This window comes from Scatophagus argus, chromosome 10, assembly GCF_020382885.2.
Source record: "Scatophagus argus isolate fScaArg1 chromosome 10, fScaArg1.pri, whole genome shotgun sequence".
Taxonomy (NCBI): domain Eukaryota; kingdom Metazoa; phylum Chordata; class Actinopteri; family Scatophagidae; genus Scatophagus; species Scatophagus argus.
In genome coordinates, this window is record NC_058502.1 from 8451690 (window position 1) to 8740047 (window position 288358).

The 288358-nt window shown below is 40.8% G+C and overlaps 13 protein-coding genes across 22 annotated transcripts; 4 read left to right on the forward strand and 9 right to left on the reverse strand.

Annotated features, from left to right (window-relative positions):
• Positions 1-1004: 1004 nt before the first annotated feature.
• Positions 1005-5261, reverse strand: eef1akmt2 (EEF1A lysine methyltransferase 2). The gene is made up of 6 exons (XM_046402281.1): positions 5081-5261; positions 4600-4665; positions 4283-4397; positions 3971-4078; positions 2815-3031; positions 1005-1241 (listed from the first exon to the last, which is right to left on the reverse strand). The coding sequence occupies exons 1-6, from the start codon at positions 5188-5190 to the stop codon at positions 1144-1146; spliced, it is 714 nt and encodes a 237-aa protein (XP_046258237.1). The 5' UTR covers positions 5191-5261; the 3' UTR covers positions 1005-1143.
• On the forward strand, positions 5220-14686 carry abraxas2 (abraxas 2, BRISC complex subunit). Of its 3 annotated transcripts, XM_046402275.1 has the most exons (10): positions 5220-5372; positions 6701-6791; positions 8029-8065; positions 8576-8642; positions 9018-9208; positions 9974-10096; positions 10846-10930; positions 11009-11126; positions 11298-11892; positions 14336-14686. In XM_046402275.1, the coding sequence occupies exons 1-9, from the start codon at positions 5301-5303 to the stop codon at positions 11879-11881; spliced, it is 1368 nt and encodes a 455-aa protein (XP_046258231.1). In that variant the 5' UTR covers positions 5220-5300; the 3' UTR covers positions 11882-11892; positions 14336-14686. The 3 variants fall into 3 exon arrangements, with proteins under 3 accessions (XP_046258231.1, XP_046258230.1, XP_046258232.1); XM_046402274.1 differs by having other exon boundaries at positions 11298-14686; XM_046402276.1 differs by having other exon boundaries at positions 9977-10096; positions 11298-14686.
• A 422-nt stretch (positions 14687-15108) lies between these two features.
• On the forward strand, positions 15109-32979 carry zranb1b (zinc finger, RAN-binding domain containing 1b). The gene is made up of 10 exons (XM_046402272.1): positions 15109-15847; positions 16895-17943; positions 22806-22993; positions 24898-25051; positions 25990-26061; positions 27234-27432; positions 27939-28059; positions 28476-28605; positions 30661-30890; positions 31038-32979. Exons 2-10 carry the CDS (start codon positions 16986-16988, stop codon positions 31254-31256), a joined length of 2271 nt encoding a protein of 756 aa, XP_046258228.1. The 5' UTR covers positions 15109-15847; positions 16895-16985; the 3' UTR covers positions 31257-32979.
• A 1465-nt stretch (positions 32980-34444) lies between these two features.
• LOC124066135 (C-terminal-binding protein 2-like) lies at positions 34445-95544 on the reverse strand. 4 transcript variants are annotated; one of them, XM_046402278.1, is made up of 11 exons: positions 95140-95544; positions 90119-90256; positions 76456-76625; positions 46561-46715; positions 41883-42027; positions 40935-41141; positions 39808-40022; positions 38332-38462; positions 37963-38090; positions 37754-37877; positions 34445-36157 (listed from the first exon to the last, which is right to left on the reverse strand). In XM_046402278.1, the coding sequence occupies exons 3-11, from the start codon at positions 76511-76513 to the stop codon at positions 35974-35976; spliced, it is 1347 nt and encodes a 448-aa protein (XP_046258234.1). In that variant the 5' UTR covers positions 76514-76625; positions 90119-90256; positions 95140-95544; the 3' UTR covers positions 34445-35973. The 4 variants fall into 4 exon arrangements, with proteins under 4 accessions (XP_046258234.1, XP_046258233.1, XP_046258235.1 ...); XM_046402280.1 differs by lacking the exon at positions 90119-90256 and adding an exon at positions 37387-37464 and having other exon boundaries at positions 36023-36157; positions 95140-95539; XM_046402277.1 differs by lacking the exon at positions 90119-90256 and having other exon boundaries at positions 95140-95543.
• LOC124066132 (ataxin-2 homolog) lies at positions 62328-72353 on the reverse strand. Its single transcript, XM_046402271.1, has one exon. It carries the CDS (start codon positions 67550-67552, stop codon positions 65033-65035), a length of 2520 nt encoding a protein of 839 aa, XP_046258227.1. The 5' UTR covers positions 67553-72353; the 3' UTR covers positions 62328-65032.
• Positions 95545-103927: 8383 nt separating the features above from the next.
• On the reverse strand, positions 103928-105201 carry tex36 (testis expressed 36). The gene is made up of 4 exons (XM_046402086.1): positions 105041-105201; positions 104803-104943; positions 104464-104538; positions 103928-104364 (listed from the first exon to the last, which is right to left on the reverse strand). The coding sequence occupies exons 1-4, from the start codon at positions 105089-105091 to the stop codon at positions 104008-104010; spliced, it is 624 nt and encodes a 207-aa protein (XP_046258042.1). The 5' UTR covers positions 105092-105201; the 3' UTR covers positions 103928-104007.
• Positions 105202-106150: 949 nt separating this feature from the next.
• Positions 106151-109227, reverse strand: si:ch1073-143l10.2 (uncharacterized protein LOC565165 homolog). Its single transcript, XM_046402085.1, has 7 exons — positions 108944-109227; positions 108796-108859; positions 108594-108678; positions 108312-108385; positions 107573-107824; positions 107356-107474; positions 106151-106525 (listed from the first exon to the last, which is right to left on the reverse strand). Exons 1-7 carry the CDS (start codon positions 109029-109031, stop codon positions 106452-106454), a joined length of 756 nt encoding a protein of 251 aa, XP_046258041.1. The 5' UTR covers positions 109032-109227; the 3' UTR covers positions 106151-106451.
• A 420-nt stretch (positions 109228-109647) lies between these two features.
• On the forward strand, positions 109648-119493 carry edrf1 (erythroid differentiation regulatory factor 1). Of its 3 annotated transcripts, XR_006844532.1 has the most exons (26): positions 109648-110359; positions 110556-110764; positions 110864-110930; positions 111029-111154; positions 111294-111418; positions 111540-111690; positions 111862-111963; positions 112440-112561; positions 112916-113027; positions 113208-113355; positions 113470-113581; positions 113845-113956; positions 114128-114397; positions 114514-114585; positions 114700-114844; positions 115005-115199; positions 115480-115680; positions 115901-116119; positions 116437-116663; positions 116808-116966; positions 117220-117369; positions 117577-117730; positions 117875-117990; positions 118115-118287; positions 118609-118851; positions 118887-119493. XR_006844532.1 is itself a non-coding variant. In XM_046402083.1 (25 exons), the coding sequence occupies exons 1-25, from the start codon at positions 110228-110230 to the stop codon at positions 118769-118771; spliced, it is 3762 nt and encodes a 1253-aa protein (XP_046258039.1). In that variant the 5' UTR covers positions 109648-110227; the 3' UTR covers positions 118772-119493. The 3 variants fall into 3 exon arrangements, 2 of the variants coding, with proteins under 2 accessions (XP_046258039.1, XP_046258040.1); XM_046402083.1 differs by having other exon boundaries at positions 118609-119493; XM_046402084.1 differs by having other exon boundaries at positions 109649-110359; positions 115008-115199; positions 118609-119493.
• A 1172-nt stretch (positions 119494-120665) lies between these two features.
• Positions 120666-127961, reverse strand: dhx32b (DEAH (Asp-Glu-Ala-His) box polypeptide 32b). Its single transcript, XM_046402978.1, has 11 exons — positions 127551-127961; positions 127178-127371; positions 126242-126617; positions 125919-126155; positions 125489-125582; positions 125260-125409; positions 124337-124528; positions 124073-124213; positions 123633-123823; positions 122485-122675; positions 120666-121408 (listed from the first exon to the last, which is right to left on the reverse strand). The coding sequence occupies exons 1-11, from the start codon at positions 127830-127832 to the stop codon at positions 121234-121236; spliced, it is 2223 nt and encodes a 740-aa protein (XP_046258934.1). The 5' UTR covers positions 127833-127961; the 3' UTR covers positions 120666-121233.
• Positions 127962-129461: 1500 nt separating this feature from the next.
• adam12b (ADAM metallopeptidase domain 12b) lies at positions 129462-202508 on the reverse strand. 3 transcript variants are annotated; one of them, XM_046402003.1, is made up of 23 exons: positions 201816-202508; positions 190247-190368; positions 188301-188374; positions 170665-170743; positions 168656-168732; positions 167747-167936; positions 166705-166770; positions 165864-165935; positions 165238-165407; positions 164295-164379; positions 161154-161302; positions 150088-150265; positions 146903-146992; positions 145011-145206; positions 144778-144886; positions 144106-144304; positions 143236-143313; positions 141340-141448; positions 140779-140965; positions 139690-139798; positions 137656-137907; positions 131790-131965; positions 129462-131372 (listed from the first exon to the last, which is right to left on the reverse strand). In XM_046402003.1, exons 1-23 carry the CDS (start codon positions 201928-201930, stop codon positions 131321-131323), a joined length of 2934 nt encoding a protein of 977 aa, XP_046257959.1. In that variant the 5' UTR covers positions 201931-202508; the 3' UTR covers positions 129462-131320. The 3 variants fall into 3 exon arrangements, with proteins under 3 accessions (XP_046257959.1, XP_046257960.1, XP_046257961.1); XM_046402004.1 differs by having other exon boundaries at positions 140779-140917; positions 201816-202506; XM_046402005.1 differs by lacking the exons at positions 170665-170743; positions 201816-202508 and having other exon boundaries at positions 190247-190304.
• A 2435-nt stretch (positions 202509-204943) lies between these two features.
• LOC124066511 lies at positions 204944-220130 on the reverse strand. Its single transcript, XM_046402945.1, has 8 exons — positions 220022-220130; positions 219174-219260; positions 217100-218214; positions 215055-215218; positions 210158-210338; positions 208547-208610; positions 207916-208015; positions 204944-205906 (listed from the first exon to the last, which is right to left on the reverse strand). The coding sequence occupies exons 3-8, from the start codon at positions 218034-218036 to the stop codon at positions 205877-205879; spliced, it is 1476 nt and encodes a 491-aa protein (XP_046258901.1). The 5' UTR covers positions 218037-218214; positions 219174-219260; positions 220022-220130; the 3' UTR covers positions 204944-205876.
• Positions 220131-243962: 23832 nt separating this feature from the next.
• LOC124066048 (indoleamine 2,3-dioxygenase 2-like) lies at positions 243963-248312 on the forward strand. Its single transcript, XM_046402112.1, has 10 exons — positions 243963-244343; positions 245051-245146; positions 245308-245427; positions 245981-246099; positions 246258-246272; positions 246394-246493; positions 246668-246785; positions 246901-246952; positions 247130-247278; positions 247445-248312. The coding sequence occupies exons 1-10, from the start codon at positions 244254-244256 to the stop codon at positions 247819-247821; spliced, it is 1236 nt and encodes a 411-aa protein (XP_046258068.1). The 5' UTR covers positions 243963-244253; the 3' UTR covers positions 247822-248312.
• Positions 248313-251106: 2794 nt separating this feature from the next.
• Positions 251107-264971, reverse strand: LOC124066096 (inhibitory synaptic factor 2A-like). The gene is made up of 3 exons (XM_046402197.1): positions 263755-264971; positions 260206-260277; positions 251107-251615 (listed from the first exon to the last, which is right to left on the reverse strand). Exons 1-3 carry the CDS (start codon positions 264900-264902, stop codon positions 251432-251434), a joined length of 1404 nt encoding a protein of 467 aa, XP_046258153.1. The 5' UTR covers positions 264903-264971; the 3' UTR covers positions 251107-251431.
• Between the last annotated feature and the right edge of the window lie 23387 nt (positions 264972-288358).

Genomic DNA, 288358 nt, shown 5'->3' on the forward strand with positions numbered 1-288358 from the left:
AAACTGAATTTGCATATCGTGATCTGCAGGACTTTGGAAGCAGCTCGTAAATAACACGTCTCTGAAAGTAATGCTCTTTTGAATAATAATAATTACTTTAGTAGTACCAGAACAAAAGAAACTGAAAAACTTCAGCACATAGCAATATGCAGTGGAAGAGGGTGGGCCACAGCGTAGTCATGAAGGTAATTTCAGCATATACTAAAACCTAACGACACTGTGACACAACGAATACGAGTCAGAGACAGTGAGAGTGGATGCTGACAAAGTTTGAGGAGAGGATATTCAATTGAGCTCAATGGAGGTGGCTTTACTTCACAGGAAAGTCTCTGTGAAAGCTGTAAACGTGGGCATAATATGCACATCCAGGCAGGATATCCAGAGCCTTGTAAAATTCCAGGCAGTAATTCTTGTAAAGCTTGCATGTGTTTACTCAACAGCGTGCCTCAGTGTCGGCTGCTCCCATTGGACCACTGCCCCGAGCTTGCAATTAGGATCCAGTTTGGAAGTTATTGATGCTATTGAGGAAGGAAATGACAGATAGGCTTCTCTTCAACAGACGCCATGGCCTCTTGTTTATTCATTATGTCAGACATTGTTAATCATGGTCCTTGGGACCCTAAGCTCTGCTGGTTTCCAGTTTAGCCAATTAAGAATGGACTGTTTTTCACGATGTGAAAGATGGATGCAATTAGCTACCTGGTAAGACAGAACAGTGGATTTCTAACTGTGGGTCAGGACTTTCAACAGGGCCCTTGCAAAGTGGGGATATAAGATGATTTATGGAATAGGGAAAAACTGTTCAGTACAAATAATCATGTATTTTTCTTTCTCTTTAAACCATTATGAAAACATGAATGAATGCATACATCTTAAAACCGAAATTGAATGTCTAAGTCTTGTTAATCATACACATAAATGCATTACAAATAATTCATAACAGTTTCAAATATTTAACATGTGCCCAAATATTCAACACGTGGATCAATAAAGACAATACAAAGTCAATAAAAAACAAAAAGTGACTTATTTATTTCAAGAGACCTGCCCTGTTCAGTTACACTGTATAATTTTTAAAAATGAATAAAACCTAATTAAGTCTTGTACAAAACAAAATACAAATATCCTTTGTGGTCATGTGAATCAATGTATTCGCTTGAAGATGAGTGCTGTCACAGTGTTGCCCGTCTTGCCTCCAAATTGGAAATTTGGTGTTGGCAACTCCTGTACAAACTCAAATCCTGTGAGGCAACAAAGAGAAAATGTGCAGGTTGAGAAATGTGCATTATGCAAACAAACAACCAGAACATCAACATGATGTTTCAAACACAGAGAATCCAATGCCAAGAATTTTTGCCTGCTGATTATGGCTGCATCGGGTTAGGAGAAGCACTGGGAGTCAAGAACTATCCATCTACCATCTGTGGTGCTTCCTGGGGCCCAGTAAAGACAGGCTGTCTGTGTGACAGATGAGATTTCAAGGCCCTTTGGCCCCCTGCAGGCTCTCCAGAGTGACTACACTGAGATGAGTGACAGATACTGGAAGCTTGCCAAAACTCAGACTTTACAAAGCTATTGTTGCCTGCAGGTTAACAACCTGCCAGGTAACAGTCACAGTTGTGGAACTGTGTCTATGTTTTGACTGGGGGTTAGGCAACAAAACACCCAAATGTAAAGATGTCGCAAGCCACACAAACATCACTGTAAATCATACTGGTGCATATTTTAAGGATGAACACGTTTTGCCAGTGTTTTAACAGTGTTTCCGTTTATAACACAGCATAAATGCTTTTACAAGGTGCCCCATGTAGTATTCTTTCGAACAAAGAAAATGTATGTTTACATTCAGTGTTACTCAGCGAAACCCAAAGTGTATTTCTTTGAGGTCTAGCAAACAAGTTTAATGTATTTCCTTTTTTTTTTTAACCTCCATTCTGGTTTACATCCATGTTTACAAGTTAGCATTCGTCTTTTCTGTGTTTCTAGGTGCACTGCAGCATATCTTGGTGTGTTACAGCAAACTGCTGTGGAACTCAGCGGCAGCAGTCTGACACAATTGGCAGGAATGTGTACTGTGACACCTACGTTCATGTGCTACATAAACAAGATGTGGACTCACAGAGAAAAACAGCTCCATAGCACTACTAAAGGTCAAAAACTCCACAGGGAACCTTTAACATTACAAGCAAACACGTCATATACTTTTGATGTGTTTTCTCCTTCTGGCAGCTATTCATTCTTATTAATTTCATGAAAATCAACTAGCTAATCCACCAAAAGAAAGACTGCCTAGGTTGAACTGGTTCAAATAACGTTGTTACATGTGTAATTTAGTAAAATGCACACGCTCATCTAGATGCCACTGATGCCAACTCAAACACTGAAACCATGAGTTTCATGTGGATGTGGCCTTTGTTTTCATTGAGTTTTAATCTGGTTAACTACCAGATTAAAGTAGCTACCTAGCTACTGACAGCTTGAAATAACCTTCTGCCATACTGGACGAATAAACTGCTGCAGGTAGGCAGAAAATAATTAACTAGGAAGTACGTGAGCAGTGGAAAGACAGCATCAAAACTGCATAAGGAATGACTTCACATAAAAGTAAGTTACAATAAATGTCTGATCAGTGACAGGGTTTGCAGAGAATTATCTTTCTAATTGGGTTGGGTTGGCTTGTATGACTTGACAGAGCTGCCAGGCCTGACAAGCAGGTAGTAAACAGCTCCTTTATAAGGACATTAACAGGATTCCAGCAGAATCTAACAAAATAAAATAATCAGACATGCAATAATTATCAGCATTTGTTCTCACCTTCATTAAATCTGTCTAGCAGCTGCTCTTTTGTCCAGTTACAGGAAGTAACAGAGAAGAATCCTTTATCCTTAAGAACACCTTTTAAAGCTTGGACATAGAGTTTTTTGCCCTCCTTGCTGTCATCTGGGTTTAAACTTATTGCATCGAAAGTTCCTTTGTCGATACAGACATCAAAATCCTTTAACTCCCCTTGACAGTTTAAAAAATCCATCTCCTAAATAAAGAAAAGGTGACAAGTTAGGGAAAACTTTATCAAACTTATAGAAAATATACAATATGGCAATATGGTGTGCGTACACACACACACACACACACACACACACATATATATATGTATGTACACATAGAGAGAGAGAGAGAGAGAGAGAGAAAGAAAGCGAGAGAGCGAGCTCAGTTTGGATGCCACGAATCACCTTTGAGGTAAGAAACTTGATCAAAAAGCTTTTTTAACATGACCTGAAAGTCCTAACACTCCCTCCAAATCGATTGAAGGTTACATATGCACACAATACCAAACACATTCACACAACTTATTTCGGCATTCTGCAGTACTGAAGAAATTATAAAGATGCCAACATACCATTTCTCTGTTTCACACACGCAACTACTGTACTCACCTTGTCCAGTTAAGGTCAATATTGACTTCAGTGGAAGGCTTACTGCCCAAGGAAAGCACACACCATCATCCGTGTGTGGTGCACGTAACATATATGCAACTGTATCACGCACACAAGTGAGGAAAGCTCATTCACCACATCTCTTATAGACCAGCAAGTAGTTACAACTTGTTTTTCTTGTATATATATGTTAGTATATGTGATAAATTCTGCAAGTTCGTTGGGATTTGTGGTAGTTTAATCTGAATGGTGGGCAGACTTCCATCACTTTCAGGGCCCTCTTTCTATCCAACCCTTCCACATAGTAAACACAGGAGACTCTCCTCTACCCTTCCCAGGCCCAGGCTGGCTCACAGTATCCTGAAAGGTATACTGTATCGTCTTTTAGAATTTCCAAATGGTTAATCACTTCTTATCCCAGCGAACACAAACAGAATGCAGCCCTATGGTTACGGCTGGTAAATGTGTTGTGCTACTAATTTAAGTTAACTGTGCAGTACTACTATGGTTTTATTAACAGACGTGGCTGAACTCACCTTTACAGTGATATCCATCAAGTCCTCCGCCTGGAGAACATTTTTGCATAATTCTACAGACGCTGGGGAATAATCTATACCAGTCAGATTCCTGTATCCGTGTTTGGCCTTGAAACAAAAAATATAGATGCAATTAAGGAACAAAGTTGGTCAAGTGTTCGAGTTTGTTAAAAAGGTCATCACGGTAAACCCAGCTGTCATTCACAAATTGTCTATTAAAGTGTCAGATCACCTTAACATATCTTCCACTTAAACCCGGGCAACTTCAGCCATCCTCCAAACACAATGGAGGTGGAATTTTTGTGTTCATACCAGTTCAACTAAAAAGGCTCCATTTCCAGTGCCAATGTCAAGAATGGCAGCACTTTCAGGGATCTTAGCTTTGTCCATCCATCGCAGCACACGGCTCATGCTTTCCTCACCAAACCTTATAAGAAGAGAGAAACCCATAATTAAGTAATGATACTGGCTGTGGTCAGTAATCAACAATACTGCATTAATCGGATCTCGTTTAGAATCATCACATTTTGGCGTGTCATATAAACATGGGTCAAATGTAATAACCAACAGGCATGTTGGTTTAATTCTGGCAAATGCAGGCATTTCAATACTCTTTAATATATGATTACCATATCTCACCGACATCCCCAATGTCTTTGAACGTCTCAAGTTCTTTTTGGTATGCATCTTCCCAACTATAGAAGAAGACAGCCACATATAAAAAAAGGAAATGTAAAAATTTTACAAGCGCAAACCGAGATAACAACACTACAGCTCTAAGTCTTCTCTACACATATGGGAATCACACATTTCTCCATGATAGCTAGTATACAAATGACCATCAGCACTTGTATACTAGCTTACTGGCTTCAACTTATTTCTTGCCGGCAACACCACTTTCAGGTATTGCGGTACTTGCGCCACATTATGTTTAAACTGTGCACTAAATTGGCTTCGCTTGGCAATCTGGAAAAGAAAAAAACACATTCTGAAACAGTTAACATTTAGGTCAACTAACGTTAGCTCTGCTGGTGTCTCTTGAGCCTGACGAGGATAACCAACTACCATAACTTTACGTTAGCAACGGAGATAACATAGCAATACACTTACTATTCTTTCGTTCCGAGTTTTGAAGGTCCGAAATCTGTATCTGAGTCCTTGTCTTCCTCTGTGTCCGAGTTATTTCTACAGCCATGTGGGTTTTCTGTAACGACCTCCATGCTGGACTGGAGACTGTCAAGTCACCGCCTACAGTTCCCACAAGACGTTGCGTTTGAGGAGCGTGCTTGCAACCGCAGGGGGCATCGGGATTGATAGGGATGTTTCCATCATGGCGGCATCCATTTCAGGTTATACTTTTAGTTCTGTGTGTTATCACAGCGCCAACAGCAACTCAGATCATGTAAGTAATGAAATTATTGTGTTGACAGACTATTATGCCATGGTTGTTAAAATGCGTGTAGCTCGGCAATGTGTCTGAGCACTCATCAACGCCATTAGTTTGTGTTGTTTTCCAGTGTCATCATCCTGTTGCTGGCTAGCTAGTATTGGTTCCGTCTATTTACCGGCAGGTATGGTTAAAACACACTATGTAGCTACAACAACTTGAAGACATGACTAATAATTTAAGATGATTCCACGAATTACATTCAAACAAATTCAAAACATCTAGCCATGACGTTAGATACAAAGAGTCGTAGACTTGAACACCTGTAATACTGGTGTACGAAATAGTGTTATGAAAGTTTGAGATCCAGGAAATACTCAGCAGTTAGCTGCTTAGCGTGTTAGCTAAGCTAGTAAGGTGACTTCCGTGTGTCGGTTCTACAGTCACCTGAACCTGTTATTTGATGCAGATTTCGCATGTAATGAAAACTAGAAGCTGACACACTGTGTTTCTTACGTAGGTATTAAAGACGTTTTTTATTCTTCGCGTTTACGCTTTGCCAGATTAGCTTGTTAGCCACGTAGCTAAATTTGGCTGCATTTATGTTAAGATCGTCTCACAACATGACTGACGTCCGCGAAAATATTTTTCTTTTTCGAGGGGCTTTGGTTGGATCGTTGTCAACCGAGAGCAAATGATTAGTGATCAGCGTAGTAGGAAGAAATCTTCAACACAAGCGTTAACTCTCGCTAACGTCAGCGTTGTTTACATGCCTTTTCCCCTCGTCAAGACTTTAAAAGTTGGCCTGGGCCGGTGATTAGTTTCTCCTCACAAGTTTGTCCGCATTCCTAACATAAGCTGAAAGAGTCAGGCAACGGGCTTGTTTGTAAGCTGCTGTCACTTTTTCGATAATTCTTTGGAAGAAGTAAACGATTTTAATTTAATTCCAGAACAAGTTGATTTGTTGTTTTTGCAACATGACGGAATGTCTCAATTATGACTCTGTGATTGTTTTTCTCTATGGAAATAGTCCTTTTTAGTTGTCTAATTTATAAAACTAAAGAAACATGTTAATCACATTTCCCATAGCCCAATTTGGCAACCTCAAAGTGTCTGTGCATGTTTTGTTTAAATAGTCCAAAGCCCAGAGATTTTCAATATGTACAAAGACAGAGAAAAGCAAATCCTCATAGTTGAGAGGTTACAATCAGAATATATTTAGCATAATCGCTTGACAATTGGTGATAAAATGTTGAAAATTCTCTGTTTATCGACTCCTGACTGATTGTTTCAGGTCAACATTACTGCTCTAACCACAATTTTGTCCAATTCTGTTTACACAGGAGGGCTTCCTATTAGGAGAAGTAAGGCAAGAAGAGACTGTTAGCATCAGTGACACACAGATCAGCACTGCGGAATTGATCCAAGTAGTAGGTAAGCCCTGAAAATAGACAAAACAAAAACTTTGTGGAATCCAAAGCAGTACTTGCTGGCTCACTATCATGCTGTTATGGCTTAATACTGGAACACTTGAATGGAGCCGTTGTTAAAATTGTTAATAACACCTGTGCTTTTTCCTTTATGAAGTCAAAAGTCCCATTAAGTCCTTTTACACGTTTTTCATAAGGGCTTATTAGAACAACACAAAATACAGGTTCTGTTATAGCTGCTGTGCACCCATGGTCCACCCACACAGGTGTTTTCAGTTATTTTGCTTGTTATGAGCTCTACCCAAAACTGCGTAAGCATGTGCAGCCTGAGGTCGTTGACATCTCCTTTACTCTTCTGCAACTTGTGCATATGTTGACATGATGTAATGCTCTCTATAGCATTCTCAGACCTCAATGTGGTATAAGTTTAATCAGGCAGCAAGATAAAACACCTGTGTGCATGTGCAGAGCCCCATATATCTGTTTTATAGGCTGTAAACTAATTGCCACTATTACTGTTGTATAGATGAACATTTCTTCTATAAGATGCCTCCTCATATTAACAGGATAGTGAAATACTAGATGCAGTTGCAAGATAACACACCTTTCGGTTTCAGTCAAGCAGACTGATGACAACAGGGGACATTGAGATTACTCAGCGAGATTGAACCGGTTTATTACAGAATGGCAACAAGAATCAGTATTAAATTTTAATTTGCAAGATATGGAAATACATATTATAAAAAATTGAACCATAGATGATAGCTTTTTAGTTACATGAATTGTTTTAATGCTTCCAGAATTTCTCCTCTGCATCTTCACTCCCTTTAGGCAAAATGTGCTTTGATGCATCTGAATGTAAACAATAACTAGGAATGAAGTTATGCACACAAGTAGCTTTTTGCTTAGCACTTAAATGTCTGCTTCAGTTTTCTCTGTCACAGGTTTCAGATTTATGCTAATGACCTCTTTTTAAAGTAGCTGGAGTAAAAGTCTGCTTTGGGATATAATTGTGTTTTGTAAACTAAGGCAGCTGAAACTAAAAGCCAATTTAGCATAATCAGTAACCATATAAATTGTAGGTATGTTCGAGAATATGATAAGGACTCAGTTGGAAGTGGCAGTACGTTCCAGTCCTGTGTTGTGAATACTTTGTATTACATTTGGATCATGCTTTGAAAGAAGATTTGCACATATATTACTATTTAACTAAAGTATTTGTCACTATTTGTTCCCAACAGAAATCCATAACCATGATCCTTGTGCACAGTTGTTTAGGTAAGGTATGACCCTTTTATTCTCAAACAGCTACTGTTATCATCAGTCATCAGTGCACATGTTGTACCAAAGTTTCACCATGTACACAGACACAGAACAGACACTGCTTGAGGGAGACAAACAGCCAACAATTTTGACAATGATTGTTTAATTTAGGAAAACCTCACCAACCTTTGTTGTAACATATGCATAACAAGGCAGGGTCTGGTTGAAGTGGGACCTCATCAAAGAACTGTTGCTATTGATGTTTTTCCTCCCAATAAAAGATTGTCTTTGTGCAGAGTAGCTTATTCTCTCTTACCCTAAGTGGCTGTAAATATACAGGCAATTTAAATAGCTTAGATACAATTAAAGTTGCCTTAAATCCACTTTAGAAGATGCTGCATTAATTTGACTTTGGACAGTAGATGGCCCCATCTGACAAGATTGGGTAACAGAAGTATGCCAAGGTGGAGGAGGAATGTGATAAATGGGGTTGAACAAACATGTTTCCCCCCCCCATCTCTTCAGCTTTTATGACTACGCAGGCAAAATCAATGAAGAAAATCTCAACAGCATTCTTAAAGACAGGCGGAAAGTGAGTACATTTTTTTGGAATTATTTGTCATGTCAGCATACATTGTGTCCCGCTGTTCTGTAAAATGTCAGTGCTGCCCTCTTGTTACTTTTAAACCAATGCTAGATTTGGTTTTATTGTAAATAAATGAATGATTGCAAACTAAAGGTTGGCACACTAAAGGTAATTTTCACAAGACTAAATTCAGTTTGTATTTTGAGATGCACCAGATTTTAGTAGACTTGAAACATAACATACAACAAAATGTTCAATATGTTGTATTGAAATTAATGATTAATGCCTTTATTAATTAATACCTTTTCCTCTTTGAAGCATTTGAATAATTGACTTGGATTAAAAACAGATCTTTACAAATGTGCTTCTCTGGTCATGTAGAACATCATTGGTTGGTACCGGTTCCGAAGGAACACACAGCAGCAGATGTCGTTCAGGGAACAGATCATCCACAAACAGTTGACTCAGCTGCTTGGTGTCCCCGACCTCGTCTTCCTTCTCTTCAGCTTCATCTCCACCGCCAACAGCTCCACACATGCACTGGAGTATGTACTCTTCAGACCTAACCGCAGGTAATAACTGCATGTTGGCCAACATAAGCACACACCCTCACGGTATCAAACTACTAATATTTATTGTTGACCAGACTTTTGATGTAGAAGTAGTTCCTGTCTATTCTTTTCTATAGTACGGGGTTGCTCCAATTTGATTGTTACCTGGGTCAGCAATGACCTTAATAAACAGACTGGGTGAAAGTCATTATGTGACAGGTACATAATTACAGTGTCTTGGTCATTGTCAGTAAATGCAATGTGTGCATTCATTCAGTTTTGTTTTTTTTGCTTTTTTTTTTAAAACCTTGTATAAAAACGATTGTACTGGATTGAGAATTTGTATCAGAGAGAGAAATCTCCCTATTTTCTTGGATAGATAGATGGATATACTTTATTGATCCCAGGCTGGGAAATTACAATTATTGGGTGTCCAAGAGAGCCCACAGCTTGGGACTGGGACAGTAGAGCCAAGCAGATACAATTATTGTATTGTATCTGTTTTAAATTTAAATACATTTTAATGTTTAGAAATTTAAACATCCCAAATTGAGTGCACACACATGCTGCTGGGTTTAAAACAAATGTGTAAAGCATACATTATCACAGAATGCTGAAATGCTAAGTAGGTCACTAAATCACGAAATGCTCAATAAGTAGTATTGATACCACATTTCTGTTGAAAATATTTGACAGTAGTAGTAGTAGTACATAGTATGAGCCTTGCATTTATTTCCTGAAAATTCGTCCATGATTTAACAGTACTGACTGGTAATTTCTTCCCAGTAGGTACAACCAGAGGATCACCCTTACAATCCCAAACCTCGGCAACACAAGCCAACAGGAATACAAAGTCTCCTCAGTGCCCAACACCTCACTCAACTACACCCAGGTCATCAAAGAGCATGGGTAAGATTTGGAGTCCAATTTATTTATTTTTTTTAACCCATGTCACTCCTACTTCTGGCACAGGAAGGGTTTCGACAGCTACATGCTTGCTTTGATATGTGTGGAGTTGCAACGGCCACCTGTTTTCACCTGACCACATACTACAGCTTCACCTTGAGGGCATAACTTGTCCACCCTCCTCCTCACACCCAGGCTGGTGCCTCAACTTCTGAGGAGGAGTTGCTTCCCTACCACAAACACATTTCTGTGTGGTGGGGCAGGAATTTAAATTGTGTGGTGTGTGACTCCAGCGCCCAGGACATCCATCATTTGTGCTAGTCCTAGTTTACACTTGACTCTGTGTCCGAGTGATATCAGCATACGTTTGTGTGGGAATGACAGCAGTGAAAAGCTGGTATGTAACAGGCTGCACGTGCGTCTTTGTTTCTAAACTTAGACCCACTGCTTCTGTTGCAGAGCGTTTGAATATGGTGTGTCAGTGCCATCTAAACTGCATGGTGTTTAACCAGGCCTGTTTATTCAGCTTCTGATACGATCACTCAACTTTCACCTGAGCTCATCCAGCTCATATTTGTGTGTGACGGCCGGCTGACTGTTTGATTTAGCTTTGATATAAAAAGCATCCACTGCTCCAATGTGATTGACATGTTCGATCTTGATGAACAAACTGGGTGAGCCTGCATTACTGTGTCATATTATCACGTCTTGAATGATGTGATGGATATATCTATTGATAAATCTCTTCCCAGGGCGGAATTCTTTGACAAAGATGGTGTGATGAAGGATATTCGAACAATATTCCAGGTCTATAGTGCACTACAAGATAAAGTGCAGGTGAGTAACAAATAGCTTTGGTATTTTAGCCAAGACATGACTCGAGCAAAGTTTCTCACCTGTTTGTCTTGTCTTTAGGCTGTATGTGGGGACGTAGAACAAAGCGAACGTGTGAAGGAAAAAATTCAAGAGGATGTGAACAAACTTAAACAACAAATTGCTCTCAGGAAACGAAAGACAGCAGAAGAGGAGAGGAGTATGTACACATTTTGTATTCTGTAATCTCAAGTTAAGTCATTTGGTTTCAAATGTGTGCTGGTTTAAAAATTTGAAACATTAGCTGGCTTACAAGCAATAGTTGAGTTGATCCCTTCCCCTCAGGAAAAAACATAAAAATAATTAATCAGTAAAACTTTCTGTTCCGCAGGGCTCCGAGAAGCCCAAAATGCAGACACCCATTCCACACCAGAGGAAAGCACAGAACCTTCTGAGGCCTCCCCTCAGTCCCGGATAACTTTCCACACACCCTCTGCCCCGGAGCGGCCCAGTACCTCACCCAACCCACCATCTTATGCTGACCTCTTGTCCCAGGATGACTCTCTGCTCTCCTCTTCTTCCCCACCTACCAGTGCTGCTCTACTGCCCCGGCCCCAGGCTGTGGGTTCTCCTGGACACCCAACTCCTGGCCCGCTGGGGATGGGCCTGGGCCTGGGTCTCGGCCTTGGTCTAGGCCAGAGCCCAAGCTCTAATCCCGTCACCACTCCCAACACTCCCTACCTTGGCAATGGTGATGGATCAAGCTCTGACTCGTTAGACCGACAAGCTGCAGGCCAGGAAGATGATGAAGACGACGAAGATGATGACGATGACGAAGACGAGGACAGTAGTGAATATGAGAACTTAGTGAGTGAAGCTGGTCACCTGCCAATGGTTTCTCCCAGCATTTTAGCGCAAGGCCGACCGGCTGCCCTTAGTCCTGATGGGGACGCTCGTGGCTCACAGACCACATAGAAACATGCAGGGTGTGTATGGGACACGAATAAGTGACACACCTTGAGAGGTGGGCATCTCAAGCAATCAAAGATAGGCAAATATTGACAAAAGAAGTGCCAGTCCTGAAAGTGAAAGGCATGCGCAGGTGGTGTCCCGCTGAGTATTTCTTATCGTCTTAGTCTGATCTCCATTGTAAGTGGAAATGTTGCTCAGCTTCACAGGCTTAACGTGTGTCTCATTGGGGGCAGGGGGATTCGTCCATTTTAATTTTTGTCCTTTTGAATTGGGATCGGTCTGCGTTGGATGTGTCTGGTTTCAGGGTTGTAAATGGATATTACAGCGCAATTTATGCCAACTGGTTGGTAAGCCAGCTCCCTAAAGGACAGGCTCTTCTCCATGCCTTTGTTATCCTTTTGTCTCATGTTTGCAGCACCCACTCTTGCATTACCTCTTGCACTTTTTCTTCTTTTTTTTTTGGAGCCTTCTTTTAAACCAACCATTTGAGAGAACTGATGAGGACAATATTCTGCAGCCTTCGAACAAGTTAACTGGTTTTTAAATGAAGATGTAGGCAAATGGTTGTTAACGTTTTGTTTTTGTTTTTTTTTTAATTTGTGGAAAGAGACAAATATATAACTAGTATTTCTGTAACATGCACATTTCTCTCATTTGATTTTGGACTTGCTTTTTTTTTTTCCATATTTCACAGTCTTAATTAATGCATACAGTTGCCTATTTAAATGATGGAGAATAGATTTCAAGCAAAATTCACTTCTATAATGGGTGCTTTATATATACCTAAATATATATATATATATATATATTTTGTCAGATTAACAGTTAATCAGATTTGATTGACAAGAATGTCAATGTTTCGTTCCTCTTGGATAACACCGAAATTGTATGCGCTTTGCTGCACTTAACAAAATTTCAGATTTCTTTATTATAGTGCTATACCAATGCTTTCATGTTGTGCCACTTGAGTTGTCCTCTTTGACCACCCTGAGCCATCTTAGCTCAGCTTTTGTGTGATGTACGGGGTTCACAGGGCAATCACGATGTACTGTAGCTTTACTAACCGGATGCTTAAGGTTCCCTTTCTGCTGCTGCAACACGGAGAGCTACCACTAAAAAACTGCATCTGTCTGTTCTTCTTCACATAAAAACCTGGCTGCTGCTTCCACTTCACAGTGCTGGTTGTCTCCAATACTACTGACCGTGATCATATAACCACTTCAAGCTCATTTCTCACTTGTTCTCTATTAAAACCATAATGGAAGGCTGATACCACCTGTGTTGTGTGAGCTGTAACCTTGGGAACAGAGCGGGCGATCACCTTCCTGTCTTGGCATAATTGACAGCAGACCTCATGTATTCTGACCTGGTTGGGTCAATGTTACGTGTATGGACCTGGATAATGTGATGAAAACATCATGACTTTGCTTCAGTACACAGTGCCTTCCACTCAGGGCAGTTTCTGTCTGCACACAGAACAAATTCAGAGATCTCACATGAGGTGTAAAATTATAACAAATTGTGTTGTGTTTGCAATAATTAACTTCCAGCTTTTTATTTTATTTTTTTATTATTATTTTTAGTCTTGCAGTTCTTTTCGTGATATGTTTTGTCTACCAGAAACAATTTTCACTAGTTCCTAAAGCTGACTTCCCTTTTTGTTTTCACTGAGGACTTAAAAGTGCACCTGGATGTCATTGTTGCAGCTGTGTCTTTGTTTGCTTCGTTTTTTGAAACTGGAATTATAATTGTAAAGTCTGAGGGAAATAGCTTAGTAACTAACACTTCCTGCAAGACAGAGTTGGTGTGATGAACATGAGTTTAAACATCTGGACCATTTGAAGAAAACTGAGTAACTTAAGTGTGGATTGATTAATGTAGGACATCCTCCTTGCATGAACTGGTAAATATTAGACACTGTTGTATTTAGCATGGACAGACATTTGCACTGCACACGGAGGAAGTCTTGACATGATCAGCAGTTTGCACTCAGTTTGAAAAAGACATATTTGCAGTGGGAGAAGCTTTGCTTTGTGAACAAACTCTGCTTTATTTACACAGCTTGTGTGTATGTCATGTTTTTTGCCTTAGGGTCATTTCATTTGCCCTGATGTGTAATGCCATTGAATCACTTATCGGGAACTGGCACTCAAAATGTTACTTAATAATCACCCAGAGTAACACAATCACACAATGTTAAAAGAAATGGCGAAATCAATTTGTTAGGAGTACGATTTCCTTTGACTACTGGAATATAATAAGGAAATATATAATGAATGTATAGTAGACAAGGGGTGGGGGGTGTAGCATTTAAACAGCACTTACTGTATAAGCTCGTCTCGGTTGAGTGTTGTGGTGGTATAGAGCAGCAGTTCTCAATATTGGTCCTCAGTCTCAATCCTGCTCCTCAGTCCATAGATGATTGTGTTTTTAAGTCTTTCCTTCTGGCATCCCCAGGTGTAGCGCTGACTAGATGACCAGAATGAAAACCAGCAGGGCTCTGGTGCTGAGGACCACTGGTGTAAAGCATGAGAAGGCTAGCATTACTAGGATCCTATACCTTTCAAGTTCCAACAAAATACAAATATTCACTCATGTATCCTGACTGTATGCGGTGACCCTTCCCTTTCCCGAGTGGGCCATTGCAACATCAACACCTTCCTGAAAGCACAAAGTCCAGTGCCCAGCTTAGATCTTCTCAGCTTTTATCTGGATAAGTGTACTTGATGAAAGTAGACCAAGGACTTGCTTTGACAAGCACAGAGAACATGGTTCTTAAACTGGGGGATAATAAATGAGACATACATATGTGATGTGCCTTTGTTTTTTTGTTGTCGCAAGGGCAGTACCATTTGAAATGTGCAAGTAATTATTGCATGCTTATTTTTTTAAAACAAAGTGCGTGTTTGCGGGTTAATTAGAGCATGAAACCTTTAATGTGACTGTGACGTTACTACAAATTTTTTACTTCTTTCAAAGACTTGTGCAAAACCAGAACTCGATACATTTGTTTTCGATGTGCTTTTATGCGCCAAACCTACTTGTGCTTCTATCAATGACATCACATATAAGTGGGACGGGCATTCTTGTAAACAAGAATTGCATCTACGCATAATTTAGCTCATGTGAACAAATTACTTGATAAAGTATTAATTATGGTGCATATTTAATTTAGGCTTGGGAATGTGTAGATGCCTTGTCAATGGTAATAATTCAACGTTACGAACTGTTGCTCAAGCTGCTATGCATTACTGCAGACAGCTTACTGCAGTATTTTTACGATGACATCATCCCTTATCCTTTTGAGGGAAGACCACGTGGTTCCTTGCCAGTAATGCAACAATTTGCGAAGCACGAATTAACAACAAACGTTTTATCCGTAAATAATTGGGCCAATCTACCAAAAGAGAAGCCTGTCTAAACGAAATTGTTAGTGTTATTACTGTGTCATTCGAGCCTGTTTTGCTTTAACGGAGCCTTTTAACAGTTGGAACGAAAGACGTAGAATCTGATTGGCCAATGTCAAGGGATACACAAAAATAAACCAATCAGCGTGTTTGGCAGATTCAGGTGGTAAATCCTGATCCTGCCTCTGACTGTAACACGGCCCAGAGCTCTCCGCTCTCCCCTCATAGTGTATATTTTAGCCCAGCCTCGGTTGCTTCCTTTCCCCTGTGCCGCCATTAAAGCCCGTCAGCTTGGTGTTTGGAAATCGGGAGAAGGATAAAAATGATTTAGACCGTCAAACAGACGGCCGAGGGACGGGACCGGGGAGGGGGGTTCGAGCTCCGCGATATGTATGGACCTTCAACTGCCAACTAAACGGCGCACCAAAGAAGTAAATATGCGGTTAGTATCGGCCAAGTGAGAGAAGCCTGAGTTCGGATTGGAGTGGGGTTCTCTGGTCTGGGGGGAAGCTCCTTTTCTTTTGGCTGCGGTGGGAAACTGAGGAGTGTAAACACAGCAAAGGTAAGGGCTTCAACGTTACCCGACCTTCTTGTGGGTAATAGGGGCCTCCCAAACGGTTACGGTCAGAGAGGAGCAAAACATAATCCCGTAATGTTAGCGAGCAGCCAGCTAGCTTGGCAGAAATTCTTGGCTGGCAACCAAATGAACGTAGTCTAGTTGTCATGTAGGGTAAAGATAACAGACAGCTAGTTTGGTGGTTCATTAACGTGTAACGGTTAAATACACAGTTGGCTATTCGACTGCTCGTTTGAGTTCATGCTGCATTCGTCTTGTTTATTTCATCCGAATTCCTAAATATATCAATATTATGCACGAAACAGTCTGCGAGTTACAAGTAAACAGGTTGAACTTGGTCAAGGTTCATGTTAGCTTTCTCAACACAACATGCAGCTCTAGTCAGTCGTATCTCTCATATGTGTTGAATATCTCACGGTGTGTTGGTAAACTTAGAGGCGTGGTGTAACTAAACAGTGCAACACAACTTCTATCCGCCCCAGCGAGGTAACGTTAACTTTATCATAGCAGCTCTTGAGTCGCAAGTTACGTCCAGAATTTAACACGAGCACATGTGGTTTTGATAATTCAGTTCCGTTTGTAGGGAATATGCTTTGGGGGGGGGCGAATTCAATTTAAGTGCATTGGTAAGTGTCCACCAGTCACGCGCCTCCCTGCTGGGTGTCTGGTTTCATATGAACTTGTCTCTTGTTACTCAGCCCGGTTGTAGGTCACATTTGCCTGGTGTATGTAATTTACTGTCTGTGTGTGTAAAGCCAGTGTCAGGTGAGGAAGTTAGGTGTGCGATGGTTCAGTGTTGTACTCCAAGTTGCGTTTGTGCCCTTGTCCTGGTGGGTGTTGTGACAGTGAGTGACCCAAGTGCAGAGTGGCACAGGGGCATGTAATAAAGCGTACTTTGTCTAAGTTCTGTGTAACTGAAGAAATTTACCGCTGAAAATCTGGAAAGTTTGCCTTTTTTCCATTATGCGGTGTGTTTCTTTGATATAACATCAAATTGCTTTGCTAAAATTGCCTTTTTTCTATGTGCCCCAGTGTACTGCTTGCTGTGTGATCTCCTTAAGAGTGGATCTGCCGAGCTGAGAAGCCCTCTGAACGGCAGGAAACCTCACTCGGCGGCGCGACGATGACCGAGCTGGTTGCCAAGTGGGCCTGTGAATACTGCACATACGAGAACTGGCCGTCAGCCATCAAGTGCACCATGTGCCGCGCTCAGAGGCCCAGCGGGGGTGCCATCATTACTGAGGAGCCCTTCAAGAGCAGCCCTGCTCTGGATGCCAGTCTGCACCAGTGGGACCCTGCAGGCCTCAGCAACAGCCCATCCCAGGGGGGCTCCAGCTTACTTATTTGCCCTGATTCTAGTGCTCGACCCCGTGTCCGCATTGCTGATGTACCTGAGACTAGTAGTAAGTGGTCTTGCCACATGTGCACCTACCTGAACTGGCCTCGGGCCATTCGTTGCACCCAGTGCCTGTGCCAGAGACAGCAGGCTCAACAGCAGCATGGGCAACATGGAACCCATCAAGGACATCACACCCAGCAGCCACGCAGCCCCACAGAATCACCCCAGACCTCAGGCTCTGGATGCCGCCCTGCTCCCCATGCTACCACTACAGACCCCTGTGAGGAATATAATGACCGTAACAGGCTCAATACTCATGCACAGCACTGGACATGCACTGCTTGCACTTATGAGAACTGGGCCAAGGCACTAAAATGTGTGGTTTGCGACCACCCTAGGCCAAATAGTTTACTAGCTGAACCCATTGAACTGGCATCAGAGCCTGAGAGCCAACAACCTTCCTCAAAACTTAATGAACAGGACAGGGACAACAGGAGGGGTGTTGTTGGGCAAGGAGTAGGGAGTGTGGTAGGTGGGCTTGGGGGATGTAGCAGCAGCCAGAGGAGGTCACCCCCAACCTCAAAACGGGAGTCAGAGGTGAACATGGACTTTCAAAGGATTGAACTGGCATCAGGCGCTGGGATTGGAAGCAAAGAGGAGCTGGAGGTGGATTTCAAAAAACTGAAGCAGATTAAGAACAGGATGAGAAGGACTGATTGGCTATTCCTCAATGCCTGTGTTGGTGAGTTTCAAGATTATATGACGTTATTCAAGTATATTCAACCTTTTCTCCTTGTGTTTTGTTATGTTATGAGGTGAGCGATGAGTTGACAGACTGATTTAAAGCAGGCCAACAGAGAAATGGCTGACTTTGGTTTTGTGTGAATAATGAATATAGTTTTACTATCTGCATGGTAATTGATTGCAGTCCAGTTTCTAGTCCAAGTCCAGGTGATTCGCATTCGCTTCCTGCTGGAACTGATACAGAACACACTTAGAAAACCCCTGCATGCAGCTAGTATAATACTTCCCTACACAAACTGTAAGTGTCCGGCCACCCACACTGTAGACTGGTAACTGTGCAGTGGGAGGGAGGACAAATATTTTAAGAAAAACAAATGGTTTCTTCTTTCCCCATCTCTCACACCACTATCTCACTCTTTCTCCTGCATTCACCATGACTACATAGAGTTTGTTCTGCACGCCCACTCAACTTTCAATCCTGTTATCTGTCTGTCTCTTTGACAGACGATTCTTCTGTGTTGCACTGACAGCACAAATTTGACAGCCATGCATGTATTTGATATCCCATTGAGGCCCCTGTAGTGATCGGTATTGTAGTTTTCCCCTGAATGTCAGAGGAACATTAGTGAAGTTAGTTTGCTTCTGGTCCCACACAGGGTCCCCTCCTGAATGTGACATGGTGAATTCCCTCATGTCTGTTTGGCTTGTCCCCTCGGGACTAAGTCTCATCTGGTCAGTATCTCTGATGTGAGTGGGTGTGATTTCTTTTAGCATATTCAAGGGTTGGCTCTTCTTATGTGATTAGAAACGTCCCTTCTCCATTGTCCCCTGAAGGAAATGGAACCCAAGCTGTGTCTGAAATCACTCCGTTTGCCACCTAATTCATCAAATGTCCTCAAACATGCTCAGTCTGCCACCAACAACAAACATTCCCCTATTACTTCCTCATTTAAATTATTTATTATTTGGACTTAGGAAAAACATCTGGTACAATTTCCCACACCAAAAATAGACATATGCATATTGTTTGTGTTTTATCTGACCAACTGTTGAAAACACAAAAATATGTAGTTCACTGTCATAATTCATCATATTAATTAATTCACTAATTGCTTCAGAGTGTCTGAATTCTTTGGCCTTAAACATTCCCACAATAGAATAATAAACCCACAATGCAATGTTTCGCCTTTGCTCCTGACATTATGAAAGTTACACTGCTGCCTCACCATATCTGTCAGCCATGACATGGGATGCTGATGATTGATATCCCATTTTAATGTTCACCATGTGGCAAACTATCTAGTATTAATTATGTAAGAAATAGTGAGTGAGTGAATGGGGTGAGATACCAGCTGCTGTCTCACAACTCGTTTTAGGAGTTCGAAGCCCAGTTGTGTTGTGGAGGGGCAAGTGAGTCGGCCCTGTGTTGCTAGGCAGGTTTCTCTGTCACTGACATAGGTATCAGTGTGTGTAAACACTGGACTGAAAGTTTATATAAATGCTCTACTTTCTAAAGGGACCTGCTGTGCTGAAAATAACACAAAGAATGCAACAGAAGTCATAAACAAATATGTCTTGGGCAACAGCAATGACCTTTGGCCCAGCAGTGTGAATGACCCTAGACCAACTCCCTAAACTCAGCTAAGGTCGCTTACATGTGTGGTTGCAAAGGTGCAGGAAAAACACTTGTTAACACTCGCATTGTTAATGGAGCTGCAGTGATTATTCGACTAATTGTTTAGTCGACCTTCAGAACGTTATAGTAGACAATTTTGATAATGGATTAGTGAAAATAATTTTCTGTGGAAGTGATTTCCTGCTTTTCTCAGTTTTATGTCATTTTAAACTGGATATGTTTGTGTTGTGGCTTGACAAAACAAGACATTTAACGACAGCAATTTGAAGTTTGATATACTGGGATGGACATTTATTCACCATTCTCATATTTTACAGCCCAGAAGATTAATTGATTAAAAGTAATCAGCAGAAAAATCAAAAATGAAAATGTTAGTTACAGCAGTAATTATTAATGGCTCTGGTCTATGTAGGTATTTCAGTAACAACTTGCCAACACGCACAGTATCAAGGAATGATTGATTTGATTGATGATTGATGATTTCACTTGTCTGCAGTGCAGTGCAGTGCAGTAATGAGTGTCAGTAAAACACAAGGAAATGAGACGGATCGACATATTATTATATAGCATTTTATCCTGGCAGAACAACTGCATTAATTCGTTTGGCAGGTACATTTGTCCAGAACGATGCACAAATAAAGTACAATCAACGCCACAGTAGATATAAAACCATTTGCATTGGGAACTGGTGAAATGATCTGACCATATTTGGATTGTTTTTGAATTGATTGGATTGTTATTTTTGTTTGTTTTAAGATAATTAAAGGTCAAATTACTTGGGGAAAAGCTCACTTCTGTAGTGTGGGAGAAACATAAAATGGCAGAGGAAGGAGATTTTTGTTGTGAAAGACAACATGGGCAGTTTATTTTACCTTGCGTCTATTGGCCATTTTTAAATACTAACTGGTAGACGTGCTCAGTGTCATTCATACCTGAATATACATATGGAGCAGCAAAGAAAAAACTTATGTCGTACATCTCAAAATCTACAAGCATTGTTCTGCCTGGCCGATTATCAGGTCTCATATCTAGCATTTTTCCGATGATCAGTTTTTTTTGTCCAATGTTTGTTGTAATAGTAGTAAAAGTAGTAATATGTAGTAGCAGTTAAAAAACAACATTTGTTTACAAGATGTAGTGGAAGTATACAGTAGCAGAAAGTATTTTTAACTACATCCTACATAATTTACAGTTTGTAGTTGAGATCAAAATGTGGGAGTTTGAAAATGGGTGTGGACCGACCCATGAGTACTAAGTGCTCAATGTAGTACTGACTACTCATTGGTTAGAACATCAGCATTTTGTGGCTGGTGTGATGTGCTACCATTGCAAGGTGGTCTCTAGTTTAATCAACAATTACATTTCAACTACAAGAGAGAACCTGACATGGTGGTGTATCCCCCCGCTCTGATGTGGCTGGTTTATCAGGTAAACATGCTCATCACAAATAGACTTTCAAGTACAAACATTTGGCTGATGTGCTGTTGCTTATTTTCCTATGACGGAGGTGGCCCCCATCCACGTTATTCAAAGAAAAGAACATGTACTGTGTGGGTGAAAAAAAAAGACCAGCATCACTTAGCCTGATGCATTCTGTCTCATCAGTCTGTCTTCAAGTGTGCGCCCCTCTGTGTTTTTGCGCCTTTTGTGTTCTCTAAAGGATCTGTGGGTACAGTACTGACTGCAGGGCTACAGGCACACCCACACTAATGGAGTGTTTGGTGGAAAGTGGTTGTGATCCCTCTCTATCACACTGCACTACTATTGTGTAGTTTCTCTCCTCATCTCTCACAGTGCTAGCCAGCTCCACATGGCACAGCGAGTCCTTCCACCCACTCCATGTCTCTCCCGCTCTCGGTCTCACTCACACACAGATTATGCAGCTGAGCATTGTGTGTGGTCCTTTGACGTGAGAACAAAAGCTCAACAGTGTTTAATTCTGTCAAATGTACGAGAGAATACTACATGGGCATTTACTGTGTGTGCTAGAAATGGAAAGAGAAATTTTGTGAGGTTTGGTTTTGTTCTCTCTTGTCTAAATAGTTTATCCTCTTTCAATAGCAAATCACTTTATCTCATTGTGTCACTGGTTTTATCATAATAACTGAGTCTGGTCTATAATAGAAAACGTTGTTTGTGTTTCACACAATCTTCCACTTTTCATTCTTAGTCGATTTTTATCAGTGTGTGCTACTGCTGTGGGGTTTGACTAAAAATATTCCCATCTTGTAGCCTCTCAGCTGCACCAAACTATTTGCACATCACCCCACCTTTTTTTCCCCAGTCCTGCCTTCATTAAAACACAGAATTGACTGAAAATGTTTCAGGACTGAGCATCAGATGTGTGTGTGTAAGTTCATGAACAAAAAACAAATATCACAGTTGAACATCTGGTGTGTGTATGTTAAAGGGGTGGCTTCAGTGATGGATCACTACAGTGATAATTTACTTAACATGATAACTTCAAAGCAAAAGACTGCAGACTCTTCTAGCTTTTCTGTTGCACGCAATCAAATATGTTTCTATAGTTTTGCTGTGTTGCTTATGTTTGACATAAATTCCTTTTGTCAGATAGTAATATTTGTACTTTGTGCCAGAAAAGTAAAGAAAACATCCTTCCACAGTCGTGGAAGATCTAAACCTGAAGAGTAAGAAGGGGGAAAAAATAACTGACAGATTACAATGTGGCCCCCCATTGTCTTTTCCCCTTGACTTCAAAGTCAGTGAAGTCTCGAAGCTGTTACAGCTGTGACAGAGATAAAGCACATCCTGATCTCTAATATTGTATACTTCATGGTTGAGCACAGTATGTCCTCTGCACAAGGTTGCACTGAAGATAAGTCATTTTTGTATCTGTTGTGCTCAGTCAGGATGTGATTCAACATGTTGACCGGTTTCTGATTTGATTCATCAAAAAATGTAAGCAGATAAACATTTTTGTTAATACTTTCAGATCATTTTCTTTGTACTAATTCTCATGCTGTTGATTCGGTGTTTTAACGTTTTCATAAAAAGTAACATGCTTTTAACATGAACCCTTCTTTAGACTTATTGTTAAATGCAAAACTGGTCTTTTTACGCAGACTTTACACTGCCCCTTTGCTTCTACTGTGGTAAATGTCTTCTACTTACTACTACTACTTCTAATATTCTGAGAAAATCTTAGTGTCAGCGTGGGCCACTTATTAATGTGACCTTTTTCCTTCTCCCCGTTTGTGTTAAAGGTGTTGTGGAAGGCGATCTGGCAGCTGTGGAGGCTTACAAATCATCAGGAGGCGACATTGCGCGACAGCTAACATCAGACGAAGTGCACCTGTTAAATCGGCCCTCAGCATTTGATGACGGTTTCACGCTGGTTCACCTCGCCATCCGCTTCCAGAGGCAGGATATGCTGGCTGTGTTACTTACAGAGGTCAGTAAAGACAACCAGTAAATTGCTACTGTCGGGACTCACCTGTCCAAGGTGTTGGCTGACAAAGGGTTATCGTTGAATTCTGTTTACACCACACACTGGACTTGCCCGCTTTAAACGTTTAATATACATATTGATGGATCATTCTGTGTTTCAAGTGCAAATTTTAAGCCCTTTCACAGTAAAAAAAAAAAAAACGGTTTAAAGAAACAGGTCAAACAGTATTCAAAAGCATAACAAATGTTAGCTTTTCTGCGGGACTTAAGTTAAATGAAGCTAAACATATGGTGAGCTTTGTTTGAGAAGCAAATAAATGGCTATATCAAGAAGAACAGTGGCAGCAGCACAGTGAGTAGTGCTGTTGTCTCAGTGCTCCAGGGCTGAGTCCAGGTCTGGGCCCTTCTGTGTGGAGTTTGCATGTTCTCCCTGTGCCTCTGTGGGTTTTCTCCGGGTACTCCGGCTTCCTCCCACACTCCCAAAACATACACATTAGGTTAATTGGCTACTCTAAATTGCCCCTAGGTGTGAGTGTGAGAGTGTGTGGTTATCTGTCTTTGTGTGTCGGCCCTGCGATTGACTGGCGACCAGTCCAGGGTGTACCCCGCCTCTTGCCCCTACTCAGCTGAGATAGGCTCCAGCCCCCCGGTGACCCTGCATAGATAAAGTGGGTAAGCGGGTATAGAAAAAGAATGGATGGCTGAATATGTGCTATCTGTGTGGTTAGACACAACTCATATGTTCACTTGTTAAAAAACAAAAAGGAGACCAAAAACTTCATTCAAAAATCAGAGAGTCTCCGGCAGAAATTACAACCTTGAATTATTGTTTGATTGAAGCTGGTTTTTGTATCAGAGATGATGCAGGTTTTTTTTTTTTGGTGAAGTCTGTTTATCTCAACATCCAGTGAAATGTGCTGAGAGGAATTTCAAGAGCAGAAGGTTTTGTAGAGAGGAAAGGGAGTGGAATTCAGCCGCACACTGTGCTCGCAGGTCAAGTTTTTAAAAAAATGTCAGATTCATAGAGTTTATAACAGCTTCACATCCTGGTCTCCATTGTGACGGCTGTTCCTATATTAGTATTTTCTTTATGTTGTTAGTGATTCTTTTGTTTCTGTTTCCTGCAGTGTACATGCGCTGAGGTCGAATGGAGCTTGCTTGCCGTCAGTACTGTGATCCCAGATTATCTATACACACACCTCTCCTCCCACACTCCCTCGCTGTCCCAGTTTTTTATTCAGAGGGGGTCAGTGAATAACTGCTGGACAATGCCCTGGAAAAAAAAAAAAAAAAAAAAAGAAACAGCCGACAACTGCCTGAACATCAAACGCAGAAACATTTCTTTTCCTCCTCTTTCCTCCTAGCGGCAACTGAGATAAGATTAGTGAAAGTAAAATTATCTTAGCTCACAGAGTCACCAGCCTAACAGTGGAAAAATAATTTCACTTTGAGCCTAGTTGCTGTTATTGTGTATGTGCAAATTTTATGTTCAGCAGTCATCGCTGACCTTAGGCAAACACTACAAGTCCTACAGCCAACACCTTTCCTCCAGAAAGCAGTCATGGCCGGAAGAGATTCAGTTTTTTATTCTTTGTATGTCAACTTCAGAAACCTGAAGTCTTCCTGATTTCTCTCTATGTAATCTTTCTTAGCAGTTTTACTCCCTGTTTCAGTTTCACTTAAATAAAATAAAATAATTCCTTATGTAGCCCAATATACACACATATACATACGTGCTTACTTATGGGCAGCTGAACTACCTTGAAAGCTGGTTTTGCGTTAGTTAACACAGCTTTATTTTTATTGTGTGGTTACTTGTTGAATACTGCTAAATTCCCAGCCTCTGGCTCATACACTCTTTATATACTCAGATTATGCTTCCTTTCCTTTATCCCCTCCTCTCTGCAGGTGTCCCAACAGGCAGCCAAGTGTATTCCAGCCATGGTGTGTCCCGAGCTGACGGAGCAGATCCGTCGAGAGGTAGCAGCCTCGCTTCACCAACGCAAGGGAGACTTCACCTGCTATTTCCTCACTGACTTGGTGACCTTCACACTGCCAGCAGGTTAGCGCCTCATCGGCAAACAAACAGACCAAATATGAACAAAAACATATGGTTGGAGCTTAAAAAAACAACTCACAAATTCATAAAAATCATAACACGAACTGCAGCGGCTGTCAGAGTGTACTTTATGTGATTTGTATAAAGGGGAGCCTAAAATTCTGGAGCTGAAGAAACCCAGTCTAGCCATCCCCTCCAGCTTGCAAGTGTGTGATAGAATGCTTGTTTTGTTTACTTGTGGCATATGAAATTGCTTGTTGTTCAGATGCTGATGGGACATAATGCTACGGTTGTCTGTCTCTGACTGCCAGAAGACAGAGGCTACCTCTGGCTCACTGTTTGAGTATTGTTCTTGCATGCTGAGTACACCAGCCCACCAACGATGGATGTCTCTTGTTCAAAACAAAGCTATGTTTAGCAGTTTTAGCATTTTGTCTCTCTGTAAAACTGCATGCATTCAGTGCTAATTCTGTTGAATGTCACTGTGTGCAATAGCTATTATGGCTTAAGAGTGTTGCTGGTAGCTAAGCTAAGGATTTTTGTTATGCAGTGTTCTCAGGACAATGCAGACCTTGGCTTCTGGCCACTACAGAAAGTCATTCTCTTCAGTTCCACCAAGTCAATGCATTCAATTATTTTAGCTAAAGAATAAGCTACTGTGTTGACAAACGCTCCAAGCATGCAGTGAAAGCTAATGGCTATTGTGGAAAGAACAAAACATGATGGCTTGAGTTGAAGTGAGACACGAAATAAAAATTTTCGAGGTGGCCTTTCAGTCATTTCGGATAAAAGTTTTATAATTTGTTTAAGTAGAGATTAATGCATTCATCAAACAAAATGTGAATACAACTAAGACTTAGCTTTTCCTGCATGTGTCTCCTTTAATAACCTCCTCTTTTGGTCTCTATCCTTCAGTTCTCTTCTCGTGTTTTTTCTTTCAGACATTGAGGACTTGCCCCCCGCCGTTCAGGAAAAATTGTTTGATGAGGTGCTGGACCGAGATGTACAAAAAGGTGAACTATTTACTGTATCAACTTAATGTAACACATGCTGTGCATACATACAAATGCAGCAGTTTTGAGAGAGAGTGAGAGAGACCAGATCAAAGATGACAACTACGGTCTGGCGGTTTGGCAGACTCAGGAGCCCCCCTCCCAAGCTGTACACTGTAATGAGAATGCTGCAGAATACTGGCGTTGCTGTTTTACTTGCATTTCCCCTCTTGCCAGCACAGTGTTTTGCCTGCCTGCTTGTCGCTCTGCCAGGCGGCCTGACTTTATTGTGTGCACCAGTTGCGTCTGGCCTAATCGGCCTAATTGAGTTTTAGGGATTTCTTTGATCCCCGTTGAATGAATGTACTTCCTCTCAGCCCACACGCACGCACACATATGTAAACAAATGTTTAAAAGGCATCGCTCATCTACACACAGTTTCTTTCTTTGGCGCCCTGCTTATTTGTGTGTCCTGTTTAATCAGCCCAACGTGTCAAATGTTGAGCACAGCAGTGCAAAGAGTGACACATATCCAGACACAAGGGTCAGTTAACTGCTTAAAGTCTGATAGCCCGGCCTTGTGCACCCTTCACCAAAAATTTTAAGGGTGTGCATTGTGTTTGCTTTTGTGTTTGCAAACCAAAGTAGCACAATGAAAGGAACGATCATTGCTAGAGGCTTTATGCGGTTGTATCCAGAATACTACTTTGTCTTTTTTGAGGTGTACAAAACCATATTGATCTTGCTATTCTGTTTTTGTTTTAATAAACTAAAAAGCTCAACTACCAAATAAATAATTTTCCAGAGATAAACAAAAAGTTGTTTCAAATTTTAAACACATGGTCACAGTAAGAAAAGAGGGCGTGCTCTGCAGAGCTGTTTGTCTCACTGCACCTCCAGCCCATATGCTTCAACCTGACGTCTTGCAGACCTCTGTAGACATTGTTATGTCAAATCCATTCCGTCAGGTGTGAGTAGTCATTAACGTTCTACTAAACGGTCCTTTCAGATGCCATTCCCTGTTTTGCAGCATAGGTAAAAAAAAAAAAACAACTATGGCCTCTAAACATCCCTCTACCCCACACAACATTTTCAGCACAATCTGTTCTCTTTGAGCTCCAGTAGTTAGTACCACTGAAAGGTTTTGCAGAGAGATGCAGCAAAATACAACAGATACCTCTCGTCTTTTTCAGAACTCGAAGAAGAGTCTCCTATTATAAACTGGTCCTTGGAGCTCGGGACTAGGCTGGACAGTCGCCTGTATGCCCTGTGGAACCGCACGGCCGGGGACTGTCTCCTCGACTCCGTGCTGCAGGCCACTTGGGGCATCTATGACAAGGACTCGGTGCTGCGCAAGACCCTCCACGACAGCCTGCACGACTGTTCTCACTGGTGAGATCTGCAGGAATACAGATTACAATGTGTTATGGACCTTTAAAAGTTGACCCACAAACAGCCTTGCATGCTGATTTGCATTTAGTCTGAGGCACAGTCAGACTGTGTTTAGACTGTGTAGTTTGCAGGTTGACTTATACACCCGGAATCCAAAGACTGGACTGACAGCTCAAATCTGACACTTTGGGCCAGTTCTTTGAAGACACACATTTTACAGCAGAGTAATTAACTCTCACTCTGTTGTAAAGTGGTGAAACAATTTGAGGCTGAAGACTTATTCTACGTGAACATAAGAACAACTGTGTGTGACTCATGTCTCTTTCTATGAAACTGTGGGTTTTTCAATGAGATAATTGCTATTTAGATATGATGTGTAATTACCATCCAACCTAAACCACAACAAAGATGGAAGGATGCAATGAATAGCAGTCATAAGGAGCTTTCAGCACAGTGAAGTCAAATAATGTCATATACAAAACTGTGTGTGTGTGTGTGTTCTACAGGTTTTACACACGCTGGAAGGAGTGGGAGTCGTGGTATTCCCAGAGCTTTGGCCTGCATTTTTCACTGCGGGAGGAACAGTGGCAGGAAGACTGGGCTTTCATCCTCTCCCTGGCTAGTCAGGTACATGCCACATGAAAGCAAACACACACACACACACACACACTAATATGGAGGGCGAGTGCTTGATGTGCTTAAAATATGACACACTTATGATGTATGAATTATGCAAGAAGCTTTACAGCTTTTACAGCAGTTTACTTAATCTGTAATGCCCTCTGAAAGTGCATCCTGTCTGTCATCAGCACTTCTCAGTGCCTCAGCGACCTCATAGAGTCAGTATTTGGGCGGATTGTTATTCTATCTGGGCGTGAAAGCACAGTAATTGTTTGTTAAGATTTCCATGTTTTAAGACTTGGAGTGTGCTGGGGCAACTTGGCACAGGGAACGTGCACTATTCAAGAATTCCTGCTTTGTAAGTTTCACTGACACGGCCTTTTTAACTTCTCTTTCCGTCCATGTTGTGTTTTGTTTTACAGCCAGGATCCAGCTTGGAGCAGACCCACATTTTTGTTCTTGCACACATACTTCGTAGGCCCATTATCGTCTATGGAGTGAAGTATTACAAAAGTTTCCGTGGAGAAACACTCGGGTACACCCGTTTTCAAGGTGAGTGGCTCGTACACTGCTTGGACTGATGTTTTGGTCAAATATAAAGTGAGTGCAGCTCCGTTCCAGTGGGCGTAGAAGGACTAGACTTCCTTTGTGAAATAGCTCCAGCCTACATGTGTCTGCATAGCTGACATAGCTGACATAACTGCCCCTCTGATCTGTCAGTAATTGCTATTTACAACATGTATCAGTCCAGTGTCTTTCAGTTATGAGATATTTTAGTACGGTGTGACTCAAAATAACAAAGAACATAACAAAAACACCCCCGCTTGTCATAGGAGCACATTTAGAAGTGCACTGGGGTGCTGGGAAGTGTTCCCCGCACACACTCGGATATGTCTGAACATATGTAAACCATCAGAACCCGTCGAATAATCCTGCAAGGGTGGAGAGCGGGGTCTGCGTTTATGGTCAGCAGTGAAAAACAAGCTGGAATCAGTTGAGTGATGCTGTGCAGAGGATGATGAAAGCGCTCTGTAATGGCCAACTGCTTGTGGTAAAGCCTGACTGATGGATCCGTGATTTACTGTTGCCAGGAGCTAATGTAAAACACACAGAAGGAGGCGTGCATATGGTCGCCTATAGGGAGGGGAGGAGGGCTCGGTTGAAAGTGGTGACCTCGTGAACCCAGTAAAAGCACAGTGGTTACCAGGAGAGGAGAAAAGCTAAACAGAGTGTAGTGTCAGTTACAGAGCTATTCATGAGGTGTGTGAGAGCTGCTTTGTGTATTATAGAACTGAAGAAACATGAGACAAGGATACAGTCTGTATTGTGTTTTGTGTATGACCTGTATCTCCTTCTGTAGTTAACCCTGACTGTGTTCAAACACATCCAGTAGAGGAGTTTAACTAAACAAATTTACTGTACCTAAGTTCACCTGTGGTATACTTAGGCTGTATTTGAATATTTCCATCTTCTCTTACATTATTCTTATTGTGTATTTCTTCATTTCATAGAAGATTTGTGCATTTTACTACACTAATGTGAGAGCTGTAGTTTCATAGAAGACATATGAACAGTTTTTAAAAAATGGCACATTGATGCTGACTTCACAACAGTGTATGAAAGAGTTAAAATCAGCTTTAGTGCCGTCCACTTTGCTGGGCATGCAGTTCTTTTACTTTTAATACTATAAATACATTTTGCAGTTTTTTTTTTTTTTTTACTTTTATGAGGTTTTTCAGTGCAGGACTTTTACTTGTAATGCAGTATTTTTCAACTTGAACACTAATCATAATTTAAGTTCACATTCACTGGATATTTCTTATTCTTTTTTTATTACATTGGTTTTTTTTACCCCCAGTTTGTCGTAAGACGTGTCTTTTTTTTTGTGTCAGCGTTGGTCAAAAATTTATTTTGTACTGAAGGGAAAAACAAAAACCACCACAGCAAAATGTCAGTCACAACATTAACACCTTTCTTCTGCGAACAAAGCATCACAAACAAAGTGGTTAATTATGTTGTCCTCACAGTGAGTAATGCGCTGTGCTGAATTCTAGCAACACTAATGCAGATTTTTGTTCTCTCTGAGAGTTTTGTTTTATTACACTTCACTGTAAAAAGCCCCAAATCTCTAAAGATCAAGGTGGGAACCCTGAATATGGTCAGAACAAATGCAGTGTTTTGGTTTTTTTTTTTTTTTTAAGTGGTAATTGATGCTAATTAAGCGTATATCAGTCAGCCACTTTGAGGGTGATCAACCAAGATAAATTCATTTTGAATTATTCTGAAACGTTCATGATGTATACAGACACTGAAATGAAGCCATTAGTCAGAAAACCGAGAAAGCAACTGAAATGTGCTGTTTTGCATTTTTTTGTCCAGTACATACACACTAATAATTACTTGTATTTCAGTGCTACACTCTGTGTAATGAGGACTGTAAAATTGATGTCAAAAGTAACAGACAATATATTAAACAACAATAATACCACATAGTGTGAAATGAATTGAACTTAGATGGACGGCGGACATCTCTTGTCTTCCTGCCTCTGCATTTTGGGGAAAGTGCTTTAAAAAACAAATCCTGTCTCCTCCCTCCTTTCCTTCCAGGTGTGTACTTGCCCCTTTTGTGGGAGCAGAGTTTCTGCTGGAAGAGCCCCATCGCTCTGGGCTACACGCGGGGACACTTCTCAGCACTCGTTGCCATGGAGAACGACGGCTTCGACAATCGCGGCGCGGGCGCCAACCTCAACACAGACGACGATGTGACCGTCACGTTCCTGCCGCTGGTCGACAGCGAGAGGAAGCTGCTTCACATTCACTTCCTGTCAGCGCAGGAAGTAAGAACCCATCCCACTGTGATTATGATTGAAGCTTTTTTGTTATGGACATAAAGCTTGTTTACTTTCAACATTTCTGCCGTTTCTCCTCTGTGTCAACATTAATGATGTGACTCCCTCTAATGGCCATATTTGTTTCTCCGTCAGATGGGTAATGAAGAGCAACAGGAGAAGCTGCTGCGGGAGTGGTTGGACTGCTGTGTGACGGAGGGCGGGGTCCTGGTGGCTCTTCAGAAAAGCTCCCGCCGCCGCAACCATCCCCTTGTCACCCAGATGGTGGAGAAGTGGCTCGACGGCTACCGGCAGATCCGCCCCTGTGCCTCTTTGTCTGACGGCGAAGAGGAGGAAGATGATGAGGATGAGTGACAAAACTGAAATGGGGAAGGGGGGAGGGGGGGGAGGAGGTGGTGTTTTTGGGGTTGGGGGGGGCGGGACTCCTCCCCCTTCCTCTCTCTTACACTTTTTATTTAGTTTTGTTTTCCTTTCCTGACACGGACAAACTGTGAAAACCTTCAGGAGAGGATCGAGAACCACAAGCCCCCCCCCCCACCCACCTTCCACCTCCACAGAAGACACTGCTGCTCTTCTAGCACACGCAGGCACTCGGACTTCCACCGTAAACACATTCGACACTTCACTCAGACCAACCTGAGACTGACAGACTCCACTGCTGCACAGCACAGATTCGGGGACAAAATACAGGTTTATGAATGCAAATGACCTTCCGATTTGTTTTTTTTTTTTTTCAAATATAAAGGAAAAAAGGAATCTTTATCCGTAGATGTAAATGCATGTGGTTGTTTAAAAAAAGAGTATAAGGAAAATATACCAGCATTGACTCAGATCAACACTTTATAACTGTTCAGTGTGGGCACTGACAAAAGCACACTTCCAAATTTATCTTTTTGATGTTTTTTCCAGTTGTACAAAAGTTGGCTTCTTTAGCTTTTTGTTTTTGAATGGGCAGGGACAAAGCCAATAAATATTGTTAACTTTAGACAACCAGAGATTGTGTAATAATAAATGACTTTAATCCTTAATGATAAGCACTGCACATTTATTAAAACATTTCTATATAAATACAGTATCATTGCTTGAATTAAGGTCATATATGAAGCTCTTGAAAAGGGAGATTTTTTTTCCCTTTACAAGTCAAATCTACACTCATTAAGGTTTAGCACACAGACGTTCATGTTGGATCTTGGGTTTACCTTTTTGCAGACTGATTGAGATGTGTGTGTGTGTGTGTGTGTGTGTGTGTGAGTGAGCGGTTGTGTGCATGGTTTTTCCTTCTCTGAACTTACTCTACATATTTATTGTTTGGAAACATATTTGAGCTAATAAGAGCTTTCTGTATATTTTTTTCTCCTTTTTTGTGGTTTTGTTAATTATTCTCTCAATCTTGATGAAGACATGTTGCACAGAAACACTTGCTGAGAGGAAAGACTCAATCATGACCATCAATGAAAAGTTTACTTGCGTTGTTGTGCGGGATTTAGTACCTCATCCGGATGCCTAAAATCTGGTGCTTTTTTTTTGGGCAGGCGAGTGTTGGAATGAGACGCGTTCAGTGTTGACGTAAACCCCGGAGCCACACACGTCTCATCTACTTTCTTTATATCCTTCTAGCATTTGTTGTCAAGTTCACCCTCATGGTACACATCAAGTTCACCTCCTCTTTAACGTCTGTTGTCATTATGTGAAAGCATCTTAAGTTTTTTGATTAAGGCTGTTGTGAGAGGCTGCAACATATAAAACCAAAGCTGACAGGGAAAAAAAAGAGAAAAAACATGAGTTGTCTTTACTTTTTTTTTTGTTTGTTTTTTTTGTTTTGCTGTGAATGTTTGCGTTTTGTTTTTCTTCCCCTTGTGTACTGTAACCTCTTTCGTGTTTCATTCAAGTCATACACGTTTTGGAGCACCACCTGTATGTTGCTTTGTATTTATGCAATAGTTGCAGTTGTGACTATGATGGTTTGTGGATTTAGGCCTGACTTCACTATATGGAGTGTAACGCAAAGAACAGGCAAAATAAGGAAAAAAAAAAAAAAAAAGAAATTAAAGAAAACCTTTTTGAATGTCCAACTAAACCTGCTTCCTGTTGTTAAATTTTGTTGTTTCCTGTATCAGTTAATGGTGTGATTAGACACACTTCATTATCATGTCACTAGATTTATGTCTTTGAATACGACTTTCACAGTAAGTGAATCATTATAAAATTTCCAAAGGTCTGCTGAAGCATATGTTTCTGTAGCGCCCTCTAGTGGATACAGAATTTGACATTCGCAGTACTAGAAGGTCAACTGAAGGTGATGAAACAATGAACACTTTTTACAAAAAACATTAACAATTAATAAATGGTTTATAATTCACTATATTGTAGTTAAGATTCTTAAGTGATTATTAATGCATGAAAATTTCCAAGGAAGCATCCATAACTGGCAAATATATTTCTGATATTACACACGAAGAAATCCTTACAGTGTGCTACAGAGCATTTATTAACTGTTTATACACATGTACAAATTATTTACAGATTACAAACTGTTTAGTAATGGCTTGAAAAAATTTCACAAAGACATGATGGGTTTGAAGGTCTGCAACTAGCAACTGTTTTAATTATCAATAGTGAATTTTTCAGTTAATCCTTTGGTCCAAAAAAATGTCAAAAAATGCTTAAAAATGTCCCTAACAATTTTCCAAAACTCAAGTTGACAAGTTCAAATGATCAAAATAGAATAAACACATTCTTGTCCATTGATTGATTTCAGCTCAAGGTCCGCTTGCTAACTTTCTTCCTTGGTTCTGAAGTGAAAGTATTTACTACTTAATAAATACTTCATCAATAAATAAATATAACTGATATCATATATAATTAGTAAATTCAAATGCGCCATATTTCATCATGTTCAGTTTGAAGACATATTTAAAATGTCAACAGGTTACTGTTTTCATTAACTAACACCAGTTAGAGATGCTTCACAGTAGAGACCAGTTGAAAAATGAATTAATAAACAGATCAATTGTTTTTTTTAATATCTGCTTTGACTACAATACAGTGTGTTATCTGCAATAACTCTCATAACCAATATTCACATTAAAAATATTCAAAGTGTTTGATTGCCGCAACCAAAAATCACATTTGTTCTCCCTTTAGTTAAATCTGAACACACAGGTATGAAGATGCATCTTATCAACTCAACAACTCGCCTGAGAATCACCACATTTATCAGCTTTCTTTAGTATCAAAGTAATCCACTGATAGCTGTCCCTCCATCCATCGCAAACAGGAACTACTAATAGCTAATTTGGCAATTTTGTAACAATGCCAGTTTGCCAAAATGTAAAACAATTAACGACAAAAAAAAAAAAAAAAGTGACTCAGGTAGTTAATAAAATAACCTTCAAATTCGTTGCACATTTGTTTTTTTTAATTACTGACATTGACAGTGTCAAACTGAAATCCCATGCTTTAGAGGATTTTTAAACATCTTGTAAACAACTAAAAAGTGTCCAGCGAAACCAACATCCCACAAATGTTCCACAGAGCCAATCATCAATGAGAACAGTTAAGTTTTATTTATTGTTTTCCAGCTGCACTGTATGCTATATGTTCACCTTGTACAAGAAACAAATACAAATACTCACACTAAAAACCAAACAATCTGCTAGCAGTCGCTAATGTTGTGGGGCTAAAAGGGATGAACGTGTCTGCTGCGGTTCACAGAGGGCACGATGCCTCCGAGAGCCACAGCTGGCTTTCATTAGAGCAGAAAAATAAAGAAACTTTAAGGAGGACAGGGTGGGGTCGTTCACATAAGACTATGATTATAGGAACATTTAACAAGGCAATACAAATCTAACAGGACTGAAAACCTTGAACATCAAAAAACATACATTTGATATATATAAAAAAATACCACAATGGAGAAAGAAGTGGAGACAGGACAAGCAATAATCCAGACTTGGTTTCTTTTCTGTTCAGATACGGGCATATTTGAAAGTTAATATTTTTTTTCCTGAGTCAGTAACAGATTTTTGCTTTCCCAAACACTTTCCTAGCCGACTAGCTGGTGCTGCAATGAACTTTAGGTCCTTTGGATCCGAACAGATAATATTTGGGACAATAACCAAATATTGCAAAGTTACAGAATATTTAACTGAGGTGACACACTCAACATACAATATGTAACCAGGAATGTATTTTTTTTTTCTTCTTCTTTCCCTTTTTTTGTTTTGGATCAAAAGGGGGCCATTTTTACCTCATAATCAAAATTGAATCCTAGAACTGGAAACCACATCTGCTGCCCTGCACCTTGTCCCTACATTCAGGTGCCACCGACCACAATGATAAGAAAAGAGCAAAGATGGAGTCCAGGTTTCTGATGGAAATGGCAGATGCTGCCGATGTCATCGTCCGACTTTTCTTGTCTGCTAAACATACACGTGACTGTAAATGCATTCATTTTCACACACTGAAGAACAGAAAAACAGATATTCACTTGCAACAGAAACACAGAATATAAGATAAACAGAAGAAAATAAAAAAAAAAAAGTAACACAAGACATGTTCGAGCTGAAATGGGTAAAACGTGTCGTGGGACAGTCGGAGGCTTGACCGATTGTTTATGACCTCAATGTCCCTTCAAGCTCTTCCTTAAAACCAGGGAGGATGGGTCAGATTTCCATCCTGCATGTGGTAAAGTCAACGTGTCCCAGATGTCAGGAGGATTCTCCCTAAAGTACGCTCAAAAATGAAGATAAAAAGAAAAATATCACTTGAATCAATGAAGAACAAAATCAAATATGGATGAGGAAAGGTCTTAGATCTCCGGCGCATGAGTTTGATGGTCAGTTCCATCTCAGTGTGGCAGCTCAGGTGTGCATTAACATCCACCGTCCTCACCTGGGCCTGGTGATTTCATACAAAGAGAAAAACGTGTGAAAAACGTCGCCCGGCAGGCAGTCTGCTGGTAGGTTCAAATGGCTGAAGTCAAGCGTACAGTTGGATTGGTTGAGTTGGCAGGTTGCTGGGTTTTAGTTTACATCCGTTTTAGCCCCCTTGCTCGGTCGTAGCAGCAGTCCTACGGCTCAGTCATGTGCTCTCTCGTGGGGTCGCCATGTTTGGAGGGTTGGTTGGGGGAGGTGGCCTGTGACGGATGGGTACCAGGGGGCAGGGTGTGGGAGATGGGGACTCCCCCAGGCACCAACCCCTCCATGGGTCCGGGAATCCCACCGGGGGCGACGCCCACCACACCAGGAGGGAATCTGGAGATGGACAGGAGGAGATCAGCAGGCGTGATAAAGAGCAAAGGAAAACTGTTGAACTGAAAGTAAACTTTTCGATCTCTTCTTCTGTTTTGAGGCATGCTGCTGCTCAGTGGCTGACTCACTGAGAAACTTCATCAACCACTTGTTTTTTCCAGTGCGAAGCTGAAATTAGTATTTGTCTACTAATTAAAACCGGACTTTCACAAATACTGCACCCACACATGAAAGCTGGACAAACTGTGTAATTTTATTTAAACTCTGTATGGTATAATGATGAACCTCTGGGGGTCCACACAAACATTACAGAGAATCAAAACATCTTGGATTTGCTAGACTCACTCATCATCATCTAATTATGAAAAAGCACATTCAGAAAGATGACAAGGAAGCACCGCAGCAGGAAGGCAGTAAGTGAAAACGTCAAGAGTCTTAATCTGGTGACCCAAATTAACTTAACATAACTTTTTTTTCCCATTGGTATCAAGCCTTATAGATAATTTTAGATTTATTTACTCTCGCATTAGAACAGTTAATCAACAACCTCTCTTCCCAGACATGGTGTTCCCAGTAATGAGAAAATAGATTTTTTTTTAATAATGTGGGTAAACCGATGCTTTATTACAGGGAGCTGAAAAGGTAAAAGTGTGGAGGAAAACTGTTACAGTAAAAAAAAAAAGTAAAAGTAAAAAGCTGTTGCTAGGGGATTTACAGACATTTAGGATTTTCCTTGGAAATCATCCCAGTCTCCGCAACATAAGTAGCTGTATCTTTCTTTCCCCACAGTGACGTAGCTCCTCATCCTCTTCCTCTACTTCAACTGAAAAACTCCACACCTAAAATCCTTCCTGCTTTCTGTCTTAAACTGTCGCCTCACCATCGCAAACCCTGAAAAAACACAGTCATTTGGATTGTTACACCTCTCGCAGTTTGTTGCCCCAAATGCTGATGAAAGAGTAATGGCTAATAACTTCCTGACGCCGACTGTAAATGTATGAAAACGTTAGCATGATGTTATCGTTTGTGTTTTTGTTTGAGGAGGGTGGTGGTTGTGCGGGTGGGTGGTGGTTGGGGAACTGATGAGATGCTGGGTAGAGTGGGTTCGGTTACAGGACACGTGAGTTAGTGTGAAGCAGAAAAAGGCTGCAGATTTCAATGGGATTTGGTTTCATTAATGATGCTGTTCATTTGCTTTGGCCTGCGGGCCAGCAGTGGTAGTATTCATTTACCTGGTTGAGAATTAGGTATATAATTTGTCCTGCATTCCCCCCGTTGCTATGGCCTGTACCATGGTTTGGTTCACTCGGCTGTGTGAGAGAAGCAGTTCATTCTGGTTGAGACAATGTAGAAACTGAGAACTGAAGAGCCTAAACTTAACAAGGGATAGAAATTCATTTGGGCCAAGTTGTATGGATAAATACACCACAAAAACTAGAACCCAGCCTAATATTCAGGAAGAGAAAGTCAGAAATGTGACAAACAAACATTTGAACGTCTAGATTACCCCTCCCCCATCTCATAAGCCTCATCTACTGCAGGTGTTGAGATGACACAGATGCGAGTAGCCTTCTGGGTTCACATAAATCCACCTCCTACCTGTAGGCGGCACCATTGATCTCAGGATGAACTTGAGGCTGCTGCTGCTCCATCATCCCCCAGGGTGCAGTGGTAACAAAGAACTCTTTGTTGACGCAGTTTCTGAGGCTGTCAGGAATACGGCCTGTGTTGGGGGAGGGGGGGGTCAAGGTTTGGTGAGCTGAGAAAGTAAAATGCAGGTATGTTTGCAATCCAAGATGTCTCCGTACCAGTGATGGCTCTGCGTATTTCTGTGGCGGCGGCCTCCCTCATCTCCAGCGACGCCTGCTCGCTGTACCAGGCAGTGTGAGGTGTGCAGATCAAGTTGGGGGCGTCTTTTAGAGGACCTTGGGAAAAACTGTTCAACAGCAAATGAAAGAAACAAAGTAACTGAAAGATGCAAGAGGAAAGAAAAAAAAAAAAAAAAAAACAGGCTCAAATTTCTTCTGATTTGGCCATCCATAGCCTCGCTTGTTTGGGTGTATTCACAGTTACTATTATACTTGTGTACATAGTAGAGATTCTTGTCAATAACACTGAAGTCAATTCATGTTTACACAGTGAACTGAATCAGTGAATAAAGGGAAGGAGCTGAACACCTGAAAGGCTCCGACTCGTGAACGTCCAGAGCTGCTCCCCGTATCCTGCCTTCTTTCAGGGCTTGAGCCAGAGCCTTCTCATCCACAAGACCTCCCCGTGCCGAATTGACCAGGAAGGCACCTTGACGCATCTGCACGCATAAAACACAGCATATATTTATGCTCTTTTCACTAATGATTTTGACATTCATCATAACATGTGTGGCTTTGAGATTGCACACCCAAAACATTGAGAACACAACAAAACATTTTCAAAGAAAGAAGATGTTTAAATGCCCCTAACGTATTCATTTTCAGAGAAGCTCTGAACTCATAAAACATGTAAAAGATGATGGAGAAAAACATACTTGATGTGAATTTCTGCATAAAACTTTTGAAGCAGCTGCACATGGTTCAAACAGCTCATGAAATTTAACACAACCTGCAGTTCAATTTATGTCCTCCTGGGGGCAGAAGTGATCAGGAAAAAACTGGCAGGAAACCAGTGTGTTTCTTGTATTTATCATGTTAGCAGGGACAAAAATCGGTCCCGGTAGACATGTCATAGGTTCTCACCTCCCTAAACCATAAACTGTTAAATTTTGGGGATAGTACACACATCGTGGTTAAACTTACGTGCAAAGTTATTTGAGTTTTGTGATTTTCATTATGTTTCATTTTCATTTTATTGGTCATCTTTGTTTTCAATTAAGTCACGGACTGTTTTATTGGCAGTTCACAATAGGTGTGGTGTGCAAGAGCACAAAAATAGACTAGATTACACTGCAGGGACAATATATATATATATATATATATACATACCATCTAACTGCTGAGAAAAGCTCATTTCTACTGGTTTATCATATAAGAATGTTAGCTCAGTGTGTTCTGTTTGGGTCTGAATGATTTATTTTTCACAAAGACACAAATGAAAATTAATATCTTTCTCAACCTGAAAGTTGGCTCGTTTTTGGTGAAGGACAAGCACGAGAACACACTTTGACTGCACACACTCCTTCGCCCACTACAAACAAACACACTTTGGCAATGGCTGGGTTACACTGACCTGAGAGTTATAAAAGAACAGAAACTGTGAGGCAGAACAGATTGATTACAGTGAATCTTGCCAACACATGACAGATAATAATGCAAAAATATGTCTCACCAACCACCCATGCCAGAAGTAAGTAACTCTTATTCTAGATCCATGGTAATTTCCCAAATGCACATCTTACTACTTATTGCAAGGTTGCTTAAATAGCCTAACACCTGAAAACTGTCAATAAAGAAGTGTTGGCAGCCAAGTGACCTGCCAGCATGCTGGGTTAAGGCTGTGCTATGAACCTCCAAGAGTCAGTCAATTGAGGTTTATCAGTATTTGATAAACTGCAGGCTTTGTAAGCTTCTCAGATCACGATGTGCTTCCACCACCTTAGGCTCTTATTAAAAAACTTACACTTGGTTTTTGGAGCTCCCTCAGCACCGAAGGTCTCATACCTGTTTGATGGTGAAGTCGTTGATGAGGTGGTGGTTGTGTTCGTTCAGGTTGCAGTGCAGGGAGACACAGTCACTCTGGTAGAGCAGGTCCTGGAGCGTGTAGACTCGCTGAACGCCCAACGAGCGCTCCAAGCCGTCCTGGAGGTAGGGGTCGTAGAAGATCACGTTGAAGCCAAATGCCTTGGCCCGCATCGCCACCGCCTGGCCTGAGCGGCCTGAGGGGAGGCATGAGAAGGACAGAAAGCATGGACTAGTCACAAAATTTGGTATAATTATGGTTCCTCCATGACGTATCCTAATAACCTAATAACTTATCTTTGAGTGAAAAGTCTCCACAGCTACTGAAATTTGGTGCAGACATAACTTTAATAAAAAAAAAAAAATAATAATTTATGACCAGATATGCAAAAATAAAATAATTCTTCATATACTTTATATCTAATGCCAATGAGCAGTTGCTAGCATGCTAATACAATACATTAACTTGGTTTTAGCATGGTAAACATTAGACAAAAGCATTGCCATTGTGAGCTTGTTAGCATGCTGAGGTTAGCATTTAGCTCAAAGCATCGTTTTGTCAAAGTTGTTTTCTCTTAGCCTTGTTCATCATTCTGGATATTCAAGAGAATGAACTATAAAAATTACAGGCAGATTTAGATTGGAACTTGTAGCCATAATTACCAACAAATGGGTTAAGAAAACTAGGTTAATTATCTGAAAACCTGAAAACCCAGTACAAACAAAACAAACTGATATCACAATCAAAAGTGAAACCTCATTGAAGAACATCTCATCTCTTGTGAAAACAGAGCAGCTAAATGCAAATACTTTTCAGTATATTTAAAAGAAGATGGCCATACTGGTATTCATGTAGTCAGGAAAAACAGAAAGAAACACAACCTACTGCTTGAGGATGCCTGTCCACTCCCCTTTGAGGATGAACAAGACAATAAGCAGGACATAGTTTGGACATTCATTCTGAACTTCTGCCTCAAGCACAAACACTCCCACACACATTGTCGTAACTCACATTAACTCCGCAGCCTGAATACTACTGTTATGACCTGCTGAACTTCCAAAGAACTTAACGTGGCATCATCTCTCTCAGTAAAACCAGAGCAGCTCACCAAATCCGATGAGGCCAAGCGTCTCTCCTCGGATCCTGGCCGCCCCCGACGCCACCTCCCGGATCTGCTCCACACTCTGGACCCGCGTGCCCTCCCGGAGAGCCTGGTACAGCCAGGTGTTTCGCCGGTACAGGTTGAGGATGTGACAAAGTGTCGAGTCTGCTGTTTCTTCTACAGCCGCCGAGGGAATATTACACACTGCGATGCCTGGAGAAGATAAAAGGCAATGAAGCTCAAAAGCTGACAATGACATAGATGCTTCAAAAGTAACATAATTGCTTCACAGATTTAACAGTTGTAATTTGAGAGATTCATCTATAGTTTTTTTTTTTTTTCAAAAAATAAATGGCAGGAAATGTATTTTCTTTATGACCTTCTATAAAACAAAAAAGCACCGTGTATAAAACTGAACTGTGATGGATAAGAAGATAATTATTATGCCCATGAAAATAACATTACTCCAAAAAAAAAATAAAAAAATATGTCAGCCTTAATTAAATGTATTACCACAAATGACAATAATTAGGATATCATATCATATCATACTAAATCCTGCTCTTATATCAAACATGTGCCGAAGAGGCCTAACAGGAATCTGAGAGAAGAGTTTCATATCAGCTGGAGCATCTGTTCTGCATATGCAATCACTTCATTACATATTCTGTTTACAGTATGTAATAATTCCCGTTGCATATGTTGTTTAAATTAAGTCAGTCCAGTGAGTAGAGTTTGGTTTGGCGCCCATCCATTCATCCATAATGTATCATTTCTTTTTCTGTTGGTCTCGTTTTATTTTTTCTTGTGTGGTAATGAATGAGGCATATGAGCAGATACCACCCCTCCTCATTCATTATGTTCAGCACATGAGAACTATTTGTGTCGGAAAAACCTCTCTTTTTATCTATCTGTCTTCCTCCTCTTTTGTCTTCATGTGACCCTCAATCTCACCGAGCTCCCCGGCAGCCTTGATGTCAATGTTGTCGTAGCCGCTGCCGATGCGGATAATGATGCGCAGCGCCTTGAACTTCTCCAAGTCCTCTCTGGTCAGGGTGATAGTGTGGTACATCATGGCTCCTACTGCCTCATTCAGCACCTGAGGGACATTAGAGAGGAGGAGGCCTCATCATCACTGTCTTAGTACATCACAACCTGAAAACCGTATATGTGAATCTGCATTTGTAATACGATCACAGTGTAATTATTGTTCTTAATCAATATCATCCGCACATTCATATTCAGATGCTTTTTCCACTTCTTACAGCATGAATAAGAGGGCATTTTGCTCGCCCAGGGCTGATACGATTCATCAAGTAACTTGATTACAAAAATCATCACCGCAAATTCTTAGCATGAAAGCTTTGTTTTATTACTATAACTATGAACACCACACTGTGTTTTGTGCAGATCGCAAAAATGGAGGAAGTGAGAAAATACTGAGGGTTGAAGAGGAGACACCAGCCAGAGAAAACGTCAGAAAGTGTCCAAAGCTTCATACGTGTTATTATTATGATAGTCGTGGTGTATGCACACACCTCCTCCCCACACGGTGGTGCATAAAATACCCAAGAAAGCAAAATATCAGGTCCATTTGTCCAATTCCAATGGATTGATTGGTAGAGTTCTAGATTCCTACAATAACTGATAGCTGCACACATGTCCGGAACCTAAGAAATGTGCACTATTCTTCATCTGAATGTAAATCGATTGTATATGTGTGTGGCAGTCTGCGCGTTTTATAATGAGCGCTTGCCAAATCTGTTTTTTGTCTCAATCATTTTATTCAGACGGTATCTGACAAGGGTTTGAGTGGTTGCAGGCAGGCCCATAAAGTCGACTGAAAGCCCCTGAGAAACCCAGAAAGCACATGCAAGTAGCTGCTGTAAGCCATGGCTGCTAAGTAACAGGTTTAAAGTCACAACCCGCTAACTGAATTATCCTAATCCAACCAGATTAGCATAGCCATGAATTTCCATACAACATTTTTATTGGAGCTAGAAGTAGTGGCAGCTGGGTGCTAAATTCCAGGTTAAAAGCTCTCTTCATGCATTAATCTCATTACTTGAGCAGAGCAGGCCGGCAGCAGGCTTGGCTGGAGACGATGCTGGAAAATGACACACAGTCACAGCGGACTGTTAAGCAACAGGAACATAAACCGAGAGCAAGTTTACATGAAGTGGAAAAAGTGAGCAAATGGGTTTTGTATAGTGTTAATTAGTTTAAGAACTCTTCTGCAATTTGAGCTGGCAGGCCACAACATCACACTCTTTGCCCAAGGAATCACAAATACTTCAATAGTAGCGTAATGGCACATTTCCTGTTAGTTACATAGCGTGAATCTGTAACAATAACTATAAAATAGTGCGTTTCGTAAGTGTATTTTTGCACCTTGGAGTGAGCCAAGTTAGCCTTTTCCCACTGCCTAATTCAAGACATTATACAATAAATTCTATTACCATAACCGCAATGTTTATTACACTCCTGTTACCACTTTGTTCTCCTCCCTCACACATCATGCACATCTCATCGAAAGATCACGGGCTGCTGAACATCAGCAGGAAAGCTGGAAGCTCTAGTGTGAAACCAATTCCTGAATTTTAAAGTACAAAGAAGTTGAAATATACAGAGTCAGCCAAAATAATGTATACACACATCGGGAAAAAAGGGTAATGCCATCTGTTGGGAAAACATCGTACAAAAGTACACAGTGTTATCGCAATTTGATCAAACTTCGAAAGAGGTATCCACATGTATAGAAGTACTTATTCAAATTAAATCTTTATGCATGTTTTTCTTTTCCTGATGTGTGTATACCTTATTTTGGCTGACTCTGTACTTTAAAAACAATGCGGACATCTAAGATGCAGTTATTCAATACCTGCATCTAAAATTCATCTCCAGTTGAGCTCTGATAAACATCAAGTGTCGCTCTCTCTTTTCCAATGATTTCTGTCTATCACTATACTGCCAAATATCAACTAAAGGCCCAAAATGAAAAAAAAAAATCAAAATGCATTCTCGTGTGACAAAGTACCGACATCCTCCATTTCTCTTGTAACGTTCTTCTGTCCTCATCGATGAATTGACACATAATTTTCTCAATTACATTCTCGACCGGTTGAGGTTTTTTGTGCGATTTTGCTTTGCACTTCGTGAATACACTGTTTTATGATACAGCGACGTCAAAGACACTTGAAAGACACGTCGCTTCTTGTCTCTCCAAGGACATTAAAGTATTGGTTAATAGACTATGAGTGCTTTATAACAAATTCCTTTTAGCATGTACTCAACAGGGGTTGTAAAAGTTTTGCAGGTGGTTGCTGGCTTGCAGCTGCACTTTGAGAGCACGAGTACTACGATCTACACTGACTCCTAAAGTGACAGATCCCTTAATCGCTGCATCTGTTTGCTTCCAGGCAGCGCATGCAAAAAGACAGCAGTGTGCTTGCTTGCTGTGTGAGTTTCTTTATATGCTTGTGTGTGAACATTATGTCATTACTGAAACTTGCAGTGATGTTGCTGGCAAGTGTGTGCATGTGTGTGTGAGTGTGTGTGTGTGTATGTGTGGAGTGCCCCATCTGTACCCTCTGCTGCGCAGTTATAATTTTGGGAGAGCTGCCAACATCTATTCTCCCAGATGGGTGCTCAGTATGTGTAATATGTAACTATGAGAGCATCTTTCTGGACTGAGATTGTGTGTGTGTGTGTGTGTGTGTGTGTGTGTGTGTGTCAAGTAGGAAAGCAAGAAAAAGACTGGAGCAATACAAAGATCAAAAACCAAAAAGTCAAGTATTTATTTGGCATTTCTTCCAGTTAATCTCTAAATTCATACTGTAAGTAAAACTAAGTGTTTTTCTTGTAAATGAAAAAAAAAACAAAACATTTTGTGAATTCAATATAAGGTTTCATTTTCACTGAAATTGATATGACATGAAGTGAAACCCTTTGTATTCTCGTTTGGAGTGTAAAGAAACAAACCCTCCAGCTTGTATTGGAAAATTGCAACTGACTGGCTCCAGTGTATAGGCAGTAAAATAAGACAAATGTTTCACCCACTCTGGCTCGGAACAATTATACTGCATTTCTATTACCAGCCGCCTCCTCCTTCTTATTTAACAAAGCAGCACTTCAGCACCCAGTGGGATTAGACTCAGTGATGAAACCATTATAGTTCAACTGGGAGAGTGGAACAAGCCAGTTGGCTGAAATATTATTAAAACACTACAGAGAGAAGAAGACACAGAAGGAGGAAAAAGATGATTCTTCTGCACTCAACTGAACACAAATTATTATGTTCAAAGTTTACGTATGTGTGTGTGTCTGCTCATGATTTCCTGTACATACTACAGCCGTGGCCTAGAGGTTGGAGAAGCGGCTTGTGATCGGAAGGTGGCTGGTTCAATTCCCCCACCGGACGGGCAGGAAAAATTGAGTGTGGTAGAGTGATAATGTTGTTGTGATAATGTGCCCTTGAGCAAGGCACTTAACCCCCAATATATGCTCCCCAGGCGCTTGATGCTGCCCACTGCTCCTGTGTGCTTCACTGCATGTTGCATGTGTGTGTGTTTCAATCAGTGATGTGTTAAATGCAGAGAAGTAATTTCCCAGCTTGGTATTAATAAAGTAACAAGTAAAAGTAAGTAAAAAACAAAAAAAAACAAAAAACAACCACTGGTGTTACAGCAGCAGCACAGTTTGTACATAATGTGGGCCGACACATTCTGACACCTACACGTACTCTTTATTACTGCTACAAACTAAGCCTCACTTCCTGTTAGCACGTCTTCGCTGCCTGTCACATTCATAATGTAAAAGTCTGCATAATATAAACTGCGTGGAGGAGGAGTGCAGTAAAAAGAAGTGGTACACAGAACCAATCAAACTGTCAAAATGCTTTCGACTTGACTTTTTAAAAATTAGGCAAATTGGTGTTTTTATTTAATTCTGTGTTTCTGTGCTTTAATTGCATTTATACTTTCAATTTACCCTGTTAGGATATTACCATTTGTTTTATATCTTAATTCACTCCAGTTTATGCATTTCCTTGATTTTATGTCTTTGCTTGGAAAGCACCAAAGTTCCCTTCGTAGGCTAATAGCTCTGTAAACAAGCTGGTAAATACACATTACATTGATATATTTAAATACTTCATCCCAGATATGTGAAGTCAGTAATTATTATTACTATGTGAAGTTGCTCCACCACCTGGCACATCATTTTAATTCTTCATTTATTTTCTCTTTTTACTGTTTTTCTTGGCTGTGTGGTGAGGCAGATTTGAAATGTATCCACTCTGGACTTGCTGTCTATAAGCTCCAGACTGCTTGAAGCAACATAAAAGAGGAAACATAAAATTGACCGCAAATCAAGAAAAAACTAATTAAAGTTAATTAGCTACATAACCCAGGGCTGCTAAATTGGGCTTATACATAAGGAGCCTTCTTGGCAAACACCCAATATTTTGGACAAGACTTAGCGAGCAGGATGGCAGTCCATTTTGTACGAGGTTAAAAGGTCAGTGCTACTGGTTCATGTCAGTGCAGGCAACAGTTTAACTAATGCAGAGATAGAAAACAAAATAACAGTAATTAAATCGTCTTATTTTCTGCCAGAAGGGGGGCATCTGTACCTTTTCATGTATCTCCTGTGTGGACTGGGCATCACAGAAAGCCACGGTGGCCAGATCTTTGAGGATTGGCATCTCCACGGTGCAGTCGCGCCCATCCAGCAGCGCCACCAGGGGGCGTGGGTGCATAGGCCCATTCATAATCTGGGGCCGAATACCTGCAGAGAGTCAGGCCGAGAAGGGAGGGAGTTAATTATTTATGTCGGGCACACACAGTCAGATGAGCTGCAGAAGAAGCAGTAAAATGTAGGAAATGCAACCAGCAGCAGGAAGTGTTTACACAGGCTGGTGCTGTGTGTTTTGCCTGTGTGATAGGCTAAATCAGTGACGCTCACTCACTCACACTCACACACAAACATGAACACCTGAGTGTGTTTTTCTCTACTTTAAACCACTAACATCATTTCCCTTACCTGGCAATGCTGGTCGATATCATACACACACACACACACACACGCTTGCTTACACACTCACAGACGCACAATGCCCCCCCCCCCGCTGTTATCCACACTGTTACCAGGCAACAGGTCCTTTCACCCCATGAGGTCATCACCTCCATTATCCTATCGTTGTACAGAAGCTCCTGCGTGTATGTGTGAGTGAGTGTCTGCTCCTTGTGTCCCGTTAACAAAGCCGACGCTGAAGAAAATCACAAGTTCAATAATGACGATCAAATTTAAACTTGTGGTCGTCTCCAGATTTGAGTGTTTTTTGGGGCTTTCCATCTTTGTCCCCATGTTGAGCTGTGATTCAGCTGCCCTTGGAGGGGAAAAGTGGGAAAAAAAAACTGCTGAAAACTAAAAATATGCCAGTTTTGATTAACTTGGGAGTGTGTTACTCGACCGATTCAGTTGACTCTGCCAGACTGAGCCAAAGAATTGACTTTCCCCAAAAAATCAATGTGATGTATAAAATAGTATAGAGAAAAAAAGATCTGACAGTGTGGACCCAAATTCCACTAAAAAAGATGGAAAAGAAAAAACGAGTGGAGGGGGGGGTCCACACACCACCACTCTGGCTCCCTGCTGCCTGTTGTCATGGTGATTAGAGGATTTGGGCAGGATTATGAAATATTTTATTTAGCGGCATCTGCGCTGCTGCAGAGGACATCCAAACCCACTCGCTCTATGTTCTGTTTCTCTGACTCCTCCAGCTTTGGGAAGCAGGGAACAGCGTGTGTGACCGAAACAACTACAACACGCTAACATATGGTTACATACAAGAGGTGCATGTATGTGAATGCAGCAGGAGTTTCAGTTACTTTGGCTTAAATTCTGAATCTTGTAGGCTTGTAGGCTCATTTTCTGTGCTGTGCAGTTAACTGAAAAGATTGCACTAATTCATAATCCATGTTTTAAGAAGATGGTGTATTTTCTGCTGCTGGTCTGCAGCTTAAACGGCTATTAAACACTATTTTATCAATCAAATTATTACCATGAGCGACGGGATCCTACATGAACATGAACATTTCTGCCAAGATTGGAGCAATCTGAGGTATTTTACGAGCGATTTCTGAATCTGAAGTCTGAATTTTTCTCGCTGGTTTGAAATAGGTGGGGCTCAGTCTTATTAAAAAAAAAAAAAAAAAAAGAGAGAGACATCACATATTTCTATGCACCAATCAGAATTAAGCAAGCTTTGAATCAAGGCCACTGTAAAATATAACACACCCACAAAGACCCAATGAAGAAGATTAGCGGAGATTTTGACTGCTAAACTCTTGTAAATAAAAGCCAGTGCCATATTTTTCCAAAAAAAAAAAAAGAGAGAGAGAAATGCATATAACATAAAGTTTTACTTCTGTTCGGGAAAGTCTACAAACATGCAACAAACAGATTCACACGTTTCATAAGTTACGTATTGAAGTCTTTCACAGTCCACATACCACACAGGCCGAAAGTTGAACAAACTGGATTTTGTGAAGACGTGGAAACTTTCATAGCATAAGGAATCACAGACTACCTGTGCTATGCATGTCAGGAAGAAATGGAGAAAGGATTAAACTGAAAAAGAGCTTTGAGCTGTTATTAATATCACAGCTTTGACAAAGCTTTTTTTGTTTTTTTTGTGGTTAATTCGTCTAATAAGCGGTGGTGTTTCCTTCCGGCCGTGTCAAACCACAGAGGAAGGTGAAACAAACAACTCAGAGGCGTGAAACTGAAGTGTGTATCACAAAAATCTGTCCAAGCAGAGGAGCTGACCAAAGAGGGGAGCACAAACAGGAGGAGACAGTGAAGGAGGAGCCTTTCTCGGACTGATCACCTGCATGTGGACGGGCCTTTAAAGGGAAACGCCACCAATTTTACACATGATGTTCAGTTTGCTCTTCAGGAGGAGCACAGGCTTTCCAAAGTTTGAATAAAACAAATGCAATGAAAATGTAGTTTTTGAAGTTAGATGGTAATAATGAATAATGAGAGTATCATAGCTGGGTGATACTGGGTGATAATTTCGATTATTCTGTTTGTAAATCTGTCTCTTGTGAGGTTCCCAGCTTTATGAAACACTAAATTGCTGTAGTAGTTTGAGTTTAAGTTTGAGCTTAAAGGAAACAGCCGATCGAGCGTGGACCACCAGTGAACACAGATTTGATTTTAGAAAAGCCTCTTTTCAGCAGTTTAAAACAGCAGAATGATTATTATCTGTTAAATCACAGCTTGAAATTTATTTTGATGATATTATTTCTGTTGGTCACAATGGCCATTTTTCTCCAGCTATTTTATTATTACTGCTTTGCTTTCATGTTTTATGTTTTACTTACTCTGTCTTCATGTTTTGTGTTGATTTTATGAGGTGAGGGTTTTATAACTGCTTTGTGAGCTACTTTATAGCTGCGTTTTATAAAATGCTGTAGAGATGAAGAGCTGAAGCCATTAACAATATTATTATTGTGCAGCTCTCCTAATAAAAGCAGTGCTTCATAAAACCCTAAACGGCATGTCAAAAGAGAAGAATGATGAGAAAAGAAAAAAGGTGCATAAAAAGTTGAAAGAAATAATGTAGAAGAAGTGACCTAGATATCTCATAGTATAAGCTGAAAGCATGCATTATTCTCACCAGAGAGACTCATTCTGTGTGTGTGAGAGAGTGTGTGTGTGGAGAGCAACTGCTTGCCAAACACACCTGTGGCTCCACAGCTCTCCCTGCGCCTCCTCATCACACTCCTGCAGAGTTCATTATCACAGCTCAGCCTGGCTGAGGATGAAAATACTTCTATCATCTCACAGTCACACACACAAGGAAACGTACCGCACCTCAAACACACACACACACACGGCCTTGCGTGCGAACACGAAAACATGCAAAACACACACTCTGAGATGAAAATGTAGACAAACATCGAACGCACAATCACTTACACCGTGTACACACACACAGACAAGAAACAGCTGGTGGAAAAAAGCAGCATCACTTAAAAGAAGTAGGTCAAAATGCCGTTGATTAATTATTTCCTGGTGGCTAATAACCCTTCTCCAGCCTAATAAGGCAGAACGTGGCACCGCATTTAACACATGATGTATCTGCGTATAATTAATGTCTAACAAGGCTGTTAATGAGTCGGATACCTGGCCGATGATTTGAAGAAGCCGGTTAGTTTTAGACGCAAAGAAGTTGGCCTTCCCTCAGTCACTAAGCCACAGAAAAAACACTGAAGGTATGTTTATAAAAACGTGAGCAATCCTGTGTTTCATATACTTAATTTGAAAACTCACACAGAAATACAAACGTACACTCTGCTGGAAAGGTGCTGCTGACTGAGACTCTGTGATGGCCTCTTCTCACCATCCCTCCAGGGTTTGTCCGTCACAAGTCAATGAGTTTCGGGGATTTAGTCTCCCACTGTCAGAATACACCGCACTACTTTTCCTCCCGACACCGCGGGTCGAGCAAAGTCCGTCATCATTTTGAAGTTCTTAAACCAAACCAAAACCATCAACCAGTGTCAGCAGGGAAATGTTATTTAGAAATAGAGCTGAGTGAGGATACGGGAGGACAATCTCCAGCAGGTGCACTCGTATTCATGTCATGCCTTGATTCAATTTCAAATAGTCCACAGAGAAAACATTTCCTCTTCTCTTCTTCTTGTGAATGCCTCACTGATATGCAAGCACCGGCTGCGTCCCAGTTCTTCTTCTTATCGGGTGGTATTTCAAACACTTTCAAGGTGCACATTTAACCTCATCTAAATGTAATGTAATTGTGTCCGTCACCCAGATGAAATGAAGCCAAACACCTGCACACTTACAAATGTAAAGAAACTTTGTGAAGCTGTATGTGGATATGATTAAAAACATATATACATACAATGTTTGGAGTCTTTTCTGGCACACTTTCAGAGCTCTTTCAGAGTGTGCAGTGTTGGTCTATCTTAACTTTTTCTCTTAGTGTTTTGTAGTTCTTTATTATAATTAATATGTTTTTTTAAAAAAAAATATGGCCCATTATTCATTCAGTTTATTTTGGGGGAAAGCTGCCGTGGCTTTATTGCTTTATTGAAGAATAACCGGCTGTCATTAGAACATTAATACCGGATGTCACATCTTGGTTGGTTGGAAACCAATACAAAGATATTTATTTCTTTTAAAAGAAAAAGAAACAGGGCTGGGTGATCTGGTTGAAGTCAGTATGAATTCTTAAGAATATTTTACTAATTAGATTTTTCTCAAAATACGACAATGACATGCAAAATCGCATGTTGATGTTTAACGCTGTTTTATATCCGATAAAACCTTGATGATTCATTTTGTTATTTTTAAATTACAAATCACTTGGAATAATTTATTTGGACAGAAGGCTGATCTCGTTATGATATCAGTGAAAGTCGATACAGCTTAATCTTAAATTATCCAGTCCTAAAACATTTTTGATTTGGGAAATCAGATAAAATGATCACACAGACCACAAAACATTTTTATTTTGTTTTTTTTTAAACACATTAAGACGTCAATGTCACTCTGCTGTAAATAGTGACCACAGACACACATTATCAGTTCTGGTTGTAATATTGTAGGAATTGCCTCTATTTGATCCCTGCAGGCTTCCATACACTGAATGCTGGTCACCACAGGGCCGTTATTGGTCCTTGTGGAATATTACAGATATTTCTAACTGGTTTGCAGCCGCAGACGGCTGTAATAACAGTCATCTCTTTATGTAGCTATTAAATGGCGACCCCAAGTCTGTTGATTCCAAATGACTAAATTAAGAGGATCGAACATGTTTTTATCTGATGATTAGGAAATGACACTTTTGGGTTATGCTGAGATCACTAATTTGTTATTTTGTAATCATGACAAAAAATAAACTTATATCATATAACCAGCATCGAATCATTATTCCCTAATCAAAAGAAAACAAACACTTCAAGTAATGGATTTTTAAACCGGCCTATGTGAGACTTATCCCAATAATTGATAATTTGTCATGTGGTTCTCCTCCACACATGGCAGTACTTGTAGACCAGAGGACCAGTATGAAAACAGTGACTGCGTCTTGTTCTTTTTCTATACTTCACCTAACTTAACCTGCCAAGTTCTTTCTGTTTATATCCACCTCCCTCCCTCCACCCCTACCCAGTTGGGTCGGCACCAGCCTGGGGAGTTTTGGCAGCAGCTCCACTCGGCAGCCAGACCCAGAACCTGGACTCGAGGAAACAAAAACAAAGCCAGCCCTCTCCCTGCCCAAACACAGAGCCCCACCCAGCGCCAGACAGAACACCAGACCCACTTTTAAGAGGGACAAAAACGCACCCACCGAGACATTTTTCAAGAGCCTATTTGCCGTTACGTAAACTTTTCTGTGAGTAGCAGAAAAAACAAACGATACATGGTTTACATTAGTTGGTAGGATATATTGGCTGGTTGCATTATGTATAAAAATGCAAATTGCTTGTGTCAATTTCCTGTTATTGTACCCAAAGTATTTATCTTAGCGCAGCGGCCAGCATTGTCTGAGAGCCAGCCAGTAATAAAGAAACAAAGCCAACAGCCTGACTAACTAAATCTAAACCGTGTTCAGTGTGACTGCACATAGTCTTATCCAGCGGAGGTCATGTGTTGCTAGATCCCTCAAGGGAAGCTTGAATGGACTGAGGTCGTCTTTTAGCCAACGCTAATCACAAACTGAATATTTCGACAGGAAGTATGAAAACTTTTGGCGGAGCTGGCAAGAAAGCACTTTCAACCACAAATGGATTACAGATGTTCTGAGCTAAAAAGCCTTTTTGGATTCTGACAACAGAAATATCATCTTTTTAAATGTTGAAAATAAAAAAAAAAAAAAGCAGAAGTCTTACAAATGTGTCTCTACTTACTAAATACAATCCGGTGTCTCATTCTCTGGTTTGGAAAGGGAGATCTTGAAAAAAGCAGCTGAGAAAGATGCCAGAAGCTGTGAGTCAGAGTTTTGAGAGGGAAAGGGATCATTTTCTAAATAGAGCGAAAACAATCAATCAATGAAAGAAAATAAACATTAGCTCAAACCTACGTTTCTCCCCTTGGGTTTCGAAACCAATCTTTAAGTTGGTATTTAATAACATCGCACTACATCAGTTATCTTTATTTCTCTGCTTTCTGACAGATTGTGTGCTCTGGTTTTGTGGTTTCATGGATCTCCGACATGCCTCGGTTGGTTTACAATGACTATTTCATTTGGAAGTTAATACACCCTCAGATTTACTTGTGGCTTGTTTGCGAGGACGTTACACACTTTGAAAGGTCCACTTTGGGACTGCGGAGTCGTATTAACAGACCTGCACTACTGTGATTTCCTGAATAATTACACTGTGTACTCTGCCATCTCAAATCTCTGTTAACAGCCCTCTGAGGCAGTTTGGTCACCTCACAGAGGAGCAACACAATTTGGAGACTCTTTGTTATATTCTGATGCCACTTTCAACTCACTCAACCCCCCCCCTCTTCACCCATCAGCTCTCCCTCTTGCTCTATTTCCTTTCCCCTAGCAGTAGAAAGTTGATGAAATGCTCCTAAATTACTCAAACTGGTGATATAGGCTCCCACACTGAATCAGTGGAACAATAAAACTGCAAAAACAAAAGGAAGTGAGGAAGATTTTCCATGGCACGATGATGTCAGGGCCATGGCGGCGGTCGCTGAGTTCACAGTGAGCTTTCAGAGAAAACTACCCCGCAGTTGACAAGGAGCCAAGACGGGCTCAACGGGCTTAGGACCAACAGCTGGTTCTGGTTACCTAGCAACTCCCAAGCTGGGGGCCTCAGAGATGGGATAGTCCGAGAGTGAGAGGTGTGGGTGTGTGTGTGTGTGTGTGTGTGTGTGTGTGTGTGTGTGTGTGTGTGTGGAGGGGGTGCCAATAACCCAGCAGGCCTTCTTTGTAGCAAGTGCAGCAATGAGAAAGGAAAAAGCTCTATCCAAAAGGCAACGTGCCACGGGCCACCCAACCTGGCAACCCAAACACGGAGGTTTGAATAGCATAGTCCAGGCATGAGCAGCACGATCGGGGTTTCTCTGCGGCATTTTCCAGGAAGAGATGAGGAATACAAACGTGCTGGCTGTGGCTAAGTGCTATACACACACAATGACACACAGAGTTTGGCTGCACTTATCTTCACATACACCCACAGATGATAACCATTAATGACCAGTAATTATCAGGGATGTCACACATCTTGTTAAATAAAATGTCCAAGGGCATTCACAGCTCTCTGTGCCGATGCTCTGCTTCTACTCTCCTTCTAGTCTCTTACTGCTGGTTGTCCACCTGCACTTACAATACAAAGCAGCACTGTTACACTATAACTGTGCATACATGTTAACAAGAATCTGGCGCCTGTGTTCTTGGGAGGGTCTACTTTCTCCAGTGTGTTTACGATCCCTTGGCATCTGTAGAAAAGAGGGGAAGTGTAATCTTTTTTTTTTTCCTGGCAGACTTGGCTCCTCAAGACCCCCACCGGACCCTATCAGCGCCCGGCTACACCGCCGCCACCCCAGCTTGTCTCTTGTTGCACTGTGCGGACACACAAAGACCTTGTTTGTCCTCCCTCTGCCTGCTCTCCTCCAAACTTATCACCACCCAAACGCCCAGCCAAGAGGGGTGAGGGGAGGGAAAGAGATAAAAGGGTGAGAGAGAAAGGCAGGGCAACATTAGATGTAAAAAGTAAAAAGACAGACGAAGGGGGGGGGGGAAAAGCCGAAAACATAAGCTGACATAAAGATATCGCGGGCGGTGTCAGTGGGCGACACACACGGTGATAGAGAAGAGCATCCATCCATCAACAACTACCCTTTAAATGTTGTCTTTTGTGCTCCTCTAGCAAGGCTTAAATACAACTGAGGTGCTGAGACAAAAGCGGCTGTCAGTGCTGATGAACAGCAGACCGTGCACTCCAGCTTTATTTCACGAGAGAGTGAGTGTGAGTGTGTGTGTGTGTGTGTGTGTGTGTGTGCACATCAGGAACATGTACACACACATAACCTGGCAGGAGAGGGAGATAAGGAATCCGAGCTCCACACACCCACAAGCATTGACAGTTACAAACAAGTAATTTTTCAAAGCGGCTGATTGGTTCAGCAGGATTGTGTTGTATTGCATTTCTGTAAGAAGATGCTGACTACAGTTAGGTTACAGTAAACAAGGTGTTTTTCTAACGCTGACAGCTCTGAGAGAAACAGGGAACGCTGGCTGCTGGTTATGGAGTAGTTTGGTGGTCCAAATTATTTTAATGTGATTTTCACCAAAATGTTTCGCTTTTTTTTTTTTTTTTTTTTATTGAAACTCATCAAAAAAAGAACACTAATAAATCAACAGATTTAAAAATACAAAAAAAAACCCAACTCAAAAATAATAACCCCCAAAACCATCTTCATATCCCAAGCACACGCCTGAATACACACGCTGTGACGGACAGCGTTCACACACAGGAGCAACCGTTAACACACACCCATAGAGCTCTTCTGTGACCTTTGACCCTTCAAATGGCAACCCATCTAATCTCACCTTCCTCTCACTGACACACAGAGTCCTGTGGTTTCAAACCAAGAAGGACACACACACACACACACACACACACACACACGGTTTTCATGACACACTTCATTGCAAAAACATAAGAGGCTCATTAGCCTTAAAGCCAAATCCAACTCCCCTCCCAACCTCTTGCCATCACACACACACACACACAGCACAGCTTTTTATTATTAGCCCTGATGAGTACATGTACACACACACACACACACACACAAATGCACAATGTGAAACATGCTCCTTGCCTGGGAAATGCTGTCTCCACATTCTTCAAATCAGGAGTTGCACATGACAGAGGAAATGTAGCGGAGAGGGTGTGAAAGAAAAAGTAGGGTTTGAGGGGATTCTCAGACAGTTTGCCCGGAGGTTATCCTCTCCTCTCTGCCTCCTCCTCTCCAGCCTCCCTCCCGTCTTCTCTCTTGCTCTCCTACTGCTTGTTTCCAAATCTGTCCTCCTTCGTCACCTCACCCCCAGAACCTCCATTTCTCTTTTTCAGATGTCTAGTACTCATGAGGGTGGAAAAAAAAAAAAAATAACGGAGGGTGGCACAAGAGGGCAGTGGGTGAGGGGAGGTGACGGTGGGTTGGACGGAGGAGAGAAAGAACTATGATCGGTAAAAAGCCTTTAAACTCCTTTAATCTCCAAGGAAGGGGGAGGAAAAGAAAATTTCAGCACTTCTGTACGCACTCCTCTTTCCGCCTCTTCAGCCAGATCACTTGTCTCTTTTCTCCTCAGCCTCCTCTTCCCTGCTCCGTCACCCTCTCCTCTCCCTTCACGGCAGGTTTGGGCTATTCATTCAGACGTCAGGCTCACTCCGTCAGCCTTTTGTTGCGAGTCATAGAAAGACAGAGAGAGAGAGAGAGAGAGGGGGAGAGAGAGAGAGAGAGAGAGAGAGAGGGAGGGAGGGGTGTTGGGGGAGAAAAATGGAAAAGACGAAAAAATAGAAGCTAGTGCCTCAGCTATGCGGGAGAAAAGACAAGAGGGAGGTAAATAAAAGAGACGCGTAAGAATGGGGGAGAAAATCCTTGAAGAGCTCCAGTCACAGCGAGAGGTGCAGCGCTCCTGGCACACGTACGACTCCCTCTTCCATTCCCTCCGACCTTCCCGTTCGCTCAACATATTTTCCTTCCTTCTTTTTTTCCCTCCTCCCCTCCCTCCCTGCCTTTCTGTTTTATTATTTGTGATCTGGCCCTCACAGTCCTTTAAGAGTGCCAGCCCCTTTCTCACCCTCCCTCCCCCCCGAGTCTCACTCCTTCTCACTCCCAAACTCTCCTACACGATCTCAGCCTGCGATTGATCCTGCTCACTCTGCGCTCTTTAGCATGGGCACAAGTTGATTGGTTTTTTTCTTTTTCCCCCGAGCCATTAAACGCCTCATTTCTTGGCTTCGACATCGGGGAACGTTGCTCAGCAGTCACATCAATACTTTGTCCTGTTGCACAAAGGACCAAGATGTACACAAGTGATGATATTTCACACAAAGCAGAAGTGGCGGCGAGAGCTCACGCTGGAGAAATGACACGTAATGGCTGGCTAACCTCTCGGAGTGACTCTTTTAATAGAAAATCCTGCAGCAGGGATTGCGTTCCTCTTTCACCAGAGTGGTGACAACAGACACAAGCACAGTCGATTCCCACATGTGAATTTACGGTTACACTTAAAAAAAAAATCCCCCCAAGAGTCTAATTGATCCTGAGATGTAAGCAGGAGTAAAAGATTAGCACGTTTACGACTGCGTTAGTCTGAGACGGCTGACCACTCAGACACTTTAAAAAGGATTTTCACAATGAAGTGTGTCTGAGCTGTCAGGTCATCATATATGGAGACACAACACGTCTTTTGTACAGAAGGAACCATGCATTCACTATTTCAATTCTTTAGAGGGGAAAAAATTAGTCGAGAAGAAAATGGACCTGCAACTATAATCAGTGAATTGTTTATGCAATTTGATGCACAACTTTCTGATTTTCTGCATAATGAACAATGAAAATATTTAGTTGCATCCTTAAGGTTTATGACATATACTGTATATGTACTATAGGTATACAGATATTATAGAACAAAAATGTTTTATAAGCTGATTTAGATCATTCTTAACCACTACTCATTAATCCCAAAAAAAAATTCAAGAGCCTGTGAATACACAACTATTACTGATCGCTAAAGTCTATCTATCTGTTGGACACAACACGTCTCCTGCTGTCTCCATTCTCAGTGTGATGGACGTTTCCACACCACGTTTGTGTAAGTGCCCCAGGATTGGCTTCCACATCAGCTGTTCCTTCTTCAGCAGATGAGCGTCAAAGTCAAACATTCATCGTTCTGCACAGCGATTTGAGTGGGAGCGGCTTCGACATATTGTACTACTTACTCAAATGTGTTTGCTTGTTATAATTACTGTCATCATCCCATAGTCTGCTTATTGTAGAGATTATATCAGTAACAGAAAATATGTTGGCTAATGACTAACAAAACAAAACCAAAAACTATCTGAATCAAGACTGTTATTGATTGATGTTATATGTTATGTTAAAAAAATGGTATATCTTTATCAGATTTTTTTAAACTGCCAAATATCACTATCAGTATTAGCCAGTATCAGTGGGGCTACAGCAGACATGAACGGGCAAACAGCTAAATTAAACGAATTAGTGCTGAAATGTTTAGCAGATTAACAGTCAACAATTTGGTTAATCTGTTAAACACTCAAGTCATTAATGAGGCAGAAATGCCAAATATTTGATGATTCAAGCTTCTAAAATGTGAAGATTTTCTCTTATTTTTGACTTTACATCACTGTACATTAAATATCTTTTGGTTTAAGACTGTTGGTCGGACAAAACAAGCAATCTGAAGATGTAATGAACGGGTGTGGGCAGTCGTGATTAACGTTTTTACTGTTTCCTGTCATTTTTATCGTCTAAATTATTATTCAAAACAAGATAATCGACAGATTAACCATCAGCCCTCTAATGTCTGAACTAAAGAACAAATGGATGACTCAGCACCACCCCTGACTAATCAGGATTTTAAACTGTAAGGAAAATGAAAAGAAGCAGAAACAACTAAAGGGGAGTCTTAAAGTTTGCGACAAGGTATTTCAGTATGCTGTTGTACTGTGCATACTGCCACATTTTACTGTATTGCTAATATTTACTGTAAGCTCAATAGGAGTGTAGATTAAAAGGCTCCATTGAAGAGGTTTGATTACAACATGTAACCAGAGCCCACAAACCAAGCCTGGAGGGGAAAAGAAATCCTCATTCATGAAAAGGGAGAACTGGAGGGCGAAGGGCCTACGGAATAATTTGAGCTCCAAAATCCACCGTCCCATCTGCCTCCTGTGATCCACATGACGAGCCGCTGCCAAACGACTGAAGCACGAATGATATCGTGAGGAGATGGGTGAGAAGAGAAAAAAAGGGGGGAGTAAGAGAGATGGCACAGCTGCAGGTGGACAACAGATGTTGAATTTTTTTCTGTTTGTTTGTTTTTCCAGCGAGGCGATCTCGGCACATAAATTCTTGTTCGCCCATGCAGACCCCGTCTGCGCATCGTTCCACCTCACCATCGCTCTCCTCCTCCACCTTTTTCTTTCTCTGTGACTTTAGAAAACTGGCCTGATTAGAGGGAGTAAGAGATGTAAAGAGGAGAGTGTGTGTGTGTGTGTGTGTGTGTGTGTGTGTGTGTGTGAGAGAGAGAGAGAGAGAGACAGAGGACGGAGGATGAGTGGGGGAAGGTGTTGCTTATTAAACTCCTTATGTATGCTGCAGGCTTAAACAAATAAAGTGTGAACAGACATCCATGAAAAATGAAACAGTGAACAAATGCATGAACAAATAAGTACATGCACGCGCGCGCACACACACACACACACACACACACACAGAGGGAGATATTGCCTCATCCAGCGACAGCTACTTTAACTTTAGACTGCTCAGAAATGTGTGTTGGGGAGAAATATCTAAAAAAGAAACAAACCAAACCATAATGTAAATTTAGGATCAAATATGCAGTGATGGCTGTTCACACATACAGACACACAACCGGCTCCCTCCCTGTGTGAGACTAAAAACACTGTGAAACGCAATCCCATTTTCAGCCCTGTGTGATCCTGAACACGACTGACATGCCTACTGAGAAATATATAATATTTTCCTCGGGTGCAAATGAGATTCATCTGCACCTCTAAACATATCTCCCTTGCGCTTTTGTTAAAACACAGCCAAGCAAAGTGTCAAGTTCTGCAACGCCTGGTCTCATGCACACACACACACACACATTGCATAGCATACAGAGAACATGGTCAGCCCTCCCTCTTCTTCACTCTTAACATCCATGAAGATTTCATTTTCTCAAAATGAATAATTCAGGGTGACTCCCTGGTAATAAGAGGCAAGGAAAGGAAAGGAAAGGAAAGGAAAGGAAAGGAAAGGAAAGCAAACAGAGCAAAGGAGATGTGAGAGAGAGAAAGAAAGAGGAAAGAAGAGAGGATGAGGAGAAAGGAATAAAGAGGAGAGGGGGCAAAAGGAAAGGAAAGGAGGTAAGGAGAGCAGAGGAGAAGGTAGCAGGAACAGTGATGAGGAAACTAGTAGTCAGAGGCTTTCAGCTCCTCATTTCATTGCCTTTTTTCTTCTTCTGCTTATTATTTTTGTTGAGCTGCAAATGTTTGAGTGTGTGACCTCCTCTGACTGTCCTTCCTCCGCCTCTGCTCTCCCAAACAGCAGTTAATCACTTCAAGCCTCTCTGAAAGGATGCAGTAAACTGGCCAGAAAGGGGTTTTTTGTCTCCATAGTCTGACTTTGCCTTTCAAGGTCCAGTTTCCTTTGACAGCACCTGTGCAGTGTTTCACCTGTGATCTGCACATCCCTAAACAAACAAAAAAACAGAAACTCTGTGTCTGACAGAACATTCGCTCTGAGAGGCAACATGATGATCATCATTGATGTCAACGTTAATGTCAAACATCTGCTGGTACAAGCTCATTAAAAGTGAGAATTTAATTATTTTTTATACATCACGATAAGTGGATTATCTTATTAAACAGTAAATAAATCCGACAAATAAAACTGAATATCATTTGGAGCCATAAATAAGAGAAAAATGTCAGAGATGCTGACAACCAGTAAGACACACATTTACAAAGCCTTTCTTTTTCTTACAACAAAAATAAACACACACAAAAATTCCTCCTCACTTTCACTATCTGCAAGATGGCACGTCAGAGTTTTCACGTATGTAATCTCCTATTTTCACTCCTTCACCCATTTCTAAGTGCTCCATCACCACCTCTAAAAGAGTCGATCTCTCACCATCTAATCTGAAACAGCCCTGTGTGCATTTAACTCTATTCCTTGGTCTTTCTTACTCAATCTTCTCTCTTCTGCTGTCTTTGGTTGGGTTCAATCACCCCCCATCTTTCCTTATTTTCCTCATTTTCCTTCAGACGGGCTCTGTATAACCCACAACCACAGTCATGAATGAATGTGCTGAGCTGGGTATGACGTTTGTTTAGAAACATATTTCTCCCATTACCTCAATCTTCTCTTTTCCCCCCACTGTCTACTCTCTTGAGTTAGGAGAGTGTCATAGCCAAATAATTTCCTGCCAAGATAAATTTTCAACAAAGGAAAAGAAGAGAGAGCGAGAGAGAGAGGAATAGAGAGTGAGACAAAGTGATCAACGGGATCAATTCATACAAAGAAAAGGAGAAAAGAGATGAATAGAAACTGGGTAGTCAAGATTTTTATAGATCTAATCTTGGCAGAATGTGAGCGAGGCCACATATTTTATTCACTGACAAAGGAAAAGAAAATCATTGCCTGATAATGAGAAGAACATGTGACAGACATACATCCATCCATACATACAAATACCACACACACCATCCTACAAACAAGCTGCATACAGTGGTTTACTGGTGATGATATCTTCAATGTTCCTCAGTCTTCTAATTGTACAGACCTGACCCAGTGAATGGCAACCCACAGCAGGGCCCCGAAAACGTTATTACCGCCAAAAGTAAAACAAAAATATATAATATATATAATAAATATATTCATTCACTCCTTTATTTTGAAATTTTGTTTCAATATTGCTGGAATTATTCGAATTGGGTTCAGGGAATGGCACTAATCAGGTTTCTTTAATTCTTTAGCTCAGGGATGAGATGTTTCTCCTTGGGCGACAAGCTTGTACCTGTGACCTTTTATCAAACAACCACATACATTATAGCAGAGTTAACCCAGAGTTTCTAATGATCCTAACAGGAGAGTTTCACATCCATCAAAGCCTTGAATGCACTCTAACTGCCAGTTACTTATTGTCTTATTGTCTAAGCCACAAATTTACTTCCAGGAAGATGAATAAAACAGAATTTCACACACTGAAACAGCAGAGGCTTTAAACGTTCAAAGGCACAATTAAGATAATGTAATGCTCTGAAAACATCCCAATTTAATCCAACGGCTGTAGTGCTCAAGGCTGTGGTAGTGATAAGCCTTCCTCTCAGGCTGGAAGGACAAAAGTGTATATCAAAGTGTGTGACCAGCAGCATAACACAAACAACCTTTGACTGTCAGCCCAGATTAAGGCCAAAGTTTGACCCTCAAAGTGCAGTGTGCACCACTGACAGCTAGCGCCATCTCCATGGACAGGCCAAGGTTGACTGACAGCTGTCAACGCCCCGTTTCCCCTCCCCCACCCTGCAAGCAGAAATCATCATCCATCAGTAGCAGGACTACATCTCTTTCCCCTCCCTCTCTCTCTTCCTTAATCCCTCACTCAGTGTAACAACTGCCTGTAGCTTTGACCTGAACCCCCGTTAATACATAATCTGCCATCCCCAGAACTAATATGCCATAACCCTCCCCGATCATCACGCTAGGCCTAGGCAAGGAAGGAAATTGCGGCTAGTGTGTCACGCAGATCAGAGCTGAGCTGACCTGAGCACGGGAGCCAACGCACCCTGCAGGGTGGAGGTGAAAGAGTGCAAGTCCTACAGTATCATCTACAGCGATTATGTTGGCGTGGGGGGTAGGGGGGGTTCTAGTTTGTCGTATAAACGACTCACAGTAACGGGAACTAATGAATTGTCTGACCTCGTCAGAATATGAAAAGCTCATAACTAATGCAAAAAGTGTTGTTTTAACTGAACAGATGAATAATATTTTGCTCGGTCTGAAATGCATACTGTGCATAGGCAAGAAATCCCTCCTGGTTTTTACTTGCGCCACGTGAAAAGAAGTGAAAGAATATGATTAATTAATATTTACGTCCAGATGGGGTAGACTGGCCAGTCATTTTTGTTGAAACAAGAAGTGTGCAAATTTGCAGCGTCCTCTGACAATGGACAGACCCTTTAACCAGAAACAAATCTGCCTACGATTACCACCAAAACCCACGTTGCCTAGCAACATACAATTTAGGAATATGCTTTCAGAGCAGCTTTGCGGCTGTGTCCATTAACAGATGAAATTACCAAAGCAACAAATGTCAGCCACATGCAAATGAGGTCTACTCTGCTGACTGCGTGTGCTAACAATGTGATGTATGTGTATGTGGCAGACTTGAAGAAATCCTTTCCAAAGCATGTGTCTGTTTTGACAGCCAAGCAATTTGGGATCTTTTAATATCTGCTCTCCTGGGCCTAAGAATCACAGAGATGACAACAAAACTGCTACACTTAAATCATTTGTTCCCAGCCTGCCTTGACCCCCCATATAGGTCCATTTGAACCTACTGGCTATGTACCGAAGTTCACAGAGTGTCACAGAAAGCCAGGAGGCTGGTCTGAACAGAATGAGAATATCTGTGGATTAGTGCAGCAGTGGAAATGGAGGATGCGGAGGATTAACCCCCCCCCCAACCCTTCTCATTACAACCTGCACAGAGAAAATGACACAATCACACATTGGCCATCAGCACTGTAATTCGATTTTATCTGTCCAGTGATGCTGCTAGTCAGCCTCTGGTGACTGGGTGCTGATGGAAAAAAAGAAAACTCTTTTTCCTCAAAATGTCTGAAATATACTTTAATCAGGTCATGGATGTGAGAAAGAAGATAATTTGTCATTGCAGATTTTATTATTGCTGAATTAAAGCTTTAATCTGATGTGGGTAAATGATTCAGATGATTAAACAATAAGGATGCATTGACTGAATGCATTTTAAAATGGAATCAAAACTGAATGAAATTGGGACAAAAATTCAATAAATTCAATGAGAAGTTTTGCAGTCACTGAAACGCCGCCCTTCTATGACGCTTCAAATGAAAATACTGATTCTTTAAAGAAAATCAGTTCAAGAGGAACTAGACAAAGCTAATTGCTACTTCACAAAGGTTAGTGGTACACCTTGACAGCAGCAGCACCGGAGAAAGGTTGTGTGGAGGCTGTAAAGGCTTTCCGGGCTACTCTGGTGCACCCTTATTTTCATAATGCAACAAGACATCCATGTTTACAACAACAGGGGCTTGGGGGCTGTGGGGAGATGGTGTGTGGCAGAGCAGAAAGGGCTTCATAAAAAACAGCTGCAGTTACAACGATACCTCGGCTACAAGAGCTGTGTACAACTACTGCTGCAATTACCGTTACGCAACTTTATATACGCTGTATGGTTGAGGCAGATTATATGCTTTTAAAATGTGACTCCTATTACTTACCTCGGCTATTGCACACAACCAATAGAAGCTAAATGAGAAAAAAATACATTGTTTCAAGGAGACTGTGCCAAATGCAGTTACACATAATGTACACAGATGTACACCACTGCACGCCTGGACACCTCATGTTCCCAGACTGCGAGCACTGCTGCACACAATATCTGACTATTCTGGTCAGAAAAGTCTTAATGTGAGCTGTTCACACATGAATGCATCGGCTGACAGACTGTAACACGAAGACAGTGTGCAGTTGTTAAAATTTAAAAGGTATCAGAAAGGATGCTGACAGCTGTTCCTCCCAAATCCTCTATATAATGCCTCATCAATGTCACTTTACGTTGGATTTAATGGGACAAAGTGTCATTTTGACAAGAAAACTGCATGAGATTACTGAAATAATAAAAGACTTCACACAAAGCACATGAAATTCTGACAAATCTGGCTCTCACAGAGATAAGCATACAAGAACGCGGGACGCAAGTATCATTTTAGGATCATGACAAATGCAGAAATCAAAAGTAGGACAGCGGATGGTAAGTTATCCTCTTACAGTATTAATCACGATTCTGACAACAGCCCTCAGAAAAGAAAAAGTGCCAGCAACATTTAGAGTTCGCTCCACTGGCCTTGATAAGAAGAAAACACACATTATTTACCCATTGTTGATGTAATGAGAGCAAACAAGGAACAGCAAACAAATTACAGCACTTGTAGAAGCCAGAAAGCAAAAAATAAATAAATAAAAAAATTGGCAGAAATGGTACACATACATGACATCCTAATGATTCATCATGATGAGGGATAAAAATAGGTTTAGCCTTGAATATCCCAAATGTCAAACAAACTGTGAAAACATGATATGATTCTTAATGCTGCGTAGCTATTCAAAGGAAGAGGAATGGTAAATGGTGTCTTACATAAACCATGCAAAAAATGAACGTTTCCCTTAACTATTAGAAACTTGCAAAACAGCCAAGAGAAAGCAACGCCAAATGTATCAAATAGCAAATGATAAGGATGGAAGGAGAAAATTAAAAATGATTTACTTGTATCTGGAGACGCCATAGTGGAGACGATGACTGGTGGACCTGTGCGTCGACTGAGCTTCTGGTTAGCAACCAGGGCACCTTGGCCTTGGCCTGGGGCTCCCATAGGGACGAGGGTGTTGTCTGGAGTAGGTCCCCCACCCTTACGTATCAACTGAGGACTAGGGTGAGGGCTATGCATAGGTGACAACGGCAGTAGATTCCTGTCCCTCTTCATCAGCTCCATGGGCACTGTGTAATTGGTAGAGTATGCTTTCGGTACCTGTTGTGGCGGTTGTGGTAAAGCTGGCATGGACACAGGCATCTGCTGTGGCATACCTTGCATGGAGTGGATAGACCCTGCTATAGCAGGCATTGAGCCAGTCATCTGCTGCGGCAATATCTGCATGCCCTGCATGGGCATCCCTGGCATTGTCATACCAGAAGAGTAGGCTGACATTGGTCTTGATTGAACAGGCATGATTGCTCCAGCGTATGGCCCCGGGGAGCGAGGTGGTTGGCCTGGGTAGTTTCCAGAGGCTTCCAGAAGTTGCTGAGAGGGGGCACTGCTAGGCCTCCTACCCATTACTTCTCCCACCCTTGGAGCAATGGTGTGCATGGCCCCAGGGGTCTGTGGGGGCATCAGTTGGGGGTCCATAATCAAAGCCTGTGGAGGGTGTGGTGGATGATGGTGGTGCTGGTGGTGGTGGGAGATGTCTGAGCGATGGCTAAAGCTATTGGAGCGGCCTCGCATTGGTGTTTGAGGTTGGGAGGGGGCTGGCGGAGCCTCAACGGGCCGCTTGCAGTTTTGGACCAAGCGAGACAGTACACGAGCCTGGCCAAGGTTGGGGGCCACAGTGCGCACATCATTCTCCTCCATAACAGCCAGCATGCTAGTAGAGTCGAATCCCTGCTGGATAACTGAGGAGATGGTGCTCTCTGAGAGGCCCTCATTTCGCAGCAGGGCAAGAAACTCAGGATCAACAGTTTTCTTGGGGTCCACAGGCAAAGGTGTCTGTGGGGCAGTGGGAGGAGGAGCAGGAAGAGGAGCGGAAAGCGGGGGAGGTGGGGCTGAAGTTAGAGTAGCCTGTGCAGGGACCGGTGCAGCTGGGGCAACTGCCGCAGGCTGCACTGGGACAGGAGGAGCAGGAAGCGGAGTCGTCATAGAAAGGTTAGGGTCAGACACAGGCATGGTAGGTGGAGGTGGTAGGGACTGCTGCTGTTGCAGATGGTGCTGTAACTGTTCTTGCTGAAGCTGTTGTAACTGTTGCTGTTGAAGTTGTTGCTGCTGTATTTGTTGTTGTTGAAGTTGCTGCTGCTGCAACTGCTGCTGTTGTATTTGTTGTTGCTGAAGTTGCTGCTGCTGCAACTGCTGCTGTTGTATTTGTTGTTGCTGCTGTTGTTGTAGTTGCTGCTGTTGTAATTGCTGCTGCTGTTGGATGGTGAAAGGTGAGGCCGTCTCTTGCCTCATAATCATGCCTTGACCGGAAGGATCCACTACTAGACAGGTAGCACCTTGCTGTTGCGGATCCAGTGAGCGGCCATTGACATCACTATAGACTGACTGACCGGGCAGAAGTGGAGGCTCACTGGCATACCGAGGAGATGCATGCTCCATACCATAGTGAGCAGGAGATGCGTCTCTGGAGGGTACGCGCTGTTGGCCATCTGGAGTCATTTTAGCAGCGGTTACAGCACCAGGTTCCCTGTAAGTCCGATTCAACTCATGAGCGGTTGGAGGAGGGGGAGGAGGAGGTAGAGGTGATGCAGGGGCTTGTGGTCCTACTCTCCCTCCCTGACCTTGATCCCACGCAGAACGAGCCCCCGGTGTCATCCCAAAATGAGAGCCCGACCTACTGAGTGGATGAGAGTGTGGCAGTGGAGGCTGGTGTTCTGATCGGTAAAAGCCCTCCGGTGGCCGAGGAGTCATGGCCGGGTCATGAGAATAGTAATCCTGATGTGGAATGGATCCTCTGTGAGCCATGGGTGCACGTTCGTAGTGGTTTAGATCAGGCACAGAGCCCTTCCTCAGCCCCCGTGGGTCGTGTCGATCTGCGTAGACCTGTCCGTACAGAGAGTCTTGGTATGAATACGGGTCACGTTTCAAATCCAGGTCAGGGGGCTGCACTCCTGGTGGAGGCTCGTACCACCCTCCTCCCTCCCCGTATGACAGAGAGCTCCGTCGGCCAGCTACTCTTGCCTGCTGTTCGTAGACACTCTCAGCTCTGTCCCACTGACCCTCATTCCCTCCTAATGTGTCCCAACTATGGGAGCGTCCAAGACTCAACTGTTTGTTAGTGACAAGCATTGGCAAAAAAGGAAAAAGGAAAGAAACCTTTAACGAAAGAAAGAAAAACAGACAAAAGAGCAAAAAATGTTCCGCTTGTAGCTGTGTTTTTGAAAGTTCTCTTTCAAGTCTTCATGTACTGTAGCTGCAGAACGAGGTGAAGGAGGTGGAGAACAAGCAGAAAAGAAAAGATGAACCAGGCTCTACCGTTTCACCTGATATCAGGTTGTAATACTGTCCGTCCGTACTATCAGGTGACTCCCCCTTTGGCAGTCGGTCCTTGAATAATTAATCACTGGTCATGCCGGCTTGTTGTGCGCAAGGAAAGAGGACACCACACACAAACACATCACACCAAACCAAACCAAACACAGCACACTGCACAGCTACTCCATGGAAGACATGCTAACAGGGTGCATGCTTGAGATGGCCACCAAATGTCCATAAAAAAGACAAAAAAAAAAAGGAGGAAGGGATAGGTTGGGTTATAGGTTGGGATGGGCAGGGTCTTGTACTAATCCAATAGGATTTATCTCGTCCTTCTCTGGGACATTTTACTCGCTCTGCCGATTGCTATGAGGGATTACATCTAAATAAAGCCTGTTTAATTCCACTTCCCACCATGACGTCACATGAACCAGATACAAGCGTATCTAGTGGTGATGATGATGATGATGATGATGATGATGATGATGTCAATGATTTAGCGTCCACCCCCAAAGCCCTCGCCCTCTCATGAAAAGTCACCTACCTGAAGCTGTTGGTGATGCACTGTCGACAACAGGTTTCGGTTTTGCCGGATTCAAAGCACGGGGAGGGGAGGCCAGGCGAGCAGCACAGCTTCATTGAATACAAATGAAATACAGTTCTCTCAGCTAAGTCCCATGTGCTGTCAGTAAATATCAAATCCACTCTGATTGGATGCTAATCCTCCAGGCCCCATGCTTGCAGCAGAGCCACCACGCAACTGCTGCCCAACTAACTCTGAAATGTCCTTGATGGCTTCGTGGCTCTCACTGTCACTGCCCCACTCTCCTCGATTTGAGATCACTCAGACCTGCTGTCTTTATGCTACCCGGAGGAAACTGAAAATTACATTGCATGGATTAGGTGGAGAATGCATGACAAAATCCACCCGCAATGTTTGCCCTTTTTTCACTCTTAATTTCAAGCAATGATGCGCTGAATTGTCAGTGTTTAAGTCTGTTTTGTAGAGTAAAAAGATGTTAAATGCAAAAACGCGAGAAAGTCAGAATATCAAAATTTGTTTTAGTTGGTCATTTCTGTTAGCACATAAAGTCTAACCATATGCAACTTACTGTCAGTAAAATACACCTTCCCCCTCTTTCCTAAAGCTTCTCTGATCTCCTTCACTTAGAAGAGCTCTGTAATCTGGATTTGCTCCTTTGGATAGAAAAGTAAAAAAACACTGGGGGAGTATGTTGTGTGTGTGTGTGTGTGTGTGTGCGCATGGGTGAAAAGGGGGGGAGGGGTTCTTTTTGTAAGAGCAGATAATCCAAAGCACCTACAACCTTTGCCTTGCAAAAACTCTTGAGTTTGAGCTCATTCTGCTTCATTCAAATATACCACGGAGTAAAAAGCTATTTGCTATAACGCTGAAGCATTTTATATAATGCCTTGGCCTTGAGCCATACATGACGATGTAATTAATGTTAAACGTCTGAACCATTTCATCCTCAACCAAGGTGATGTTCTGCATAGGACTGACGATGTTCCAACCTTCCTAGTTGTCTGCACATCTCGCTTTATGTGACTGTGGCTGAAACCTGAGCCCCTCTGCAGAGGATCCCTGTTTATTAATGCATGAAAACAGATGTAAGGTGAGGAAGTGTCTATTTCCATCCAAATCTAATCTCTGGGCTAATCATAGCGAGGGGGAGTAATATATATTTTAGATGGTGAAAAAAGTTAATATCAGCATACTGAGAAAAGTTCCTGAATATTTTCCAGAGGGCACGTCTGTCTTTGGCACTAATCACGGTCGTGTAATTAGAGTAAGAAGAGATCAGAGAGACAGCGTGGAGCATTCTGCTGTTCTCACAAGATGACAGGAAAAAGCAGATGACAGTCGCTCCAAAACCAGCTGCATAGACGCCTGAGAACGTTTTTCTTTCGGTAAGGTCACAGGAACATTAGTCAGCGTTATGTAAAAAAGGAAATTAAAATGGGAAGGACAGGAGGAAAGAGCGAGTCCTCTCAGAGATCCAAAAGCCACTATTAAGATGATTTATTAAATCAAAGCACAGAGTTGGGGGGAAAAAAAAATAATTTTTGAAGCCCATTTTGATTTTATCAGTCAAGGTTCTCCTATGCTAAAGTCAATCTTGTTTTACAGTCATTTCAAGTACGAGTGTCATTCATCACCCAAAGCACACAGTCTTTCCTGCCTTTTATTCTGAGCGTATGCAATTTAGAAACTATTTTCCTAGATGTCAAAATCTGAAAACACTCATTTGCGAGAGTCACGCTTGCTGTATATCATCCCTAATTTAAAAAGGTACAAATGGCACTGCAAGGTTAACAGTCTTGAAAGCAGCCGCTTAGACACAGACGCGCGCACACACGCACACATGCCAAGGGCAGCAGCCTATAGGGTACATGTGATCCTCTGGCTTCTTTCCCCAACCTCATCCACTCCTCTCATTACTTCTTGCTGCTCATCTCTCGAGAGACTCTGGCTCTCAGTGCCGCAGATCATCCCCATAAAGTCAACGTCAAACAGAGAGACGGGGGCAGAGGTGTGTACTCAGAGTTTGCAGATCTAATCCCGACAGGAAAGTAAATCACAGAGTTCTGTTTGTCTCAAACTAAACAATGTTTGACTTTCAAATTCTAATGCCCCTCCATTTGCCATACTTGCCAGACTGAGCACACAACACCAGATTCACTGTAACAGAGGGATTTAGGCATTAAGCTGGGGATTTTAGAACAAATATAATACCACCCCAGGCAGAAGCTTATAAAGACCTTACACTGAATAAGACTTGACTGGTGAAAAATTCAAACAAGTAAAAACATATAGAAATGTCAGCAAATGAACCTCGAGTGAGGTTGCAATTATAGAGTTCTTTTAACTGCTAACAGATTTCAGAAAATTCTACTGAAGCCTGGTATAATGTATTGTTTTTTCTTTGGCAAGAAAGAAAAATACACTAAAATATATTTAGCAGAATGTAACAAAACAGACATGATGCACGACAGTGAGATCTGTGGATAATCGGTCACTCTACCATTGTTTAATAAACACTCGGCATCTTCCTGTCACTCAGCCCTCTCAGTCCCTGCCTCCACACTAATATCTCCGCTAAGCCAGCAGGAGAGCCAGCAGTGGGTCACTTTATGCGTACGCCTGCAGCTGAGGATGTGTGCGCTCACTGGTGCATGTTTTAACCATGTACAATGTTTGCATGCTTTAGCAAATGCTGCAGTCAGAGGGTTCACATGCAACAAGGCCCATTTAGATATTTGCTGTCACTCACACACACACACACACATGGATCACACACTCATTCGGCTTACACGACCCTGGATCCCTACTCAGCCTTTTGACCCTGTGTTTGCCGTCATCTGACGTGCAGCAGAGGCAGCGGCGGCACTTCGTTAATGTCCCTTTTCATTTACACACACAAACCGCAGCTAAAGCCTTGGCTTTGGTCTGGCGTGCATTCATGAATAAAAAAAAAAAAGAATCACACGCTAACTCAAAGTGAATACAGCACCGCAGCAGAAATAAAAACAACTGTCTCCTGGAGTGTGACACGTCGCGTACTCAAGGCATGATTTGAATGTTAAACACACATTGACTTATGCATGAGCGTAGGGCAGGAGGCACTAAATGGAAATGGGATTACAATGCCACAACTGCTGCAAAGAATAATGCTGCCAGATGAATGGTAATGCACACTTAACAGACATTATGTACATGGCTGCCTTGTATGTGATTCCAGTGGGATTATTTGTCTCTGAAAGCATCTCCACAGGGACTAAATGGAGTGCAAAATGAAGGTCGATGGCAATGATGCCAGTCCTTACCTAAATGACAATCATATACTCAGTTAATGTAAAATTCTGAACCGAAATACAGCTTTTTATTTTTTTAGCATGTATGCACTACACAGACACAGCAGCAAAAGCCCATAAATTGTCCAGAATTTCCTCTATGTCAGCTCTGTTACAGAGAGAGAGACCACACTACCCGTAATCCATCTCCTCTGGGCGCATCCCGTCTCCCCACCTCTCCGACCCATCTTTCCTCTGATCTTCGGCCCAATCCAGTGAAGCCACATGTCATTATAATACGTGGTGTCGTAGCTGGGAAGCTCATTTTAAAATGAGATTTTTCCAGGAAATCATTTCCAACTGTCAAACAACCGCTGAGCTACATGCCAGCTCAAACAAACACAGATTTTTAAGAAGGAAAACCATACTAGAAAATTTAAGGTGTGCGCAAGAGACTCAAATGGTAATAATAATAATACCAGTCTGATATGATTATAAGAATTTCCTTCCCAAAACAACACTTTCTATCATTCCACCCCCCCCCCACCTCCAACCCCCAACGTTTTCCATTCCTCTCCCTGCCTTGCCACAAAGCCTTTAAATGGGTCGTGGGTTCCGGTGAGGAGCCTGGAACAAGTCCGAGGAGAGGAGGGGGTGGGGTGGGTGGGTGTCAGACCCAGAGAGACAGAGACCGCTCCGATGACTTCATAGCAGAGCTGGATGCCAAAGTGTGGGGAGACGAGTGGGACAGAGGGATGAAAGCAGAGAGGTGGATGCAGAGCCCTGAGTCTGTGCTGAAGAGCTCAGGATATGAAGCCCCCCCCCTCGCCCGCCCACCCAGGGGAGGATGACATCAGGGAGGGTCCCTCCCCTCTCCTCCATAGCCTCCCTGATTGTCTCCTCTATTTAATATGAAGTGTTATGTCATTAAAAAAAAAATCTTGACAATATGACAACAGGAATACAAGGAATTCACGGGCTAAGTTTTAGGGCATTTTAGCTTGACTGGCTACATTATTTACTACTCACTATGTAAACATCAAGACAAGACAAGATGCATTATCAAGAATTAACATATTTATTTAACTGCCAAGCAAAACACTTGGAAATCGCCATGACAAATTACACTACCCCACCTTGTGGTGTTTGCATCCAAGCACAGATTTACAACTTGTAAATCAACATTCAGGAACATGCTGTCACTGCGACCTAGTTCACGTCGCAGTGCCGCTCACATCCCATCTCTGCCCAGATCAGTCAGTTAGCTCTGGCTAAATGGCAATGGCAACAACGCGCTCTGCTGCCCAAGCCAATGCATGCTGGGTACACAGATGGAGTGGACAGAAGGAGAGAGACGGAGAGAGTCGGAGAGTGAGAGAGAAAAGGAGGGGGACAAGAGAGGATGGGAACTGATGCTCACAACAGATGTTTGCCACAGCTCCCTTATTGCAGCTACACTCTTCTTGGCACTCAAACCCACCACAGAAGGAACGGTCCTACCATATACATTGTGAAAGCTGATATCGAAACTGAACAAGGCTTAATAAAGAAATGTAGTAATTTGTATACTGAACATTCAAACTGTATCTCTCTGTGTTTTGACAAGTGTAGAAACAATTAGCTGATTAATCAATTAGTTGACTGACACAAATAAGCTTAAAAAGTAAAGTAATTATAAAACACTTTCGTAGGTTTCTCATAATATCTTTTAGCCGTGGTTAAGACTAATCTGCCAATTATTTTCCTGTGTAATCAGTTCATTGCTTTGCCATTAAACTGTTTATAAACAGCTAGAAAATAGTGAAAGAATTCTTTTTTTATTCAAAGTTTTAGAAAATAGGAAAAGCAGCAAATCTGAGAGGCTGAAAGTAGGAAACGTTTGTCATTTTTGCCTGAAAAATGATTGCAATAATTAATTATCAAATTGGTGTTTTCATTTCGATCAATTCTATAGTTTAAGTAAAACATTAACCTTTGGAGGGGAAGAGCACAAGATCAATTTCATCAACAAATTGCACATACTTAATTAATCCAAGAGTAACTATTGTGTAGGCTGTAACCACGTTACTGTTGGTGATCACACAAAACATGATGAGCCCACATCTGGGTGGCTTATGAGCTCAGCTAAAACAATTTCCTGTGGAGGACCTTAATTTGATTATTGATTTACTATCAAAGGTAATTTATCACGCAAAGAAAGCCAAACATTCTCTGTTTCCAGCTTCTGAAACGTGAGGACAAGCTGCTTTTCTCAGTTTCATATCACTGTGTATTCAATATCTTTGTGTTTCTGACTTTCTCTCTCGGGTTCTGGGAAACCGGTGTGAGTATCAGCCTTTTTCTGACGCAGACCAAATGATTAATAGATTCAAAACAAACAAAAAAAAACTGATCTAAAGTTACAGCCTTAGTTTCGACCTTGTGTGTCTAATTTGAAAACCACAAAAATCTTACATGAAAGCAAAGGACAGTGAATCACATCAGATATCCTCAGTGGTAAAACATTCACCGTCTCGGTTTGAAATCTACATTCCAGCACCGTGACCACATTGGATGGCACTTGATCAGCCATTTTGAATTCAATTGAGGCCACAGGCAAGGCTCGGTTAGCCACTCATCGCAACGAGTGAAGATGTAATCAATGCGCTCACGCTGTGAAACAAGTATTGGATTGACACAGTTATCCTCAGAAAATAAATGGAGATTAGGGAAGCTTCTCTCGCCGCCTCGCCAAGTGTAACCTCCACGACGGAGGCAACGTAATCACAATCACTCCATAACGTTCTTGTTTTTGTCAATGCACATGATAAGAACTTTGATTTCTATTTCATGCCTCAGTCACTCTGTTTATAGATAATAGTGGGTGGCTTTGGCATTACGGAGCAGAGCGTCCCAGGCCTCTTGTTTTGAAATACCCTTTTTATATGGCTGAGCAGATTTAACACTACCGTGAAAGCAACGTGATTCAACACCCTCTGATCTTTTAACTTCCTCGACGTGAATCACCCCCTTCTACACATTTTTAAGAGCAGCTGTGGTGACTAACTGCACCCGGGGAAAAAAAAAAAAAGAAAAATACTGTTATACAATGTTGAGCATATTGCCTCCTTAGACGGTACACAGTCATTCTTCTGGTGTAATTCTGAGAAAGCGGCGTTGGTGGTTTGGAGAGGTTTGAGATGCCACATGTGGCTCTCATTCTGAGGGTGGAAACAGACTGCAACAGTCATTCATTTAGGAATCTATTATATTTTGTTTCTCAATCTTAAAGGGATTTTCCTTTGACAAGAAAAAAAGAGAAATGTTAATATGTTTGATACTTACAGTGAAGTAACACAATAATATTACTAAGAAAATCCTACGACTTTACTTAATTCAAATCTACTTTCTTTTACTTAAGTCAAAAGACCTACGGTAATCAAAAACTGTAGAAATGTAGATTACAAATAAAACAATAAAACAAAGCCCGGGAATATTTCTCACGCAATTTATTTGGGATGTAAGTGTTTTAAAACATTATATTGTTTATCTAATTCTCCTGCTGAAGCAGTTTTCAAACAAACATCATTTCTGAAAAGCATCGCACGCCGAGTCGAGTCGACTTTGACAAAAGACAGCGGGTGTGAATGTTTTTTAGATATTTTAAAGACCAAATTACAAGAGAGCACGCGTAGATGTCATGGATAAGTGGGAAACAGTTGACGGCGTGCTTGAACCAAACAAGGCGACGTGGCGATGTCTAAACACAGTGTGAAGTGTGCATAGCAGGTGTAGAAAATGTAGAAAAATTTCCAGATGAAAGGTGTGTGTGTGTGGGGGGGGGGGTTTCAGACCACCCAACAAACACTTTTATTTAACCATACTGACTCCTTTGCCATGAAATACTGAATATCACGGGTGAAACTTTGTAGGAGGTTCCACATTTTTGAACGTTCACAAATTACTGCTTAACTTAATTAAAATTACAAAGAGCAATGAGTCAAATTCTTACAGTAAATGCTGTAGGAGAAATACAGACAGTAAAATGCGGGAAGACATTTCAATTTTTCTGCAGCGAGTCACAGCAGTCGGCGAAACAGTAGCTGGTAATTATACCCATATTACAAAAAGGAGAATATGAATGTTCAACATTGTGCTATATGGTGCAGGATATGAATTATTGGTGTAAGAATGAAGGGTGAGTATGAGTTTGAGCACACACACACACACACACACACACACTACATAAACATTCAGACATTCAGTGGCTCGGGTCGGTGGTTAAGAAAAAATATGAGTGAGGAAAAACGAAAGGAAAATCTCTAGCTTTGTCTCTCTCTCTCTCTCAAACACACGCACACACACACACAAATGGACATATGCACACAAATCAATCCCACCAGCAGCTATAATCAATCCCAGGGCTCTGAGGAGTGCTTCACTTTATTACAAACTCCCTACTTCATCTCTGCAGCAATCTGGAAACATCGAACTCAAGTCTCATTCAGCCATCAACCCAACCTCCTCTCCTCCACACATACACTCCTTCTCCTTCTTAGACAGCCTTCAAAGCCGAAGTTTGGAGCCTCGGCTGTTCCCAAGGCTCCCTTTTGTCACACACAAACACACTTATGCAAACGATCCCACTGGCTTTTCAGTGAATTTGTAGCAGCACGCTGAAAGGCTTAAACACTGACAGAAAATTAATTTCCAACTGACAGAGGAGGGAAACTTTTTAGAAGGCTACAGCATAAACCTGTGGAGATAATACACAAACTCAAAGTTACATATGCAAAAGACACAAGGATCCCACAACCTAAACAACTGATTTCCAGCACACATGCGTGGCCACCATCTCAAACGCATTTGTATATAAAAGGAAGAAAGAAGAGGGAGAAAGAGATGAGTTAAAGAGTCCGTCTCACCCTCACAGATCCTGTCCAGCCGCTGGCGTTTCACTTTATGTTTGTCGACCAGAGCCATCCCGTCACAGCTTGAAACGCTCTCCCCTGTCTTGATTCTTGTACCCTCCTCTACTCCTCAAAGTCTCAAATGTTCCAATCCTCCCAGATGTCGGCTAGCTGCTGTTTTATACCTGAAATTCAAGAAAGCAGAGATATAAAGATCATTGTTAACAGCTAGTCCGACAGCGATAAATCATTTTCAACTGTGATTTAACGTTCAGCCATTTTTATTTACTTTAGCAAGGCACCGTGTACAACTGTACAATATTTTGTAGTAGAGGTATCGTAAAGCACACTTACACCTGCGTCCCCCTGGGATTAAAATGCACTGTACATATAATGGCATACAACAACATAAAACAAGCAGGACATGGCACATAATACTAAATCATGCACAGCGGTACTTCACGCATGTCATAGAAAAACTGTATGTTGAGGTTTGTAGTGAAAGCTCTAATATGGCTTTAAAGGACTTTATAAGGGTAACGGTTTTTGCCATTTGTTGAAGTTTTAACATCATACTTGACAAGCATCACGCACAATTGTTTTCATCTCAAATCTTTGGCAAAACCACTGAATTGCCTTGCAAAAATCAAGACACTTATCTCGCAGACCCCCGGCTCTCCACTAGAGGGAGCCTCATTTCACTGAGCGTCATTTATTTCACTTAATGAAGAAATGTCACTTGTGCAAATGCGGCCCCTGAACTGAGCTGAACACAGCAAAAGCAGACAAACACAAACTGAGTGAGTAAATGAACCGTTTTAACAATCATTTACGTCCAGTGACTGATGCTCTTCTAAAGAACAATCTTCTAATTGGTTCCTGCTGAAGCCTGAGGGACACGGCACAGTTTTGGTTTTTTTTGTTGTTTTTTTTGTGTTTTTGTTTTTTTTTTACATACACACACACAAGAGGACAGACAAGATGACAAGGACAAATGTAGGCTTGTACACACACTCACACATTCTCTAAGGGCAGCGAGTCACACAGAGGAATGTGGGTCAGTTAGTCAGCAGACGGGAGGAGGTTGTATCAGCAGAATAAAGACATAAAAGGGGGTTGGTGGGAGGGAGAGGAAAGTACTAGAAAAACATTGTCTGACAGGATGAGTACAGTGAGACACCATCCTCCTCCTACAGTTTAACTGTATCTCTCAGTACTTTCACATTCATAACCCTGCCTCTGTATCTTTCCATAGCCGCCTCTGGGCCCGATCCTGGAGCGCTGCACTTTGAGCTCTCACTTAACTATTTATATGATGATGCATACTGATATTTGCTGCTGTAACTGCAATTATAACTGTTGTGTTTTTGGTGGGGTGGAGGGCAGGCGAAGCAATATGGCTGAATGATGAATCGATGCTGCATTTTTATCCGACCAGCTGTTAGGGCATTTTCCCAGCTAGGGGCAGGAGGGGGAGGTGGTGCACTGCAGCTAAGTGAATTTACAAGAAACACTACTGGTGCTAAATCTCTACTGCATTCAACTCACTATGAGCTCCTGTCTTTCTCTGACACACACACACACACACACACACACAGCATGGCTTTCTTTAACCAAACACATTCCGGCTTGCTTCGCCAGTCAGCCGTGCTTCAGCTTCCCTCCTCCACATGGTAATCCTTCCTGCCAAAGAGCTGAAGACCTACATGTGGGAGTCAGAGGAGAAGTAATTGAGCAAGAGGGAAAGCAGGAAACAGTCAGTCAGAGGCAGGGGGAGTCACACCGCCTTGGCTATGAATAGACTTTAGGAGACATGGGCATCTCCTACTCAGTGCTGCATGAGCAGCAGCACTGTAGGTCATGAGTGCTTCTGGCCATTTAGTCATTATAAGCTCTACTGTTACAGACTTCACTTTACTGACAGCTTGCAAACAGCAATATACAGTATGCAGTTCCAACACAGGTGCCTGCAGAGCAATGTCTCAAATGCGGATGTGCAATAATGTGGAAGTTATGCAAGATCAGGATGGGAGTAAAATGATACTACTGCAATACAATAGTGTGTCTAAAGTCAATAGCAATGAGTGGATTAAATTATAAGGAAGGGCTAGAAAAACAATATATTTTTATATATTATATATATATATATATATATATATATATATTATATATAATATATATATATAAATTAAAGTACCCCTCAATGTGTTATATAAAAAACACATTAAGGTCTTTGACAAATAGAACCACTTGTATGTAATGTAACTAGGGTCACGCAAACCACCAAACGTCTACATCATTCAGAACCTGGCTAGTCTGCACGTGGAAACATTTCAAACATCACGTTTCATCACTTGTGTTCTCATTGGTGGTCTCAAACGTGGGAACGGCAAAAGCCACTGGTGTAGAAGAATTGCGCATTCAGCAGTCTGAGAGCTACGTTTGACCAAAAATCCAAATGTGTGGTATACATGACTACATGACTCATGTAAGAAGGAGATCCACTCCACTTGTGGGTTGAAAAGTCAACTACAAGTTTGCAAAGAGCTCTCAGCCTGAGGAGTGATGGAGAGGAAGTACAGTTATCCTGCAGCTCTTAGAATCATTGCTGCTGGATTGTTACTTGACTAAGTGCTATTATGCAACTTAACAATAAGGGGACTGACCTGAGAGGAAGAAAAAAGAGGAGGAAGTCAGACACTCTCGAATGCACAGGCAAACCACGGAAATACACAAGTCCAAGGATTATCTGGCTCGACATCCAGAGGGCAGACGCTCTGCTGCAGCACACACCAAGTACTGTTACATGTGTGGTTAGACCTGGTAGTCATGGCTCGTCTGACAAATCTGTGCATGTTACCGAGTCAGATTGTAACCGAAGTAACTCTGATCTGATTCTGATCTGATGAATGGACGTATTGTGTATTATAACAATATATAAAACTCTGACTACGCTACGGTGTGATTTATGAAGACGAAGACATCTGACATTGTGTACAAGCCAGATTCTGCAATACAGCCAGTCTGCAAATGTTAATTTGTAATTACATCTTGCCTTTCTACTTGGATGCATTTCACGCCCTGTTGGACTCTCCGCCGTGACTGCAACCTGCAGCGTGCTGCAACGCCTGAATGAGACAATTTTCAAGGTATGTATAGGATAATGTACTATTTGAGTTTGTCCTGCAGTATCCCGTGTAATGAAGGTAACACACTGATGTTCCTCAGTACACAAGATATACCAGAACGGTCTGTTTGAGTTAGGTTGTCTTGTGCTTTCTTGTACCGCTGACATTTTAACATTTAACAAAACTGAAAAAATAATCAGCATATTAACTGCCAATTAAAAGAGCTTTTAGTTCCAGAACCACTGATGTCATTGGTGGGCATTTTCATGGACATGACCATCAAAAATTAAACAAAGAATGAAAAGAAAAAAAAAACTATCTCTTCTTTAGCGGTGAAAGTGAATGCTTGAATCCCCAGCCATGGCTGAAGCTACTACTAAAACATTAAACCCAACACCAGCACAAAAGACATCCGGGTAATGAAGGCCTTTAAACTTTGAAGAAACTCACACTGTTTTCACACAACTGCAACTTTGGGCTGCAGAGGCGTGAAGTTACCATGTAAAGCTTTGCCGGTGGTGTTCATTTCAACAAATAACTGCCACAGACATGATGCAGCTAAATAAACACAAAGCTTTTTTACACTTTAACAGTGGATAAATGATTGGCACGGAGTTGAGTGGTGTTCAAAGATAAGAGCTTTTGTAATGCTTGCGAAATGTGGCGGATACACCACAGATGTGTTACCAAGCCTTCGCTCATGGAAACACAAACAGAAGAAACATTCTCATCAAAATGCCACTAATTCAGTGTGCCATGCCCGGCATTACATTGCATTGTTGCAGCTGTTGCATCACTCCAGGAGATTATGAGTTCATATGGAGCTTCTCCATCTGACACCCTGTACATCAAAAAACTTCACGAGCAGAAAGAGCCGGTTTTACACTTTAGAAACACATCTATTTTCCAAGCTCTTTATGTTACATCTCTTTCATTCTTTTCAACTCCTTCTGTGATGAAAAGTACATACCAAAGCAGGCAGCCCAGGAGATCTTGTTTGGGTTGGTAATAGCAGAGAAGACACAGAAGACACAGTGGGAGGGGAAAGAAAGCGAAAAAGAGGTCTTTTTCTGACTGAGGCCATCTCTCAGAGGAGACGTCCCAGCAGAATGAGAAACCTGTGGGTTTGGCTAAGGGTAGCAAGGTACAGAATGAAGTGAAGCTGGCTTTGACTTTGTCATAACACGTGTTTGACTGAAATATGTGTGGGGGCGTTTACTACAAGGGGAAGTTTTCACCTTGGAAAAAAAAAGAGTAAGGTGCTCCTTTTTTGGCACTTTGGGTTTTTTTTTTTAGATCATCAAGCAAGCTTCCAGCCCTTGACCTCAGCGAGCTAGTTTAACTATGTGAATTTGATGACCACCATCCTGTACACACACACACACACACAGACAAGAACAGACAGAGTTACACAAGTATGGGTTTACAATCAAAGAATTAAGCTTAAGAGAACCCTGCCCTTTAGATAAACTGGAAATAAGACTTTTTATTAGATTTATTAAAAAAATTAAAAACCCCTACAATAATCTAAAAATCTCAATTTGCTTTCTTTTCAATCCTCTACTTTTAAATGACTCTTTTCAGTGCAGCCTTGCCTCTGGATACGACAGCCATGCTCTTCACACATCATCCCTTTGAGAGAACAGTTCAACATTTTTGGAAAATACGCTTATTCAACTTCTTGCTGAGAGTTAGATGAGAAGATTGAAACCACTCTCATGTCTGTACAATACAGCTTAACTCAACATACAGCTAACAACAGTGTCTGCCTACCTGTGACAATTAACATACAACAACATATAGTTTAAGTGCAAATGTGACTCTTTATACAGATGAGCTAAAACATGCTAATAAGTAAGCTTCAGAAGTGCTGACAGGCAGATGTTTGCACCTCTGGACAGAGCCCGGCTAGTTGTTTGCCCCTGTGTCCAGTTTGCAAAGCGACTGCTGGTTGCTGGGTATGAAATGTGACTCTGTGGACAGTAGCCGCAGTAAAATCTCATTAATGCAGCACATCACAGGGCAGGGACGCCTTATAGTCAACATTTTGAGGAAGAATTGTGTCACAGCTACCTAAAGTGACTGCTTAAGAGTCTATGATTTATGTCCCTGAAAGTGCAAGATAGCAGAAAAAGACGAGGCAGAGAGGGGAAGGTGGTTAAGGTTTCTCTTCTCTCATTAATCGGATAGTTGGGACTCCGAGGGGCACGTAAAGCTGTCGCTCAGACAGCTGATTTACACTTTCCTCCTCCCTGCCAGCCTCTTTCTTCGTCCTGTCTAAATACACCAGTTACTGACAGTTATAGCTCTCCTCATTCTACCTTTCCATCATAATCACTATCCCCCCCAAGTCTGTCAGTACATCTGTGTCTCTCAGTGTATCCCGTTACCTCCTTCAGCATGTCCTGTCAGCCTCTGGCCGATAGCTTTCTTTTCATCCTTTCTCTGAACCATTTCCCCATCCTCTCCCTTCATTCTCCCTCCCTCCTCGTCCTCGTCCTCCTCTCACATTCTCGCCATCGTTCTCTCAACTCTAAACGTAATGAGACTGCAGCAGTACTAAGTGCTGACTTGGGCTAATGCACAATTTTGTAATAATGTCTATTTGTTTAAGTCACCCAGGAAATGTATAATGGTGACATTATTGTGCACAGCAGCCCGTTAGCCTAACCCAGCGAGAGTTTTGGCATGGCCTGCATTCCTCCTCTCTCCGGCTCCTTATATCTAATGAACTAAAATAAAGTCTGGCATAAAATCTCCAATGGGATAATTGGCAATTTATTTTTTCACAACACCACTACAAAACACAGACCGCTGATGACTTGGAACAACGCTGAGTTGACATAGGAATTAAATAAAAAGCACCGTAAACATGCCTTAAAATATTATGCTGGTATATTCTTCTCCTCAATAGAGTAGATACAGTCCACAGGTTTATGCGTCTCAACTCACAGAGCATGCATGCAAATAAAAGCACATGTGCGTGTACACACACACACACACACATATAAACAAGCAATTGCACTGGTCCTTAAGTTGAAAGGTAAAAAATTATGTCAAACGTGCTTTTATTGTGGTAATAAATCTGTCTTTTCTTTCTCTTTTGTTGACACTCACCATGATGAGAATGACCTCAGACTTTATTCTTTTTAGGGACTAAGAGCACTATAGAGAGCTAAACCACAGCGAGCCTTACATTTACTGTATGAACAATATACTGAAGTATTGAGAATTGGACCAACTTTTTACCAAGGTGGATAAGGACCAACTCGATAATAATGAGAACTAAACCTGATTTTGAAAGCCAATTACAGACATCTTATGATGCTGAGGATGTACGCTAGGTTGGCTGACTGATATGTTGCCATGGATGCAAAACAAAGAGCAAAACATATGAAAACCAACTGTTTCAATCCCTCGGACTAATCTGCAAGCAAGGGCCCATTTTATTTTATATCAAATAAAAACAAATACACTCAGGGTGCCTTCACACAGAGGCTGTTTAGTTGGATTTAAACAAACTGCAGTGTGCCAAATGATGTCAAATATTCTATGTTTCCAGCTTCTCTAGACCTCATTATCATATTATATGTCAGTCCATAAGACTTCAGTGCTTACAGCTCTTGGTCTGTTTGTAAAAAGCCTGCGCAAACACGAAAGAGATCAGATCTAAAAGGCGGCAATACATCATTTTTTTTCTTTCAGACTAAATCAACAGCACTACAGGTGTGCAAGTGCCCTCAGACATACATAACGTAACCTTTTTCAGTCTTTCTGAAGTTATTATTATTTGTTTTTTTAATCAGTGAGCAACAAGAAGAGCACCTGATATTGGTGCCACGACTCCATTCAAAGGCTAAAGATTTGATAGTTTAGTCTGTTGACTAAATTATTTCTCTGTTGCAAATTAAAAAGGCGCACAAGAAGAGGTGGATGGAAATGCACCTGATGTCTCATCCAGCACAGGCCAACTTTTGCTAAAGACCATGAGTCGTTTATAAAGTCAGTGACACGCTGCTCAGTTTCTTCACAATCTCACCTTCTCAGCTCTTCAGCACCTTTCCATTTCACAGCCAACAGCTCATTAACACAAGCCCAGAGCAGGAAGCAGACACGCCTTGTCATTTAGCACAAGGCTAAACAATTTAGTCCCATTTACTCAAAATATCTGACCGCACGCTGACTGATTTCTCACACCTCTCCAGAGTGAAATATTTAAAACCATCTAGCTGTAATGTGATGGAAACCCCAGAGAAAAAGAAAAGATGAGTGACATAACTGCAATTATATTTTAGGGCTATGGAATAATTATGCATCAGGGAGGGAGAAAGAACTTCAAAATCTTCCTTCCAACAGGGCCAATCTCTTAAAAACTCCCACAGTCAACGAATGATTGAAGAATGAAGATGCTACAGTCCCATTTTAGAAGTAAATTTGGGATATTCAAAGAAGCACAGAGCGTGACTAATGAGGAGAGCCTATAAAAAACAACTGCTTCTGGGTCTAAAGAGCACAGTCAGTGTTCATACTGCCAAAAATTAAGGAGAAAAAGGACAAATAATGACAATCACCTTCTTTTCCATTTCATCGTGATCACCGTCAACAGTTTACACCAAAATCTCTTTGAATATCAGGTGCAACATTACAGAGAAAATTTAGTCTCTGTGTAATACATAATTGAAAGTCATCTCCACAAAATCCCCTCAGAATAGTTTCAGTCCAATTAGATACACATTTTTCTGTGTTGAGGTTGTCGAGTGCCAGTTTTAATTGATGAACTTGATGATCTGTCTTTTCCTACCAATTAACTACTGAGCACCTGATGCATATGCAGCAACTGTAACAGCAATTAAACCGCAAATTAACTGCCGAGATGAGTTCACGGTGTGAGTGCAAACGCTCATGTTTTGAATGAGCTTTGATTCACAATTTCCCATTTCTAGAGGAGGAAAACCATGATACAAAAATGTGATCCTCATTACAAGAGAGCTTCTTGAACCCTTGTTCATATGAAGTACTCCTAATTTATCAAAGTACTGTTGAGTCAAATCTGATCTTTGTCGTGTAAACTTATTTCAAAATAATAAAAAAAAAAAATCTAATAAATTTTCACAACAGATTTTTTATAGTTGATGGATTTGCTAGGTTTTATTTGTTTAATTTAACAATGGATTATTAATTTGTTTTTCACCTTATAAAGAAGGTCAACGTCTTCTATGCTATCAGTAATGGGAGATTTCATGTCAAACATGTGAACGTACAGAAAAACTGAAACATGTATTATGTTTGCAAACACTGCGCATATTATTATAACCATTACTATTATTATTTGTTTGTTTTAGGTAGAGGAGTAACAGCACATGTACTGGTTCAGGCCTGAATGAACTGTTAGACAACCTATGAATCAAAACCATTAATCTGCTCACTCTAAAATTGTTTGTTTGGAAGTCACACTCTTGACATATGTGGAATAAACTGAACCTGGAGGAGTCTTGGTAACATTTCAAAATTTTTAATTGTGGTGCTGCCAGTACAAACACAGCTTTGGTACTGATACCAGTGGAATGTTGTATTTTTGTCAATAGCTCAGTTAAAGGAACGCAATAAATCTTTTTATTGTCATTTAACAAAACATGCCAAACTTCTCACTGCAAACTTTCATTGTTTGTCTTAGCACAAGCAGCCAAGCAAGAACTTTGTTTCACTAAAATACAGTTTGGGATTTTTGATCAAGACATTTAATTATTTGACAGCTTTCAAATGCTCATGATTTTGAGGCTTGACACCCAGCCTTAGTGTGTTTCTGTGGTTAACTAAAGCATTTGCTAAACTGTGCAGGTCAGGTTAGCTCAGCTCAGCGAGCACAAACTCAAATTCATCTGTCTACTGGCAGACGTTTGTTACACATATGGCGATTATAAGATCAAAATGAAACCTTTGGAAATATCTTGGAGTGTGTTATCAAGGTCCAGGGGTCTCAGTGGTGCGAGCCATCTGGGCTTCTGGGAGGTGGGGCACTGTGCTCCGACTGCAAAAGACCAGCTGAACCAGGTAAAGTGGTAATCTGCCCAACACCACACAGCGTAAACATCAGGTTCTTTAACAGAAAACTGCATGTGAGGTAAGCAGACTGTAAATTAGTTGAGTAACTGGGGTTAAGGAAAGGCCAGGCTTGCCCCAGAGGTTGACTCCCCGTTAGCAGAACGCCACTGACCTAGATTAATACCAACCCCAGCAGGACTAGGACTATTAAACACACCCCGGTTTCCTGTATCCCGCCTTTCTGTCTGCGTGTGAAATGATTCCATCTGTCAGTCTCAGCCCGGGCTGTGAGAACACTGCTGAACGCTGCTGCCCACACACACAGACGCACACGTACAGACGGACACCAAAAAACACAGACGTGTCGGACGGGAACTGGGGCCAAGGTGGGCGTCTGGCTGAATCTATTCTCCAAGGAGGGGGCCAGCGAGTGGGGGTGGGGGGCTCCTGAAAAACTCCACCCAGGATGAAAGGCTTGAGGACAGGGAACAAGACATGAAAAAGCGACTGTAGTTGTAAAGGTGCGCAGCAGCAAAACTTCATACAAAGCACTCTTCATTTACAAGGCTTTTTAAAATCAGCATTAAAAACCAAGAATATTCTGTGTCAGTGCAACCTGAAAATACCCCTGTTCAATGACAGCAGGTTTTGTCTCTCGACTCTTCTGATGAGTACCATGCTTGTGGTAGTCTCTTTTCAGCCTTCTTGTCGAATTAAAAGCTTGCTTATCATAAAACCAATTCATCATTGTGTGTGTTTCTGCCTATGTGTGCAGGTATTTGTGTGTGTGTGTTTTCCTGCCTTTATGTACATATACGTATGTGAATTAGGTTTGCTTTCATGACTAAGAACGGCAGCTGGTATTCAATAGATACCAAACAAGAACAAGAAACACAGACAGGCAGCACAGAGGAGCCAGCACAGCCCTCAGCCACCTGTGAGCAAGAGCGCACAGAGATGAAACTGAAGGGAAATAAAGAGACAAGATAAGGTCACAGATGGATTAGGAGGGACAACTGATATTCAAAGGAAAATAAGGGAAAAAGAGCTTAGCAGCAGGGAAAAAAAGGAGAGAAGAGAAAGGTCAGGGATGAGGTTTAACCAAGGGAGAAAAGACATGGACAGATGGGTGAAAAGTGGAACAAAAAAGCAATGTTCTTTGAGTCATTTGAAATATTTCAGTAGTTCAGACTTCCCCTGAGGCTAAAAAGACCAGGAAAACATATAACCTCTGTTCGCGTCTATCATCATTTAACCTTGCTGCTTGCAGTGCAATGAAAACCACTTTTCTCATGGCACATTCTAGACATGCCATAAGATCAAACGAAAAAAACAATCCCATAAGAATTTTTAAAAAAAATGATGAAAATGTGGAATATTTACAGAAGAACAGTTTGTGAAATTCATCAGGCATTCCCTTAGTACGTCAGTTCTTAACAACAAAATATGCTGTCAGTGGTGCACTGACAGCATGTCTGAAAGAGATAATAGGACTTCTCACTTTGTTCATATTCAAATTTTGCTGCTTTTTTTTTTTTAAAAAAAACAAACTTCATCATGGCTGTAGGTAAAACATTTAGACCTCGTGCATCAGCAAAATCCCTGACCAGACCAATGAACTATGGCTCTGCTATCATACTAATGCACTCCCCTACCTGCTGATGGCACAAAACTTCATTATTGGAAAAATGTTCACCTTAGGTCAAAAGAGCACTGTGCACCAAATCGTGTTCAGTAAATGTTTTACATTACTGAGAGTTACATCTGCTTGATATTTCAAATATGCAGAATAAAGAATAAACATATTTCAGCGCACACATATAATATAGTATTTGCTAAAGCTGTCTGAAAACCCCAGGGACACCTCTTTCTAACCTGACACAAAGTCCCGATGGGAGTATTCACTGAGGACTGAGTAGGAGGGACTGAGAGTCTGTGGCTTCTCTCTGGCTCAGTGAAACATTAACCCACAGTAAATCCTTTTTGTTCGGGATCAGGAATCAAACATCCCCATATGGGTGAAAATCAAACATGTCTTTATGCGAACAAGCTGACGAGTTAAAAAGCCAACCATCCCACTGAGCTTCTCAGCAGCCGAGAATCAAAGAATTAGCCTCGGGCTCACCAAACATTGGTGATATCCATATTCATAATGGAGATAGCGGAGGTGATAAGACTCCATTGCTCAGCTCTGCCACTCACTTTGTCAACACTTCCAGAACTGCTAGCAATAAGTAGACAATACTCCACTTTTCACCACAGATGAGTGATGAGAAGCAGGACGACAGCTCACCCTGTTCAGTCCTGTACAGCAACAAGTAGACAACTGCTTTTGTGGCAAGAATGTGTGAGTGTGTACGAGCGCTGATGCTCTGCAGCGGCAGCCATGCTGACGTCCACTGCTCATTCAAATCAATGGGAAGGCAGGCTCTCGCTTAACAGTGTGGTTTAGGAGTCAAATGGTTTCATGGACATCTGCCAGATTTCCATGTTTGGACTCCTGCCAGCATTTATGCAAGCAAAAAAGCTGTTAGATGCATGAAAGCGTGGCAAGCAGACAGATTTAACCTGGACTGCAAAGATAAACTTACGCCATTAAAAATGATCTTACTGGCCTTAGGGCCTGGAAAAATCAGCGTTAAACACAGCAAAATTTAACGGCGAAATCAATTTACTCAGATATAAATGCCGCAATCAGTGGACTCGCCCGCAGGGAGCGTGAAGTAAATGCACAGCTATTTTTATGTCAGTTTCAACTTTGGGTAAACTTTGACATGCAAATTCACAATAGCAAGTCATCTTGACAGCACTGACCTTTGTGGGAACAAAAAGCTGAAGTCTAAATTGAACAAAGCTATTTAGCTTATTAGCTGTGTTTTATTCACCCTCCTCCGTCGTGGTACAAACTACTCCTGACAGTTGGTGAGCTTGATAGCTCAAAAAGCCTTGATTCCCTTTAAATAACTCTCTTTATTGAATGAAATTATGCAGAACAATATGCCAAGAATAAGAAAACAGCCCAGAGGAAAATAAAGAGAAGCTGGGGACCCATTATGACTGAGTGCTACTAGCATGCTAGTTGTTAGTTCATCAGCCATAACTGTTTATGAATTAGCCCTCCAAGTTGTCACTATGTCACCAGGCTTTTTGACCCAAATATTTCCCCAACAACATGAGCATGAATTTTGCTGTACCACTTTCTGGTGTGAGCAGAGCTGACATAGCAACAAAATAACAACAATGACTGTGTTAGTCATTATACACAAATGAGAACATCTAGCCTGTGTTTTAAGTAAAACATATGATAACAGGCTCAAATTCAATACAAATTCTCATCCAATGACATCAACAATTGCTCTGTGTCCACACAATGAAAGCCAGCAGGACTATGAGACCAAACACTCCTCAAGCAGGTCAAAGTCCAAGGAGATCCATGGCACATGTGGCTGGCTACTGCTAACAAAACAGCTCATAATAAACCAAGGACCTGCCGCCTCACTACAGGGCTGCCCAGTCAGAACCCCAGGGGCCCCATCTTAGACTAGCAGCCTTACTCTGCCACACAGCATCAGCGAGCTTGTAAAACAAGCTGTTAAACTTTATCTGCACCATAAGCATTGCGATAATACACCACAGATGCCAGAATTTCAAAAACAGATTTCCCTGAGGGTTTTTCTTCTGACTATTCTTTGTGCCTGTGTTGAGATAATCTCAATGCTGCCATAAAAAATGAAAGTGATCATTTATGAAAAAAAATTCAGACTCCATATAATCAGTTAATAAAATGAGCTGATGCAACTTCCACAGCCATTAGAAGTAGCACTCAGGCAGTGTGCCCGCATACTCAAAGTGTACATACTGCTCTACTCCAGATTGAAACATCCTATTAGCCTGCACATTCACAGATCCATTAGCATTTAAATATGCAGGAGCTGTGGTCCCTTCAAAATGCCATTTTTACTCTGCTGCAAGGAGAGTTCTCTAGTTGTCATAAACAACTTTTTTTTTTCTTTATTCAAGGACCTTTTCAAATGTCAGGGCCAATCAAACACAACACGACAGGTCTCTGGGTGGGGGAAAAAAAAAATACAGCTCAGAGGGCAGAGAAGAAGAGCGGACTTATCGTGAATATTCATGTGGTTGGAAGGCTCAATGACTGCTGTCTCTGAGAATTGTGAGCAGTGGCAAAACAGTCTGTATGGCAAAAGACAGCTGGAAAAAGTAAGCTGGGGTTTTTTTTTTTTTTTAAATCTCTTTTCTCCCCTTCACCATTTCCAAATGTCAGTGTCACAGACCCACAATAGGAAAGACTCTGTGTGCCCACAAGTGACTCCCAAAACCCCAACTTCAACTCTTCCCCCCCTCTTTCTCTCTGTCAGCAAATTTGGTCAGAAAAGTTTTCTGTCTGCAAAGTGGTGCTCAGCAGAATGGCAAACAAACAGAGCCATCTCTCTACTGGCCAGAGCACACTTCAGCATTTTAGACATCTCTTTCAGTTTACAGCTTGCCTAACATCAGCAGGATGGATCCTCCTGACACAAGACTATGTCAGCTGGACTGGAATAGAGGCTCTGCCGAGACACAATGAAACCTTTCCCCCTCTTCCACCTCCTCCTCCTCCTCCTCCTCCTCCTGCCATCTCCCTCCTGAGACACAGAGACAGGAGAGAGAAAGCAAGAAGGAAGGAACAAAAAAGAGAGAGAGAGGAAATAAAACACAATACCAATGCCTGTACTTTCGGTCTATGTATATGTGTGTGTAATCCTGCTCAGGTAAATTTGCCGGCTTGAACAGAGGGAGCTGCACGCCTCACTGGTACTTTCCCTGTAATCTTTTTCAGTCTTTCTCTCTCTCCTTCACTTCCTGCCTCTCTTCATTAGTCTCTGTCTCTTCTCTCTGGCTCCAGCAAGGCACAGTCATCCAGGAGGACATTATTAGCTGTCAGCATTAACAAGCAGCGTAGCAGCAGCAGCAGCAGCAGCAGCAGCAGCAACAGACTCGGTTTCGTAACAATGCTCACAGAAAGCCTCTTCTCTGCCCCAGTGAGAGGAGCAGGCAGTCAGGACAGCCTGCTGCGTGCAGATGGTGCTTTGTCTCTGCTAGTTCCTGCAAAAGTGACACGCAGACACAAATGCAAGCACACATGTACATGCACACATCGTTGGAAGACGGTGCCACTATTCATTCCTAATCCTCTGAGGTTTGCATGAAAGTTAATGGCAGCTCTGGCTATGCCAAAAGAAGGAGGGGAGTTGAGAAGGAGGGGATCAATTCCTTTTTTTTCTGCTGGCAAACACACACTTTTCTATGTTAGAAAGACAGTGTATTACATCTCTTTTAGATCTTCAAACTGCACCCCTTCATCCATCCTCGTCCTCCTGTCCTCACTCCATCTCTGGCATAATGTCCATGCATGCAGTTGAGAGCAATTAGGACTTGTTTGGACGAAAATGGCCAGTCATTAAGGAGGAGCATGGACTCCAAGTGTGATGGTTTACGCCAGGTGGGAGGCTATTAGACAGCCAAGTGGTGGGAGCAAACTCCCATGGTCGTAAATACAGGGAACAGTAAACATCTTCCACTGTTCCCCCACCGCTGCTAAGGCACTTTCCTCCAGTCATATAACGAGTTAATAATTTAAAGAAATTCTCATTTATGCATCCACAACATACCATATACACACTCACTATACTTTAGGCCATAGTCATTTAGATAATTGTCTTTGTTCACAGCCACTTTACAACAGGTGTTAGTAATACCACTGATAAATAACTCAGTCTTAGATTAAAAAATGTATTCTATCATTATTATTATTATTAGTAGTAGTAGTAGTAGTAGTAACTTGTCCTGTACTTTTTCTTTTTATATCTGAACAGTGACATTATATGGTTGACATGTCCATTGGATGGACGGATTAATTATTCAACAAAAACAAGTGAAGCATTCACTGGTTTCAAAATATTCTCTGCTTTATCCCGTTGGATGTGTTTGAAAACATCTGTCTTTAGGTTTTGAACTGTTGGGCATTTTTCATTATTTTCTGCCAAAAGACTAACTGATTAACCAAGAAAAACAAAGTCAGAAATCTGAAAAGAAAAGAAAATCATTATTTGTGTCCTTTAATGACATGTTACAAAAAAGGTTTTAACTGAAAGAGAAAAATCTTCAGTGATCAAAGCTCATCTTCGTTTTCTACATAACCTGAAGGCTACTGATGAGACACCGAGCCCTTAACCTCTTTCAAACACAAACACACACACACACACACACACACACACACACACACAGGTACACAATTGACAGGGAAATGAGGCAGCAGTGAGGACACACAGTACACACGGTAATGAAAATCTAACTCCAACAACAGTGTAACTTACTCATTTAATTACTTTGGATGTTATATTTAAGCAGCAAGCACCAATGCGTGAATATGATTATGCAGTTTTATGTTTGTCTCAATTAAAAAATGCTAGATGATAATTTGCTTGGTTTTTTTTTTAATGTCAGCTGAACTGGCAATGACTATTACTAGTAAATACGTTATTTTGAGATTGAGAAAGACTACAAACAGGCTCGCAGGCCGCCATTGTGAAAATGCAGACTGACTTTGGCTGCAAATTCACTGCAAGCAACCGAGGATGTATCTGTTGCTCCATACTGTGTATATTATGTCACTTATCACACACACAAACACACACACACACACACACACACACACAGCCACAGAGGGTGTCAGGGTGTCCTGTATCTTTTAAGCACTCTGTGAAAACAAGCCTTATCAGTGAAGAGAATCAGACACCTGCTGCCGTTTGGCGCAGTCCACATCCACTCTCCCAAAACTATCCTTCAAAACCACAAACCATAACGACCGTCTCAGAAGCAACTGAGACACAACAGAGCGTGTTACAACAAGCAAGAAACAGGTGCTTCAGATTTGAGGAGTGCACCAATTACACTAAACAGACAGAATATTTCATAAAGCCTGTTCTTGGAGGGGGAAAAAAATCCACATTATTACCAGCCAGCACAACAACAGTCACCTGTAGAATAATTTAAGCACAACTGTTCCCTCATCAGTGTACTGCTTTTGAAGCGCACAGCTCTCAATTTGTGAAGTGCACTACTTCACAAGGTAGACATTGTTTTCAACATCAAAGCCTTAATGCGATCTTAAGTTTTAATATGTCTACACATCTGCGTGGTGGGGAAAATTCAACAGGACTTTTGGAAAGAAAGCATGATATTTCATGCTGTGAAACTTTCAAAGCTTAACAGGCTAAATGAATGTCTTAAAAAAAAAAACTAAACTAAAAACTAAGAATGACCCAGTAAAAGCTGATTTGTAGCCACATCAAAACACCCCAAAAGACTTCCTTTCTCTGTGATTTTGTCAAGCAGTACGTCTGAGTGACATCAGGCTGTGTGTTTTCAGCCTCTTGCAGATGGTACAGTGTAATTTCACACCCATTACCTCCATCCACAATGCATAGCACATTCACATGACAGTAAAATCCTCTCCAACCAACCCCTATGGGAACTTTAAGAAGCCGTTAGAGGCCGGGCCATTATGGGAATTCTCAGAAGAGTTCACAAGAGCTATTTCAGCAGCGTCCAAATTACTGTGTTAAATGGAGTATTAGGCTCTGAAAATATGATTAACCAATTGTAATTACTTTGCTTCTGTGACTTCAAAACAGGTAGTCAATCAATGCATGATTCAGAGTGTTTTCTTTCTTTGCTGCTTTTAGCTCTTCCTCTTTATAAAGCAACAACAACAACAACAAAGGACATGGCAGCAATGCAAGATAACATAACATACGTTCTTCATCCAAAGAAAACCAAATGACAAATGAGTGAGCGGTGAGCAATGTGACAGCACCTGTGCTTTCAAAAACCATCATCAGATTCCTGCATCGGCGATCCTGCTCCCCAGCTTGCCTCTCCGCCATCCAGCGCGTTATAATACAGCAGAAACACACAAATGAGTCCCTATGTAAGCATGTTGTGCAGCAGATCAGCCATGTACAACAGTGCTCTGAACAAGCACAAATCATGTTTGTAATCACAGTACACTGACTCCACCAGTCACCAGGGAATATCTGTTGAGGGAAGCAAATGAGACTCCTGATTTCAAATACAAACACATGCACACGCACGCATACACACACACTACAACACTGATAGCTACCATAGCCATGCAAACCGTATGCATGACATAAATATTAAAGGACTGGTTTTGCATTTTCTTGGCATTTTACTTCACTGCGATGAATCAAAAGGCCTGATAGGAGCTGCCATGTACATTGTGATGCCGCCTGTGGGAAACCAGCTTTCATATCTGAACACACGCGGGCCACAAAGACGTGAGAAGAAGTTCAACCCCCAGCGGAGTCGACGGCGGCGGACGAAGGGGAGGCGAACAGAGAGCGTGGTGCTTCAGGTGGGACCAGAGGGGCTGGGAAAAAAGAAACCCCAGTGAGCAATGACAAACTAAGAAGTACAGTATCGGTTGCAACAGCAGCAACTGATATGTTTTTGAGGGTGAAGACACTCCACGATCTCTTGACTCAAAGCAGACTTCTTGAGATGATCACATATTTTCAGAACATTTCAAATGCAAACAGAAAACTGGAAAGGGTGCGGGCCACGGCCTGCATATCATTCACAAAGGCCTTTTCTCCGCGGTCAGGCTCCACTCTAAGTTCCCCTGCCTGTTGTGACAATGCCCGTGGGGGTAGAGCAGATGTCCGTTGCCAGCAGCACATCTGCATACAGCCTCAATCCCCACCCCTTCACTGGCCAGACAATGGAGCCGCCCTCCTTCTCCTCCTCCTCCTCCTCCACTTGAAGCTTTCCTCCACTGGAGCCTCCAAATGCAGTAAAAAAAAAAAAAAAAAAAAAAAGAAGAAGAAGAAGAGGAGGAGGGAGAGTAGAGAGTTTCCTTTTGAGAACCAATGCCCACTCTGCTTGTCAAAACTGTGAAATGGAAGGATTATACTCCTGTTTCAAAATGTGCAGGTGCTCATATGGACGATTGATTGGGTCATTAATTAAGCACTCATTAATTGGTAGGCTACTGATGACAACTTTAGTTCAAACTGAAAGTGTTTGGTTGTACACACGCTGGGGAAGAAATGCTGCACAAAAACCGCCAGTTGTACAAAACTTGTGATCAAACTCTATCCAGCATATGCCAACGATCTTTGTGATCTCGACAATAAAACGAGCCGGTACATATTTACACAATATCGCTCGTAACACATTTTACCGGGACCTTTATTATGTTCACTATTACCTTAAACTGCCCAGCTCATTAGGAACTTAATAAAGCCAATTCCCACACTATGAAGTGGAGTATCGGCTAATGTCTACTCCCACCCTCCCTTGTCCCTCCTTGCTGATGGCGCAGGGACACATGGACAGCGACGCGAGTATAGCTTTTCAAAACTATACCCGGTGGAGCACACACACACACACACGCACACACTGAAATATTTTACACCACCTTTACAATATTCTTGAATCCTACCTCGACTGGATGTTTACTGAGAGTTCAAACGCCGGCTTTGGGGGCTCCAGAAATAGCATCGCAGGCTACGCATTTTCAAATTCGCTTGTTATCTCGGATTTAGATAATGATCCACCTATAGATGACATAAAAAAAACTTAATCCTGAACGCAACGGGACAATCTCCGGCGCTGGGAAACGGTGTCTGCTGTCGTTTTTAACGGGGGGAAGGAGTCTCTGCTCTCGGCGTGCCCGGTTATCCTGCTGTTTACTTATACGGTTCATAAACACTCCTATTCTTTTCCTCCTGCCAGAATTGAGAGGTGTGTATCAGTTTGGTTTTCCTTTTTTTCTCTCGCTTTTTGAATGAGGCGGAGCCTTCGCCCACTTCTGCCTCACACACACTCACACACACACACACTCACAGAGCACAGATGAGAGACACTTCTTGAGGCTGATGAAGATGGGACAGTGGGAATGTTCGAGAAAAGCGATTTGTGATTGTGATGTCTGTCCTTTTAGGCACACACACACACACACACACACACACACTGTTTTATTAAAAATAAAAAAAGTTTTAAAAATAAAAAGATCTGAAGTTTGAAGGAACATAATGGATTACTCTTTTTTTTTATTTTGCACAGTTAAAACACAACACTGCGTAAAGGTTTGTGTGTTTTGGCACAGTTTAGCTCCTCCTCATCTGCTGTGCTGCTAGCTTTAACGCACGCTGCGTTGTTTACTGAAGCCTTCGTCTCCAGGTGAAGTAACCGGCTAATCAGCACAGCCATCTTAGCTACACCACGTTTGTTCACCTGGCGCGCATCCGCTCTTGGTTCACGTGCTCAGAGTCTTAGATACTCATTTTAATTAGCTATTCCTAAATCCTAAAAATAACTTGTAATGATTCACTAAATTAAGTTGCACCATTAAAAGGAGGAATATCTTAAAAATATAACATGCAGCAATACAAGAAAAACAATGCAGATGACCCTGTTGAAGTGTGTGATGGTGACTATGTCTGAAGAGACCCTGTCCTCTGCCTGTACTTCCTTGTTTTCTTAGAAGCCTACTGTGCTGTGTCTGGACGTTTCTGGGCATGGATGTGTGTGTGTGTGTGTGTGGCGCCAAGCTCCCAGCCAATAACAGCGAAACTTGACTGACTGTATTCACACAAAACGTGGAGGGTCGTGCAGAAGCGTGGGCGTGTTTATTTGCGCTTTAGAAAGCTGCAAAACAGTCAGAACTTAATGCTTCATTTCTCTGATTTACTGATTTGTCCTGCAAAAATATTCCACGTATCATGTCTTTAAAACTAATTAAGACTTTAGTACATAAATTAAATACTAAATTAACATCTGAATTGCCCACCAGTCAAAAGTAATCCAGTGCAACCTTATGTGAGCTAACGCTAAAGTGGTCGCCCCAGCTTCACAGCAATACTTTCCTAATTTTGTCTTTACATTAAACTTAAAACTTTTCATAACGTCAATTACATTCAAGCTCTTTTCAAATGACTTTATTTCAGTCTGTATTTCAAAAAGCAATGATTGGTTTTGTGGTCATAAGCGCATCAAAAGTGCTTGGGTAATTACTCTCACTGCCTGAAGGGGGAGACAGTTCCGCTATGCGAGTTCAATGCTTAATGTTTTGTAAATTTATATAAGACTGTTTTATTGTAATATACAGGGATGAAACGTGTTTAAGAGTCAGTGTTCAAAGATGAGAGAAAAGGGAAAATTACTAGCTAATTTAAGCTAGAAGACACCTGCTGGTTATTTGGCAGTATCGATATCAGCACAGCATTTTGTAATTTGATGTGTATTGTGTTATTTTTGTGGAATTTGATTTATACTTATTAAATAGTATTTTGGTCAGTATAAGCTACCTCTTATACCCTGACATCTTAACTGCTCATATTAGGAAACTGATGTTAGTTTTGTCACTTGGTCTGCTTACACACCTGGGTGAAAATATTTAGTAACGACTGCTTTTGATGTAAAAACTAACCAGTGTTAGTTTGTGTGGTGCAACCCATCGCAACTTAGTCACATGGCATTTTCCTCTGCAACAGAACCTGCAAGTTCTGGTTTCACTTTGGCTCTTCATGCTTGAACTTACATTGTCCATCTCCTGAGAGAGAGAGATGCTACTTTTGAAAGTTATGCATGTATTTTACATTTTTAGATTCAATTTATTTAAATTTATCTACATTTATGGCAATAATTAAACCAATAATTGGATGAATTAATGACAGATTTACTCCATTTCTCAAATAATCTTTTTTTTTTTCCTGGCAGTGTTAAGGAGACTTTACAACAGTGTTTAAACATTCAGGGAAGTAAAACTTAGATGAAAAGACCAACATTTTTGGGAGTGTAGTTAAAATTTTCTGAAGGGGTTAAGGATGTGTTTTGGGGGACTTCAGAGCCGTCCTCTGTGTGTCTAAAATCCTGCCATGGTCCTGGCTCTAATTATTCTGGACAGGTAGATAGAAGAATAGATAGATGGATTTAGTGCTCAGCAAGATGTTTACTCAGTTCATTCTTCCTCTTCACACTACAGACGCAGATAGCGGAAACTACAGCTGTGCCTTGATGTCATGCTTAAAACATGCGATCTATATTCTCCTTTTTTTACGGCTCCATTCATTCATACAGTAGTGCTGGCAATATAATATGGCACAGATGGCAGAGCATCTTTTTTAATTCACGGTCACTTCAGTCTCTGCATACTTTTCCAGAACTTCCAGCGAACTGTAGCCTTTGAGAGAAGCTTCCCACAAAGACAATCATTGTTAGCAATAGATGAATCACGTACATATCTTCTATTCTGTATCTTGCCATAGCTTCTGGACGGTGGACCCTGTGTGTGTGTGTGTGTGTGTGTGGTCCCAGGCCTGGGGGCTCTTGGCCCCATCCTGTGTGCATCTTTCCCTGTGGTCATTTTGTCTTCAGCACAATGTAACTACTGGGCAAGGACCCAAACACTCCAAAGACCTACACCAGCCAACAGGGAACACCAACTGAAGCATATGTTTTGCAATTGCAGCAAAGGGAATGGATGGCAGGAGGAAGAGGAAGAGGAAAATCGTTAAATCACTGCTGCGAGGATTGTATCTGAAACTCAAAACCTGAATTAGATGCATGCACTTAAATTGCTGCCAAAGCAATGGTTCAGTTTATTATTCATATTATCATGTGAAATGTATGTATACGATCAGGTATGTAATAAAGACATTGGTATCTTAAATTCACCTCTTACTTGTTTTGAAGAGTTGTTTAAAAATTTGCTTTACTGGTACAGATTTAATCCTACAAAAGGCAATTACAAGCATACCCTCAGTTGTGTTTACTACGGTGCAGATCAATTATTAAAGCAACTTACTGTGTGACTTATGTGTTCCCCTTTTCATTATACACCAACAGCTAGCATAAGAATCTGGTTGTGTTAAATCAATACAGTCCTGAAAATGATCTGAATGTCCACCACATTAGGGTTTGATATTATGCTTTGCTTTTGTTTATACACTAGTTGATAGACAGTGACAGTGAACACACACACACACACACACACACCTCTAATCTGTTCACTGTACAGTAGGTATTTGAGAGGATCAGTTGTGTGTGACTGCATATTTCTGCAGAGAGACATTATTTCTTCCCTCAATTCCTCCTGGCAGAGATCTGAGTGTTTGACCTTTTTAAAATGCAAAGCGATTCTTCTACTCCAGAGAGTGAACGGGAGGCTCATGATTGTGCCACTAAATTTGAGGGACTTAATGCAGTAACTCACAGAGAGGGAGAGCTGTTCTGCACCTGCTGAAGTCGAGACTTGGTTACGGGGATACAATAACATCTCCAAGGGTTATGTTAATCTTTAAAGACGGGTTATTCTTATGCTGCTCCACTCTTTACCTCATTTGAATGAATATTTCACTGCAACCTTGAATCAGTCTCTCATGGTTAAATCACCTCCTTGCATAGCAGTTCCTTTACTTGGCCCTGAATGGGTTTACTATAACACTTAGATCTTTTGCTTTACTGCCTCTAATTCAATCTAATATCAAAATAAACTGTCTTTAATCCTTATTCATTCAGGACAGTCCTTTCTTGTTCATTTACTTCATCAAATCATTGCTTATTAAAAATAACCTTGAATATATTGCTATGGATAACTCAGCCACCTCTGTGCTGACCTCTCTTAAGATTTTAAATTAACATTACTCATCATCTCACATCTTGCCTCCATCTTGAGAAGGAGAAGTGCAGCTAATTTGAGTTCATCTTCACTACCAGAACGCTTATGATCATCAGGAACTAAAAATGGAGATCATGTTAAACTCTGAATTTAACACCTTATGACACATGCTACATATGGGATATTGTAATGAGCAGCTCATGGGAGTATAATTTACATTTGATAAAGATGTCTGATTGTTAAAGGTCTGTCCTTGTGCTGTTAGTACCTCCTCCACTAAGTGTGCATACTGCATGGCAGAAGAGTGCCTTTTAGCTTTGCTTTTGAGAGATGGAATAATAAGATTCAGACAAAACCACACAATACCACTGTTACTGCACTCACGTCTAATTATATTCCACCACGCTAAGGCCTCTGACACATTCATAGCAGCCTTTAAAAGACATTCATTGGCTTATATTTATGCTTCCAACAGAATGCAGATGAGGCAGATTAACCCCTTTGACTGGAGAATAAGTGTGAAAACAGTTAATTAGACTTGTTGTGAAGTCTGTGGATTTTTTTTTTTTTTTTTTTTGCTTCCTTCTAAAGCAGGAAATAGAAAACTGTGTGTGTTCGTGTGAAATGTTAAAGCAATTTTCAAGGCTGACTGCATTAACTAAAAGTACAGTATGTAATGGGGCTGAAAGCAGGAAGTTATACAGTCACATCTGAAAATAACTGTAGTCTCTAGACTGCCAGCAGCAGGAACCACCAACTAAAAGGAAATAGAATTTAAGCTAAACTGTGTGAAGTGTCACTTTTATTTTAGTTGCACTTGTCTCTTCAATAGAGGACCATGTCAAGTGTGACTGACTTCACTCGTTGATGGTTCCTGGAATAAGAAGCTCCTTTTGGCTTTTGGCGAAGTATTAGAGAAAAGAGCCAGAACTTCAGAATCTTTAGGGTGTGTGGTCCACCTCCTGATCTGTAAATCACAATAGATGTATTGATTTTTACCTAATGAGATTAAAACGCAGTGATGGTGAGGTTATGAAGGGGCTGAAACTGAGGAGGAGCTTCTTAAGTAGTGATGAAATACTTGGTAATATTGTTCAAATGTAGCAGGCCAAACTGAGCCAGCGTTTGAGCTAAGATGCATGTTTTTGTGTGGAGGACAGAGGTGTTGCCTCAAGGTTACCTCAACAAAACACTATAACAAAACACAAGGGCAGGACTCCAAAAGACTGATTCTTCTTTGAAAAATCACAGCATTATCAAATATTTTGTTTCACTAAATACTACATACTAAATGCATGATATACAAATGAAACCAATCATTTATTTTTATTACAGCTGAACACAAACTGATACAGTATGGAATACAGTTTTCTTCATATGAACTGCATAATAAATTCATCCTTTCAACTCAACTATTTTCTCTCCCGAGTGGGATACTTGAACACACTGCTGCTTGTATAGGTCTTTGTTTACAACCAGCCTAATGTAATTATACTCACCACCTACACACAAATTAGCATGCAATCTGTGTCGGAGTTTTGAGAAATACAGAGTGGAATGTGATTCAGTGCAAGAATAGGTCTGATTTTTCGATATTGTGTTTTTGCAGCTCTGCTTGGTACCCTGATACCAGATCGGTGGACCTCACAGCTGCAACATGGGAAGCAGGCCTGAAGTACCCTATTTAAACACATATGTACAGTGCAAGTCCACACAAATTCAAACCCACAGAGCTTTCCAGCTAAGCTATGGCACGGTAGCTCTTATCTCCTCTGAACAAACTCCTCGAGTGATGGGAATGTTCTCAGGATGTTATCTTGTCCTCTGTGGAAATGAGATAGCTAGCCACCTTTATCACCGCCCTCAGACTGTGGAGAGCCCCTGACCATTACTGGAACAAGGACCACGAGGCTGCCAAGGGACACTAACCAACTGGCTGCCTTGAAAAACAGACTGCCAGGGAATTATACCCTGCTGCAAGTGGAATGACTGACAGGAGATTGGAAGGAATCTTATGGTTAGTTTAACCCAGACAAGGGATTCAACTTTAAGTCCTGAAGGCCATTTTGGACTTCTTCGCTGTTGCTATTCGGACAGGATGCTGAATGTTTGAACAAGATGAAATGTTAAACATGAGGAGAACTCAGCCTCAATACCATTTTAAAAGCGATTTAAGATGAGGGGGGAAAAAATCTAAATAAATTGGGGAAAAGAATCGACAGAAAAAAAATCTTTGATATATGTGATTTAAATGCATCATCTCCATGGCAACTCTCTTTTCAAGTCACATCTTTAATGAATAGGTAATGGATAAAATGCAAGATGCAGAACGTAACAATAACATCAGAACAGATGCCAAAACTGACATGAGGAAAAAAAGGTAGATTTTGTTTGACAAAAGGTGATTTTACTGTGTGCACAACAGAGTATGTCAAACCAGCACGGCAGCCTTTTTTTAAAGGAAAAAAAAAAACACATATAGAATGTACCAGGGTAACACAAATCTTCCTTCTGTTGCTGTCATTTTGACTGTCTGGCAAATCCGCCTCTTGTTTTCAAAGCATTTTTCTCAAACAGGTGCAAAACCTCTCAACTCAGCACATCAAAGAGACACATGCACCTGCGAATAAATCACAGCAAATGGTAAGAATCCAGACTAAGGCCTCCTAACACCAAAGAGGTAGGATTCAAAGTGTCTGATTTAATATTCATGAAGTGCAAAGCTTTGGTGGTTGAATGCTTGTTTACTGAGATGTGTCTTTTGTCCTTGGCAGAAGGTTTGATATTCCACCAAGTAACTGTATTTACATATACTGCGGTTTTTCCTCTGTATGGTACAACACATGAATCTTGCCTAACATGGCACATTGGCTGCACACAACCACAAATGATTGACATGCTACTTCAGTATGCTCTGCTCAGAGTTTTTGCCCCCCCCCCCCCCCCCCCCCCCCCGCCCCGTGAAGTATTAAAAGCCTGACTGCGATTCTGACAGAGCTAATGAGAGTTTCTGATTAAGTGTCGAAAGCTTTTGTGCGGAGGAGTCGTTCAAGCTGTGGCAAGTCCAAGGAAAAGTGTGGCCTGCAAACTGCATCCACAGGGACAAAGGTGGTGGGCAACTAGTTGAGACCAGAGAGAGCCAGCTGTCAAATGCAAAGGTGTTTTTATTAATAAATACTTATTTCCTGCTCGTCAGCATGACTGAATCTTATTAAAAAATGAATAGCAGCTATATACAGCAGACTTCTGTTTCAGACACAGACGCTAAAACAGGTTTGAAATAGAGCTGATAACATTTTTTTTAATCTACTTCTTTTCTGTTTTATCAAAGGTATGGTTATTGCAAACCCCTCGCCCTGCAGCTTGGCGTTAGTCGCGCACCTGCAGGTAACAATGTGGGAGGTGATCGCAAAGTGAAATCACAAAGAGGAAGCAGCTCCAGATGGATGTCTTGAAGTTTTCTGGTCTTGCGATACAAAAATCTGTTAGATGTATGTCACCTTTTAAAAGTGAAACAAACTCCTACAAGGTCGGCACTTCACGAGGATCAGCTAATTACTATGGCTGAAAGAAAGCTTGTGAGAAAAACCCATCTCCCTGGTGGCTACTTAAAGAAAGAAAGCAGCTGGTCAGAACATACTCTGGAGAAAACATCGGCTATTGGAGAAAGTGGTTGGGGAGACTCTTCTCTTAAGTGCTTTTCTCAGAGCAGAGTTTTCTGTTATTCACTCCCACGCTTTATCCTCTCTTGTATGGGCAGCACACACACACAGATCCATCCCTTTCATCCCCAGGGGTGAAACAAACCCATGTATTATGACTCAAATCAAGCTTAATTTACTTCACATGTTCCAATTTAATGTCTTCATCTTCTTGATGTGCGCGTTAAATAAAAATAGATGGATTCTTTTACCAGTTATTTGCCCCCACATTTCCTCCAGAGCATGCACATTACACAGGGGTTTTGGTTATTACAGTTCTCACACAACTCGATTGTTGAACAACTCAGTCTATCATCAGGCCAATTGATAACACATGTAGACCTGCTGCCCTCTGCTGGCAAATCTTTGGACTGCTAGCAGAGAGGGGCTGATGCAAATGAATTTATGAATACCCATGAATGTGTCGTTCAACTTAAAGCAACAGCGGTTGAGGTTAAAGACTACAAAGACTACAGACTAAAAAAAAATCTGGAGGTGTTGAGTGAGGTTACTGTAGTTATTTCTGTAGTGCCCCTCCCCCCAAATAAACCCAAAACTGACATAATTGAGTCACATTATAGGAAATGTAGGAACCAATGTTTTTGGAGCTTAACCCCTTACTATTCAGACAAAGTCAGGATTTCTTGGTCTCTGCTTTGTTTTTGCTTCTTTAAACCATCATTTGTGTATCGCCAAATCACTGTAATGCCACCCTGAAATATGTCAAAAACATACTTGTGAGAAAATTTTGAGGCCACTGAAGTCAAAGGTCAAGAATGAACAGATTAAAAATAAATCTAAATACAAAAGACAACTTAACTATGTCTCAAAATGGCATCATCAAGTATACTCATCATGAAATAAAATCTTGTCTGTGAAGGTTCTCAAAAACAAGAGAAAATGCTAACTGGTGTTTCTAAATCAGTGTATTATTGGACAGCTGGACCCTCCAGAAAGTTCACCTGACCCCCCTCTGAGCTATACCCCCTTAAGGATGCCATCTAGTGCCTAATGTAGGAGTATCTGAGGGCTTTGAGGTTGGTGAGTAGCTGGTAGCTTGCAGGGCCTCCGAGAGACCAGAGTCGTGTCGTCCGAACCACATGAATTGTTCCCCTGCCTGTGCCAGAGCTGCCTCTGCAGACTTCTGCTGGTGGTTGCGGGGGAACCGTCTGTTGGTAGTTGGACCATAAACTGGTGCCTGCTTCATTATAAAATCAGTCTGGTTAACTGTGACGTTCTCCCTGGTCTGTGTTGTTGCAGTGCTGTTATCAGCTCCATCATGGCACAGGCAGAAGTGAGAGATGTGCTGTCTGGGATAATCAAGACATTTCCTGCGGCCCACACCCTGAAGTGTGATACGGAAAAAATATGTTTTCCTTTGAAGTCGTAATTTGAGGATGGATTTGGACATTTCATAATGCTCTGAATTTCTCTTCATACTCACATAAGTGAAGACAGAGATGTTGTCTTTTAAGGCGTGCTTGTTGTCATGGTGTGAAAGTGGAAACTCTCTGGGTTCCTGCAAAGACGGTCATGAAGAAACTTATACTGGAAGGACAGTCAAATCTAATGTAACTGAATACAGCAGAATGGGATGAAATGAGGAGGCTGCTTCTTGTAAATCCCAGTGAGGAAATATAATTTGTGATTTTGTGCTATATAAATGAAAACTGATTGACTTCATTGCAAAAGAAGTCTTTAAAAGTACCAACCCATGACTGTACTGTGGAGACAAAAGAGCAGCCATATTACAAACGCTACATTATGTGCTGTTCATACACACCTGCTGAGTTTTCCATTTAGGATAGCGCTTGAAGTTCAAAGCCTGAGGCACTGATGATTTAACCTGAGTCAGCATGAGCCCAGTGGTTGTACAAGTGTCACGATTCCTCGATTCGTATTCTGGTAAAACTGGATGAGCAAACTGAAAAGTACATGAGAGAAGAGCGAATTAGATGACCTGGTTTGAATGTTATGATTCATCATGATCTGATATTCTGATTAACTGAAGAATTTCTTACCCATTTGCCATCACTGCTTATTGAAGAGTATCGCTTTCCACCTTTCACCATGTTAACAACAGTTTGAGATGTGGAGTGTGTGGAGTGATTTCACCGGTACACCACACACGCTATCCAACTTAACAACTGATGCAAACACTGGTGGCTATGGAAACAGGCAGTAAACAAACAACCTCAAATGTGGCCTGTTTGCCATGGAGATGTGGAACTTGAATTCTAACAGTAAAAAATAAATAATTTAAAAATGTGGCTTAAAGTGAAAGAACATCACAAAAAATATATTGATGAATATCAATTTATCCAATTAAGCATTCAAATGAGCAACATAGGATGTTTTTTTTTCTGACATGGAGAACTTTTAAACACAATATCTGCTCAGGAGCTCTGCAACCCAACAACGGAGGACAAATTTGAAGCCACGATGCCATTAAAGTGATGGTAGCTAAATGGTTATATTGCATAGTTGCATGACTACATGATCGCAACCTTGGCTGGTTAAACTCCAGTCAATGACTTGTTAACGCCTATCATATCCTCTTCGTCCTGTTTCCTGTCTGCCTCTTCACTGTCTCTTTCTGGAAAAGGGGGAAAATTTCCCCAAAAGACAATAAGAATAAAACTTATTTGCTCCCCAAATGTTGGAAAATTTATATTTTTGTTTTCAATTCAGAAAAAATTCTCTCATTTGTGACAAAGTGAAAGTAAGTAAATTAGCATATGACTTTATTCTTTAATGCTTGAAATAGAAAAAAAACCCACACATACTTCTATACAATAGCATATTCATCTGGCATAGTTTGTTTTTCTCACATTCTTACATTTTAAAAAGAAATGTTAACTATTCAAAGGTCATTTTAAAACATGTTAAACAGTAAGCCCAAACAGGTTATTAAATTCTTTTTAAATACACTTTTTGAACCAAGAAGCAAAAATGATTCCCATGATTTTCTTTGCAAATAAACAGAAGATGAAAAAGGCACATTGTCACCAACACTAAGCCCTGACTGTACAACAACACCAACTTCTGCCTTTTAAATTATGTGAACTTGATGAACAGAGGTTGCTTAAATGGTTTATCGCATCAAATTGTACTGCTGGATGAATTTAAAAAAAAAATCCTTAGAAAGGAGTGTGTTTAGTTCAGTTAGAGCAGCAAATGTAAAATTAAACATCCTATCAAAGTCTAAATTAACAATATATTTGAGAATATGGTCGGTCACTAACACATTATAGTTAATTCAAAAAGCTGTGACAAAAAACTATTTCATAACACTTCAAAGGGTAGCTACTCTGTTGTCATGGTGTCCCATCAGGGGATGTTTTTTGATTTTTCAACTACAAGTGTCGTGGCAATGGACAGAGAGCTGATCCTTGTGCTGAGAACGGTCGTCTCCACAATGACATGGGAATATTAGACTTTTGCTGCAGCTGAGCCATGGTTGTGGTCTGAGTGTCCTTGGTGTTTCTCTGTTGTATTATTGATCCCTGGGGACAAGATGAGCATGATAAAAGGTTAAATTACATGAATTACATTTAACACACAGCTGTAGATATGATTGTCATCCTACTCCTTTGCTAGACTGTCCATTATATGGCTGGTATTACACATCGACAGATCTATTTTTTTAATATTATCATTATTCTTTGACCCGAATTTTCCTGATTTAAATGGGCAAACTTTTTCTATTTTGTCAAACTGAAAGAGAAAAGCTCCAAACATGTTCATATTCCTAATGTAAGGCATCATGTATGGAAGTCTACTGTAATCACCCTGCCAATAAATACCTCGTCTGCGTTTTCAAATTGCCGGATGCTGCTAACGCGCCACCCCACATTCACAGTTAGATTGAAATCACACCAGATGCATACAAATGGTTGGCTTCCCAAGTAAGATGGTCTTACAGTCTGTGTCTAGGCGCACTATCAAACATCATGTTTAAGTGAAGGTACTTAAGGATGCTGCTGCTTTTGGATTCCTGAAAGACCAGAGAACCACTTTGAGTTGCGGCTGAGGGCAACCTACTCTTGGTACTAAATGCACCGGGATGCACTTGATGGCACGAGCTGAGCTGATAATGTTCTCTACAAGCAAGATACTTGATGAAGGCTAAATGACCCATTGAGTCTTTCTTGATAACATTAACAGTTCACTATTCAGAAGCCCTTTTTGTCTTGACCTCATCAACTTATCTTAATGAAGGTGCCTACCTGGATCAGTGTGTGCGGCACTAAAATGAATAATGTTCAAGTAAGAGGCATTCGTTTGTACTCACTGCATTATGCACGAATATGTTGAAGGGTATGCAGATGCTTACACTGAATGACTGATGGACTGATTGTTGTGCCACTCCAAGAACTCCTCCCAAAGGGAACATCCTCTCTTCCCATTTCCCTGTGGAGGTGCTTCTTCAGCTGTCTGGCCAGACGATGCCATCTGGTGAAAAGCAGTAATCAAAAACAACTTAACCTCTCCAAACCTGCAGTTCTGTTATGATTCATAGTGAGTAATTACTTGTTTTTGAGATTTACAACCTTTCTTGTGTATCGTTGTACTCATTCAGCCTGTCTGCCTCCTCCCTCTTCTCCTCCATCCACCGCTGCAAAAGCGCTTCGTTTTCCCTCTGAGCCTGTGCCAGCGCTTCCCTCAGCTCTTTCTGCTCCACACGTATTGCTGCCAACTCTTTGGATTGACGCTCAACAGTGAACTCAAATTCTGAAAGGGCCGCCTTCAGGGTGTTGCTCCCTTTAGCCAGAGTTAGTGCCTCTTGATGGTAGTGGGATACACTGAAACAGTGATTTGGTGTAGCTTTGATCGGCTTGCGGTAGTGTTACTTTGAATTTCTAGATTTTAGGTCACAATACTGACAAACACCCATTGACATCAGCTGAATTTTTGCTTCTTCAAAGTGTCACAGTGGACCGACCACACAGCAGATTGCACAAGTGATTTGTGGCCTTCTGATTGTCACTGCAACACAGGTACATCATACTTTATCAAGACTCACTGTTCCTTCATTAAACGCCCTGAGTAGCCATATTAACATTTTATTATTCAATTTGTAACGTACGAAGTGATTACGGAAGCAACTTTACTAGATCACAAATTCTGCATTTCTTAAACTTGCTCCATCACAATGTAATAGACCTTGGAAAATGATTGAGTTAGAGAAGGAGGCTGAATCTTTGGGCAAAAAGTGCTAAATAATAAATCCCCATTAATTTTCATAGTCTAGCAGGATGGCTGCCGACAGTGGTGTGCTGAAAACATTACCGTGACTGCCAGTACTGCAGTTCTGCCTCCTTCAGGTACATTACGGTGGTCAGGTCGGAGACAGTCTGGGACAGCTGGGGGAGACAAAAGGCAAAGGATGCTTTGACTGAGCGGTGGACAAAGGGAGGGAGGATCTCATGGATTCAATGGTCATCATTTGCACACACTAACAGACATTTATGTAAACTGCTGGTGCTTTCACAGCTTAATCACAGGTCAAAACTCTCCAATACACTCGAAGGCCGATGCTGTGGTCGTTGGATTCCTCCTCATTTATCCTACCTTTTCTGCCAGGTGTTCACTCTCTCTCAGTTGGAGTTGAAGGAGTCTGCTGTTTTTCCCAACTTCAACTCCACGTCGTTCTAAGCTGAAAAAAAAAACCCAGTATATAGCTTTATATCAAGAAAAAAAGGGTCAGACTTTGGACATCCAGATCAACAGAAAAGCCAAATGTTGGGTTTAGTCAAATTCAACGTGTAGCTACCTCTTCGACTGAACATCGTCCAAAATTTGTTTGCGAATTTCAAAACGTTCTTCCAGCTGAGACACTGAAAGAAAACAGACAGTTGTCCTTTGACTAAGACAGTGAAAGCATCGCCACTGCAAATGCTGAGAGAAATTGCTAAGCTTACAGCTCGTGAAAACGCCGACGTAAGGGAGTTTCTCAGCTTGGTCTCTCTGTTGGAGTCGAGCGCGCACGTGATTTTTCCAGCTTCCCATTTGGATTAACTGTAATTTGTCGGCATTAAATGCACTTAACTGAGGTAGGTTTGCTGCGCCTTTGGTGCTGCCACTTGATTTTTTGGCGTTTTCGAAGACGATGTACCTGACAAAACGTCGACATCAGACCGCTTGCCACTTGCTGAACTGTCTGCAACCAACTTTCACAGCTCCTCCCTTTTGTGTCAGTCAGCTGCTTGGCATTCTCCTGCTAGATATAACCACTGACCATGAGCAAATCCTCTGGATATAATATAATATAATATAATATAATGCTGTGGGGGCCTTTACATGATGCCTTTGCTTAATTTTGAATATTTAATATTAATTTAATGTAATTGAATCGAGTATTTAATGTAATGTGATCTGATTTTAATTATATGTTATGCATACACTTTTCATATGAAAACACAATTTACAATTTTTATATTACAATTAATATGCTTTTAGTTTCTGATACATTGACATGCCCAGTTAACACGCAGCCGATAAGCTAAATAACTTTATAGTCGATACACTTTGAAACAAACCAACAACGTGTGAGTAAATTTCAGAATAAAATACAGAATGTACTCAACTTTTCCAGAAAGAGCGTAGTAACCTACAGCTTGTGAAGTACTTCCGGTTCAAACATAATACTTAAAAAGTCGCCGTAGCAGAAACAGTTTCCGTGATTTAAACTAATATTTTGCGCTGCAAACCGATAAAAGCAAGCGATTCTTTTTTTTCTTGTTTTTTTTTTTTTTGCTAATTCAGAACATCGAAATAAGAAAGAAGACGAATTTTGGAGTTTGTCTTAACGTGAAAACGGAAGTCGTTATTTCCCTGCTGCTCGCACAAACGTGTGCTCTGCCAACAAGATACTGGCCGGCAGTTGAAGCAGAGAGAAAGGGAAGCTGCAGGGGTTATCTAACTAGTTAAGCCAGAGCTAAACGCTATTAAGGTTAACAAACCAACAACAGCCTATAACGTGAGTGTCGCTCAGGTTTAATTTAACCACCGTCCCGTGTAACTATACTTTTCTCACAGCTTTACGAGTCTGCGTTGCTGTTTCGAGGAGCTAACCTGTCAAGCTAGCAAACTAGAGACACCTAGACTAACTTTATAGACATAATCTCGCTCGTTTTCTAGCTAATATATAGATTACCCATGACCTGTCCAAGTCATGGATATGTTGTCAGGTTAGGAGCTCGCCAATGTTTGCTGGTGTAAACGGTCGTGTGTCTACTATGAGCGCATCAGCTGAGGACAGAGAGCCTGGGAGTCCCTTGGATAATGCAAAGGAAGATATCGGTGGCCCTACCTGCACAGGTGAAAACACCAAACATGTAAGTAACTGGACTGAGAACAAGGAGGAGAAACTATTGCACTTACTTTTCTTGTATGTCTGGTTATGTACAATGCGGATGATATGTTTTCCTGTCCTAAAGTTGTCTTATTTAATTACAAATTCACCAGACACTCTCAGCTGTGGATACTAACCATGAAAGCTGTTTACAAACAATTTATTTTTCCATCTTGAAGGACTCTGCAGTCTGCGCAGGTAGCAGTGAAATCAAGAGTCGTGCTGTGGTCAAATACTCTGCTGCCCCACCTCCTACCAGCTATGCCCTGCTGCAGGAGAAGACAGACCTGAAGCTGCCCCCTGCCAACTGGCTGAGAGAAAACCCCCAGCTAGGCACTGCTGGCACTACTGTATTAGGCTCCAGCAGCAAGAGCAAGCCGTTTTCCAGGTATAACATCATGAGAAATACTGTTACCACAAGTGATGTTTTTGCTCCATTGTGAAACTGTGCAGACCCTGTGGCTAAATGTCTTTAAATCTTTTGTAGTTTTGGGATGGCTTATGACTTCATCGACTGCATTGGGGATGATGTCGACGTGGTGTCGGACTCAGAGGTTTGTGGAACTGCTGCAAAGTTAACATTTCTTTCTTTGGCTTTGACACATGCACATACACCTGATGTTAACAGTGGGTTTTTTTTGGTCACATTCAGAACATCAAGAAGCTTTTGAAAATCCCCTACAGCAAGTCCCACGTGAGTATGGCCGTTCACCGCGTGGGGAGGACTTTGCTGTTGGATGAGCTGGACCTTCAGGAGCTCTTCATGAGTTCCTCTCAGGTACAGCTGGGCTTATTCTTGACTTATTTTACTTTTAATCCAGGTTTTTGTTCATTATTCTCATTGTTTTGTTTATGGCAGTAACTGGTAAGTTTGTGGTTTAAGTGATTGTATTCTTGCTGCTATGTTTGCGTTGTAGACAGGAGACTGGGCGTGGCTAAAAGAGTTTTACCAGCGGCTAATAGATCAGAAGTGGCAGAGGAAAAAGAAGAGTAAAGAGCACTGGTATCAGAAAGCAATCTTGTCAAAGTTCCTCTATTACAGGTGAGTACTTTAGTAGGTTTTTGTATGGGAGTTATGTTACACTATGGGAGTTATGTTACACTTCATTTTATGGTGCATCTTGTCCAGTCTTATCCCATAACAACTTCTGTGTTTCTTCCAGTATAAATGGTGATGGAGCTGCAGAGCCTGTGTCAGACAACCTGAATGAAGGGGGGGAGGAGGAGAAGGGGGCGGAGGAGTTCAGTTCTTCATGGCCCACAACCTTCACCAGCACATCGCCTGAGGCAGAAGAATCAGTTGCCCCTAAGCAGGTACGGTATCGTGACTCACATGTTAATGAAATGTGCGAAAGGGTGGAGAGATGAGTGTTTGTTTCTTGAGAAATTAGTTGAATTTCTTCTCTATTAGGAATCAGTTCTCAGTGTTGTGGAATGAAATCTGCATCATTTGGATTGACAGTATTTCTTCTGTTAAATGTGCAGGAAAGTGTTTCTGTGGACAGCCAGTTTGCTCTGGGCCAGGTGACGTCTGTGCCAAAAGAACAAAACCTTCCCATGCTCTTCAACGAAGGGGAGAACAGTCAGGTAATATAACATTTTACCCCTCATTAATGATGTTCCACTGCAGTTACAGGTAGCCTGCATCTAATGAACACTTGTGTATGTTGTTATATACGGGGGCAGCCGTGGCCTAGAGGTTGGAGAAGCGGCTTGCGATCGGAGGGTCGCTGGTTCGATTCCCCTACCAGACGGGCAGGAAAAAATTGGGTGTGGTGGAGTTATTAATGCGAAAAATGCTCTCCCTCTCCATTAGCTGGCTGATGTGCCCTTGAGCAAGGCACTTAACCCTCAATTTGCTCCCTGGGCGCATGATGCAGCCCACTGCTCCTGTGCATGTAATTTGGTGGGTCTTGCATGTGTGTTCAACTAAGGATGGGTCAAACGCAGAAGACAAATTCAGTGTGTGTATGTAAAAATATATATACTGCCAATAAAATGATTCTTAATTCTTTTTGTTAATTCTTAATCTCATTTACATTTTGATGTGACTTGTTTAACAGGGTTTAAGAAATGACTTTGTGCGAAACATCATGTGGACATTTGAGGATATCCACATGTTGGTTGGGTCCAACATGCCTATTTTCGGAGGCGGTCGCTATCCCGCCGTCAGTCTGAGACTCAGGTTGGAATTTTATACCATCTAAATTTGATCTGAAATAATCCTGAAATCTTGTAATTTTAGTTATATTGCACTGCAATGATTGTGTTGCTTTGAGTTCGGGTCTTATGATAGATGTTTGTTAGTTAATGCAAATTAATCTATGAACATAATAGCATACAAAATAATGGGACCATTTACAGTATGTCTGTAGATTATACACAGTATTTATAGAGGGAAAATTTTTTCTTGGTGAGTCAATCAGTTTTTTAATGTAGTTTTTCTGACTTCAGGAGGTGAAGCAGGAATTTTTATTTCGGATGTTTTTCTTTTTTCTTTGCTATATATAACGTCTGACTTTCTTCCTGTGTTTTTCAGGGACAACAATAAACCAATCAACATTCTGACAGGAATTGACTACTGGCTGGACAATCTAATGTGTAATGTCCCAGAGCTTGTCATGTGCTTTCACGTCAATGGAATTGTTCAGGTAAATTACTGCTGGCTGTGTTTCGGTTTTGCGACAAGTGTTGTTATCTGTTTGATAATTTGTTTCGTCATTTTAATGGTGGTGAGTGTGATTTTTAAAGTCAGTCATTTTCAGCTTTTTTATTAAAAAGTGGTACTGAAATGTCTTCAATGTTTTTGCATTCATGGTGTTTACCTGCAGAAATACGAGATGATAAAAACAGAGGACATCCCTCATCTGGAGAACTCGACTTTCTCCACGAGGGTGGTGAAAGACATCGCTCAAAACATCCTCTCCTTCCTCAAGTCCAACTGCACCAAAGAGGGTCACACCTACTGGCTTTTCAAAGGTAAGAGATATCTGAACAGGACTCCTTTAGTCCTTGCACTAAGTCTGTACTGTGCTGTGGGCTTTTCGGTCTTGATGTTTTCTCTCTTTCTGATGTTGTCTTGTGAATCCACAGCTAGTGGGAGTGACATTGTGAAGCTTTATGATCTTACTACTCTGTGTGAGGAGGCTGAAGAAGAGAAATGTCAGAATCCCTTCACTCTTCCTGTGGCTGTGTTACTATACAAGTAAGTGTGTGGGAAAGACCCAGGAGAGCAGTTACACCAGTCACAACTGGGAAAATCAGTACATTTAAGGAACTGAATTCCAGAAATTCAAAAACTGCCTCTGATATTTTATGGAGAGTTTATGTATTTATATCCTCTTTATATTTGGTTAAAATGGCCAAATCTGTAACTTATTGTTGGACTTTAGGTTCAGTCAAATAACTAACAATGAAAGTGTATAAAACTGTATGAAATTCTTGTCTGTTTTCTCTTTTGTGATGCAGAGTTGCCAGCAACTTGATGCTGAAGGGGAGGCAAAACAGAAAGCACTACGGCACAATCAGGACTCTGCTCTTAAACTGCGTCAAACTTCTCGATGAGGAGAAACATCCCCAGGTAAGCGTTTCTTTAAAAATTTAAAGTTCCAGATGAGTTTTCTTAAATCTATATTTAGACAGCGGGGGAAGTAAAAGGTGAAACCACTAAGTCTAAGTCTGAGCATGCCATAGTTCAGATTTTATTGAACCTGGCTCCAGTCCTGATCTCCTCCAACTCCCGTCTGTTCAGATCATTGCCTCAGCCCACTACATGCTGTCAGAGCTGTTCCAGCTCGATGAGCCTCCCCAGGAAGATGGAGGGGAATCGCTTCGGGCCGGCGGCTCAGAGGACAGCTACAGCGATGACGACAGAGAGGAAGAGGAGGAGGCGCAGCTGTCGGAGGACAGCGATGAGAGCGGCTCCTACAGCTCGCAGGATGATAGTAAAGCTGTGGCTGTGATCCGCTCTGTGGGAGAGCTGTCAGTCCCAGAGAAATACAAATCCACTCACCAGATCAGAGTGAGTGCCTCTTTAAATGATCTTCCCCTACACAAACCTAAGGGGACAGTGTGGAATATACAGATTAATATGTTGCACATAAACACTGATTTTCTTCCCTTTTCTGATCCCTGCAGCCAAGTTGTGCTTTCCCTGTTTCTCAAGACAAAGAGGAGAAATGCAGACACGTCCTGAGCTACGTGCTAAAGGCAAGTGTCTGCCTGATATTTATGCTAAGTGCAGATGCAGTGCTGGTAGTGTGTTGTGTCCAAAGAAACGTGTACTCTACTCTACTAATAAATGCTGTAATATACATTACACAGGGGCTGAAGGCTGTGGATGGCACCATCAAGAAGGAGAGTGATCTCCCAGCTGCTGACCCCAACACGCCCATTCCCCTCAAATATGAGGACAGTGCAGTTGGAGCCTGTGCTGCAGAGACAGGCATCTCTCCTCTTCTTGAAAGAGGTGAGTCTGCCTATTTCAAAAGATGACTGATATAATAAAAATATGCCCTATGGCACACTCCTTTTGCAAACTGTAGCTAAATGACATGACTGCTGGGACATTCTTCATCTCTCAACCCTGCATGTGTCTTTCTCCTGGTCTTTAAACATTTGTGTGTCAGCAGTGGGGCCGTTGCAGGCAGACCAGAAGCACCCAACTCGCTCTGGGATGATCCCCGGCTCGTGGCAGCACCGCATGAAGCTGCAGCTTTTCCTCAAAGCCTCCAAGGCCTACTACGTCCTGTCTGATGCAGCCACTAACTTGCTGAAGTACGGACGAGCTTTGCGTTACATAAAGCTGTCTCTACAGTGTTACGGTAAGGTTATTTAAGTCTGTAATATACTGGAAACACTGGGAAATGTAATAACACACATTGTTTTTCTTTTTTTTTTTTGGTTTGCTTCATCTGTGTGAAAATGTGTCATTTCTACAGTTACTAGCGGCAACAACAACTCATGCTGCACTCAATCCATGTAGCTTTTTAACCTTGATGCCAGTTACAAACAGTAGCTTCAATAGGAACAATAAGAGGCAACATAATAATAACTAAGCATTTATTTCTCTTTCCCCTTGTTTTCTTCTTCTCTTTCTTCCAGATGCCTATTGTTCGGTGAGTGGTACACTGCACCCGCAGGTGCTGCCTTTTCACAGCCAGTGCCTTTCTCTGTGTGGGGACATCCAGCTGATGTTGGCCCAGAATGCCAGCAACAGAGCAGCCTACCTGGAGGAATACAACTACCAGACCAAAGAGGATCAGGAGATTCTGCATAGCCTGCACAGAGAAAGCAGCTGCCAGGGTCAGTCACTAAGGAGAGACATGTATACACATCTTAAGCACACAACGACTGGCTTCGTTGCATGATGTATTGAAATTAGGGGTGTCCATAAATGGGGTACTGTGATCATTTCAGTTCCAAAACTGCACTACAAATGTCCTCTCTTATCAGGTCTTTTAAAGTTGTTCTCTTCAATTACTGATCATTCCATTTGTCAATGCTTGTGCTTGCTACCCTCTAGCCTTCAACATGGCAACAGACCTGGCCACAGACCCGGAGTACCAGCTGTTTGTTAGCAGTAAGTGCTATGAGGCGGCGTATGAGCTGCTCGTCTCTGAGGCTTTGAAAGATCACACCTCAGATCAGCTGGCTCAGGTGCTCAAAAGACTGGGAAACATCCGCAACGAGATGGGAGTCTACTACATGAACCAAGCTGCAGCCATGCAGACTGAGAAAGAAGGTATGTTGGATTAATAGATAACAGATGGTATAGAAGTATAGAGATTTAATGACTTTTAATGAAATTTTAATGTGCAGATACAGCTTTCTATATGTATTCATCTAATACTCACGCTCAGCATTTCTGTAATTAGAATTGTTGAAACCGAGATACTTTGCACTGCAAGGATAATAACAAAGAATCTCTTTGCACCGGGATCAGCAGAAATATCGAACAAACAAAAAAAATATAATAAAGATGTGTTGCTCTGCTGTGCTTCTAAAATATTTTTTACCTGCGTTTTTGTCCGTGTTGCTGTATCTAACTTCCATTTATAGCCAAGAAGTCAGTGTCCGTTGCAGAGCAGGAGATGTGGAAAAAGAGTTTTTCCTCCTTCGAGAAAGGCATGAAGGACTTTGAAGCCATCGGTGACAGCACCAACTCGGCCTTGCTGCTGTGTAATACAGGGCGGTTAATGAGAGTCTGTGCTCAGGCTCACTGCGCCATCTCTGTCGAGCAGGGCAGGGGGGAGTTCTCACCTGAAGAGGCCCTCTACTACAACAAGGTGCAATGTCTTAAACTGAGCGTTCACACTGAAGCGATGTAAAATTATTAGCTCTTTTGCAGTCTTAATGATGTCTTTATTCCATCTTGCTGCAGTTCGACTGTTCCCTAACATGCTCGTAATTTCATTTAATTCTTACCCCAGGCCATAGACTACTACTTGCGGGCTATGAGGTCGCTGGCAAGCCGAGAGAACCACCCAGCTGTGTGGGACAGTGTAAACTGGGAGCTGTCCACTACCTATTTCACCCTGGCTACGCTTCTGCAGGATTACGCCCCGCTTTCCAGGAAGGCCCAGGAACAAGTGGGTTTGAACGCATAAGAGTCAACAAATATTCTGGATTAAGATAACTTTAAACTCTTACAGGTTTTTGTCTGCTGAATGGCATATTTCCATGTGCTTTGAAAAGCTTTCTGTCTCTTTACAAATTCAGATTAATGATATGCATATTCTGGTTAAAAAAAAAAAACAATCATAGTGACTGTGTATCTATTGCGTTGCATTGTCAGTTGTTTTGAGTTAGTCAGCAGTATCAATGACGTGTGTGTTCTCCCAGATCGAGCGGGAGGTGACTGAGGCGATGATGAAGTCCCTGAAGTACTGTGACCTGCAGACTGAGTCTGCCCGCCAGCCGCTCTACCAGTACAGAGCTGCCACCATCCACCACCGCCTGGCCTCGATGTACCACAGCTGCTTCCGCAACCAGGTGGATAACAATTACACAATAATGCAAAGTCTTTTTTCTGAATGCCCTTTTTTGTCTCTTTTTTTTTCGTTAATGCCAAAAGAAAATGTGTCGGAAAAAGAACTACACACTAGAATAGAGTCAGTGATGATGGAATGCATTTCATACTAACAATTGCACAATGCACACTGAAGGATGTCTGTGTTTCTGGCTCTAATTGTGGGACAGGTGGGGGACGAACATTTGAGGAAGCAGCATCGGAGCCTGGCAGAGCTCCACTACAGCAAGGCTGTCTGTTTGTTCCTCAGCCTCAAAGACGCACCCTGCGAGCTGCTCCGCACACTCCTGGAGAGAGTGGCCTTTGCTGAGTTTACTATGGCAGGTGAGTAGCTGTTCATCAGTGTGAGTGATGCGATTTTGTCAGCAATGATAGGTTTTGCGTTAAGAGAAGGATTGAAATGGAGAACATAAGAGCATTTGTATCCACAGTGTCTTAGAGTGATGTTTCATTTTGTGTTTTTCGCAGGTCAGAGCAGCAGCGCAGCTAAGCTAAAGAGCCTGACTGGAGCAATAGAGATCATGACAGAAACTCGCCATGCTTTCCAGCTGATTTACAATGAACTGCTGGAGGAGCAGGTAGAGGTAAGTTTCAGAGAGGCAGATGGGAATGCTTATTCATCCTTGGAAAGCTTTGTTCAGTTGCTCTTTTCTTGATCGCACAGTGTGACCTACAACATCTTTCTTTCTTTCACTTCTTGTACTGTAGTTGAGTGAAACAGACCCTGCTGAATCTGTAGAGTCCCCTGACGCAGCCTCTGGCCCCACCTCAGGTCTGAACCTCCAGGAAGTGATGAAATTAATTGGCGTGTTTGAGCCAAGCTTCTCCTTCCTGCTTCTGCAGCTGATCAAACTTATGACAACAATGAAACGGAAACCAAGGTGAACAAGAATATAAAGGAATTATGGTATAAGATAAGATGAACTTTATTGATCCCGCAGTGGGGAAATTCACTTGTCGTGGCAGCTCACAAGAACAGAAAAAGAGTGCAGAAACAGTTACAAAAAAATATAGAGGTAACATAAATTAACAATTTACAAAGTACAGTAAACACAGTACAATATACAGCTATATACAAGTCCTCATAAGGGAGGAAAAGAGGACTAGACCATTATATTATATAATGTCCATATGTTTGTATCTAATGTCCTTTTAACTTTCACAATGCTCACTCCTGAACAGTGTATTTGTGATTATTGCAGCAATAAGGATGAGGAGTTGTTGAAAACCTACAAGAATGTGTACTCCAAGCTGCTGCGAGCTGAGAAAAACGCACCTCTCCTCAGCCGTGTCAGGCTCCACATAGACCTCCTGGAGCAGCTGACCACGCAAACAGGAAGCGATGACACGGGTACGCATTCATGATGACGACGTAGCAAGGAAGACGGCGCTCAGGACTCTGCTCTCTGCATCCCGTCGGACGTCAAAGGTGTGACTCTTCTGTCCCTTCAAAAATGCTGTTAGATTAAACAGTGATTTATAGATCCCATTATTCACAGGCACATGCTCAGGCAACACTGTCTTACTCTGACATACAGTTTTAAAGCTAATTTCACCTCCTGCGCCTTTAAAACCAGTTCATCTTTTTCTAGCTTCTTCAACTGTAAATTTTTGTGAAAAGAGTTGTAAATTCAGAAGATATTATTTAATTTTCTTATTGCTTAAGCAGTGTATGTAAAGCTCCTGTGTGTAGGATTTGTTGTTGACCGTACCAAACGTCACCTGAACATTTTTCTACAACAACATAAGAAACATTTCAAAGGTGGCATAATCACATATAACTTCTACACATAGGGGCTTTGATAAATCACTTGGTACAGGCAAAGAAAAATTCAGATTCAAATTAATATATCATTGGTGTTTTTGATATTCAATAATACCAATAGTGCTATGAATAAAATCAAATGGAATGTGATTGATCGCTGACAGACAAAAAATAAGTTCTAACGCGTTAGGTGCTTTCCTAAACAACAGTGTGCAATAGTTTGGAAACATTCAGTGCAAACTCAGAGACTCGTTTGTCTACGTTGTGAGTTTATATCAGCATGGTTTGCTGTGACATGAAAATAAAATGTTTTTAAATTTTATGCACTGTGTTTTTGTTTATGTTCTGTCACACTCATGACATTGTACGTTAGTATTTATAAATCTGACAACAGTTTTCCCTCAACCTTGTAATTATTGCTCATTGATAGCAAGTAAGGAAAACAACACTACTGACAAAAAGTCAAACAATTAATTTCACTATTAGTAATTAGGATTATTAGGAGTTAGAAAGTGTTGAGATATCCGGACACTATCAACACTTGTAGTTTTGTGATGTATAGAAGACCATAATTATGAAGTGTTATTACTTAGTAGTAACTTCCTTACTATCAATAATGAGGGATAATGAGGTTAACGAGGGATAACATTAAGGCCTAGAAGTTGCAGAAAATGGTCAAATAGAATAAGGGATTAATAAGTACTAAATAGTGACTAATGAAGGTCAATTAAACAAAAATGAAGAAATTTAGTAATCGTTAATATCCATCCATCCATCCATTTTCTATACCGCTTATCCGTCAGGGTAATCGTTAATATATACTTCCATATCTAAAGTGTGAAATTTATTTCACGATAATGGCAGTCTTCCATCTTGTTGATGTGATAACGTTATGCCATTACACACAGCAACAACAAGAATGTCTGAAGGCAGACATCCATGGTGAAGGAATTAAAGGGAAGAGGCACCAGTGGTGTGCAAGTCGTGTAGTTACAGAAAACCAGGTGTACAGCAAATCACAGTGATATGTAAGAAGTGCAGCGAGATTGTAACAACAAAAGACGCCAACGCAACAAACTTATCCCACCTCCTCAAACTGAAGCACCTGGTAGAGATTGAAGAGAGCCAAAACCGAAAATATTTTGCATTATTTTGCCTTGCCTTATCGCAGAAATTTTGTGATTTTATTTTAGGGCCATAGTGCGGCATGGTGGTACAGTGGTTACTGTCGCCTCATAGCAAGAGGGTTCCAGGTTCGAATCCCGGTCTGGGCCCTTCTATGTGGAGTTTGCATGTTCTCCCTGTGCCTGTGTTGGTTTTCTCCGGGTACTACGGCTTCCTCCCACAATACCAAAAACATGCACATTAGGTTAATTGGCTACTCTAAATTGTCCCATAGGTGTGAGTGTGAGAGTGTGTGGTTGTCTGTCTTTGTGTGTTGGCCCTGCGATTGACTGGCGACCAGTCCAGGGTGTACCACGCCTCTCGCCCGTAGTCAGCTGGGATAGGCTCCAGCTCCCCCGCGACCCTGACGGATAAGCGGTATAGAAAATGGATGGATGGATTTTAGGGCCATGTTGCCCACTCCTGTCAGTGAACTGGGTCACCTCACTGTTTCTGAACTGCATGCCAGATGGAGCCGCAGGCAGGCCCAAACTGCCCCTGCACCTCATTAATCAGGCTGGAGCCCCGGTGCTGTGGGTGACTGACAGTGACTGTCACCACCACGTAAGATGTGAAAAAGAGGAGCCTGATGTGGAGACCCACTTTAACTAAAAATGCTCAGCAGGAGCAGAACAACTAAATTATTAACCGCACTGGGATAAATGAAACAAGTATAAGAAAATTACTCTGAACAACTTAATAACCATTTTTTTGTTGAATAGGAGGATTAAATGTAATCACACACCAAAAATCAGCTATGCAAAGATAAACACAGGATGTGATAGTAACACAAATGAGGCTCAGATGAAAGAAAATTATATCTTATGATCAGCTACAGCTATTCACAAAATGTTCTTCTGTGCAATATAGTGCAAGTCCTACTGGGTCAGTCAGTGATTCACTGTATGACACAGCGGTCGTAAGTCTGGTCCTCCAGGGACTCCCCTTGGGAGATGGGAGGTTTCTCCTCTTGGTATGGAGAAGTTCCATGATTCAAAATATTTTGAAGGATGTCTTTGCTGTCACTAGCTGGTAGATTGTAGAAAAAATACTGTGGTGCCATCTGAAGGTACCTGGCAGGGGACAAGACAGCTTAGTTAGTGAAAAGCACACTGAAAGTAAGTGAAATAGAAAAAAAAACAAGGTAATTTGTGTTTAAAGATAAGTGGTACAAATTTAATTTTTACTTGCAAACTTGTTTTCAATTTGGGCTTGGATTTGAATGGAAAGATTTGCAGCACTTGCAGACACTTGCAGTATCTGCCCCTCACATTATTTGAATTGCAGTAAAAGGAGTCACACATTTCAGGATGTGGAACGTAAGAGAGCATGACAAAGGCTGCAGAGCTCTTCTGCTCTCCGTCCATTAAGCTCCAGCTCCACATTCACAGGGATTGGTGCAATTCATAATCCCCTCTTCAACCAGCTGATACTTGGGAACAGGATTATGATACCTCCCCTCACGACCAGCATGACTAGTCTCTGCTGAACTGAGGCTTTACTTCTGGCCCAAAGGGGAAAGGGAATGTGTCTGTCTGATTACTCTTGAGCTGCTTCATGTGAAGATATGAGGGTGATCTACTGTGTTCTTCTGACACAACAACCACCTGCAGTTGAATTAACAAGGCTGCGTGTATACACTATGTAGACAAAAGTACGGAGTATGGGACGGAGATGTTTTTCAGGGGTTGGGCTCAGCCCCTTAAGGGAAATCTTAATGCCTCAGCATACCGAGACATTTTGGACAATGTTGGACAACTCTGTGGCAACAGAGTCCAACATTGTCCATAAAGACATGGTTGGATGAGTTTGGTGTGGAAGAACTTGACTGGCCAAACAGAGACCTGACCTCAACCCCATCAAACACCTTTGGGATGAACTGGAACAGCCAGGCCTTTGTGTCCAACATCAGTTCCTAACCTCAAAAATGCTCTGCTGCATGAATGGGCAAAAATTCCCACAGAAACACTCTCCTTCCCAGAAGAGTGGAAGCTGTCTATGTATTTAGAATACAGTGCCATTAAAGTCCTTGTTGGTGGGGAGGGTCTGGTGTTCCAGTACTGTCCATAAAGTGTATGATCAGTTATGTGAATGCAAAAGAAGTGCACAAATGAAAACATATAAATAACAAAACATGGCTGAGACTTACTGCTCCGGTGTTACGTGGGTTACAGTGCGGAGGCAGTTGTCCTCGGAGAAGGAGTGCTTGTGAAACAGCACCCACTCAGGCGGGCCCAGCTTGGGGCTTTTGGCTCCGTAGCCTGACAGAGGATGGATCTGTGCCACATGCTTATGGGTAAGAATGAAGTAGTTCCCTGATTCATCCACATCCCGTGCCACCTGAGAGGAATCACAGCCACAGTCAGATGGATTTCAACACCGAGACTGAAGTCAATACCCAAGAGAGCTTTTTAAAAATAAGCAAGGAGGAAGGGACCATCATAATACAAAAAGGTTGTATTTTTGATTTTGACAATAAAATAAAAACCGCATGACAAAAATGAAAAAGCTATGTCATCTGATGAAAATGTCCTTGCGCTTGCTGCTGAAAATGTGAAGTTAAAACATCTCAAATAGTTGAAATCCTAAACAGTTTTTGAAACTGAGAGAAGTTGAAATTGCAGTGAAAATGGAAGTGCTGAGAGAAGACGAAGTAAGCACTGACTGAAGTTGAAGTCAAAGGGATGAAAAGAGGTGAGGATTCACAGTTCAAGCATTGAAAGGAGTTGAAAAGTAAGCTGAAGTGTCAGGCAAAGTGGAAGTCCTGAAAAAAGATGATGTCAGATGTGGACCTTAGAAGAACTGAAGATTTTTTTTTCATCTTGTTCAGAGCAGAAGACCTGAGACCTGAGAGGGTACAAAGTGTCAGTTGGTTAGCACTGACAGCACTTAAAATATCAACTGAAGTCTGAGATCTGAAAATCATTGAACTATTAGTTGTAGAATAAAAATCGGTTCAATTCAGTGCACTACACCACCGATATGCCTAAATCATAATCATTATGTTCAGTATGTTTGTCAATTTTAATTGTCGCGTACATTCTAAATGAACAGATATACATAAACATGTCAATGAGCTCATATTGTGAGATTAATTGTGGAAACTAAAATCACAGTATAATTAGATATGATTAAAGCACACTCTACTTGCTGCATTAGTTCCACTCAGCGGAGTTTAATGGCCTTTAAGAGTCATCAGGAGGACGTGGGTGTTTGATGTAACCAGAAATGTTACTGATAAATAATTTTGTTGTGTTGTTACTGAGCGCCATAATAAAGTTGGTTGTGTTATCCCACCTGCATGAAGAAACCCGCCAGCAGGGCTCTCTTAATGCTGAGGGTGTTGCTTCGGGAGCCGAAGGCGGGCGCTGAGACGGGCAGCTCGATCCTCTTCAGAGTGTCAATGAGCTCAGCATGAAGAGCGTCAGCCATGAGCAGAGCAGCATGGTTCAGGTAGAAACCCTGACACCACTTTTCCACATTACAGTCTAACAAGGCAGAGGACAGAGCCAGAGACAGGATTATAGAAAGACATAACAAGTATTGTAGAGATAGTGGTAATCATCAAGAGTCAATATTTGTAAATGTGATAAAATTAGTATTGTTTTAGTTTTTTTCTCAGACAAAAACATCAGGAAGTGTTTTTTTGATTTATTTTTTATTTATCGTAATTCTCTTGATTATACTTATTATGATTAACACAAATGCATTTCATAGGTGATGCTCTGTAAACTCACATGGGTCCTGCTGGCACTGTTTAAAGGCCTTGTAGATATTGATAAGAGTGAAGTGGTCTCCCTCTGGGTGCTGGAACTTCATGTGGCACTGGGTTGCCTCTGGTTTCAGGTCCGCAGAAGGGATCACGAAGCAAGTTGGTGCTAAAAACAATCCACAAGACAAATGTGATGTCTCCAACTCACTGGTTACCTGATAAGATAAATAACTCAAAATATGGTTTTGTCTTTGAATATTTACATAAATGCCAGAAAGGCTCGTGTTACCTGTTAGCATGGCGGCAATGACGACCACCTCGCTGACGCAGTCGAACTCACAGGAGGCGAGCAGAGTCTTGGCCATTTGGGGCTCCAAGGGGAACTCAGACATGATGATGCCCATCTCGGACAGGTTACCATCATTATCCAGAGCTGCCAGGTAGTCCAGCTCCTCCAAAGCCTGCATCAGGCCTCCAGGGTCTGGGTTAGGGAGGTATATGCATCAAACAATATTTTTCACTTTTTGGTTAGAAAATGGGTGAAAATGGAACCAAATCCCTCAATGATGGAAGTACATAATCTTTATTAAACTAGGAGATCATTAATTACATGTAAATATACTCTAAAACTAAAACTGTTACGGATTATTTTTCAGTTTTCATGCTGTCTAAACAGTAATCCTAAGTGGTGGCCCACTGGGACAATCCCCATACTGGCACCCTGGGGGGCACGCTCAGAGTAAAAAGCCAGCAAAAGATTAGGATTTTGTAAACCTCAGCAACATCTGTCATGCAGCACTATGTAAAATTAAAAAGTCCTTCATGGTACAAATTAGATTTTCTATTCTGTTTCTGCAACAAACATCACAGTGAAACAAAGAGACATGGACTCCCCCCACACACCAATCCTACATTTATGCTCTAATCAACAAATGGGAGGCTGAGTGTGTGTTTGGGTGTGTGGGGGTGAATAAATCCGGGGAAACAAAAGCACATGGAAGCAGGTCAGCTCTGAAAGGAGGCTTGCAGAACAGGAGCTGTCGGTTCAGCTGAGGCACGGCTCACTGCCCTCTAATAAAAAAAAAAGTTCCAGTCTGTTGGAACAAAATGGAACGGACTGACTGAACCCAAAATATATCTGATTATCATTGAGGACATGCAAAACTTGGGAAACAAAACAAACTACCATATACTTTATTTTATGACCCTCACCTGGCCTGTCGATGAAGTCACAGTTGCGTAGGCCGGCGATCTCCATCCTCTTCAAGAAGAGCACAGTGGAAGTGATGTCAGACTCCACGATATGTGGGCGAGTCTCCACGGGGAGCTGTCTGTTCTCTGGGTACAGACAAAAACACCTGCCTACAGGATGGAGAGATCATCGTTAGACAGGACAGCTGCAGGAAACTGGCATCAAACATTATAACAGTTAACTCCTCACCTGTCGGACCCACCAGCTGTTTGCGACTCTTGGCTTGACTTTTGCTGATTGGCTGAATAATGACTGAGTTTGTTCTGATCCTAGGGTTATAAACCTGTAACAGCATCACAGTTTGTTGACCTTGATTATACACAAGTGGTTGAATATGTGATGATTAACACACCCAACAGTATATAAAGATGACAATTAGCTCTATGTCGAGTAGCTAAATTAAAATGCCACATATTACATATGAATTCATCAGCATAAGAAAATCACTTTTATTATTACTGGATTTTGTTGATAATGAAACCTTCACACAAATGCAACGTGACTTCCATGCCCACTTCTGGTGGGTTTCTGTGTCTGCAACAACGTGATTTATAACCTTGGAAGTCAACCTTCAAAAGTCTATGAGGTTCTTATAATCCCTTTAAAAGGACTAACTTACATATCTTTTCTCTAGCCCAGCATCAATGACAAAGCCGATCGAGCTAATGGCCCAGAAGAAATCCTCATTTGGGCTGGATGTGAGGAAAACTCTTCGGGTCCGGCCTGCCTCCGTCTCACCCAGGATTGGTAGATTCCCAGGTTGGCCGGGATGCACAGCAACAGGTAGGAGCTCACCCAGATGAGGGGGTAAGCTGTGCCCCTCATGACACAGGATGTCATGTGCCAGATTTATCTCCTGGTAAAGAGGAAACAAAAGAAGAAACTCAGGTGAAGACATACTCAGACTGCTCATTCCATCAACCATACGGTGCTGCTTTTTACCTGCGTCGTCACCAGAAACACAACCACATCTCCTTCCTCTTCAGAGCGGTGGATCTCCAGCACCAGACGGAGCGCAGAGCAGAAGTAGCTGTCACCTGTGCTGCTGTACACCACTTCCCCAGCACCTGGGCTCTCCAGGCGAATCAGAGGCACCGCTGACCCAGTGAAGTGGACCAGCTGCTTGGGTTCGGGCTCAGCAGCGGCTAAGAGGACCACGCGGAGCTCTGGCCTCTGCAGGGTGATGTCCTTCAGCAGACCCTGGAGGACATCAGTGGCTACGGTCCTCTGATGGGCCTGGTCCACGACTACAACCCCGTAGCGCTCGAGCAAAGGGTCTGACATCATCTCTCTCAGGAGCATGTCATCTGTGCAGTACCTGTGGAGGGTGGGAGGAAGGGAGCACACATGGGCATGGACACACTTGACGCTGTATTCAAATTCATAATAGATTCTTTCATTGTAAGTCTGAAAGAGTGGAACAATATATTCAGGAAATCCATTCAACATATTTCAGAATGGCATCTTAATGAAAGGCACTTTGTCTACACATCAGCTTTGCCCCCATTAGTGTAATTTACTCTGATAATTAGTCTGGGGAGTGGATCCTTTCGTACTTGCCGGCTGCCTGTTTATCTTATCTCCCTCCCTTCAATGTGCTGAGCTCCTTTGTTCCCCAGCTGACTTATGAGGGACCCACATGAGGGAGTGTGACATATGGGCAGACAGGGAGCCGGGCAGCTGTGGAGGAGCCCCTGAAAAGAGTCCCCCTCAAGCCTTTTGTTCACTTCTCTCTTGAGAATAAGAAAAGGCCGGCCGATTTAGCCGTGTGTGTCAGGGGCATGCTTTATTGTAACCCAGCAAGAGGAGAGAAAGAATCAAATAAAGAAACACTGGATACATCTGTGTTTGAAATTAGGAAGCAGCGCTTTACCGCACCTGAGGACTGTGTCATTCGTGCAACATGTTTCCAAAGGGATGCTGTACCCGACTTCGTGGCCAATGTTGACATCCATCTCATCTGCCACTCTTAGGGCGAGATCCACTGCCTGCTGTGGGTGGATCTGGGTACAAACCACTGCGCCATGCTGGAACTGGACTGACAGGCAGAATTCAGCACACCACTGGGGAATCTGTTTTAAAGTAAGAGAGAGATAAGTTATTTACACCGCAGATGCCTCCCCCCCTATAACCTAACAGTAAGAGGGTTTGAATTTTGTATCTCCTCTAACAAAGCTGAATCTGCTGTTGCATGAACGAAATGTGCAATATTTTCCACAGCAATGCAATCAAAAGCACCCCAAGCACTTACTTGAGAACTCCTCCCAGTTTTAGCAGAGCCACTGACACTGACAAACTGTCCTTTAGCCAAAGTGTCCATGAAATCACACTTTGCTTTCCACACTGGCAGCTCTTTCCTTTCTCTCAGCAGTTTGTAAAACCTGGAGGAATAAGGCAAGCCATCGAACTGATTAAGCTCCAAAATGTCATCATATTCTTTGTCTCCTTGACTCAAAGCATCCGTGTCTGAACAACAGGATGATTTCCCCTCAAAACAGTCCTCTCCAGTTAAACTGGTAATGTCCTGCGCCATCACAAGTGAGCTCCCACTCTGTCCGATGTAGACTTCATTCACAGATCCACAGAAGTGAAGTTTGGAAACCTCCAGCTCTCAGTAAACTGTTGGCCAGCACACAGACTGCCTCTGCAAGTGAAGCCAAATGAAAGGCTCAATAGGCGGTCAGCCCAGTGTTGTCATGTGGCCACTAATCCCATAGAAGCGCGGTCATCAACAGATGACACACACACACACACACGCACACACGCTGTTGTGAGAACAGAGATAGATGGGGGCAGACACTCAGAGGGGGCTGGTGTTTACAATGAGAACTGGCTCACACTCAAAGGCAGTGCAAAGTGTGTTAATGCATTTTTTTTTTTATCAACTGTGGTTTAATTTAGTAATTAAGTTGATTATCTCAGCAGTTGCCAAAACCACTTATTTCTCAATCCAAGAACCTAAATAACGGGCCTAAATAACGCAGACCTGCAAAAAGCAAAAAGACGTCAGCACAACATGTGAGCCTCCAGAGCTCGTACGAAAGTCTACAGATTTTCAACTGTAGAATCAAATTAAAAAACAAAACAAACCTCCCCCCAAAAGAAACAATCATTATTATTACTCATTATTATTATTATTACTGTTATGGCCTCTTTCTCCGGTTTAGTTAAACCTGAAAAACACAGTTACTGTGTTCTGTTCAACCATGTTTTATATAAATGAAAGCTATCTGAGGTTACCGTTTTTCACTACCTCACATTCATTGTCACACATGAAAACTACAACTCCTCAACTTAAAATGATGCTATCGCTATGCTATGATGCTACTTCCTATTGCAAAAAAAAAATAAAGCAAAATTAGTTCGGATTTTTCTTGGTAAATAACAGACACTGATGTGGATCATATTATTTTCTTATGGTTATATAATATGTTGTTCACTTGAAGGACTGTTTAGAAGTCAAGAACTTTCCAGTCTCTGTATTCTTTCCCAGTAATGGATCTAAGTTGACATGCTTTGGTGGGAGCTGAATCTTCTCAGGACTCAGGAAGGCAACTTCAGTGAGGGAAGGAGTGCTGGGTTTTTGTAATGACCAGTTTTGTCTGGCAGGTGGCAGTGTTGAACAACCAAGATAAGCTGCTGCAGAGCAGACACTCTTGTGAAGAAGGAGCTCACAGGTTGGTGATTAGACACCCTTTTGGAAAATGGCACACGTACCTGGAGTGTGTTTCTGTACAGATTTACTGTGCTGTTTTCAGACACTGAGAACAGCTGCTTATCGGATGCTTGCTTATTAGAGGAAAGGATTAGCAAAGCATCTTGAGTTATATTGTTTTTTCATGTTGCATATTCATCACATTTTGAAGTATCATGTGTTGCTAGTTGTCCTTATGCAGTGTGATGATTATAGGATGATTAAGCCTTTTTTCCCAAAATAGTAAATATTGAAAAGGACTGGAGTCCCTTTTTTGGTGACTTCTTAAGGCACACTCATCCTCTCAGAAGCCAAGGGGGGGCAGAAAAAAAAAAGTGTTGGCTGTTTTTCATATTTATCAAATGAACATTTGTATTCTTGCTTTAAAGCCACTTGTGGTTTTCTTTTCTCCATTTTTGAAGTTACTTTCAAAAATCACAGCGAGAATGAAATTAAAACAACTTTTTGTAAACAGTCATAGGGAACTTTTATTTGGCTCTTGTTTCAGCAATAAAATCTCTCCATTTAAATGTTACCTTCAAACATTTGTATCTGGCCTACGGGTTACAGGTCGTCTTTCAAATCCTATTTTCACCCCTCAGAGTAAAAGGGGCACGGCCTCATAGTGGGTTCTTCTACCACTGTGCTTGTCAAAAAGGAACAAAAATGGAAGAGAAAAAAGAGAAATGGCAACTGACATACAATATTTACACTTTACGATGGCTTTTAAACATGTCACTGCTATGCAAATAAACACATTACATTTAGGATTTACAAATGGCATAAACATTTAACGACTAAGTGACACAGCACTGACAGATATTTTCCCATGTGGAGCAGTTACTCTGACTGTCCAGCACATCTGAGCACTTCCAAAAACAGGAAAAAGCATTTCTTGCACGTGTTTGTACACAAATGCAATGCATAAATGCAGGGTTTTACGAACTTCAATCATTCTGCAGAGGTGAGAAGACGAGCCACTGCTTTTGGATACACTGCAAATATAAAAAGCGTTATCCAAGGGGAACACTGACACAGGAACAAGAACTGTGCTGTTAAGTTTGAATCCCTCCTTGTAAAACAGCAAGTCAACAACAAACAACATCGAGGAAACTGGCCAACCAAAAGTGCAACGCCAGGCTCTGAATCTAATAAATGATGCTGTGGATGAATGAGCGACCTCAAGACGTTCAAGAATAACACAATACGAAATTCAAATGGAATGTTTCGAAGGCAAAAAAAAAAGACAGACACAGATACAGTAAAACATCTTGTTGGAAACAGTCGAGGAGGAGACTGGAAAGCTCACAGCGCTGAAGTCATTCCTCTTGGCTCATACGTTCAAGGACAAAGTGAGCGTAAATGTTAAACATACAAACACCAGAGCTAATGCTGAATTATTTGGTGTTGGTGTAATTCTCTGGAACACAATCAGTCTGTCAAATCTGTTGAGACTCTGCAGCGTCTGCCAGTATCAGAAAGAACATGTTGGGCGCCCAAGTGTGTCAGAGCCAACCTGAAAAGTGTGAAAAGTACTTTTCCTGTTTGTATAAAGAAAAGTGAACTTATAAGGGAATAAAAGAGCCTGACTGTGAGATTGTAAAATGAGCGGATCAGAATAATCCCATAAAAAGAAGAGTATTCTCAGGCTTTAAAATGAATACGTGTACTTTGTTTAAAAAAAGAAAAAAAAGAAGCAAAAACCATTCAATTCATATCTACTTTGTAGCACCGTGTCGACATGAATAGAAAAGATGTATTTGGTATTCAATACATCATAAAAATATGAACACTGAATAAATAACATTGCTCTATGGCCCACAAGCTACGCTGACAACTTGCTGAGTTGTGCTCCATTTCCCTTTATCTTCATTTCAGTCCCAAAACAAATGTTTTTTTTTCTCTTGCTTCAATTTTTCAAGCAACGTCACTTGTTATAAAAACATCATAATATTTCAGCATTTCATTTGAGAAAAAAGTATAAAAATCACCAAAGAATGCAAAAGAAATTTTCTAAATTAAACCACGTTTTCTTCTTTCCTAAACTTTTCCAAGGGCAAAAACACTCTCTGTCAGAGTGTTTTGTGCACAAACTGGTACTGTCCAAGTTAAATATTTAAATAGATAAATAGTTCATTGGTACCTGAGCGAGGACAACAAAGCACCTTTAAGAGGCGTAGCACTGAGGTGTGATGTTAGCCCCCTTTCACCAGAAACTCTGTGATACTTCCAAGTGTCCAAAAGGTCTGACAGAGTCTCAGCAATTAGTGCAAATCAACAAAGTCTCCGTGGGGCAGGAGGTCTTACTCGTCCATGACTTCCGGAGCTCAGCAATCCTTATGAGTCTTTGGTGGCCTGTAGGGCAACATCGGCGCAGGTCTGAAACATAAACAAGGCACATTAAATGCGTTATATGATGGAGTGTAAACTGAGGCAAAATATCCACCGTCAGACTTTAATTTGACATGAGGTCTTTTCTGAACGAGAACGTGAGCCGCTTTGACACTTTGAAAAGTCACATTGAAAAGTCAATAAATCATACAATCACAGTCATCACCATTTCCAAAGTGAAAGAAAAAAAACTGATGAGGAAATGAATCAGGAGATTCACTAGTGAGAAGAGGAGGCAAGTCTCAGGCTCGCAATGATTAATAAAGGATTCAGCAGAAAAGAAACTCCAAATCGACCGGTGACAGAACAGAAAACACGGCAAGCGATGTGTAAAGGTCTTGTCGTGTGTAAAATATCTGAAAAGGGACTATACAGACATGTGATTCCTGTCAGATTATCACTGACCTGCTGGGTAAAGGGATGGTGGGTGGAGGCCTGGGCACAGTGGGAATGGGGATGGGGAGGGGTCCATTTCCGGTCATGTGAACCCCCGCTGCCGTGGCACTTTGACCCAGCCGAGAGCTCCTCCCTAATGGGTCTGCAGGCAAGGGTTTCTGGGGTGGACTGGGTTTCTCAGAGTCCTGAAGAAGGGAAAACAGTTCAGTTCATCAGACCAACACTGTGTAATACTGTGTTCACTGTAATTTGTCTATAAAAATGAAGGTGAACAGAATTGAAACTTTGTATATTTTATTTTGCATATTTTTCAGCCAGAAGTCCTGTATTTAAACTTGATTATTTACGACATAAGGGACATGATTGAGATTTATCTGTCTTGAGGCATTATAGATTTTCTTTTTTCACAATTAACTGATTTTCAAATACAGATTGGCACTTGACTAAGTTAGTTTTGAAGCTGCATTGAAATATCTTGCATGGTAACCGACACAAACTTAAAAATACACTACAATACTCTTGAGACACTGAAAGAAAATAATCTTGTCGGCTGTCTTGTGTCGGCTTCAACCTCCCTTTAACTATGGACCAGCTGTTCAGCAGCTATCTGGAGACAAAAGCAGACACGTTTCACTAGAGGGCACTGTGTTATCAGTGTTTTCTCTAACATGAGATGAATCCCATGCCGCCTCCTCCTCCTCCTTGCCTCCTCCACCTCTGTGGCAGTGCTGTGTGAGTGTAGAAGGTTATCTGAATGAGGTGCCATCATGTGTTACTAATCTGCAAGCAAGGAGGCGAAGCAGTGATAAACATCTTCTACAAGCAGCTTGGCTACCGTTGCACACACACACACACACACACACACACACAACCTCCTCACACCCACCCACACCATAACACTCTCAAGAGAAAACATGGATGAACTTTAAGCAGTATGCACACAGAGGAACAGAAAGTTTTCCACATCATGCATCGATGAAACTAAGAGAGCTGGAAAGCTTAAAACATTCATGAATGCAGCCAAGACATCAACATACAGACTGACTGTTAAAAAGCCGTGAGTGTCCATTGCTGTGTGACTCAGAGGACTCAGACACATCACAGTAACTGCAGAACAGACACTCCTTTCCACCTACTTGTGGTCTGAGGCTGTATTTCATCGTTTGGGCCTCTTGGTTCCAATTCAAGTAAATCTTACACGTGATATCTTAAATCTGATGTTTTAGCATGAAGAGTTTCAAACTGTGTGGCAACAGACTGAGAGAGACCCTTCCTTGTTTAAACATCACAATGTCCCTGCGCACCACACAAGTGCCGTAAAGACTTTTTTGGTGCTTGGAGCTTGGTGTGGCAGGACTTGCACAATCCAAAATCTTGTGGAAAGCTTTCCCAGAGGAGCAGCGGCTGCTCTAACACATGTCTAATGATCAACAGTCACATGTGTTTGTAGTGTTCAGGTCTCCACAAACACTACATGGACAAAAGTATTGGGACAGCTGACCATAAGACCTACAGGGATTTTAATGACACCACATTCTAAATACACAGACAGCTTTGCAGCTGTAACAGCTCTCTTCCCACAAGAGTGGAAGCTCTAGTGAGGTCAGGTACTGATGGGCAATAGTGAGGTCAGGTACTGATGGGCAATAGTGAGGTCAGGTACTGATGGGCAATAGTGAGGTCAGGTACTGATGTTGGATGAAAAGTCCTGGATCGCAATCTCCGTTCCAGTTCATCCCAAAGGTCTTTGATGAGATTTGAGGTCAGGACTATGTGAGGGCCAGTCAAATTCTTCCATGCCAAACTCATCCAAATAAGCAAGGGATTATCTTTGATTTGCTTATTCTTTTCTTGATTGAGATATATATTGTTTTGGTCTGTGACAGGTCATAAATCGATTAAGCTAGTAGTTGTTTGAGCTCATACTACAGTATACTGTACTGTTAGTCTTCTGGTAGCAATTATTAAAACAGCAAAACCTACAGTTCATTCACGTCATATAATATTCATTAGCTAAGGTGAACTTAAGTTACCGTCTAACCAAGGAAAAACATGTTTTTACAAACTCAAAATTGGGAAATCTCTCTACACAAAACAGCCCAAAGCTTTTCAGATGCAGTTAAAAACACAAGGTGCCCCACAGAGGTTGAAATGTTACGATGCTTTAATCAAACTGAACTCCGTTAACAGCACAGCAGGTCTGTTTCACTCTGAATCTGCATTCCAGTCCCATGTGGATACTGTTCTCACTTGTTGAGAGTTTTGGGGCTAATAAAATGTACACAGTAAGGGATTCTCCAGATCCAATTAGATGAATCTGTGTGAATGAATTAACTGAAACAAAGTATTCACATACAGTGTACCACCCACCGTGATATATAAGCATACATTCATTCCTGACAAACTCCTAAGTAAATGTAAGTAAGTTATGGACAGTTTAGTTTAAGTGGAAAATAACTCTTCCAGAAACACAAAATCGGGCTGTTTTTTTCACAGGAGTGTACAGAGGAAGACAAAGATGTAAGCGGGCAGATGCATCCAATCAAATGCAAGAATTATCCAGGACCCATGTGCATTCTAATGCCGCTCTTGGCAGGAAACCTCATACTGTAACTGGAGTCTTGGTGGTGTTCACATGTCTTAATTCAAAATGAAGGATTGCACTGTCCTCTGTGGCTTGAGAAAGATCTATGAGCCTTGGGCTTACATGCACCTTTCAAAACCCACCGGAGGAACTGAAAAATGCGTGCTTGTCTGGCCAAAAACAAAGCTATTTTTCTAACTTCCAGAAAAGATGACATTTTGGAAAGGCACGATTTTAACTCCTCAATCTGCTTTTGCAGAGCACGTGAGCAGGGTTTGAGCTTATTTAGTTCACATTTAGTTGACACTGCAGGTATCTGATATGTATTTTTCCTTCAGCCGAACAAGATATTAGGAAGCAGCTCGGTTTGTGAAAATTCAGCTCCCACGCTGTTTTCTTTTCATGTATTGTCTCGTTGTAATAAATGCAGTGTACGCTTTATTCCCCTGGAAGCACCTCAACATTTAATGGGGTGCAGTCGGTACGCAGGCGTAAGACATGCTACAAAAAACATTTAAAATAAGACATATTGGCACAGACAGCATGGAAGGCCCTGTCAAGTACTACAATAAGCTTGTAATACACATTCTATTTAAGGACTGATGTCCTGCACGTCCTTGCTGGCCTGTTATTCAATCTCAACAGAATCACCTCTTCTTTTTCTGATCTATAGCACATTTGCCGTCTCTTCTCGCTCCATCTGTTTCATTACACCGAAATGAGTGAGTGGATATTAGCCGGGTGCAGGGTTTCATTGTTTTGGCAGGACACTGAGCGGCCTATTTGTAAAGCGAACAGTGGCCTTTCAGCTAAAGTGCATCTTTAGCTGGCACACGTTCATATCAATCAAGGCTGATGTGCAGCAGTGCTGGCTATGATGGCACTTGTTCCTGCTGCTCAGTGCTAGAAGAATTCAAATTCTGCTTAAGTAAAAGTCTGGTCAGCAAAATGTTCTCAGAAGTACTGGTTATATAGGAACATGCTCCCCGAATGACTTCTGAAAATCTCTAATACTGGTTCACTAATGGCATTGGCATTCACTATGTAGGCATTGTGTAGTTGATTTGAGTTAGTTTCATATGCAGTTTGATATATTAAGCAGGATTTTCTTATATTAATCCAGTGAGTGTCAAGATAAATTGAAGGGACTGTGACATGATTACTGTTAGAGGAAAGATGTTGCTCTGCTATGAACCTCTATAATAAATTTGGGGAATTTTCTCTAATGTTCTTTTTTCGTAAAATACTGAATCATTTTACCTCTTTGGGTGCCTAGCAGTTATTTAAAAGCAATCATTCAAGAAGGTCAGAGGAGGAAATGTCTCTTTGGTGGAGCTGCTAACAATACATAGACTACTTTCTTGAGACAGTTTGCAAGGCAGTAATGAAATGGGGAGCATTGGTTTACTCTTTAAAAAGTTACTGTATTTTAAAAGCTTACCATATGTTTTTACAGCATTAATCTGAAAAGTATCTAGTAACTAAAACTGCAAAATAAAAATAGCTGACTAAAAGGTAGCTCATATAATTAATAATTATTAACATTTTAAGATTATCAAATATTAAGTACAGCTCAACCGCAGGTACAGTATGTCAGTACTTTCCACCGCTGCTGCTGCTCACCTGAATGATTAACCTTGGAGGTACAAAAACTGGATCTCTGCACATCTACCTCTAAGTCCTCCGTGCTCTGGCTTTACATCAGGGATTATGTGATGCTCTTTATCCAAGAGACACAAAGTGTCACAGCACAAAGCTAAATTCCTCCTGTTTTCAAAGCAGCACAAGTCTGTCAATTATCCGTGCACCCCGCTGCGGCTCACGCAGCGCCGACATCCAACACAAGTCCTCTCGCTGCACTGATACAGGAACGGAATCAGGATTTGGATCCATCACCAAATTCAGCGAACAGATGAATTTACTATCTACACTGCATCCAATACTGCCGGCTCGGCATAAAGCAGCACCTTACTCAGGGGTTGGGTCACAGAGAGGGAGACGGATTGAATTTTGCTGTCGATATGTGGGCAAGGAAACCAACCGCAGTGCAGAAATGCAGTGAGTTTCTTGTATCCAACACTTTGCTACAAGCTTTAAAAATGACCATACAGGCAGCGGTACAAGTTTTAGACCATTAACTACAATTTACATATATTTTACATTACTGCAATCCATTTTAAAAAAAGAACGCCAGGTTTACATACTGATGTCTTACCTTCTATTCCATTCCAGTGGTTTCTATTAATTTCAGTATGGCATGATAATGATGAGACTTAAAATTTGCTTGGTGTAGGTAATCCATCACAGACAGCATTTCTTCTCTTTAGTTATTGATAAAGTTATAGTACTGTGATGTGGTCTGACCAGGCTGTGATTTTAAAACCACGAGGAAACTGTGACATCTGACAAGTCTGTTGTTTATCTCACGTCTGATGGAATTTAGGGACCTACCAACATGTTCGTTTCAGAGCTGATAACAATACAGATTTTAAGTGATCAAGGAGACTGATAAATGACAAGTGGAACGGAGTGGGATACTGAGCCAGACCACAAAGTGCTGCATAAGAGAAAACTAGGGTATTTTTAAATGAATTTATATTATTGATAATCAGTCAAAACTAACTAATAAATAAACAAACAAACCCAACTTCCCCCAGGGATCAGTAAAGTATTCTGAAATAAAACGCAAAAAATGCTGAACATCGGATTCCATAATCACCCAGGACAATAATTGGTCTATCCTGAGGTCAAGAATGAACTTGAAGTTTCAAATGTTAACCTAACAAGGACTAGAAGTCCTCAAGATGATCAGAAAAAAAAAAAACAAACCCTACAGCTACAGCAGACGTGACCCAACTTAAAGCTCCAGAGAAACATGAGAATACAATGAGAATGTAACTTTGATAAAACAAACAAACAAAGCAACCTAAACGTTCACTGTGACCTGTTTCAAGCCTCAGCAGATTTGTCTTCATACTTTTACGTTAAAATGAAATAAAACTGATAGTTGCCTAAAACATGATATAAGAAATCAATGTGGAAACCTTGGAAAACGTGGTGTGGTGGATTAGAAAATGATCAGGAGTGATGTACAGTGAAATATGCACAACCTGAATTGAATGGCCTATGTTGTGTATATGCTCCATTAAAGCTGTGGTCTATAAATTCCCATTTTAAAGTATTACAAATTTATTTATACTATTTAAGTAAAAGCTACAAACTTTGCAGAATCTATGAATTCTAGACTCTGTGGAGATCTAAAGCAGAATTTGGGCTTTTGTGCAAACAAACCTGGTCCACTCTGTACACCGGGTGCTGACGTGGCAGACTGAGAAAAGGCGGCACTCGAGGTGGTGAGAAGGAGGTGTGGGCAGGCAGGACCCTGCGCTGGGCTGGGAGAGGAGGCAGGCTGGGCTGGCCCACGCTCAGGGACACCGGCATGGGCTGGCTGATGTGCAGGGGCTGGTAGAGGGGCAGTCGGCGCAGGCTGTGAGAGTGGAAGTTGTGCGGAGGGAGGAGAGGCTCGGCACTGAGAAGAGATGCCTGAAAAGACAATGAGAGATGAATGTTATTTTCTGTAATGTATCATCTGGTGTCTCAGCGGTACATATGACTTTGTCACTGCAGGAAAGGCACAGGCGTTGCTAACGGCATTAATGATCTTTGTTTTACTAACCCAGTAAGCCAAGACAGTGTGACAGTGAGCCAGCATGCACAACAACACTACTCTGAGACTGAAGCAGCTAAATGGGATTCAGCCATGATTCATTTTATTGTTTACACATGGGATTCTTCCTAAATTGTGAAAAAACGGTCATCATAATTTCCAAGAGCCCAAAGTGACGTCTTCAAACTGCTTCTTTTGCTCAACCAACAGTTCAAAACCCAAAGACTGTTCATCCATACTTTTAAGACGTGGGAACAAGCAAATGTTTGAGAAAAATGACTGAAACACTTAATCAATTATCAACATAGCTGCCGATTAATTTTCTTTCAATTGACTAATTGGTGTATAAACTGATCAGTGCAGCTGTAAGTATGTTGCTGGTTCCAGCTTCTCAAACGAGAGTATCTTTGTAAATGAAATAACTATTGAATACCTTTTGGTTTTAAACTTTTGGTCAGACAAAATGAGCAACAACCTGGAAACACTTGATCTTTGATTTAAAAATGTTAAGGTGTTTTTCCACCTTATAGATCCTTAAATTAAAGGAAAATAATCAGCAAATTAGCTAAACATAAATATAATAATTAGTTGCAGCCCTCATCCTGTCCTGACATATTACAGTGTAACATTGGTATAAAAAGTAAAACTCTACTTTAGTTATGAAGCTCTCGTTAGTGTGAAATAGCTGATGTCAGAGTCGGCCATAAAAGTGGAAAACAACATTATTAGATACGACGTTCTGAAATTGTAAAAGCCAGAGTCTGACCACATGTCCTGACCAGCTGTTCCACCTCGGGTCCAGAACAAACCAATAACACCTAAAATGGCTACAGAGGATTTGGCTGCTGGACAACACACACACACACACACACACCCACACACACACAATGCAGATGTATTCAAAGAGAGCTGCTGCAATGCTGATGGACATCTGGACACTAGCAAGTGGTGACCATAATAAGAGTGGACAGACGGCTTGAAATCGTCACGCCGATGGACTGAAATGTACTAAACATAACCTGGATGAACTTCTGCCACAATTATGATATGAGATATAACTTTTCTACATAGTTGCTGCCAGTACAGGCCAAAGCAAAAACAAATCAGATCCACATACACACGCGTATGCATGTAAATGCTTGTCATGCACATACAAATGATAGGTAATCTGCCTGTGTGCTTATCGCTGCCAACAAACAAATCAAAATCTTCTTCCCTCCTCTATCTGAATCAGCTCTGCTCTCTTCTCATTATTATTAGTATTATTATTTTCTTAATCAAAAACAAATAATAAAGAGGCTCAAATAAGAACATCCTGAGTTTCAATTAAAGTTTCTCTGCCTCCTGAAAACAACTGCACCGTAATTATTCATATTTCGAGAGATACATGGTGAGGCTGAATCAGTTACCCCGCCTGCCGTCATCTTGTGTTGTGAACAAGCCTGGAAGCATGACGACTCTAAGCCAAGACTTGGCTGCAGGTAAGTGCGATTGCAAAAGAAATCAAATAAAATGGGTCGTGAAAGAAATGAGTGCACGCACAGACACACACATACAGGAAATACTGGGGTGTATATGAACATACAGTGTACGTTCGGGCACACAGGTCGATCTGTTTGACAGATGTTGAAACAGACGTGTTGAAGGGAACGACTCACCTTATAAATGTTGGCTCCAGAGGGTTTGGGTGGAGGCTTGCGCTGTGGTGTGGGCCTATACATGGGCTGAGTCCTGATGGGGCTGGTTGGCCTGTTGGCCTCCACAGATCTATAAAAACAAGTTTTTAAAGGTCCAATCTGTAGTTTTTTTAAAAAAAACATACATTTCGAATGGACTCAATTTCTGAGATGTTCAGAAGTATAGTTTACAAACATCTGATTCATGTTGTCACCATCAATCAAATGTGATGAAACCAAACCCACACAGTCCCAAATGAAGGAAATTAAATGAGTGAGAGTTTTTGAATGTGAAATCTTAATAAATGTTATCTAAGAATGTTTTTTTTTCCTCCAAACTTTGATTCTTGTTTATTTAGCCATTAATAATTGTTGTCTTAAATTAATAGTAAATACCAAATTTTCATGTGCTTTAAAGGCCCAAACTATAGTTGGTTTGACCATGTACTTGTGTTATATTTTTACAGTAAATTTCTGTTATATTCACGTTTGTATATGTGGTGCAGAGTCAGAAAGTTCTATTGTATATGAAAAATAAACATTTCCTAAACTGATCACAGTTGAAAATACAGGCCTGTTGTTCCACTGTGTTTCTAAATAATTTCCATATAAAAAGAATAGTTGCTGATAAACTATGTAACTTACCTTTCCCTAATATTATAACCAAATTACTTATAAAATTACAATTACAAACTTCTTGGAAATTATCAGGAGCATATCCTGTCCTGTTTTCTACATTTTGGTGCTAGGGTGGCACTTTCATTTAGATTTGGATCATGAATTCTACCCTTGAAGATAAGTTAAAGATTGATGTTTCACACAAAAACAAGCACTTTGTTTTGCTAAATGTTGCGCACAGCCAGCTTGGTGCACCCAAGCTAAAAATTGAGTCTTAATAAATTAACTTGAGTTTGTAGAAAATAAGATGTGAAAGTAATGAATCAATTTCACTTCAAAACAAGCAGCAGGAACAAGAACTTAACTTGTGATGTTAATACAATAACTTGAATTTCTCAGTGGGATTTGCTGCAGCTGAAACATCCTTACAACATGTCACTGAGCCACAGTCACCTGAGTTTCTCCAAGGTGCTCTTCTTATTGGTGAATAGGAGGCGCAGGAAAGTCTTCCTCTTCACAAAGATGATCACGGTGGTTGCCAGAAGACTGACTAGGGTGACCAGGATTGCCACGGTAATGACCACACTGTCGGCTGATGCCATATACGACAACACGCACATTAATACACACACACGCGCATCTACAGCACAAAACAATGACAGGACATAACGCAAAGACCATTACAGCTGGGCCACAGTCAGCAGCACAGTTTGTGATACACATATCTCTCCTTGTTTCTGTTGCTCACTCTAAGGACTAAAACTAACTTCCTTTTCTTTTGAGTCTACAGACTGTGTTGTCTGATGTATTACTGTGTGGATAGGGGAATTGTGTTGCTCTAGGAAAGTTACACTCCAGTCCAAACCACACATCAATCCAGTACTGACTCTGCAAGAAAATAGATGTTCGAGTTATACAGAGATGTGCTGGTGCAGCTTTGTGTTGTTGCTTATTTCTGAGTTGGCGCTGTTGTCTCTCTATCTAGATGAGTCAGGATAGAAATGTCCATCCTACCTGCCAGCCTCATTGGCCCACTGTCAATGCTCCCACCAAAGCCTTCCTTCTCACAGAATGGAGGGGCCCAGTGTGCTTCACAATGGCAATTCTTCTTGTTGTTGCACACCTGAAAAAGGGCAGTTATACTCTATTTTGAGACTTCCTTTCTCTGTCAAATGTTATCAAAAGGAATATGTATTCCTACCAGCAAAACCCCAGGTATAAATGATGCATTGTACTCTACAAAAGGCCTAAGCCTGAATCACAAGATGAAAACCGAATTGGTTTATTTTTTATAAATAAACCACTCTCATTCAGTTAGCCTGAGTGACTTTCAATATAAGAGGACACTGGCTGTGCGAGTGTGTGCGTACTCTATCATAATAGATAAAACATGTAGATGGGGGAGTCCATCTCGTAAAGCCTCAGGTTTCCAGCGAAGGAGTCTGATCCAGGAGGATTCCCTAGCGGGATAACTCAGTCCAGCTGTCAGTTGGCAGGAGGTTGCAGGGAGGTGCAGAGGGAGTTGTGCAGCTGTGGGGGATTTACATTTAGCACAGACGTACAGTCAAGTGCATTCCCTGCCTCCAGGCCATGGACACTCCTTAGCACTGGTGACGGGGTTAAGAGGCACTTGGGGGCTCAGAGGGAGGTATGATTTGGGGGAGTTTTATGTTTGTATGAAGGGAAAATGTTACAACACTGAGGACAGGGTAACATTATCTGTCTGTCTTATGTTGAATCAACACTCAGTGTGAAGATGCATACAAAAACAATTACTCAGAGACAGATTACGCTGTCCACTGAATGCTTGATTGTAATTGAGTAATTAATACTGTCAGAAAAGATCACGCTTCACATTGTTATCTATATATTTCTTAATGTCTACTTGATACTTGATATGACTTGAGTATATATTAGCGGCTTTTCACCCCCTAAATGAGCAACACACAAATATACCAATGTACCTGAATACAGCCTATACAAGCTGTGCAGTGCAAAGTGAGTTGACTTGCACGTGAGCAATATTCTTTCAGAATTATTACTTTTGCAGTCAGGTCTTGCACTGTGCGATGTGTTGGAGAAAATGGCAAACAAACTCATTTGGCAGATATTTCTGCATGAGGGAAAGTGCATCTCAAGTTCACTATCTTAATGGGAAAACATCTTACATAGTATGTTTTATGTAATTATTTTCATTGACCAACAGTTAGGACGAGAAAGTTTTATTTGCTGTTGAGCATGAAAGTGTTTTTTCTATTATTATGATTATTACTGACCGACAAATTCAACTCAGGCATATTTGGGCAGGTGCAAGATATATGAGTATAAGAAACATGCAATTTTTGGATCACAGCTTTGATTTCTCATTGTAAATAATGTCCGCCCGATAAACCGCCATAATTGACAGTGAAGATCAGAGGTTTGTGTATGTTGATTTACACCCTGGTGAATATTTGATTCTAAAAACTAAACAACAAAATAAATCAAACATAAAAGCACCCCCTGTTGAATAATTGATAAGGACTGGAAAGAGGAAAGAGAAAAGTGATCAAAGAGTATTGTAGTCTCTCCCTGCAGTGCTGCACTGTGTCTTCTCTCACTGTACAGTCAGAAGATGATGGACAACACTAAGAGTAGACCATAAATGATGCTGTTAAATGGGGTTGATTTATCCTCAGTGGGACAATGAAGATGGATCACACAGAAGAGGAGCAGCTGCCATGACTCACAGGCTCCACTGTAAACACACTGTTGCTCTGCTATTGTTTGCAATTATGAGGCAGTAAGACAGTATTAATTTTGCTACTCAAAAAGTGACAAAGTGAGTCCTTGAAGGATGCTTCATTGTTCTACTCTCTACAGTGAATAATTTAACACAAAGCACTGAGCTAATAGGTACTCTGCACTCACCCCGCGTCCATTGCACTTGCCAGAGCACTCATGCACACCAAAGACACTGACATTCTGGCACTGCCGATTTAGGCACACCTGTAAAAAGGGAAAAGCAACATAAAGCAAGTGCAGAATTAAAGAGCCAATGAAGATGAATGCAAAAATTCCCAGAGAACAACGCCTCTTATTCTGCCTCTCACTGGCTACCTTGATGCTCTTAGCCCAATCAATCTCACTCCTCATTGGCACAAGACTCTATCTGTCTTGTGGACAGGCTCAAATTGGATGGGACAGTTGCAGCATCCTTGTCTATAAACACAAGCATATTTTACACCATGCATATTTGCAAAGCAGCACAGCAAGTGCAGCCTGGTGAGTTCTGGGTTATGTGTCCTATAAACCTGTGCCATATCTTCAGCACTACAGAAAATAGTAAAACACAGCTGGAGAGTGTAGAGGCAGGTGGAGTCTGCAAATAAGTTACATTCCTGAAGTTACAGCGTTGCTATACAGTTACTGAAAGTGAAGAGGGACACCTAAAAAAAATAACTGGTTGCCGTGAGTGTCTTGCCCATTTTTGTAGCTTTAGTTAAGATGTAAAGATGTGGAACACCAGATTCTCAGGAGGACAACCTCTCCTTTGCCTTGGCTATGTACTGCAGTACTCTTTGCTCAGTGCTCAGGGGACTATACAGGATTATACAGTGGTCAGCCTTTTGGGATCTCTACAGGACAAATAATATAGCATTATATAGCAGCTTGCATGATAACAGACTAGAAACACTACCACAATACTGAAGCCTGAGAATCATCTGTGCTACTTCAGAAGAATTAAAGATAACCTTGTGCTCGGACTCTTTACAATCAAATGATAAACTGACCACTCACCATGCCGTCTCCACACTTCGTACCAGCTAGAACCAGTCCAGGATCAGGCATGTCATCACCCAGGTAAACGTGTGTTCCTCGACACAGAATACGTCCTCCCTCTTGAAGTGGGATGTTGGTTTCAATGGAAACAGCGTTTGTTCCAATCACTGGCCTGTTGGCTCCTCCCTGGCACTGAATTTTACCACACTTTGCATCCCTGTGTACAACACATGTGTGCACACAAACATCAAAAAGCACATAATAAAACAGTTAATCAAAAAGCTCTGATATGTATGGGCCTGTCAATCACAGAGAAACATAAGTAACTGTAGAGAAAGATGAAAGACTGCTGAGGAGAGCTGCATTGCTTCAGTCCTCCGGCCATTAAAGCAATTACATCAATTAACAAAGAGCTTGATTACAGAATTCACCCAAAGGGAGAAGATCTTTAGTACAATTAGACAACAAGAATAGCATGAAATGATTCATGAATGCTTTCTGTAGAACATAATTAGCTGCTATCTTTCTCAAATTACATTTTTCACCCGTGTAAACTTTTGTTTGAAGATCACATGTCAGATTTCACAACGTAACGATGATTGCTAATGACACCACTTAAGCTAATCAGTTGTGTTATGCACAGCAACTTCTCTGTACCTCTGCCGCATCAGGACAGCTGCAGAGTCTTACCTCGCATCACATTTGGCAAAGGAGCCTTTGGAGTCTTTCCCACAGTTCCCATAAGGATCTCCTGCAGAGTTGACTCGCTCAAAGCATATCCCAGGGGCAGGCTTGGCTCCTGCAAACAACAGACAACAAAGAAAAACATGGAAAATGCAAAAATACAATTAGCAAAATGAAATGAAGGATTCTCCGAATGAAAGCAAAGATTATGTCCAGTGTATTAGTTGCCTTTGGTTTACCTTGTCCCCACAGGGTGATGCACTGTTGCTCGTGAGTCTGGCAGATGCCGTTATAGCAGTAGCCTTCGACGTTGTGACAGGCGTGCCCATCATGCAGATAAACATTGGCTGGGCAGTGAGGGTTGGCACCAGTACAGAACTCTGGCAGGTCGCAGGAGTTACTGGATTCTCGACACTGGGTGCCAGCCGGTTTCAGCTGTAAACACACACAGTACAGGAAGCTCTTTCAGACCTGCAACACTGCTGACTTCACTGATCTGTAAAAGGTTTCTGGGCTTTGTAATTATTGTGTCTTTACTGAAACTTGACAGGTCTGTGCAAATGTACAAATAGAGTAACAATGCTTTTGCATTATTTGGCATGTGGCGTGCGAAAGGAGGGGATAGCAATGAACAACAACTGTAGGACACAGGGGTAGGAGTCTACTGCCACGCTTTGAGCAAAATACTAAGATCAGTAAGCTAACATGCTTACAATAACAATGCTAAGCAGTATAATAACTCACATGGTTATAATAATAACCATAATGATTTGCTAGTTAGAATTTAACACAAAGTGCAAGCTGAAGCGGATGGGATTCTGGTCATCAAATAAAGTATTGGACAATTTATAATTTTGACCTGATGATGCCACTAGGGGAAGAGTTAGAAGCTCACAAAAACTATTACAATTCATCCTAAGTGGGACATGAATGTTTGTATCGAATTTATACAATCTGGTCTGGGACTGCAATCATTGCAACCAATGAATTCATTAAAAAACACAAACGTGAACCCTGTGGTATTACTGGACGAAAGGCCATCCGGATTCTTCCTCAGGAAAACGTAAATGTTAGATATTTCAGTCTGGACCAACAGACTGAAGTGTTGGACCAACATTGCCATTCACAGAGCTCTGCTGCTAGACTGATTAAAAATAATATCAAGTAAGGAAAGTGTTCTCAGTTGTGATGGATTTTTAAATTGATTTTGCAGTTCAAGGCTCAATTAATGACCACAGTGAGTGTGAAGGACGATCACCTCAGCTTCTCTGGCGGATCCCTTAACAATAATAAGCAGTTAGAACTGATTTTAGAAACTAGAGAAGACTTCAGGCCGATTATAATTTAATTCCTATTTGCTCACATCTTTCATATTTTGCTGGATGAATGTTCAAAAATGTGTGATGATTAGTGGGATTATCAGTTGCTGACGTAAACACATTTTTATAAACCAATCTGACAAGAGAATAGCTAAATCGTGCACAGTACAGTACTGTTTAGGTTATACACACATTTCTCTCAAAATGGAGGTCTGTACAGGAACCTTTAATCGTTTAATCACCTTCAACAAATGTTCCTTTTCAAACAGAGGACACACATCTGAGATACTGAAAGATTTATGTAGAAAGTGTTGAAGAAAGTCACTGAAGTCTAACTCAGGAGTTTGCTGTGGTGGTGTGAGTTTAATCAAGTATACCGATCTACTGGTGAACTGACCGACAAAAGATTTCCATGTCAAAGCAAAAGACACACGGTGAAAATGAACTTAATGTAATCTAATTTGAGAAGTTGTCCGCTACTAAAACCTGCCTACTGAGCTAAAAGAGACAAAATTTAAAGGAACTGACACGAGATATTTAATAATATCCAACACCACACTGTTATGAGACTCTTAATAACCAACCAGACAGAATTAAATGAGTGTCAGGGAGTTTTTGGTCATGCACTTGAGTTAGGAAATGAAAAATGTCCATCTCTGCAATGGAAAGCTTTCTGCATTGTTCACAGGAGCACATGAGACTTTTTCAGCTATGAGAGTGGGGAAAAAGAAATCCAAATCTTAAATCAGGAAAAAGATGTCCAAAGTGGAGGGAGAATGCATAACTCCCCTGGGCTGCATGAAAAGCCTTACCCTGCAGTCTTCACAGCACTGTCCGTGGGCGCACACGGCATCTCCTTTGAGTGTGCATGTGGTGGCGTTGCAGCATGGGTTCATACATTCCTGGAATAAAGGAAAGAAAACCAAATAGTTAATAACATGTGGACCTGATCACCACTCTGGGGTTCATCTGTCAGCTGGTCCCTTTCAGACCAAGACTTTCAGGTCACGGGAGGGCATTTCCTGTCCTGTGGATTCCCACCTTGTTTACTCTGACCGGGAGACCTTTTGAGACATGTAGACATATTAACAGAAACTCATATGTTCTGGATTTAGGAATTCCTGAGACCTTTGAACTTAAAAAGGAGTGTGTTTAATGCAATGATCCATGTAAAAAAAAAAAATAATAAAATAAAGTGGGAACCGTGAAGCTGACAAGCAAAGGAAAGAAATCAGGTATAGCAGTTGGGAGGATGTGTGCTAAGGTCTTCAAGTCTGATCTGATGTAGACAGCGGAAAGATGTGACAGGGTTGACTATTAAGGTATCACGGACAGGAGCAGGAGAGGGATTTGAAAGCCCTTAAGAGGTGAAGATTGTAGACACTTCACCATGATGACAAGATCAGCTGGCCGTTGGCAGAAACCGATCAGAGAGGATACGTTGGGAAAAGTTGAGAGGGGAGTAATGCTGTAAAATACTTCAGGGAGGTGTTGCAATATTTATTTTTTATTGGACGCCCAAACACATCAGCTTTGTTTTCCAAGTAGTGTCAAATATCAACAATATAATTTATCTTCTTTCCACAAGGCAGTTTTGCTTGTGGGGCTCTAAGGTAATGGCGAGACATGTTGAAGGCTGGGAACTGGAGTAAACTGGATTGTTGGACATATAATTCTTGGTTGATGTGAGGTTTTATGAGTCTGGCTGTTTACCTCTTGGCCCTGACGTAAGCCTATTGTTTAGAAAGGAAAGAAAAGGCTTTCATCTCTAGGTCTAAGTGGGCTGGCAGTTAAAACAAGCAGGGCCTCTGTAGTGATATCATGTGGGTTATGAAGGAGCAAACTTTAAGAGATTGAGTTGGCAAATGTAAATCATATAGTTAGTCTGATGGTCGTCAAACACACAATGACTCCACTAAAATACTACCTACAGTCCCCTCAAAATGATGGGATACATAGTCATAACAACACTTAACCAAATAATCAAACACATTGTTGAGTCAGTCAAGTTTTAAGAGTTAGTTAGCAAATATGACTGAAGGCTAAACTACATATTACAGATTCTTTACGGAATACAGATTATTTTCTCTCTCTTTTTTGATTCAGATAATGTAGGGATTGTCATTTTAGCCAGTGCTGACTGCTGCGTTCACCGGTTACAGGAGTTTTACAATCCTAAAAGATTTCAAAACCCCTGTTGCATCACAGACATTTGGACAAACTTCATAGATGTTCTTCTCTCTAACCTCAAACACAGACACACCACAGGAGCCAGGGGGAGCAATGCACCACCTCACACGAAACAGATGTAAACAAAGTGGAGACTGAGGTGGTGCAACAACTTGCTGTAGATTCGCCTTGCAGTGAGAAAAACAAACAAACAAACAAAAAAAACCAGAGGGATAAACATGTCTCAAAGAGAAAGTAATTAAGGACATGGTCAAACTAGGTTTTACATTCTTAAGTGAGATAAAAAATTTAATTGTCAGTTTTAATATCCATCAACAGCAGTATGCTAGCTGACCTCAAGGGCTACAATGTTTATTGTTGCCTGGCAACACCACCAACTGCTCTGGGATGTCTCTCTCTTCCTCTGGCTAGTGAGGTCTCACTCTGAAGGTACTACCTGACCAAATCATCCAGATTTTAAAACCTAAATATCAAGCATATTTGATACTATCAAGGCAGCCCCAATCAGTCTGCAAACATCCATCCATCCATCTTCTATACCGCTTAGCCGTCAGGGTCGCGGGGGAGCTGGAGCCTATCCCAGCTGACTACGGGCGACCAGTCACCCTGGACTGGTCGCCAGTCAAGCGCAGGGCCAACACACAAAGACAAACAACCACACATTCACACCTATGGCCCAATGTAGAGTAGCCAATTAACCTAACGTGCATGTTTTTGGTATTGTGGGAGGAAGCAGGAGTACGCAGAGAAAACCCACGCAGGCACAGGGAGAACATGCAAACTCCACATGGAAGGGCCCAGACCGGGATTCGAACCTGGAACCCTCTTGCTATGAGGCGACAGTGCTAACCACCGCACCACCGTGCCGATCTGCATCCATCAACCTTGAGAGATTTTCGTTACATGTTCATCATCATGAAATCTCCTTTGGTTTTAGGCTTTAATAGACATGCAGCTGCCTTGTTTGCAACTGAGTGATACATGCTCTCCACATCTTTTTCTCACTTCAGTGTGTGTGTGTGTGTGTGTGCGTGTATGTGTGTGTGAGAGAGAGAGAGAGATAGAGAGAGAGAGAGAGAGCAAGAAACAAATTGTGTGTGCCTAGCTGGACACATGCATCAGAGCGTGCCCAGTTGTTTGGGTGGCACAGCCAAAGAAAGCTTATTTCAGCCTCAACCCGATTACGCTTTTGTTTGTTTCCTTTGTCACACAGTTGGACAGTGGTTTGATTAATGGGCCCTCAAAAAGGATATGACATCACCGTGGCAGCCTGTCAGGGCAATGCTCAACACATGTGGAAGACAAGGTGTGATGTAAATAAAACACTTACATCGGAGGCCTCGGGTGGCTTACTGAGCTTTTAGGTTACATCTTATACGGCAGTTTTCGGTGCTTTTAAGTCACAAAAACAATGTCAATTTCAAGAGAAAGTTTAATGTGAAGTTTGTTGTGGTTCTGGGTGATTGCTTACAGGACTTCTACCAGGACAGGCACCATTGTTTTCTTTAGACAATGTTTTTTTTAAAGGGAGTATCAAGTTAGAAAAGTTAGTACTTCTAAGTATTGGCATTTTTCTGAATCACATTAACTACACTTGGCTGAATCCTGACTGACCAAACACTTAAAATTGATTTTCATAACTGATTTTGTCTTGTAACTTTTGTTTATCTTCGAAAAACATTTGCTTTTTAACACACTGTTTCCCATTCAAATATTTATACACAGCTGCCCAGGACAACCACGGTGTTGGAGACCGATTCACTGAACTGAAACAAGTGAAGATGAAGGCCTTTGCTTTCGATCTTACCTCTGGCTCCCCGCAATCACACTCTTCTCCCTCCTCCACGTAGCCATTGCCACACTTCTGGCCACCATAGAGCACCTTGACCTCGGGCATGTTGTACAAACACATGCCGACGCCCTTCTCCAGACTGGCAGCAAGGTCCTTCTTACTGCATGTACTGAAAACTGTCGGGAATGGATACCTACGGGGAGAATGGAAGAACAAGGCTGACGGAACTGAAAGAACAAAGAGATATGATATTGAAAAAAGAAGAAAGAAAAAGTCCTGCTTCATGTGTGATTTTACTGTTGAAAAACCAAAATGATCTGGAGAAAAGTGGACTCATTCTATGGAGCCAGAACACAGACAGAGCTTTAGTCAGTCTGCTCATTCAAGAGGCCTTTTCTCCCAAATTTAATGGTCCACTGACATCGTATGAGCTCCAGTTCAATAGATTTTCTATCCTACTCAATACATAAGAGAAACATTTTCTCTGGCAGCTACATTTTCAAGAGGCATATCCTGGCCAGACTGGGACAATTTAAAGAGCTGACTGGAGGGAAGAGCATGAGGAGGAGTATGATGGATGTGGATCACTTGTGTGTGTGTTTGTGTGTACAGCATGTGCGTACGTGAAAACTTGATAAAATAGCAAGCCCGAAACCACACAATTTCTACCACATTAATTTCACTCTCTGGGTTTGCTTACCTGAAGGGCTGACTAATGTCTAATTTAGCGAGAGAAGAAATTGGACTTTGTATTGAAAACGAGAAAATGTTACGACTTTAAAGATGGAATTGTGAGATTGCCAATAACAGCTGAGATGCCAAGATGAATGGTTCTCCTGCTAGAGCATCTATAAGCCTAGGAAGCGAAAAATAAGAAGAGATTAAAAGTGAAAACAAAAGTAATATGTAGACGGATGTAGGGGAAAGAAAGGAAGGAATGAAATCGTTGATCACTGATAGAATTATGTTTCACCAGGGGTGGGGCCAGAGGGGGGATATGGGTGGTACCACCCAAAAAGACCGCAGACCATAAAGCAGACATACGCATAGCAGAAATATTGCTGTTTATCCAGAAAAACCACAAAGTGATGCAAAATGACCACAAAGAAAGGCAACCACCACAGAGAGATTGTTTGTTGGCCTCCCTTTTTAAAAACCCACCCCCGTGCTTAACCTCCTTTAAGGCCTGTGATCTTCTTTGACCTCTGTAAACACATTGGCAGGATGAAACACAAGCCACAGGACACACAATACATGCGGTACTACAACACAGAGTACGACAGTCTCAACCTCATGCTGAATGCCAGCTAACAAACAAGAAAAGCCTCAGAGAAGGACTGACAGAGAAAAGCAGGCTCTGGGGATGAGTATCTCACAGCTCACACAGTCACAGTGGGACAGCTTCAAAAAGAGGATGTGGCGGGCAGCAACGGCTAGCAGAGAGGATTGGCAGACATGGCACAGAGAGAGACAGCTGGCATTGGATGCTTGAAAAGCTTGACTTCACTGAGAAACATGTCATACTCGTACTTATGGAACGATAGACTGACTGGGGTCTTCAAACACAGCAGGGCGTGGAGACTGCAAAGTTCGCTGCTTGACAAGGCAGATTTTTGCAAATTCAACATCACACAAAATATGTTTGCGGAGCCCGGCTTTGCCTAAGGGGGATTTGGCTGCTGCAACTGCATGGATATTTCACTGCTCTTAGCTGACTATGGTGAAGCTCCTCCTGATGGGACTGGACATAACAGTGGAGGCATTCAATGATAAAGAGGACTGTTGTTTTACCAAGAGAACACAGATTTCCAAAGAAAAAACATCCTTTTCTAACAATCACCCTTTGGTAAAACCGCTGTGTCCAGTTCATTCAGGCTGGCTACCTTTGAGTGTTGCTTTCATCTCTGGCTGACCAAAAGCCAATCTTCCTGTCTCGTCTGTTCACATAATCCACTTGTTAGTCTTTTCTTTTTTTTTTTAACCGTAACACAGACAAACAGAGCTTTGCTGCCCTGTGCCTGCAGACGCATGCACTACATCAAGGACCGACAGGCTATGCAGATCAAATTATGGCACAAAGCAGACCAAACCCTTCTTAAATAGCATGGGCTGCCACTGATAACAGAACACAGACATGCTTAGGGATCTACATGAGGGGGTGGACTGTGCATGAGAGGTAAATAGAGTCTGTTCTCTATAAACTGATATTAATGGTAAAAGTTGGGGCGGGCATCTGTCAGTTTGTTCACTGAGGAAAATCAGATTTCTTTTAGACCCACATGGAAAGTATTAGCAAGATCCAGTTGATACATGAATGCTAAAAACAACATAAATTCAGGTGTCTCTGTATACAGCCATGCTTTGTTTGAGGCACAAGCAGAGGAGAGCTTATGTTTTGAAGGGCTAATTCCCTTCTGCAGACTACTGACTGATTTACCTTTGAGAAAAAAAACCCAGAAACATACTTAACTGAACAAGCATGCATCCACTATAACCTCTAACATAGTGTACAGCCATCCCATTGGTCCAGTGATGTAAAATACGAACAATGTGTACTAGAAAATGTCCACCAAAGTTGAGTCTAGCTGACTCACAAAATCAAAAAGTAAAGCAATATTACTGATTGGATTTTGAATGACCTTTAAAGCCAATTAAACACAGCTCTCTACCTATGAGCAATTAAGACATGCTCTGTCATTTATATGCCTGACAATTTAAAGTAGAGGGCACCTCAAGCAGTCATGACAGGAGCCAAAAAATAATTCTAATGATCTTCCTTGGACTGATGTCCAACGAGGCCAGTGATTGTGTATGAACAGGGCTTTGATAATTGAGCTCCTCTGCTAATTTGCAGCTGACATCCCTCCAGGTAACAGGTGCCCACTCCATCCTGGCAACAGATGCAGTGTCAGCCTCACAGGGTGTTCAGGGATGCTGCAAGAATATCCAATTTCCCCATCACCCACTGCCAGGTGTAGTTCTTAATGGAAATGAGCAGATACATCGAAGGAGTTTATTGTCCGATGCAGATGAGCACAAATGCATAATCAAGGACAGAATATGTTTTGGGGCTTTCCAAGTGTCTGTTCGCAACAGCTGAACGTCTGTGACTTTCAGAGGGAGGATGGAAAGTAATTTATGTGAATAGGAAAAGACAACATGACTGTTCACTTTGTAAGTGATGCAGATGATGCCTGTGGAAGTATGGAGAATGTGCAATTAGCATTCCAACTGGACAGAATGTCTTTGTAATGCTTATTTGTTGAACTTTTAATATATCATAAATGTAACTAAAGCCCACATGAATGTGGTTTCTAACTGCGTCTAAGACTGACTCAATTTTGAAAGTATCCGAAAGAAAAAAAAATCAAAAACAAACATGGCTTTTGTTAGTAGTTACTCACAGCTGCTATCAAGCTAGCATGTTAGCATTGGGAAATCTTAAGCTGCTGTTTGAGTCCAGTTACATGCAATGAATGCATTGGCAGAGTGCATGCAGGTAGGAAGGTACATACATAGGGAGACAGACAGGCAGGCCATGCAATGATCTGGCCCGAATGAAAGGCCAGCAACAGCCACAGAAACTGGACTTAACTGGCTTTAAATATTTATGACTAAATGAACATAAAATAAAAGATTAAGTAGGTAAATTATTATGCATCAAGAATACATTTAATTTATCAGTGTGTACATGTGGTTGTGATTACATTTGTGGCCCACCCAATTCAAACCAGTGAGAAGAGCTCTGTGACAACAAAAACACAGAAACCTGTCAAGAGTAAGAGGACCCTTTTGCTCATAGTAAGACGCTGCAAGTCCTTTAATGGGTTTTGTTTGGGTTGTGCCCATTTGCAGTATGTGTTCACTTACAGGCACGATCTCAATCAAAAGAAATAAAAAACCCTGAAGTCAATAACCATGTTCACACCACCACAATTTTGATAAACCTATAGAAAAACTTACTGTAAATCAGCATTGGATAATGTATTAAGAGCTGAGCTTTAGTCTGCGGCAGACCCACATCGAAGGTGTGTATTATCACAGCTGAGCCCACACGGCTGCTCTGCTATCCAGGAAATTAGCTGAGCAGAGAGTGTAGGTTTCCCTGGATAATATTAGCATAAAGTCCTGCACCCACTCCAGGTGTAGTTTGCTGGGGTGGAACTGATTTGACTGTGCACAACAGTTACACAAAATCTAATTAGTCACCTCATTTCTGGCCGTGGGTAATGTTTGAATGGCAAATATGTCATACATACATTTGTGATATAAACAAAGGAAAATGTATGGTGCTACAACACTGACAAGCAACAGACTCGATTAGCGCAGCTCTCACAGAGGGGGAAAACAGATTCAATCTACTTATCTACTCTGTTTTTTATTGGCTATGCCTAATCTATAAGAAAGCTAATAAAACATTTCAAATATGAACATTTTCATTAAGTAATATTTAAATGGAAATATATTTACACCCTCCCATGTTGCCATGTCTGCTACTGAGAACGGAAAAGTGCTTTTTCATTTTTGCAAGCAGTGCGCCCCAGTGGATTTTGCCTTATTGATCACAAAGCAAAGTACAAGTCTAACCTTTCCTTTTTTATTTGTAAGTATTTTCCATTCGGTGCTTCAGTCCAGTTGCTGCCTATCGTGGCACATTACTAAATATCCGTGTAATGTTGTGAAACCACTGGCCGGTATGTGTATTGTATAATTGTTTGTGCATATCCTTGAAATGAAACAAGTACCCAATCATAGACAAAAAAGCTTCATAGCACTATTAGAGGTCAAAGACTCCACCCAGAACCAGCATACTCTTCACTTGGTTTACCTATCTGCTGTAATGATGACCGTAGTCCTGGTTTCTCATATAATGGACAGGAAATGTACTTCATCAGGCAACTTTAATGGAGATGTTGAAGAATTGGAGGCAGGAGTCCGTGAAACAAAATGAAAAAAGTTTCACCAAACAACGTAAAAAGAAAACTCAGAGTAAACTGCCAGCAACTCTCCTTCTGCCGTGTACGAGTGACTTTCCTTTTATGTTCTCTGTCAACACATGCCATCTGCTCAGGTACGTACAAGGTAAGTGTCACCAAAAACAAAGCTTTCAAAGCATACACAACTTCAGACAAAGCATAGAGATTTTTGCTGAAGTGCTGACGATAGCAATTTATCTCCAGGCACATATCTGCACCCAAGAGTGCATCTACTGCAGAGCCGCTTTATACACTTCCTCCCCACACCTGACAGTGTTCAGTCACACAGTGCTTAGAGGACCCAATGATGATTATCTATTTTCACTTTCTTTAATTGAGCAAGCGATTCATACCAAACATCACAATCAGAACAGCAACAACAAAAACATCATATCATTCAACACAACCAAGCCCATATTCAGTGTTGTGTACAGCTTATCAACTGACACACTGTCCGGAAATTAACAACATAATGGTTTTCAATAGTGATGTAATATTGCATTTCCATTAAGTTGGGGGACTAACAAGACACAGAATAGAGGAAAAAATGGTGAAATATCAAAACAGCAGATGTTGAGACATGCTACATTTTTGCCCTAATAGGTCATGCTCGAAAAACACTGAATTCTACATTTCCCATAATGCAACCGATTAGCAAACACTCCAACACTCCTTTCCTCCTTTGAAACCTGACATCTCAAGTTTGCTGTGCAGACTTTCTATTAGAAATAATTAAGTCCCGTGCCTGAGATAACCTTGATAACAGCATCAATGAGAGCCTCTCCAAAGCCACAGACATACAATTAAATATCTGCTTTCACAGGTTGAGTATTCCTGCTAGTGATGAGCAAACTGAATTGCATATGTAAACTCGGTGGATCACTAGAGCATTAATCTAAGGCTTTACAATGTCCTGAAAGGCAGAGATCCAGTCTCTAGTGCACCAAGCAGCTTTTCCTGGCTCTACAGCCATATGTGCCATGCAGATGATTGCTGTCAGCTTGATCAAGTCAGTGTGAGGCCAGGGGGTTCAGAGGAGGAGGAAATATCAGGGTTTATAACAATAATAAATAATAATAACAAGCTTCATTTACATAGCTCTTTTCAAAAGCAAGTTTACAAAGTGATTCACAGCCATAAAAACTGGTAAAACACAGCGCAGTTACAAAAAAAATAAATAATTGAGCTTAAATAATTAAAAGCCATTTTATGAAAACGAGTTTTAAAAGACTTTTAAAACATGACATTAAAGTGGCCTGTCTGAGTCCCAATTCCACAAATGAAGAAGAAGAAGGCATGAGAAATGTGCACATATTTGTTGGAGGAGGTTAATTTATTTCAGGGGTATGAGTTCTAGCAATCTAGATGGTTATAGACATGACTGAGAGCTTGCACATCCGCTGAATGAAAGAAATTACCTAATCTTAGCAGTACTGATTTGGCAAATAGCTGATTTGGTGATATTGCTAAAATGTTTAGAAAGGCTCAGGTCCGAATCAAAGATTACTCCCTTTGGGCACACTGCAAACCATGGGAAACTAAGGTCTGATTTACACAAGACCTTATGGCTACAACACAGGATGTGAGCGAAGAAACTGAGGCGAGGTCTGATGGATTTACAGATTTAACAGATTTGTGGATCATCAGCATAAAAATTGAAAGAAATACTAGACTTGCAGATAACCTGAACCTGTGGAAACGTGCGAAATGGATGTGTAGCTCGTACGTTTGTAGGCTCCATGAGTGACATGAAGCTGTCTCTCCTGCTCTCCAGTCTGCACCACAGACTGACATGCATTTAGTCCAGCTAAGCAGGAGAGACAAGCCTGACCTTTCAGGAAATGTTAGGCTGCAATGCTGGCAGGAGCCTATGGTGATTAAATATCAGGACGAAAAGCAAAACACAAGCTAAATTTACTGCAACCATTCACCCACCAGCAAACCTAGCTTGCTTTCTCTCTCCCCTCCTCGGCAGAATGTCGTCAGATAATGACATTTTGCACCTTCTCACCTCACCTGCACTCTGTCATTTCAACAAGAAAATAACAAGAGTCACAAGCTACCTCATATTGTGTTGACAAAGAAGTCACCACTTGACCTCAAAGCCTAGCCACAGCTACCTGCTGGGCTTCATCTTTCTGCTCAGTAACACATACAGACTCAGGAAAGTACTTCTGAGTTTTTTCCCCACGTTCATATGATGCAACTCTTGGCTCAACTTGTAAAAAACATCACCACTTCAAAATGTCCATGTAAACCACTGTTTCTCTCCTCTGTCCCTCAAATTTCCACTCATTGTTATGACAGAAATCCCCCGTGGCCAGTCTTCATGGCTTACATGCCTGTCATAAACATCCATGTGTAGCCAAATAATTTCTTCATTGTCACCTCTGTTTGTGTCTCACTCTCACCTCTCTCTTTGTCTTTCTCTTCCTGCTTTACCTCTGAGGGAGATAAAAGACAAGCAAAAGCACCGCTTCCTCACTCCGCCTGTCTATCCAGGCATAAAGCACCTCTCTGCGGATCTCTCTCCGTGTGTCCTGGCCCTGATTACAGCTGGCAGCGTCACTGATAATCACGTCATTTAGATGCAGCCTGTCCTCTCCTCCATTAGCAAGTCTAAAGCTGAGAGTATCCCATATACTGCCAAATGAGTTACACTGCTTTACAACAATGTGTTTAACATTCTGCAGGCATTTCTGCAGAGGGTCAAAGGAGGCTGCAATTATATGTAAAGAAGAAAAAACAGATCTGTGATGGGGGAAATGAGTTCTAGATTGGTTTGTGAAATTATCAGTTTTGTCAACAGGAAACTGTGTGAATTCCGACTGATAGTTCAGGAAATTCAATTTGGGAGAAAACTGGATAAGCATGGCTTGAACTTGCATAACGGCTTGAACAAATTGTTTCCCATGACAAGCTTCAAACCATAAACTGGCTCATAATCAGAGGCAGCCCAACTGATATCATCTCAAAAACATTGTCTAGACAACATAGCTGATCTCTCACTCTGAACAAAGGAGGTCCATAAAACATAAGATAATTATAAGCTTAAAGAAGTCTTAACTAAACTTTTATTGGCGTCTTAGTGGCACCAGAACAAGGTACAAACACAACACTGATGAGGACAAATGTGTTAGCAAAAAATCACCTATTTACACAGACACGGAGTAATATCAGCATTCATTTGGAATTGTGCTTTTGGTGACCCGACGAATGCAAATCCAATGCCCACTCTCCTTTTAGCTCATTTTTAGTCTCCACCAACCATTAGCTCCTATCAACTATGATCCATTATGTTCACCAGCTAGTTGAGTGTTTTTGCTGCACACAGCTGCCTGCTGCTGCTGGAAATATGGTTGATGAGAGATGCAAGATGCTAAAACAGTCCATAAATTCACAGTCCAACATTTTACCAAACGTTTTACCAAAAATTGGACTGTGGCTGAAAGCTAGATGGCACCGCACTGGCCTCCACGAGATTGTAAAGACACGTCTCCCTGACTCAGTGAAAAAAACAAACTACTACTTCTATCTATCTATCTTTCAGTTTTCATTGTGTACTTCTCACTTCTGATGAGGCAACTTGGACTGTTTACCTTATGAACATCATCATAAAACTCAATCAAATTGGGTATTCAATTAAAGTATTAATAATTAAAAGGGGTAAATATTGATACTTGGAGTTGGTGCATCAACATAAAATTTCTAGGCAAAATGTCACTGTGCCACTGTGTATGGATTTATCTCACACCCTTCCCTTAGCAAACAGAGAAGGGAGTTTCAGAATGAAAGGTCGCCTCTCTCAACTTAATGTGTCTAATCTCAATTATGTAGCAGGGAGTGCTGAAAAGAGGTGACTGTGCCTCATTAACCTATAAAAGAATTCAATAATACCGTGACTCATTCTAACCCATTTAGATCATGTAGTCATTTTTCTAAACTCTCTCCATGACATCGTTAAACATCTCAGGCTGGTGATGAGCTGAAGCCAAGTTGTTCATATGTGAAACTGCACTGCATAAATCCAGTGGTGCTTTGCTTGCATTATACTGTTTTTTCTCTGAAATAAATGTTGTAAGATGAGCTCACTGTTGCCAGCAGCTGCACAAACAAGCATAGTTTTCGACAGCCCTGCCTTCCTAAAACCTCATTTGTGTCTATTTGTATGGTAAAAGTTTTTCTTGGACAATCCTGGTACAGATTTGTGACTTTTTTGAAGGATGCACTCATAAGCCACTAGTGGTTTCTACAGTGTCTCTGCTGATTTCTGAGCATAATTAATGCTTTTATCTACTTTAAAGATTAGCGTTAAATGACAAGAGCTGCAACTAGTGAAAGCAAAATCACACATCCACAGGGACTGTGTTCAAAATCTGTTCATTGCTCTAAACTCAGATGTTAACTTCTATGATTTTAGCACATCGTTGTTAATGGAAGTAAGTTCAGAATAGACTGCAAATGACTGAATGAATGTATTTACCTGTTTCTATCCTTCGGTTTATTGAGCTTTGCCTCATCTGTTTGTCCACATGGTGTAACTGTGTGTTTCATCCATGCAGCTGCAGCTCCTCCTTTAGAAACATTAAGTAGCAATTCAAAGAGGAGCTCGGCTCCCAGAAATCAGAACTGTTCTGATCACCATCTGACTATTCATACACCTGCGACATGTTAATAATGACCAATATGTATTGGTCTAGTCAATTCATCAGTCTAGACATAGTTCCTTCCTCATAAATGCATCATGCACAGACTACTACAGTTTTAGGTTTTTCAAGACTAGATGAGAACTGAGAAAGATGTGGGTGTGACAGACCCACAGTTTTGGTCCTGTCTGTAGTTTAGAGGAGTTTTCACTTGTAAGTGCATGTTGCACAGTTTTGTTCCTAACTCTGAGTGTGTTTGCAACTTTCTCTACATCTCACCAACACCGTCTCGAAGTCGAACAGCTAAAGCATGGTACCCTTAGCTCGACCTGAGAGGTTTATAAGATCTGGCAACCTTTCTTGTTATAGTCTCAAAGTCCCCATTATCATGCATTATTTAACCTCCACTGATACTATTAATGTCTGGCACAGATGTAGGCTAGTACTGACGCTGGTTTGTGTGTGGAGGGAGGGTTTGTGTCAGCAGTTTCTTTGTTGATTTAGATTCTGAAATAGTAACAATAGTAACTGTGTCTTTCAGCCCTTTGTCTCCATCTTCTTCACAACGTTATGAAGTCTATCCTGACCACATTCATCTGTGGCTTTTCAGGACTTACCATCAGACAAGCCGGACTGGCACCGGACCAACGGAGAAATCTGGTATTGAACTCTTGGTTCCCCTTATCTGCTTGCTGTTTACTAACAGTCACAGAGTCCATCACTTGCAGCAGCACTGTTATCTCAGCAACCCAGGCAACAAGAGTAGAATGCTAGAGCAGTTGCTTTAGTCTCAGGCCAAAGTGTGTGTGTCTGTGGGTGTTTATATGCGTGTTTGAACCACATCTCACACAAGAACACAAAAACAATGGAGCATCATGTTCAGATGAAAATTATCTAAGCTTCACAAACAGTTGAGCTTCATCAATCTTTTTTTTTTTTTTGACTGTTCAGGTGCATATCAAGCTGCTAATTAATTTGAAAAAGTTAATAGCTGTGCGTGAAACAAAGCTGTCAAAGGGTAACTGTTTAAACCAGTGCAGCCACAGCAGAGAGAAACAGCCTTAAGTCCCAAATTTAAACCTGTCTGAGCTAATGATTTTAAATCTGAAGCCGCTTTTGCCGACTTTGTTTCCAGCACACATTCTATTGGAAGAAACAACAAACTGAATTGAAAAAAATCTAATTAAATCACTCTAAAACTACTACAATCCATATATAAATCCACATGTCTACATATAAAGAAGTGAAATGCTCCAAAACCCCACATCTAACATAATTATTGTAATGACAGTGTAGCGCAGGGAACATTTATTTTGAATTTTACCCTAATTAAAGCTACCGCTGCCAGTCCAGTCGTATAAACATTTATGACACATTTGTCTTAACTTTAAAACGTAAAGCTTGGAGCATTATGATCTCTTCATAGATACTGTTTTGTATGAAAAAAAATGCTTCTCACCCTGTGGAGGGAGTCATTATGCAGCCGCCGCGATCAACAGTCATCCTGCAGCCGCAGCCGCGCTCTGGGGTGTCGTGGTTCATGCCAAAATTGTGTCCCAGCTCGTGTGCCAAAGTCACGGCTGCACCCAGTGGGTTCTCGGAGTGATCCTGCGATGGGAATAAAGGGCACCCCAGAACATGTTAATCATGTGTAATCTTGCATGTTTGACTATGTGTGAAATTCAATCAAAGTTACTTGATTTTTTACTCAAAGCATCTTTGAGTAAAAAGCAAGCCAAACTGAAGTGCACCAGCACTGACAACAAGGGAATAAAGAAAAATGCAAAGTTCAAAGAAGACAATTTCTAAGCTGCAGATTCCCCAAATAGTTCAGTAACTGTCCGATCTGCCTGCTCATCCGTCTTCTATTACTCATCCTCCTCATGGAGGCCTGAATTCATCTGCCATTCCATTACCCCTGCAGACCCAATCATAGCCACTGCTAGTGGAGACAGCTACTGCAGTAAGCTCCATAAACCTACTGCTGTATGACTCGTCGCTGTATTGATAAGCGAGACAACTTCCCTTCACAAGGCAGACAGAAAGAGAGAATGAAGAGAGAAAGGTGGAAGTTTCAGCCCCACACAAATTTGTAGACAGACAGGTTGAAAGGGAGACTGGGAGGACAAAGCAGACAGAGACGGTCGTCATCATCATTGTGTCATCCGTTTGCAAAATTAGATAGACTTATATTTTTTACAGATTACGCAGCTCAATACACCAAGCACAGAATTTTTATTTACTTCATGGGTGATTTTGTATAAATTTCCCACATGTATTTTGGAAAAAACATTCTCCTTGACATTATCACAAATTTGACATTTTGAGAAATATGCTTACTAGAGTTAGCTTGGCTCAGCATAAGAAGCTCACTGATTAACACACTGTGTTCTGTTTGTTAAGCCGTACAAAATTGAAAGCATAAAAAATGTCAAGCCTGTGTTTTAAAGGAGAACATACACCAATCTGCTACAACATTAAAACCACTGACAGGTGAAGTCAATGACATTAATCATTTTTACAATGCAATGTTCTGCAGAGAAACCTGGGCAATCATGTGGATGTTCTTTGAAACACACCATCCACCTAAACACTGCAGACCAAATACACCCTCCAAGGCAATGGCTCTTACCCTCAGCAGCAGCCTCCCCCCAGCTGGAAAATGTACCCCATTACATTTTGAAAACAGCTCAGTAATGTCTCAAAGACCACAACAGCAGCCTGCAGACTCCCCAGATGCCAACCTGGTTGAGAAGCTGTGGCATGAACTGGATTAAGCCCAACCCACCCTCCCATCTGGAGGTCCCACCCTCAATGGACAGGACCCAAATGATCTAACAATCCAATGTCTTGGACCGCAAAATACCCCTAGAGCTCCTGTGTTAATGTTATGTTATTATTTCTTGGCTGCCATGCAAGAAGAGGAGAGTCCAGGAAGTTCCTTGATCTCAATACCTTTGGACAGAGCCAGGCTAGCTGTTACCCCATGTTTACATCTTTTGTGCTAAGCTAAGATAACCAGCTGCTGTCTTTATCAACAAATAGCTTCTGTACAGAGATGAGAGTAGTATAAATACTCTCACCTGACTCTCGGCCAGAAAGTGAACTTGTACATTTTCCTAAAATGTTAAACTATTAATTTAATGAACTAACTTGGTAGCTCTAACTTGATTGATGAATACTTAATAATGTACATGACTCAACATTGCAAATTTGGCAACCACAGAGAAAGAGGTCGCCCATGAAACTACATGAGAAAATCACATGCTCCCTTTGAAGGTGGGGTCATAAGTCAAGGTTGAGGGCAAGCAGTTTTATTTTCTGCTCTGATTAAAGAGCAGAATCATGGGGAGCTGCATGCCGCCTTTAAACAAGAAAGATGGGAAAACTTTTACTCTGCCTCTGTCATGTTTATCAGTGTGTCTCCATATGTTTGTGTGTGTGTGCAATTTCTAGCTGAGCGCTTCCTCAAAAAAAAAAAAAAGTGTAATATCAGAGTCAGCAGAAATGGATGAAACTCTTGGAAGCCACAGTCATTACTTTGGAGCAGCTATAAGCCCATTGTTGTGATGGTGAGAATTTGATAGTGCTGGTTCCGAGAAATGCTCTGATAGTCAATCTGATATCAGTTCCAGCCATGTGAGAAAATAACTCCCAGACAAGAATATCTTCTAAAAGATTTTACTGTCACAGTTCAACCCTAACGATTCACACATAAAGACCTATGCAAGTTTGTCTGAAAAAATAAATAACATTTCAGCAAATAAAGTAAAGGAACATGTGGCCCAAATAGAGGATTTGAGGCTGATTTACACACGTGCTAGAGTATGGTTTGAGAAATGGTTCATGTCATCTGGCCGCCCTCTAACTGGTTACATGGCCCTTTAATCTCAGTCCAAACCATCTGCCATCTGGAAGTAATGGGGAAGACAAACATCTGGAGACGCCTCAGCACAGTCACGGCCGGCAGAAAACATATCTATTAAGGGAGGATGCACATCTGGGCTGGGGCGTAATGGCACTGGGCTGATAACCACTTTGCGATTTGGCATGGGTGTCAAGCGCTACAGCGGGAAGAGGAGCCCTACAGGCAGCTATTTGTACAATAATTTAGTGTACCTGGGGTGATGCACTGTTGTGTTAAAAAAAATGCATTTTGATTCAAATGAGTGACATAAACAATTCATCATCTCATCAAAATGTAAATGTGGTTTGCTTTAAATTCTGTGGCCTTTGATTTACCCTCCCCCCGGCACTCCACCAGCCCTTTTTAGAGATGTCACAGGAAAGCTTGATTGAATGACTGCAGGACTTCAAATGACCTTACAAAGATGTGCGTGTCTGCACTTCGATCCTCCTTGGAGTATATCTTTACTACGTGGGTGTTCTTGATAATGATGCAGACATGAATGTTGAGGGAGCGCCAGCGCAAGTATCATAACGTTTAAAAGCATGACTTCGGGCCAGACCTGTCCGTGACAGTGTAACACCTTTTCAGTGTAACTCACGTCTCAACCGATACACACTGACACAATCAGGCTACACAGACAAAGAGTGGGGCGGAGGTATGGTGGGAGTACAGAGAAGGTTTCATACTCACCATGACAATACCTCCAGACTGCTCAGCTGTGCACATGCTCATAATGGGCGCCATGCCAATGGTGGTGCCCTGGAAGTAAACCCCACTGAAAAAGACAGAGGACAGGAGTAGGGTGGAGAGGAGATAAAAATGTTACAGGAGGAAAGTGTTAAGATCCAAAGGACTATACGAGAATCTTTTAGCTTGATGTGCTTACTAAGTGTGAATTCATTACTGCAGCTGATTTTCCAAAGCACTAATAAGGTTTAATTTCCTACCAGGTTAACTTTAACTTTGTTACACACATCATGCTGCCTGAAAGCAATTAATGTACAGAACCATATTTCAATGCTAGCACTGAACTAAAGTGAACGCAGGTGAAGTAAAATGTCTGGTTTGATATAATGGTGTACTTGTGATACTGTAAGTTTTATTTACTGCTTGCGGCCTAAGTGCAAACACAATTATACCATATATGTTAATATGGACCCCAAAATGAGCAGTTGTTGTCAAAGTGATAACTGATGGGAATCCAAGTGAGCAATAAGTATGACAATAACATCCTTTCTGTGAAAAGGATCATTCTTAAGAATTGGTCTGCATGTTCCATCATAAGGGACCAGTGGACACTTAGTAAATGTCCCTTGCTTGTATAGTCTAAGGAATGTTGAAACTTTTAAGTACAATGGAGAAGTTGTGTCAAGTTGTGTGCTGTTTGAATATGGACTTTTTCTTTCAAGTTACAACATATTTTCATTTAATTCCAGTATGCTATGGAAATCAATGTACAGAAACACGATTTACATCCAGCAGAGAAATTAATGGAAAACAAAAAAATGGGAGGCACTAATGTAAAGTCTAAGCAATTGTGTAGCTAATAGCCCTTTAACGATCTGTTTTCATGCACCAAGATGAGCTTTTGTTTGTTCATTTCTGAGCTCAGTTTGTTCTGTTGTATCCCAACCTTATGAGCTGAGCGTTGTCATGAGGTTTCTGGGGCAGCAGTTTGACTTTCCTCCAGTCGAGGAACTCGTGTAGGGTGGTGAAGGGATCCTGGGTGATGGGACATTTATCAGAGTCACTCCACACCTCCAAGCCCACAAGGGCCACCCGGATGTCCAGAGCCCTGTAGAACTGAAGGGGAGTAGGCTGATGAGTGAAGAGAGCCAGTGTGGATAGAAAGGCCAGGAGATTCATAGATGTTAGAGTACACGAATGATCAAAAGAACTTCAAACAGATGTGTGAGACCGTATCGTAGTCTTTTTTTACCTTCGGTAACTCGATTCACTGAATTACATTTCACAATGGCAGCCCTGAAACCTCTCCTGTGTGCATCAGCGTCATGTTTTTCACATGATCAAAGCATGTCTTGTCAGTGTCTCTACCCATGCTTCTCTTACCATCTGCCAACTGTATCTGCTACTTATGGATCCACACCACTCACAGAGGTTGTACACAGACTAAAAGCAGCTGTTTTATTAGGACATTAATATATCACACAGTCAGCCCATTAATCTCTGCTGCCAGCAACATTTCTATTTTGAAAAAGTGATTTATCCCTCCTGTGCAAAGGGGAGAAGATGTTTTACCTTGTCCACGTAATTGGCTATCTCTGCCAGTCTCTGTTTCACCTTCTCCACGTCTCTCCCCTGTTTCTGAAACTGAAACCAAAATTGTATGTAATCAGTGCTAGAAATGGAAGATTAAAACAGCAACACCCACAAGAAGTTATGTGACATAAAGACATTAAATTTGGTGTAGTTACAATCATTTTCAGAACTAAAGCGCAAGAAACAACACAGGACACCCGCAACGGCAATACGTTTTACTGTGTGTTGAGCAGCTTGTCAAGCTGTGACCATCTGGATCTAGAAAAATGTCCTAGTGTTAGAAAGACGAATGGCATGGCCACAGGGAGCAGGTATATTGGCAGATCTGATAGCCTGCAAAGCTTTGGATCCAAACTGCAGCAAAGTCAGACCCTCTATTTCCATCCTACCGTGCATCCACCTGCATTTGGAGCCTGACAGGATACTCGATCCCTTATCCTTTTTCCTTTTTTACATTTCCTTTCTTTCCTTTCAGGACGGCGGCATTAGCAGAAGGTTGCCAGGAGGAAACCCCTCAACGAGTTTTTTATTGCTTACAGGAGACTCTTCTGTGTCCACAAGACTTTTTCCAGTTTCCTGTCTGGTCAGCAGGGGAATCGTTCAGCACTTCCTGTCAAAACCGAGCTTCTGCGACAAGACCACACTGCTTGTTGCACACTGACCTAATTCTGCAGCCCCAGAAGGACCTGATCCACTGTTCCTCCAGCTTGACCTGCTTTTTTTCCCTACTTTTACCATGAAGAGTTGCTGTGTTTTCAGTGTGTAGTTTCTACTGTTCAAAACACTGCGTTTGAGAATGGGAGTGAGGTAGGTGCATTACCTCTCTGTTGTCTGCCACAATGATCAGCTCAACATACTTGGTTGTCTTCTGAGCATGCCTTTTATTCTGAAGTCAGAACAGAGATGTTGCATGTTAGAAATGTTTGAGGTTTGCTTAAAAAAAGTCCACTTGATCCTACTGTACATTTTAAGCACTCACAAATACCATAGACAAACAGTTGATGTCCTACCACTTTCTGTAGGCCTACATTAAAGGTCTTTTTGAATGCTCATCCTTTCCTTATTCTTGCATGCTTTGCACCCCCTATATCCTGTTTGCTGCTGTAACATTGTAATTTCCCAGTAATTGGACTGATAAAGGATTATCTTATCTTATCTTATCTTATCTTAAAATAAACACTCTCAAGTGTGCAGTACCTGAAAAAAAATCTTTCAATATGCTTCCTGGAGTCATATAACCACCAGTAAAACCACGACTACACATTTTTACACATAAAGTTTTGCATGGATCAAACAACAAAGATTTAACATGTTCATCGTTGAGCTGCAGAGGTTCTGGTAGGAGAATTCCAGCTGACCATATTCAGTGATCTTTTTTCCCAGTGTACTGTCTGTTAAGGTGAAACTGATCTTCGTAAAGTGCAAAGCCCAGATATTACTCAGGGATCACTGAAGCACTGTATGTTGGTGCGTTTCACCTACTGACTGAAATGGACTTTTTAATGCATGGGAATAGTGGCAGATGGATGTCGCACCTGCTCCATGTGAATCATTGGCCAAACCTGCATGGGCCCTCGACTTTGGGCTCTAAGTGCAGATAAAATGTGTCAGCTCAAGGCAACAGCTTCTGGGAACTTATCCAAACTGGTCAGCTTGCCAATTTGCTGATCTTTGGTCAAATGCCAGTTCATCTCAGATCAAGAGAATGTTACCCTTTCCCTTCAGGAACGTTTGACAATTAAATACGACAAAAAGAATCCTCAAATGGATGACAATATAGCTCTGAACTGTGATATCCAAAGGCTTTAATACGAGCTTTACGACTGAAAAAAACCCCCAAAACAACATAATACTAATCTCACCCTTGTGTGGAAGGATTGGAAGGGGCTTTTGATGTGGTTTTCAGGGCTAACAGAGGACATGTTGAAGCCGTGGCCGCAGTCTCCTGGGGTCAGTTTGAGTTCTTCCACTCGGTAGATAAAGTGGGAACCGTTGTCATGACCAGACACCGGCTCAATGATGAATGTCTTGTTTTCAAGTGCTATGAAGCCTCTGCAGAGACAGCAGCACAAAACGGAAAACAAAGCTTCAAAGCATGACCGATCTCTCAAATGCAGAATTTTATTGAATGTGGCTCTTACTTTCTACCAGCCCGTTTTTAATGAAGCCAGACGAAACTGTGCAACATTTTCTTTCTGGCAACAGACGCCAAGCCACACAAAGTTTTGAAACAGCATCTCTGTTAGGGTTAAAACCCCTCATGACTTTATCCACAAAAGCTCTTCTCAAATTCACTGATGAGGTCAGTATCATTATACATCAGTCTTCTTTATCTGTACTTGTTCACATATTACTTTTGTACGTGTGTGTTGATAACAGGTTATGATGGAAAACGAAACATTTTCTGTTTCCAAAAATGTTTCCTCGCTGTTTAATTAAGCAGAAGATGACATTGTGTATGTTAACACTTCTTGTCGATGACCAAACCTTCCAGTTGTAGTTCGTCATTTGCAACAGCAAGATGCCAATTACTGCCAATATGAGTGCATATATTTACCAGATGCCTCTGTGGACGGAGACAATGAGGTGTGACATTTTCTTCTATTCCTGCGAGTCACACACAAACTCAGTGACAGCACGCTTAACGGGCTTAAGAGCGATGGGCTGCTGTGCAGACTGACTTAAGTAAATATAAACATTTCATTGGCAAATAGCACTTAAAGGGCAGCAGAGATGCTGATTGAATGCAAAATGATGGTTATGTTTCTTACCGAAGGCCTGAGCAGGTGCTGAGGGTGACATCAGAGTTTGGATGGGCTTGCACTTCCCCATGGTAGTAGCAGTTATTCTAAGAGATAAATTGTTACTTTAAAAAAGCCTTTACATATAGTAGATGAAAACATTTTAGGTGAAGAAAGATTAGCCCACTGGATAATAGTATTAAAAATGCATTGTATTCCAGAAGCTGCTTGTCACTGCTCTTATGTGACATCAAAAGAGCAAAAGAGGACAAGATACTGTGGCACTGCGCTGTAGAGCAGTCCTTCCTCTTATCCTTCTCCATACAAACAGGTCTACACAGTTGAAAGCAAAAGCAAGAACACTGACAAGGATGAGAGGTGACAGTAATACGGTGATTGTTTTTCCTTAGTAATTCCGCCAGAGTGGTCTAATAGAAGCAAAAGAGGACATTTAAGGCAGACACTGTGAAAACACTGCTGTCTGAGCACAAGGAGAGCAGAGGAAGTGGCTCTCGTTAAAAGGGAGTACAGACCTCCACTTACTGTCTAGCAGTGCTCCAGGCCTCTTAAATCAACTGTCATTAGTCACTATGCTGACCATTTTTTATCCCTGGTATTAGAGGAAATACTTTGTGGTGAGATTTTAAAAAAAGTTGTTTCCACCATCTTCTGTTTGAGAAGTACAGTATAATTAACTGAGCCAGGCGGTGATGGAATTGAGATTCATTGCATTAAGTATAAAAATAGAGCAGCTACAAAGGCTCTGTGCTTAGGCTATGCTTGACCTAGATTACTTCACCTTTCACACAAGAAAATATCAGGCAGCGATCGTGATTGTCTCACTCAGTTATCCTCATTGTGTCTGTGAATTCTAAAGCAGCTAAATGCATTCAAAGTGAAATCATACACTCACTTTTAAAGCATTTCCTGGAGCGACAAAAAGCAGAAAAGAGCTAATGGAATACATCGTGATTAACATGCCCAGTTTAAAAATAAAGTTCTTTGAAAAATGTCTTTGTAATCACTGACCCAAGCAGCGGAAAAGTCATTACATTTTCACATTTTCTTTTGTCTGATTCACAGACTGACAGATTATCTACAGTACACATCTTTAAACTGATCCCTGATTAACAAAAGGCTGATTGCTGAGTTCAGCGACAGCAGGTACTGGAAGTGTGCAGCTGTGTGAGGCTTAGCCAAGACAATACAGTATGTTTATCTGACTGCTTGACACAACACTTGCAACATCCTCCCACTCTAAATCAAAAGGTGAGAGAGCTGAAAATGCTGTTTGCATAACTTAACAAGAAACAGACTTGTCAGTCATCGCCGAATTGCCAAACATTTCTCCTCCAAGTTGGAATCGACCTGTCAAACTGTCCTCACCGCCATCCAGTTAAATAGTCATTTCAATCCCCCTTAGCAGCAAAAGGGTAAAAGACTGTTAACTATGTTAGAAAAGAGACAGAGAGCGTTTCAAAGTCACTGATTTTACAATGACACACAATGTTTCCCTTCTCTACAGTGGCAGCTAAAAAATGGTTGTCATATGATGAAACCTTCTTTTCTTCATTTTCAAAAGAGTAGCAGGCACTTTGCTTCACACAGCTAGTGTACATGTACACGGAGATTACAGTAATGGGTCAGGAATAGATCAGCTGCTAAAAGAGGATTCAGTAAAAAAAATCCTGATGCGAATGCTGGCTCAAAACTAATGTAAAACACAGCTTATCATCCACTAGGCCACAGGCTGGACGTCCTGTTCAGCAACAGCCAGAGCAGAGGCTTTCAAATACAGTGATTAGTGAATAAAAACAACAGCAAACAAACAATTAGACACTCTTTTCAATTCTAAATTTGATTTTGGTTAATGCATAAAACATTGTGTAGATCATCTTTAACACTCGTCATGTACATGGAAAAAAAAACAAACATCTGTGCACACGAACATTTTTAAAGGGTTAGATTTGCATGACTGCAGAGCACCGCCACACATCACCTCGACCATAAATGTCAAAAGCACCCGAATGCCACCGTACCGTGAAGTTGTGAGCACCGGTGACTGCGCTTCCATCCTCGCGGTAATGTGTCTCAGTGTAATGGCTTGCAAAAAGACCCCTAAGAAGAGGACAAGAAAAAAAAAAAAAAAAACAGACACGTCAAACACCCAACACTGAGTCTGATTGGATTAAACAAAAAACTCTATCCTTAGTTGACTTTTTATGTAGATTCACTGTTGCTTTTAAGGATTTGGGTGGATAATGTGGGCGAAATGTTTAGCATTCTGAGCAAGGAGAGACTTGATTTTCGGTGAATTTCTTAGATGATTTGTATGTGTCCTTGAATCCCCTGGCATTCAGCATGACTGAGTAGAATCCCTGCTGAGGTCATTATTTTGTGCATGTGTATTTCTGTGCATATCTGTGTGCATGTGTGTGTGTGTGTGTGGACATATTTTAAAGGTTTTTCTCCAAAGGCCATGAGCAGATGGACACAGCGAGCTCCACCCCAAGCACTGGCAAAGGAGCAACAGGAAAACCCATCTTTTGCAGCTGCATAATCACACTGACATCAGGCAGGATGAATGTGAATGCGCGTGCGAGTGCAAAAGCGCGCGCGTGTGTGTGTGTGCATAAGTTGAAGGGAGTGCTAGCAAATGAGAGCGAAACATCAAGTAAAAAATGCAGAAAAGTGATTCCTGTCCAAAATATTAACAAAACAAAACAAAAACACCACACTAATGACCGAAGAATATATTGTACAATATATCACAAGAATATCCACTAACTGTATACCTGCCATGTCAAAACAAAGTTTCTGAAAAGTATTACAAATTGGCTACTTTTTTTTCTGCAAAAAAACATGGGGTTCATAAAGACAGAAGGGGAGATGGAGAGGATTTCTAAAAACTGGAACGCAGTGTTTGTCCAAATCAAATCCCGTCGTGCTCTGCCATCACACACAGCTTGCATGGCCCACAATCCAGAAATAGATGAGCGTGGACGAAGCCAATAATTTTTCATACTTCAGGACCATTTAATATCTTATCTGTAATTTTTTTTTTCTGACCTGTTTAAAAAAGGATAAATCCTCCGTGGCACTAGCCTTACCACATTTAACTTCATTAAATACTTATTATCTCTTTAATGTGCCTTATCATGCCATTAGCTTTAAACCAAATCCGATAAGCCAGCGGCCTGTAATCACTTTAAAGGGCCCGGTATGTCTCATTAAAAATGGATGACACATCAGAGTGTGGTGTATGCTTAATGGGAAATCCCTTAATATGTATCTTTCCACTGAACTTGCAAGAGTTTGAAAAGTGACACTGATCAACATACATCTCCAATGACACCAACAGGGTACTAGGATTGTATTGTTGAAAGGAGGGCGAATGCACCAATAGAGGATGTGTTCGCAGTAAAGATGGAATTTGTGTCACATGATAATTCCAAGCAAATGCTCCCGTGTTGTATTTTGGGGGCATGTTTGGGAGAGCCAGCTTAGAGCAGCGTGGCCTCTGGAACAACGACACATACTGTAGTAAAGCCACTGGTTTTACATGACGGAATCTCCCTGTAATCAACTTCTTGGCAAGAGTACACAGAAATTATGAGGCCATGAATGTTTACTGTGTTTGAAGGGTTTCCTCTGCCCTCACTAGTGACCTTTTAGCTGTGGATCTTACACAGTTGAAAATGACCCTGATGATGATCAGATGCCCTTGGCTCCCATTTCTCCACTGCTTTAATGTTTCCCCTCTCTGCCATTTTATTGTCCCAGTACAGAGAAATAAATCTCAGCTGAACCGACAATAACCTTTTAAAAAACAGGCCTTGGTTTTACTCTCTCCTGAGCGCATTCAAAAAAAAAGACTGGACTTTGACATTTTCATTGAGAACCAATACAGAATGATATCCTAGCGGCACCCAAGATGTTGGTTGTGTTTTCCCACCCCACCAAAAGCATCGGGGGAGAGTTTTTCTCTGAACAACAGTATACTTCTGCAAGATCATACTTCCTTATTAGCAACACCTCCATCTCTACTTTTGTCAAGAGAAACATGCAGCCAATCAAATGCAATTTAGATGGAGAGCAGCAGGTGAGAATTGGACTGAAAATCACCTCAGTTCTCACCGGAAACCCAGTGTGAATTCTCCAAGCACTGATTTCAGTTTTCCTCCAGTGTGTTATTAATGAAGGGTGGTGAATTTCATGAATAGAACAAAAGTACAATAAAATTTCTTTTTTAAGAAGTGCCTTAATACCACATGAAATGAGTGATGGTCTCAGACTCGAATTTGCAATTTTCTATAACTGCAACTGTAGAATAAGCTGTGGCATGTTTTAGGAGCTGCCATGTGAACGTGTCTTTGCTATTTTACTGCTTGTTAGCATCTACTTTTCTGATTGAGGATTACTTTTATTCTTCTTCAGAAATGTTGTATAAATCTCTGTAATTGCTTGAGTCGATAACCATTGATTCAATGCTCCTAAGTGTGTGCTGCGATTCATTAGACGCAGTCCAACACCTAATTAAATGTTTCACTAATAGTCACCCAGGTTAATTGTGATGAATGAGGGGCTCTTTAATAGCACCTCAGGGAGGCAGAAAATACTGTTATTTGTCTTAAAAAATTATCTCCCATCTCCTTTATTCTGCATCTTACAAAGTGCTTAATTAATTTAATTTCTCTGAAAATTAATTTACGGCTTGAATTATTGATTGTTTCTAAAAGCCAGATGAAAAGCTTTTCACAGTGTCCTTGTATCTTGTCTACACTTATATTATTTGAGCACAATACCAGGTGCAATTTACTGCTTGGAAAAGGCGTTCCAGTATATCTTTGTGAGTTTTTGCTATCCTTTTAAACTTCTCAGATCCATGACATCTTAGATACGTGTTCCTGCTCCCTTCCCATCTCCTGACATAAGTGGATTGCTGACATATATCCTACACAACAGTGAATGAATGACAGGCTGCCAGAGCTATGACAAGCACAGTGAAGCAGGGCAAACAGACAAGGACACAGCAGAAAAACTCATTATAGTGGATCATACAGAATGCCATCTTCCTTTTTTTCACAAAACAGTTAGATAAGAAAGAAAGACCATCTGAAATGATGGCAGACAAAACTTTTAGTTGTTGCTGAACCAAACTTGTTTTGGTGAATTTTATTTGAAAAGAACAAATCAGACCCAGCAGAGACAGACAGGCAACAACCGGATAATTGATGAAGCCGTTACTGAATGAGTCGCATGTTATTTACATGAATCAGGGTTTTTAATATTGTTATTTTCAGAGGCATCCAAAGAGCACAACGTTCGGTGCAAATTTAAAGCTCAGAGCTTCATTTACATATATGTGACTCCATGCCTCATGTAATAATTCACCATTACACAAAGCCCCTTGAGCATGAAACCATTCGAGAGAAATGTGGCTCCTCTTGCAGTCTCTCTGCTTCCTTTGAAGAGTGCTAACTTCGGTGATTTCTTTTAATCCCTTTTACCCCACGAGCCTAACCCTAAGCCTTCCTATAGCTGCTACTTATGGTACTGTATGCCTTACTTGAAAAAGAGCAGACTACTACAGAAGGAAAGAGAGATGAAGGGGAGAGAAGGAACTAAAGAGGTGTGGCTGACAAGTCTAATTCTATTTCCACATACAGATGCGTTCCAAATTGATTTACATACAGCTCAATGTCCCTTCAGCTTAGGCTTGGCTTGGCTCGGGTGCACTGGAGTGTACAAAGCCAGCAAAGCCAGAGAAAACCAGAAAGAGACAGAAATGAGGGTGGGAGGAGAGGATGGAGCAAAACAGAAAAATCCCCTGAACTGCAGAATTAAAGGACTCCCTTCCTTCACTCTGCTTCTCTGGCTTTGTAAAAGATTACTCATGTACATTTGCACTCCTCTTGGTAAGAACCAAATAGCTGTAGCTCGTAAAGCAGTGAGTCATAAAATGAATTTGTTCTTTTCGGTTTCAACACTTTCAAACTCACTATATTATTATTTTTGTAGCAGTCCTCCCAGTATATTTTGTTCTTCATTTATGGTCAATTCAGTTTTCTCTCTGAAAGTTAAAATATTAAGCCATGCAAGCAGCTCTCTCAGGCTAGATGTTAAATGTATTTCAGATAACTGCTAACATCTGCATGCTAACATGCTCACAATGATGATTCACTATCTTAGATTAGCAACTCCAACCTCAGTATTTGGGCTAAACACAAAGAAGTACAGTACAACAGTGACCTGATGATGGGGCTAAATGAAATGTCGAGGACAGGATCAAATTTATTAAAATTTATACTTGGTGGAAGGGCCAGGCCCCCTAAGGCGTCGGTCTAGTAAACCGAAGATCGCGTTTTCGAACCCCGTCCGTGCCTATAAATTGTAAGCCTAGATATAAAGAAGTTTTAAGAGGAAGGTGTGTACTAAATTTCATGCAATAGTTAGAGACATTTTACACTGAAGCACTTAATTTCTGCACCAGTGCCAATCCATCAAGCAAATGTGGAAATCTTGGAAACTGTTAAACCTGGAAATCAGCTGGTAAGGATACAAATATTCTTCCCTTAGGACTTTGAACATCTGTACTTTCACAATCCATCCAATAATTGCTGACATATTTTCCTTTAAAACAAATACGCCAACCTCATGTTGGCGTGGGGGAAAAAGTCACCGCATCACCAAAGTCATTGGGGCACATCCCCTGGGGACCATGAATGTGTGTACAAAATTCCGTGGCTGTCTATACTATACAAGATTCTCAAAGTGGTGGACTGGCTGATCGTCTCAGTCCTACTGCTAGCGTGACTACAGAAAAATCACATAAATGAGAAAGCAGGCTCTTTTTTTTTCCTTGCAATATGAACACAGCAGGCAGCAGACCAACATCAAACAAATGGGCTGATGGGCCAAGCCTATTTAAATATTGACTGTCCAAAGCAAAGATAGCTTCTTAATGAGTAAAGATCCCCCTTTGCAAGATAGAAGTCACTCAAAGAGAAGCCTGTTCACTTTTAAATAATTCTGTAGTGAGTTCACAAAGGTCCAGATGACGACACTATTCCTAAAATCAGGTTGTAGGAGATCAAAGAAAGAAAACCTAATTCTGAGACAATAGTCATTTCTACCTAAGTTGTTTTTGAAGATTAAAGGCCCACAAATGGTTCTGCAGATACAAATGCACCAATGACTCAGTCTACAAGAGGTCAGGCCACAACTTCAAACCCACAGTGACGAGAAACAGCGTTCTAACTTGATTTATAGATGACATTTGGTTCAGATCCAAATGAAAACCTGCCTTTTTGCTGTTCAATCACCAAGAAGGTACTCTCATTCAAACAGTGCTCTCTGTGTCCCTCACCTCAGGCTTCAAAGCTCTCTACGTGATGTGGTGCCCAGGGCGAACGAGTCATCACATCAGTGAAACAAACTGCAGAGGGGGAAACAGGGCTTTCTGCACTGGAAAGAGTCGTGAATGATCAATCAAGCCTAGTGATGCAGTCAAGGGAGGCTGTCTCTCTGTCATACACTCTCTAAAATTAACAAAGTCACAGGAATTCACTGGAAAACACAAATGTATTTTCCTGTTAGAGCTACATCACTGACCATATGATCTCCTTTATGACTGCTTGACTTGATACCAATGAACACCATAGGCCCCACAACAGATAATATATGGGTGTTGACAGAACGTAATAAGAAGACAAGATGGCAAGTGACAGTGAGGTCAGAAGATTTTTTTTCTTGTTGGGGGTGATAGTAGGCTTCTCATAATCAGTGACTGTTTGAGATAGACAGCATCCCTCTAAAAGGAGACATTTGTGTGAAGTATGGTGATGTACTGCAGGTGCCCATACTGGATTGCACCACTCTTCGGATCACTTTACAGCACACAGTGAAAGGTGGCTGTATTCCTGTTGAAGATACATGCCTTAAGATAAACGTGGGTATCTGTAGCTTGGGATTGTGCATCAATTGTCTGATGTTTCTCTATCATGTGAGTCTCAAGAACTCACAGATCACTAGAGTCAATGTCTTTCCTCTGGCTATGCCGCCTCCCTCTGACATATCTTCTTTGCATCTCCAAAGGATTTTATTTTCTTTTATGGCAGGCCTATGGTAACCTTATCTTTATGCTTCCAGATTTTCTTATTTCTGCCACCCATTGCTTTTTACTGGCCCTGTGTTTTACTACCATAGAGTCTTAAAAAGTATTAAGAATTGATAACAGAATTAGAGTAAAAATGCATGACTGCAGGTGCAGAACAAGGATCAAAAAGAAAAACATGGTGTGAAAACCTCAAAACCTTTTTATTTCTAATGAAAGTACACGTCTGATGGGTGTGAGACGCCGCAATTTGTGTCGATGCTACACCGCTGTGACTCTTACAGCAGAGCTGTTAAAGAATGAACTGTTTCATAGCTGCTGGCCTCCATGTCCGGAATATTTAACACCATGAAATGATTCCCACACTAAACATATTTTTCCTCATAACTGTACAAAGAGCATGATGTCATGTTCCCCCTGTGGCCTTTAAAGGGAATAGCTTGCCGAATCGGCGAGAGGGAAAGTGCGCTCATCTACATTACAGTAAGAGTGAACCCTGCACAAGAATCCAGGCCAACTGTCTAACTGTTATAATGCAGGCTAAACTCTAAATCTTGTGCAAAATTAGCCGTTGGCATTTGTGCCCTCTCCACTTATTGCACCACTGAGGCTGTTTGTTGTAATTAAAGCTCGAAGCTTTCACAGCTAAACATTACAGCACTGTGAATATTAAATGTGTGGCTAAAGGAGCGTTTGAAATCCTTATTACTCTAACAAAGCCATGTAGAATATTTCTAGGCACTGGATGACGACAGTATAAGCGTCAGATGCCTGGAGGCAACATCACCACAACTAAACAAGCAGTGAACCATAAACTCCATACATCTGGTGGGCTGTTAGAAAAATATATACTTCTGATATTACGGTATTACGGTAACAAATGCAAACAGTTAAAGCAGCATGCTCATTAAATTCAATCAGTAATCACCAACGGAGAGTCCAAGTTCATCCTTCCTGGCTAGAGTGTGTGTTGTGTTTTCTACATTTAGAAAGAACTGTATTAACTTTGAGGTTCCACTGATAAATCCTTTATGAGATGGTATTCTGTAAGCTAGTAAATTAGCAAGTCTGTTTTTACTTCCAATAATTCCGGTTTCAGAGTGAAAAGCAAATAGTTAATTATTATTATTTATTTGGTCATATTTTTTTCTTAATGGTATTCGACATGTATATTTTCATCTAGCAGGTGTCACCCAGGTTAAATGTGATTTTCCAGCAGGTGAATGGATGCAGCACATGTTTCTGTTATGGGTGGGTGAAAAATGAAGGACAACATTTGTATTAATGCATAATGTATCACTGAAGATGCATGTTTCCAATAAAAATGATATTAGCACAGGCTGTCTGCTTCCATGTTACTTTCCTTAAGAGACAGTGTGTAGTTTTACTCCTCTGTATCACATCTATAATTCTTTTTGGAATAATATTTTTAATTACTGAAATAAGATCTACAGTTTATTTGAATGATCTTACACAAGAAGCAACAGCAAGGAAATGTTGCTTTTCAAAATTTACATAGAAAATTTACCTGAATAAATAGTCAATTATCAATATTTCATTTAAAAAAAATACATTTTTCCGCCAGCTAACAGTGCCAATAAAAGAATCAAATCTGAAATAAATACCTCACAGAGTTTATATAAGCATTGTTCTTCAAGTAGTCAAGTGGTACAAGGAGAAGTGTTTTCATTTTAGCCCCAATGGTGTGAAGTTGACAGAAAACCTAACATCTCATGCCTGGATAATCCCTGAGTTAATAAATTCCCAAAAATTAACCACTACAGACAAGATACTGAAAGATACTGAAGACACTGAAAGATACTGTCACTAATAACAGACGGTAAATTCAATCATTTGAACTACTTACACAAAAGTTGATTATGTGCAGGTGTGCCAAACAAGACAAAATGATATTTTAGCTCCTTCGCACACCAACACTGACATGTTGATAACTGCGTGCAGGAGAATCAAATCTTCATTAAAAGTTTGTGAGAAAGAAGAATTCTAAACAACCTCTGGAAATAGTCTTTGTATGCCTGCCCAGTACTGAGATGAACTGTTTTTTGCTTTTTGCTGCTTCAATATTCCCATCCATAACAAACTACATACCGGAACTAATGAGTGACTAGGGATCTTCAAGGGAGGTGGTCTATTATTATTCATTGAAAAAGAGTAAACAAATGCATAAATGTTAATGTCAGAGGGTTCCTATCTGTCCAATTAATCTATGGTGGCTCCCCTGGGCAGCCTCATTGTTCAGCCATACTTTTTTGTCTTCAGGGGAAATATGCAATTAAAATTATTGAAGATGTTTTTTGTCTTTCGTTTTTCTCCCCTTGCCTTTTTTGTTTTTTGTCTTACTCCATCGTTTCTTTCTTGCTAGAAACAACAGAAAATAACGTCACCATAAATCGCCTCCTGCTCTCCCCACATTCATGCCCAGCCATGTGCTCCACACGTTTGTTCCTTTTTTTTTTTTCAAATCCTAAAATTTGATCCACTGACTTAAAAACTTCATGCTGCAAGGAGCACTGGTGCTGAATAAGACAACTGCTTTAATATAACACATCGCTGCTCCACTGACTGTGCACATCCCAGACCATCAGCTCTCCAGTCCCAGACGCCACGGAGCATTTCTTCCCCTCCTCTTAAAAAAGGTCTCATGTCATTAAACCCACTCTTAACACTTCATGGCCGCTGAGCTGATTCTCCAATAAGATAATAGCATACAATCTGTCATTCTCCGCCCCATTACCTTGCAAACATGGTGGAGATGGAAACTTTCACATGGTGCTGATGTATCATTATAACATAAGGAACAGGGTGAGCCATGTGTCACTGATGCTGATGCAGTGTAACGTGAGCCATCATGCCTGCTTGGTACCGAGCAGATGTCAATTATTGGACGAGCTGTGGGCGGTAAAACAACAAAGTGCTTTTAAGTTCATCAGAGCCCTGATTTTTGGCATCCTGCTGTGAGACACTGTGAGATTTTTCTCTGATGGCTTTGGCCAGAGTGAGCAGTCTGGAGCATGTCAGTGTCTGTCTACCAGTTGACCACAGGATACAGAACACATAAAGCAAGTGATCAATAAAGACTATAAAAGGATCATAAAAATGTCACTGATGTTGAAGGTCAAAAAGTAGGTGCTGCATGTTTAATTTATGACAGCTTGGTTCTTGTATTCATAGGTTTGGTCACTGTAATCACCAAAAAACTGAAGAGATATGGAAAAGCAGAAGTCAGACAAGGCAAGACACCCCAGCAGTCAGACAATCAAATAAAAGGAAAATTGACGAAGAGTTGAAACTGAAATGCCAGCAGATTAAAAGCCAAACATCAGCTTCAAACTACTGTACTTGTACTGGCCCTGGTGGAGCATTCACATAGTTCAGCATTGCAATTATGGATTATTACATTCGAGCTGTGCTTACTTTCAGTTTTACCTCCAAATAACAGGGTTTTGCTGCTGGTTTACAGCTGTCTGAACATTTGTTTGCTTGTGGTCTTTTCTTTTAATAGCCATCCTTTTAAGGTAAATTAGCAACAGATAAAAAAAGACCACATCTGAACAAGAAAAAAAAAACCAAAGACTTTCTAATAAATATGAAACATAAATGTACAGTTTTCTGGTGGGTTTCCTGTGCCTGTTCCAAAAGAGTAAACATTTATTTGCTTCTCTGTAGATTTGTTTTGCCAGCTAATCATCCAACAGTATGTATCTGCATTTTTGCCTGTAGAAAAAAAAAAAACTTCCTGGCTTCTTTGTTTATACACACAGCCTGTGGATTCATTGTGCTGCTGCCCTTGTGTTGTCAAGTTCAACATGGACCCGATACAGCAAAAACTTCCCCTCTATCAGTGACGTTGCATGATGCACTTCCTCTCTACCTTGTTTTCCAAGGCACATCTGGATTTATTGTGAACGCACACTTCCTTTCTGTTTAGTGTGTAGCGAGCAACCTTAAGTGTGCGTGCTGCATGTAAACACTCACCAACAAAACTGTTTTCCATATTGTGCTGAAACACACAGTATTTGACCTCATGGAGTTCTGAAAAGCTGCTGTGCATACAGTATGGTATACAGGCATTGTGATATGGGTTTATGCATACTGTCATCTGATCTGATCTATGGAACATGCATGATAACGCAGTCTTTAATGCTGCAGACCACTGCTTTAGCTCAGGAGCGGTCTCAATAATCCCTCTAATCTGTATCTTATATCACCTGTAGGGGCCGATAGCGTGGTGAGCGATATTGCTGGCATCAGCCATATCAGATATCTTACACCAGCGAGAGAGTGAACCAGCAGCTGAGCTGTGCTGTCTCAGGTAACACAGTCCTTGTTTCTCACGGATCTACCACAAATGCCCCATTCTGTGCTGTGCTGAGATATAGAGGAGGATGTGAATCACACACAGAGCAATTTCTACTTGTGCGAAACGTGACTGTGATACACTCTACTACAGGCTGATAACCTAACCCAAGAACTGCAATTTGATGACAAATTCTACATGAGTGGTAGTATCCTGTCAGAGACAAATGCAAGGAAGTGGAAGTCCATGGAAGTAGATTATAATGTACATTTCAAGCATGCATTTTATTATCTTGAGAAATGTATCCATGTACAGCAAGGTAATGGTAATCACTCTTGTACCTCGCTCTCCGGGATGTGTTTCCAGCTGATGCAGATAAATGATGGCCACGATTAACACGGATATTATGCACCACCAACATCTGGAGCCCCACTCCACCATATCAAAAACTCCATGGCAAGTAACAGATTTTCTACTCATCTACACAAAGGTTATAATTCCTTCCACCAACACCATGCTGAGTATATCAGAATCAAATTTAAAACAAAAAGGAGCTGCATCCTTTTTTTTTCAGAGTCTGGGGGCAAGGCTGTGAATGCATCACCTCTCTGTGCTCTCAGTTGGAGCTTCTTACTCTGCTAAGTGCTCAGAGAGGAAATGGAAAATCGCTTACACTCACAGGCGCTTATTGTTCTACAAGCCAGCACCCTTGACAGGTGACACACTCTCTGTACAGTACATGTAAGGTTAAAAGTAGTTAAAATTGCGAGATGTTCCACTAAATTTTCCATCCCATGAATGAGAAATGAACAGAGAGAGACAGAGAGAGAGAAACACAAAACACAAGCAGACCATACCGGCTAAGTGCTGTGACAACACCGTCACCATCCTCTCTACTGCAGCAGGCCCCTAAAAATAGGTCTGTTGCACTGAACAAATAGATGATGCCATATGCTGACATATTGCATTAGTGCATTAATGTACTCAACGGTTTCATCGAAAGAGAAAGTAGGGCAACAACTGGAACACACATCATTTTTTGCAAAATTGTTCCTCAACATTCAAGCTGATTAAAGCTCCTTAATCACGTAAATATGTGAATAGTGTCATGCAAGCACCTTATTAGAGTTAAGAAAAAAGTGAATTTCTTTGTGGACAAATCAACTTAAACTAAAATAAAAAAAACTTTGATCTTCCCCAGAGATCTCTGGAGTCTGGAAAATCACACTTTTAGGGAAACAGAGAAAGTGAACATTGGATAGGAAGAGAAGGAACAAAGACTGTGGGAGGCTTTGAGCTAACCTGGTTCTTATCCCACCAGTCAAAAAACTACTACTGTAATCTTTTCACCAAGCAACACCAAAGATTGCCCTGACTCTCTCTTTCTCCCTCTGTCTCCCTTTCTCTCTTTTTCTTGGTGTCCTTCAAGGCTGGGCAACTTTCCCCAAGGGCACTCTGCATTATCCACAAACTCTTTAGCCAACTACTTGAAGATGGCAGGAGGCAAAATGCGATTACCGTGTACTCTAAGCCTCATAAAACTACAAGCACAATGTCATTGGGGGAAAAAAGGAGGTGAAATTCACAATCAGATCAATACTCAAACAGACAGCCTGTATAAAAGCTCATAACATGTGTTCTACAGACCTCATATTTCCAGACAAGATGTGGATTTTGGAAAAGTTCATTGCCAAAGTATTTTGTTTCTCAACCTGACAACAAGCCAGCAGCAGGTAAAGGACTTATAAACACTGCAGTGAACCTGTGTGAAACTCTTGTATTTCACTAGTGTTGTTTGATATCAGGGGTACCAGCTAGATGATAGATTATGGTCCAGGAAGGTGAAGGTGACTGGCGTTTAACCTTGTAATAATGCGTGAATTGATTGCGACAGGCAGAACAAAATGCCTTGGCATCTAAAGCAAAGTCACACAGAGACTTGGCACCAAAGTCCAAGTACACATGTGTTGGCACCAAACCGCAGCCTGAGGTCCAATGTTCCCCACCGGTGGCTTTGACAGGGTCTCAGGTTGCATGGTGACAGAAGAGCTGCTCAGCTAAAACGCAAGCATGCATGTGGAGAGCGTGGGAGGAAGGGATAGGAAGAGAGCAAGAGACAGGGAGGCAGAAAGCCTGGATATGGACAGAGAAACAGGGAGACATGTGGCAGGAAGACTGCATCACAACTACTTGATCAGAGACGTGCAGGGGAAGGAAGTGGGAGTGATAGAAGAGCTTGTGACAGAGGCAGCAGAAGAGGAAGGAGGCTGCCAAAGTCGTCAGCATCTGGCATCTATAGACTGCCTGACCTCATGCCGGGTCATTAGGTCAGGACTCCATGAAAACCTGTCATTTACAACCTCTATTGTATCAAGGTCGACAGCCAAACAAGTTAGCAGCCAATTTTTTTGCCTCCTAAATAGTGCAAGACAGAACCACATACAGTTCAACTTATCTCATAGTCTTGACAGATCCAATAAAAGGAAACCTGGGATCTGTCTTTGTCTGGCCTGACTTGGTAATAACATACCTCCTCTGTAGTACCACACACTGAGAGAGATCTTGGCATTGTCAGCCGTATTACTGAAATGGAGTGCATTGTCTTTTCTACAAAAAATACACTGAGGATGTTGCTATGGGGATTTTTTTTTTTTAGCCAAAAACATAATGATGTTGTTTAGATGTGGCCATGTGTTCCCTTTCCTCTTTTCTTTCCTGCCACAGAAGAATGAAAGGAAATGTTCTCACTGGGAAACGTATGGCCTTGTCCAGAGAGTGCTAGTTAGACTCTGAACACATCCAGCTCATTGTGTTTCAAGGAGAAAAGCAGAACAGAAAAGAAAGACAGCACACTTGAACAGGTTTGAAGTGACCCAATATGACAAAACATCTTCTATGTCTTAAAGATATGGTGTTGGGTTCACTTTGAAAGTGGACACGCAGGGATTTAGATTTGTGCACGAGTGAAGAAAAATGAGCATGAGCTGATGATTTGGGAAAGTGAAATTCTGTAATTACATTTGAGGTAGCGATAAAGATTCTCGCACAAGTACTGATCAAAGCTGAATCCCCCTGAGCGTAAACTCAAACCGACAGAACAGCATCACCTGTTCAATTTGACCTGGAAACCAGAGGTCATCCCAACAGATGCTTTCTTCTACTTTCAAAATAAAAGCTGGGAAGACATTTTGTTTTTCTCAAAAAACTAACTTTGCATTTTATGGTTATTTTATTCTCTATAAAAATGAAAGTTGCCAAATACTTTCTTGATACTGACCAAAGCATATCCACAGTAGTACTGAAAAGTGAGTACCCAAAGATGACATCAATTGTCCGGTTGGTTCATAAGCTTGTTTTCCGATGTCATGTAATCAGATTGTTTCTGATCTCCTCTAGCTCCCTGCGACCCTGACGGATAAGCGCTATAGAAAAATGAACGAATGAATGATTGAGTGAAACTGTGTCTGGGTTTGATCAAAAGTTTATCAGTTTGTATTTAGCATTTTTATTTAGGCAACTGCTTGTTTTTAGATAACTTGTAATATTTTAATTACATTTTTCTAAAATGAGACAACATGACTTTTGAAGGAAGAAATAAGACATGAAAACTTCATGACTCTACTTGTTAAACTATCTCTATCCAGCCACACAGGCTGCTGTGCATTTTGAGTCTTTTGTCCTCTTGTTTTAATCATCTGGTCTTGGTTCTGTTTGGCTTTCTGTTGTTATATTGCCTTTCTCAGTAAGAATTTTGTAAACTGTTAAGGTGCTGCTATTGTTATTGTTATTGTTATGAACATTAAAACTGAATTTAAGTAAGGGGGCCAAGCTGTACATCTTTAACTCTCTTTTTCTCTCTCTTTAACACGCACACACACACACACCCACACACACACACACACAGAAGCACCTTGGTCTCCCAGACAGAGCTATTGAAGTCTTTAATCAAGACTAATGTGTAATGTCCCACACCACCACCATTAATCATTTCAAGCCAGCCAACTGTGCCATTGATCAATGCTATACGTCAAAGAGGCTGCTGCTGGCCCAAGTCTGTACGTCTGTCCAGCTCTGTTTGCACTGTACAACATGTCAGGCCTTAAATACTGTATACGACACAGCCTTTCCTATTGCTCTTAAGATCCAAAAAAGAAACATAACATAGTAATGGAGAAACACCTCTTCCTCTACAACCATCTTATGCTACTTATTTTAAATGTGGTGTATATAGTAGTAATAGTATGTGGGACAGAGAAGTTAACAGGAAAAAGCATATAAAGCTGCTACAATTGTAATCAAGCAGAGGGGCTGGTCTAAGTATGCCCCAATGCACTGCTCAGGTACAGATGTAAGAATCAAACCAAAGTCAAAACTAACAAAGAGTGCAAAAGAACATTTACTCTTTACATTTGACAACTTTTGTAAAAGTAACACAAAATATAATACAGAGGTCTTCCACTCACTGCCTTCCACTCATTTTTTATTCAGACAGCATGATCCCAGGGGATGTCAAGGACAAAAAAGAAGTTGGATCCAGTGCCCCTGGAGATAAAATCCAGTCCAAGCTTCAGCGTTTGTGCAATAAACGCAAATTCACAAGGTGGACAAAAACAGAAACACTCTGACTCTATCAAATCACACATACACGCTCTGGGACTACATTCATTCTTGCTGGATGCCACCTATCGAAATAGTACCCTCACACACACACACACACATGCATGCACACACACACAATGTGGACCCCACTGATTTCTCGCTTCAGTAGATCTATGCTTGTCTGGCCGTTGCCAAGTTTCCCCGGCCCTGGGAGAGGGCCAAGTGGCTAACAAACAGCAGTTTATTAATTGGATCTGGTAGCATGTTTATATTGGTGAGGACTGAGATCATTTTACACTGGCCTTGGAACAGGTGTGCTCTGCAGCAGTGCCAAATGAGCAAACTGCACAGGCTCAGCAGATTCAAGCAAAAAAGGATGAGCCTTCACAGAAAACCTGCCGTAATTCAACACAAAAAAGGCAATAATTACAAAGTTCTTGACTTATTTGCATTCAGATCCATTCACTTCCTCAGAGCTAACATATAACGACCATTTTTTCCCCTTGGTTCTGCAGTCTTAAACCATAAATGTTTTCACCAAAATTCTCCCAAGGTAGCATTAAAGTTAAACACATTCACACACAGTACTGCTTTTGTGTTTCTCACCTGCTTGTCACAATGACGATGTGTTTCATTGAGTTATATATTCAAACGGAAATTGGTTGATTTGGGTAAAATCAAAAAGTATTGAGGGTCTGGGGATGAGGGTTGTTCAACTTGCCTTTGAAACAATGACTTGTTAAGTGAACTGTTTAATAGGTTTAATCTAAAACAGTTCAACCAACAATATGTCTTCCTAAACTATATATGATGAAATGTTGGTGTTGCTGTAGGAATATCACATACTTTCAATATGCAGCCCATATGTCTGACATGCAGCTTTGTGGTAGTACACATGAACCACAGAGTGGCAACAGAAAATAAATACGCAGCTATGAGGAATATGAAGATATTCACACTGACTGTGTTACAGATAGTGAAGTCAGAAGGGTAGCTTTGGGTGAACATTTCTAAAGCGCTGTTGTTACGAAAGCTGCCATTTTCCATATTTTGTTCTTGTTGGTGATGGAGGAAAAACTGCTATTCAAACCAAATAAGAACCATTATTTGTAATCTTGAGTCATTCAACTTGCAAGCTTTTCTCACCCACACTGGATTGGTTCTTTAGCGTAGTTGAAGGGTGCAACGTAATTACGTTTAATGTAGGAAAACTCATACCGGAACAGTGTTGCCAGGTGCAAAATATTACTGTAAATTATTTAGAAAAACCGCAAGGCCACATCCTTGGCATTTTCCTGTCATACGCCCTCATCGGCCCTTCTGCCCCAGACTGGTTGCAGCCTTGACAAAACAGTCACACGTAGAGGTCAGAGACCACCTGTTCTGGGTTGGCTGAACTGCTGAAGCGATATCAGAGGACACATCTGGCCTGACAGGGAACAGGCCGGATGGGAATGGCAGCACGCTCCCGGGTCTCAACCTGGTGACGGATGACTCACAGCTGATGCTGAGGTTATTCAAGGTCACATGTAGAATGAGGATCGGAAGGGTCAGTCGGGACAGTGTTTTCGTAGGGAGTGTTTAATTTCTAGACAAGGATATTATATTTGAAGGATTTTCTTAGTTTGTTTGGCGAGTAGTGAGAATTGTGTTTGCAGAGCACCTTGAATTATGGGTGAGGGGAAATAAAAAAACAGAGAGGGAGATGTTTAATAAGTCATTTGTTTGTCCGCTCGCATACTAAACAGCTTCTTCAAATAGCCTCCTTAAATCTCTCCAACAGTGGCGTTAGTTGGTGGCTGTTATATATCAGGTGTACAATAAGTAATATTAGCAGTTTCATTTCTAAACGTCAACAGCAATAGATGTTTTTCAACCCCCCCCCCGCTGAGGTTCTGCACTGCTGAGGGGAAGCAGCCAAAAAAATCTCAGCTGTGCGATTTGTGTTTGTTCGAGAGTTACCAGTGATGAGGTCTGGCCAGTTATGGACCACGTCCACCACTCCAGTGTCAATATCTGTATCCCAGAGCAGCGGGGTAAAATATTATGTTTCCAATCCCTCTGAATAAGAAACATTGGCAGAAACAAGACCTGAGACAGAGATGCCATCATTCTTGTGAGAGTGTATATTTCCCTGGACACACAGCCTGGCCTTTACACACTTTTTTTTTTTCTGGTTTTACTGAAATCTTTCCCCTCTATATGAAAGTTTGAGCGTGTGGCTACATATTTATGAACTCCAAACGATCCACACACCTCGTTTCACAGTTCACTGTGTTATTTTCCGCAGCCTGGAAGGGAGTGGAATGATGAGAGCAGAGGGAAAGCAAAGGAGGGGAGGACAAGCATGTCCTCAGAGCTCTGCCTTTTTCTTTATCAGCTTTCATCTCTTGGCTCTTCAGAGAGACTGAACCATAAAAGAGTCCAATCACTGGGGGACATATTATTTTCTCCCTCTTTGAATACACTATATCATAGACCAGACCCATACAATTTCCCCTCCTCTTGCATATATGATTCCAGCCAGCCGGAGCTGGAAGTGTGGGTTTATCTATTGGCCGTTATTAACATAATAAATATCAAGCTTCCTCTGTCCCAGTGAGTGTGGAAAGAGAATTAAAATTAATCAGAGGGAAACTCACTCATTTTTCTCCAGCAGCAGGATAAGCTGTTCACCTTCTGCATGTACGAGCAGCTGGAGCGATGCAGGATAACTCTGAAACACAAAAAAGATGATGGGAGTGTTGAGGTAGTGCCCGGATGTCCGGCATCCTGCCTGTGGATCAGCATTTGTGTGGAGCTCTGACTCACTGTGACACAAAGGCTTTAAACAAGTCAGGATGTGGCACAATAGTATTAGAGGAACACAAGGAAAGTGTTCACATCCTAGTGATTTATTGATTATCAGAATAGCTGTTCAATCTACAAATCAGTTTATCATTGCAGCTCTCATTTTCTCTATAGTCATTTTAATTGTTAGTGGTGGAGCCGTCATTTCCATACTGTCTTCAAACGTTTTCCCACCACCTACTGATAACAGCCCGGCCGTTTATCGTTTGGTCTCTTTACACTCCATCAGAGCTTTATTAAGTTACCGCAAATGCAAACGGAATATCCTACTTTCTTTGGCAGAAAAACAGTTTTTCAGTGCAGGAACAGCTATGATGACTATACAATGTGAGTATTTGGTGTCACAGATTTATGGCTGCAAAAACCCAGAATATGAAGGTAACATAAGAGATATGACTCACAGTGTCAAATGTAATTTTGAGATTTAATTCTAAATCGAATTTCAACCTGACCATCAGACCAACGCGAACATAAAAAAAACAAGATAAAGACAATGGAAAGACATTTCTCTAAGTGAGGCACAGACACAGATTTATGTACAATGAGTTGACATTTCAGACACACTGTGTATTGTGACATTTATTAGGTCTGCTGACTGTTGCCTCCAGGCCAGCCAATCTGCAGCTCTGTCTGAGAGTCAGCACCTCTGTGTTTTTGTGTAAGTGTGGCCGTGAGGGTGTGTTTGTGTTTGTGAGGAGAGTGGTTGTCACTGTAAGTAATGACTCTGCAATACTTTACGACTGCTTGATAACCCTCTATTGGCACAAGGAGCAGCTATATAAATCTGGTATCCGGGAAGGTTTAAATCATGAGCTGCTCTTGCAGTCAATTTAATTTGTGTAGGGTCAGTCTGTAGATATCCTACTGTATCTCCTAAACAAAAATGGCTTACCAAACATAACTGATGTAGTTAAAACCAGATGCTTAATTAACTCCATGAAGGTAAAAGTTGCTTTTTTCCTCTCAGGCCAACATTTTGATGGTAAACAATTAATGTAATTAAAATCACTGCCCCTCTCCCACTGACTGAATTAAAGAGAGGAGCACAATTTAAAGAAAAAAAAAAAAGAAGACAACTCTCTCAGATGGTAACATCCATGCATCAAGAAAAAAAACGTCTGATTGCTCAGGGAGTTCGCAACACCTACGCATTTCCCTCCCCTGGAAAGGTTGTGGTGGGGGATGCTGGATTTCAAACATTTTCTTTTTCAACTGTAGTACATGACATAGACTTGTTTTCCATGGCTGAGAACACGAGTCAAGGGCTGAACTGACTGTACATATTTATGTGTGCATGTAGCATATATCTCACGGAGCAGGAAAGAACAAAAGTGTACAAGTCTGCAAGGTGTTACAAGGGTGGGGTGCCTCTTGAATCTTTCTCACAGTGTCAGGTTTGTGTACTGTTGACTTGTAAAACTGCTGAAAGGCTGATGAGTTTCAGGAGTAATTTCACAGAATGTATTGCCTAAGGGGAATTCGTGTGTTCAACAAACAGAAGAAGACATATTGAAAACATAGGAGTGGGAGTTAGCGAGGAGAGAAAACCACAACAGGATAAACAGAGATGAGGAAGGGACTTTCTGCTGAGGAAAATCATGCAAGCGGGGAAACAGGCAACAGGGGAGGGAATCATATGGCCAGATGTCTGTACTTGACTGATCTTGTGCAAGCTCACTTGGATGCTGACTAATTAGCATTAAGCTAGCACTGTTTAAGTGGTCTTGTGAGTATTTACCCCGGCTTTGAGCTGGCTGAGAGGTCTGCGCTCCTTGCCCTTGAGCAGCAGAGGTACGGTGGTCCCATAGCTCTCTGGTTTAGCTGGTTCTCCTCGCTGTTTGTGCTTGTCTGGACTACTTCCTAAAAAAAAAAAAAAAAAGAAGATCATTAGGAAAGATTAAACACTTGAATAATTAAATTTAACACCATACAAATATCATTGATGCTTACAAAGTAGATTTTGTTAAACTGGCATGCAGACAAAAGGGTCAGCGAGAGAGGTCAAAACTGCTCTGTAATAGGCTCAATTATTTAAGCACACAGAAAATGCATCTGACAGGAAAGAAAAACCCTGGAACAAAGGCAGGGAAGCCTGAGAGAAGATGTGCTGTGTCCCCCCGACTCCCCCACCCCAAGGGCTACAGACAGAGCATCAATAATAGAGGCTCCCACAGAGTTTATGAGAAACTCAGCCTTTACGATATCTCCAGACAGGAATGAAGTTGAAAAAAATAAAAAAAGAAAAGCAGCTGGCAAGATGAAATGGTCCTTTCCACTTATTTTTGTTTCTATCTTTATCCCTTTTTAGCTTCCTATAGTAGGTCAACTAGAACTGATGTCTTCTGCTTTTTTTCCTGTCTCTTCTTCCTTTCCACCATTTCTCTAACATCTCATTTTACTCCTCTTTGAAACCGTTACTGAAGGAAAATTAGCATTAGCAGCCAATTATGAGCTCTTAAAAGAGTGCTCATTTGGTAGGACAACAGAATGAGATGTACAGTATATATAGCATAGGATGAAATATATTATAATATACTGGATCAGTGGCTTCAAGCAGAACGTGGGAATCACAGTCACAATTCCCTCTGCTCTCCTCTCTTTTCTCCCACAGACAACTGAGGCCGTCTCTAACGCTCCCACGGCCTTACTGAGCATGTCTGTGTTGTAGCAGATGCTTCCTGTGAAGCCCAGAAAGTGTTACAAACCCAGAGAGGAGCTGTGGAGATAGAGTAGAAAGGTTGAGGATTTCATGTTACCGCTATCACCAAACTGAGAGAGCATGCTGCGTCTCTATTTACTATAAGTCTAAGGTCTACTGTTCACCAATCCCTTGAGACATGCACGTAAAGCATCTGTCTGCCGGCCATGTGCATGTGCAGCATCATGCGGGGTACAACAAGAGTTCAGTAGAACACTGAGCAGCGATACTACAGTCTGACATACTCTGTTTACCCATTTTCCCTCTCTCCTCCTGGCTGAACATGTCTTCATTTTCAAGCACTCTGTCTCATAAAAGTTTGATGTATTTCTTGTTTCTTTGAAAGCAAAATCCAGCAACGACTCCTGTGCCAATGCAACTGCATTTTTCACAACTTCAAACAGTCTTTGATGGCTGTTGCCCTGTGCTCTCACTGTGGCCCGAACCCCCCCCCCACCCCTTATCCACAGTGCATAATAAGCTAATAAGAGCATAAAAGAGACCTCCAATATTTAATGGGGTACTTGATGGTAGTTTGTTGGTTTTCGCGGTGCATGAAAACCATGTTAGACAGACGGAGCAGCATGACTGAGAGACCACAGGCTGTGGCTGGAGTGCCATTAAAAGGGAGCTATAAAAAGAAAGTCAAGCAGACGTCTTGTTAATAAAAGACTCCAATGCTGGTGTGTTAATCAAATACCAGTCCAGAGGCAACACTAAAGCAGGGTTACGCTCAAAACAAAACTAGTTTCTACAACATGTCAACAGAAAAGTCATACTGTACAAAGTGGCATAAATAAATGGGTTGAACGCACACGTTCCCACAATTTTTTTTTATTCCTTGTGTTGCGCTTGTTTGGTTGCACAGACAGTGGAAGTAGCTTGTTTGTGGAGTAAAAAAGAAAGCCTGAGGAGTGATGAGGAGAAGTATAATTTTGGACTTCTTTCACACTTGTATAGATTCGAACTAGATTGCTAGTTTACGAACATTACAAAACATGCTGTAGCCCCTCCACTTTGGGGGGTTTCCAACGCTGTTCAGTGGTCTGACAAGCACTGTGTCTGAAGCATACTAACCCCTTCAATGTGTGAATGAATGTGTGTGTATGTGTTTGTAAGAGATCTGGATGCTGTATGTGAGAATGTCAAGGTTTTTGTGTGTATCAGCCCCAAGCACAAGCTGGATGATGATTAAAGTTTATATGCAACATCCGTCATTACTCCCCCCAAAAAGAAGCATTCCCTTCAAACAGCAAAGAAATGTGGCATTCGTGATCACTCTCATGGGCGTCATCCTCTTTGGGAACCTTTGAAATTCAAACTAAAACTGGGTTAATCCCATATGTTTTCTGGAGAGTATCTTGATTGCTAAGCCAACCACAGTTGTATCCTCATATTGGACACAAGGGAAAATCTTCTGCGGGTCATACATCTTAAAAACACAAGTCTCTCTGGCAGCCAAAAGCATCTTCTCCCTCCACTACCTCCTCTTTAAAAAGTCTCAAAAATCAGATTTCATTTAACGCTACCTCCATTTTTGGCATTGCAACCCGAGCATGAGTGTATTACTAATTAACTGTTAGGTAAAGCAAATTCAAAAAGGGCCTGATGTCCATTTACTCAGCGGGAAAGTGACACAGCCAACAAACAACCAAAAAAAAACAAAACAAAATTACTTCAGTCAAACACTGTTGTGCTGTTGGACCCAGAACAAAAATCAAACACATTACAGTCACTCAGTCTTTCATCCGCTACATCAGAGACATTTCCTGATGACTTTCACATTTATTTGTATATTCATTTATTCGTCCTTATTGAGGAGAAGGGTGCATATATCGTCCGGCTGATTAAAGTGAGGCAGCTATACATGCATAAATAATACACATAAAAATGTGTACGTGTGGCATTATCTGCATTCACTGGAGTGTTTAAACAGAATACGCTGCTTTTCATTCACAGCTAATACTGCAGCGGTCTGCTCAATCAGCATTGTTAACATGGAGTCCCTCTGAGATGAACAAGAGAATAAACAACGTGAGAAAGGTCAAAGCAGGAGGATGAAGGACGTGTGTTAATCTATAGGCAAGGTGCTGAGGGAGTACAAGAAAGAACAGGCATTACTGTGGACTTAAGAGACCTCATGCCAATATCATAAACTGAAAATTAAATCTGCATAGAACCTATTTACAACACGCTGTGTATTTCATATAGAAGAAGAAAATATTACACCCAGCAGGTTTTGATGTTTTTAGCATGGGAATAAACTTAAAAATAAAATATTACTTTTTAACTGAACTTAAAGGTTTGTCTTGACCTTAGAAACAGCAATCATTATTGATTATAGTATAGATTTTTTTGTCTCAACTAATCGTTTGGCCTATAAAATAATTTTAAAATTACCAAAAATTGTCTATCACATTTTCCATCACATCATTAGTCATACTGTATATCACAGTCAAAATCAGGTCTTTTATTTTGCAACTTGCCTCTATCTTAGCTCTTCTTAACCGCACACACATCCAGCCTCAACAGCTTTCAAACGGGGTCAAGTACACAAGCAGCGAAACAGAACATGGTCCCCGGAGATGTGACTTTTCAGTTATTTCCCAACACGGAGAACAGATCTTTAATAACAGCGGCTCAGAGAAGAAGAACTCTGATTGTGGATTTGATAACAGTTCAATATCTGCTTCAAAACTGGCTCTCGCCAAGCCTCCAATCAAAACCTTATAATGTGCCTGTGTGGCGAAGAAAATGAAGATGAAGGTTTCACAACTATACACAAAGGTCTTTATAAAGGGTTTTGTGCCAAAAAACTGCCAAATGACACATACCAGAAAGTGCAACAGCTGCAGCTGGATTCAAAGGAAATCTGGCTCTAATCTTCTGTGTGTGTGTACTATATTGATCATACAGATTGATCACAAAATGGCGATGTATTGACTCAAGCTGATGTGGACGTGAGACAGATTTTAAGGGTCATTTGTAGGTGCGTTGTACCAATAGCAATATCTACAAATTCTAATCACAAATGGTGCATTTTATTCAACTGGTGAGCATACATGTGGCACAAAGACGAGAAGAGTAACAGAAAAGCAAGCACAAGACGAACAGAAGATGATCTTTGGTGTTCTCTTAATTCTGCCATCTTCCACACTGTCTGCCACAAAAAAAATCTGAGGAAGCTAAAATGTTTTAATTTTTTTAGGTCAGAGTGTAACAAAGAAGCTCTATGAACACATTAGTGGAGCGTTTCTGTTTACATCCAATTAACGATTCCGTATGAAAACACCACTGACCCAAATACGGCAACGGATGCTACACCTACAATGTGCCCTCGGAAAATAAAGAGCTCTTAACAAAGAGAATGGTGAATGAGGCCGCTTTGAAACAGCTCATGACTATCTTAATAGAGTCAATAAAAAAAACTGCATCTAACTGCTCCTGCAACATCAATTAGACCCTGACACCTGTGAGCTTGTCCTGACTTTGATTTAATTAGCAGGAAGTCATTCAGAGAAGCAGAAAGACATCGACATAATCTTTAGGACTGTCTTTGATATTACAGGTTGTTAAAGAGAGCCTTGTCACAGTGTGAATGCAGCATTCAAATAAAGCCTGGGTTTCCTTTCGCAACAAACTCTCTTCTTTCCAGCACATTGAAGAGAGCATTTTACAGTTTCTTGTACTAAAAGGCTCCTGATGGATTCTTTTATACAAACAGCAAAAAACACCCTGCTGCTGACACAGCTCATAATCAATATGACGTTCCTAGACTAATAAAAGACATGCGAGCATTGTTTAAAAAAAATAAATAAATAAAAGGAGCACGGCTGCAGCCCTCTGAAGTGCTGCATATGAACTGATGTTTGATGCTAGAAGGAACTTGAAAGAAAAGAGTCTTTCAACTGACAAAATGTGCTATCCAGCGAAACATATGTACAGGCTTCTTTTCTCTGTACTAAGTACATGTAAATTTCTCCTCTCTGCATTTCATCTTGAACAGCATAATGAACTTTCTAGCTGACATTATATTAGGCCCAGTTCACGCTTTCCAGGTGGTATTTGGTATATTCAAAAAGACACTGGCCAGAGATGTAGTTTCCATGCACTTGCAATGTTCAAAGAAACTCTAAAAGCGCTCATCAGAAATGTTATTTCCATTTTTAATTTTTTTAGATTTTAAATAAGTAATAAATAAAATCTTCAAGTGGACAGATTTGAGTTGTAGTGGTAGGAGTTATTTTCCTGTGTCAAAAATGAACAATACTGTTAACAGCCATATAGCGGCTTCACAAGCTGTGACACAGTGGTACTTTGAACTAAATGCTAATATCAGACTAGTAATCGGCGACTGGATGAACATATCTCCACTCTAGACTACTGCTAGTTTAAAGGCCTGCTAACCCAGTGGCACAAAAAGGCTGCGGGGAAAGACCTAACTCTTTGGACATTGTTTCAACACTGGAAACACTAACAAAGACTGTTTCACACATCGACGTGAATATATCGCTGGTCGCTGGTAGTGGACAGTTGGAAAACTTAAACATATCGTCCAACTCTGTATCAGACCATCTTAACATTCTAATGTTTAGTCAGTTGTCAATCTCAGTGTGACCTTGAAATGTCACTGCCAGTTACACTTCACAAATGTTTAGTAATTTAATACTTATTTTTTACTGCATTGTGAGTGAAAAGTGTGCATCAGTAACAGTAGAACCACGAACCAACATGGCCACCACCATCCTTTCAGCAAGATGGCTACTTTTCCCACCCCAGCACTCTGGCTCCTCAGTGATCAATGTCTTTGCTCGTGGATGGAGGCTTAAAAGTTGACTTTCAATAAGGAACAATATTGTGGGCTTCTTATTGACACTGGGAGAGACCAGGTTGAGAGAAAGAGAGAGCGAGAAACAGGGAATGAGAGGCATAAAGAAAAACAAAGATTCCCTCATTGCCTCATTTCAACACATCCCCTCTCTCAACTCCTTCATCACTCACTTTCGCCACTGAAGACACACTGGAGTCATTAGCACTGAAGTTGAGAAGGTGTTAATCCTGGATGTGGGACCACCCGCCCCACCCACCCACCGCAGATCTATTCCAAACCGAACAGCCCATTACTGGGCAAACAGAGTAAGTTGTGAGGTCACTGGCTCACAGTGAAACAACGGTAACAGAAGACTTCTCTGGGTGGGTTAGTGAGATTTGCTTGTGCGTCCCATTTCCATCCTGTGGGAGCAACAGTGAAAAAAGCCAGTTCCCATCTGGTCTCACACAGATTTGGGCATTATGTCTCAGAGCTATGGGAATTTCAGCTTGAAGGATTTGGGGATTAACGAAAACTTATCACTCATGCAAGGTCACCTAGCAGCCATGTGTGGAAAGACAGGATACCAACAAATATGGATTTTCAGCCATACCCAACTTCAATGGCTCTACAGGTGGCAATGTCGGTCATTTGGTCTGATTGGTCAGCTGGTCAGTGAACCACCTTGGTCCTATCTCAGTAACTGGACAGGACTGGATGGCTTGTCATGGTCCCCAGAAGATTAATCACACAAAATTTGGTTATCCCCTGACTTTTCCGCTACTCCCATAATGAGATGTGTGGTTTTGATTGAAATGTCTCAACAAATACTGGGTGAACTGCCAAGTAATTTGTTGTTGCCATTCATGTCAACAACAAATCATGATGGTGTTGTCACTGTGAACCTGTTGGCACAGAGGCGCTAACTCGGCTGTCAACACGCGGTCTTTTATTTATGTCATTATAGTCATCTATAATGATTCATTAATAAATTAATATATTATGGTAGCTGCTATGAATAATATATTCAAAAACACAAAAACAGCAAAACATGTTGTGTTTGTCAGAATTTTTCAAAATATGCAAGGAAGAAAATTCATGTGCACCCCCACAACACACAAACATAAAAGGAACAAAAGATTTCAAATAGCTGTGGGCAAAAAAACATCCAACTGACCAACCCCTGCCTCACAACAGTTACTTTACAAAGGTGTTCATATATAATACTCTTTCAGCAGCTTCTATCGTATCGATGTGACAAAATATAAAGGCTGATGGTTTTTGAGAGCATGGCTGGACTCCAATCAAGAACATCTCACAGTAAATACACTGACACAGAAGTGTGATGACCTTTCTGTTGTGAAATTATTGATGTGGGACGACCTGGGGGTTCAGCTCGCTGCGCAACTGTGAATTATATTGTTGCATCAGTCCAATGTCTTCTTCTGTCCTCACTCTCATCCAAGCGAAACCTAAAATATATTGAGAAGGGCACTCTGTCAAAGGAAAACAAATAAAGAAGCAACCACTGTTCTACAGAATTCAGATACCCAGCAGCTCTTTTGTGTCCACCAAAATGCTCCTGATTTCTTCTACTATACCTCTAGCCTCTCATTCATTTTAAATATGAGACAAGACGATTGCATGTGTGCACCCCTCACAAATCCAATATCTGCCTCCATTCTACATTCTAGCATAAACAGCTTTCTGTTTACAGATACGTGTAGCAGTGACTCCACCTTACCATCCTGCTCCGCATGTAATCATTATTCCTTTCTCCTCTCTTCACTCCACAAAATTTCAGAGAAAATTGTCTATCCCACAAATATATCTGAGCTTTAGGGGAAGTATGACACCTTCAATCAGTGCGGTAAATGGATGAGAGCGGCAGGTGACTGCATTCGCACCTGTCTCTGTGTCTCTTTTGTTCTTTGAAGGCTGATGCAGATCGAGGGGGGAAATGCACCCATCCCTCATCTATCACACCCATGACTGACTGCTGTCTGTCAGGTGGTGGTCTGCAGCTCTGTTGCTGTCTACCACCCACATGAGTCACACTTTCCCAATACACCTGTCACATCTTCTACCTGACTCTTATCCTCTATTTCCCAGACATGCCATCCGGGATTGCATTAATCCAGGCGTGCACACTAGTTTCTCAGATTATCACACAGCAGTAAGCATCTCTGAGCTGCACGTGGTTTGTGCGTTGTGTGTGATGTTGCCGTCTCATAACATCGGCTTATCTCTATTATATCTGTGATCCCATCATCCTCAGGCAGAGTGACACATGGCGAGCAGGAGGAAGCTAAATCACACTGATGGCTATAATGACCAATGATGCTTAACAGAAGGAGACGTCTCTAGCTGTGTCTGTCATTCCCTCGTGGCCAACAAATCAATGCCAGTCTGCCCTCAAAATGTCAAGCGACAGCCACCCCAAGGGTCTGAAAGACAGACCAGGGCAAGGTTATTTCTTAAATGGCTTTAACAGAAAGTAGTTGTTTAAACTCTCAGATGGCAGCCATTAGTTACACCCCAGGAAGCTGTGCTGAAAGCTTGGCTATGCACCTGAGAGACCAAAGGAAGTGTTTGTGAATTTCTATGTGTTTCAGGGCGCTCGGGGCAGGTTTTATTCTCCTCTCCATCAGTTTGTTTAGACAACACAGACGTTCTAATCTCTCTAATTAATTCTGTCTGATGCTGCGGTTTGACCAGATATCCTCAAATCTAATCCAGGTCATTTGGTTCAGCCTCTAATTATTTATTGAGTTTCCTCAGATCAGGGAAAAAAAAACAACAAAAAAACAGATCAGACCTTAGAAAACCAGTTGATATGCAGAGGAGAGACAAAGAGAGATGGACAGAGACAGAAAGCCACAGAGAGAGCAATTCATCAAAGATTGGTAAACACAGCGTTTGTGATTCTTGCCCTTATGGGACTTCATCAGTTTTGCTGTTGGCTTTTTTGAAAGCTAATGAGCAGACAGTCAGTTCAGCTACCTGATTTTAACTTTGTGTATTCTTTCATAGAATGTTTTTACAAAATCTAATCATACCAATATTTATACGGAGGCGGTTCTTTTAATCCAGCTTTCAACAAATGTGCTACTATTCCAGGAATCACTTAGGGGGGCTTTCTCTTCATCATTTCAAATATTCTTTCTGATGTTAAAGCATGTAACAAGAGTAAGTTTCAGGCAATGGGAGAATATCACAGAGCAAAATACTGTAACACATCTGAATGCTACAATGGCATAAATTCACAATGTTGTCTTGTTTTCCTTTGTGATACTCAATAGTTGACTTTATGTTTACTGGAAGTGTGTTTCATAGTCTATGGCGAAGATTATATTTTGATTTCCTCATTAAAATCTAACTACTAACTTTAATAGTCCTTACACTTGATGAAATTTCCATGTAAAAATACTCAGTAATGCAACATTACTGGCTTCAAGGCCAGGATACACTTAAAACGGCACTTTCAAAATTCCCCCAGAGAAAGTCCTAATTCAGTTACTAACACAACTTGAACACTGTCCAGGTAGCCAATTTCAGCTGAGTGCTAATGCACCGACAAGTATTATAGCACTGCAGGACTGAATGTCAGTCAGTTCTGGCCCATATATGAGTAGTACAGAATAGGCTGAGTTTTGGATGGTGCAGACTTTGACTGATTTAGGCAAAGAATCCGTTTCAGTGAGCAGCACTCAGGCTAAATTTGGGCAAGCAATAACCCATGGCATCAACCCCAGAGCCAAGTGGCAGGATACTGACAGATCTGGTTAAAGTCAGACAACCATTTGTGTCAGATTTAGTCCACTATTGAGCCAAGCCATTTTGATTAAATACCTACCAACCAACCACTTTACACGCTACATATATCATTGAGCTGCAGACTGCTCCCAGCCATCTTGTTTGCTGTGGATGAAGACCAGCTGCTCTACAAGCCACACACCTCTCATGGCACATGACGCGTTCCTTAGAAACACTGTGCTTTTTTAGCGTTTCAATTCAAACATCAATTCTCCAGAAAAGCACTGTCAGCCATTCTTTGCAATAAACGCAATGCATAATGTTGGATATTATCATATCTGAGGCATGAAAAGTGGAGAAGCCATTTTTTGCAAAAGGCTCTAGCTCCAGCTCTACCTTAGAGTCAGATGAGGCCATTTCCACCAAATATGCTGGATCAGGACCACGGAGAAAGATGGAACAGTTACCTTTACTAACATCTGATACCTTTCAGACTGAGCGAAAAGTGAAAGGGGCACTGCGACATTTGTCTTGACGAAAATATAATCAATAGTTCACTTAATTTTGAATGATGTTTTTAAGATTTTGATGTCAGACACGGCCTCTCTTATTCATGAGCAAATAATGTGGAAGGAGTACCGGGTGCAGTCTCATACACACACATACGCACACACACATGAATGGTGCATGTGTTTTTTGGCCCACCTTAAAAAGCAAAAACATTTCTCTGCACAGAGCCTTCATCAGATTGCTCTGATGAATGCGTTGTTTATTGCTATATCTATTTCCCATTAGATAAACCAAGCAATGCTGGAAAAGAACTGAGGCTGCACCTCAAGGAAAACCTCTCTAGCTTCATTCCGGCTCACAAACCACAGCATGATAAAGACATTGTGGCACAGTCTCCACTGAGGTGCAAGGAAGCCACGACAAACATTTCAGGGGGAAGCTGAAGTCAATACTGACATCAAAGAGGCGGTATATACTACTCTATTTCAGTATCCACACTACGTCTTAAAACAAGCTTTACTCCCAGTATTAATACACAGTGAGAGCTCCAATGACCCCACACTGAGACGGTGTGTGCGGTAAACATCTCCTGTATTGCATCCTGGGTAATTTTCAGAGAAACTTTGCTGTGAGGTTTGCAAGGTGCTGTTAATGATGACCCCCCCACACCATCAACAATGAATCTTCACTGCATTTACATTTTGCTACATTAAATGTATTTCAGTTACTGAAACATGGCACAAACTTCCATCCACCATCTTGCGGACATCTCCTCAAGACACGATAATGACATGCCACAGTATTTTATTAGTACACTCAGCAGAGATCTTCACTGAAATGTCAGACTCCACAAAAAGTTTGCCAGTCCAGCACATTTTAATCTAAAGTACCCGAAACCTGTTGTAGTCCCCCCCCCCTCCGTTTTTATCTTTGCCAATTTATCTTGGTGCTACATGCACAGCCACACGCACACACAGACAAGCCATTTGTATTCCCAGCACATGGTCTGTCCCATACACACAATACCCGGTTATCACTGGCTCATTCATTTAGCAGTTTAAGTTCAGCTGCACAATAATAACATCCTGTTTGGCTTATGTTTACAACCTAAAGATGACTTGGTATCTTCCTGGATGCTAAACTCATCTGTCTACACTTCCCTTTATTGTTCCATCCGAGCAGAAAGATGGATCTAAAAAAACAAACTCTTTCCTCCTCTGGATTTCCCGACTGTAACATGCACAGCAAGGCAATGCAAAGGGCTGTGTGAGAGGAGAAATGGAAAAGAAAAACTGCAAAATTGGTATTTCAAGTGTCAAGCATGTATGAAAAACATGTTAAGGTATTCCTATTGTAAACACAGAGCTACCTGCACTGAAAATGCCCTGAAACATAAGTGAAATACGGTCCAAACACTATTTATAAATCATGTTCACTTAACCAGACTGTGGCTCAACATCTGCAGCACAACATGAAAACAAGCCAAGTGACTAGAGGCAGAAATTTTAACAGTCATTTACGCAGCCTACTCACCTTCTTGCATATTGTAAACCGTGCTGTCAGCATTTTCTGCTCCCACCGACAGGCACCAGACGCGGAGAGCGAAGATCAGAAAGGCAAAGTTCTTCCGCCGCCCCCAGGTTCTCATGATGCCCGGGCTCGGTGGGGTGAAGCCGGGGGAAAAACGCTCGGACTGCGTTATTAATGCAGCACGGCCAGACACTTCACACAGGGGACAGGATGGAGATACAGGCCAAAGCAGTTCACGGTGGTGTAGTGGGGAAATACGGGGACGGGAGGGGGGTGAGGAGGGGGGAGAAAAGCTTCACCACCAAGAGTCCAACGAGATGCGGCAGGCTGTCATTTCAAGAAAGCTGTCAGAAACTTTTCCTTCCTGCACCAGGCGTTTGGCCGACAATAGTCTGGGAAAAAAACGCACAAATACTGTTGGATGAAGGCTTTTTTTTTTTTTTAGGTGTAAAGGTGTTGCTCATGTGATGGAAGTGTGGCGAGGAGCGCTAGAAAAGACAGAATCTTAGGATGTTGGTGAATTGGTAATGAAGCAGACTTGCCATCCCCTCTCGTACCAGAGCGGCCACACTTTGCCATGTGCGCTTTTCGGACTCCGCTGGGTCCTAGAGCCGGACGGTTGTTGTCAAATCCAATTTGCTAGCTGCCAAATTCAATTGTGAGATTTTTACCCGTTTACCATCTTCACCCATTCACCCACTTAAGGCGTGTTACGTAGGCAGGGTAGCTATTTCGTATTTTAAAAAGTCTAAATGCACACCAATAAGGATGTATTAATATCTGCTGACATGGCACAGTTAGCAGAGCATAACAATACTTAGGTTGCTTGCCTATGTCAAGGGAATAGAGCCGAGCATAGTCAGCTACAAAAACACATTTAAAGATGCAACCCAAGCTTTTTAAAATAACTATTGAAAGAATGATAATGTGACATTACATAAAAAGTTAACTTTGATTTATGATTTTATGTTTTAGTCCCCCATGTTCCTATGTCAGTACAATTCAAAAAAAGTGAAGTTGGATAGATAGATACTTTATTGATCCCGAGGGAAATTTAAGTTCCCTCGGAAGTTCAACTTCTTAACCTGTTAAACTCCAAGTTTACACTTTTGAAAGTTTACATTTTTTTAAAGTTTTTAACTGAGATTAGGGGGCATGGTGGTGCAGTGGTTAGCACTGTTGCCCATAGCAAGAGGGCTCCTGGTTTGAATCCAGGTCTGGGCCCTTCTATGTGGAGTTTGCATGTTCTTTGTTTGTCAGACCTGTGATTGACTGTGTCCAGTCCAGGGTGTACCCCACCTCTTGCCCGTAGTTAGCTGGGATAGGCTCCAGGCCCCCCGCGACCCTCATGGATAAGCGGTATAGAAAATGGATGGATGAACTGAGATTTTACATATAGATGCTTGTGTTGTACTGGTTTGTGCCATCACTGAGGTTTTACAGAGATGAAAATGATTTAATTTAAAGTGTGAATATTTTATTTTATAAAAGTATTCAGGAATGGAAATGCTGAGTCACCCCCCCCCCCCCCCCCCCCCCCCCATGTGATTGCCTCTTTCTCCTCTTTATCTCTGTGTCCACACACAGAGAGAGAGAGAGAAAGAGAGGGAGAGAAAAACTGTCATCTCCATGGCCCCATCTGTGTTTTGCTCAGGCTACCTGGTCTGGTTTAGTCTAATCTTTTTGAGTGTGTGTACGCTTCAGGCAAAAAAGTCACAGATGTCTCATGTGCAGGCGTCGGTTCATTGCACATCTCCACAGAGGCTACAAGCTGCAAAGAAAAATGGAAAATTGCAGTGCTTTGCCTGAGCTGACTTTGGTTATGTCTTTAAAATCCCCAAGAGTTTCAGTGTTTGTGTGTCTCTTCATTTTCTCTCTTAAGACTTTTATTAAATGCAAGCATCTTCTGTTCATCACTCTTAACTGCTGAGTTGGTTCTGTTTTGTCTGTCTTTTACAATGGCCCCCTGCTGCCAATTTCAAGGCCCACATACAGTAAATGTAATAGAGACTTTAACTGAGAAGTTTTATTTTGTATTGATACATTCACAATCCTACAACAAGGAGCCACTGCTGGAAAGAGATGAGGCTAGATGATCAGAGTGAACTGACTAATGATAAAACACACAAGGCTTTGCTTCAACAGAGTTAGCTCTGAAAGCTCAGCTGGTGTTCTCCTTTCTAAGCCAGACATATCAGCGCTGCCCTTGGGCCATTTGAGTCACTCAAGGCCATTGGGAAGCAAGTCGAGGGGCCTCAGAGCACAGGATCCACATTATGCAGAGATAGCAATGTGACATCCAGACACATGATGCCTCAGAGAGAGAGCGAGGCTGACTGACAGGAGCCCTTCTCCTTGTGTACAACTGCCTGTCAGTCTGTGCTCATTGTCTGGAACCAACCTACATGGCAGCAGAGCTGGTCTCCCATGTGAATTACTTTTAAAAATGGCCTTTCTGGCATCAGTACAGTCAATGGATAACAATACTGTTTACTAGATACAGTATGTTGCTTGATGGACACAAGACCCTTGCAGCACAGGCGGTTGAAAAATCATTTTCATAGCAGAGGAGGATGAACCTTAGTTGCAGACTAATATTCAACATGCATTCAAAATTTGACCTGACATTTTGTTTGGGATTTTTTAAAAATGTCAGTATTTAGCAACTGGCTCACCAAATGTCTACTGCATAGCATGGATTTGAACAGCGTGTTTGTCTGAAACCTGCAGCACATGTCCTTCTCCTGTTCTCTCCTCATCCCAGCAGGCTCTGTTTAAATGCCACAGGGATGTCAGTCACCTTTACAGGCCATGTGTGCACTGCGGTACCACGCAGTGCTCCGAAGTCTCCTCTCTTATTACAATGTCATCTCTGGTTTGCAGCTCTGTGACAAAGACCCCTTTCACAGCCACTGCGCGTCTCCTGAGTTCGATTAGCTTGGAATTCCACTGTTCCGGATGGGAGGCTCCAGAGGCCTCGAGGCACATGTGAGGCCAATGACGAAACGTGGTTTTCCCCTCTCCCACTTTATAAACACCCACTGCACCAATGACAGAGTCAAGGTGATTTGCTCAAAGCACCAAGACTCAATTTCCTCGAAAAGGACACCACTTCTACACAGAATGTCCTTGGAGCACTTTTATTTCATTTTGAGATACATTAGAGAAAAATGAGATTTCAGCTAAGGAATCAAGTCATCAAAAAACAAATTTGTAAAATTATAAGATTAATCTGTGTTGCATTTAAGCACTGGTTGTTAATTTAAGCAGCAATACATCCCAGTTTCATTTCATTTAATCTTTTAAACTGTCACATCCTTTTCATTTTTTTAAATTATCAGTGTGTTGCAGGCTGGTGAGAAGGTTGGGCTTGTGCGTCTGCACACAACAACATTAATAATAATTGATCTGATAATCAGATTATAAGAAAGTTTGAAGCATGCACTGTTACATTCTTGCCATACATTTTACATTTTAATTATTGTCTAGGATTAATTTCTTTCTTTTATCTGATTTCCGGTAGAAGTGCAAATACATTTATCATTTTTCAGATTACTTATTTTAAGCTCAGTGTGCTGTTTTGTTATAACATCAACACTATCGTGCACATCAAAAACATTGTAGGCTCGAACTCACTCACCGGCTATAGCCGTTCTGTGTGGAATCTGCATTGTGACTATAGGATGTATCCTGCCACTCACCCAAATCCAGCTGGGATCAGCTCCAACCCCACACCAAACCTCCAAGGAATAATAAGTTGTAGATATTGGATGTACAAATGTACTTGTTTTTAGTGTAGTTGCACTGCTTTTAAAATAAACCTTGTTAATATAAAGCCTTATTTCAAGCCCCATTTTTGTTGCATTCATGTGCAAAATGCAAACACCAAAAGATAAAACATGATATTTACCCAAAATTGAATCTTAATAAAATTAATACCTGTGCACAGGCACAGCATTGATTTGCATGGTAGATTAACTGAATTCAATACAAAGTCATATCTATATATTCCTCTCTATACAGAGAGGAATGAAGAAGCAGAATGGTCAGTGAATTAAGCCCATTTATCTTTGCAGGATCTGGTCCAGAAGTCTCTGCAAAAGAACAAAAACAACAGTGATACAGATAACCTCTCCCCAAAAAACACACCTATCTGCACTCAGACCTACCCTCCCTACATCTCTTAAGAGCAGCTCTGCCTCGCAAAGAAGACACTCCCACTGCTAAATTGGCTTTCACTTCCATCAGCTCCACCCCTGAGGAGTCCAAATCCAGGAAGGGGGGAAAACTCTTGCTATCTGACCAAACACCCTGCTATGCAATCAACCTCCTCTTATAGGAGTACCCAACAGCTGGAATCTAATTTCAGCCAGTATTCAAAACCACCCACCCACTACCCCACACTATCAGACCCTACTGTGACTCTTCTCTGAACTCTACTGCTGTGTGTGTGTGTGTGTGTGTGTGTGTGTGTGTTGGAGACTTTCTGACAAAAAATGTAGCCTCTAAAGCACACAAGGCTCAGTGTTTATCAGGGAGGAACACGCTCCTTTTCTCCCAGTCTCACTGTGGTTGAGCCTGGCTAATAGCTTTATTTGAGAGGTGGCAAGGTCACACTGGCATCATAACAGCGCTGCCTGCTCCATTTCCCTGAGTTACACAATATTCTCTTACAAAGACATTTCACGTCACACTGCGTTCTATAGTTGTCGGCTTTGTCAGTAAACCACACAGTGCTGATTCACTGATGAATCACTGTTTCCTTGAAAATGAAAAGTTGTTTGAGGTCTAAGGCAGAATAGTTCTCAGTTTGCCTAAATGATGGCATCAGAATCAGAATTCCTTTATTTATCCCCGAAGGGAAATTCTTTATGGGAAATTCTTTCATTCTCATATGACAAAGACAAAAATTGTCTTGAATGATACATTAATAAAAAGCTCTCATGCACACATACATTTTTCTCTCTATCCCTTAAACACACACAGACACACAAACACCTGCATGCTATCTGAAGACACCATGGTTGTGTAATTATTGGAGACATCACTTCACATTTTTCACATTTCACCTGACTGACAGTGAATGCATCATTGTGCTAATGGTAGAGTGAGTGAGGGAAGATCCATTCAGTGATGCTGAATGGATCTGTCTGACACTGCATGTCCCAAATATATCACTCATTTGCCACATGCACCCCCCCCCAACTGTTGGAAGACTTTGATACTGTCTGTGAAAGCAGGTCCTATACATTAAGTCAGCAGGTACAGTAAGTAATACTGAGTTACCGCCTCGGTTTCTACAGTGCTGAAAGCCACAATCACACTGTGGTATAAAGAGTGAAATGGACTCATGATGCATTAAGAGTTTAGTTTTGGAGCAAGTGAAACTTTAGAGTTTCCACAGATGATTTTGAAGGAAACACCAGTCACTGAAAAGTAACAGATTTAACATAAAATATTAGGAAAATAAATAAACCTAAAGGCTGAATGCACATTTTTTTGAGCTACAGTCCAATGTGATAAATGACAGAGGATGTGGCTTTAGCAGTCAAACAGTGACCTCTGCTGGACAACAATCAAACCCTGTTTCAATCGCTCAAAGAGACTCCCCTTGAGATACACTTAACACTTCATTTTCACGTAATGAGTGTGTGTCATCTACATTTAAATTCATTACAATAACTGGAAAAACACCAAATAACTGGAACAACACCAAAATAAATCAAAAGATGCTGAATAGTTTTGTTGTATTTAGGTGTATTAATGTGAGCAACTGTTATTTGGTCTGGTTTGCACGGATGCTAATTTGTATTTTTCATATACTGCGGTTTAATTTTATGTTACATGTTTTGAGACCGCAGTGAATAACAATAACATGTATACCTTGCAAGGAGCATTCAGATTTATGGAAAAAATGACACCCTGATGCGTGTCACGCAGCATGAGATGCCTTCAGAATGTAAAGCACAGTGTTATAGATAGAGGTTTATATTCGGGATTCTAAGCTTCTTTTGTTGTAAGACTGTTTGTGCTTCTTATGTTACTGAAGAATGAACCAATGTTTTGAACTGGTTTTTGTACCAAAAATAAGTCCCAAATGTACCTTTTTAAAGATCTCTGCTCGCAATCTGTTGGTTTGTGATAGAGCCTTCTTTTTCTCCTCCTCCTTTTTCTTTGTCACCTCTGGAAGCTTCTTGTAAATCCTACAGATGCATAAAAAAGGCAAATTCATACAGGGCAGGAGAATATGGCATCAGAAGTCTGAGGGTGGCTGAGCCATGCCATCATATTGGCATACGGGAGACGAGGTATTATCTAGCCAGACCACAGCCAGCAAAAACCTGGATCCACTGATAAACAGGTCTCACACAGACTCCTTTTTCACTCCCACAACTACAGCTAATTTGTTAAAAGATGCTCTGAGTCAGATAGTGTTGCTTTTGAAAAAAATTACAATGGGCAGCCATCATCTGATCGGGTGTGCCTTTCCAGATAAGGTAAAGGGGAAAAAAGTAAGAGATAAGGTATACAGAGGGTAGCTCATATCTCCTGTCAAGACATTTGGAAATCAAACATCTATTGTACACATACAGTATGTGGGTGTGTGAATGGTGTTTGTGCACAAACCTGTATGCATGACAGATATGACAAAAAACATGATGGATTGTGCTGAGGCGGGATAAAAAAAAACAAAGAGGGAGGAGAGACAGAGTGACATTGTCTGCAGAACTCACCGTCTGGACCTCAGCTGCATCTCTCTGCCTGATATAGACCTCTCTCTAGGCTTGAAAAGGTTATCTAGGACATGCACACACAAACACACACATATACACACAAAAATGCACACACAAACACACACACGCACGGACGAACACAAGAATAATGAATTAGATTTAATATGTAAACGAATCTTGAATATGTTAATGAACGCTGAGCGCTGTGTGTGATCTCTCTTTTTCAGACAGCGAAGCATTTGACCATTACCCCCCCCCCCCCCCCGCACACACACACACACACACACACACACATGCGCACACACATACACACACCTCAAATATAGTCAAATCTAGTCCTATTAAGTCTGCCTCTCATAGACTGAAGTGGAGTAAACTGCAAGAGTGCTGCTGCTCTGGTTAACAACACCAGTGTGCCAATGTGAGCTATTCAAGGTGAATTCCATGACACCTCCATGACCCATTATGCCTCCAGACTTTAATAAGGTTTTTCTGAAATGTTGAGCATTCAGGTACACACAATCTGCTGCGATGAATGTGAGATAAAAGTGATCATGGTGATACAGTCAGTCACCCAACCTTCGGCAGAGAATCAAATCAAATTGCCCGTCTGGCTTTTAAAAACCCATTTCCCAGACAATCAAACAGTTAAGAGAAATGCTGGATGTGGTTTGTGCTCACTTCAAACAAGCAAAGCCTTGTCAGAGATTATAAGTCTGACAGCTTCTGTATGAAAGAAAGATGAACGAGACTCTGACAATGTTTACACTGAATACAAAGCAGTATTTTCTGCATAGAAATCCTAGTCTTTATCAGTTTTAGACATGTGGATATCATCTATTTGTTTATTTACTATGAAGAGGTTACTTTTATACTGCCTTTTACATCATGTCTGAGTCTCTTCAGTTCTTTACATTGATATTAGTCCGCTGAATTTCATTTTCATATATCTATGGTGTTTCCTTTGCCCTATATGACAAATGCTTGTTTGTTGCATTTTGACCTCACTTTCTGTAGAATCAAAGATGTTTGAACAAATGGAAAATGAAACATCTTGGGGATCATTATATTTGAGACACGTTTGGTCTCAGTCTGTGTGTATTCCCTGCATACAGAGCTTTCAGAGAAAAATGACTCAACTGATGTGCAATACTAGATAACGGCCACCAGAGAGCAAAGTTGGATAATTGCCACTACACTATAAGGAGAATAATAAGTAAAATTCATCCTTGTCCCCCCAGTATCAGCAGAGGTTGTTGAGGTTAACACAAACTATCTAACAAACAGCCTGCAATTCCTCATTATGATGTGACTACATGTTTCTTGTTTACATATTTCTCAGTGTAATGGTGGGGATGTCTCATCAGAAAACTACACTGAAGGAGACTTTATCCAAACAGTCCCATGATGAATGAGTTAGTCCCTGCAGACGTGATGCAACAACAGATTATAAATCACATGACCTACAGTTGATGATATGCTGCTGTCATCATGGGTGACCTGACATCAGAATCAAAACCTCTTGACTGATTGTCCTTTGACCAGAGAGATGAAATAGTTTTTTACATAATGCTGCTTTTCTAGGTTTCAGAATTATTCAGCTGCACTTACCGCTAAGTGGATCTGGTGTGGTGCAGTTCTTCTTTTGTTTGCATCGATCGTCCCCGAGGCTCTGCACCAAGTCTGGATTGGAGTCCTGCAGCGCTCTTCTTCTCATAGCCCTCTGCTCCAACCTCCTCACCCGACCCTGAGATCGACTGATGAAGTCTGGCCTGAAGAGCTCCAAAGCCTCCTGGGATGGCGAGAGAGAGGTTACACAGCAAGCTGGTTTTTGGTGGGACAAGTCATACACACTAATCTTGTGGAAATAGAAAAAAAAAATCCATTGGGTTAGAATCTATTCTGAAAATATCCTTAATCTATTCCTTAACCTTGGAGAATCCTCTTCACAGCCTTGTAATAGCTAGGAGGTGTAGGCAACATGGTAATATTATGCTCAGCTTTAGTGGGGATAAAGGTAAGAGAGCTTTACTCGCAGGGGGAATCTGAATCCTTTAGAAAGCCTCAAAACCTCATTGGATCTTTACCCCTCACAGCCAGAGATAAAACTTTCTACATTAACTGAGTAGAAAGAAAAACTGAAATAAGAAAAAAAAAATCAGGAGAAGAAAAAAGAGAAAATCATGTAATTATGAAAGATTTTCTTCCATTCCCTCTTGACTTGGCAGAGGATGTGACAAATACTGACTAAAGCAAAAATGTCTAAAAAAAAAATCAAAAAAAAATCACCCCTCAATAGATGCCAGAAGAAAATAAGAGACACTTGCTTGGTTGTGCATGTGTGTGTGTGTGTGTATGAGTTCCTGTGTAGTTGTGCATGTATATATCTGTATATATATGTTTGTCTGTGAGTGTTTCTCAAATAGAATGGCTAGCAAGACCTCTGAGTATTTAGAGAACACGGCAGCTACACTATGCAGGCAAAAATATCCAGACGGCCCTTTAAGGGAAATCTTAATGCTTCAGCATACCAAGACATTTTGAACAATGCTATGCTTCCAACTTTGTGGCAACAGTTTGGGGAAGACCCTTTTTTATCCCACCATGCCTGTGCCCCAGTGCCCAAAACAAATTCAATAAAGACATGGTTGGATGAGTTTGGTGTGGAAGAACTTGACTGGCCCACACAGAGTCCTGTCCTCAACCCCATTGAACACCTTTGGGATGAACTGGAAAGGAGATTGTGAGCCAGGCCTTTTTTTGTCCAGTATCAGTGCCTGACCTCACAAAAAGTCCTGCAGAAACACTTGTGGAAAGCCTTCCTATAGACAAGCACAAGCTGTTATAGCTGCAAAGCTGCCTACGTATTTAGAACGTGATATCACTAAAGTCCCTGCTCATATAACAGTCAGGTGCCCCAGTACTTTTGTCTATATAGTGCATATCTTGAGTGAATGATTTTGCAGTGCTTCTTTCCCCATCACTTGAACCACTACCACGGCCATGGAGAAAACAGACAATCACTCAGAGGTGATTCAAGATCCAAAGGCATTGACTTTAAGGTTTTTCTGAAAAGTTAAGTAACACAAAAGGTCTGTACAGAGCCCATTGGGATAGATTGGTGTCTAGACAGATGTATTGTATAGAAACCAAAGTCTCAGATCTATAGTGTTATTCAAAGGAAAAAAAGACAAGAAAAAGGTAAAACCGGAAGATGCTGAAATGGGCCAATGAGAAATCAGCAGACAGTATACCCATAAAGACACACAGTCTAATTTCCATTTTTTGGACACTCTGGATGATAAGATGAAAAAGACACTACGTGCCAAAAAATACAAGGGATGGGGTGTAAACTAAATCTTAAAAATTCTCTTTTTGATATTGGCAGTTCCAGGCAGTGGAAGTCAGTTCCTATAGTTACCATTATAGCATTAAAATGAAACCATCTGCGATAACAGTGAACTGGAGTGAAAACAGACATGACAGGTGGTGCCTTTTTAAGCGTGCCAAGATAATATGCAACTCTTATTTATCTCTTTTTTGCAGTGCATATGTCAACATATCTAGACAAGAAGAGCTATAGCAATAAACAAGGTAAAAACAAAACTTGAAACTTTGTGTACTGAAGGATTGTCACCACAGGTTGTCTGGTGAAGTTTGGTTAAATGATGGCCATTTAGAATAGCCATCAGTTTACAACAACAACATTTACAAGCAGAAGCATTTATCTGATTGACACTCTTGAGTCGTATAAAGTGAATTTACTCACTGTGTGCGCGACTCTATCTTTTCTCAGCCTCGTTTTTATGGCTGGGGAATGTAAGAATGTATATTTTTCTTTTCTTCATTTTCATTAGGTGATGGTTGTTTTTGCAGATACTGCTAAAAAATATAAATATGTCAGATGATAACCTGAATGAACCTCTCTGTTGCAGGTGCAATCTCAGCACAAATCTTGTTTGCATCTGCAACAGAAAGGTGGATAAGTCACGTCCCCCGAATACCAGTTTGTGCGTGTGAAAATACTTTCGGAAAACCCAGTCATTCAGGTACCATAGAGGTTTTCAAGGGAATCGGGAGGAAATTAGTCTAACAAAAGTTCATCTACATCATTTTACCTCAACGACACAACAGCAAATTTGGGAATACAGTTACCCAACCCTTTTCACATAAAGTGCCTTCGAAGTGGGATTAACAGAAATTCAATATCCAAAAAAAAAAAAAAAAAAGATTTCACCAAAAGTGCTATGTTTTCTGTAACAGTGAACCCCACATTCTACACAACCATCAGACAAGGACAGAGATAAATAAATGCTTATTGGCAGTGTTTGGCGTTTACCACTTGAGCTGATATGTTTCAAATATCTTGTGTGATATTTTATGTGTTGCCTGCATTCTAAGAGATTCCTTTGCATTTTAACTATGACTTCTTATGGAGTGTGCAATAAGCATAGTATTTTGGATTACCTGAAACAAATTCCACAAAATGATCATCACCATCAGTATCTAAATTAAATTTAGTTTGGACCCCTAATTAGGGGACCTGTCTCTGGGGCTCTAGTCTCCATCATTTGACAAAAAAATCAACACTGTCAGAATAGATGCACCTCTCCCCAAGCTTGCCCATCAGGTCATTCAGCTTAGGTTGTGCATTATGTTATTGTCATGGCATCAATAAAGATGTTTGTCTTTAGCTTAAGCAGCCCATGTTGCTGCATGTCCGGTCTCTGTACCAAGGTCATTTTAGCTGACCTTTTGCTGGTTACTAAGCACGCACATTGCTCAGGGTCTGTCACTAACTCACATGAAAGCTGATTTTTTTGCGCAGAAAAAATGACTCAAAATGAATTAAATTGCAATATGTAACATCTATGTAAGAATTTTAACTTTTCAGTTTTGATGTCAAAGACATCTATGTATTGTGTTACAGACATATGCGTTGAAGTTAGCATGCTAACCAACAAGAGACCATCCAGAGCTGCTAGTCTGATTAGAGCTTCTGTGGGTCAGGTATTTTTGGCCTATAGTAACTTTTCAGAAAATCACAGATCTGTATCTTTGGCTGGCAATGTTTGCTAAAAGTGACCATAAAGAATACTGAATATTATGTAATTTACAGAGGTTTTATGCCAGGAACTGTATCTCTTTGGATAGCTGTGCCAATGACAGCCAGAACCTATATCTGTGCAAGTCACATTCACATCAATCATTAAACTGATATGATCCTAATTGTTATTGTTCATTTTTCAGCGCATGCCAAATTTCAATTTTGTTCTTAAATGTTTCAAATTCTGGTCACAGTGTAGAGGCACAGAGAAGGTCTTGTGTTGGATGGGTATGCACCTTCATAGCAATTTCAGCGTGTCTGAGGTTAGGAATTGTATTTTGACACAGCATGCAACATGCAGCAAGAGTGGTGGAATCAAAAGGATCCCGCTGAATACATTCCATAAATACTTCACAGTACATCATGCATGCTTTGCGCAACAACTCAATTTCACTGATCCTACTTGTATTTTGAAATGAACAGATGATTTCTGATCTATTGTGTGGGGTGTCTGAACTGTTTGCATTCATCTGGATGTTCTCCCTCATCTGTTAACAATGGCTACATTTTAGAACAGACATTGTATTTTTTTACCCTTTGCTCTAGTTCACGTGACCAAATTTAGGAACAGGCAATCATTTATCGCCATCGACCACGTCAAAATTCCTTATTTTGAGATTTTTGTCGTACTTGTTGTACTAGAAACTTTGCACTCTCTCCCTGTCAAACCACCAAACAGCAAAACCAAATGGTAATCCATGAAATCCATCAGCTGTGAGGGGGTCGTGCTTATTTTCATTGGGAGTGTTCCTTTGCACATCCTGAACACAGTCTTGTTTAGATACTGTCTGAAAAATATGTAAGATTCATGGTCCTCAACCTGTATATGGGTCGAGACACCAATCCATCCCATTGAGCTGAGCAGACCTGTTTATCTGTTAAGCTCTTTACACAGTTTGTCTCTGAAAAGACCCAGGCTTTAGCATAAAGAATGCATGGTATTGAAGATAATGTCTGCTTTTACTGCATTGATTTTGTTTTTTTAACTGTTCAGTGTGACTTTGACAATATTATGCGGTATAAATGTGCAATGCAAAATAAGTGGAGAACACTGTTAAAGGAAATTTTATGGAGCTTTCAGTCACCTTGTGACTTTCATCAGGTTCAACTCAGTGCTCAGGTGTCAGGGAGCACATCCTTACAGACAGACCAGTTATGACCTCCACCAAATATATGCTCACTTATTATTTCGTGACCAAAGCTCACTACTTAGGTCACATTGTAAGAATTGATTCACATCCATGACGGCTTATTAATCTCAACGTATTAGTGAAGGGATATGGCTAAAAGCTAAAGAAAATGTCTACTTAATGCTAAAAAAGTTTTGGTCAGTATGCTTTTTACAAAGTTTCTTCCAAACTCAAGAGCAAAACAAAAGGTAACAGAATGTGTGGCTCCTACTCTGAGGCTGAGAGTCTTGGATGTCCCTTCCAGAGAGTCAACCTTCAGTGGAGGACAGGTTGTGTTCAAAGCAGAGAATTTCTGAGGCTCTGTGGAACAGTCCTGATCTTGTCCTTTCGATTTCTGGACACACCCTGCTTGCTTGCTCCACGCTTGAGAGTCCACTTGAGAGACACAAAGAGACATGAAATTACCTTAAAATTTAATTTGGCAACCGAAATCATTCTGAAATCATGTCAGAGGATTGCAAAGATCAAGATCACTTTCACAGGGAGAACATCATTTGAATTAGATGTGTTTTTTACTTGTGGTGTTATGTATTTTGTTACTGTTAGGTGTAGATGTTTAAACATCTGTATTCTTTCCCTCAGAGATTGACTTATGGCACAATTTTTACAACGTTCTTGAGTTATATCCAAGCTTTTATGATCTGTACAAGCAGGAAAATGAACAGACCTTAAAATGACCCCCAACGCACATCAATATACCCACCCACTCATACACACACACAGACACACACAACCTGCACAACTCATAGACAGAAAAAAACCCAAAGGGAACACGAGTGTGGCCTATGAATAATGTAAAAGATGACAGTGCATCCATTCTGCATCTGTAACCCCATTCCTCTGCCTTTTGCAGGAGATATATCTCCACTGAGTACCCTGCTATGACCATGTGTCATGTAGACAAAGCATCATCACATGCTCCGAGAAGCACATGCAAAAATTAAATGTTTGCCACAGGATATGCCCTTTAGGTATTGGAATAAGTGAAGCACATGGTGAAAAAAAAAAAAACCAAAAACACAGAGTTTCAACTAGAAAACACAAAGAAGCTGCGGTGCTCTGGGGGGGGGCGGCGTTTAATAATTAAAAAGTGTCGTGTTGTAGCTGTTTCTCATGAGATAGCCCATGTAACGGGGATGGCACTGGTAAGGTAAGACTGCTTTAGCTGTGCCAGCCACTGACAGTACTGTATAGGTCTGGCCATTGCATGTAGGTAAATATACTGTAAACATATGGAGTCATATGGCTTTAGTTTACCTTTGCTACTATACTACTACTAAAGAAATAGTTCAACATTAATTTCTAAATTTAATTATTTTTACATACAAATATTTTTACCTCATGTCTGTCTGCAGACTCCAAGTAGTTGCACAACCTTCCCATAAATATTCATTTTTTCTCTTTGGTTGTTTGTGCAAATCAAATAAAAGAGAAATAACATTGTAATTAGTGATCTTTAGAAGTGCTACTGGCTGGATTTATAAGCCAAACCAACTTTTCACCCATTCCCGGTTTTAGTGCTTGCTAAGCTAACTGCTCCATTACTGTGGCTTCATATTTAGAGAGCAGACATGCATCAATATCAATTTTCTCATCTAACTTTCACCAAGAAACAGAATAGTCTTATTTCCTCACATTTTAAGCTATTTCTTTAAAGGCACAGCATATAGTTGTACCCCTTGGGATCGCACAATAAAACAAAACAAAACAAAACAAAACACACAACTAGCACATCTTAAACCACTTTTGCAGATGAAAAATCTATAACCCAGGCAGAAATGCTCCTGGATAAAGTGATATTTTAAAGTTTAGTTGAATTTAGTTGCATTCAGGGACTGCCTTCCTCACTCTCTGACATTATCCTAAAAGTTTTAACTGAATTAAAATTTTATATAGCAGTGTCCGTAGTCAGAGGCGGTTAAACGAGGGTGTTTGTCTTTAGTCTGCAGTCTGTGTGTGTATGAATCAGCTGAGATTTATTTTAAACAGTGTGGATGTACAGTAAGGCAATTATGGTGGGTGTGGTTCTAAGAATGGATGTGATATAAATCAAGAGGTGAGAGGCAGAGTGAAACAAATGAAATGTTCCACCCTCTAAGACCACCTTGGCACTGCGTTCAGCTTGCTGCTCTGCCTCGGAAATGTGATCCTATCTACAACAGCTTGAAGAATATACAGGACATTGAAAGGAATACAGATCAATTGCCGTTGATACTTTAGATTTTCACTTGTGAAGCGAGGTGATGAAATTCATACCTGCGCCAGTATTGGAAGCCTTCTGCCTGTGCCTGAAATTGCTCTGGGTAAGGAAGGCTGCCTCATCTGCATTCCCCTTCTGCCTTCCAGCCTTTGTGTTTGAGGGGTTTGGCCCTCTGAATGACAATAATGCCAAAGTATCGCTGTGGCGCTGTGTGCCTCGATCATCAGCCTTGCTGTCAACATCATGAGCGGGTGCTATTTGCTCAACCTTGCAGCCCCGGTACTTTGATATAGGGCATCCGCAGTGACCCAAACTACTGCTGCGGCCATAGCGTTTATGGTCCAACGTGGTCACTCTAGGTCTTCTATAACCCTCATTTGTTTTGGCTGGTTTGCTATAGGTAGATGATCTGCGGCAGGATGAAACACCAAGGCGAACAGACAACATCGACCTGTACAGAGTGGGTTGCCCTGCTCTTCTTTCTTCGAGTTCCACGAGGGGAATGGAAAGTGACTTGTCTAAAAACACGACGGACCTAGTGGACCTCAGAGGCACCTCAAGGTGGATACAAGAGCGGTAGGAAGGCTGTGAGGAAAGATTCATAACGGAGTCACCTGTCACATCCTGATTTCTGTCGCCCTCTTTGAGACTTATGCTACACTGTACAAGTTGTACTTTCCTTTTTTCTCCATCTCTCCCAGCCAATCCATCATCTGGTGAATAGGCCTGTCTGACATCATTAGGCGTTGCAATGGTAGAATTCGGACCGCACACTCCTGGTTGTGACTTTGACGCTCTCATCTTGCTCATGGGCATGGATGAGACTCTTCCTCCAAAAGTTTCTGGTAATTTTGGTGCAGGTGACACCTTCACATTTTCCGCTGGGGTGGATGAAGACACAGGGTCCAGATGAGGAAGCACTTGATGGCAAAACCTGTGAGGCCGCGATGGTGAAGTAAGAAAATGCTGTCTTTGGACTCCTTTCCACCACATATGGGACACTTGCAATCCTGAACAGGTTGGAAACTCCACTGTTATGTCCACTATCTGCAGCACAGACAGAGTGTGTTAATTCTCCAAGGGACACACTCTCCTTCTCCATTTGCCCCCGCCACACACCCCATGACAGGACATTCCTGTGCAGTGAAGCAGTGATATCCTTACTCGAGACCTGTGAAAAGACAGAGGAAAGAAAAAGTTTAATTTCATAGTTGTTCTTGAAGTGCGCAATTGACTCCTCTGTAAACTGAAAGATTCTGTAACTCAAATGAAAGAAAGACTGCAAATACAAAGATATTAACTGCTGTGATGTGGTTTGGGAGACTTGTAATCTGCTCTCCTGCTCGACTTGTTTCTTGATCTGTTGCTGTTGCCATGACAATGTGTAACTTAATGGGCAGCACTTGGGAGAAATTGTTCATAACATTCAAAATGAACAATCCAGATTTGTCCTCAGAATGAAAAAACATCACCAGTTTTTTGCTCTCTTTTTATTTTTCAATTCAGTGAAAAAATCAAAGAAACTTTGAACACACAGTAGATACTTGAATTATACATACTTTCCTGCAACAACTAGCTGGTTAACATTTTTTTCTCCTTCTCTTCTCCTTCTCTCCTTGTTTGAAGGGCAAACAGAGAAACATCTTCCTCAAACAGTTCTTCAGTCCAAATATAAGGGGAGTTTTGCACAAATATAATTTTGCTTAATGAGTAATTTTGTCTCTTGCTTAAATGTAAACTGGAGTAATGGAAATCTGAAAACATCACCTAATTAGAACAGAAATCACGCATCATATAATTATGAAACAGACATGTTTAGAGTTTTTAAAGAATTTCAGTGATGACATTGAAAAAGATTTGATGGTGAAATATCCATAGCTAATAATGATTGATGAATGAATTCATTTTGTTCAACAAAGATTCTCAGAAAATCTAAAAATTAGATATTTTATTTAGTCTTCAGTCTAGTCATCATTTATATCCACAAGTAACAATCAGCAGGACTGCAAAATTAATGATCACAGTACAGTTCTCATGTTTCAGTATTTGCAGAAGCAAAGTAACTAAGTAAGTAACTTTCCAGGTCATAAGACCTTGGGTAAACAGATACGTAGGCTCAGAGCTGTTTACCTCATTGATGATGGGTGTTGATATGCTTAGGAATCTCCAACTGTGGAAACACACCGACATCTACCAGCTGTTTTCAGTGTTTTTCATCTGTCGGTTTAGAAAGAGGAAAAGAAATATGTTGTATTAGCAGCTTCTGATTTTAACTAGGCTGCATACACCATATATGACATAATAGGAAAGTACACTTCAAAGACATACTCCTCAACTTGAAATACAATTATCAGACTTACCTACTCATCACTAAAGTACAGCTATCTTGTCACTGAAAATAGCCTTTCTGCTAATACTTCCATATCACGTTATTCACTTCACTTTATCATTCCATCATTTTTTCCATGCTTAGAGCCATGTTCATTCCCACCTATCAGCAGCCAAAAGTAAAATCTCTTCCTCTCTGCTTCCTTCTCTCTAGAGCTCAGCTGATGATGACTCTCCTAACATAGTTATCTGCATTGCTTGGCTGGCACAATTTGGATAATGCCTTAACACCAAACAATGGTTTAAATGTTTAGGCCTATTGTTTCTGAAGGCATAGAAAGGGCCTTATCAACCCATTTTATTCACCACTGAGTGTAATTCAGTTTTTTAATCATGATACATCAAGTGCGCTGCTCTCAATTCAGCTTGTATAAAGCCCAATGTAGCTATTACAGTCAATAAAACGGAGATTATAACAAATGGAGGCACTATTTACTCTTTAAATAGACTTGTCAGTTGTGCAGAGCATTCATTCTGTGTCTCACAATGTCACAGTGAGACCTTGCAAATTGAAGTCATGTTGCTGCCCTGTTAAGATGTTTGCATGAACAATACAGTGCCTATAATACAAGAAAAGTAATTATGTTTACCCTGTGTGCTCCACTTTGAGGTGAGCCACATGGGACGGGAATGCAGGCTTGAACAACAACACTGAAATAGAAATTTATACATTCACAGTTTCACCCCACTTTTCCTTTGATTTATTTATGCCCAGCCAGCAAGTGTAACTGGAGGAACAACAACATTTTTATAATGTTGTACTTTACAAAAGAGATTGCTGGATAGGAGTATAGGAGGAGTAGCAGCCACCCTGAAGGATATAAAATTCTTCACCATATATACATAGAAAAACATTGAAACTATGGAGATACAGGATGTCAAGAAAGTCTTTCAACTGCAGATGAAGATCAAACCACCTAATCTAGTGTAGTTTGTATAAGAAAATGCAAATGAACACTGTGCATATGAACAGTTGTGCATGTTAAATGTATGGAAGAGTCTGTTGGTTTGTCTGAAATGTAGACATACAAGTGGGTGACAAATTCAAGGACAAACCTGTTTAAATAGGTAGGGATAACATAATAAATGCAGACGCTTGCCTTCAGAGAATGAAGACTCACTGTGTTGTTTAAATATGAAAATGATGTGAATCATCAGCTACTGCATAGCCTTCAAGCTCATCAGATCTTGAATACATTTGAGCATTAAACAGCTGCCTATAACACTGTCATCAAAACAAAGAACGAAGGGATATCTGTTGGAATAACTGTGTGCAGCAGCGTTTGAAGACTTGTAGAATCTATACCAATGTGCACTGAAACTGTTCTGGAAACTCATGGTGGCCTAAAACCTAATTAAGTAAATATACTATGTTGATTTCACCTCTCGTTATAGCATAACATGTACAGGAATAGTCTTCACTATACCTATTTCTACCAACTCTCTTATACTCTTTTTTCAAAAAAGTTTAGTCATGAGGATATACTATATATTTTTTGTCAACAAAAGTCAAAAACGGTCAAAATCAGGAATGAATGGATCCTACTAACAAGTATTGTCTGTGTATACAAAACCTGATATATTTTACTCCTTCATGCAAATGTATTATTTCCTCATCAGGACTAGCGTGGGCACTGTGGTTCATTGAGTCAATCCCACATACAAGGTCTTGTTTTCTTACTTGCCCACTAGCCTGCTTAACTGACTGAAAGTAGTCCACGATACAAGCATTATGTTCTCCTGTTTGAGTAATGGCTACTGTGCTATTTTTACATTTTTTTTTTTTTTAAATGAAACCATGCGTTTGTGACAGGGTTTTAATATATTCATGTCATTGGTAGAAACAGAAAAGTGCTTGAGCTGAGATCCACAGGCAAGGTGGCAAACACTGAGAAAAAACACATTGCTGTTATTGGCCTTATCATGAGATTTGTTGACATGAAAATATAGAATATAGCAAACCTTATCCTTTAACAGTAAACCTTATGCACCAACCAGTGGGTCTATGTGAGAGAGAGGGGAAAAAATATGCTAGACGTGTATGAGAGAAAAACAGAAAAGGAGAGTGTGTGCGAGACAGCGTGACAGCGCACAGAGGGCAAACACGGTTTGTACTTGGATGATGTGACCATATGCTTATTGTTGCATGCATGGGAACCAGTGATTGAGTAAACCTTTGTGCTCCTGACAGTGCCAGGAACAGAGAGCGAGGCCATGGGACCCACAGCTGGTTAGGAAGCAGACAGGCTGTGCAGAGCTGCGGGTATATGAGAGATAAACCCATCAGCATAGCCATTGTTGAAATGAGGCTCACCGAAGGAGCTCTGGGACAAAATGTTTGTATTCAGATATGTCATACATGCTGGTGTAGCTGAGGTTATTTTTTTTGTCATGGACTAGTTTTATTATCCTTATTATTATTATTGTATTTAGTTTCTCTGCATACAGTCCCCACTACTTTTATTCATCAAAAGAAATCTAACCTACAAGCACCACATAATTAATGTAATAATGAAATTGCATCTTGTATGAGGAATATTTAAGTCTATATTTCAGTTTCAAATGTGCTCTTGAAGCCATGTCAAATTACTTTCTGAGAACACAGGCCTACTGGTCAATGAGTCAGGGATTATAAAGACAAACTGCATGCTTCTCGCTATTATATGCAGCACTTACCTACTGGGCTTCTGTAATTTGAAAAATTTGTCAGACTGAGTGAAGCGTGCTGTAATGGTCCTCACTGTGGGTCACTGGAATGTGGTCACATGGGACATAATCTGTTTGAATTCATGGAAGGAGAACATAGTAGTGGCCCCTTATTTGAAGACATTCAACACTTAACCCCACCTTGGACAGAAAGAACAGACAATGAATGCTCTATACTTTAGCAATCATCAACATCTACTAATGCTGAAAGGTGTGTTTGGGTTTGGTAGATTATTTTTATTGCCTGTGTAGATGATATCCAAATTTACCGGTATATTCATATATCTTTGCCATAATTTTAGCAATTATTTTAGCCTAACACTTATTTATTATAATGTATATACAGTTTGCCATGAGCAATAGACATTTGGCATACCATTTCTGTTAAAAACTGAAACAAGCAACAACAAAACAAAGGCATGATTGTGAAACCACTGCCTAACCCTTAAGGTACATATTATGGAGGCTTCTTACCTGATAGAACTGGGTGTTAAAGCAAAGGCACCACCTGCTGTTCCTCTCTTTGGAACAGATATATCCACCTTTTATAACAGAGCCCACAGTGGGAACCATCCTGCACTCAGCCAGGAGTATAACACATCCGTGCAGTCACCAAGTAGCTGAGAGCGCTCTGTGGTATTTTCTCAAGCCCCTGTGGAAACTCTTCTCAGCTGACAGGGGATCAAGGAGCAAAGCACAACTCATCAACTGAGTCAATAGGTTTATACAAATGACCCTGTGAGCTTATGTTAGCTGCCTGAGAGTTAAGAGCCGAATATGCTCTGCAAATGAAAAGAGAGGGCGAGTCTGTGTCCTTGGCAGAACTTTAACAGTGACGTTGGTAGACACACTTCAGTGGATCTTGATATTTCTCAGCTAATTCATTCCCTACACATGCCCCTGCTTTAGTCATAGTGGTTATAAAATACTCACCAGGGATCTCTGGAGCTTCCAGCAGTACCCTGGGCCTTATCCATACGAGTTTAGTGCTCCAGGAAGGCAGCTCAGTGAGGCAGCTCAGTGAAGCTGTCTACCCTTCCCTTCTCTGTTCCTCCGTCCCCAGAGCCCAGGCTCAGGTACCTGAACAGGTGACTGGCTCTCAGGTTTCAGGACTTGCATGACAACCGCACAAGTTATTAATGGAGTCACTGGCTCCCAACTGCTCCTATAGTTGCTTTACTGATGCAGCAAAATAGTTAAAGTAAAAATGAGGCCGCTTGCTCCTGCGTTTACTCTTTCCAGCACTTAGTCAAAATAATACTTTCCAAAGATGTTTTCCCAAGGCTTCTTTGAAAAGTCACATACATCTTCTCAGGAAAGGTAGACCTGGACATGGACAAAAGAACAGAGAGTAAAAGCACAACTATAAATAAATGTCTAGATATGGTGCAGCATGGAAAGTGCTGAATTTTCAAGTTATTGTTTCTCCTCTTAAGAAACCCAGTAAGGGTAGCATTAAAAAATACATTCAAGTACAGTAAATTTACCCTTCCTCAATGATGAAGTACCCACTTACTGAACTAAAACAGTGAAAACATTGAGGTATATTTCACTCTTGTCACTTCTCATGACCCAGTGGTTGTGCTGATAGGAAAAGTGAATGAAGCAAGGTAATGTTCAATAACTTTTATCTTCAGAAATTAATCCTAGGCATGTTGAAATTCTAAATACTTGTAAATTCATGCGTACACTGTCATCATTATGTAGTGATTGAGCAGATGGGAGCATTTTCTATCTATTATAAAAATCAAGCAGCTTTTCTTTATAACTAGTACGTTAAAGCTTCTTGATCTCCGTGCTGGTTGATCGTCTTCGGACACAAAATGTTGTGGTGTGTCAGGTGTAGGAACCGCTGACATATAAAGATGGATGACTCCACTTCCTTCTACCAGTACTTTACAAAAATCAAGCCAAACACGTAGAATACGTAACAGTTTCATCACGTGACAGTCACTAATACACATACTGAACAGTTCACTAAATTTGACTGATATTATTTTGATTGTCAGTCCACTTATTGATTAGATGGTGAAGCATTATATGTGACACTTTACTGTGGCATTAGCTAAGTGTTGAGCCAGTTGGATTTGTAGATGCATTTCTTTACCTAGAAATTGCTTGAAAGCTTTTCTTGCTTTGTAAATTCTCCTAATAATCCATCAGTTTGTTATTTGAATAAAACCACTTGACTGTTTACCGTTGCTTCAGTGCATTAAGCTGAGCTGAGCTAAAGTGTATAAATCATCCTTGTACCTCTTCCCACTTCAACCTTTTAAACCTTTTCATTCATATTTGAAATGCTGCTATGGGTGGACATACCTCACAATATCTCTTGAAATAAACACAAAAAGTTGCTTTTTCACTCAAATGTTCTAGTTGAGAGCTCTGAGAAAAATTGTGAAATGGACTTTTCTCACCATGCTTCAAGATATCTGTAGGGAAGTCTATTCTGGGCTAATCCCATTAAAATTCTCATGTTGTACAGTGTGTACACCCTATTCCAGCAATGTCACTTTTCATTTGACTGCCACTGGTTCATGGGGATTTGTGCAATCAATAGTGCGCTCCAAAGTGAACTTTGTTCATTAGACAAAATCTAAGCACTTTCTCTTCATTCTTAATCTAAAGAATCCCTTTCTGTATATCAGAAACAGCATGGATATACTGTACCAAAGCTCTCCATATTTCATCTTTTTCACAATGGTATGGTTTCATTTGTCATTCATAACTGGTTTGGTTTGAGGCCACTGCTCAGAAGAATTTTAATAATGCAAATCTTGTTCATAAAATTCATATAAAAGAATCTCCAGCTTTATCGAGTCACGTAAGGTCAGCTTCTAATCAAATGTGGCCTTTTCTTCTGCCTCAAGTCACTCTCTTCTGGGTGGACCAAAGTTACTGTATATTATAGTTACCTTTGTCCTTTTAAATATATATTCATTTGATAAAAGTATAAATTTATGGATGTAGTGTCACTTGTACTCCCACATACCCACATGGTGAATATTTCTGGTGATCCATAGTTTTTAAAATACTTGCAATATACGTAGAGCTCCCACAGACTTCCTTCTGTGTGGGAATTCAGCATTTGCAGAAAATTGTATTTCCAAGTAGGACTTTATGTCAAACATCTTCACATTTGTGTGCATGGGGACATATAGAAAAAATGTATTTATTTTTATCTTTACCTGTTTTGTGAAACCTCATTCACAAGGACAATAAAGGTTTGTAATGAGGTCTCATTAAAATAAAGACACAGTGCGATATTTTTCTCTCACTTTTTTGTTATCTGAGCTTCATCTTCAACATTCTATGCACTAATTTAAAATTTAAAAGTCCACTTTGCATTTTTATTTTCAAATTTAAGTAACAAATTTTCTATGAATATGAAAATGAATACAAAATGTAAGTTGATTTAACATTCAGTTCCATCATCAATATGCCAAGGTTAGTTGTTCTCTTTCAGTCCTTTTTAAAGTAGTTTTTCATAAGCTGTAGGTTAAGTAGTAGATGTGGTTTCTTACAATTTCTGTCATCACCTCTACAATATATACTAAATGTAACACCTCACTGAAAAGAACATGATCCAGATGGAGATTATGTTTGCTGTAATAACATAAATTGCAGTTTGGTTGTAATGTAATTTCCCATTGGATATGGTTGAGGTGTGAGTAGTGAGGAGGACATAAAGTTTTAATTCTTTGAACAAAGGATTTCCAAGTTAGTCTATTAATCCAGAGGTCCAGATTCTGTACACAGTTACCTTGAATGATATGCTTAAATAGTGTGTGAGTACTATACTTCCCCAGTTTTGCCAAAAGTCGTTTGACAAACACAAAATAACAAATGAAAAAGTCCACTGTCTATATCTACACTTGGCATTGATTTTCTGATTAAATTTGAAGAGGAGGCAGCTGGTTTTTGATTAACTTGTTTTCACAATCGTTTGCCTGATTTTACGATTATGCTGGAGTAAACACAGAGACAGCAGAGTAGCTCAACTGTGTGTCACGTGGCAGGCCTGGATCGATGTCGGTAGCATCTGCTTGAGAGAAGGGTCCGACAACAAGAATGATAACATCCACAAGTCTGTGTGTGTGTGTGAGTGTGTGTGTGTGTATGTATAGGTGTTGTATGTATATGCTTTTGCTAAATTTAGAAACATGAGACATTTCAATGAAACTCTGCAAGTCACTTCCTTGAAGTAGACTGTGAAAACGGTTGTGTAAACACCTGGTCTCATAGAGGAAAAAAGAGCTTATGGATGATGGTGAAGTGTAGCCACAGCTCACCTCTTGCTTGAATCATTAGTGGCTGAGGTGATATACATGCACTTGACATGTACTTGTAATTCCCTTTTTTTTTTTGTTTAGTTTATACTACTTTTAGTGTTGTCAGGACAAAGAAACACACCTTAATAAATTTTAACGACTTTACTCTTAATTTCTCTGTGAAATGTTTGCACCCCACGAAGACGCTGTCATTATTTCATTGTTTTTGCAACATGTTATAATAACACATCAGGATTTAACAAGTTATTGCAGGACAAGTGGAATTTGAATGGTCTTAACTGCTTAGCTGTCACACACTGCTATGAAAACCCACAGTATCCCAGGAGCCTGGTAATTATGCTGCCATCTCTGACTGCGAATCCCCTCAGATGACTCCAGCTAGTGTTTGACAGAGTAGACCAGATGTACAAACATTATCCTGTGAGCACTGTGGACAAAACCTACTGTTCATGTTTTTGAGTTTGCACTTGCATGAGAAATAGTTTGTATGTTCTGCTCATCTGTCATTAAAAGCCTGGCTATTCACAAACCCACAGAAAGACACTGTATGAAACACAGGATCCAAAGCACACACATAAACATTTCCATATTGTTCTGGCCTTGATGTGAAGGTGCAAAGCTATTCAGTGAGCTTAACAAACTTCCTCTAAACCTTGAAAACAGGTGGAATTCAGCAGGAAGTGAAACTGTAAAAAGGCTATAATAATGGTATTTACAGAGCAGAAACAATGAGTGAAGTGTCCTTCAAGCCGGGAGGAAAAAAGTATCATCGGTGAAAGATCAGCATTAAGTTATGATGGGAAGTACAACACAGTAATATTCAGTCCAGAAGTAGCATTAAAGCTAAGTATAAAAGCTAAAAAAAGTGGTTAGTTGAAAAGTTACCCATAACAGCAACACATTATTCAACAGCAAAAATTGTATACTATAAGGACAAAGGTATTGGGACACCTGATCATTTCACCTACCCATCACATTCTAAATACATAGACAGTTTTGCAACTATAACAGCTTCCATTCTTCTGGGAAGGCTTTCCACCAGATTTTGGTGTTTTTCTGTGTGAAGTTTTGCCCATTCATGCAGTAGAGCAATAGTGAGGTCAGGCACTGATGTTGGACCAAAAAACCTGGCTTGCAATCTCTGCTCCAGTTCATCTCAAAGGTGTTTGATGGGGTTGAGGTCGGGGCTCTGTGTGTGCCAGTCAAGTTCTTCCACACCAAACTCACCCAACCATATTTTTCTGGACCTCGCTTTGTGCACTGGGGCACAGTCATACTGGAATAGAAAAGGGTCTGTGGAAGCATAGCATTGTCCAAAATGTCTGAAGCATTAAGATTTCCCTTCACTAGAAGTAACTGGCAGAGCCCAACCCCTGAAAAACAGCCCCATACCACACATGAATTTAATAATAAAGATGTGTGTCCCAATACTTTTTTCTATATAGTGTCCCTCTAATCTGACTAACCAACTATACCAGACACCATAGCTAGATAGACACCATGCTACTGTCCAACTAGCATTACTACAGTCTCATCAAGTAACTAAAAAGAGCTGAAAATATGTGGTTAGCAATACGACACGAACTATATTATAATCATATCATTAATATGCATTATGAGGAAGGATCATCAGTCGAAACAAAAGCCCTTCTTTGTCACAGACATTTGCAGAATGTGTCTGAAAGATGCGCTGTGCTCTATGCAGCCTATTGATCTTCAACAAACCTTCTCCATTTTGCCTCTGGGTTTCAGCAGAAGTGTCAATTGGACAGGTAACAGACAAGATTAAACAGTGACAAATGAGGTAGAAAACATATATTTAAAACTATATATATATGCATGCATAGTAGTGTAAATATGACTAGATGTGAGTGATTTTGCTGACTAATTGAACTATAGGAGACCAAGAATCGACCCTTGGAGTATTTCATTTTGGTCTGTGTGGTACCTCCTCTTGTGGTACCAACATAGACAACCATCCAGTTTGTTATTATAATAATATTTCCATAATATATGGATTCTCATTCACTCCAGTCTGCCTTTAAATTTTAATTAATACTGCTGCTGAAGTAGTTTGACACAAAAATCAAACATTAATTAAAACAGTAGTAACAAACTTTTTGATTGCCTTTTTACACTATATGGTCTATGATCACTCACTATGAAAAAAGATTTTTCCATTAAGTTTACCAATAATGAGCACCAGCACATTACCATCAGGTTTATTGCCACTCCAGAGAAGAACAGACTTTGTTATGTGAGTTGAGCGAAATTGAGAAGGAAGCTTATTTTAAGTTTTTTTGTCCTGTCCATGATTGCATAATTTTTTTTGCTAAGGTTGGGAGAGAAGACAGAGTATATTAATTAAGTCTGAGCTGTAAAATAATGTGCAATTTTGTAAAGAGATGAAATGTGGTGAAATATTTGTTTGCTGCAACTGCACTTGTGGTCTCTTGTAAACCTGTGAGGGTTGGGCGCTTTGCATGACACAGAAATAAAAGAAATAAATCAATTAATCAGTTGGTCAAAAACAAACAAACAAACAAATGGACACACAGGCAGTAATTGCTTAAGTTGACTTTCTGCATGACACTGCAGCAATCTTGTAGCACTTAAGAAGCCATCTATGGATTGATTATTTCAGCCCAAGAGGTAATGAGAGTCAACAGGAAACCCTATGGAGAAACAGTTGCTTTCCCAAAATCAACATTTGTTTGGCTTTCTGTCTCCTTCTAGCAAAATATTGATTAGAGCAGCCGTGTGAAAGTTTCCCCTGGGATCTCTGTGTGTTTGTGTGTATTTGTGCATGAGTACATATGTGCATGGAGGTGGTCAGCACTCACCACCAAAAAAATTGTTGTGTGTTACTCTGTTTCCTTGACCCAGTGAATTAGTTTGACAGTACAACAGCTGCATTGAGTGCGAGCAGCAGAGGCTCATCTCCTGCTCACTGCATCGCTGTAGTAAAATCCCCCGAAGACATTACAACAGGATGAATAAATAGGATGAAACAATGACAGTACATTTTAAACCATCAGTTCATTCATAACTGGTGCATATGCAGCATTGCAATGCGGCAAGATACAACCAAATGCATTACAATTAGGTCTTCATGCTCAAGTGGGATGAAAAGAGTGACGGGTCATGAACAATCTCTGTGCATGGCCAGCAATACTGATTTCTCTCAAATGTGATGGTTTGCTGCTTTTCTCTGTATAACCTTGAATGGGATCTGGGATATTATGGAAGGCATTTCTCACTATTATCTTACATTTTATAGACCAAACAATTAATCAAGAACTAAAAGAAACATACGGTATGTAGCTGTAGCCCTAATCAGTTTCACTGTCTTTTGGCCTCCACCAAGATTCCAAGCATGCTGTTGATGCTGCATAGCTATGGGTCTCTTTGCCATTTTTCTTGCTTAACCACTTGTCTCCTTCTCTCTGCTTCACTTGAGTAACAGCCTCATATGCTGTTGGCTACAATGCCTTAGGAAGTGTATGAACTGAGTCCCATATAAAGCCAAACTTCTGTTTGGAAGGCTTTCAGTAAGCTGGTGCTTTCGATGGGCCAGACAAAGCTGAAGGTAGTTCATCTTTAACAAGGCAATGGTAAATTCAAGTCTCAGCAAGTCTTGAATCGCAAACATGTGGTAGGGTCCGGCATGAAGTGAGGTGTGATTTGTCAGGGTGGATCTTCAGAGCTACACAAATCACACGGTTGCTATAATTTTAATTCAATAAGGCAAATGTCTCTGAAAGGTGGCGAGATTGTTGCTTTGAACAGGAATCTTTGTGTAAGCTGCAAAGCATGTAAAGCATGAAAGAAATTTTGAATAAATATCGGCTGTAGGAGAAGAGAAAAATGTCTGTCTAAGTACGGTTTGCAAGATTAATATTTAGATACCTGCTATCAGGAAGATATGCTTAGCAAATTTATACAATGCCACATTTTATAACTTTAATATAAAACCTGTGAGGGGAACATCGGCGGAAATGTCATTTATTCTTGACAAAACAGCAGCCACCCTGGAGATGGGAGAACGGAGAAGTTTGTATTGTTTGACTGACAGGCAGAGAGGAGATATGGTACGAGGCTTCACCGACCTGACAGCACTTCCAGACATGAGCTTATGAACTTTCACAGAGAGAAACAGACATGGAGGAAAACACACACACACGTCAATTAAAAAATAAAATAAATGCTTGTCCTATTGAGCTTTTTCATCAGAGGAAAGCCAATGTTTATTGTGCCCCAGATTTATCCCCCTAGAAAAACAGTACAGGCATGTTTTGGACAGCTCATTGATTCAGATCAGTAACTCATTAGACAAATGCACTTTGTAGAAAATCCAGCTTAGTTTACACTTTAGTTATTGATTGTGTTGTCACGTTTTGCAAAGTCAAATGTTATCTGAACAGTGCATCACAGTCCTATGCACCTTGTATTGTTTGCATAATTTTGCATCTATTATGATGGTACAGTTATTTGTATACAACAGCCCTGTAGAGTCAGAAACAATGTCCACGCTTTGCAATTGACCTTTATAACTGTATGCAGTGTTCCTTTTCTACGCTATTCTATTTGCTCATTAACGAGTGCTACAGTAAGCGCTTTAACTAGGCAGATTAGACATGGAACACTTCCTCATCCTTGCGGTGTGCGACTGTTGTTAACACAGATAAGAGGTGTGACACCGTGAGCTGCCGACAGGATTTGCTGTCATGCCATCTCAAATCACAGGGCGTATACATGTGTCTGAATTGGCTAGACTGAGGCGGCTTGTTACACTCCTCACCTGTGACAGTCATACCTGCAGCATGTGGAAGGAAGACTCTTGCTCTGAACACACACACACACACATTTGTAAACAGTTCACTCAGCCCTGGCAGTTCTCTGGCTCGCCACTATTCTGCAGAAATGCAGCGATGCACCACTTTTGCCAATAGTTGTTTTAAGTTTGCAGTGTAATGCATTTTTAATGAGAACAACTTTAAAATGTACCATCTGTTCTTGTCCTTTTCCTGTTATGTTCTCTTACAGCATGTATTATTTGTATCATAAACTTCAACAGTCTCATTAACAAAACAGTAATTACTGGTATCATACTGTGTATGGAAAGCTCCCTGATATATGTGCACTCTAACAAAGAGTCATGAAATGTGAAGTACATGAAATGGAGCTATAATATTGTTGCTTTGCTCATTGGGTATATTTTTACATTATGTTCAGCCAGGCAAGCAGCTCTTCAAAAACCATCTCAATACTAGAAACCAGTGAGTGAGTGCATGCCCTGAGCGAGGCTGCACACTCCTCTAGATCTGCTGTAATAATAGAAAATGTGCAAGTAGTACAATAACAAGAAGTACAATAAAACAGACAAACAAAAAACAGTTCTCATCAGAAAACTATTCAAATTTTCATGGGCAACCGCCAAACCTTTCCCTGAGTAAAATCTGTCTCTGCATTTCTGTGATCCCCTGCTAACCGGAGAAATGACAAACAAAAGCGACTTCAAACATAACCCCAGTGTCAGAAATAATTACACTGAAGGTATAAGGGAGGCAGGAGAGCTCATAATCAGTTTGTCAGCCTTAATTGGAACTTGCTCCTCCTGAGAAGATGTAATCGACTGGAAACTGACTTGACTGATGAACCACCAAATAAACTACCAAAACTAGTGAATCCATCACATTATACAGAACATTATCCCAGTGTTATTGTGGTGATCACAGGCGCAGAAAGGAACCTCGCTGGCATAATTCAGGCAGTTTAGCCAGTGATGATCACTGTAAATGATTCATAATTCATGTACTTGCACCAGGTAGTGTTGAAAGTGTTGGCCTTCACTAGAACTAAATCCAAAATTACTAAAAAGCTAAATTTGTTAGGCAAAATTTCACATCATTGCTTCGAATGAAATACTCGGCTTTTATCACTTTTTGGTATTATCATTTTTTAAACAACATCCAGCCGTAACAAAATGGAACTCAGACAACCAACAATCAGACAACCTTGTATCTACATCTTTTCACCACAGCATCCCAGATCAGCCTGTTGCACACTGACAGAGCACAAAACTCTGACAGGATGAGGGGAGGTGACACTTAAAAAGTGCTGTGTAATACTGTGTTGAGAAGGTCACTCAGATGTGAGAATGCTAATTTAATATTTCTTAAACAATCAGTATCATAACCAATTTCTTTCTGGTGACTTAATAATATCTACATATATTCATGCACAGACTGCAAAGAGCCTTGCCTCCCCTTTCTCTCTTAAAGCAATAAAAATCACACACACATTTTACATTGTGCCTGTGATGGGAATCTGCTAATCATGATTGCTTAAACCTCATAATGTAGGGCATGCTGACAGAGGTTTTACAAATTAAAAGATAGCTGAATGTGCAGTGTGACATGATACACATGCAGTTAAGGGACCATCTGCTCATATGGTTGGCAATTACATTACAGCTCTTGCTCTATAATGGTGATTGAGTGAGAGAGAGCCACAGACGCACCGTGCATAACAGGTAAATGTCCCATGTGGTCAACATGTTTTTACAGGAAGACCCACTAAAGGCAGAGCTTTTCTCCCGCATGCAAAAAGGGTTGAATGTTTTATGTGCATAAGTACGAAAGGGCCTGCAGTAGAAGAAGACATGGCGGTAAGTAAACGTGACTCATTAGAATGAAAGTGCCATGTGGAAAATGTGACAATTGTTTTTCACATGGAACAGTTGCCCCTGCCCTGGCAGAGTTACACAGAACGGCCATCTGCAGCGCACATGTCAGACATCAGCAGCCAAAACGGTGGCAGGAAATTTGTGAGGGAGGAGGGCTGGAGCAGAAACCAGGGTCTAAACCTGCTGCAACCAATTTGTGAGAGCTGGACTAACAAACAGTTATAAACACATTTGTGTGCATGTGTGCACACCCATAAATGCAGAGTATGTGAGCACATTACCATTTACATACCCCCCATGTATTTTGCAGTACATGGGGGAACCTTTAGATAGATTCACTGACTGTGAAGGTCTCGAGAGTTATTCATGGCCTGAGGGGGTCCATCATTCTTATACATTTCACTGCACCATTTGCTTTCATTTAACATCACTCATGTTAGGTGATGAAAAAAGTCAATATGTAAAAAGAAATGAGGAAGCACTACTGTAGCAGGACTGTTGACTCAACACAAATGCTGTGTACAATGCTTTTGCATTGACAAGAGGTGTTTATTTTTGTGGAAATAAGAAACCGTAAAGAGAAATGATTGATTACCTCTGCCATGTTTAAATGGACTCGCGTCTTGTTCAAGGTGTTTTTTGTTTTTTTCGGGGATGCAAACAGTCAATTTTACACTACACATTTGTTTTCTGAAAATGTTCTTCAATATTGCATTGTGACATAATAAACATTGCATCAAGATATCCACATATATTCACTACACACCGGCATAGACACCAAAAGCTATCACACACTGAATGACGGTCTGTCAAATCTTGCCTAGATCCCATTTGTCTGAGAATTAAAACAGGAGGACAGATGAGGAATCTCAGGCCGCAATCTATTCCTCAGACAATATGCTTCTACCACTTGTTTGAGCCAAATGATTATTTACAGCCTGCTGTCAGCACAGAATGCATGAATAAATTCATGTGAGTCCTTTGGACTGCATGAGGCGCAAGAATCAACTTGCACGTGTTCCATGCATGAATTTGAGCAATTGATTCGTAGATGAGAATCAAGTTCTGTGTTCTCATCTGCCACTGATACAATTACAACTGAAAATACAATCGCACAGCAGAACCCACCACTTGAGAGGTTCAGCCCCAGTCCCCCAGTTGAAATTAGTATTTTTGATTGACTATTGGTAGTTGGTAGTAAAACAAAACCTTTAAAGTATATTATTGTTGTGTTTTGAAAATATATAAAGACATAAACATATTCCAAACATATTATAAACTACAGTAACTAACTTTTTATGTTACAATTTCACTGTTACAAATTCATGACAGCATTAAGTTAAATAAATGAGCATTTTCATCACCAGTAACATTTGCTTGGGATTTTAAATTCAACATCACAGCCCAATGCAATGCAATGCAATAGCCCCACAATAAAGACCCAGTGGGGTAGATTGAGATGCCAAATGAAATTTGTGACGTTGACCAAGGCTGTGTACCAAATGTGAGCCTGAGAAGGATGTGAGAACGTTGTGCCAATTTCCTTGCATTACACATTTGTGCAAGCTCAGTTCTTGTCATGCCTGGTGTTTTTTGCTTATGCTTTGTCTTTTGATTTCTGTCCATGTACCATGTTCCATGTTTGTCTTGTGCTTCCATGTATTATGTTCAAGGTTTTTGTCATGTCCTGTTTTATTTTGAAAGTGTCTCTTCCCCTGTGTGCCCTGTTTTCATGTAGCTTTGCTTTTAGTTTTCCTGATTACTTTCTCCCTCCTGATGTGTGTCACCTGTGTCTCGTTGTCATGTCTATTTAGTCCTTGTCTTCCCAGTCACCTTGGTCTGAGCGTCTGTGTTTATTCCCCATGCCATGCCAGGATCTGCATTATTTCCTCCATGCTATGCCAGGATCTGCGTTTTTCCATGTCATGATTAATTTTTGCCTTGCCATGCCATGCCATGCCTTGTTTTTTTTTGTAGATTTTCTGCCACGATAAGAGTGAGCTTATTAGTTGGTTTTTTGTTTTAATTAATAAAAGACATTTGTTTTTGGACCTCCACCACGCCTGCCAGCCGCTTTTTGACTCTGCATCGGGGTTCAGTAAATTTCTGCGTCAGCGACGCCGTCAATCTTGACAGAACGCTCTGACCAAAATGAACCCCGTAGAGTCTTCTAATGCGGGCACCGGTCTGGCGGCCCGGCCTCCCAATCTGGTGGAACTCTGGGAGGAGCAGATGCGCCGCTTCAGGCCCCGGGGAGGCCTGCATCCAGCAACAGGCTCCCCGCTGCCGGGGCGGAGTCCGCGGATCGAGCCGCCAACCGTCGCGGAGATCGACGCCATTTTCCAGACCCTGACGGAGCGACTGTCTGCCGTCTCCGCTCTCCTCGCCTCAGCTGATGGACCGCAGCCCACTGTTCCAGGTCTGGGTCCACCAGCACCCCAAGCTACGCCAGGGCTCCATGCTTCAGCTGATGGACCGCAGCCAACTGTTCCAGGTCTGGGTCCACCAGCACCCCAAGCTACGCCAAGGCCCCATGCTTCAGCTGATGGACCGCAGCCCACCGTTCCAGGTCTGGGTCCGCCAGCACCCCAAGCTACGCCAGGGCACCCTGCTTCAGCTGATGGACCGCAGCCCACCGTTCCAGGTCTGGGTCCGCCAGCACCCCAAGCTACGCCAGGGCCCCATGCTTCAGCTGATGGACCGCAGCCCGCTGTTCCAGGTCTGGGTCCACCAGCACCCCAAGCTACACCGGGGCCCCATGCTTCAGCTGATGGACCGCAGCCCGCTGTTCCAGGTCTGGGTTCACCAGCACCCCAAGCTACGTCAGGACTCCATGCTTCAGCTGATGGACCGCAGCCCGCTGTTCCAGGTCTGGGTCCACCAGCACCCCAAGCTACGCCAGGACTCCATGCTTCAGCTGATGGACCGCAGCCCGCTGTTCCAGGTCTGGGTCCACCAGCACCCCAAGCTACGGCAGGGCCCCATGCTTCAACAGACGGACCGCAGCTCACCGTCTCCGGGCTGGGTCTGCCTGCCTTCACGCCACGTCTTGCCGCCAAGTCTCCACGTCTCGTCAGGTCACCACGTCTTGCCAAGTCTCCACGTCTCGTCAGGTCACCACGTCTTGCCAAGTCTCCACGTCTCGTCAGGTCCCCACGTCTCGTCAGGTCTCCACGTCAGGTCGCCAAGTCTACACGTCTCGTCAGGTCACCACGTCTCGCCGCCAAGTCTCCACGTCTCGTCAAGTCTCCACGTCAGGTCACCAAGTCTCCACGTCAGGTCACCAAGTCTCCACGTCAGGTCACCAAGTCTCCACGTCAGGTCGCCAAGTCTCCACGTCTCGTCAGGTCACCACGTCAGGTCGCCAAGTCTCAACATCTCGTCAGGTCACCACGTCTCGCCAAGTCTCCATGTCTCGTCAGGTCTCCACATCAGGTCGCCAAGTCTCCACGTCTCCTCAGGTCTTCACGCCTCGTCAGGTCGCCACAGAGGCGGCTCATGGATCAGCCTTTGGTTCTGACCCAGCACTCAGGCAGACCGCCTGAGGCCTCATGTTGGGTCCTGGCCCAGCATTTGGGCAGACCCCCTGATGCATCAAGCCCCACCTGGGTGTTGACCCAGGGTCATCCGCCTGAGTTTTCAGGTCAGGTCCATGCCCTACACCCAGACTGAATCACTGACTTTGTTTTTGGTTTTGTTGCTCCTTGATTTTTCTCTCCTTCCTGGTCCCCCTCCACCCGCCCAGCCTGGTTATCTGTTTTTTCTGTTTAGGGACATCTGGGATCTGTCCCTTAAGGGGGGGGTTCTGTCATGCCTGGTGTTTTTTGCTTATGCTTTGTCTTTTGATTTCTGTCCATGTACCATGTTCCATGTTTGTCTTGTGCTTCCATGTATTATGTTCAAGGTTTTTGTCATGTCCTGTTTTATTTTGAAAGTGTCTCTTCCCCTGTGTGCCCTGTTTTCATGTAGCTTTGCTTTTAGTTTTCCTGATTACTTTCTCCCTCCTGATGTGTGTCACCTGTGTCTCGTTGTCATGTCTATTTAGTCCTTGTCTTCCCAGTCACCTTGGTCTGAGCGTCTGTGTTTATTCCCCATGCCATGCCAGGATCTGCATTATTTCCTCCATGCTATGCCAGGATCTGCGTTTTTCCATGTCATGATTAATTTTTGCCTTGCCATGCCATGCCATGCCTTGTTTTTTTTTGTAGATTTTCTGCCACGATAAGAGTGAGCTTATTAGTTGGTTTTTTGTTTTAATTAATAAAAGACATTTGTTTTTGGACCTCCACCACGCCTGCCAGCCGCTTTTTGACTCTGCATCGGGGTTCAGTAAATTTCTGCGTCAGCGACGCCGTCAATCTTGACAGTTCTAGAGCACATCTAGATGCAATGGGGGGATTCACTGTATTCCTAATACTTAGATTCATGTCCAAAGTTTGATGACTTTCCAAAATTCTGGTGCCATTAATATAGCTGCAGTATGAGATCATATCCGCACTGTAGATCCCTTTTTTAAAATTAAATTATAATTCATTATGCGTTTTGCATGAGCTGGAACTTATGCAAAAACACTGCTGCATGCATGCTTTTTTCTCCCAATAGGTGAATTATTTTCATATAGAGGCTGCTTTGTCCTCTGTCATCTGGATGTATTGAGTTATTTCCCTAGGATTTGATTAGTTTGGGAGTTTGGGCCCCATATGGACACTGATTTGCTTTGTCAATCAGCTGCACCACAGCAACATCAATCCCATAACCCGTCAGCTATCATCTGAGAAGATTTAGCCTCTGGGGGCAACTGCCAATGTTTTTCGCCTACGGATGGATATCCTGATAAAAGGAAAGGACTATCAGGGCTAAGACTTCCTCTTCCATGCACTGGTCATTGTTTACAGTCCAATTAGCAAGTTGAGATGCAGGAATGGAGTTGAAGTTGAAAGACATCTAATCTCTGTAAACAGCAATCTGCATATGAATGCAGATAAATTAACTGCACTGTCTGTTAGTCATGTGACATTGCAGAGTGTTTGATTTGTGCCACTTAGCGTACTTGCTGTGTGGTGCATTAAATCACTGAACGATAATGTTTGATGGGGCCCTTCTTAAATGATGCCAAGCTGCAATTTGATATGTACCGAAGTACAGTACTTGTTACAGAAAGTTCAAGTAAAATGACTGATTTCGAAAAATCCTCTAAAAAAAGTACAAACACACAAAAAACAATTTAATTACATTAACATGAGTAAATGTAAACTGTAATACTTCCATCCCAGCATTACTATTCAGACTGCAAACTGAAACCAGATTCTTTCCAATAACAAAATCTATTCCCAGATTCTGTATTCATGTCTGTTTAGAGATTACAGCAACATTAGCAGAGCAACGGCCTGTCTCCACCTATCACGCAAGTCCTCATGCTTTTCATTGTCAGCATGCTTTACCGCGGCTGCCAGCAATCTCTCAAACCATTTAACTCACCAAAGCAGCAGGACAAGCAGGCAGGAGAGGAGAGAGTAGCAGGAGGGATGTAAGCTGTGGTGCTCAAATTAATTTCAAGACCACTTACCAAGTTATCAGACACAGGGGGCGCAGAGGGACAGTACATTTACTCTGGAAGGGGGTAAGTGGATAAATTGGTAACAGGGACTTGAAATCAGGACAGCATCTGTGCAATGTTACACTTGTTAAACTACAAGGTGGGCAACGGTGGTTGGAACTGAGGTCCATCTTGTAGATTTGTGTACCGTCTCAGTCACAATTCCCTCATTTCTGTCTATTTCTCTCTCGCAGTCATACTCCTTGAATTGTTTTCTCTCCTCTCCCTCATCCACATCGTCTGCAGGCAAAAACAAAAACAAAACAAAAAAAAGAAAAAAGAAAAAAACTGGCACACAAAGTTATGGAAAGAGACTCCCAGAGAAATGCTTCCCTTCTCTGTGCTCCTTTGAGTGCTTATTGTGTTACAATATGTATAAAAATGAGATTAACACGAAGTGCAAAGTATTTACTATCTTCTATAGTTAACATTTTTGTGAGGAAATCCCAGTAATGTGTACAAGTCTTCCTCAGTCTTTCTCATCATCTAGTACAATATATCTAATCCACCCTGTTACTAATGAAGAACACTCGCATTTATTTCAGTTCTACAAGCACTGTGCCGATTAGATGGGCAAAATCTAAATCTTCTTCAACATGATAATCCGAGTATTCCTCTGATTAAAATGTTCCTTTTTGAAACTGTGTCAAAGTTACAATTAATAGCAATTTATTTAAACCTATGCCACTGTTTTTTAATTAACAGTAAAGTCTAAAAGGTTTTTGGGTTTTTCATCTCATGTGGTGAGTTTTGCAAATTGCCTTATTTTAATTCATTCAAAGTAATTCCCCAAGCTCAGTCATACGGGTTGCAGGCAAGCTAAAGTAAGGTTAAGGACTCATCTACATGTTCTCTATGAAATGTGTCAAATGATGCACCATCCAAGTGTCAAACATAAGCCTGTTTAAGTCTGACAGTCCTATCCTCTGGGGAACATTTTCAAATGTTGCCTAATTCCAGTTTTTATTTACCCACAGACTAATAACAAAGTCAATTTCACAGCAACTCACTCCCACACACTGCTTCACTTGGCTTTAACCATGTTATGTGAAAGTAGGTAGTGTCTAAGAAAGTGCTTTACCCACACTTACTGCACTGGGGCTCATTAACAAGAACCTGGCTGATACTTTCTGGACATAAATAACTTTTCTTGTAATCCATCACACTCCAGAGCTGCTGGAATAATTGCCGAAGTTTTCAAGATATTTGTATTTTGAGAAAGCCTATGAGAACTATCACATCTGAGATATAGAGCTCAACCTTTCAGCATGCAGAGGAAAGCTTAATTGGCAGATAAACTGGGTCAAATCAGGGTTTTACTCAGACAATGCATTATAGTTAAGAAGTCAAAGGAATCTACGATATAAGTCAGCTCAATTTATGTACATATTTTCTATTCACAACAAAAGTTGTCTCATGACAAGTAGAGCAGGTCTATCCCATTCTCTGTAACATCGTCTTTAATATAGAGAGGCTCAATATTTCCTCCATCAGCAAGCACTTGGTGACAGGGGCGATGAAAGGTGCTGTTACATTATAATGACTAGCTAAATTTATAGCAACAATTACACTAGCTATACTTTCAAATGTTTTGTTGCCATCTCAGGCGCTGCCAATTGTCAAAAAAAAACCAAAAAACCAAAACACTAGCTAATTAAGCTAATATTAGGTCCACAAGCTGGTTAAAAATGTTATATCTTTAAATGTTTGAAACAAGAATTGCTGTCTAAGATTTGTGAATAATATGCACTTAGTAGCTATACACAGAATGCTAAAAGACTGATGCTAATGCTGCTGTTCCAGAAATTTAGGATCTGCATGAGCTGATGATGCAAAAGACAAGGAAATAAGGAAACAGCATTGTTCTTGTACTGCTGTGCGAAGCTAGGCACTTCAAGTATTATCATTATAACATTATTTTCTTAAACATAGACCTACATAAACAACAAGTGCATTTCTAGATCCTGTTGTTTCAGTTATCACCGCATCAATATACTGTACTACTGCATCAATTTGCATTTTTTGAAAATAATTTTTAGTTATAAGTTTTAGGCCAAGCGTTCATTAAACATGAAGAAAGTTACTGCAGTATTCAGCTTATATAACTGGATTTAGATTATTTTGTTGCGGTACCTTTAAAATGGCATGCATGCAGTGTGTCTCTCTATCTGAACTGTGCAAACAATGACTTTGCTGAATGATGAGAGGTATGGCATTATGACAGCCAATTTATCAGTCTCCTTTGTAATCCACTATACCCAGTATATCTCCTGAAGATGTCACATAAGACAAGCACAGAATGCATTCTGTTCCTGGTCATGCCTGTAACATTTGGATGTGTCAGCAGAGAAAGAAAACAAAGAGAAAACGTTTTGGATAAAGAACACGACCATTTATAGTTCTCGTCATCTGTCTTTGTAATCTCAGTTTTTTATATTTGACCACACAAGAATGTCCACTCTCTCTCTCTCTCTCTCTCTCTCTCTCACACACACACACACACACACAAAACTAAGCCACCTCCTGCAGCTGCAGTCAAGGGTGGGTCATTAGTCAAAGCTAGAAGATGAGTTGGTAGTGGTGTATGGTATCCATTCTGCACTAGAGCAGAGAGAGCAGCATGCCCTTCTGTATTAGCACAGAACTGATGCTGGGATAGACAGCACGTCTGTCCCTCTTGAACTATACATATATTTCAACTGAAGGCAGTAGTGGAAGCAGCCAGCCAGTCTGTCACACTGTGAAGCCTGAGTCTGCTGCTGCTTTTATAACAAGAAAATGTGGAGTAACCAATGAGTGAATTAAATAAAGATGGTACAATTTAAATATTTGCAGAGGAAGAGGGCACAGTTATGATAGTGCAAGAAAGTTAATGCTGATATTTGATTTAAGTGAATAATTGATGATTCCAGACACTGCGAGAGCAACCCAGATAAGTTCCAGGGAGGTTCACAGTACTGTAGGTCACTGTATCTCTCACTGGGCCTCATTAATCAATATACTCCAAAAAGTGTGCTTAAGTTTGTTTGCATGTATAAAATGGCTGCATGCTGTTTTATTAACCTTTTTACACTTTGCTCTATGCATTCAGTTAAAAGTTTTAGCCAACAGGAGTAATTTCAAAAACTACAAATATAAGACTCAAGCCAAAGGACAAACCAAAGGACGAGGATTTGTAGTGTTTTACCAAGACATATACAGCTTAGAAAAATGTATAACTCAGAGTGAAATGTGAAATTAAATGCTCTCAACTGCAGAACAACCAACAAGGACTCATAATTTGGGTTAGGAGGTCGGTAATACAGTCAGAAACTATGCCCATATAAACCTTAAAATGACTCCTATAACTCTCCAATTAGATCTTAGATCATGAAGATGCCCCTTATTCCATTTAAACCAAGATGTACAGAACTACCACATACGTCTAAATAGATAATCAGGGTAACATTGCTCAGGAGAGCACTGAGGCGAGTGCTGGTGAAAAAGGTTAAGTGTGTTTGTTATGCTCCTCTTGACAGTACCTTTAGCGGAGCCTGTGCTTTTTTTTTTGCGAATGCTTATGCTTCATAAAGCCGTTAGATGTTGACCTTTACATCATCAGTGTGAAACCCTTCTCATATCATAACACTTGACTATGATACCGTGGATAGGTGTAATATCCTACACTGGGATGTTATTTCCTCACTGCTTATAGTATGTAAAAGGATGGTTAGATTTTAACCTGAATGTCCTCAATTCTGTCTTGAATATCATGATAAAGTTTCTAAAACGGGAAGATTTGTTAACTAACTGTTGTGTTGAGTTAAATGTATTTCTTTTATTGCCACAATAGAATAAAGAGTTTTATGTTGATTAATGGATCTGAGTGTATTTAAGAGTAATTTATGCTCATGGCAGCTGTTATGTTAGTATCTATATATTTTTCAGTGACTTTCCCACCATTTAATGCATCATGCATGTACATACTGAAACAGAGCATCCTTAAAATGATTAAAACAGTCACACATCTCACATTCAGATCATCTACTGCTGCGCATCACATGAACATCTCACACCATACATCCTTAATCTTCAGAAAATGAATTCAAATCTAACTGCAAACTGGACAAATCCAAGTATATCCAGCTGAGCTTTTATACTCTAGCAGAAGAGCTATTCTGCCTCAACAAAAGAAAAATATAATCCCACAGCATATGTTGAGGACCTCTGTTTCTATTTAGCACGTGAATGTCTTTGTGATAATGATGGCATGTTGTTGTTGTCATAAAGAATGCACCCAACCAACGTGTTGTAAATCTGGTGTTTGATGAGTAAAAAACAGTAAATGCAATATGTTTTGAAAGGCAGTAAGATCACATATCCTGGGAATGCATATGTAAAAAGTGCATCCATACAGTTAGAGATGCTGCAACAGTTGATAAATGCAGACTTAATGGCTGCCCTTGAATAAACTCCCTTGTGCTGCTGATTAATGCATCCTGAAGTCACAGTGTCGCACTGATTGTAATCCACTATGTGAAAAATAAGTTTCTTTCTCTGGGTACTTCAAAAGTATTCTATCTAATGGCTGCTGGCTGTGATAAAGGAAAGATCACACAACAACATTTTTGGCTGACTTTCAAAAACGCACACTGCGACTGCAGCAGGGACAGAGCATAATGCAAAGCACAGCAAAGGTTTCCACGCAAAGTGCATTTAGAGTGAAACACCTCTGAATGACCTTGAAGGAAAAGATAACATAAAAACACATTTATAATTGGAATTAGTATCAAAACTAAGCATGATTTGTTTATCCACATAAGTTCTATCTTATGTCTTATTCTTAATCTTATTCATAAGATTTTATTTGCTTAAAGAACTGGAAAGGTGGGTTTGACTCAGAACTATTTGGGTTACATTAGTAAAATTTTGTCATTTTAGTCTGGTGTTAAAGAAAGTTGGTCTGTCATAATATTTTTTGTGGCAGACCGTCAGCATACGTGCTGATGGTCTGCGTACGTACGGCTTTTCTACTGGTGTCTAGAGTCTAAGTATTTTTCAGTGGTGAGGAATCAACATCAGCAGTTTTGTTCAATAATTCATCACTGCACAATGAGTTAGCAACAAACATCAGTTGTATGCATTATCAAGCCTTTTCGTATTTGTCTCAGTAACTGACTCAAACATAGTCATCACTTTAGCGAAGGCTGAGTCACATAAACATGATATTTCACTGGTTACTTTAACAAAATGTGCGCAAGCAAATATTTTCTGTTATTTGGCAGCAGTTTCTTTCACTGGCTGCCAAAAATAGGAAGACATCCTTGATGTTACATACTGTGCAATAGGGAAATTCAGCTTGGCTTTGTGAAATCCTGACATTACAGTACAATGAATTTAATTGGCTCTTTGCTGACAATATGCAAAAAAAGGGGGATGTGACAAACATTGAAAGCAGGCTCAGGGCAAGTTTAACAATTGATATCTGAGTGTCAACACACAGAGCTATTCTCTTCTCAAAACCAAACTACTGAAGCAGAGTGTTGTACAGGGCAGAGCATATGGAGACCGACAGCAGAGAATCACTGCAGGCAGACTTTGATGCATTTAGCATTTCTGAGAAGCTTGGGTTTATCCTTGAAAAACCATTGGTGAGTTTCACTGTCATCTTTTCTTTTCTGATACATCATACTATATACTTGCATGTCTTTTTTCCCAATCAACAATCAACATATGCTTTACAGACAGCCTGATTACTATTGAGGACTATTTTCTATTTATCTATCACTTTTGGTCAGCAACACACATGAAACATTTTTTTAAATTAAGCTTATAAAAGATTATTTTGTGAAAGTTTATATTGAGCCATTCACATACTGAACATACTGTACATTACTCAATTCATTACACTTCAAATGTGAAATTCCTGAAGGCTTGCTACACAAAGTGTTTTATGTCTAAGAAGACATTTGGTAGAAATAAAACAGTGCACATGGCTCAGTTGTGACAGTTTATGCGATGGAAAAAAACATTCAATAACCTCTGGGATAGATTTGTAAACAATGCAAAACCTACATATGAGCATTGACTTTAATTGCAAATTTTTAGCTAAAGAATTTAACATTGGCATGAAACACAGCCTACCAGTGTTTTTGTTCAGTTATTGTCCATTTGAGCATCCCATGTTTTCTGCTTGGATAATTTTTTCAGTTTTCTATTGTCTCCACATATAATTTACCTTTTCCCTCTGATTGATAGCTCCCCTCATTCCCTGATACACAGGTCAGGCACTATGGCAAGCATGAGCTGATGAAGTTACTGATTTCACTTTACATGAAATATCATTATTATCATCTAGACTAGTCTTCCAGAATATTATCGGGTATGGCTGGACCTGGCAAATAATCTCACACATCTGATAGAATCACGTAAACTACGGGATCTGGTTCATGAGGTGAGAATGAGCAAAGCATTACTAATGCAAATGTAAGCATTAAAGAGTCGAGAACTCAAGCATGCAAATACTGACATACTGTTTCATTGGTGGAAGCCTTGATAATGCTCACTGCTCCCGAAAACAGATATATAAAGACAGAAAATCTTATCTCAATCCAGATGCCGGTTTTGAGTCCCCATCTCTTGAGTGAGCATCGGGAGCTCAGGCTGGCTCACTTAGCACTGGGATTCATCAGCATGGGATATGTATGGCAGGAAGGACAACAAGCACCTGCTCAGGTAAAAACACAACAGTGCAAATGAATGATGGGTTCTATGATGTGTGTATGCCAGCAGATCTGTGAGGCTGGACCAGAGGTGCTCACATATCAATTTTCAAGCCTGTTATGGTAAGGATTAGTTTAGTTTTTATGCTTAGAATTGTTAATTAGCACCAAATACAAAGTACAGCTGATAGGAATTTCATTTAAACAATAGGACTGGAAACATTTACATTTTGACCTGATAATGGCACTAAAAGGTTAAGGAGCTTGCCAAAATTATTACAATTCATACTGAGTGTTACATGAACCAAATTTCATGGTCATGCATCTGACAGCTGTTAAAACCTTTCACATAAAACTAAAAATGTGACCCATGTTGTTGGGGTGAGAGGAAATGTCAGGGGATACGTAGCTACATCATCTGTGACTCCATTGAATATGTGCTAATTTATTTGACAGGATAAGTGAAAGCTTTGACCAGCTAGTGGCACAAAGCACAAAAGAACTCCAAAATTGAAAGAAGGCAGTTATTACTGGATTGTAAACTATATGTCATGGTTGTTCAACAGATGCTCCCAAAAGCTCTGGCTTTGCCCTTTTGGCTAGTGTCTCTCAGGCTTGGCCTTCCACCCATCCTGACTTATGCAGATTGTGTTTTAGCCAACTGGAAATTAAAAGATCTCACAGGGTGAGTAATTCTGTTTTGTTGCTTTTTTAATATCTTGATGTATCATCCCCACTCCATAGACTGTCCATTCTTATCATAGTAAAATCACAATAAAACTCTAAACTTAAGTTACATAAAAACCGTATATTTCTTTCTCCTTTCTTTCATTTTCATTTTAGAAAAATGGAAATTGGGTGAGTTGAAGAAGTCTTGCACTTTGTTTTAAACCTCTCAATTGCACTTTTGCATGATTTTCATAGTCTGACACACATGTGATGCTCGGCTCATGTATTTTCACAACACTTTCAAATATAGGAACATGGATTTGATATTCTCCTTTCCTGGTGGTGAGAGCTGCAGGGGATTTTTCATAGTGTCATTACTGGTCGAGATGGCTGCCAGTTCAGGCATAATGGTTAGTGCTGGCTGCTCTTACTCTTTCTATTTGTAATATTAACCCTTTCTTGCTCTCAGTCTGATGAAGTCTATCCATCTAACCACTTCCCTTTTTGTGTTGCATTCGTATACAGTGTGTGTCTTTGTTGCACGCCCCTTAATTGTGGGCTTTAAATTTTCAACTCTTCACCAGGGGGCTCTGGAGGTGATGCATGCTGTGAAAATGTCCGACATTATCGCCATACAGAAAGGTCTCGTAAAAGTAACTCAGTCTTTGAAGAAGATGAAGGAAACTTTCAAACTCATGCATAGTAAGTTTGATTTAAACCTAGCCCAGTGTGAATTTAATCAATTTACATGCTGAGTCTCTTATAAACGTCAAGAAATTCCAGGAAATTAGAATAACTGAATGTGTGCTCTTTCCAGATTGTGTGGATCCAACTGTGTTTCATGGAACACTGAGAATTTTTGTCTCAGGGTGAGTTTTAGGGATGTTACAATATCCTACCTGCTGAAATTATTAATACTTTTAATACTAATCTCATCAGGTGCTGATTTATCACACTATAAGGCATTTCGACCCTTCTATTGGAACCACGTGCTTCTCATTGCATGTGCATCTGTACATCTTGTACATGTCTGTGGTTTGAACTAGGTGGCGGGACAACCCCATGCTTCCAAGGGGGCTGTTGTATGAAGGTGTGAGCAATGAGCCAATGTTGTTATCAGGCGGGAGTGCAGCACAGAGTTCAGCCATTCAGTGTTTTGATGCTTTGCTGTGCATCCATCATGAGGATGAGACAGGTAAAGATGCATTTCCTTCCACCTTTGACCCCCTTGCTTGGTCCTTAAAAATGAATCACTCTGTGCAGACAGTTGATTGCTCAGACAGAAAATGTCCCCAGGAAAGGTTGTTATTTTCTTTCCTTCAGTCTCTTTTCTGTTCTCTTCATTGATTCACCCTATGTAGGAGCCTTCCTGACACGCATGAGGGATTACATGCCTCCTGCCCACCGTCAGCTGATAGAAACTCTGTCTGTCTGTCCACCTCTGCGAGACTTCATCCTGTCCCACTCCAGCTCTGATCTCTGCCAGGCCTACAACTCCTGTGTCTCAGCCCTGGTGGATTTACGGAGCTACCACCTCAATACTGTGTCCAAGTATGTCATTGTGCCCGGCAATCAAGCTCAAACCATGGCCTGCCCACTCATCGGTGTGGGCACTGCACTGAACGCCAAAGGGACTGGTGGATCCAACCTATTTGTCTTTCTCAAGAGCGTTCGTAACACCACCCAAAAAACACTGATTTCAGAGAGGCCATCTGTGTCAAAAGTGCAAAATTTTTGAGGTTGTATTTATGAAATATCAATTAATATCACTGCTATATTCTGATCAAGAACTCTCTATTGTAATGTTTGGTTAAAGTTTAAACTCAGATTATATTACAGGAAGTCTTGAGGACAGGAGTTTTTTTCCTATGTTTTTACTTTGGAAGCCCATTTTTGCCAGGGGAAAAAAAATAGGTGATAGTTACACTCAAGAGAAATAAAAATATTTATGGGTAGTTAAAATAAATAGATAGTAAATAGATAAATAGTCAAAAAATAATAAATGAGAATTATAAACACAACATTTTTGACTCTCTCAAACAAAATGTTTTTTTATGTCCTTTTTTTTGGCAGAAATGGGCTTCCTTACAAAAACTAAATTTACTGTACTTTTCTCTGTCATGACACTTTATATAATGATATGATTGTAAAAACCTTTACAGACCATACAGAGAGGAATTGTCGTTAGTGGTGCATTTTATTTATTCTGGTTTTACTTGTACTCATGTATAAAATATATTTGTACACCCTTCAATCTTTTTTCTTCATTTTTTTTAGATGACTTTAGACACATTATGAAAATATTTAAAGTAATATTTAAGTAAATACTCTTACCAGTACTATCACTATACCCAATCATGTTGTTTTTGAAATGTTTAAAAGTTTCATTTTTTAAAAAGCACAAATAATAGCAAAAAATGGAAGAACAGCTTCTTTTCTAATCTGCATTTTATCAATACACTGATATGATGTTTAGAAACAGGAACTGAAAAGGAGAACTCCTATGAGCCTGAGAGTAAGAAGCAGATGACAGTGGAGGGAGATTAATGTAGAGAGAAATATGAGCTGTGGGGAAAAAACAAAATGAGGAAATGTGGTAGGAATCGCATGATCGAGGATACTGGTAAAATAAAAGAAAAAGGGAATGAGCTGTGGACAATGACGGCGATAGATACAGCAGTGGTAATCAGTGCAGATGGACGGATCTGTGTGATCAGGTCACTCAGTTTGATGGACTTAAACCCCTACTTGCCTCCTGGTCTTGACTTGAATGTTGTGTCACTTCTTGCTATTCAGGACTAATCACATTAGAAAAGAGTTGTAGCATGACCAGGACTCAAGTGCACTCTGTTGAGCCCTGGTCATGGTACAATTCTGCTTCACTAAAGCACAAAAGATGTTAACTGTATACTGTTTGACACGGGGTGAATGCAGCTCTGGCTGCAACTACACTGAGCACTGGTGTAGTTGTCTGCTGTCAAATAGAGTTGGAAAGTAGAAGGAGCTGCTGACTCCTGAGGTATTTTTCCTCATTCTGTATTAGCAAAAGTTTTTCTTTCAACAATATCCTTTATGTCAGCTTGACATAGATACAAAGGACTTTCCTGGATAATGTAACAATCATAGAGGTTTATAGTTTTGTCCATCATTCTGGTATATAATACACATGAGCCTTAGCTGCCGCTATGCCAGGGGTAGAGAACTGATGGTGACATATATCACATTTTCTGAATACAGCCAAAACTGACCCCAAAATTAAAATGAAATGATTTAAACGTCAAATTGTCCATAATGGTTCATATGACAGAATTTTAACCATTTGCCGAAATGCATCTTGGGAGCCGAGACTAATTTCTCCTCTGATATTTTTACACAAAGGCTTGTACTTTCAACTTTCTGTCAAACATCAGACATTTTCTAACAAGTTTGTCAATGGCTGTTCAGCTGAGACAGTTTCACGCTTATTAAAGCTGTAGAAATGCTCCAACTGTGATTCAAGTAATATCGTCTATGGGAAAAATGATTGGGTCTTACTTCTGAAAGAAGGAGTGACAAAAGTAGCTCCTTGCACTCTGCAACTCTATTGCGTCTTGCATTTAGCACACATAGCAGCACACTGACTCACCTTGAGTTGAAAATGTTTTAATTGTGATGTAGAAACAGTAGAAAAAAATGCATCATATTGCACATAATCACTAAATTGCACTTTCCCAAGGTAATAATATTAAGGTAATAATGTTATCTACTGCGTAGTCTAACCATGGGAGGCCAGCATGTGTCTTCCTGACATTTCTCGGACATTTAACAGTACCATAATCTACATAAGAGCTGATGTTAGAAAAGTACTCTAGGAAGTCATTAAATACCTGCTTTGTAACAGCGTGCAAGTTCATCATTGCTACATTATCATTTTTGTTTTTTTTGTACTTATCCAAAGCTGGTGGCTACAAGTCTTCTCTGCTTTAAGATTGCTACCATACTCCTTTAGCACTGTATTTAGCCCTTCTGCTCTTGCATGTTCAGTGCAGAGTTGTTTGTGTGGGTTGGTAGACAGATGTTTGGAGTTCTGTAATTGTCTTCTGTGAAAAAAAAAAAAAAAGTTGTCTTATTTTACAAGATGAAACTTGCAGTGGCAAGAAAAATCAATTTTTCAACACTGCAAGTGTTAGCTAACCGAAAATAGATCAACGATGAGTGACTGAGAGGCAAGGCAAACTCTTAATGGACTCCAAGAGAAATGTCAAAATAACCTTTACTTTTTGTTTGAAATTCAAAACAAAAAACCCAAACACCGTTTAAGTTGTCATAGAAAATATTCTGTCGTAGAAGTAGTCAAAACATTGCAATATTGTTAAAAAAAATCTGACCTAGCCCAGAGGACTTGTTCTGCATTTTCAACAGTTAAACCTGCTTCAAGAGGAGGGGCCCTAGCAAATATGTTTTAAAAGTCATTTCACAGTACTTTGCTAAAAAGAGGCAGGCATTTGAAAATATAGATTCTGAACATTAATACGTCAGTGTAGCCAGCAGAAAAGGACAGGATGACTGAGGCAAAGTTGGCTGGCTAGTTGGTTGGTTGCACAGTGAGCTAAATGGAGAGATAGAAAAAGGACAGAGAGAGATAAAGGGACAGAGTTACAAAGAAATGGAGGAGACGGGGGTTATTAACAAAGGCAGGCAGACATTCAGTCTGACAGACAAACTGAGCAGGACGTTAAACAGATAAGGAGGAAGAGGAGAAAAAAGACAGGGCTATAAGAACAGCGCTGACATACTGCCATGTACTGTACTCTCTTTCAGTCTTTTACGCATGTTCCTCTCAATAGTCAAATGTTTGTGCTTTGCCGGAGGTGGGGCTGATGTCCATTCAAAGATTACAGCTTCACTCATAAAAGGCCCTCCACATGGTGCCTCCTCTTGTTGCCAAGCAATATGCTCTAAGACGAAAAAAAGATAAAAAATGCATTGCATTGGAGGATGCAGTTAAAAGACATAAATATAATGTGAGAGGTGCATTTACCCAGTACATCCATCTTTGAAAAAAACATATAATACAAAGACGTAACTCAAAGCTCACCTAGATTTTGCAGGTGTGTGTCGTTCCTGTTCAGCAAGCATGCCAGAAAAAGGTTTGACAGGATTTTAAATGTTTTTTTTTTGTCTCTGCTGTCCCCCAGCTGACTTAATGTGCAGTCTCAACTCAGAACCCCAAATGAACTGAATCCTGTTGTTATCCATTCTCATATGTTGATCGCTCCATCTGAAGTACTCCTCCATCCATTTTTGCAAATAACAGGGTTATTAATGTACCCAGTGAAAAGGCCGTTTCCAAAGCCTTCATGTTTTATTCAAAGGAACCAGAGTTTCCAGCGGGCATGCTTTTTGGACTCTGTCTTGGACTTGCGTTTCGGTGTGGATGTGAACACTTCATTGGGGTAAGGCAGAGCAGGGCATTGTTGGCTTTCCAGGGGACAAAGTCTCTTCATTAGGGGCTGTAGCTTGTCCTCCTGCTGCTTGAAGTCCAGCTCGACACTGCAACAGAAGTATAAGAGGTGGACTTTTAGAATATTCAGATTACATATAATACAAGGGTTTGATTGTAGATTCAGGTGCATTAATCGAAAGGTTTTTAAAGGTTTCTCTTGGGCGACTACAACATTTATGACTCAGTTTGTGACTTGTTTTTTTATGTTAGCAATCCACAGATGTCCAGATGGTGGCTGGGAGGGAGGCTAACGGTTCAAATGCACTGACAGACACCCTGGCAGCACATATCTCTTGCGGCACATATCCACATTTCAGAGACTCCTCCGGGTAATAGAGTTCTTTTGCATCATCTCTGTATTTTTTATGCATGCAGTCAAAGGGCTTTTCCTGCATAGATTATATTTGTATCAGAAAAGAGCCAGAATGTGGGTTGCTCCTGACATCAGACTTCCACATCCGCAAGTATAATCCCAGGCTGGTCATCGTCTGATTTTGTTTCGGCACCGTAGTTGAACCCTCTCTCCGATTAAATCTGTCAGGCCGGGGAGAAATGTGGGCCTTAATCCCATCCAAATGAAACCATCAAGGGGCCAAGCAGACCCTGATTAACTGCCTGTATTCAAGCAAGGGATAAATGCATTATTATACACCATCTCCTTTCACTTTATTGCTATTGATTTGTAGTGCTCTGTTAATGTATTTATTCCTGGGGTGTGCAATAAATTTTGAAAGCATCATAGTGGAAATAAAAGAGAATGAATCACCTGCTATTTGCCTGCCAAAATAACACTCCTCAACACATCGTACCGGATGATGAAATCATACGTTTCTTTTTGGTTTGGGGCGTTTTTGATTCATCCTCAGTTTGTTTTATCACCAAAATTACTTTCTACACACTGCATTGAAGCAGCGCAGTGAATACTACGACTTACTAAGCTCATTGCTGTCATTCAAAGTCTAGCGGATTAAAGGTGGGAGAGAGAACAGAAGCTGCCAAAAGAGATGACATCTGACATGTCAAGGTCAAACACGCAGCCCTCTTCTTGTCTGCAGGCACACAAAGAGACGTTAACGTACAAAGCTTGGCCTGGTGGGGGAACCCCATTGATGGACAGTGTAATTAGTTCAATGAAGGATGTGCTGTACTCAGAGTGACATAATGAATCCTGGGAACTGTCCTCACCCTTAAGATAAGTGTCAGTTAAGAACAGAGCTCTATTAAAGCCTTCAGGGCAGAAACCGGATGGAAGGCTGGAAAGTAGTTTGCCAGACTGGAACTTAGAATGAATTCAATATATTAGCCTAAAAGAAAAGTCAAAAATGTTCAGGAACCTGAACTTGTGATCACTTTAAAGTCGAAGCTTTTACTGATGTACATTTTAAAAAAAAAAAGATTTTTAAGCATGTTTTCTTGTGTCAAAACAAAACCTCTTGTTGCGCCATGCTTTGCATGTGCATTCTTCACCTTCTCTTGAACACTTTTCCTCATTTACACTTCAAATTAGTGCTAACATCTCAGTGTCTTCTGAACGCTGAATTCCTGACAATGATGAATTCAGTTTAAAGGACAAAGTGACGTCTTTATCTTGGCAGAACTGCTGTTTCTTGCAGTATGTGCACTTGTTTTACAGCATCTCCTTTTCATATCATCTACTGCTGGCATTTCCTCCTGCCTTCATCTCTATGTGCATCTTTTGTTTTATGTTAAAAACATGTCCTTTTACAACTGCTGTTTAAATAATGCTAGCCTGACAGGAAGTAGAGCAGCAGCACAGTGCAACACAGAATCTCCTCAGCAATTATTAAGCAATTAATCACTTGGCAGACCACTGCAGTTACTGTATGCTGTGGACAAATGCCTCGGTGGGAAGCCAGAGGCAGCATTCTGCCATGTGGGTGGCACTGGGGAGCAGGTGCTTCACCAAACAAAAGCCCTATATCTAAGATCATCTCTGTACACAAACAGATTGAAGCAGCTGGAGACAGGGAGGCTTTTCTAGGGCACACAGCAAAGCAGATTAATCATCTCTTTAGCTATGCAGTGTGAGTAGCTGTTGCTGTGATCAGTGGCGAGCCGTTTGTTTGTCTGCGGTCGTGGTGTGCTGAACACCGTTCAATGATTGTTGCTCCTGGGAGGGATTTTGCTGCTGTGAGATATCTTTTTAGCACGCCAAACTCTGTTCATTCCACAGTGAATACCTGATCACCAGTATTCTCTGTTCTTTCTGCTTGTGGCACCTTTCAGCGTAAAGTCATTTCTCCTCCCGTGATTTCCCCTTTGTACATTCACAGTTCAAACTTGACAAGATGAGCGGTTCTGGTCCAGCATAGTGGAACATCTTCAGAACTACATGACCGGGCACAGTAGATTAAATCACCGGAGAGTTACAGTTATTTCCTCCACTGATGGGCAGCAGTTGGAGCAAAAACTCCCCACAGGTTATGTAAATCAGATGCAGAAATTCTTCCCCTGTCTTGTATATCAGATTTAAAAGCCATTGCCATTGTCTATTACATGGCTTTCTGCTTCACAGACACACAGAGAAAGACCCAATCTCATTAATGAGAACAAAACAAAATAGGCAATCTTGACAATTGTTCACCAAAACAACCACAGATCCTCCGTCTCGGCATGGGACACAAGTGCTAATTAGCTCCTTGCGTCTCATTGTATTGCATTTCAGTCGCCTTTCCGTGAACTTTACATTTTTCAAAGTCACCGTTAGTTTCAAATTGGAGACATTACATGGCATATTTTGATTCAAAAGCTGGTTCTTATTCAACACAGCATGATAGGAATAAAATCCTTTAACGTTTTGATTAGAGCACCTTTTTTACTCTGGGCTTCCTGCTGTACATTATGTTGACTCAGTGGTAGGCCACACTATTATTGCAACTGATGCACTTATAAATCTTGTTTGAACTACACATGTAGATAAATACAGCAAGAAAATATCAAGTGCAGGATGTGGATGTATTCTCATCTTGCAGTGTCCTTGAGTGTTGCCGTTCAATGATAACATCAAGAGTAAGAATTAAAAAAACAACAACAAAAAACTACATTCTTTTTGTTTTACTTGCCTCTAAAACTTCTACCTCCATCCTGTTATAATGAACGGGAACAGAACTTGTTCACAGCATTGAAAAATTAAACAGCTATTTGCTTTTCCAGAAGTAACATCTCAGTTAAGGTCCACTCCCATCACAATGTTGTTATGGTAAAGTTCATCCATGAGTGTACTGGCTCCAGAAGTAAAACTTTATTATTTCTTAATTTTATGTGACTCACAGTGGGACACTGAGGCGCTTCTACTGCTTGGAGTACTATGACAGTTTAAAAATCCCTGGTTCTTTGACAAAAAACTGAAAGCACAAACCTGTGTATATGATGTACATATACTGCAGTGTTGAAAACTAAAAGTTTGTTAATTTTCCAAACATGTGACCATGTTTTGTTCTTGTCGCTTATCTGTAAAGATGAAGCATTTTTAAATTCCCTGCCACTTTGATTCACACCTCTCACTGACCTCCTCTCTGTGCCAGTGGTGGCTGTAGGTAGCATTTAGCTCAAATTATGGACAAAACATGATTTCTCAGGTACGCCGGTGGCTTTAACATAAACCTTTAAGATGGTTACATCCTCCTTGGGAGTAATATTGAGGATGAAATTGGAATTCAGAATGAGGAAAAACCGGCAACTCCTCCCACTATGCCACTCTATTGACCTCCATTTTTTGGGCTCGAGGCAGAAATCTCAGAGATGGATCTTTTATAACAGGGGCTGATAAACCCGCAACCTGCACTGATGGCTGCCACCAGAAAGTGAGAAATTCTACTTTTCTTGTTCGATGGGTGAAGCAACCCTTTAAAGAATTCGCTTTTCACTTAATGTGATGGACACAATGATTATAGTTATTCCCTTAAGTTATTGTCCGAACATTCAGGCTCTCTCTCCCTGACTCTTACTTGCCATATGTATGTCCTATTTGTTGCTGTAATGTATGAGATACTGCAGTATACCGGGGGTGGGTGGAGACTGTCAAGGGAGAGCTGAAGTCTGGATAAGACCCACAGATTGACTACCTGAGCTCAGCAGCTGCAAGAGTCTGGAATTTATTGGACTTACCGGAGGTGCTGGACTCCTCTGAAATTAAGGGCTACATCTCAGGGGCTGCTAATCTTGGTTATAGTTGAAACAAATGGTTTTGCTGTGTAACTCTGGGGGGGTATTTGGTCCCAACTGGCTTTTCTGGTTTTGATTTGCCTCACCATACACAGGTCTCCTCCTCGTGTTACATCGAGTGATTCATCTAGCAAGGTGATCACAGCTTCACATCAAGTGTTTAAAAGTTTTATTATAATATTATAATAGGATGCTGGTGATGAGCTCATACAGTTTGAGCGGTGTTGTCATTTTATAGTAGGTGACAGTAAAAAGAAATAAGAGGTAAACAAAGAAATACCCTTTTTTTTCTCAAAAAACATCACTCCATCTTGGAAGGTTTGTGCAGCTGGGGTTTTACTGAAGAATATTAAACAACGCTGTTTGCATAATTTAAGATATTTATGACAATTGTTTTGGCAGAGATAGATAAGACTGTGATAGATTACTACCCTGCTTGCCAACTACGGCTTTGCTCTATTCAAAGACTGTTAAAAGCCAATTGGGTGAACTGAAATAAACAACTAATGATACATATCCCAGATGAAATGATTATCTTCGACTTTATTAGGGCTCTGCAGAGTGCATCTTTACTGTGGCTTTATTACCATACCACAGGCTTTGGTTTCGTGACAACAGATTGAAGGCACCTTTTCTGGCAACAGAAACTGTTCTCGTAATTAAGCCAAGTTGCTTCATCCACATACAGAGTTGGCACAGTCCATGTGCTGGGCTCCTTGCTTTGCCCCACTTATCTGCAGTAATTAAATGACAGGTCCAGTCATAACATGGCACAGATAATACCCTTCAGAGGCTCATATGAAGACTTCTATATTCTTACCCACTCTGCTTAAACCCTCTGATTGAAAGCCACACTTACTTACAGTAATGACTAAACCCATGAAAACGAATCAATGCAAGGACCTGTTGATCAATAGGAACACAAATCGCCACACACACACGCACACCAACACACAGTGTTCTGGCACAAGAGAGCACCTACAGTGCTATACATTATAACATTATAAGGATACTTGGAAGAATGAACAGAAGACAAAATCCTTTAAAAAATGAAAAAACCCAGATATTTTACAGTATACTAACATCTTTAGATTAAGTCTTACCACCCAGTGACTATTTGTGATCCTTACTCAATTCATGTACATTGTGATCATGTAGGATTTATATGCATGTACTGTGAACTTATCAGTTATTTTCTGGTAGTCAAAACTGTTAGTGAGGAACAGACCTAATGACTCAGGAACCTTAAGAAATACAGCAGTGAAACCATAATGGGTGTTTTTCATTTATCCAAATCTTTTCTGGTCTCATTGACTACTTTGAATTTTCTCTTTGTAAAGACAGCTGTGTCAGCTCTGTCCTCCTCTCCAATTTTCTGGCACTACGACCCTGGAAATAATAATTGTTTTTGACCTTGGCAGCTTGACAAGATTTGGCCAAGTTAGACAAAGAAAAAGAAAGAGGTTGACAACTTGTCTAAGTGAACTGTCTCATCACCAACCCTCACCATGTTTACTTCAACATCTTTCAGACTCGTTTAACAGCTGGATGTATGAGTATTTAGGTGAAATCCATCTGTTTCAATAAAATCATTTATTCCCACATGCACAAGAGTCTTCACAGATTGTTAAGCAGACAAGAGTTGAATGATCTTTTTGGCTGGGTGAGAGACACCAGGTCATCAGGAAAGCAACAGCCTTGAAATCCTTACTGCTGACACTGATAGCAAAATCAGATCCAATAATTTCATGTTGCTGAGAACTTTTTTTTCCCTAATGTCAAGTCAGTTTTTTTTCCTTTTTTGCCCTTGTGGTCGTGGTGTTCAACCTTATTCTGTGATGGCAAATCAGGCCTGTTCACTGGAGGCTAAAATCTTTTTTTCTTTTTCTTTTTTTTTTGAAGTTTTATTGACTACAGTCCATAGCTGCTCTGTGTTTTGAAATGGTGGAGGAGTGAGAGTGGCTGCCACTCTGCAGCACTCTGTCTTTGTTAGCTTGTTGTGTTTTTTGGAGAGATATCGATGGAGGAAAGCCTGTTGTTTCTATTTTTGCTCCTACCTATACCAACATCAGACCAAAGCTCCTTTTCTGATGCACCAGGATCAGAACATGGAGCAGTTTTTACTCTTGTTTCTCATGTAAGCCACAGGCTCCTGTCTGGGTCAGCTGAAGTGTTCATTTCTAGTAAGTCTTGATTTGTGTTCCGCGAATATCAGCGAATGTGTCATCAAGTTCTCCAAAGCGAGATGCTAAGTTGCTCCACTTTCCACTTTCTGTTTCCATCCACAGCATGTTACACTGTAAACGTGAAGTCAAAGGCCTCATGCAAATACATTTTCATATTCTTAGTCTAATCTTTTAAATTTTTCCTGATGCTTATTACTAATGTTTTAAGTGACGGATACCACCTGAGTAGCTTGTGATTATAAGCACAATGAAGGAGCTTTAAGTCCTGCTGCTATCAGACACTTGAATAAGAAAAAAAGGAACAAATTTCGCAGTGTCAGAAATGGTATTAGTGGACTCAAAAAATGGGAAAATATTATTGCAGTCGTCAATGCCCTGTCACCTGAGCTGACCGGCACTGACAGAAATAAAGAATGGTTTGACATGAATTTAGTTGCCAGACATAACGGCGGCTTGCTAGAGCAAAGCAGTCCATGACTTAGACGGGAGGCGGTCAAGGGGATTACAGGTGGAGCTATACTGTGTTGTGCATGGAGACAGCAACTTCAATCAATCCATGAGGTGACTGTCAGAGTCTGACAATTTTCTATGTAATATATATATATGGCATTAAGTTTTATTTTATTGTTATTTTGATATGTTCAGACTCAAATTTCATTAAAGTCAAAGAAGTTTTTTTGGCCTGTGGAGAAAGACAGACTATCTGTACATGATTCATATGGCAGGCCTGGAGCACTTCTGTTTGGAAAGTGCATAAGATAAAATTATAAATATGTGAAAATCTGTGAATGTCACACTTGCATGAGCTACTCAAGGACAAAACTGCTTGTACACATGGTTCTTGGGTAATGCCCAATGATTTATCATCCCCTATGAAACGGTGATTCTGCTTTAAGGTTCCACAATGGTCTTACACCACACACAAGGCTCTTGTTATGGGAGTAGGGAGAGAAGGCATATTGAAACTGTTACATTAACTTAAAATCTAACATTTCCAGGACAGGACAATTTTCCTTTTCTTTATATTAAAAATGTCCCAAGATAAGTCTTGTACTGACCTTAGAATATTCAAGCAGAAAGTCATCCATTATAATTCAAATAATAATCCATCCTTGTTATCTTGCTATCTTTTTTTTATTATTATTTAAAAATACAGAATTTATTAAACTTCAGTTTTGTGCAGCAGCTGCTGCGTAAAAAGAGAAACAGAAAGCAAGTTTGAAAGTTGGGATTCCTTCACGGCAGCAAACTTTTGTTTTCAGAAAGAATGTTCCACTTACATGTATAATTTGCGTGACTTGGTGGTTTTTAAGGTTCTTTCCTCCAAGCTCATGAGACAACTACCAGAAATCCCACTGTACTACGTGTATTTTCTGGGCTTTAGAGTATTTTCCAAGCAGCTGTCTGCTTCCTGTTTCAGAGAACAAGGTAACAAGTGGGTTCAGCGGTAAAGGCTTTTGGATTCATGTGACAAATGACACAAGGTTACAGCTTCAGTGGATTTCCCCACCTGCTTCGGAGCTGTTTTTCAGCTCAGAGCATATCAGAACATATCAAAAATACCCTGGGTATTTTGAGAGAAAGACACAATCTTAAAAATGGAAGAAAGAATAGCAGAGAGTATGAAAGAATGGCAAAGAAATAACTCCAACATGTATTAAGATTCCTGAGAAAGTATAGAGCTAATCCGATCCGTTTGTAAAACATCTGTTATGTTTTATGGGACTTGATAAAATTCTAGTTTGTCATATATTCTGTGACAGGGTCAACTGCATTCCCTCATTTAATTCACTTCGCACTGCTGTGTATGATTACTTATTCATTACAGAGAGACCATACCTTCCCCAGAAACCCGTGCAAATGACATTGGAGGTAATATTTATTTCATCATCCATTGCAGGAAAACATGCTTTAGTGCACACAACACCCAATATGCTGCGCACTGTGCTGCCAGTGGCTGCACATTTACATCTCTTATTTTTTCCCTGTCCCTGGTGCTTGTTTTATGATTATTCTCTTTAGGATTCCACTCTTCTTCATTTTAATCAAAATTTCTATCATATATTTTCTAAATCGCCTTGTATTCGTCAGATCACTGAAAATGCATTATCCTTCATACTGTATACTTTTACAGTTTCTGTACAGAAAAGCAGCACTGCACCAAACACCTCTTGTGGGCGTCCCTTCCACAACAAACTAAATTATCATAAAGAAAACAGCCTTTTAATGCAGCATTAATCACACACTGGCAGTGAAAAGGACCCACCTGTAAATGATGCATGCGCTGTTTCGACAAGTGTCACAATTTGCTGTGTCTTGTCCTGTACGGTAGGAGAGTCTGTGAACAGAGAGATGAAAAGATATATGTGATCTCCAGTGGCGGGCTTTAGCTTCATATTTCAACACCTGTGGGCATCAGCGATCAGCCAAATTTGTTCAGCTTGGTTTTCACCCCCTGTTGTTTATTCCCAGCAGTCGAAAATGCAGCAGGAGCTCAGATCCTGCAGTTCTCTCAGATTTGATTAATAAAGTGTGTAGAGTTACTGATTTTACATAATAGGATTACCTTGCTTTGCCATGACATAGTTTTAAAATATGTTCTGTGTCTCTATTCCATAGGCAGCAAGTAGCAAGCAAGTAGTGACTAAATGCTGCATGAATCATGTGGAATGAAAAATCAATGCCTTTACATTATGTGCTTTGCTGTAAATCGTTTTTTTTTTTTATTTTTCATCCAACTCAATTTACTGCAGACACAATAAGCATGAAGAAGAATTGAAAGAATTGAAAAAAAAGCAAACAACAAGACAAATTGTGCTTGGTTTATAACATACGTACAGATTCCCAAGGGTCTGTTGTCTTATACTTTACAATACAGAGTTGCAATTCTTTATATCTTAAAAGACCTTCACAAAAAGACACCTTAAACTGTCTCTTGGGTCATATCAGCTTATGAGTACATAAGTCAAAGAGGACACATCAAATATAGAATAGCTTTTGTTGGTTGTAACAGGCATCTCTGTCATATTGCCAGTTTTTGATCCATATTACGTCATTTGCGTTTACACGGGCATGCAGGTGTGCATAATGATATTCATGCTATATGTCAGTGCATGCAGTGGCATTCTGCAGGGGTATGGAGATGATAGGAGGGGCTGCTTTAGAGCTGCACATGTAATTGCTTGCTGTCACTGTAGCCGTTCATCCTGTTGGATGACATGTGAAGGGGTTGGACTTCATCGTGACATGAGAGGTGACCTCATGGGAGTGAGACAGAACAGCCTCTCTGCGGATCGAAAATGCTGATGGGAGCTCAAGGTCAGCAGGTTCATCCATCCTGCCCTGTTCTCAAATGAAGGCTCTTTGAACAGCTGTGTGTGAGGACAGTAACTCACAGCCAGACCTTGTCTGCGCTGGTGCTGTGCTGTTGCCTGGTTTTTCATGTACAAGCTTATCGTTTAAAGAGCTTCGCTCTAATAAACAAAGCGTATTAACCTAAATTCATAATCACAGCTAGTGCAAAAAACCCACTTCTTTTCCCCATTCCAGGTAAAATGTTCATAACTCAATATAGTGATGCTGTACAAAGCACAGAGGGGGGGTTCTGAAAAGTCGTTCTCTAAGCTAACTGTTTGTTGGCACAGATTCACTGCTGTGTTGTTTGCCCACGTCAGCTGTCCTGGGATATGTCCTGCCCTCGTCATTCCCATTTCACTGAGTACGTGCTGGCTGCTCTGACTGCCTGAACACTGTAGTTGGTGTTTTACTGATAACCTGTAAACAAAAGTGACAGCCAGATCTTGCATTGTCTTGTCCAGAATTCTATGCTTTACATGTATGATAAATACTGTATTTCATCCTATGATATATACAGATATTTCACATGCATACATGGTTGCTGACTAAAAATGTAGCGACATGTCAAGCAAAGGAAGAGACTTTCATATTTGTATAAAAAGATGTATGCATAATAGTATCATGGCAAGTCAATCAACACAGTATAATCATGAGTTGACATGCTTCACACTATGGACTGCAACAGACTAACACGCTTATCTAAAAAGTCTGTCTACTCACTTACTCACACAACAGTTATAATTCATAAAAGCTGGCCAGGGTTTCAAGATTTTGCAGGATGTCAGTGGTAAGTATTCAACATAAAGTGTTACTTTATCAAACTTAAAAGGATGTGAAACAGACAAGCATGTATATTACTTTGAATTCCTACTGAACTTTTAAAGGAAATATGCATCATGTTTGCATCTGACTCATGGAACGCACGAGGGAGAGAAAAACAAGAAGTAAGATATTTTGTGATAATGTAATAATTTCCAATGTGAACAGAACTGAAACGTAAACTGAAAAACTGAAAGAGAACTTCTATGAATATAATGTTTTTCTACTGTATATTATGCCTGTACCTTTATATTGTGTACCCATATATTGAACGTATACATTGTGCCTGTACCTTGAACTAGTAGATTACTTGCATGTGTGCAAAAAGCAGTCACTCTGAAATCACAGAACATCATGTGTTTCTTCCCGGTGAAAATAGGCTTTTAGTTGCTTTTTGGTTCATCTCGAAGCACAGCTTTCAAGAGGGCTATCTGATTGTCCAGCCATGCAACAAAGAGAAGAGTATTTGGAAAAGAACTATGGAAGGAGGGCTTTATATCCAGTAACTGCACCCCTCTAATAACGCTGATGGAACACAACACAGTGGAGGCACAACAGCAGCCACAGTTTTGTGGAGATGAAAGGCAAAGTGTTATGAGGCTTCACTAATTGGGCCTTTAAGACCAAGTTCCACAGAGTCACATTAGGGTGCCTTGTTCACCACTGGATATGGATGAGACTTAAATACAATTTGCTTTGTGTTGCTATGGGTTTTGGAGATGGAATACATCAATTCTAACAATTGCACTGGTGTAAGACCCAGGTCATGGACATGGTTTGAGAATTTTATAGAGCTTGTTAATCTATTTTCCTCTTTAAAGGTATGCCTGTAGTGAAATATGACACATAAAAAATACTGAAGACACATTTACTCTAGCATTTCAATTACACAGATAAGGAGTAGTAAAATGTGCTGTACATTGCTTTTGGAATGCCCCATTACATCTTGATGGATGAATAAATTACAATAAAAAAATACAGTAGTGATTCTCTGGCTTTTACTTGGCTTTTTTTATGTTGATGTTAGCATTTAGCTAACAAAAGCCTGACAGTGTCACTAGCCTGGATGTAGACTTAGTCTTGTTGAAGTCCTGTCAGCTTGTGTCTTATTTTTGTAGCTTAGGTGATCGGTGTAATACTATTGTATTTACCAAATAAATTTCTGAATAAAGTGATATTGCTAGGAAGAAATATCATGAGGAAAGAAATATCAGCTGTCAGACAATCATACAGCTTTTAAATAAACCTCTAGGTTATAGCCAAATTTATCTGGAAGAGGAGCCAATGGTAAACTGTAAAATTTAACACCAAAAACTGCCCATTTTAAACATCCAGTTTACAGAATGACTTCCCGGTTCAGATTTGACCTGCTACATGTGTTTGTGGATAAAATCTCTTGGGAGATGAAGGATAATCATGAGCCCTTCCAGTTCACTTTCTATTATCATAGGTTATCATAACCAACAGAAGTGATGGCAAAGCTATATGAAAGTACTGCTCTAGTTGTAATAAATCGGAATGATCCTTTATCACAGGTTTACGCTGGCAGCATAGTGTGAAATGTGCAAGCATGTGGTATGTATAATGTATGTTTGATTGCATGTATAAAAGTCTCCACTGTGAAGCGTATTCCACTCACCCCTCTCTATGTGCTTCACCTTTCTCCAGCTCCTGAATAACTCCAAGTAGAACCTTGATGGTCTCCTGGCTCGAGCTGATGAGACTCTCCATGGCCTGCAGCTGTGCTTTGATATCCTTGTCTTCAGATAAGGGCATTATCTGCTGGCTGCTCCCCATGCCTGGGGCTCCTGTGTCTCGTGGAGGAAAGACCTCGTCCCCCCCAACAGTTTGCTGAAGTTTAGAGGAGGCTGACACATGCCTTGACCTACACTGCCCTTGTGACTGCACAGAACATTTGGCACTATGGGGAAGCGTCTGTGACTGGTGTTCATTTTGCTGTGTACCCTTTTTCCGTTTGCAGCTCACAGACGGGCTTCCTAAAGACTCCACCTGTGTCAAAGAGTTCCATGCAACAGGACCAGAGCCCTTTGACTTGTCTTGTGCCAGCTGGCGCTTTGAGGAAGCGCCAGTGTCCATGTCTTCTTTGGGTAATCCTTTGTGTTTGGTCCTTGTCCCACAAACCTGGTATTCTGGTTCTCTCTTGGAAGGAGAGGGTGCATGGAACTCCTCAGAGAAATGCGAAGAGTCTGGACAAGAGGGTCCATCCACACAGTTGGCACCGGAAAGCAAATCCTCTGTATCACTGCTGTCATCAGTATGGTGAAGCAGTGCTTTTGTCTGACCCACAATCTTACCCTTATACTTAGAGGACCCCCCAGTAGGTTGTCCATCCTCGCCTCCTGCCTTTATATCACTCAAAAAGCCATTGTTTTGTCCTTTGTAATCTTCCACCAAAGCAGTGTGTTTAAATGTGTGTCCTTTTTTCCTCTCAAAAGGGAAAGTCTTGTATCGCTTAGTTAAGTCCGGCGAGGTCTGGACACCAGTACTCTTAGTCACATTTGGAATAGAGCGTCTGGCAGGCATGGTCATGTATTTTCTCTGTGTTACTTTGCAAGAGATGGATCTGGAACGTCTTCTGCGATGCTCATTCTGAGCTTCACAGATATCCTTAAAACGCACTTGCAAGGCCTTGTTTCTCTTCTTCACCTGCTGTTTGCCTGATTCCGGTCCAGACAGTGCATCAAGGTTATGTGATGGGCCTGTCTCTGAATCCGATTCATCTGAATTTGAGAGAACAATGCATTTGGTGTCTTCTTTGCTCACCATATTTCCTGAAAAAGGTAAAGGAGAGAAATATATGAGTGTTACTACATTATCCAGTGGGAAAGAAACGGATCTATGATCACTCCAATGAGATCCTATAATTTGATTCTTTTCTCCCAATGGGAACTTTATTTTCTGGTAACACATGTTAAACCTGTATTAAATGCACAATTTGTCATCCAAAATCCACAATTCAAGGCACAGTATTTATCATTAGACATAGAGAAATTTGCCAAAACCAAAACTTAAAAAAAAAAAAAAAAGAAAAAAAAAAGTCACAGCAAAGGTAAAAACAATCAGATTTCATCTAGTCAAACTCTTCAATTATTAATCTGCAGAAGAGCCACCCAGGACCGGGAGCTGCCGTTAAAAGATTCAACAAACGTTTTTGATTTATGTTGTGTGTTTTATAAAAGCAGGGTGGACATACATTTACTTGACATAGTATCTTTGAGTCATTTATGATCTCATTGTTTTGTTTTTTTTTTTTGGTTTTTTTTGTACTGCTGTTCTACACTAAAGTCTATAGCCAGTGGCATTTATATTCCTCCAGAAAGAAATGGGAATGTGTTGCAAACCAAAGTTCCTGGATATGCTGGTTTGATGTACCTCATCACACAAATTATTGATCAGGATGTTCCCAAAGGGTTTTTCCCCATTCTGTATTCCCATTTCAAGTGTCTCTTTCAATGAAATCCTCAGTGTTAGAAACACAAGGATCTCCTAGATAAATTTATTATTATATCATGGCCACCAGTTTGAATTTGAATTCCATGTTTGGTGTGTCAGTTTGGCATGGCAGACAGCTCTAAATACTACAATACCCGTGAACCTTGCCCTCGTCTTTGCTATGCAGAAGCAGCCTGTCAGAGTGGATCACTGCAAAGTTCGGTTCTTTTTACGGGGTTATAGACTGCTGCCTGCCACACAACCCATTCCCTTGGCTTCATCAGAAAGTCTCTTTTGGTTCACGCAGGTGGGACACATTTACATTTTATCCACACAGATAATATTAAGCTTTACACGAGGGAACGGGTTTATGTGACAGCTCGCTTTACTGTCCTTTATATCATAATTACATCTGAATTGCTGAGTTCCTGTTCTCTGCCTGGCACTCATACACTCGTGGCCAACCTTAAGCTTGCTGTATATCCACCCACTCATGGTTATCTTGTCATCAGTCCTACATGGTCCTTTCAATATATTTTTGTAAGTTTCTGTGTTTAGATTTCTCTGCAGTGCTTTGCCCACAGTGGTTAGAGTTGTTTTGTTAGGGAGTAGCCGTGGGGCAGCTGATGCTTTGCCCAGTAGTAGAAGATGTTTACTATATAATGTATTCCCCTTGTGGTCTGAGCTCTCTAGCAGAGGAAATGACCGTACAGCAGCTGTGGCCCACACATGCTAGACTCTACATCATAGCTGATATTAGGCTCCTCCACCCGAATCCACCTGTAGGCTCTAAGTCCCTTGAGGGACATTTATAATCATTCCTCCCCAGTCTCTGCTGTGCTGTGCAGAGTGACGAGGTCAGAGCTAAGACACTAAATATGAACTCTGTACATACTTCAATAATAAATCTGTTCCACTTGAGTTAGCTGACCTTGGACTTTAAATGTTTACAGATCACTGTTTGTTACAATTTTATTTTAAAGACCGCAGACAGTTTCTGAAACAAACAGCTCACAAAGACACTTCAACTCAACCCCAAACACGACCCCAATGCCAAAACAGTTGGGATGCTGTTTTAAAACATAAATAAAAGAGAGCAATAAAAGCGATGTTAAATACAAACAGCAACAGTTTTCAAAATGGGTTCAGTGGGGCATGCTCGAAATGCTCAATCTTTCACAAACAATGAGGTTCACCACTTAGTAAAAAAAAAAAAAAACAGTCCAACAATTTAAGAACAGTGTTTCTCAATGCACAGTTGTGAGGAATTTAAGCAACAAGTAAGAAGCAAATAAACAGCAAGTAAAGAAACTAAGAAAAAAAAAACTGTGCTAGAGGTGTCCATTCTGTTTATGTATACATGCACAAAAGGTCAAGGCCATTACTGATGTCTGCTATCCCAAGTAGGAAAATAATGGGAACCAAAAGTCTCAAAAAGTATTTTCACAGTTATGTTTTTAATTCTCATAAAATACATTCTTCCTAGCAGATACAATTAAAGGACATTTCTACACTACCAGAACACTTAGGAATATTGCTGGTCATTGCTGCATCTAGAAATGAAGCTCAGTGAAAGTTCAATCACGAAAACTACCTCATTGCGCATTCCCTTTAAGTGACAAGCATTTTCCTGTGATCGCTTAAGCTCCAATATGTCATTCTTCTCTCTTCCAATCACAGCCTGTCATGTTTCTCCTATAGCCAATTGCTAGCAAGTTGTCGAAATTGTCCAGTGTTTTCTCCCTCTCTCTCTCTCTCTCTCTCCACTGTCATTCAGATTTTCATCTCGAAATGCAACACACAACACAAAGCAAAAACCCTTGATTAACCACATCCACAATCACCACGTAGAAAAATGTGCTGCAGTCTGACGAATCCACATTTCAAATTGTCTTACGAAGACGTGGACTTTATGGCCATCTTTATGACCATCCAGTGCAGCAGCAATGATGTTAGTGTGTTAGTGCCCACAGCATGGGTAGCTCACACATAAACGTGAAGGCGGTGACGTTCCTGCTTAATTTGGCAAGAAAATATCAAGTCAACCCGGAGGTTTGAGCAACTGGAGTAGTTTATCAAGCAAGAATAGGGAAGAATTTCTCTTTCAACTTTGAACAATTAATGTCCTTGTTTCTAAATTCTTACTTTGTGTTGCAAAAAGCAAAGATGATGTCACACAGTGCTAAACAGTCCTGTTTTGTGGAATAAGCATCAAATTCAGAAGGAGTGTATCTTTACAAAACAAATAAAGACAGAATTTTCATCAGTTTGAACCTAAAATATTTTGTCTCTGTACTGTATTCAGATGAACATTTGTCAGAAGGTACATATTTAATTTGTTTTTTTTTGTTTCTCATGATTTTTTGTTTTACGTACTAAAAGTTGTAATTTAATAAGTAGCTCAAAATTGTTTGAACATGTTGATAAATGAGAAAAAGATTTCACCTCAGGGTTGGAGTGTTAAAGTCTCCAAAAAGTGTTATTTTTCTAACAACTGTTTTGACATAATGTTTATAATACATAAGTTTTTTGAAAACTTTTATGACAGAAAATAAAATAATTGTTTTGAGGTATTGCAATCATTGGTGTTTATGATCAGAAAATCATTCATAAACATTTTTCATGAAAATATTTTTCACAAACAACATTTCATTTATTGTTACAAATAAGTCAAAGCACTTTTAATCATTATTCCAAAGTCATTATTTTTTGGATATTTCCAGTGGTATCGCTTGGTTTATATTGATTATGTAACAGCTCACAAACTGCTTTGATCACACAAGGGAGCTAAAAATGATTTTCATGACACAGTAAAGTGCTGTTTGTTTATAGTCACTCTCCATGTAGAGTTTCAAATTATGATCCACAGGATCAAATGAGAAACATTGCACTTTACGTCTCGTCTGTGATGAAAAACATTTCATAGTTTCGGCGTTAAATATATCAAGCATCACGAGGAAATGAAACGATGTCTGATAGGGTTGAAAGGAAACATCAGAAAGAGCTGGTTAATCATTTTCATATGACAAGATGCCACGCGATAAATAAACTCCAATGAATCATTTATTACCACACAAAAGCAAGCTATTCGTGGTGCCACAGCTTCCCTGAAAGTAATCATATTTTGTCATTCAGAGACAATGTAAATCCGTCAATGTGATTGTCCTGGTGGGGAAATTTATACTGAACAGACATTTCCTTAATGTCAGTTTTACTATTCCCATGAACTCTGTAAAAGGAAATGCATGGTAGATTAATGTACATTTCCAGTTGATCTCCATCTGCAATGCATGAGTTCTACTGACCTGATGACTAAAAGACTAACTCAGTCTAATATAAAAAGAATACACACTTTTTAATGATGGCTGTGTGTTGTTTTCGTGTCTACATGCATGCATATGGGCACAACTTTGTACATCTCATCATTTCATATCATATCACGTATGCACCATCTCGTGCACTTAGTGTGAGCGTCGAGCCTCGTTGTCACTATTTCTGAGAGAGGCCTTTGCCAGCATCTCAAATAGGGTGTGCACAAATAGAGGCACACACTCACACACACATACACACACACACACACACACACACACACACATACAGACAACAGCAGGCAAGGCATGATAATAAAAACCATGAGGTTGTATTTCTTGGGAGCCCTGCCATGTATTTCACCTTGCAGACTGTCCACTATAACGCTCAGCTCAAACTGTTGATGAAATGGAATATATTTAGAGGCAACTGCGTTTCATCTTGCTTCCTATTAAAGCCGGAAATAAGCTGCATGCCAACAGCTTCTAGTGTCACTTCACTCACCGCAATGCATTCAGTGCCAGATGAGGAAAAAAATACCCAAAACAATAACAAACAAGAAAAGCAACTAGCTCAATCTCATTATATAAAAACAACATAGTATGCTGTGTCATGAATTCACACACAGTTTTTCTATTGGAGCAGCTGCATTTCTTTGGGGATGATATTTGTTCTGAAACATGGCTTAGTATGCACTTTGATTTTAGCGTAAGTTGTTTGTCAGAAGCAGTTCCACGGATAAAAAGAATTTGTTCGAGGCTGATTCACGTGGGATCATATTATTTCACAGTCAGAAATACCAATCTCACACCGCTGAAAAGGTAATCACATCTGCAGGAAGTCTCCTCCAAGCGCATACAATTTCTTACGCACTCATGTATAGCATGTAAAGCAGCTAAATGGTAATTCACACAAAAGGAATCAGGAAAAGCTCTTCACTGACTTATTATTGTTGGAAGTCAGATACACAGAGATGGCGAGACAAAAGACGGGTCGACAGAGAGGCTGATGCGACACATGGATATATTCAGATGGCTGAGTGTGAATCTCCTTGTCGTCTTTCCCTCCTCCTCCTCCTCTTCTCAAAAGGAAGCTATATCTCTGCTAATGACCTGAGGTCCTTCCCTGATTTGGCCTCAGCTATCCAAAGGATTATGAATAATGCATTGACTCTAAAATTGCAAAAGTAATCCTCTGAAATCTCCTTATGTACCCTGGCAGACCACGTTGTCTGTTCCAATTGCCCTTCAGTTCTTCATACTAAAATGCTGCATGTATGAGGGAAAAAAAACCCGCCTTTAACTACAGTATCATGATGGATTTATTGTGACCACAATGTTGTAGAAATGTGGCTCTTTGTAAAGAATGTTAATGTGCAGGTTGGCTCAATTTTCCTTGCAATAGCAGGTCTACAACACTGCTGACTCATGATTTAGGCCCCATTGCAAAGCAGTCAGAAAGAGGCAGCTTTGCTTAGATCGCCTTACGTTCTTGTCAGCTGTCAACTAAATAATTGCTGAAGTGCATCTGTAGAGTATTTACATGTCTCGCCATTCACATAAATGGTTAAGTAATGTTATTATTTTGGCCTCCTTCTCTTCAGAAATAAGGTTCACTGCGACATCAATACAAACTGAGTGCATCATAAACATGGTATGTTCTTCAGTTCTGCAGCTCATCATTTTAATAATAAGTGCTAAAATAAGAGTTTGCTGCAAAGTCTCAATGCTTCACTGTGCTCATCACCCCCCATTCCATCTTATGCATACTTCCCATGCGCTGTATCCATTTTTGTATGTGGAATTTTTTCTCATTATAGAGCAAGTGACATTGCACCAACTATGCTTTCATAAGGACAGGACAGCGTAAAGGATGAGACAGCACTGCCTTTGTCCAGTCCATAAGGTTGTGTGTGCATGTGTGTAGCCATATGTATTCTTGCAGTACTGTGCAATTGTAAAGTACAGGTTTTGCCCCTACACAGTTTTCATTGCAGTAATCTTTCTCTCAATACACCATCAAGCTCTCCTTCTTGCAACAGTGGCTGCAAGAACTTTGGTCCAAGATTTTTAGATTGTCTTTTGTTCAATTTTTGAAAACTATCCCAGACAGTTTTTAGGGCTTCACAACAATGCACAGACAAAACCACACAGACACACACACATACACACCGTTTTATTCCAGCTGTCGTCCAGAGCTATCTGTATCTACCCGGGCTGCCGGCTACACCTGTGAAAGTTTGCTTTATGACATTGGCTTAAAAGATTTATCACTGAGCAGCTCCTTCTGTTATGTGAAATAGTTGGAGGTTTTAAAAAGCTCCCATCCCTCTATCTCCTGGATGAGAGCACTGGCTGTGAAATGGATCCTTGGGAAGAGTACGTTTGGAGAGGCTGATACGCAGAAGGGCATTTTGTGGGGGTTGGGGGGGGGGTTGTGATCACACACTCTCCTGCAAATGTGAGTCTCTTGTTGTATAAAATAAAGACGAATACAGCTTCACCCTTTAACAATTTTGAGCTTGCATCCATAGTGCATCACTCTGATGAGTTCAATGATTAATAACGGGTTGAGCTACGGGCATACATATGTGTGCTCAGGTCAAAATGGTGATTAACTCAGATGTGATAGAGAAGATGATGTATGAGTGAAAAAAGATGCTGAGATAGACAAGCACAAGCTACAGTGAGTCTGGCACCTTACAGCTGTATCCCTTCTGTGTTTCCTGTAATTTCAGGTAGTCAAGGAATGACGTGTAGAAAATAGAGGGACTGGGGGGTGGGGGGGTAACAACTGAGAGCAAATATAAGTGCAGCTCTGTATGTGATGCAGTACACTAAAGCTTCCTGGATCGCGCATGTCATTAGTCATGAGAAGTCTGAATCTACCTTTCATCAAATTCAGCCTCGAGAGGCACATCACTCATCGCATATGAATTTGTCATATAGTCTACGCCACTTAATATGATAGGCGTTTTCCTATAAATGATCAGAATTCCGACAGTCTATTACAGTACAATATACAATGGACCATCAATAAGCGCTCATCAATATTCTTCACTATTAAGCCCAGACAATTCACAAGTGGAGCAATCTCGATAATCAGCCTCTGCCTCATCAGATAAATACTGCCTGTCTGTCAAAGGCTGCAAAGACACGCATTATGATAAGTATATAAATCAAAGTCAAATTACATCAGCATTCATCTTTATCTTCAATTTAAGTGGAGGAAAACCTTTGACGTGTTCTCCTTACTCGTCACCAAACCCTCCAGTGCTGGATGCAGAAATGCCCCCTCCCTAATTGATCCATATCTGATGCATACAGGGATCATACACATGTACGCATGACTAGCCAAAGACTTTTAACAGTATTTCATCACAAAACATGCATGCTTCTGATGCCCATTGTGAATGATTTAAGATTTTAAAGGGCATACCAGATCAAACCCACACTCTTTCTGCAGTACCTGTGAATATGTGTGCAACTCCAAAAAAGGAAGCCTAACTCTTACCTTGAGAAACAGATCAGTGGTGCAAAGGACGAGAAAGCACAGATCCCCTGTAGAGCCAGTTTTCATCCATATATTCAGCGAGTACCAGGGCACCATCCAGCCACTGGAGCAGCTCTCACAGGCTGCAGGAGGACAGAGAGAGAGGCAGCCGGTGCAGTGACAGCTGGAGTAGTTGTGACACATCCGGCAAAGATTCAGGTTATCGGGATGGGAGAGAGAGGGAAAAGCAGAAAGACATTGCCTCAAAACCTCATCAGGTCCTCAGTGATACCCCCCTCATGCCTTTTACTCTGCTCTCTTCAGCTCTTCTCTCTCATACACCTCATTCAAGCATCACTGACACTCATTCGCTCTTGTCCCTGCACTCACCGGGAACAGGCACTCACACACACAGCGGAGATCTCCATCTCGCGGTGCTGCTGCTGTTGCTGCAATCCCTGTGCATTCGTGATTGAGTGTATGTGTGTATGTGTGTGTAAGAAAGGCAGGGAGAGGGTGGGCTGGTGGGTGGATGGGTGGGTGGATATGGCAAAAGGAGGAAGCAGGAGGAGGAGGAGTGAAGGGGTAGTACGTAAGCTGCCGGGGAAAGTCCAGAGTCGCTGAGCTGCATCATCGGCAAAGACCCCCTTAACTTGTCCTCCACAGGCTGGCTCTGTTGACACTGAGCTGTTATATAATCTGAAGGGCTCTGGGAGACGGAAGAGAGGGGGAGCTGTGAAATAATAATGCATTGTGCTTTTAATTGGATGTCTCCTGCTCCCTGTTACTTTCATACATCTTACATATTGTTTATGAGAAGTACTGAAGGGGGCTGAACCAAGGAAAGGAAAAGACAAGTGGCTCTGAAGCTGCAGAAAGGGGAAAAAGAGGAGATGAAGAGCCAACAGGGCAGCAATGTTAATGAGAAGAGAGACGAAAGAGACAATGAAATGACAAGAGGGTGTAATAGAGAGGGTGAGACATACGGAGAGGCACAAAGGGGAATGTGCTTCACTGGGAAACTGGGAATATTAATTTTGAAGACGTGTTAAATTTCTTAGATTTCTGTAAATTTATTAGACGTTCACGGCTTAATGATTGATAAGGTCCTGATATTACAGGGAATGAACATAATAATGTGAACGTGTGCACTGTCTAATGCGAGCCAACATCTGCAACAGATTTTACATTTCTTAAGGAGAGGAGGGCAACCTGCAACAAGATAATACGATGTCATCCTCTGTAGTCTTGGTGGTGTGAGGGTTATATTTTGCACACACAAATGATCAAATTGTGGGGAAAAAGACCGTGTTGCAAACAAGTTTTTATTAAGTGTGAATAAGTTGATCTATCTTTTTCTAAGGTTGATGCCCTAGTTTTCTAACACTAGCTATGTTAGTTTAGATATTTGCTGCATCACCAACAATGTTTTCTCCCAGTTATGCATTTGTGTATTTTCTGTACTTTGTTTTATTCAAAACATCTGTGCATAGAATTTATAATTTTCTTTCTTTGCACCTCCTAGTGGCAGTACTCAGAAAGACAATGCTTGCCCGTACCCCCACCCAAAGCCCACTGACAAACACAACATAAGAATTAATAAGCTTAAAACTGCACATAGACTCTACCAATTTTTTGATTTTGGCAGATTCTGAAATTTCATAAAAACTTTTCACATGTGGACTTTAAGCTATAGACAAACATTAATGTTCCCAAAGAAAAAAATAAAATAACTCACTGTTTTCCCACGGTGGTTCCACCAAAATTATGGTTAGAGTCGCGCAAATAAAAGTTTTGTTAAAATTCACGGCTAAAAAGCTTTATCAGTATATCAGGCCTTTTGGTTGGTGAAGAAAGTCAAGCATTGAGGAAACCAAAGAGACCTGGATATTCTTTGGTGTTGGTGGACTAAATAAAAAACCTAAACTCTAATTCCACAAAGAATTGGCTGTATGTTCCTTTATCTGCAAATACTGCTTGTAGCCAATATATGTGTGTGTTTATGTATGTATACATATTCATATACAAGTACTTGAACCTCAAAAGTTGAACAGAGTAAGAAGTAACTGTTAAAGAGCTGGCATTAAGTTCAGTTGCGAACTTAATGCCAGTTCAAGTTCAGTTGCGAATGTACCTTTAACAGTAATTCACAAGCAAATTCTAGTTTAGTCATTGACTGTGGAAGAAAGATTATAGAGTGCTGAAACCTTGAGAGGTCAAATTCATGTTTTAAAGCACAGCTCCTTATGTCTCTCTATTTAACTTTAATTAACTCTGATTATTTTAGAGTGACAGGTTCAAGTTCACTTGGAGACATCAAAAGATAACTTCACCACAGGACCAAACTTTTACTATTCTTTGCTTATGTAAGCAACCTGAAGCTGAATAAGAGAAAAGCTGCTTCAAATTAGTTTTTTTCTTCCAACACGGTGGGGGTTGGGGGGCCCCGGTGGGGGTGGGGGTAGCCGGTGCAGTGATCTGCTGACTGCTGTCTTATTGATTTAATTGTCTGTTTCCCTCCCAGCCCTGCCTGTTCATAGGCCTATGACGAGCTTCTGACTGCTCCCTCTGCGTGCATGCTGATCCAGTCTGCCGCGAACTACAGCTCCCCCTCAGTCTCAACACCAGCTTAATCTTACTGTGCTTAATGAGTGGAACAACACGGAGTTGACAAGTAGGGAAAATCCCCCCCCTCTTCCACAACTTTGCTCAATCTCCTCTCTACTACACTGTCTATTGACCTGCCGAAGGCTGTGATGGGAGTGTCCAGATTTATGCAAAAAAAAAAAAAGCCCTAACTGCTCGCCGACAACTGTCAGCTTAACCATTCATTATGGTGGGATCCCTGAGGACAGCTTGAGCCTCTGGGCCACTGTACATGCAGAGACTTTAAAGTGGTCATACTCCATTGGAATTGGGGAAATATGTATTTGAATGAAGGCTTGGGAAAGTGAAAAGTGTGAACAGGAAAACAGCAGATGTTGCATAAAAGAGTGAAAGAGGATGATGATATTCAGACACAAACAGTATTCTATTTTTTTCTGGTTGATTTCCCAATCTCTACTGAGCTCTCCCAAGTCTCTAAGGTAAAAGAAGTGTGCACTGTCAAATGCTTCTCTCTGATCCACAGAGCATCCCTCGGTGAAAGAGAAATGTTTGCATTAGCATATGAAACAGCCAAAGTCGTAAACATACATTTTTATCTTTTATCTAAATTATTCATGAGTATTTTCCCACTGTATTCAGCGGACACATGGGGATCAGAACAAGTAAGATCACTGGAATAAACAAGGACTTTCTCACCATGAGAGGTTGCTTCACAGCACCTGCTGAGCCATGTTTTTTTGGTGAATGATATTGGAGCATGATATGTGAGGAAGTTGAACAGCGCTTAAGACTTTCATGCTTCATTGATATTGAACACAATGAGCTGATGATGTCAGATCAAGCAATGCAGAAGTTTTGAGTGGCGTGGATAAAGTGATGGCAGTGTCGCTCCCCACTTTGGTGCAAAATGAAATATCTCAATAACTATTAGAGAAACTGCCATGAAATTTTTACAGACATCCCTATAGGATGAATCAACAACAATTATATTTATTGCAATGTGCTACATTCACATCTCTAATAATCTCATAACATGTTGTCTAGCACCACCATCAAATCAAAATAATCATACAGACATGCTAAACTAAGGTTGTGACTATGGTATCTGTGACTATGTTAGCCTGCTGATGTTAGCAGTGTGTAAAGGCCCCCCAGATCCACGAGCCATTAGAGTCTTAGTCTTGCTTCCAGATGATCCCTGTCTCCTAAGCACTGAATACAGTCTAGAGTAATCATATTATTTATGAAATTACAACACGGGCAGTCATGGATAGACACACACAAGAACTGCACACATTGTTGAACACAGATGGTGGTCATTCTCCAAATTACCATCATGTTAATTGATATTGTTGTTACTAAGGAGATCGCTGGTCTTTGCATTGACTCCTGTTCTATTTTAGGAGTCCTTTCACCAAACTGTCACTCCAGTTTTATCCCAACAAATAGCATTTAAACACAGCATCATTAATCACTATTAATGTCTCTGGAAAATTGGCTTAACTATCTGTAAAAACTCCCACAGAGAAGCCAACACTAATGCTGTGTAATTCATTTCCATTATACAACACAGGCACGTAAACATGAAGCAAATATTCATTGTAATATAGAAGTGTTAGATAACACATCATTTCCCTCTTGGCTTCAGATGATTACTGGGTAACTATTTATGGTGTATAAACACAATAACAAATCAGCTGTAATGTAGTTGTGTTTTGAAGTGTAGTCTCAGTGTCACCACCCAGTCAGATTATAATCCAGTTTTTAATCTAATCATGATACACATGATAATCAAAATGTCTTCTCACTACCATCTCTAACTCTCAGTTACTGACTCTTTGCTCTCTGTGCCCCCTCCATCCAGAAGTGAGGGGTTTCTCCACTGTGGTCCAAATTTGCTTGAGGAGTTTTCAGTGTAATTGGTTGTGTATAAATCTATTTGCACATGCTCTGTGTGCCCAGTTCTCCAGAGACCACATTCAAACAAAGCTAATCTGGCGTTGGGGACTCGGAGCAGCATTTGCTGGATAAACAAATGACAGTCAGGGAACAAGAAACCTTCTTTTTTAACAAAGCTCCTTTTCAGTTGGTGAGTTTTATTGTCACAGTAAGCCTCAGAGAGTTTTAAAGGAGTGTCTTGTATAATATGGCCAGAATTTGAAGCTAATTTCAAAAATATAGGGGACAGCATATAATGAGCGTAATTGGCAATGCTGCTCGCTATACTTTTTGTTGTAGTTATCAATGGCTGTAGCTATAGCTACAGTTACCTCAGTTAGCTGTGAATAAAGTGGCCTTACAGCTGACTGAAATGTGCTGGGACTGTGACTTTGGATCACGTGGTTCTCAAGGTAAGGTCTATGAAAAAAATAACAAAAAGAATGAGAGTCCCACAATGTAACACAAACAGGCTGAATTTGTCATTTGTTCCTGTCTCTATCAAGCTCCTCAATGCCACTAAATGCTGAGCAGCTGAGACCAGCACATCAGTGGCGCGACACATTTGCACTTTTAATTGCAGCTTTTAATTTATCGCATGTAGATGTTAAATTGTGGATGAATGAACAGTGTGTGATTTCCTCTCAGGGACAATAAAGGTTTTTTGTTATCTTATCTTATAACAAAAAACTGTATGATTAAATCACAATTACATTTTGCAATTAATCAACAGATCACATGATAGTGGAACTGTGGCCGACTGGTTTCGTTCAAGAAACAAGCATGTTCCATTACACCACTCAAGAAAATCAGTGCAAATTCTATGGTCATCCATCTCATAGCTGTCAAGATACTTACCTCCAAACCACAAACGTCAACCTCACGGTGATGCTGGGGGAAGATGAGGGTCAAAGCTTGTAGGGTTCATCGTCTGCTGACCTTGAGTAGCTGCATAAAATTTCAGCTGAATCCATGACGATAGGTGATGAGATATTTCAGCCTGGACCTAAGTGACCAACTCACTAACAAATTGATATTGCCATCCCTTGAGCCATGCATGGCTAAATGTAGTGATTACCACACATTTCTAATCTTTACTGCTGCTTTGATTCACTCTTAAACTCTTAAGATTTCATTTATTACTTTTCCCTTTTTTTGTAAACAACATGTACCAGCCTTTCAAGTTGATGAGGAATATAAAAGTTTATTTTGTTTGTGCAAATGGTTTGAGTTTTTGTGAGCGTGGTATTCTTCCAGAATATGACTCAAAGTAACTTCACTGGTGTAAAAAAAACACAAACAAAACACAAACAATTTAAAAATATTGCTCCCAATCACAACATTAGCAAAGTGAAAAACAAAAACAAAAAGAAACGCTTAGTGTTGCAGCCTAAGCACGCAGTCGTTCTACTTTCTTGTGATGGTTTTCAATCACACTGCACTTGAATGTTTGCACATTATACACATAATGGCCTCAATATTTTCAAATTATTTTTAAGTCTCTGAGGTGGCACTGACATGCTGTCCACAGAGTCTGGAGAGCATCCGTTAAGGGATGGGGCCGGGGTGGGGATGGCTACCTCCTCTTCCATCATTAAATACATAATGGCCCAGATTTTGTTTGCTCCCAGTCTGTGTCAACACTGCAGTCTCTGGTTGACAACACACTTCAAAGTGAGAAATGATCTCTCAGCTCCAGTGATGCTGGATGTGCTTGGTTCACACACGCTACTTCAGACTGGAAGTTGTTTCCATGGCAGCCCATATTGTTGTGACTAATCAGATATTTTCAGATATGAATTCGTTTTGCAGTAGTTTTATCTGCCTCTTGGAACAGCACAGAGGAAAAGAACATATTAAGCTGAATTAGTAAAAAGATACGCACTGTGTGCTGCTATGTGAAAAAGATGAGATTCGGACAATATTCAATGGGGTAGATAGGAAAAAAGTTCTAATCACACATGTGACTTTGATATATCTTGGCTAATATAAGAACTCCAGAACAGCACTCTCAGGGGGCCATCATTTGACTCACCAAATATTGGCTTTGAAGTTTCCTCATGCGTGAAGATGTCATCTCTATTCATCCAAATTAAATCACTGTTACTCATCAGATTTTCCATTTGAGCTCATATGCTATCTCAGTGGTAACTAACTCCACTGGCCATTTAGAGAATCAGACATGCAGACTGTACGCTACTGTGTGCTGCTGGAATATCAGGGGATTAACGCTAGACACAACATTTCTGAACCATTACTTATGATACTCAGTTACCAAGGAATGCAATGTTCCGTGATTTCCACATAACTCTTAGTGTCTAACTTTGCAGGCCACATCAGCATGAATGAGTACTTATTTAGTATGTCACTCAAGCCCATGTTGGCATTTTCCATTTGGTTTGTATTGCATGTGTAATAGGTTACAGAAATGTAGTTTTAAAATCTCAAATTTCAGCCAGTTTTCTTTTGCAGTGTTGTTAAAATAATATAAATCTGCTTGCTTTGAAGATTAATTTGATGTTTTACCTCAAAGATCGTTTTTCTGTTTTGTTTAAGACGTCACCTCTCGTTTCAACTATAATCTTACCCTGTGGCCAACTGCTACTGACTCGTTTTAGGCGAAATAGCATACTTTATGTAATGACTTTTTATATTTACCATTATTGATCATGGACCTGCAGGTGACTGCACCATACAGTTTGATCTACAGCCGCCTGTCAATAAAATGTAATATGTGGCAGGCCCCTTACACTCTTATTACAACTCACTGTTACTGTTGTGCTACTCGCTGACATAGAGCAACAATTATTTCTGAGCCAAATTACACTGCTAGGAAAGTTTTTTTTTTTGGCTTCTCCATTGTGTCTTGTGAAATGGAAAACAGCAAGTCATGGAGTGTGTTGCAGACTGTGCCAAATTCTATTAAGCAGCTGGGTTTCAAAAATGATACTGCATAAATAAATGAAAACATTCTAAATGTATGATATAATGTGTGTGTGTGTGGCTAGAAAGTATAAATATACACACATATATATATATATGTGTGTGTGTGTGTGTGTGTGTGATGTCTCCACAGTAATAACAATAATATAATTCAGTTCACCATATGGAAGTCTGTTTCAACGAGACACTTAATATGATGTGTGATGACCTGTGGCCAGCCAGTCATTAAGACATCAGGCACGCACACACGTCACACAAACAGAACCGCTTTCACATCACATACTGTATTTAATATCGTATTATATGCAGTCAGTGATTCACATGCTGCAAACACACATTACCTGGAACAGAAGATTTTGCTGTTAGGACTGCAGCAGCAGAATAGAAATTCCAATCACAGTGATGCATGAATATATCAGCTGCTCTGGGGTTGAAACCACTTTCCCCACCACCTTTCTAGCTCACTTACCATTTCTTAACAAAATCCTCCATCTTTCTACATTCTTCACTTTTCGTGTACTCAGTCACAACACATGTGCAGAAACACTGCCGTTCTCAGAAATGCTGCCCTTGTGGCTATACAGTAGCTTAATTAGCTTTCAGATTTTGTCTTGCAGAATCCACTATTCAAGGCAGGGCCATCAAATGGTAGCAGATTGCATTGAGGACTTAATAATGACAGTTCTGAATCACTCCCCAAATAATACCTCTCAATTCATACACCCTTGAGATGAAGCTGCAGCTCAGTATTGCTGTAGAGAAGCTGTCATGTCTGTCAAGAGCAATAGTGTAAGTGTTTACTCATCACTGGGTTAACACGCTGCACTTTGAAGACTCATTGTTGATCTCCCTGCTAACTGGGCACACTGTAGCTGCTCTCCTTATCAAATGCTCCATGCAGCATCCAGTATCCAATACCCACTGACTTTGTTTTGCCAAAGCAAAAGCATGTCGCTTAGCTTAGCATGTCATGCTGTGTGTGGACTGTTTGCACAGAGGAAAGGCAGCCTGCTCTAAATGTGGAAATAGCAGACAAATAATAATAATAATAATACAATTTTTTCTTACAGCTGCTGTGACTCAGCAGAACATTCACCAATTTAATTTTTTCAGGGGGGGCAGGAACCATGATTTTAGTGGAAGGCACAATCCTGATGAAAAGAAATCTGAAATCAAAAGGGGATATTTCTGGCAAAGGAAATTCAAGATACCCGCTGTAGACTGAGCTAAAGATCTGTCTCTAATTGGATCGAGGTAATTATAGCTGTGTGACATAGGTCGCAAGCAAATTGGTTATTTCAGCGTGAGAGGCAAGAGGTTTCCAATTATGTATCTATAAAAGCAGTGTTTTTCGCAGCCTTTGCCTCTCTCTTCTGCCCCTTGAAGAGAAAAGGAATGCACTAAACATTGTTCAGAAGATTTTGTGGTGAGAAATCATTTTGGAAAAGCACTAATATCACATAAAGCCTTGCTTTAAGGTGCTTCAGGTGGACTAACACAGAGATAAACCTGGAAGAGGTACGTTTCAGCCTGCATACTAATGTTACATACTAATGTAAGAGAGAGGCAGACTGATTGGTTGAGAGCCGTACTTCAACAGTGGTAGCTTTTCTGCAGAAGGTTCTATGTCCAAACAGCAGATTATGAGTTGTAAAATAATAGCATCTCTGTTGTCAAACTGGTTTTCAGTGTCAGTCTTTAGCCTCAGGAAAGTGAGGGTGTGTAACATACAGAAAAGACACAAGTATGTAGTTCAGTGGCCAAAATCATAAGACTGATTTATTTGGAAGAGTTTGGAAGAGTCATGTGTTGCAGTTTACAAAGCAAACTTTGCAGATGTTCATTCAAGTGAAAATAAGTATAAGAGGGCTTTCTTTTTAAAAACTGAGGCCATATACTTTTCTGATCCGTGAAGACGATCCTGTGCTTGCAGATTCAGTCTGTTTCCCTTTGATTGATCTCTTTTGGAAAAATACTTTTTGGAGTCATGGAGCACCGGTTGCCCCAAAATGATGACAGTGATGACACACAGATATTTTAGATATACAAGTCAAAACAAGCAAAAAAAACAAAAGCAACAAGAAATTGGTTATTATGTCATGTAGTGAATTTGATTGTTTGTTACCAAAGGGCACTGAGTTCTAGGAGGCAAGAAGAGTGTAGAACTGCCAAAAAGACAGTTGTAGTTTATATATGTAACAAACATAACAATGCTTGGCATTAGTTCTTGTTGGTATTTAGAGCAGTTGGACAGATTCTTTCATTTGGCACCAATGAATGACTGGAAATGAAATGCCTTCCAGTTTTTGGATAATGCCTCAAAATCTGGTCTCTTAGTATGGTTCTTTGTAAAGTTAACTAAAATTAGTATGTTTAAATTATATATTTGTAGTGAAAACGTTCACCTGCTAATGAACCCCATTGTTTGCAATTAATACTTTGATTGGTGTTTGTTTATTCTAAAGAATTTCCCTTCAGGGATAAATAAAGGAATTATGATTCTGATTGTTTATTCTAAAAGAATAACTAAGTTTAAAAACATTTTTTTTTGCTTTTACAGGTGGTCTGTGTTGAAGTGACTCTTGGCATGGTGACTTTCTGGATAACATGTGACAACAAAATCCTACTTTGTAGTTTAGATATCAGAACTTTATGCAAGATCTACATTTTTATTAAATCTAATTTTCATTACCAATACTAGGGCTTATTTTCAGTTGGCATCCTGTAAAGGTGTCAAATATCAGAGTAACTGATTGTAACTTACTGTATCATTTCTTTGGATTAGAAAATCCATAAAGGCTACACATGCCTTATCTTCATTGTACGATGTTGGAGACAGGTTTTAATCAGAAAACTTTGTTGAGGTCAGCAGTGATCACAATCTCAGTGGGATCCTGGGGCGAATGGGATGATGCTATTGCAGGAGCAGGTGGTAATAGTCCCAAAGCCTGTGGGAGCAGGTGGGAGTGGGATTTAACAAAAACAGTCCTGCTTAAATCTCTATATCCTCTTCTTACTTCATGACAAAAATGAACTTGTGCACAGACTTCTAATCAATGATCAGTATGCTACTCCTCTTTCTAACCATTCACCAAGCACACACATGCACACATCCTTCATCCCACTCTGATCATCTGTCCACGAACATTGTGCTTTTTGGAGAAATGCCTTCATTTATTCAGCAGATGTGGGGACGGGAGCTGCTGGATGTCCCTTGTTGCTGCATTCACACGTGACCCATTAGGTCAGCCTAGAAATACTGCAGCTGCTCTAATTGCCTCTTGCTGCACAGTCCTGTTTGTAGATTTTCATCTGCCTAAACTCACAGTTACATACTAATAAACATTCTGCAGCATCCGCTCATCTTATTTGTAGTCTTTTACTTCAATGTCCAGTTTATCCATCATCACTGATTAAGATTCACAGAGAAGGGACTTTACCGTCTCTTGATCAATGACTCTGCAGTGAGCAAAACAAAATGGCAGTCCTCTACAGTGTTATGTTATGCATCATGTCACCAGCTGTAGTGCACATTACCACATGGCAGTTACACACATTCAGGTAATAATGAGCAACTGAGAGAACATGCAGACTTTTATATTTGTAGCTTGCATCTGCATGTGTCAAAAGTCAATCACCAAGGCAGCACACAGCAACAACAATAAAGACCAGTCGTCATGTCTGTGCCAAAAATATAAAAATATAAACAAGGTGGCAATGTTAGATTTTCTCTTCATTCCCTTGTTAGAGAAAGAGCTACACCTCCATTTGCTCCACTCATGACTGCACTGATGTAAATGAAAGGCATGCTTTTCATTTAGTCTGTGTTGAGTAATAGTCCACTGAGCGTGGCTTCCTAATTGTTCCTGTCAGGCTTGTAAATCATGGGAGTCTCCCCTCCTCTCCATCACACTCGGCCTCTTCTTGCATAATCCTATTAGGCAAATCGCTATCAAATACAAGGGAGCTATATCGCTTACAGGGGCTGGAAAAACACTTGCCAAAAACATTTGACCAGTTTGCAGAGGATGTGTTTAGAAATATCTTTGCATGAAACCAAGTTCACACTGAGGGTTCCTTAACATAACAATGTAGCATGTAAACAGTTTCCCTACACGTGACTGGAACGTGAGCTTCAGTCTTTTGTGAGTTTGATGCTGATGATATGATTTGTTTCGTAGCTCCCATCCCTTCACCTCTTTGTCGGTCTACTGTACGTCCTTGCATTTACAACAAAAACACTACTTCAATAATGGACATTTAAGTCAAAGGAGCATAATTTGCCATGCACTGGATAATTCAACCAACAGATACTTTAGAAGCTTTACCAAATTGAAAATTCAACCATGGCCTTGGTCATGATGACATTTGTCAAGTGAGATAAAATAAGACCAGGAGATGAAGATGATGATAAACCAAATATCTCTTTTCCAGATTGCTACTGACATCTAAAAGGGAAGACATTTCTCCTGTAAATCTCTCTTGGCTGGGATAAGAGGATCTAATCTATTGAACTACACAAGCTTGCATCTGTAGTACAGGTGGGGTCTAATAATGTCTTGATCCCCCACTGACTCCAGATTGTTATTCTCTTGACCTGCATCAAGTTAAGTTGATCCAATCCCAGCCTGATCAGTAGTCAGGAAATTCAGTTAGGCTGTGGGCTGCCCCAGACAGTTTGTGGCAGGTCAGTTTTTCTCTCTCTCTAAGAGCTCTAAACACTTAAGCTATTAACCTTCTTTTGTTTGGACAACCAGGATGGATTACCCTATCTGCCAGTCTTATCATTACCGCTTCCCTTTTCCATGTGTATGTTTTTGAAGTTGTGGAAAGATTGAGCCTACTTTTTATCGTTACATGTCGAATGGGAGACAGACTAAAAAATCCCCTCCAGCCATCTACTGGAGACAGGCATGTGCTTGGACAGTCAAACAGAAGTAAATGACTCCATTCTGAGTCTATTTGAGCCAATTGTGGAGAAAGCTATTGGATGCCGGTGCCCATTTTGTTGCATTGGGTTGGTGTTTTAGCTTCTGGGCTAAAACTCAAAACTAAAAGTAACAGGAAACCAAACACCAACCAAGACTTAGTTTCAATAGCAGTGCATAGAATTTGGGTACCATTTATTGCAGCATTTGTTCTCTGTCTTGGTGATTTACTCAAAATTTTAACAAAAAAAATTAACCTAACTAAATACACAAATGTTCAAGAACAAGAAAACAAGTTGAGTTGAGTGGCAGCATTAACACCAGACCTCTGGGATCTCTCAAGAGCAATGGAGGTGATATCGGACTCCTTTCATTAACTACCCTGAGAGGTATTTACATAATTTTTGTAATGGATTAACACTAATAGCATCTCTCACAGTCACAAAGGCCCTGAGATATGTTTCTTAGAAGACCAAACAAAGACACATTTCTTTGAAATGAAAATCAAAAGAGGAAAAAAAGACTGTTAAATCTATAGCTATTAAAATTAATTACTTGCCCCACATTCTAAACAGTCACTGAAGTCCATACCATGATTACACTGTATAAAATGGCAGTCATGTAATGGAATGTGCATAAACTAAGATTTGACAGATATTCCATATTATATTAACCTGTTTTAATCATATAGCACATTAGAGCTGTAACACAGTAAATTATGATTGATGTTTTCCTAAGATCTCATTAATCAGAGGCAAAAAAATCAATCTTTACATAGAGTACTATGTTGTAGTACTTCTAATGTTATACTGATTCTGTTTATGTCAAAGTGTTTTGATTGTTCAAAGTAACACCATGCATTTATCTGTGTCCAATCCAAATTCATCAGAAAAACACGATAAGCTTCTTTATAATTAAATAAATAAGGTACAGGGAAAGTTGTATTAAGTGGTCCTCAACACATTTCTGAGTGGACTTTACTCCAACAGAAAATACTCATGCATCTTAGTCTTTGGTAACATGGAATGCCATAAACATTTATTTTTAGGGTATCCCATTTGCTATTCCATTATCACATAGATTAAGATAGGGTTAAATTAATCTTTTATAGTGAATTCCATTATTGTACAAAGTCATGTAACCATGTCTCAAAATTTCCTTCAATTGAACAATGAGCTAAGATATTGGAGACATGTAAGCTGGTTTTCGTGAGTCTTGGATGTTTGACAAATTTTTATTATTTGATGACAGCAGCGCCATTTATGTTGCTTTTATCAACTCCCAGTTGGTCTATTTGCCTCATGTTCTGCATAATGTCATCATAGTGGTCAGTGAGACCCATTAGTCTGTTGATGGACTGATTGCTTGATACATCTTCTGTGTAAAGTACCGGATGGTGTTTTCTGGTAATAATGGAGCCACTCAAATGTATTTCTTGGCATCAAAATAATAATACACAATTGATGATTGCTGTATTGTTTTTGACTGCACCCAAGGATACTTAGAAGGACAATGGATCTATGGGGACAGCATATATGCATGCATGTGAACAATGATGGATGTGTGTGTGAAACAAGACTCCATGAATATTATTTGAACAACTGTGACATAAAAACATTCTCCTACTCTTGGATACACTGAATAAGCACAGTAGTAAGGCTATACATGCAACCTGCAACGTGCAACACAGTCAAAAAAAAAAAAATCCATTTACTCATCAATGAAACAGTGCTTATGAATACTGAAAGGCATCTCGTTGTCAGGGCACTCATGCAAGACAAGATACAACATGCTATTCTCATACAACAATAAGAACAATAAATCACTCAGTGAGGATTTTTCTCTGACTTAATTTGCCTTTCCCTGATGACTTCTGCTTTTACTGTACAACTACAGAGATTAATTAAACAGAGCATTTAAAAAAAACCTCTCCGATTCTCAATTACTCTGTAATGAAGTGAACTGTATGGATAGCACAGGGTTAATTGTGTTTGTGTCGATTAAATTGTTCAGCGCATTGTTGAAGCCGGTAATGAAATTCAAGTCTGTTATTCTCTGCTGCATTCTCTTTTCCCATTCTGTTTTTTTGAAAAAATACTGTATAAAATAAGCACTGGGTTGGATAGATGTTGGCCTTATCAGCCATATAACATTAATGTACAGACACACACACAGAGTGAAACAGAGGGAGAAGATGTGCTCTCTGACTTCAAAGAGTACTGCCTCAATTTAGCATTGCAGTCCTTTAAAATTCACTATGGACAAAAAATTGAATATAAACTGATGGAATCAGAGATATCTTCTTTTTTATTCTCTGCATTCTTTTTACTTGTCAAACTCTGTTGCCTTTGTTACCCACAGTGAAAATCTGATGATACTTTGGTCAGAGATTTGTATCTGTTATGCCATGCTGCTATGATAGCCTTGGGCTAGCCGTATGTAGAAAAGAAGAGTGGGCTACGGAGTTCTGGTAAGCTCTGTTTTTGTTTTTCCATTTTCAAGCCCATAGCCTGGTGGGTATTTTGAGTAATTATCATTCATTTATAGATAACAGTTGCATCACTGCGGCCAGTTTAAAAAACATAAACTTTTAGAACAGAACAATTTACCAGTGTTGCCAGGGGAGAAGCCACAAGCCTCTAATTTGACCAGCATTCAGCCTGAATCATGTCTTGCCCCAGCTGTGGCGGGATCCTCAGGTAAGGGCTTTGTGGATAATGCATTTGTTAGTAACGAGGCTTGTCATAATGACCACCATAGGCAAGTTCCTTCCCTTTCAAACTCTTCAGGACCCCACATGGGTAGATTCCCTGTGCAAGAGGTGAAGTGTGGGGTGCAGAGATTTGAGTGGCATTTGACATTTACCTTCAGGATGGGCTTTAAATGTTAGGTACTGATCATGTGTGATATTTTTGGACGACTGTTGCGTTTAATGCAAATTGCTTTCCTCAGTTCTGTAAACCAACAGCTTGACTCTGCACAAGGACAGGTCCGCTTCCCAAAGAGGGACTGCACTGGGTGACATTCTGTAGTGGTGTGTGTTCTTAACTCTGACGGCGCATGACATTTTGTGGTAGATATTAAGTGTGTAGTGCATGTTCTTTCTTGGTGTTGTGCCTGCTGTCCGCCTCTTCAGTCTCCCACATGTGGCGCGTATGCACAGGCAGGACCAAACTTCCTAATTTGAGGAGAGGGAATTCTGGTTCCCCCCATCCAAACACTTTATTGTCTTGCTTAGTAACCTCATGATCTGTGGCTACTGTAGAAACATACTGTACCATGCAATATGGATAACTCTGATATCCAAAGATATAAAAGGCTCATTCTGAGGTAACAAAAACACAATTCTTATTTTAAGATGATTTTGCTCTAGTGAAAACTGTATCAATCGTATACTCAGCATCTGTCAACAGCTCCATAAATGCTATATATCCTATCCTTTATAGTAATCATCAGGTTATTTTTAGAAATAAGACTTTATTTTTGACAACTTTGTTAGGTAAATGACAATGACTGATGTTGGAATTCCAGCCCATGATATACTGCGACTACAGAAATGTTTGCTGAGTCATG

Excerpts from the sequence above, each read along its gene's own strand:
- eef1akmt2 (XM_046402281.1), bottom strand. The coding sequence starts at position 5,190 with ATGGAGGTCGTTACAGAAAACCCACATGGCTGTAGAAATAACTCGGAC. Across the intron at positions 4,398-4,599 it reads GGGGATGTCGGTGAGATATG|GTTTGGTGAGGAAAGCATGA; the intron begins GTAATCATATAT and ends TCTTCTTATAAG. Across the intron at positions 3,032-3,970 it reads TGATGGATATCACTGTAAAG|GAGATGGATTTTTTAAACTG; the intron begins GTGAGTTCAGCC and ends TTCTTTATTTAG.
- abraxas2 (XM_046402274.1), top strand. The coding sequence starts at position 5,301 with ATGGCGGCATCCATTTCAGGTTATACTTTTAGTTCTGTGTGTTATCAC. Across the intron at positions 9,209-9,973 it reads CTCTTCAGACCTAACCGCAG|TAGGTACAACCAGAGGATCA; the intron begins GTAATAACTGCA and ends ATTTCTTCCCAG. Across the intron at positions 10,097-10,845 it reads CAGGTCATCAAAGAGCATGG|GGCGGAATTCTTTGACAAAG; the intron begins GTAAGATTTGGA and ends ATCTCTTCCCAG.
- zranb1b (XM_046402272.1), top strand. The coding sequence starts at position 16,986 with ATGACCGAGCTGGTTGCCAAGTGGGCCTGTGAATACTGCACATACGAG. Across the intron at positions 25,052-25,989 it reads GACCTTCACACTGCCAGCAG|ACATTGAGGACTTGCCCCCC; the intron begins GTTAGCGCCTCA and ends TTTTTCTTTCAG. Across the intron at positions 30,891-31,037 it reads ACTTCCTGTCAGCGCAGGAA|ATGGGTAATGAAGAGCAACA; the intron begins GTAAGAACCCAT and ends TTTCTCCGTCAG.
- LOC124066132 (XM_046402271.1), bottom strand. The coding sequence starts at position 67,552 with ATGCTTGTCACTAACAAACAGTTGAGTCTTGGACGCTCCCATAGTTGG.
- LOC124066135 (XM_046402278.1), bottom strand. The coding sequence starts at position 76,513 with ATGGCTCTGGTCGACAAACATAAAGTGAAACGCCAGCGGCTGGACAGG. Across the intron at positions 40,023-40,934 it reads GCTTGGCCTCATCGGATTTG|GCCGCTCAGGCCAGGCGGTG; the intron begins GTGAGCTGCTCT and ends GCCTCCCCTCAG. Across the intron at positions 38,463-39,807 it reads ACGACTTCACCATCAAACAG|ATGCGTCAAGGTGCCTTCCT; the intron begins GTATGAGACCTT and ends TTATGCGTGCAG.
- tex36 (XM_046402086.1), bottom strand. The coding sequence starts at position 105,091 with ATGGTGAAAGGTGGAAAGCGATACTCTTCAATAAGCAGTGATGGCAAA. Across the intron at positions 104,944-105,040 it reads TAAGCAGTGATGGCAAATGG|TTTGCTCATCCAGTTTTACC; the intron begins GTAAGAAATTCT and ends TGTACTTTTCAG. Across the intron at positions 104,365-104,463 it reads ACATCTCTGTCTTCACTTAT|GGTGTGGGCCGCAGGAAATG; the intron begins GTGAGTATGAAG and ends ATCACACTTCAG.
- si:ch1073-143l10.2 (XM_046402085.1), bottom strand. The coding sequence starts at position 109,031 with ATGGGAAGCTGGAAAAATCACGTGCGCGCTCGACTCCAACAGAGAGAC. Across the intron at positions 108,386-108,593 it reads GTGAACACCTGGCAGAAAAG|CTGTCCCAGACTGTCTCCGA; the intron begins GTAGGATAAATG and ends TGTCTCCCCCAG. Across the intron at positions 106,526-107,355 it reads CAGTCCATCAGTCATTCAGT|GGATCAATAATACAACAGAG; the intron begins GTAAGCATCTGC and ends TCTTGTCCCCAG.
- edrf1 (XM_046402083.1), top strand. The coding sequence starts at position 110,228 with ATGTTTGCTGGTGTAAACGGTCGTGTGTCTACTATGAGCGCATCAGCT. Across the intron at positions 111,155-111,293 it reads TCTTCATGAGTTCCTCTCAG|ACAGGAGACTGGGCGTGGCT; the intron begins GTACAGCTGGGC and ends TTTGCGTTGTAG. Across the intron at positions 113,582-113,844 it reads GTGGCTGTGTTACTATACAA|AGTTGCCAGCAACTTGATGC; the intron begins GTAAGTGTGTGG and ends TTTGTGATGCAG.
- dhx32b (XM_046402978.1), bottom strand. The coding sequence starts at position 127,832 with ATGGCGCAGGACATTACCAGTTTAACTGGAGAGGACTGTTTTGAGGGG. Across the intron at positions 126,156-126,241 it reads TGTTTCTGGTGACGACGCAG|GAGATAAATCTGGCACATGA; the intron begins GTAAAAAGCAGC and ends CCTCTTTACCAG. Across the intron at positions 125,583-125,918 it reads CTGGGCTAGAGAAAAGATAT|GTTTATAACCCTAGGATCAG; the intron begins GTAAGTTAGTCC and ends ATGCTGTTACAG.
- adam12b (XM_046402003.1), bottom strand. The coding sequence starts at position 201,930 with ATGAGAACCTGGGGGCGGCGGAAGAACTTTGCCTTTCTGATCTTCGCT. Across the intron at positions 168,733-170,664 it reads CCGGTGCTCACAACTTCACG|AATAACTGCTACTACCATGG; the intron begins GTACGGTGGCAT and ends TTTATCTCTTAG. Across the intron at positions 164,380-165,237 it reads GACAACGCTCAGCTCATAAG|TGGGGTTTACTTCCAGGGCA; the intron begins GTTGGGATACAA and ends TGTCTTTTTCAG.
- LOC124066511 (XM_046402945.1), bottom strand. The coding sequence starts at position 218,036 with ATGTGGTGGAAAGGAGTCCAAAGACAGCATTTTCTTACTTCACCATCG. Across the intron at positions 210,339-215,054 it reads CCAAGACTCTCAGCCTCAGA|GAGGCTTTGGAGCTCTTCAG; the intron begins GTAGGAGCCACA and ends TCGCCATCCCAG. Across the intron at positions 205,907-207,915 it reads GAGCAGAGATCTTTAAAAAG|AGACTTCTGGACCAGATCCT; the intron begins GTACATTTGGGA and ends GTTCTTTTGCAG.
- LOC124066048 (XM_046402112.1), top strand. The coding sequence starts at position 244,254 with ATGGAGACCGACAGCAGAGAATCACTGCAGGCAGACTTTGATGCATTT. Across the intron at positions 245,428-245,980 it reads GACAACAAGCACCTGCTCAG|ATGCTCCCAAAAGCTCTGGC; the intron begins GTAAAAACACAA and ends GTTGTTCAACAG. Across the intron at positions 247,279-247,444 it reads CCATCATGAGGATGAGACAG|GAGCCTTCCTGACACGCATG; the intron begins GTAAAGATGCAT and ends CACCCTATGTAG.
- LOC124066096 (XM_046402197.1), bottom strand. The coding sequence starts at position 264,902 with ATGGTGAGCAAAGAAGACACCAAATGCATTGTTCTCTCAAATTCAGAT. Across the intron at positions 260,278-263,754 it reads GGTGAAGCACATAGAGAGGG|ACTCTCCTACCGTACAGGAC; the intron begins GTGAGTGGAATA and ends CTCTGTTCACAG. Across the intron at positions 251,616-260,205 it reads AGCGCATGCATCATTTACAG|TGTCGAGCTGGACTTCAAGC; the intron begins GTGGGTCCTTTT and ends CTTCTGTTGCAG.